Source organism: Nilaparvata lugens, chromosome 4 (assembly GCF_014356525.2).
Source record: "Nilaparvata lugens isolate BPH chromosome 4, ASM1435652v1, whole genome shotgun sequence".
In the NCBI taxonomy this organism is placed as follows: domain Eukaryota; kingdom Metazoa; phylum Arthropoda; class Insecta; order Hemiptera; family Delphacidae; genus Nilaparvata; species Nilaparvata lugens.
The window spans coordinates 6479346-6702616 of NC_052507.1; the positions used below are offsets into that span (position 1 = coordinate 6479346).

The window sequence follows — 223271 nt, forward strand, 5'->3', positions numbered from 1 at the left end:
CAAGTCCACTTTTTTAATAAAAAAATTAGACTGAAAATAATGCATTTCCAGTAAGCTTCACTTTGGAGAATAGTGAGTGTATGAAAGCAGTGTAGATGAAGCTTGCTGCTATTTGTGAAATAATTACAATAGCTTTTTTATATAGTAAGAATATTTTGGTGATACTTATCAGATTGAAATGTTAAAGTGAATAATTTATGAACCGTATTGTTTGTTGGCCTAAAGATGCTTTTGAATGAACAAATCTTATTATAAAAAGTTTCATTAATAAAAACTTGGTCGATTTATTTGAAAGAATTTTATCAATTACCTTATTAACTAATTAAGCTGAACTAGTAGTTCTGTGAACAGTAGACCTCGCGCAGTTATAAACCGCAGCCTCCGCTTATACTGTCCATCAGAGTAAATCCTGTCTGTATGTCGTGTCGGCGAGATATCGGTGTGAAAACGGCTAATGGCTGTTGGGGTTGGTGTATCAAAAATACTAACATCAAAAGCTAATCTCCTTCAAGACATACTGGCATCAGGACAGCCCAAGTTCAAAGCAGAGAAATGTCGAGACACAATACTATGTTATTTTAGTTATTAATTGCATGCAATCAATAATTCATTTATTTATTCACAATGGAGACAACGGGTTTCCCCAAATATGTCTCCTTAAAAAAATTCTACAGATAGAAATGAAAAAAAGAAAATAATACGAACTTATGCAATAATAAATAATATAAACAACAAAAATACCACCTAATTCAAAAATGAAAAATACAAAGACTTCAAATACTTATGAAAAAAGTAAAAATAAAACAAATTGGGAATTCAAAATTTATAAAAATTAAAGAATATAATAACAAATAATGAACAAAAATTTTATCAATGGAATAAATAACATTTATAACTGAACGACATCCCAAACCAAAAGCACATCCACACTGGTACACCAACTATTTATTTGATCAATAGTTTACACAAGATTTAATTATCATATAACGCTTTCCGAAATTTAGCACGAGAAAACCAGAGGACATCTAGGCGCCCAGACAAGCTGTTATAAGTTCTTTGCATCCATTTAATAGTGCATAAAAATTGCATTCAATGAGGCATGCAATTTATAGTCTTCACAGCTGTTGATTTTTTACCAAGTTACATTGAGATATTGAATTATTGCATGCGTCATGGCATGCAATATTTATAATCAACTCGACAGCCGATTTATGATGAATAATATTCTATAGTCTGATTTTTACTCTAATATTGACGTATGAAGGAGGCTCCTTCTTTCTTTAATATTATCCTTCAAATGCAAAATTTCCAAAAAAAACTTGTATATACGTCGACGCGCAATTTAAAAAGGAACATACCTGTCAAATTTCATGAAAATCTTACCGCGTTTCGCCGTAAATGCGCAACTTATAAACATTTAAACATTAAGAGAAATGCCAAACCGTCGACTTGAATCTTAGACCTCACTTCGCTCGGTCAACAAGAGTGTGTAATTAGATCATTTAGATCTAAACTCGCGTTCATTCATATTCCTTATGAAATCAGGTAAAATATTGTAAAACTGGATGCCAGAGCTAATGACGCCTCTCTTATACGTAGAAAGTGGAGCGACGCATCTCATCTCTCAACAAGTGTTTATTTATAGTATTATGAGAATGAATATCATTACCTCAAGTAAAATATCATTGGTTTCTCTTTAGAAAACAAAGGGCCTCCAGAATGTAGACACTACTTACTTACTTATGTGGCACTACAACCCGATAGTCGAGTTTTGGCCTGCTCTATAATCAGTCTCCACCTCTCTCTATCCAGTGCAATCGTAGTATTCCCAGCTCTCTCAAGTCCTTTTCGCTTTTCCAGTACATCCAGCTTAGAGTTTAGGGCGTCCTACTTTTTTTCCTTGTATTGTGCAGTTCAGTACATTCTTTGGTGCCCTTGCCGGATCCATTCTCTGGACATCTCATTTTATTCCCTTTAAAGACACCAATAATGTCAGGTTCCCTGAAAATGGCATAGAGTTCCTAGTTGTATTTCCTTCTATAACCATCTTCTTCTCCAACTGGTCCCAATATTCTACGTAGAATTTTTCTATCAAATGTGGCTAAAATAATGCTTTAATCCTCTTTAGTGAGCGTCCAGGTTTCGCTACAATACGTCAAAACTGGCCTCAATGGTTGTTATTTTTTGAAGTTTTGCCTTCCTGGATAGAAGTCTTGATCGTAGGACCCTGGAGACCCCAAAAAATGTTCTATTTCCCAGGGAGATCCTTTTCTTAATTTCTATATTATCGTCAAAATTTTTCAAAAGCATGGTCATTCACTATAGAATCTTCTGCATATGCTCTCCGAGGTGCCACAACCATAAAGCTAGGCTCACACTCAATACAATACAAGACATGATCAGACACGTTCAGTCACAATACCTCACATTGTTGCTTATGAAGACATGTCTAATTGCAATGACTAATCAGTGTGAGTTGCGTCATAAGCAACAATGTGAAGTACCTATTGTGACTAATCGTGTCTGATCATGAATTGTCTCGTGTTGACTAACTGGTGTGCGCCTAGCCTCAGTTTTGTTTTGTCCTGATCGATGGATATAGACACTAGGTGAAGGAAAAATTTTAAGACTTTGAGAAAAACCGCGCAATACAGTCTCTCTAAAATTTTATATTTGCAGCTTCATAACTCACTCTGTATAGTAGCTGTGGGTACCAAATTTGGCTCCAACATTTCCCAGGTCAAGCTTCATATATGGTGCAAATTTCAGCCAAATCTGAGATGCTTTTTTATCCACGAAGTCCATGATTTTCATCAATTTTTTGTGAAGAATAAAAATTGCTCCAACTTCGTGATCTTATGCTCTTTAATGTCCATAAGTCCATGGTTTTAAGTCCATCCATTTTTTTGTGAAAAATGAAGAAAGCTTAAAATTCGTTATCTTATGGACTTTGATGTGAGAAACAAAAATCTGGAATCATATTAGCAAAATTCCTTACCGTTCAGAAGATATGACCAAATTTCAGCCAAATCTGAGATACTTTCATAAATTTTTTGTGAGAAATAAAAATCGATCAAACTCCGTGATCTCCTGGTCTTTGATGCGAAAAACATGAATCTGGAATCATATTTGCAAAATTCATTATCGTTCAGGAGATATGACCAAATTTCAGCCAAATCTGAGATACTTTTTATTTCAGTGTTTCACGATGGTTTAGACCATGATTACAATCAATATTGTAACTTTATATTTTAAATATATTCAATATTGTAATAGTAATTTTTTCAAGAATTCAAATGACGTAAATTATCTTGGAAACTCCGAAAGGATGGTCGGATTTGTTTGATTTTGGTACCAAATTAAAGTTTTACATTTGATGAAATTGAAAATAAAGACACATTATCAACTGAACTAAACACATGTATTTAATGTGTGTAAGCATTAATCGGTAATGCCTCAGTTACCACTTGCTATGTTTTAACTTCCTGTTACATTTCTAAAATACAATTGAGCTCAGTAGTCACATAAATCATGAGAAATTTGAACTTCCCGCTCAAATAGTATAAATCATGAGAAATTTGAATTTCCCGCTCAAATAGTATAAATCATGAGAAATTTGAATTTCCCGCTAATCATGAGAAATTTTAATTTCCCGCTCAAATAGTATAAATCATGAGAAATTTGAATTTCCCGCACAAATGGTATAAATCATGTGAAATTTGAATTTCCCGCTCAAATAGTAGCTCATTTGCATATTAGAAATGACCAGATTTCTACCAGGGCATCAGAAACATGCAAGAGGTACACAAACTAGATCAGTGTTGCGGGTTGCCTATGCTTGCATTGGAAGGCGTTGAAAAACCCTGCTACCTCTTCAAGTGTTCTGAATCCCTGGTACAGAATTAAAACCAACTAAAATACTATCAGGGCAACAGAAACATGCAAGAGGTACTGACTGATTTCACCGGGAAATTCAAATTTCTCAGGATTTTTGTGACTATTGAGCTCATTTGTATTGGATGAGAATTAGAACAGCAGAAAAAAGCAACAGGTAACGGATTCATTTATCACGAATCCAAAAATTAATTAAAATCGCTAAAACTTTCAGCAATGATATAAATGGCGAAATTAATATTTGACGAAAGAAACAATATAATGTCATCACATTGGCGAAATTCCTTACCGTTCATTAGATATGGCCGTTTGAAAATTTGCAAATTTCATGTTTGAAGCCACATAACCAACTCATTCTGTATAGTAGCTGGGAATGCCAAATTTGGCTCCGAAATTTTTCAGTTAAAGCTTCATTTATGGTGCAAATTTCAGCAGAATCCGAGATACTTCTTTCTCTCGCTGTTTGCACGATGGTTGTTTGTCCATGGATTTTGTCATTGATTTGTAAAAAATAAAAATCGCTCAAACTTCGTGATCATATGGTCTTTGATGCAAGAAACTCGAATGTGGAATTATATTTGCAAAATTTCTTACCGTTCAGGAGATATTACCAAATTTCAGCCAAATCTGAGATACTTTTTGTTTCAATGGGCTACTATAGGCCTACTTATTAAAAAGTTGGTATTATAAGATCAATCACAAAATTAAAAATAATTTTTAAATAATTTTCAATTTCAAGTCATATGTTTACATCTTCGCGATTAACATGATGGCAATGACGACAATTATTACAACCATGGTGTAAAATCTGACAAAGCATTTTTTGTAACGGTTCCACTTGTTACTCGTTCCGCTACTACGTAGACATCATGTCTTCATTTTCCATCTGCGCTGTCCGGTGACGTCACAGTCACGGTTCTACGGCACTGCCATAATCAAGTTGGTTTTCTATATTATTCGTCGTGTTATTTGACGTTTCAATTTTAATATTTGTACTATTTGATTTTTTGGAATTTATTTTGTCTTTAGGCATCTTACTTTCTAGATATTTGCTACTTTTTCACCAAACGTTTGTAAACGTTTTACGTACGTGGCTGACATTTCCGCCTTCCTTTTTTGTTGCTAGCGCATCTAGCTAGCCTCTTGTCTTTCAATGGTTCCTAGTCAGTGAGTGCACTTTCGCTCCCGGTCTAAACTTTTTCATCCAAATTCATCTAGTTTACAGAACGTTTTTAAAAGTGAATTATTCTTTCAAACTAATTCGTTTATTCTATTCTTCAATTGTGATTTAATTATTGATCGATTTCTTCACATATTTATGCTGATAAACTTTGTCAAGATCACAAACTCGTGGTGGCGTCTATTGCCATTCTTCTAACAATTGGCTTCACCTCTTGAAACTCAAGCTTTCAATTTCATCATCTCTACCTTTTGGAAATCAATCTAAAAATTCCATAACTTGAAATTCGGATTATTCGTTTGGAATTCTACATGTTCCTGCTCACATTTGCACTGGGGGATTCGCCTACTGTTGGACGCTTCCTGTCTTCGCATGGCCAGATCACATCGTCACTTGCTGATGTCCTGTTCTTTGGGTACCGTGGATTCATTGCCTGTCTGCCTGGCTGCATCTCTTCTTCAAAATTTCATTCAGGTTACGTAAATCGTTTTAATCAACTTTCATTTACACATGTATTACATAACTAATTGCAAATTCTACGCTTGGCTCGCAAGCACATTCACATATTTGAGTTGTTCAATTGATGTCTATCTTGACATTTAATTCACTGAAGGCCTATGTCGCCTGTATTTAATAGCTACCCTTAGCTCTTAAGTGTTATTTTAAGGCCACCGACGCCTATTAATTGTTCTATTGATGTCTATCTTGACATTCAATTCACTGAAGGCCCATGTCGCCTGTATTCAACTTTGACAATCTTTACATTGTATTTGATAGCTACCCTTGGCTTTACAAGCATACTAATGTCAACCAAGACATTCAATTTTGTTAATAGCTACCCTTAGCTCTTGAGTGTCATTTTAAGGCCACTGACGCCTATTAATTGTTCTATTGATGTCTATCTTGACATTCAATTCACTGAAGGCCCATGTCGCCTATATTAATGTATTCTATTTATTGAGCACTATCTACAGCTTATTGTCATTTATTACTATTCCTTTTGTAAATCATTAAGATTGAATTTTGCAGCAGTAACTTTTTCATTATAGCACTCAATTTATATTCGCAATTCAGGTATCATTAATAATATCTTTTCGATTATTGTCAGGCTTCAATGGTCATTAATGTCATTGACCTAATTTCATTTAAATTTTGTATTTCTCTAACGTTTTTATTACATGTTGTAATTGTCCCAAGATTTTTCGATTCAATCTACTTACACTTGTTTTTGTATGTGGTCATCTGCCTATTATTTTATTATTATTAAATCTCATCTTGTTGACTCATTTTGTCTTTTATTGGCGTACTTACCACACTTCAAGCTATCAGTATTTTTATGCACAGAATTCAAAGATTTATTTGTAGGTATTAATACCAACTATCATTCACAGTCCACTGCCCTGACTTTGGATTCTGTCACATGGGTTGAAAATGTTCTTGCTGGCGTCACAGTCATGCAAATAGCAGTGGTGTGCACAAATAAGGCTTCATTCGTCCAATCTTTCTACTCAGCACGGACCACCGAGTAGAATTAATCCCTTACACAATAGAAGTTATTTTAATTATTTACTCCAACTTATTGTAAATGATTTACTAAAATGAAAAGTTTGTATGAATAGCTTAAACATTCTCACTGTACCGGTCACCAAAATGCTTTGAAATTTGATGTTAATAAATTATTATTAACGCTACGCCTACGCTCAACTCACACTTACCCGTCTCGGGTCGAGAAGAGACTGCGACTCTAGTCTCTTCCCGACGCAGCATGTGTTTTCAAATGGTGACGTCGCAGAGACTAGAATCGACTGGTCTGAGTGTCACCATTTGGAAACAGATGCTGCGTCGAGAAGAGACTAGTGTCGGGTGTGTCGCAGTCTCTTCTCGACCTCAGACGCGTAAGTGTGAGTTGAGCCTTACTGTCTGTCACTGGTGTGGGAATTCAAATTTATTCATAGTTTATTAACATTGAATTTATTGAATTTTCTAGCAACTAAAGTTATTCCAAGATTAACGCACATAAAGGGTGTGATCACATTGAATGCGTAGGCTATATGTGCACGACAAATCATGCATGAGCCAAAAAACAAAAAAATCTGGTGTGGCGCACTCACACAACTTTCCTTGCCGTTATTAGAATTGATCACCTGACGCTAGTGTTCACGCGCATCACAAGTCTACTTATAAACAAAGATCTAAGCCAGCTGGTGACAGGACAATAACGCTGGAGACATACGAGGTCTGATATCTCTTCATAGTGAATTATTTAATAGAATCAACAGTTGCCAACAGTTTGCAATTATTGGATAATCACATTTTCTCGAATTTCGAGCTTAATTTCAATTTTGGGTGGAAATGTTACTCAACATCAATTTATTGTAGAGATTTTTATGCTCAATCTTCTCCACTCGAATTTTTTGTTTAAATTGTATCTGAAGCCTGATAATTGGGAATCTGAAATCCAACTTTGCATAGATGGAGTGGAGCTCCTGAAATTTTTACAGACTTGGGGCAATTGATAGCTTATCAATGACTATTCCAGGTATGAATTTAATCAAAATCGTTGGAGCCGTTTTCGAGAAAATCGCGAAAAACCCTGTTTTTGACAACATTTTCGTCATTTTAGCCGCCATCTTGAATTGCATTTGATCGAAATTGTTCGTGTCGGAACCTTATATTGTAAGGACCTTAAGTTCCAAATTTCAAGTCATTCCGTTAATTGGGAGATGAGATATCGTGTACAGAGACGCACATACACTCATGTACACACACACACATACAGACCAATACCCAAAAACCACTTTTTCGGACTCAGGGGACCTTGAAACGTATAGAAATGTTGGGGTACCTTAATTTTTTTCGGAAAGCAATACTTTCCTTACGGTACCTATGGTAATAGGGCAAGGAAAGTAATATGGGAAGTGCCATTGAAACACGTATGACTTGCATATAGCTGCTCACACTGCAAGTGCACGCAATCAGTTTAGGTGTTCCTATATTGATCTTTCCAGATTTTGTTTCTCATCTGCACATTCAGTCATGCATATATTATAAGCAAGAAGCAAGAAATACATAATATGATTCCAATCAGCACAAGTAGACTCTTAAACTAAAAATAACTAGTTTCCAATCTGACAATATCAAGCGCGCTTTCACTTTCACATATGCGTATCCTATGTGATCACACCCTTATGTACAGATAAATCATAGATTAGATCATGTTACTGTGTTTTAGAAGTTGTATTTTATGTTTCAACAGAGAACAATATATTAAAATTTTGCAATTAGAATTTCAACAGAGAACTTGTTACATTTCGGCGGAATTTCTCAGAAAGACACACACCTTATGGGCTGACTTTGCTGCATCCAGGGAGCACTTATCAACAGGGTACCATCAGCCATATAATTGCACACAACTCGTTCCGGATTTGCCTGTTGCGGCAACTGGTACGTACGCACTATACTCCTGGTGGCATACCCGGCTCCGTTGGGCCCCTTAACACACTGTTCCTGGTTTACGTTCACCTCCACACAACTGTTCAGCACAAAAACTTTCAAATCGGTCGGTTGGAACTCTCTGACATCAATCAGCATCCTAAACTGATCTTGTTCCAGCTTGAAAAAAGTGTTCAGAAGCTGAGGATGCTCCATTAGCATTGCATTCACTAGCGGCTCGACTTTTTTGTGCGTTTGCCAAAGAATTAACTGAGCTGTAATGTGATCATGCGTCGGTGGCAAGTGTACGTCACCCACTAATGAGTTACAAATCTTATCCAAGTTCTCGTTCAACTGTTGAACCGTTTTACGAGCGTTTACTGTGAAAACATCGCCAAATATGTTGCAACTGGATGACTGGATATTATTCTGCATTATCTACATTGTATATTATACCATTGATGGTATTTTTGTGTCTATGTATTGTGTAGAAGTGTAGGTGTAAGTGTGTGTGTGTGAAAGTTATAAAATTTTTCACATTTTGTTGTTGTTATTGTACTGTGTGTTATTGGAATGTGATGGATTCCCTCAAAGCTACCAAAAGTTTTATGTTTAGAAAAAAAACAGCTGTTGTTCGTTATTTTGGGTAGTAACATATTTGGTGTAGGGTGAATGAATCATTGCTTGATATTCTTCAATAACATCACAGTAATTTGAAGCTGTAAAAATTTATTTTTGCAGATAACGTAATGTATTTATGATTTTCAAAACGAAATACTCAACATTTTTCAATAGATTTGTCGTATTTATTTATAAGCAGCAATAAAGTCCAAGTATTGATGATGGGAAAGCAAAGTAAAGGAAATTTATAGGATTATGAGAAAAATAAATGGTGTCTGGTATAGAGTAACGATTAATTTATTCATATGAATAAATTTTCTGTCATTTAATCAATAAATGAATGAATTAATTGGTAAGGTGGGAATGTGGACACTCAGCTATTATTATGATTTTCTGAAAATGTTTATTGGAAAAACAAAGTTAAAAATACAATAAAAAATTAAATATATACATAGTCTTTGAAAATATTTTATAAACATAATAATATTTGTTGAAAAATGAGCTCTGTTCACACAAGATATAAACAATATATTAGAGGTTCGGCTGATGAACAAATTACCGTATATAATAATGATATTATACCTTAGTTGATTTACTGTAACAATATGGTTAATGATTTGAGAGAAATAATGAATGGAAAACCATTCAATTCTATATAACAAGGATAACCGTTTTCTAAGCATGGTTTTTTGTTGTAGTATCCATCCCAATACAAAAAGGTGGATAATTCATTCTAATTTAAACAGACCAAATATGTCTCACTATACAAGAAAATAAACTCAAAAATTCTGGAATGTGTTCACAATAACAATTAGTATTGGACATATGGTAGATTTCATAACTTGAATATGCAGAAGGCAGATTATGGAATTATTCATTTGAATTATAAAAAATAATGAATTCATTATTTGAATATTGATCATCTCTCTCCACATAAAAGCTTGTAATAATTACAAGCTTGTAATAATTACATCATTTAGATGATGTAATTATTGTATAAATCAATAAAGAATTATTTTGAGTTGAATATTATTCAACATGATTACATTGTAGTAATAGCCCATTCACAATAATCAGCCACATAAAATAAGTCAATATTCTACAAAAACCAATGTTTAATTTGTAATAGGCCTAATAGCTTATTCACAATAATCAGCCAAATAAAATAAGTCAATATTCTACAAAAACCAATGTTAAATTTGTAAGGATAGCTTATTCACAATAATCAGCCAAATAAAATAAGTCAATATTCTACAAAACCAATATTAAATTTGTACCGTACTCATAAAACTTTCTAAAACAAGTTCCTAAATTTCTAAAATTTTCGATTTCCTACCTGATGACAAATCAATCTGTATACTATTGTTAGACATTTGAGGAACTGCGAATGAACTATCAGATACAATCCAAGGACTTTCTTTGTCATTTCCATTGTACTCAAACTTTATTTCTGGAACATTCTCTGACTTGGAATCATTATTGACAGACTGATTCTCTAAGACACGGTCATCAAACGATGTATAGATGGTTGCGTCACTCAATAAACTCTCCGAATTCCTCACGGGTTGAGATGGATTGATGTTGTTGATATCGTCTTTCTTCTTCATGAATTTAGTGCTGAAAACACTGCTTGAATCTTGCGTATCTCCCCCGAACCTGAACTTATCATCACCCGTCGGTTTCCTAAACAACGACGCACTTAAACCAGGTTTAGTTTCCGGGTCATCTTGCGTATCTCCCCCAAACCTGAACTTATCATCCCCCGCCGGTTTCCTGAACAACGACGAACTTAAACCAGGTTTAGTTTCCGGTTCATCAAAACCGGCCAACTTCGGTTTAGTTGCATCCACAGTTTTGTTGTTAGCCAAGAACGGACTAGATCCAAACAGCCCGTCTTTCTTAAACAACTGGAACGTAGTGTTCCTCTTGAAGTTGAGGTTGTTGAAACCGTTAGATTTGAAAATTGAGAAGGGGGAAGGTCGCTGAGTTGTGTTGTCATCTCTCACCTCGTAGGATAGGTTTCTCATGAATTGGAACCCATTATCTTTACGGAAGAGATGGGAGAAGGCAGACGCTGATCTGAATAGATCTCTAGCTGATGCGTTTTGGAGGGTCACGTTCTCGAACCGTAGGTTGTATCTAGGGGAACCATCTTCATTGGTAGTGAAAGATGTTGGAGAGAAGAAATCTTTATTGGATGTTGGAGAGTTTTCGAACCGTGTGATGTTCCTAGGTTTTCGGATAGCGTCAACGTGTTTACTCTTTTTAGGACCTGTTACCTTGATGGGAGGATGCTCATCGTCTTCGATAAACTCCTCGTCGTAGTGTTTCTTGAGATGGTGCGGTTTCTTGTGGAAATGTGGCGGATGTTTGTAGCATTCCTCCAGCAGCTCACTGCCGCCAATGATAAACACATCGGAGAAGGCCGGGTAGACCGGTTTGGGCGGACCATAAGGCCGGGTCCACTGTAGTCGCCAACGGGGTCTTTCTGGTAGTGTGGCCAGGCCTCGCAGACGTAGAGGCCGCTACTGGCCGGGTCGAGGGGCGCCTTCATTAGCAGCTCGGACCCCGTGTGCCCACCCTCGCCAACTATGCGCACATCGTAGAGGTCGGGGTTGTTTACCACGGAACCCTCTGCCACCGCTATGCCTTGGCCGTAGAAGTACTCGTTGGGGCAAGGGTATCTGGTCCATACTAGATGCTGCAATCCAAAGAACGATAACTTTTCAGTGATATGATGCGAGTCTGTGAGTGATGTGCTATTTTTCCATAATGAATACATACAGTAGAACTCCAATTATCCAAATTAATGGGGACCGGGACCCATTCGGATAGTCAAATATTTGGATAATCGGAGTTTTTTTTTGAAAAAAATTGCCATTGGAGAGAAAAAAAGCTACGTTTTGATATTGCACTATTTTTTTGGAATTGAATGAAAGAAACATGATATTTTCAAATATTTTACTACACTGACTTCGCGGAGGGAAGGAAAATAGTGAGCGAACGCGCAAACACTGGCTTCGCGGGAAGAAGAATAATAGTGCACTTTTTTGGACACATTTTTTTCTGAAAGTGATACGGATAGTCGGTGTTCGGATAATTGGAGTTCTACTGTATATATTTTTTCCTGTTTTCTCCTGTTCTGACAGTAGTGAGCAAGACAGCTGATTTGAAGACATTGCTATATAATTTGATGAAATGAAGGACAATATTATCATTGTATAATAAAATGATTTGTAGTTGGTAATAAATGAAAAGAATAAATAAAGATGTGGCTGGTCAGGCCACGAAACCTGGTACTGTCATGATATAAAAATATTGTAATTGATAAAAAAGAACACAGAGATAAGAGTCAAAATGTAGTGGTAGAGTGTAGCAGATAGAAGGTAGCTGAGAGGGTAGATGGTATCAGAGAAGGTAACATGGAAGGTGGTTGAGAGTTTTTATAATAATGCATGTCTAAATGCAAAGACCATAAAAAGATATAGACCCACAATGCCTATGCCTTCCCAATGATAGTTCTTACTTGAAATTGAAGGCCGCCATTGGGGTATTTTAGCACGAGATATTATAGATTTATATTTGCAATATTATAGATTACAAAGGAATTGGTATGTAATAATCTTATAGGTTGCCCCTCAATGGCCGATCTCAATTCCAAGTACGATACTAGCGCTGCATGTGAGTCTATGCATCTTTAAGGTCTTTGTCTAAATGTGCCCTTTTCAAAGAGTCTACAATAATTGACCGAACGCAGTGAGTTCTATGTTTTAACTCGGATTTTCTTTCGTCTGTCTGTATGTATGTAACGCATTTACGGCCAAACGCGTTGATAGAATTCTATGAGAATTGGCAGGAATATTCCTTTTTTAACTGCGCGTCAATGCGTAGGACCTACACAAGGTTTCTTGAAATTTTGAATTTTTAGGATAATATGAAAGGAAAAGGAATTTTCTCCATACTCTGAAATCACTATATATATCATCTACTCTGAAGATAGGATTAATCAGAGTAAAGAATTATTCATATTCAATCAGCTGACAAGTGGATTATTCATTGCATGCATTACACAGATGTCTGGAGAAGCCGGTGAACAGGTGACACCAGATACTTGTGGATGAGAACTGCGTGAGGTCTACTGTTCACATAACTACTAGTTTGAATGCCTCTATTTCAAAGTGGTGTACGGTAAGTACCAAAAGTAAATAAAGAGACTATTATGAAAAAACAATTGCTAATAAATTTTGTTTGTTAATGTAACTGATTTGATTTTTTTCATATTTTCAAGCCCTTAGGGCGAGACCATATTTGGCGTTTCCAGACGAGTCGGCAGGACAGGAAGCTCTCCTATTGGCTGATTAACAGCAGATTCCCGAACGCCAACCCAATCAGCCAATTGGAGAGCTTCCTGCCATCCCGCCTCCTCTGAAAACGCCTAAAATAACACATTCCTACTCTTGAAACATTTTCTAAATTTTCTAACATCTTGGTCACACTACCATTCTACAACAATGGCCCATATGAATAAAACCAGAGCAAATGCTCATGAGCAAGAGCATGGAGCATAAGGTTATGCTCATGAGCACTAGGTAGAAGCATAAGCATTTGCTCATTTCCCTTATGCTCAAGCATAAGGCATATGCCTTATGCTCCTGAACTCTGTAGCAAATGCTCACGTATTTTAAAGATGTTTCATCAGCTGATTCGCCTTTGTGACCTTACTTTGTTTTTATAGCTCACGTAAGTTAGAACTTAGAAGACACCGCTTGTGTTTGCGTCGTCTGCTCTGTTTTCTATTAATTTATGAATTGAGTTCTATAGTGAGGTCCACGTTATAATGACAGTGGATAAAGATAGAAGAATAGCGATGCCGATTCTCTGCATTAATTAATCATATTTCTACACTGTCAAAAACATAATTGACACTGTTGTGGACCTAGTAAAGGATAGTACCACCGGCTTTGTCAAATGATAGACAAGGATAGCAAAACCAAAGTTGATCAAATACTGTCATTATAACGTGGACCTCACTAGAGGTTAGTTGAGTTTAGAATTTTGAAATAATAAGCGTGAAAAAATGTCATCTCTATAATAATCTAGCATATCTTATAATATCAATAGCCTTCTTATAATCGTCTACACTCTCATCTTCTTAAATGCCTATTTCCTATTCTGTGATGGCTATCTTTATACTGAACTTTTGTATTTATTCTTTTGTATCATGGTTGAATCTAAAAAGAGTTTTATAGTTATCAAATATTGGTTGTGATCGTATCTGGTATAGTTTCCTCTTCCTCACACGGATTATTTGAGCCATTTTACTATGAGCAAAAGGTGAAAAGCTGCTTCAGACTAGACTCACATTTTTTGAAGCATTTGGTTCAAAAGTTGAGCAAATGTTCCAGTTTTTTCATACAATTTTGAGCAAAAGCTTTCACTTTTGAGCAAATGCTCAAACTATTTTTTTGATGAGCATGAACAAAAGGTTCTGCTCAAGTTTATTTATAGAAGATGAAGCAAATGCTCCATATTTTAGAAGTATAAGCAAATGCTCAGCTTTATTCATATGGCCCATTATCTGTGCTAATAAAATATTTGTCCACATTGTTGACATTTTCACTCACCTCAAGCGGATCCTCTACCGAACACCTCAACACAAGCTTGTCGAATGCCAGCTCAATGTTCACCTGCTGATCACTGCTGGGGAACGGAGGAGGAGGTGGTGGTGGTGGAGGGGGGTATCCAGAGTGATGGTGATGGTGGTGGGGGGAGTAGTGCGCAGAAGGCCCGTAAATCGGTGCGGCCGGCGCATATGCGCTGTAAAAACTGCTATCAGCTGCGCCGAATGAGTCCTGCCTGTTCAGCGCATGCGCGTAGTGAGTTGGCGGGAACTGGTGTAGGTTGGTGAGCTTAGCGTTCCCAATCGGGAACGGGGATGCGCTACTTGGGACACCGCCGATTGGGAACGGCGCCGATGGGTAGACTGTGACCACGTGTTCCCTGCGGTTGGGAACATAGGACGGGTCTCGCCACTTCGCGTCCTGGACGGTTGGAGCTTTCCATTCTCTGCGCACAAATAAATACAAAAATTAATTTTTCAATAATATTTGAAAACAAATACTTCTAATTCAAATTCAAAGTATACATTAGGGCCAGACCATATTAAGCGTGGCAACCCAATCAGCCAATCAGAGAGCTTCCTGCCCTGCCGACTTTCTGCCTTCCTGCCTGAAAAAAACGTTCAATATGGTCTGGCCCTTTTATGTTTAGATCAACAATCTCATACATGAATTTGTTACTATAGTGACCTCAGCAAATGAAAAATATCCATGGAATAATAATAATATTATTCGAGTGACCTGGCTGACTCAGGTCTGGTGTCAGAGTTTTCAGGTCGCAACTGACAATTTCAGGACCTCTGACATGACCTAACGACTGCTTTTTTAGGCAGCCGGGACCGGCGGCTTAACGTGTCCATCAATGGAAGAACACCTTCATTTTTTGCATCTGAAGAGTGTTTGGAAAGTCACTGTACACCAAGTATTTCATTTCCAGAAAGTGCAAAGTGACTTTCTGTACACTAGGTAGAACTTTGTGAGTTCTGCTGATGCTTTCTATTCTCTTTAGAAGAAAAATATGATTTTGAAATGAATTTCAATCATTAAGACAAATTCGTTGTATATTATTGTGTAAAATCTTATAATAGTGAAGGAACTCAAGTTGTAGTTCAAGCATAGAGAAAATATAGCATGGGTAAGATTATTTTCTTAGCTTTAAAAGAAGCTTATAGTAATTTTAGATAATTTAGAATATTTCTGAGTGTTTGATGTGTTTATCATGTTTTTGGTTTCTATGTTAGTATAAAACTTAGCTATTCAAATTTATTTCTCAAAAAACATACACAATTATAATAATCTAATATTATAACATCTAAAAATAATACAAGAAAAATACTATTAAATATATAAAATGATCCCAAAACTGCAGTATATTTTTTTTATGTCCATCTATGTTTAAGGAGTAACCTACAAGGTAAAACCTGTGCGTAGACCCAAGTTGCAGTAATATATTTATTCAATATAAACTAAGAAAGCTATGAAAATTATATGTTTTGAATATTTGTCTGCTCTGATGCCTTACTCAATTTTGTGCATTCTATGTTAGTTGTGTATTTTCGACATTGTTTCGTATAAAAACTGTCAATATGGTATGCATTACTATTCATAACAAATAAATAAAATACCGTACCATTAATATGAATATAGTTTATACCGGTGCAAGCTTATACCATTTTAAAGTGAAATTAATTTTGTTGTTGTGATGTGAGCTTAACAATACGATGGACATTTTATCACATCAAATTCGGAGATAGAAGTAGTTTTGGGCTAGCCAGGGCCGGCCCAGGGGTGGGCGGACCGGGCGGCCGCCCAGGGCGGCAGATTTTAAGGAACGGAAAATTTTAAAATACAAATAAATAATAAATTCATAATATTGGAATGAATAGTAAAATTATATAAGAAGCTTTTGCAAACTCTAGCTAATGAAGACATATCTAAAGGTGCGTACAGACTTTCGCTCTGCTCCGCAACCGAACGTCACTCCAGCAGAGCGATTGATGATCGACCGGCGAGCAACAGTGGTTCGACCGGGGAACGCGAGAAGATCTAACATCTTCCGTAACGTTCATGATGGGTGCGTGGGAGGAGCGACTGTGGTTCGATGGTGGTACGAGGGAGGAGCGTGCTCGGTGCGGAGGAGCGTCCCAGGAACGTCTGAGTGGTCTAGGGAACATAAAATAGCACAGTCCCTAGATCTTGAAGAATTGATGAAGGAATTTTCCCATGCAAAGGTCAGACGAGTTCTACTTAATTAAACAGGTGTGTTCAACAAACTTGTGTTGTAGAAATATTGAAGTTTTAATTACTTAGCAAGAAAAGTAGGCGTAATGCTCTCTTAAGCTGCGCTTACACCAAAGTTCGTAACAAAATGTTTATTTCTCCGTCCTTATAGATTCTATTAGATTAAACGGAACTTGACAAACACATGTTCATCATGTGTATGATAAGTTATGTTCAATCTAAATAGAATCTATAAGGACGGAAAAATAAGCATTTTGTTGATAACTCTGGTGTAAGCGCAGCTTTACAGTCTCTTATTTTAAAACTTGAGTGCGCTACTGATGATATTTTTCGATTTGTATATCATCAAGCTATCAAAATGAAAAAGTTTTCTCAGGAAAACATTTTTTTCCAATCGTTACCATACTTTTTGAGATATGAGCGCCTGAAGTTTGAATTTTTGGGACAGAACATTTTAAATTCGGTAAGAGATAAATCCATGAGATTTAGAGGATGGATTCTTCCTGGTATTGTTGAACTAGTAAAACAAAAATAACTTTTAGTTGAGTTATTTTTGGTAAATTGAATAACTTTTCAAAAATTGATATTTTCAGAAATTTTTTTGTTTTACTAGATCAAAAATACCAGGAAGAATCCATCCTCTAAATCTCATGGATTTATCTCTTACCGAATTTAAAATGTTCTGTCCCAAAAATTCAAACTTCAGGCGCTCATATCTCAAAAAGTATGGTAACGATTGGAAAAAAATGTTTTCCTGAGAAAACTTTTTCATTTTGATAGCTTGATGATATACAAATCGAAAAACTTTGAAAAATATCACCAGTAGAAAGTTTATTTTTAGCCTTTGCATAGCCTCAATGTCATTCAGCGAGTTAACCCAGGGTTTGAGACCTAGTGCAATCGAATTTTTATATCATAAACCTACTTTCTCCCAAATTTCGTGAGAATCGTTAGAGCCGTTTTCGAGATCTGGTCACATACAGATATATTAACATCTAAACATATAGACAGAAATTGCTCGTTTAATAGTATAGGACATATTGGATGTATTGAAGACTCACTTGGTGCTATTTGTTTTGTAAACGGGTTGCCATTGATCAGTTGTTGTCTCAGGCTCAGCTGACAATGAACCATGCACTATGCATAGAAAGCATAGCAACACTGCTTTCAACTGGCTTACAGTCGACTCCATCCTCAAGTATTCCTGTGAAATAGAATGAAATCTGATGAATAATTCAAAAGGAATAGCAGTCAACAATAATCTGATGAAAAATTTGTGAACAAAATCGACAAAAGAATAAATTGATAATGATTTAGTTATAGTTGAGAATGGATTGTTAAAATAATAATATAAAATCAATAATTCAGTAGTAGAATTAAATGATTGCTTAGATCCGGTTGCACAAAAGCCGGTCGAGTTTTAACCGTTATTAATTCCACGCGATCCAATCAGAGAAGCCGACATGAAAAAGGCCTTCTCTGATTGGTTCTCGTGAAATTAATCACGGCTAAAATTTAACCGGATTTTGTGTAACCGGGCCTAAGAAATCATTTAATTCTACTACTAATTAATGATTTATATTCATTCAAAGACTATGCGGGCAAAGAAAACATGTAGGCCAGCAAAAAACTGTAAAAAATACAGGTATAGTCTGTATACCGGTACCTACCTCTTCAGGAATTAGAAGAAAACATATGACATTCGTAAACTTCCTCTCTATCTAGAGCCTCGTAATAGGACCTCCAACAAGCAATAAGATACCGCAATCTATTATAGAGAGGAATATGATTTACAGAATAGAGGGGAATATTAGAAAAAAATATTCGAATGTTGGAAGAAACTATCTTAAATTGATGTAAAAGAATCTGATAATAGTGAGACAAATCCTTTATTGTTATAATATATATTGGACTCAAAATTGGACATAAACCATGAAGTGTAAACATAAACTATTTTTGGACAATTTCTATCTAAATTTGGGGAAGGAATAGTTTTGGGCTTCAATCCTGTTGTTCCTTCCCCAATCATTCATAATTGAGAATGATAGTGTATGTTTCAATGTATAAATAAATAAATAAATAGTACCTAGTAGGTATACGATACAATATCATCAATCAACAGTTAGCATGGTTAGATAAGTAATATAAAGCACATAATTCACAATAATTATTTTAACTGAGAAATTAGCCGAAAAGAAAATAATAAAAATGTACTTCAATACTTTCAATCTACGTTCTATTTCATCAATAATTAAAAATAAGCTTCCACAATTATTTGTGTTTATGTAAACTCTCCAATAGTACACCAAGTGGATGAAAATTAATCTGTAGCTTGATAATGAGGTAATGTCAAGTTATAGACATCAAAAATAAGCTGCTGCTGTCGATTTATTGGGGACATGACTAGAATAAATTTATGTGATTAGGTTACCATTAATTTATTTAATTTGTGGCTCAAATTTATTTTATTTGAGTATAGACTGTAATGAGGGTATAACGTATTATATGAAGGATATAAATACTCTACTAAATTTGAAGTTTAAATATGTCTTCTACTTTTAAGTAGCCTAAATTACCTATATTCAACAAAATTATATATTTTATATCCTTAGTGTCCGGTTTCCCATTAGGAACTTTGAACTATATACGGCGAGGTGGAACTACCCTTGAGTCTCCCCACAATTCAAAGCCATACGCTAATAATAATAATAACTTATTAAGAATTTCAACTGATCATACCAATTCATTACTATGCAAACATACCCATGTAAGAAAAATAAAACGTTTAATAAAAGGATATTCTATTCTATTAAAAGAATATAAAATTTTCATTTCTAAACTTGAATGACTGTAACAGCTCAGTAAGCAAAATCATTGTTCAAAAATGTACTATCTATACGGTATTTTCGTTCCACATGCCACTTTGTTCAATGAGAAAGGTTCACAGTACCTACATACCTATTGAAAGTAGGCCACATTATACTTGATGCAGAAAAATTAAATTAGAAGAACTATATTGACTCAACCAACAAAATTCAAAATTGACAAATAAATTGTACTGTACAAAAAACGTATCAATATTATTATTACAAGAATAAACAGGCAACACTACAGTCTAATTTTTGAATATTAGTTATTAGAAACTAGTACCCACATGTGTTAATAACATTTTAATAGTTTTTTATAGGTAACTAATATTCAAAAATTAGACTGTAGTGTCGTCAGAAATACGACTGAGTCATTGTCAATATTGTAGAACCGTTCCATAATTGAATAAAAACACACATTATGTTGTCAAATTCTACACAGTTTTGGTCGTGTACCGAATAAAACTGTGTAGAATTTGACAACATAATGTGTGTTTTTATTCAATTTCGTCAGAAATAGTTCAGAACGGATAATTACTTGCAGTTAGTCATGGAGAGTGAAATAGATGAGTAGCCTACTAGAATAAAGTTTATTCTATTGTTTTAATGTAGAAGTTTCATCTATATGAATGCACAAGTTTTCTCTACTGGTAAACACATGTTGATGAGTTAATTTTGTCCTCTATTGAATTCAATGAATTTTTATAAAAAGGTAAATTCAATAAATTATTTGAAACTCACCAACTAAATACAGTTTTGCCAATAATCCACAGATGTCAGCTAGTCGACAGCCACTATATGCACTTCCTATTTACTTCCTCAGCTCACGACACATTTGAAACAATAAATGCCACTGAAATCCTTATACAATTTCACAATGAAACACCTTGACCAAAAACTGCAGTAGAGTGATGATTAAAAAAACTAATTACCAATTTATATGAGTCGAAATGCCCAGTTTGTGGGAGGATCAACGCTTGAGACAGAGTGGGAAAGTGAAATTTTACCGCCGATTGATTCCGATATTGATTTTTCTTATCACAAGCATGCACTCTACATGGGTGAAAGTACAACAAAGCTCGGACAGGTGGAAAAATTTCTAATAGCTGACTGCACATTGATTGACTACACAGTGCAGATAAATCATTTGAAAACATTAGTCCAAACAAATGAAATGTAGACCTCTGCTTCCGTTTCACAAAAATATGTGTGACTGATATGGGACAAGTACACAAATTCATTGATGGGACAATTGGAAAGTAGCCAGTTACATTTTTGTACAACTCATTTTCAAATTAAATTCTTAGAGGAAAGTATTTTTACATTGATCCTGGTGGTAGGAGTTTTGAATGAAATCCTTTTCACAGTAATTGATCGCATTCCCAGGTTTTAATGGAAGAGGTACACACTAAGAATTTGCAAGGGACTTCTGTATATTGATAAAGGTAAATTCTATTCTTCAGTGTTGATTTCCATCACGAATTGCTTATTATTAACTTACTTTTTTGTTATCAAATAGAACGACTATAGTGAGGTGCATGTTATAATGGCAGTGTTTGATTAGCAATGGCATCGCTATCCTAGTCTTTCATTCAACAAAGCGGATAGCACTATCTCTTTCTTGCCCTGTTGTATTTTAACAATGTAGAATTAATAATTAATTAACAGAATATTTCATGTTAATTATGTAAATTCAATAGTAAATAATTGAAAAATATAATTTCTTGCTTAATAAAATATAATTGATCATTTTAAACGAGAATGAACAGTTAATATTACATCAATAAACCTGTATCAGCTACCGTCTATAGAAGACATTGACAAAAGACAGAGGATCGGCAACGTTGTTCTCCTATCTTCCTCCAATGCCATTATAACGTGGACCTCACTATAGCAGTTAAATTTCTTCAATAAATTAATTTATTCACTTACTGTGACAACGAGATCTTTCGGCAGGTCTTCATGGCTAAATTCATTTATTGAAGAAATTCGACTGCTAGTCGGCCTATTTAATATAAAAAAGCAGTTGACTTAAAACAATAAATTTTATTTATTACATATAATTGGAAATTCTATTATTGAATTATATTCACCAGTAATGTGCCAAGGGGTAGGTAATTACAACACCTTGATTTCTTCACCAATATTTATTTGGTTTAGTTCACCATGTAGTTACCATGTATCTGATGTAGTTCATTGTAGTTACTTTTCCAATTATTTGAATAATTTAAAGGACATACAAGGTATTATAAAAAATTCAGATCATTATGGACTCTATATAATGATACAGGTTATTCATAAATAATAGTTGTGAAGAGTAGGTTTAAGTTACAGCATATCAATCTATTCACTAACCAATAAACTTGGTTTTTCTTTTCTAAAAAAATTCGAACAATATAAAGTTGATTCATCGAAAATTTCTAAATATAGATTAACTTAATTACCGAAATTTTGTTATAGCTTGTAAATTTAATAGCAGTACATCGAATGATGGACATAAATATTTTAGAAATAATTCAGTTCAATATTTTATTTAATTTTTTAAATGCAAGTACATCTCACTATGTAGGCCAAGCTACATGAAGCTATGAAAGCATTGAAATGGTAAATCATCAAATAAATTATTCAAGATTTTCAATAACCCAACATAGTTGATTCTTCCCAAAACTGAATTATATTGATTCAGTTTTTTAGACATAATATGCACGCGGCTGCAGTGAACCTGAGAAGCCAGCCATCTTCATTCATACAGTAACATCTCTTTACAATAATTAAATACAGCTTCTCTTTTTCTTCGAATTTACATAGAAGCAGTGAGTTATTGTCTGTTTGACGTCTTGTTCAGGTGACTCCACTAAATATATTTATGAGTACCGACTATCATAAACTAACTTATTTACTCTGTTGTAGTTCTGACACTGTGTTACTTGTAAATATTTGAAAAACACTTACTTTTGTTGGAGTATTGAGGAATGCATTTTACTCCTGAAGAGGAGCTTCATCAGCCTGGTGTTTCGCCATGTAGTGTTTCGTCATGGAAAGCTACATCAGTTCTAACTTATTGCATAAGCACAAAGCATTTGTGCTTTATTTTGCTTATTATTGTCTATTGTGATCATATCTCAAGCAGTGAGTTATATGTCTTCAAGCTTCATGAAGCTATGAAAGCATTGAAATGGTAAATCATCAAATAAATTATTCAAGATTTTCAATAATCCAACATACTTGATTCTTCTTAATAACTTTCTTAATTTTAAACACTGAAAACCCCTAATGCAATTTTTTAAACCAAGCCCCTATTTAAAATTTTACATCTATCTTAAAATCATATTCTGAATTGCAAATTATTTTATGAACTTTTTTGTGAGCTCAAAACCACCGTAAAGTGATTCTGGTTCATAACTGACATTTAGTGGCCTCAAGAAATCCCCGTCCAAATTGGTAGAGAGATACTGGGAAGGATATTTTTAATATTCTTTCCAAATAATGGACATTGATATGAATTTATGTAGATTCATTACAATATTATCTTGTATAGTTATTCCAAATTGCCTTTTTTCATATCATTGTACAGTTCAATAATTATTTTCTTAGTTTATGTTATGTAAATTCATCTAAAACTTTGCTGTATTGTAAGCTATTGTATAAGTGTATAAGCCAGTATTTATATTGTAATCTACTTGAATAAAGTACTCAATCAATCAATCCAATAACAAAGTATCGTTAGCTAGATTCAATTGTAGATAATTAATTCAATGAATAAATGAAGTTTGTAAAATCTATAATTTGGGAGTTGACACGTTCAGTATACAGTATAGGTATGGTAGTAGCCAGTTATAGTTATTATCAGTTCTGCTATCTCATTTCTGATTTTCTCTTAAATTGTGTAAAATTAAAGTAAGCCGGTTAGCACGCTGAATGAATTTATACTCTGCTTGACGGAAAAGGATATAATTGGTTCTTATAGTGGTGTTCACACATACTAACTTACAAGTAACATTTGCCGTATGTACATGTGTGAACAGATCGCTCCAATTTATTACAACCAATAGAATTATTTTTCTGCACAGCAGAGCAAAAATTCATTGGTAAGAAATAAGCAGGTATTTTTAGATTGCCGATAAGCTGCTATAGTTCACTTTCATTACTGTCAAAATTTTAGCTAAGGATATATTTATTTATTTTGATGCATGTGACAGAATCCAAGGGCAGGGCAGTGGACTGTGGATGATAGTTGGTATAAATACCTACAAATAAATCTTTGAATTCTGTACATAAAAATACTGATAGCTTGAAGTGTGGTAAGTACGCCAATAAAAGACTAAATGAATCAACAATATAAGATTTAATAATAAGATGATAATAGTAGGCAGATGGCCACATACAAAAACAATTGTGTCAAGTATCTTGGGATCAATAAAATAATGATAGGCAGGTGGCCACATACAAAAAACATTGAATCAAATATCTTGAGATCAATAAAATAATAATAGGCAGATGGCCACATACAAAAGCAATTGTAAGTAGGTTAAGTCTTTGAATCTTTAAATAATAATAGGCAGATGGCCACATACAAAAACAATGAGTCAAATCTTGGGAAAATTACAACATGTGAAATAATGTAGAGAACTACAAAATTTAAATGAAATTAGGTCAATGACATTAATGACCATTGAAGTCTGACAATAAATGCAAAGGTAGTAATAATGATACCTGAAATGAATATAAATTGAGTGCTATAATGGAAGTTATTACTAAGGTACAATAATAATGATTAAAAATGACAATAAGCTGTAAAAAAAATGCTCAGCTGTATAAGTGTATAAGCCAGTATTTATATTGTAATCTACATAAATAAAGTACTCAATCAATCAATCCAATAACATATTATCGTTAGCTAGATTGAACTGTGGAATTCTTGAGAATTCAATGAATAAATAAGTTTGAAAAATCAGAAATAATTTTCATAATTTGGGAGTTGGCACGTTCAGTATTGACTGTATAGGTATGGTAGTAGCCAGTTATAGTTATTATCAGTTCTGCTATCTCATTTCTGCTTTTCTCTTAAATTGTGTAAAATTAAAGTAAGCCGGTTAGCACGCTGGATGAATTTCAAATCTGCTTGACGGAAAAAGGATATAATTGGTTCTTATAGTGGTGTTCACACATACTAACTTACAAGTAACATTTGCCGTATGTACATGTGTGAACAGATCGCTCCAATTTATTACAACCAATAGAATTTTTTTCTGCACAGCAGAGCAAAAATTCATTGGTAAGAAATAAGCAGGTATTTTTAGATTTCCGATAAGCTGCTATAGTTCACTTTCATTAATGTCAAAATTTTGGCTAAGGATTTATTTATTTATTTGAGATGCATGTGAGAGCACAAGGATAATATCCCAAGATTACTCTCTTAACACATACTACAAGTAAAACAATTGAAAATGCTTAATGAAAGTTCACTTTCATTAATGTAAAATTTTAGCTAAGGATTTATTTATTTGAGATACATATGAGAGCACAAGGATAATATCCCTTGATTACTCTCTTAACACATACTACAAGTAAAACAATTGAAAATGCAATATTTTATATAAATATTGAAGAAATAAAAAATCTTTATGAAAAGTCTCTCTGAATATATTATGCACATATACGTTCTACAGGCTTAAGGCTGTGCAAAGGCTAAAAATAAACTTTCTACTGGTGATATTTTTCAAAGTTTTTTGATTTGTATATCATCAAGCTATCAAAATGAAAAGGTTTTCTCAGGAAAACATTTTTTTCTGATTATTACTTTTTGAGATATGAGCACCTAAAGTTTAAATTTTTGGACAGAACATTTCAAATTCGGTAAGAGATAAATCCATGAGATTTAGAGGATAGATTCTTCATGGTATTGTTGATCTAGTAAAACAAAAATTTTCTGAAAATATCAATTTAGTTATTCAATTTACTAAAAATAACCAAAAATAAATTTTAGTTGAGTTATTTTTGGTAAATTGAATAACTTTTCAAAAATTGATATTTTCAGAAAATTTTTGTTTTACTAGATCAACAATACCATGAAGAATCCATCCTCTAAATCTCATGCATTTATATCGTACCGAATTTGAAATGTTCTGTCCCAAAAATTCAAACTTCAGTCGCTCATATCTCAAAAAGATACCTGAAAAAAATGTTTTCCTGAGAAAACTTTGTCATTTTGATAGCTCGATGATATACAAATCGAAAAACTTTGAAAAATATCACGAGTAGAACGTTTATTTTTAGCCTTTGCACAGCCTTAAACAATTGTAATGAATGAAAAGGATGATACTGATTGATTATTGATTGATTGATAAGAGATAAGTGGGCAGTGTACAGCTTCAAGTGGGTTCCAAACCACAGGAAAGCGATTTCCAAATTCATATAATATACTTAGCGGAGTAGGCTTCTCAAATGGTCACCCGTCCAACGAGAGTAACAGACGCACGTTTCTTAACTTATCTGAGCTATAAGATGACAGCGCTACAACAAAGTAAACCACTTCCTCGACAACTCTACAGGTGTAGAATGAGACTGTAAAACCCTGAATTTGAAAATATTTTTGCCTCAACTAAATTGGAGATAGGATAATTTTTTTTCGCCACACTGCACAGAAAGCAGCTGTTTTCCAGTCCCTACGTAGATCTGAAAGACCTTGTTTGCAGACGACGTCAGAAAGGGTTTCTTTTCCGGTCTAGGCCAGAAAGTTGTCTCTTTCCAGCCGCTTATTGCTGGAAACAACGCGCTAATTATTATTAATAAGTCATCCGCTAGATCGGGCGAGTGTCCACTTTCATAATAAGCTGAAGTCGCCATGATTTTAGTTCCAGTTTCGAATCAAACTAATTCGCTTCGCAACCAGTTTTATTCAATTATTTATTGTTGATTAGTGCATTCCGAATTTTCAAAAATGCTTGAAGATGACTGTGGTATTCCAAGTGAAATTTTAAAAGAATCTGAAATCCTGACTGCAAATCTTCTACCACTAAAATCAAGAGATAGGTACGATAGCTTAACGAGTATTCTTTATTTTGTATTCTTTATTTATTTTGTCAGCAATAACTGTAGTGTGGCGAAAAATATCGTTCGCACCACGGGCAAAAATGTTTTTCCAGCTCTCAATCTTTTCTAGTCCTCGGCCTACGGCCTCGGACTTGAAAACCGATTTCGAGCTGGAAAAATCTCATTTTCTGCTCTAGGTGCGAAATATACTATATCTTGATTTTCTACAACACTGCTCTTTCCAATCACGGTGATCAAGATTGAATCTCTATTCCCACACAAAAAAAACAGTGAAAATATAATTCCCATAAATTCTAGTAGGGTTATTCATACTTGCTCGGCTGGGTTGATTATACTATTTATACAGATGGAAATAAATTGCAAGTTGCATTTGTTCAAATGCTAATATTAATAAATAATTATTATTAAACGAAAATCCCAATTAAATGATTGTCAGCCCTATTCCCGGGCTGACAAATAATTTTTGTATAGTAGCGCTCATCGAATTTCCATCTAACTGTTTACCCTGTTGTCAATATTTGCAGTAGCAGAAGTCTTCGGGGTGATTTACAGCATTTAATTCGGATTTTCGTTTAATAATAATTATTTATTTATACTGTTCACTGTCATTGATATGTGGGAATCTACCTTTTAACTACATATTACTTACTATTATCATTATTATCCCACTCATTACCCATGCACAAGCCTAAAGCTCATGTGGGCATCACCCTCAGAAAAAATTGTTTTTCAACTTTATTCCTAATTCCAATTGTTGATATGCCTGTTAAAAGGAATAATACCAGTTACCCAGTATTGAAAACCAGAACAATTTCTCAATTTGTTCTATGACAACTTGAATACAGTACTATTACAATATCGAAATCAGTTTTTGCTATTAGAAAAAATGACTAGCAGTCAGATATTTTACAATAAATGAATTAATCACTCACTTTGACAACGAGATATTTCGGCAGGTTCGCCATCTTCTTGGTTGTTACAACTATAAATGTGGTTGTCACAACCAAGAAGATGGCGAACCTGCCGAAAGATCTCGTTGTCAAAGTGAGTGATTAATTCATTTATTGTAAAATATCTGACTGCTAGTCGTTTTTTCTAATAGCAAAAAGTGTTTTAATAATAAGCAGTTCGTGATGGAAAACAACATTGAAGAGCAAAATCAGTTCTATTCCCAATTCTAATTGATACCAGGATGTATGTTAACAGGAGTAGCCCAATGAAATAATTGGGTACTCATTGAAAACCAGGACAATATCTCAATTCATAATATTATATTCTACAAATGGAAATAAATTGAAAGTTGCATTTGTTCAAATGCTAATTAATGAATAATTATTATTGAACGAAAATCCCAATTAAATGCTGTAAATCACCCCGAAAACTTCTGCTACTGAAAATATTGACAACAGGGTAAACTGCTAGATGGAAATTCGATGAGCGCTACTACACAAAAAATATTTGTCAGCCCGGGAACACATAATTTTTGAATAGTAGCGCTCATCGAATTTCCATCTAGCTGTTTACCCTGTTGTCAATATTTGCAGTAGCAATATCAGTAGCCGGGTACAAATAATTTTTGTATAGTAGCGCTCATCGAATTTCCATCTAGCTGTTTACCCTGTTGTCAATATTTGCAGTAGCAGAAGTCTTCGGGGTGATTTACAGCATTTAATTGGGATTTTCGTTTAATAATAATTATTCATTATATTCCATTGAGACATTTTATGACAACTTGAATACTTCTTCTTCTTCTTCTTCTTCTTCTTCTTTTTCTTCTTCTTCTTCAACTAGTGAAGCAAAATTTTCACCTGTATACTCAGAAATGTTTCAAGGAAGTAAACTTCCTCTATGGAGAAGCTCTAGGTGACTTCTGTATCAGTTCTATTCCAAATTCCAATTGATAAGTCGTCTGTCAAAAAGAATAATTATATAAATACCCAGCATTGAAACCCAGTAGAATTTCTGTGATATATATTCCATTAATATGTTCTGTGACAGCCAACAATAGATCATGAGGGTACAGCTACAGATTTACTGTCCGAAGTGAACAACTAGGCTGTTCTATATAGGAAACGTTTCAGCTGTACGTCAATATTGGTACTAGGAAGGAATAGCATGTAGTTGCGGCATTAAATCGAAAGTGACATCGATTTGCTCATTAAATAACAGTTCTTCCGTTTTCAGACCCACTGGTCGAACAAATAACAGCCTTCATAAGGGCCAGCGATATGTGAAGCCTACTCTACCTTGTAGCAGAGACAAGCAATATAATATAACTTATGCTTATCCTTTATCTATGTTTGTAGTCTGTATATACTCCGTCATAGATTTCAAACCATCTCATGCTGTATTAGGCGAGTATTGTTTATGTTTAATATTAAGGTGCGTACAGATATACGCGCCGCGAACATGAGCAATTCACTTTTAATCAGCTGATACCAAGCTTTTTATATCTGTATCTTACCGTTTCTGTAAAAATACAGATATAATCAGCTAATTAAAAGTGAATTGCTCATGTTCGCGGCGCGTATATCTGTACGCACCTTTATGTGTATTGTTTGATACTCATCCACAATATAACTAGTGACCCCCTGGGTTGGAGGACTCGCTCATGAGCTGTTGTATTGTAATCTTTGAAAACTTATTATTAATCTATTGTAATAATTTTCTCAGCATTTCAAATACATAGAACTCGTGGCTCGAGCGCAAAAGGCTTCTCTTATTCCAGTTACGCCAAAAATATTGTTTAAAATATTATTGTTTTTGTATGTTTTTTTGGCAATAAACATCAACTTATAATTATATTATTATCTTGAACTTCATCTTGAGCATTCATCTTTGAAACATTATTATAATATAGATAAACTTGACGCTTTATATTATCTACTTTTTACTCTTTCTCAAACCATGCTTTGATTTTTGATGGCTTTTGTTTTGATTTCTACATGATTTTCTGTTCCTTTATTCTTATATTTTTGTACTAATTACCCGAGCTTACGCACAGGCCTATGTTGCCTATGTAAGCTCTTACATCCATCTGTAGGCTACAGGGAAATATATATATGTGTAATAATTATTATTAATAAAGTTTGTAGTAAATTAATTAGTGTAATTGAATTCTGTAGAAATTAGCAAATTATTTTTGTGAAAAATCTGTAGTTTTTGATTCACATTGATTATGATGAAATGTATCTATAAGTGATTACAATTTACCGTATGTTATGTAAATTTGTATCAGATGGATGAATAAACTTGATTTGACTTGATTTGATTTGACTTATCACTTACCGTACTCAAACATAGTTCACATAAGAGGACCGCACTAATTGTAACTTTTTTTGAGGACATTGTCTCGAATTTATTATTATATAAAATGTTTCTCTCATAAAAACACTTGACTCACATGGGCTACTTTTTAAAAAATTAATAAAAACAATATACAAATCTTGAAGTACCCTTTATTTTTTGAAAACTTTAATATAGTTCAATAACTAGTTTCGACCCTAACTTGGGTCATTTTCAAGTTAAAATGTAATAAATGAAATAAATCTACATTTTAACTTGAAAATAGCCTTAACTAGTTAAGGTCGAAACTAGTTATTGAACTATTTTAAAGTTTTTAAAAAATAAAGGGTACTTCAAGATTTGTATATTATTTTATTAATATGTATCTCTCAGTATTCCATAAATTGTTCATGTTGATTTTTGTAAAGTTTTGACTTTTTCTAGTTCATAATTTCGTCCTATGCTTTAGGCCCCAATCAGAGAAAATTTGGTATTATGTTTTGTCACTTCCAGGCTACTCCTATATGAACATATGATCCAATCCACATGATCTAAGTACCTACTACCAATTTTGACGAAATTTCTACATTAGTTGTTGATATTGAGACAGAAAAGAAAATACCGGTAGGCCTACATTCAATCAAGTAAATGTTATTGTACTTTTACAATTTACCTAGGTTATAGCCTACCCATTCCTTGAGTTCATCTAGTAAGGTAACTTTCAACGACACTATATTCTAATTTTTAATATTAGTTGTTAAAAACTGTTGAAAATCGATTAAAAAATTCGACAGCGCCAAAATGTGAGTACTAGTTTTCAATAACTAATATTCAAAAATTAGACTGCAGTGACGTCGAAAATAGTTCAAAACGGATTATTAACTTGCAGTTTGTTATGGATAGTGAAACAGATGCTAGTTTATAATTCTTTGTCCAATAATAAGGATAGATTTCATGAAATTCTAGAATAGATACAACCCATTAACAAAGTATAAGTACCTATTATTTATATGGTACTTCAGAAATGAAAAAAAAAACAATTTTAAACTTTTATAATCTATAGTGTATTCAGGTGAGAAATACCTCAAGGTAATAGTTTTTCTCCCGATCATATCAATTGCTAAGCTTTTTGTAAAAATAAAGAATAAATTATAATGGTAGTAATATTTATAGTGGGACTAAGCTCCTACAGTGAGGTCCACGTTATAATGGCAGTGTTTGATTAGCAATGGTATTGCTATCCTTGTCTATCATTCAACAAAGCGTATAGTGCTATCTCTTTCTCGCTCTGCTCTGTCGCCAGATCGTCTTTTAACAATGTAGAATTAATAATTAATTAACAAAATATTTGATCCTATATTATAAAAACTTATTATAAAATTATTGAAAAATGTAATTTCTCGCTTAATAAAACATAATTGATAATTTTAAACGAGACTGAACCGTTAATATTACATCAATAAACCTGTATCAGCTACCATCTATAGAACGCATTGACGAGATAGAGTATCGGCAACGTTTTTCTCAAATACTATTATAACATGGACCTCACGTCATAGTACTAGAATATTTAAGAAAAATTTGAATAAACAGTTATTTTCCATTTGCAGGTCTGGTATTTCAAAGAATATATCAAGCATTTCAAGAGCTTTCAGAATTGTATCTTCGTCTGAACCTGCCAAGGTCTCCTATTAAGTAATTCTTCACTATTGCTGTATCTAGGAATTATTTATTTACTTGTGTGAGAGATATCAATAACCTTCCATCCTGAATTGACAACAATATAAATAATAGTTCACAATAGTATCAATCAAATGAAGACCCTTGAAACACTAATCAATGAAGACATTTCAATCAATTAAAAGAGACATTAGAAACCGACTACTTTAAAAAATACGATTGCAATCTACATTGAAAAACGTTAGCAATCAAGTGAAACTCCATAGAGTTTATAAATAGATATCAGTCTTTTTACCGTCAAAACACAAATCAATAAAAATATTTCAATCAATCGAAAAAGACATTCAAAACCTACTGCATGAAAAAACGTTTGTAATTTACATTAAAAAACGTTTGAAATCAAGTGACGGACACTCCAAATTAATTAAATAGATATCAGTCTTTTTAACTTCAAAACACTAATCAATAAAAACATTTCAATCAATTAAAAAAGACATTCGAAACTGACTACTTCAAAAAACGTTTGCAATCTACATTAAAAAACGTTTGTAATCAAGGGACATTCAAAATTAATGAAATAAATAGATATCAGTCTTTTCACTTTGAAAACACTAATCAATAAAAACATTTCAATCAATTGAAAAAGACATTCGAAACTGACTACTTCAAAAAACGTTTGCAATCTACATTAAAAAACGTTTGTAATCAAGGGACATTCAAAATTGATGAAATAAATAGATATCAGTCTTTTTACCTTCAAAACACTAATCAATAAAAACATTTCAATCAATTGAAAAAGACATTCGAAACTGACTAGGTACTTCAAAAAAACTTTGCAATCTACATTAAAAAACGTTTGTAATCAAGGGACATTCAAAATTAATGGAATAGATGTCCGTTTTTTACTTTGTCGTCCTACAGAAGTGAAACGCAAAGACTTCGAAACGATGTTGAAGATTTCAATGCTTCTCTTACTAGTGATGACAACAGTGAATTCGTACAACTTGAGTATACCTCACGGCGACTACTGTAAGATCAGATGGAACCACGTGATGTGCGTTTACACGAGCGACAAGGTGAGCAAAGACTGCAATGGACCAGTGGTTGAAGCACCTATGACAAACAAGGATCGCCATACAATCCTTCTCGAGCACAATCTGTTCAGAGACAAGGTGGCCAGCAGGTATTACGGTAATCCCACTTCGTTCGGATCATCTGGCGAGATGTACGAAATGACCTGGGACTACGAGCTGGAGATGTTAGCTCAGCGCTGGGCCGATCAATGTAAACCTTACGAGTTCGACCATAATCGAGACACCTGGCGGTGGGCTGTGAACCAGAATGTGTACACAGGCTGCTTCAAGAACCATTACGATCTCCGCACAGATTACATATTAGAGCACTGGGGGCCCAGAGAGATCCCCCTCATGGATGTGAAAAAATGGAGGGGAGAGCGCAACCGACTGGAGCCAGAGGTCCACCAAGTTCTCAATTTAGTCTGGCACAACACCAAGTTCATAGGGTGTGGCAGGAGGTTGATTAACACGACCAAAGCAAATGATAAGGTGAAAAGCTACATGATGTATTTTGTCTGCAACTATGCGCCGTCGGGCCAGTTTCGCTTCAAGCGGCCATATTGGCATCGACCCAGAGGAACCTGCACTAGTTGTCTGTGTTTGCATCCATATCCAAATCTGTGTGCGGCTGCTAGTCCTGTCAATAGCATGATCCATGGAACGAAACGGGCAGCCAGTAGTAGAGAAGAAATTGAGAGTGCTGCCGAGAAGCGTGCTGTTTCTCAACTTCTTCTCCTCAGTTGTTAATCTGGAGTTGGAGTTGAAAGATATCAAGATGTTGTGATATATTATGTCAAATTATGTGCCGGTTGCACAAAAGCCGGTTAAATTTTAAACGTGATTAATTCTACGAGAACCAATCAGAGAAGCCGTCTTATCAAAAATGGCTTATCTGATTGGTTCTCGTGAGTTGTTAATCTGGAGATGGAGTTGGAAGATATCAAGATGTTGTGATATATTATGTCAAATTATGTACCAGTTGCACAAAAGCTGGTTAAATTTTAAACGTGATTAATTGTACGAGAACCAATCAGAGAAGCCGTCTTATCAAAAAGACTTTATCTGATTGGTTCTCGTGGAATTAATCACGGTAAAAATTTAACCAGCTTTTGTGCAACCGAGCTAAGTATTATGTAAGTTGGCTACGGTACCTGGAAATCTATCAAGTCAAACCTTAGCCTAAAAATTGGAAAATCTCTTCCAAGAATTAGGTTTATTATTAAGTCTCTTCACAACCCTCCATCATAGATATTAAATAACATAATATTATTGTTCAATTTCCTTGAATACGTTTTCAATCGTCAAATTATGTATTTCTTCATTTCGCAATTGTTCTATTTCATTCTTTCTAGTGGCTACCAACAAGCTCTGAAAGATTCCTGATTTGTGACCTTCATTTGTAATCATTCAGTATCTTGAACATGATATTAACCTTCCATCATAGATAAATAACATAATATTATTGTTCCATTTCCTTGAATACGTTTTCAATCGTCAAATTATGTATTTTTCTTCATTTCTCAATTGTTCTATTTCACTCTTTTTAGTGGCTACCAACAAGCTCTGAAAGATTCCTGATTTGCGACCTTCATTTGTAATAATTATTATTATCCCAAGTATCTTGGGCATGTGATACTGCCTTGTACCATCTCATCAACAAACATCACTACATTAATATAGAACGTAGTATCATTCATCCCTTAAACTGTTTGTATCACTTAATTTATTTCTTGAAGTTTTCAGTAATTCCCACACTTCTTGATTTATAATTTGATAGTTAACTAACATCTTTAATACTATTATTTGTGATTTCTTCTTTTCTTATTATCTTGTTGTTACTAGTTTTCTAAATGCTTTATTAGATTGTGATTAATTTTTTCATCGATGATTATTTTCTTTAAACCGTGTTATCATTTTATAAATAAAAAATATTTTCTCCACTAATGAATGTTATTTATTATCGTTCTGCTATTCCTTTGTGAACTTTATCCTTCTATTGTGCTTTATGTAGAGGATTAATACACATTTGTTTTAAAACTGCATTTAAATTGATCTGAGTCTGTTTAATAATTATTATAATTAAATTAATGTTATTTTTCAACAACAAATCAATATTATGTTCTCTAGTCTGTGCTTGAGTCAAGTTAACTTGTTAAGCTACCTTGAATGAAATTTCACTGCAAAAACGCTCGTAAAATAATTAAATGGTTGTGCAATAAATTACTATAAGCCTACTCTAGTATATAACCCCTAGATTCACGCTTGTACACAGAGAAAGTTCATTGTAGATCAATATATCAATACTGGTTTATAAAGTTTAAGAAGGGTATGCAGAAATTAAATATAACAGAGGCAGATTTACTAATCAGAGCAGGGCTACGGAATCAGCTTAAGACTGTGCAAAGGCTAAAAATAAACTTTCTACTGGTGATATTTTTCAAAGTTTTTTGATTTGTATATCATCAAGCTATCAAAATGAAAAAGTTTTCTCAGGAAAAATTTTTTTCCGATCATTACTTTTTGAGATATGAGCGCCCAAAGTTCAATTTTTTGGGTCAGAACATTTCAAGTTAGGTAAGAGATAAATCCATGAGATTTAGAGGATATTCATGGTATTGTTGATCTAATAAAACAAAATTTTTCTGAAAATATCAATTTTTGAATAAATTGAGTAATAATTTTGAGTAAATTGAATAAATTTCTCAAAAATTGATATTTTCAGAAAATTTTTGTTTTATTAGATCAACAATACCATGAAGAATCTATCCTCTAAATCTCATAGATTTATATTTTACCTAACTTGAAATGTTCTGTCCCAAAAATTTGAACTTTAGGCGCTCATATCTCAAAAAATTAATGATCGGAAAAAATGTTTTCCTGAGAAAACTTTCTCATTTTGATAGCTTGATAGTAGGCCTATACAAATCGAAAAACTTTAAAAAATAACACCAGTAGAAAGTTCATTTTTAGCCTTTGCACAGCCTCAAAGTTAATGTTTTCCCAGACAAACCCAGAATTGAAACTTGGTCGTTAGAAAGACGAATCGCTCAGAGTGCGAGGATTAAAGAGTATTGGAGGCGAAAGCAGGAGACCAACGTAAATAATAATAGGTCTAATGGCGTTTCGGATAACGGTTAATGGTGAATTACTGTGGTTCTTAGTTGGGCTATACAAAATGAAAAAAATCTGGTGTGGCGCACTCACACAACTTTCCTTGCCGTAATGAAAATTGATCACCTGACGCTAGTGTACCCGCGCATCTCAAGTCTACTATTCAAAGATTTGAGCCAGCTGGTAACAGGGCAATAACGCTGGAGACACACATGAGGTCTGCTATCTCTTCATAGTGAATCATTTAATAGAATCAACAGTTGCCAACAGTTTGCAATTTAATAATCACATTTTCTCGAATTTCGAGCTTGTTTTTAATTTTAGGTGAAAATGTTACTCAACATTAATTGTAGAGATTCTCATGCTCAATCTATTCCACTCGAAATGTGTTGTTTTTATTGTATCTGAAGCCTGATAATTGAGAATCTAAAATCAAACTTTGCATAGATGGGGCGGAGCTCCTGAAATTTTTACAGATATGGGATTTGTGGCAGTTGATAGAGCATATCGATGACTATTTCAGGTATAACTTTAATCAAAATCGTTGGAGCCGTTTTCGAGAAAATCGCGAAAAACCTTGTTTTGACAACATTCTCGCCATTTTAGCAATTGTTGGTGTCGGATCCTTATATTGTAAGGACCTTACGTTCCAAATTTCAAGTCATTCCGTTAATTGGGAGATGAGATATCGTGTACACAGACGCACATACACTCATACACACACACATACAGACCAATACCCAAAAACCACTTTTTCCTCCACCTACTGTCTAAAGTACTTACTTTACTCCCTGAAACCTAATACTAAAGTGTCACTTTTTCGCTCTCGGTAGTAAAAAAACAGAAAAACTCCCTAGGGACTAAAAGTGACTCCATTTAAATAACATGGGGAGCATCTCTATTTTGAAACTTACATTGTAATAGGTTAGAAGGTCTAAGCTCAGAAGAGAAAACATAATAGAGGTGTCTGTCATTGAGTCAACTGAATTCAACCAGAAATTTGATTAACTCATGAAATATATGTTTGTATGATAATTATTATATTCTTAATATTAGTAGACGATAAAAATTAATACAATTTTTTAAATATTTTATTTTATTCAAAATACCAGCCAACAAATATGTTTGATCTGTAATTCAAATCTGAACCGCGTGATCAGGAGTCAGCCATTTTTGGTAGCTGCTCAGCTGATGTAATTGTTACAACTTTTGCCGATAGATAGAGCAATCGGCAGTGCCAATCAGACGACCAGTTTTTAGGTTTTAGATTTAGGTTAAAAAAATGTAGATGGAGGAAAAATGTTGTGTACATCACGAGCAAAAAATACTTTTTCTCCCTCAGGAAAATTGCTGCCCTCGGCTTCGCCTCGGGCTTCAAACTTTTTCCCACAGGGAGAAAAAGTCGTACTTTTCACTCTAGATATACAAATAACTATTTTGGAATCAGGGGACCTTGAAATGTATAGAAATTTGGAAATTGGGGTACCTTAATTTTTTTCGGAAAGCAATACTTTCCTTACCTATGGTAATAGGGCAAGGAAAGTAAAAAAAGATCAATATTGAGTAACTTGGTAAGTACGGAACTAGTTACCTGTAAAGGCAATACCTGTAAGAAACTATACCTGAAAGAAATTCGGGGTGAAGAATAAAATGAGCCATTTGATACTGAAACATTTTCCATCTATTGAATCTGGTACATAAAGGACACTTTAATAAATATAATATGATTGCACAAGAAACAATAGAAGCTAAACAATTCCTTCAACCACTAACATGTCTAATGTTCTAGAAAATTATTCTCCATTTTAATAATAAAGCCTTAGGTGACACCTGAATTATCCATCTACTACCATATATATCAAAATAACTACTAATTCATTTGGTTGCTGCATAAAAGAAAAACTGGTTAGAAATACAACGAAATCTGTTACTACACACCGTTCTAAAAACATTTCATTTTAAAAAACGACAATATTACACCAAGTTTGTACACTATTGCTTTCTAATATATAGCGCCTGCTAGGGAACACAAGGAATCTAATATTGATAGTAAGTACGGTACATAAATTTTTAGAATTATTACAGTAAAAATTGAAGATTTTTAATAAAGGTTGCTAGCTATCTGTATGCAAGTATACTTTAGTAAATTTGTCAATAATAAAAATATATAAGCCTGAATCGTTATCAATGTGAGATGGTCATTACTTCAAATAATATTTATTATTTCTCAAACAATAATTTTGACTCTTCAAACCATAATTTTTCCAACTGATATATTAGAATATTGGTAAATCATTGAAAAAAGCATAAACAGCGAGATATTGCTGTAATATTGGATATTAATATTTTTAATTATGAACGAAACAATGTCTGTATAATAAATTTCAAGTTTTAGAAAGTTTCTAAAAATTCTAATCTGTTAAATACATATCACGAAGTTCGGTGTATAGCCTACAGCTTTCCACTATAAAATCTTCTGCAGTTTTTCAAGTCTAATGAACTAATTGGAAGACTAAAATGAAAAAATGTAGAAGAATAATTGCAATGAACAAAATTATCATAATACATTATTGTAGAAATCTTTTATAATAATAGTGATTGATAGATTTACACTTTTGAATAAATTTGAGATTTTCAGTTTTATCTGAAATGTTTAATTTAGTTTTCAATCAACTGTACCGTAGACAGGATTATAGAAATGACTTGCTGTGGTATTGGCTTAATTAAATGACATTATTATTATGGTATTGACGTTATTGTATTTAAACTGAATGGAAGACAAAAATTATGATGAAGAATATGTAAATTTTTATGTAACTATTTACTAAACCCGTAAAACAATTGCACATTATTAAACAACTACTGAAATGAAATTAATTCAAAGAATCTCACACACATGAGAGATATCAACTAAATACAAATAATATTACTATCTGGGAGTAAGTAAAACTTGTATTACTTTCGCGGTAGTAAAATATTGAAACATATTTATGGATAAAAATGTGCAGGCTCAAGAAAATGAAGGTTTGAAGCAGTATAGGTGAAGTATAGAAATTTTAAAATTGGTAATAGTTCGTGAATCTAATTTTTCATTTTTCAAAAATTAATGATTGATACTCCAATTATTTATTTGATGCATTCCTTCAAAGTAAAAAATACATGTACTATTGAGCGTTAAATCGAAATTTACAGATGATTGTGATTCAAGACTGTTGGCCTATAAGATTAGTGACTAGTCATGAAATAATTGAACTATAATGAAAATAAATTGAATAACTTTTATTGTAAATTGAAATTAATCTATTTGTTTGAAAATAAAATATAATTATCAAATTGATATGAGTTTTATATTTGTTAGAATTATTATTGGATATATTGCATACAGATAGCAGAGCAACATCCAGAAATCAAAAACAGTGTTGAAACGAAATAATATTCAGATGGAAAAATACAGTGTTGACTTTCAAATACAAAAATAGATTCTAGATGAAACATTTCTAGGAGACAATGGTATTCAAAATTCTATTGTTTTCATTATAGTGAATGAATAATTAATTATAAATTGATTATTATAAACTGTAATAATATCAACTATATTACTTTCATATTTGAATTGTCAGTTCAATACATTGGTGTTAAGTTTAGAACATTAAATAAAACCTATAAAGCCTAGTAAAAATAATTTGATAGCTGAGTTAAGTCGGTAAAAATGTTTAGTTATAAAAGTTAGGAGTAAAGAATCTCATGACATATGCACCATACATGACATTTGATGAAAACTAATAAAGAAACCGTGAATTTTCAACAGCCAGGCAAATCATAAAATTCATATTTTTACTAAAATATAGAAAGAATCAAAAAGCTGTAATCTAACATTTTAGCTGTCAAATACTGGAATTTTCAGTGGTAGACTGAAAACTAAAAGAAATATTGTTTAATGCCGCCTAAAATTGAAAATTAATCTCAATAAATAATGTTTTGGCTCTAACATAAAATTTGAAAATATACCTTAAGACCCAGAATTTTATAATACTGTAATTTAATCTTAAAGATTAACAAAACACACTGAATATTTTCAAATCTTACTGTTATAGAAATACCAAGTATCACACCATTATATTTAAGATAGTTTCAACCCTTAAAATCAAAGAATAGGAAACAAGTGGTAGATGTTTGTGCAATAAATACTGTAATTCGATGTTTACAAAATGGCTGAAATTGGTCACTAAAAAATGACTCGAGTCAAGTAAGGTTGATGTAAATCAAGGATTAACAAACCTGAAGAAATATAGGAATAATTTTATCATTTACAAAGTAGACTGTCTGTTATGAGCGGAAAAATTGGCAGATGCGAATGAAACGTTTGAAAAAATTGGACTTGGAAATTTGAAGAATTTTCAATCATTAATTTTTTTCAAAGATACAAGACTGAATCAAATTTGATTTGAAATCTACAAGCTTGAACACATTGAAATAAAAAACACAAAAACTATCATAGCAATTTCCTTCTATTGGGAAAATATTTAAAACAACAAAATTCGACTAAAACTTGTCGAATATTTTTCAAAGTTTGAGAAAAATTTGAAACAAAATTTAAGGAAAATTTGAGACAAGAATTTCTACTTGTGAGTTTCTCACAGAAACAAATTTTGGGAGAAAATTAAATAATAAACGGTGGTAAAGACAAAATATTCTCTATTTATTGAAAACGTTTCTGTATAACTCAAAACGATTTGGATACTGTTTTCATTCTTGTTGGAACCAAATTTTTCAATTAATTTAGATAAATATAATCTAAGTTTTTCATAATTTTGTGATAAAAATAATTTATAATTTGCACAAACATCTACCTCTCAGTTAGCTCGATAAGTATTACAGATAACCGCACAACCGTTGTTTTACAATTAATTTAAATACAAAATAAATAACATTTAACTGTCGACATTAATACATAAGCAGTTCATTGTGTCTCATTACTCGAGAATTTGTACAGAGATTTTCTTTCTGGGAACAGAGTGAAATAAAATTACAGAATTAAATGCTCTTCTCCTATTAACAGTCTTATTGGTCACGCCCTACAATCATCAGAATTCATCGATTGACACCTATTCATAACAGCCAAGTTACACGAAATTCTGCACCACTTTTCAAAGTAAAACAACCATCGCTTCTAGACAAACTATATAGGAAATAATGTGGTAATTTGTACGAAGTACTCTTATTGGTCCCCATAAAGAAATCTGCGATCTATTTCTAAGCAAAAGTCAGCAGTTTATATTGATTAAGAGCCAATAAATGGTTGAAAATTGCAAGATATAAAGTTGAAAAAAAGTACTCAGCAATTTTAAAATAGTATTGAAATACTCTTCATGTTACTTAAAAGTTATTGAATGAAGCGATTTTGGAAGATTCAGTTTAATTATTTGACAAAGAAGAGAAATAGTTGTGGTACAAAGTACGGTAATAAGATTTTAACAAGAAAATGGAATGAGCAAAATCAATATTTTTTGTATGTTCCTATCAATATTTTGAGCTCCTTTAAATGAGTATTGCACAAGGAGGTAAGATATTTGAGTTTGAATAACTAACTAGAAATATTGCTTCTTTATCACAAATCTATTCATAATAAAAAACACAAACTATCTCCTTATTGCCAGCAAATGAGAAAAATAATACATTTTCTCGAGTAAGAGTGTACACACACACACACAGAGAGATAAAAACTACTGATATTGTTAATAATTAATTTGATTTGAGAATAAGCTCTTGCAATAATACACATACAATAAATTCTAGACATGACTAAATTTTCTAAGTTCAACAAATTCTAAATACAAGACGTATAAGTTAATATTAAACAGCTCTTAGTCGATTAAATTCTAACACCGGATATAATAACATCATTTATAAAATTTGTTACTCGGCTTAAACATTGAAGTACACACCAAATAGTAGTTTTAATAATTACTGTCAATCATGGAATCTAGTGATAAGGGCAGGGATTATGTACATGAGATCAACAATTGGTTTCTTTTTCAACATTTTGTTGACTAGTGAACGATTTCATCACAAATGATGTTGAAAGATGAGGGGAACATCAATTTATTGAATACACTGACTACATTTAACATTTAATATTACACACCATTTATTAATTACTATAACATCAATTGTGAAGATTTTTTACATACTTCAATAATTTTTCAAATTTTGAATCAACGCCAAACACTAGCTGATAGTCAAATTCAACTTCAGTAACTTTAAAACTAATCATCGACGATCAATGCCTGCTGAATATTGCTGAACATTCTACAGTAGTAAAAAACATTTAAATTACAGTAAAAATTATTTAGAAAACGTGGTGTTCTCGTTGGATTTCGTTGGAAATGGTTTTAGAAACAATTAACAACATCAAGATACCCTGTAGTTTTATCTATCTAAACAGCAGCAGTTTTGCGATCAAATTTAGCTGTATTTCAAGTTAGTTACGGCGAGATAATACGTTTTAGTATACGGTACTGTATAAAAGAGGGTTCTCATAACAACATACCTGTTATAACTAACAATCAAGTCAGATAATTCTAACAATCAACCATTAAAAGTCAGATAATTCTAACATGTTTCATACTGAGAATAGAGTTGAGCCAGATAAATTACAAATATTTATCATTCTTGTTCCACAATTCCGCAAGACTATATCTAATATTGAGCGAAACGACTTAGAAACTTATGTGATTATAATCATTTGTTATTTATTATTACAAGCGAGCGGTTACAAAAATACATTTAGATTCGCGCGCAAAGTCTGAAAACTCTAAATTTATGAGGTATCTTATGTGCTGAAAATTTAGAGGTCTGTAAGGTTATCACGATCTATCCAAACTATAAAATTTTCTAATAATGATTAAATCCTATGTGTGGAACTTGAAGCATCCCGGTGAGCAACCGGGATGTAAAAAAATTACGCATTTGAAGTAGTGAGAATCAAAGTAAATCAAACAAAATAATGCAATGATATTATACATCAACTAACACATGATGCAAGGTGATAAGTTATAACATACTATTTTATTTCTTGAACTGAAACTACAAGCTGGAAAAACTGCAAAAATTACTATGAAGAATTAATTTTTCAAACTATGAAGTAATTCATAGTTATTCACATCAAGTTTTTGAGGGTAATTTATTATTAAGTTCTATTTTTCCAACACTAAACGTTTAAAAACTTTATTTTGAAGCTAAGATTTCATTTTATACTGAGAAAAAGTGGCACACACTAAAGCTGCGTTTACACCAAAGTTATTAACAAGATATAAATAACTTAATCCTTATAGATTCTATTAGATTGAACATAACTTATCATACACATGATGAACATATGTGTTTGTCAAGTTCCATTCAATAGAATCTATAAGGACTTTGTTGTAAACGCAGCTTAAATTATAATCATAAAATGGTAAAATAAGAGGGAGTCCAAAAAAATTAGGTCAAATTCTTTCAATTAAACTTCAAAATAGACCAATCACAAAATTTTGAATGGTACCTATATATGTTATTGATATTTAAATCTAGTTTGCGCACCAATTATATGTGAATAAATTGAAAATGTCTTTATATAAAACTTGAAAAACTAACATTTGTTCTAATTATATTATAAAATGAAATTTTCTGAATAATAATAACGTTCAATCCTAAAGCTTGACCATGATCCAACACTACACAATCTTTATTGCTGAAATGCTTTACTCATATCAATAAAATAGCCATACTGAAACCCCAACTTTGCATAATATACTACACGTAATTATATCGATCTTCCTTCACACAATCCAATGTCGTCTAATTGCAAAACGAATTGCTAATCAAGTATGAAAATATTCAATTTGCAGTATCACCTACACACAATCGCGTTAGCTTTCAAACAAATATCACAGAAAAGACTATAAATTTGGTCGAATACGTCTTATTGTGTACATTGAAACTAAATACGAAGAAAACTAATAGAGATACAGAGACGAGGAGAGGCACATTTTCAAAAATCATCGAGGACAATTTGATTAATTCAAAAACATTAAGGCACAATTAATATTAATGGAAATGCGCTAGACACTGTACTGAAGTTGAATTAGAACTCTAGATATGTTATTTTCTAAATAATTTATCAATTACCAATTGTTTCACTCCTGTCCATTTGCTAAATTCCCAACAAACTACATCCACTACACATTTATCTAAGGTCTCCAATTGAAATGCAATTTAAAAATTAGGAACACATGAAATTTGACAAGATAGAAAGTTAGACATCGATTCACTAAAGGTAATATTTATTTGATTTTGTCTTGTTTCAATCTTAAATTTCTAATGGATGTTCTATTTAACACTGAATGTTACCCGACAACTAATACCTATTATTAATAGACAATTAAACTTATCCACTGTCGTTTACTAACAATCCAATACCTTAAAAAGACTTGACAATTTTTCCTAAAATTTCCTACCAAAAATCTGTTAGTAAACTTCCAGTGCATAAGTGGGATACCAATAGAATTTATTACATCGATTCGTAAACCCCAGCAAACAATTGGTAGACCTTACAATGAACACAAGTTTTCAGAGAATTATTACTAAAATTCGTGGATAATAAAGCTAAATAAAAAAAGTACAATTACTAATAAAAATATTGTTCTAAATAAATATCTGAAACCCAACTAATAACTCCATAAAAGAAAATAACATTGTTAGTTGATAATGTATAAATATAGATATTATCGCAAGTGCGTGGGCAGGAATTAATATTTAATATTCATAGTGAGCAATACAAGTAGTACATTAATTAGTTTAATTAGAGAATTCCCTTGCTAGACATCTGGTCCATGGCACTATACTAATGTTTCGTCTAACACACTAAATTACGTTACATAGAATAATTTTTATGTTCAAATTATCAATTAAGGGATATACATATTATCACCCACAGTTAAATAGAACTACCACAGCCCATTTAATAATAAATATTTTCGATTAAACGTTTTGTCACGATAAATAAGATTGTGCGAGTGCATATAAATATGGTACAGACGGATTTGGAAAATCGTTGCATAATTAGTCCGCAATTTAATTGAGGACCAGGGAGTTAGAAGCAAGCCCATTTAGCAAACTAGAGGAACGCCCAGTTCTGAACAATTTCTATAGCAACTGGGTTCAATTCACATCAATTATTATTGGTTCACAGTTATTATTGTAGTTTGAAAAACGACAAATACTAAATGCTTGAACATACAGAGAATATTTTAAATAGTAGAAGAAATATTAATATTATTATCATCATTCTCATCATTATTTAATCCAAGAAATATTACCAGTTATCAATTCCCAAAGTTATCAATATGTTTCTTTAGTTAAATGTTATTATTACTTTACCAAAACTAATAAGGATTAGTAGTATGTTGATTTATATTGTGCCGTACATTCTCTTTAACGAATAAAACAATCAGAAATTGGTCAATGCAAATTGTCCAGGATTGTTACTAGAAAATACGATTTATTATATAAATCATTATAAAATTTCGTAGCATAACAACAACTCGAAACCTGGTTCTTGATTGTATAATAATCATTACTTTCACTTATAATAATCAATTACTCATTTTTTTTATCACTGGTTGACAATTTCTGATTTGTTCAATTCACAATAGAGATTATGTGTACTGATACATCAATACAAATTCATCCAACAATCTTTTATTACCTACTTTGTTCATATCAAATACCTATTAAATATTTTAATTTGTTAAGTTACAAAAAATAAGACAAGAAGAAGACTACACGATTTCGTCAATTTATGCTAATAAACTCTTCGGCAATCAATAAATATTCTTACAACCCGACTACATTGTTAAGTTATCTAAACCATCTAGAAACATTAGAAAAATTCCATGGATAATTAATGGAATTATCATTTATACAATTTAGGAGGCACACCACTTTGGCAGCAAATAAACGCAGATTATCATTGCTACAAAATAAACAGTAACATTAGTTTAACAGTAAGCCAATTTCACAACCCCGTTGGCTATAAATACTGGTGTAAATACAATTCAATTGCCTATGGTAACTAAAGAGAAGTTAAATACATCAAAGTTAAACTATAGCGATAAATATAAATATTTAGAAATAAAACTATAAAACAAACTCTGTTAACAGCTGGATAAACATGTAGTATTATTAATAATTTATAAGGATAGAACCCGAGAAGACAATAAATAAGGGAAATATAATATAACTACAACTATTTTTCTCTAATCTCATAACTAGTGGAGAAAGGACAAAATTACGTCAAATAAATTATTAATTTTCAAATAATCCATCACACTCATTCTGCTATTTGGTTCTCTAATCAGTTAAAGGATAAACAACAATTGACACACATTCTGTACCTACACGAATATACTAATAGTAGTCAACTTTTTCTAATAAATTTCTGACGTATAAATATGAAAATTTATCAGAGCCTTATTACACATAATATAATATTGCTCCACTTATTATATATATTTAGAGAACAATCATTCTAAGACAGGACAGTGAAACGTTTGATAAACATATTTATACGTCCGGAGTGTATTGTAAGCCGTTAAATTTAAGACCACTGAATAGACATCAATTCATTTTGCTACTGGAGAACATTTAAAATACAGGAATTGCTACTCACGTATGCTACAATACTTTTCGTTGCCTAATAACTTTCGTTAAAGTTAACCACCGTTAAGACTTAGAATGAGATATTGCATGTAAACTTCCGTTTCCCAACCGTAGGCCAATGCATCTATTATAAAATCTGATTTGGGGCCATCTATAACAATGCTACAACAATAATTAATGACATCAAATAGTCTCATATATCTCTAAATGTGCTACACTACAGTATTATCAAATTTGAGTTTCAAAGAGTCCTAGTTTCTAATTAGCTAAGAAATTGTGTAGGCTACATTCAACAATTAATACAAAATTAACGATTAAATTCTCTTTGGCCAAGTCAAGCGGTACCAGATTGCACATTCCTCATTGAATTAAGAAAAGTAACAAACATTTAAGAAATTTTCAGAAGTTTCCAACATTCAGAAACTTTTTTCTTATACAAATCATGCAAAAACCATTCAAGTTTGCAATCTCTCAAGATGCAATCAATAGTCAAGGTTCAAGGGTCTGTGATTAGAGTCCAACCAATTTGTTTTTGTATGCTCAATACTACAATAAAACTATTCAAGAATGATCAGAAATAATTTGAACTATGGATTGATCATCATCCTGACACAAATCCCTAACATGTCTTCCATTGATGGAAACTATTATGCAGTAATAAGGAAATTTATTAATAACGGAAAACGTTTTTGAAAAATCAAACTCAATTTTCAATTCATGCAACCTAAAAATAGTTGTGGTTTAAAAAAACAATGAAATATCGGGTGGATTGTAAAAAAACGAAGAATTGAGTAACGGTTTTTATGAATTTCGATAATAATTCTAGTATTGATCAACGATCAAGGACAATAATTAAGCATAAATGTTAATCAGACATGAATTAGATTGATTCAGTATAGAATGTATGCATTGTTTCCTTGATTTGAAAAAAATGATATTAATCCAGAAGATCTCAATAGGAATCTAGATCAGCATCAGCATGAAATTTACACAAGAATGATTTTGTGAAATCCTCATTAATTTACTTTGATTGCCAAATTTTGTCACATATCCTTATGATCAATGGGGAGTAAAGTTCATGAAACAGAAATTAATGAAGTAACAAATAATAAAGTGAATGATACATTATATATATGATATGATTATAGGTACATGATTAGTGAGTTATTATCTTGAAAGCCACCTTTTTTAGCACCTTTGTATGAGAATAGCTATAAAAAACAACCATGACGACTGATGTATAAATACAGCAATGAAATTTAGAAAAAATCAAGTGAAACTAATTCGATTTAATTTAGATTAAACAATATTTAAGTACACGAATCTGCATAATCTGGACCCATAACATTATCAGTAAGACCTTTTTGATATGGCCAAAGATGTACAGTAATAAAATTATTTTAGTAAATTAAGAGAGCATTAAATGGTAAAAACCGGAGCTGGTGGGAAAAACTCAGACTCCTTTCAATATTAGAATATCCGTCTTGTAGTAAAATTCAATCAAACAGCCTTTGGTCAACTTTACAAACATTCCAGGTTACAAGCGAAACACCCACTAATAAAACAAATTTCGATAAAAAAGTACTTGAGATTTCGCCTCACGAAAGACTAGACTGGGATTCATTATTTGTGCTTTAAAATATTTAGATGAGTTAGACATCCCCAGTATTTCGTAATAAAAAACTACAGAGCTCCAATCGTATTGCTCTATGTAAGATAAAATTTGTTGAGCAGGTTTCATTTAAATGAAAAATTATTGCACTAAGCTCAAATTTGTTTACCAAAACTGAACGGATATGTGAAATTAATAATATTGTTTCATATATATTTATTGGATTAAGTTTGATAAGACACACCAATTTCAACAATTGTACCCACACAATTATTGTTGTACTATTCTATCTAACCCGATTACACAAAGGCTGTTCAAACATCACGAAGAAAATAAGAACAGTTTTTTAAAATTACATGTTCTTCAATATTCTAGGGCTCATAATAATTTGGTCTCATATTGTTATATATATTATTACTTGTTACATCATATCACATGCATATTAAAACAGGATTGTCTAAGGAAATCTAATAAACTTTACCTAAATAGTAGTAAGTAGGCTTCGGAGCCTGATATTAGTTTAGTAGCAGACTGAAACGATTCTCCAAATTGGAGAAAAGCGTATAATTTATTATTATAGGAAAGCAAACTAACATCTAGAATGCTGAAAACATTTATTAATTAGACAGTCAACGTAGTAGATAAGTCATGGATGGTGTTAATACAAAAGTACAAAAAATCTAATTCAAATATATATTGCTTTGCAACATCTGATTATTTTGATATTAATTCCACTATCTATATGAGGAAAACTATAAACCTAGTTAAAAATAACACTGTTCCAAAATGAACTCAGAAAGCGTTGTTATTGCACTAACAAATCATTATTGAAATAGAACCATTTTCATAAAAGGCCGATTTCCAAAAGCAAAGTAATACTTTTAAATGCTATAAGCCATAATCTAATTAAAAATTATGCACTTGATTAAAATTCAAGTTTTCAGTCATTAGTTGCAAAAAATTTAAAATAAGACTTTAAATGACGGTGTGATATTAGAAAAATCGTAGTCTAAAAATAAAAAATCATATTAATTGAGCATATTAATTCGAAGGACAAATAGACTATTATAATATTGTAATCACTAGCTTTTAACACGCCGAAACATACACATCTATGAGCACTAAGGATATGAAAATTTTTAGAATGACTTTTGATTCGTGAAGTTTCAATCGAATGGCGATAACAATCTTATTCAATTTTTAGAAGCAAACCGTAATTGAAACTTTCTTTATTATCACATCAGGTTAGAAGTTTCAACAAATTTCAGGGCTCCAACTTGTGAAAAAACCTTTTCATCAGAAATTTGCCCAACAATAAATTACAGACTCTCGTTCCGGCCTACATGAATTGCACAGATATGACTAATATTAATTGCTCCTACGCCATCAAGGGGAGTTCAACAACTAACATCGATTCATGCAAATTGACAATAAGAAAATGTTTGACTATCCGGAATCTAGGGATTTAAACTTCCCATAAGCTAGACATTTACAAAAAGACACCCATAAAGGGTATTAAGATACTCGAACATTCATGATATTATGAATTATAAGTGGGGAAAATTCGTTATAAACCTTTGGGAAAATATTATAAGTTAATATCGTTATTAAGTTTCGTTGACTGTCGATAAATCTCAACAATAACAAAGAGAAATTAACACTTGAAATTGATAAACTTCAAAAATCAGTCAATCAACAGAAGAAACGGCGAAAAATAAAGATTAAATAAAACAATGGCACGTCTGTACAATGCAAGCAACATTTCATCACACTTCCTGTATACTTATTAGCCATTACTTATTCATCATGAAATAATATTTTGAAAAATTAAAATTTAATTTTGATTTTGACTTGAGGCTCCGGTTCACCTTTTCAAGATATCATGAAAGCGAACTTGATAAATTTAAGATTTGTAACGATGACAATGCTGATGAAAAATAAGTTAATTTTGTTAAAAATTAGGATCATAGATTTTATTTTAATTGGTTTGATTCATTTGTTTGCAAATAAAATAGTTCAATTAATTTTTATGATTTGCAACGGTAACGATGCTGATGAAAAATAAGTTAATTTTGTAGAAAATTTAGGATCACAGATTTTATTTTAATCGGTTTGATTCAGTTATGTTTTCAAATAAAATAGTTCAATTAATTTTCAAGATTTGCAACGGTAACGATGCTGATGAAAAATAAGTTGATTTTGTAAAAAAATTAGGATCAAAGATTTTATTTCATCGATTTGATTCATTTGTTTGCAAATAAAATAGTTCAATTAATTTTTAAGATTTGCAACGGTAACGATGCTGATGAAAAATAAGTTAATTTTGTTAAAAATTGAAGATCAAAGATTTTATTTTATCGATTTGATTCAGTTATGTTTTCAAATAAAATAGTTCAATTAATTTTCAAGATTTGCAACGGTAACGATGCTGATGAAAAATAAGTTGATTTTGTAAAAAAATTAGGATCAAAGATTTTATTTTATCGATTTGATTCAGTTATGTTTTCAAATAAAATAGTTCAATTAATTTTTAAGATTTGCAACGGTAACGATGCTGATGAAAAATAAGTTAATTTTGTTAAAAATTGAAGATCAAAGATTTTATTTTATCGATTTGATTCAGTTATGTTTTCAAATAAAATAGCTTGAACATTGTACGAATTTACTAAATTCGTAATTATTATGCTGATCTAAAATTCATGTTTTTCAAAAATAATTTTTTTTTTAAATTGAGGATTAGAAATTTGATTCAGAGTTCCTACAAATAAATTTTCATATTTAAAACGTTTCAGTGAGCAGCTTGTGAATTGCGCAGACTTGCCACTCTGACGATGCTAATTTATAATCTATTGACCGATTTAAAATTATCCAATTTTTATTTAAGAATCTAAATTAGAATCTTTTTTAACTTTTCAAGTATGACAAAACAATAAAAACAGTATCGCATGATGAAAAGTTGCAGTTATTTGATACAGTACGGCCTTTAAGTTCAAAACTATTCAACTAGTGAATATCAGCTCAAAACAGTCGATAATCACTTTTAAAATACAACAATAACCAACCCTATTAACGTAATACAGTAGTACGTTGGGTAGACAAAATTCAAATCAATTACATAAAGATAAATCAGTTTAAACTATCCAATCTTACTGGATAGGCCAAATCTAACAATATTACACTCAATTGAATTTTCGTTTGATATTAACTATTAAACTCAAACATAATATTGATAAAGATAGGTAAAAGTGAGGATTAAACATAAGTTAATCATTGATCATATCGAAATATCGAGGTGGATAATTTATGACGATCAACCTGAAAAAAATCGATCATATATCGAATAATATTATCCAGGAAGATGGTGTCGATTGTATCGATTAAACTGAAGTAATAAAGGTGACGTGGAGTAGCTCAATTTGACAATCAACGAGGAAAGAATCGATCAGATATCGAATAATTATCGAGGAAGATGTTGTCGATTGTATCGATTAAACTGAAGTAATAAAGGTGACGTGAAGTAGCTCAATTTGACAATCATCCAGGAATGAATCGATCAGATATCGAATAATTATCGAGGGAGATGGTGTCGATCAAGCCGATGAGTAAATCAAGTTGACGTATAGAAGGAAGTAGCGTTGTGAGATACTCTACTTGCCCAAGTGATGTCTTGAAGTACAGAAGAAGTCATAAGTGTCAGGAGTCAAAAGTGATGGATCAGGAGTCGAAAGTGATGAATCTAAGAGGCATTGTTGCCGTCAGTTGGCTGACTGATGTTGCTGTCCAGGGTGATTGACAGAGCAATCCACATGAATGACCTAGCCTTGCGTGTTGAAGCGCACAGCTCTTTGATGCTGTTACCCAGTTTCACGATGTCTTGAAAAAAGACAAACAAAAATTGGCATCAAATTTCTGTAATCTATATAATAAGAGAGTAGGGTTGTGTTTGTTCGTGTGTTCGTTTGTTCGCATCAAAACATGTCAACTTGTGGATTGCATACCGGAAAAACGGGAATGATTTAGATCTCCAAATTTTGAACATAGATTGTAAAAATATCAATCTCGTGCACCTGGAAGCCCAAATTTCAATTTTCCTTCTAGATTTTTCAGAATTAATGTTCAAATTCATCTATGCTACCGTAGGCTACATGAAGTTTCATAGCCCAAAGTGTGTCTGTTTATGAGCAGGTTATAAGACTACTATTTACGAACGTCTATGTAGCGCAGCGGTAAAAGGCCTGCTTATGGAGCGATGGTTCCTCGGTTCGAATCTCCGTGGCTTCCCATTTTTTTGTTCTTAATTTTTTCCCTCGAAACGTATTATTATCAATTATTTTTTGAAGGAATTTGTTTTCATCACTATTGAACTTGGATTTTATCAAATAATTATTTTTAATGTAAAATTTTGCCACCAGTACAAATGAATTGGACATAGTTTTCATGCTGTAGGCCTATAATTGAATTTCATAATAAAAACATGAATAGATCACAATAAAATGAGAAATAATTTATATTCTTCAGTTATAATGTACTATCAGACACGAATTCCCAGTGAAATGAGTATTTTAGGTATTTTGTTTGGAATTGGGAAAACAAAAGGCTGCCTGATTCAAATTGAGGAGGATCCTAATCGAACTAAAATTTATTGATGTATTGGAAAAATCAATGTGATTCTGTGAGGTTTCCAAGTATTATGTATTCTTCAGTTTTCTATACTATAATGAACTGGCTTATACACGTAAGGAATAGGGAATTATGTTTGACGCATCATCACGTCTGAAATATACTCAACTGATTAATTCGAAATTTTGCATATAGACTCTTCATTAACCGAGGATGGTTATAGGTCTATTTTCAAATTTCGATTTTTTATTACGTCAAGTTTTCATTTTGCAGTTTTAAAATAGACCCTTGCGAAGCACGGGTTACCTACTAGTCTATATAATATAATAAATATTATAGTGGTACTGTGGGACTTATGTAGCGCCTCCGTCTCTGGAAGTAGCATCTCGAAAAAACCCTCTCACTGTGCTTCTTTCCTAAACTCTCGCGATCAAGCGCTCACCTTGGAGAAGTATACAATTGGGAACCACGAGTATTTTGTCTTTTTTCGTTAGGGCTACTCTTGAAAATAAAAATCTTATAATATGTTTCAATCACTTGATAATGGCAACATAGCCGAAACATGTTGTGATTAAACAATTTTTAAAAGGGTACTTAGATTTTTATCTTTATTTATACACGAGTATTTTTCCTGGCCTGTAGACGAGTTAGAGGATAAGTCCGGGCCCCGACCAGGCCCAGCCGGAACAGCGCAGGCTCCTCTATGATACTCGCCTACCGACTTGGCAGTGCCGATGGGTAGTAGCTCGCGTGTCACACCTCACGGGATATGCTATGCTAAAGCAGGTGCCCACTTGGAGGTGTGACGTTAACTTGTGGCGTTGTGGCCAGAACCCTACCTCAGTCACAACGTAAATCGTCAGAAAAACACCACTCATGAAGCTATCCCCAAGTCCTATCTTTTGCGCTGACTTACTTCTCTACTATTCCAAGAGAAACAAATTTGTATTTTTTAATTGCAATTCAAATGTTATTCTTCCCTATAGGTGCGATACTAAACATGACTATGGGACCCTTATTGAAAGGCATTTGTTTCTTTGAATGTTCTCACCTTACCTTCGATTTATAAATACATATTATTAATTTTCACCCATAAACATATCTCGAAACTGGTCACGAAAGCAAAAGTACACAATCATAACACTAGAAATGTCAACTTGTGTTTACATTTTTTAATTAATAATGACGATTGTTTCAACATATTGCATGGTTTACGGAAATAAACGATGATTTGATTTGAAGTAGAAACAATATAGCTTTGAGACAACTTAGGTAAAAACTGTATGAGAAAATACCTTCTTACATTGGTGCTAAGATATACAATAAATTGCCTGCCGAGTTAAAATCCAAGTCAATAAGCATTTTCAAAAGTAGTTTATACAGCTTTCTTGCTGCAAAGGCTTACTATAGAGTTATCGATTTCTGTGATAGCTAGTAGATATCTAGTACACTTACAAGTTGTATATTAGCACTTGATGTATTCAAATCAAATCAAATAGTTTTATTATTTTTTGTTCTTGAGCAAGAACTCATACAAATAGGAGTTTATATATTAGCACTTGAAAATTGTATAAATACAAGTATAAGTGCATTGCATTAATTATATCGGTTTAATTTTCTCCAATTTTCATATTTCATTGTTGCTTTCTTTAGCTTATTTCAAATTAATCTCTATGACGATGTTCAACTGTTTATTGTATTACATGTATATTATAATTTACTTACTTACTTTATTACCAAAAATAAAACAAACAATTTACTCATACACCTACATAAACGAGCAAAAATAAAATGTGCATATACTATGTTGAATAAATTAATATCTCATCTTATCTTAGAGTATAACAGTTTCGCAAAAAAATTTCCTTCAAGATTATTGAAAACTGTAGTGAATTGTTTTGGGACTCACCGTTCTCGTCAGGCCGGTGATGCGGGCCCCCCATGAAGGGGTGTGCCTGTGGTTGAGGCGGCTGACGGAGGCTGATGTTGGATATCTCCTGGCGACGATACAGCTGCACACGTCTGATGGCAAGCGACCACTCGTTCATCGTCTCAGACACACTGCAAGGCATCTTACGCTTCTTGTCATCCCCATTGCCACCTAGCAGGTGCTCCATCTTGCCTATCAGTGTGATCACCTACGCAAATTCAAATAGAACTCAAATTATTTGCTGTGAATTTTGAGAATTTTATTTTATTTTTTACAATTTGTGAGTAGGGCAGTTGTGGACTAGATCTGTTGCTCTCGTCCAGTCTTATCTATATTATGATATGTGATTGTATTGATGAATAAAAGGCTGAATGAAAATTGTATCACAATTTAATACGATGAGAGGAAGACAGAAAAAGAAGTAGTAGAAGTAGAAGATGACAAGAGAAGAAGACATTAGAGGAAGATGAAGAAGAAGATAGAAAAAGAGGAGGGCAGGAAGAGAATGAGAAGGATAAGAGAATGAAGAAAATGGAGAAGAATAAGAAAAAGATGGCGAAGAGGATAGGGGAAGAAGAAGATGGTGAAGAGGACAGGAGAAGAAGAAGAAGAAGATGGTGAAGAGGACAGGAGAAGAAGAAGAAGAAGGACAAGAACAAGAAGAAGAACAAAAACAAGAACAAGAAGATGAATAAGAATACTTGTGAAGGTACCATAAGTATAAGAAGGTACTACTGTAGAAGTAAAAGATAGGAGGGAAAAAGGATAGGGGAAGAAGAAGAGAAGACATGAGAAGACAGTAGTGGAAGAAGAAGAAGAAGAAGAAGAAGAAGTTGGAGATTAGGAACAAGAAAGTGGAAATGAAAAAGTAGAAGAAGATGGAGAAGAGAAAAATAAGTAGACAGGGAGAAGGGACAGAAGAAAAAGACGAGGACGGGAAAAAGGAAGAAAAGAACAAAACAAGGAGAATAATAGAACAGGAAGAAAGAGAAGAAAATTAGGAGACAGTGGAGGAATGATACATGAGAAAACAAAGACAGGGGAGGAATGATTCAGAAGAAGAGAGAGAAGACAGGAAAATAAGAAATCATGAGAAGGAAGATGTGAATAATTTTTCAAGTTCATTTTCAAGTTGAATGAATGAATGTGAGAGGTGGAGGGGAGGAGGTGTACTGACCCTGGTGTGCTCCCTGAGCTGGTCGATGATGAGCCTGTCGACGCGTGTGGGCTGGGGAGGCAGACGGGGCACTGGCATGTTGTTGGCAGATGACACCTTCTTGCCCAGGTTGTGGCGGGCTAGTTCGGCCTCGGTCTTCTTACGCTCCTAAACACAACAAAACAAAGCACAACATTAACCAGTGAATCACAAAACAGTATCATATAAACAAAACAAACAAATATTAGCCAGTGAATCACAAAGAATATCTTCTAAACAAAGCAAAACATAAAATTAGCCACCGAAAGCAATATCAACAGCAGTCCTTTGCTTTTCTTATTTATTATAAATGGCCTCCCCTGTGTTATTTCAAATGACACCATCCTATATATGCGGATGACACATGTTTGATGTCTTGTGGTGGGAACACAGAATACATACAGTATGGAAACTTGGCTAGTACCCTGACGCTAAAATCCGCCATCTTGTTAGGAAGCGACGCATTGAAATAGTATTGATGGGAGGTTCGGATCACTTAAATGATCCGGATCAATTGATCTCGTTCACTGCCACGAGCCAATCAGAAGACCAGGATTGGAACTTCCCAAGGTCACTTGACGTGTTTAGTATTTGCGTCATGTAAAAAGCATTGGTTAGATAGGCGTTTGATTACAAGTTTCCATTCTGTACCTATACTGTGGTGGGGACTTGGATGAGTCGAGGAAGGAGGGCTACAGGAGAGAGACCTGTAAGTGATTGGAGGCCAACGTGATTTCAAGCCAATTTCACGAGAACCAATCAGAGAAGCATTCTTTTCAAAAAGCCTTCTCCGATTTTCGTGAAATTAATCACGATTAAAAATTAACCGGCTTCTGTGCAACTGGGCCTGTTTATCATTGGCACAACACATTATTGGGCGATTTCAAACCATAACTCACCTTCTCTAAAAGAAGGCTTCTCTGATTGGTTCTCGTGAAATTATTCACGAATAAAATTTAAATGGCTTTTGTGCAACCGGGCCTCTATAGTGAGGTCCAGGCTATAATGGCAGTGTTTGATTAGCAATGGTATTGCTATCCTTGTCTTTCATTCAACAAAGTGGATAGCGCTATCTCTTTCTCACTATGCTCTGTTGCCAGATCGTCTTTTAACAATGTAGAATTAAAAATTCATTAACAAAATATTTCATCTTAATTGTGTAAATTCATTACGAAAGTATTAAGATATATAATTTCTTAATAAAAGCCATTTGCTTGATAAAATATGATTGATTATTTTAAACGAGAATGAACAGTTAATATTACATCAATAAACCTGTATCAGCTACCGTCCATAGAAGGCATTGACAAGATCGGAGGATCGGCAACGTTGTTCTCCTATCTTTCTCTACTACCTTTTTAACGTGGACCTCACTATATATTTGTATATAATTGTATTTTGAAAAGTGGAAGTGACATAACAAACATTTTGATTTGGACAGTATAGTATAAACTGGAAATGGGACAGTTTTGGGCATGAGCCTGTTGTGCCTTTCCTCAAGTTAAGTATTTGTATACAATGTGATAAATAAATAGATAAATATCATTGGCACAATACATTATTGAACAATATCAAACCATAACCCACCTTCTCCAGCTGTTTGAACTGATCATAACACAGTTCGAGACTGAGATGCAAATCGCTGCCGGGCCCGTTGCGTCCCCGCACGCCTCCGTTGCGATAGACGGCCGGGAAGAGGTGCGGAGGCGGCTGACATGCTCCCGCTCCCTCGAAGGGCCCGTCCACTTGAGGGTGGCGCGGGTAGTGACCCAACATCTGCGGAGGCGGTGGCATCTGTGGAGGCGGCATCTGTTGGGGCGGAGCCATCTGTTGTGGGTAGCCTGGCATAACTCCGCCACCCCCAGACACCGGGTAACGCATCTTCTCCACATTGTTGTTCATCAGCATTTGGTGTGGGTGAGTGTTGCCGTTGTTAGCGTAGTGGTCACCGTAGGAGCGAGAGTCGCCGTTCATACGCGAGCCGTTGTAGTTCTGTAAATAAACATATTGAAAATATATTCATAAATTATTAAAAACAATATAAAACATGAAGTACCCTTTTATTTAAAACATTTCAAACAAAATGAAAGGGTTTATGGTTTATTTAATAAAACATATTGTAGGTATCTGTTTTTAATAAAAGGGTACTTCATGTTTTTATATTGTTATTAATCATTTTAATAAAGTAGCCCATACAAGAGAAGTGATTTTATATTCATAAATGAATAAATAAGGGTGTGATCACATTGAATACGTATATGTGTAAGTGCAAGTTGTGACTGCATGTAGCTGCTCGCAATGAACGCAACGAGCAAGTGCAAGCGTTAAGGGTGAGTGTTCTTATTGCTCTTTTTAGATTTTGTTTCTCATCTGCATGCATGACCAAGCATAAATGCACTTGCACAAATGTGATCACACAATAAGTTTGAAAAATTTATAATTTTTTTAAATGGCTGTAGTGATATTCTTTTTAAAACTGTGAGTATATTCCTTTCCGTAAATGAAGGTCAATTACTGATACTTTTTTCACCTTCTCAAGGATTAAAGATTTTTCTAGTACATGGATAACCATAGTAGGAGAACCCTTCAATCCTCTCCCCCCTTTTTTTGCACCAGTATTCTTTTATTTTGATTGTTTCATGTTGTTTGTCTTGCATGTATTCATTTTGTTAATTTTTATTCATCTTGTATGTGTGTGTTAATAAATAAATTGAATATTGAAATTGAAATTCTCACTATACTATTTTTGTTTTTTGGTCTCTGAATTTTAAAGTTTGGACTTTATAAAATAAATTGTAGCCTAATTAATTGAAAAAATCTATGTTTTTTGTTTAAATAAATTGTAGCCTAATTAATTGAAAAATACTATGTTTTTTGTTTGTATTGGATTGTGAATTGTAGTGTGTAATCCAAATATGTGAAAGTGAGACATAACCTAGCTAACTAACATTTGGACTGTCGTATTGATTAAAATTATAACCGTTTTGGGCTCAAGCCTGAGGTACTTTTCTGGAAGTTTTAGAATAGAATAAAATAGTTTTTATTGATCAACAAATATATAAATATACATGGATCTCGTCAATTAAGTATAAGATAACATATTAAAACAAACATCAGAGAACATGAAACAGCATAACACGGAAGAACATTGGTATATATCAATACTAGTTTACAAAAATTGACTCATTGGCCCATATGAATAAAACCAGAGCAAATGCTCATGAGCAAGAGCATGGAGCATAAGGTTTTGCTCATGAGCAAAAGGTAGAAGTGAAAGCATTTGCTCATTGTTATATGAATAAGCTTTACCTTATACTCTTACCTTATGCTCCTGAACTCTGGAGCAAATGCTCACGTATTTTAGAGATTTTTCATCAGCTGATTCGCTTTTGTAGCCTTAGTTTGTTTTTATAGCTCACGGAAGCGCTAAATATGCAAGTAGGGGGCACCGCTTGTGTTTGCGTCGTCTGCTGTTTTCTATTTATGAATAGAGTTTTAGGTTAGTTGAGTTTAGAATTTTGAAATAATAGCGTGAAAAAATGTCATCTCTATAATAATCTTCAGCATATTCTTATAATATCAATAGCCTTCTTATAATCGTCCACACTCTCATCTTCTCAAATGCCTATCTCCTATTTTGTGATGGCTATCTTTATAACAGGTAGCTAGCTATCTTTTGTATTTATTCTTTTGTAGGGATAATGGTGATATATATCATGGTTGAATCTAATAAGAGTTTTATAGTTCTGTACTATTGGTTGTGATCGTATCTGATATAGTTTCCTCTTCCTCTTACGGATTAGTTGAGCCATTTTACTATGAGCAAAAGGTGATAAGCTGCTCTAGACTAGACTCACCTTTTTTGAAGCATTTGCTTTAAAAGTTGAGCAAATGCTCTAGTTTATTCATACAATTTTGAGCAAAAGCTTTTACTTTTGAGCAAATGCTCTTTGATGAGCATGAGCAAAAGGTTTTGCTCATGTTCATTCATATAAAATGAAGCAAATGCTCCATATTTTAGAAGTATAAGCAAATGCTAAACTTTATTCATATGGCTCATTATATGGTCTCTGATTCGCTGTCAAGGTATAGACGACCCTAGTTTTAAATATTTTTCTTAAACCTATTTTTAGGAAGGTTTCTAATTACGGAGGGCAATTTTATGACAGTACGAACTGGCTCTTTGGCTCTTGTAGAATTTGTACAGTCTTATGGCAGGGCTTTAGTTGTATAAGGCTAAATGATTTTAGTAATAAATAAATATACTCCGGAATGAGGTTAGTTCTTCACTCAAACATTCAACTGGTTACGTATTATAAACAATTCTTGATTATGCGTTTCATCATTGTTGAATAAATAATAAATAAACTGGGAAACTGAATATTTTGGTCAAGTTGAACGGAAGCTCTTGTGACCAGACTATATTAAGCGTTTTTACAAGCGTTTTCAAACAACGTTTTCAGAGTCGACAGGCTTCCTAACCTACCGACTCTTAAACTATACTAGTAGTTCTGTGAACAGTAGACCTCACGCAGTATTCTTTTATCCACAAGTACCTGATTAAAACTATAGACCTTATGGAAATACAGCAATAGACTGGCTTCTCCACACATCTGTGTAATCACTAGTCAAAAGATTTATGATGAATAATTCTATAGTCTGATTTTTACTCTAATATTGGCGTATGAAGGTGACTCCTTTTTCCTTTTATAGTATCATTGAAATGCAAAATTTCCAAAAACCTTGTATATACTTCGACGCGCAATTAAAAAAGGAACATACCTGTCAAATTTCATGAAAATCTATTACCGCGTTTCGACGTAAATGCGCAACATATAAACATTAAGAGAAATGCCAAACCGTAGACTTGAATCTTAGACCTCACTTCGCTCGGTCAATTACTAGTTGAAAGTTAACTAGTTACTACTCATTAATGTTAAAAGTTAACTAGTTGCTACTCATCAATGTTAAAAGTTAACTAGTTACTACTCATTAATCGGAGATTGATCGTACCTGCTGCAAATGTCCATTGGTCCGCAGATTGCGCGGGAAACCAGAGATGGGCGAGAAGTGGGGAGGAGGGGGAGGGACAGAAGAGCCACTGTCACTTGTCTTTGGTGCGGGTGGTGGTGGATGGGGGGTCAGGTCCAGGCTCAGCTGAGCCAGTTGCGGCAGACTGACCTTCAGGTCATTCAGGTCAAGGCCGCCATTGCTAGGCTTGCTACAGTCGTCGAAGCCGTTGGTCAGGTCGGCAGGGAATCCCATCTGCAAACATTAAGGTTATTAGAACTCATTAAGGTCACTCAAACCTCAAAGTCAAATCTAGAAAGATAGATAGAACATAATGCCTAGTCCACACTATCGTCAAGTCGCTAAACTAAGCCACATCGTTCTTGCCATCCACACTGCAATGTGACTATTTATTGATGCTCGGCTGGCCACTCGACAAAAATCGGAGCGATGGCAAGCGCTGGCAAACCACCCATCCACACTCTCGCGCACGTCGTCATTATTCGTACGCATTGGACAAGAGTGTGGAAGCTGTGTGTTGACAGTAGGTTTCATTGGGGATCCTATTTGAAATGAGAAATTACTCTTCAAAAATGAATCTGTCGATTCAACATTTTTGGTCCCCCCATATGAATCCAAATTCATTTTTTTTTAAATGGAAAGGTGGTCATTTGATACATGATTTCGATACAGAGTTCCAAGAAAAAATGGATGGCGAAAACCGCACATTGATATCTCAACCCGCATCAGTTTTCTGATGTAAATTTGTAAATTATGTTGTATATTAACCAGCTGAAATCATGTGTCAGCGCATGAAGGGTGTGATGCGCATGAAGGAATGTCTGTGTGATAGCTTTCAAATGGCCTCACCTGATATTATGAATGAATGAATGAATGCAAAAACTGTTGTAATTGCACAGAATGAATTCTTCAGCTGATAAATGATAAATCAAAACAAATGTTTTCTTAAGCACTTTCAATGTTATTTGTTATATGCTGGAAAAGAGGTTCGAAGAATACGTGTTCAAAATTTGAAGCTAATTGATCAATTCTTTCTAAAGTTACTGTAGAACATACAAACAGACAGACAACGACTTTGGCCTTTAATAAGTCAAAAGTGAGAACTCGGTAATGCTCGTTCAATCAACTTTCATCATAATAATTTACTGTACGAAATTCCTAGTTTATAATTGTATAAATTACTCTGAAGGCTTCCGCTATTGCGGATGTTTACAACAGATTAATTGCATAGTTGCAATATCCTATCTCCTTCATCTTCAATTATTAATTTGTTCTAGTAAATTCAAATAGTCTACTCTTGAGTCTGAGTTTACATTTCCAGCTTTCCAGTGACTCTATTGAGATTTGTGTTAAAATTGGTGTCGTGTGAACAGAGGTTTGCGCAAATATCGTTGTCGTGTAGACCCGGCATGGCACAATATCAATTAAATATTCACTGAGGAATATCCAATAGAAAAATATAAGGAATCTATAACAAGCGTAGTAAACAAGTGTTACTAAGAACACTAATTTAATTTGTTTTACTAACCTTATATGATTGATCAATACTCGAGGTTTCATCTCCGTTCATTAGCTTTGAGCTTCGATTGATATAGTCAATCAAATTCTGAAGTGTTGGTTCTTGGGGGACTGAAAAATAATTAGTTTTTTAATTAACTTTGAACTATTGGAATGATAAATTGACAAAGAATATTTTCAAGCAAAATGGTCATAAATTTCTACACAATTTAAAAGTAATATTCAGGTAGTGTACTAGATTTAATACAAAATTCAATAGTTAAGATATTTAAGTTGAACAAAATTTAAAGTTTTTAGAAATATCGTAGATTTTGTTCTAGCAACACAATTCTTGGACTTTAAACTAGTTGAAATTGAACTGAAATGAGCATTGAAATCAAAACTTTTAAGGCCGGTTTCCGAGCTCGGGATTTGGTAAGTTCTAGACTTTACACAGCTGGAGTCAGAAAATTGGCTTTCCAAAACGGGACGTAGTCGCAGTAAATAGTTGTAGCAAAATAAATCTTTATTTTCTCATTTCTATAATTGGAAACGTTTTTCCTTGACGAAATGAAGCATTCCTAAATAGATCAAGATACACCATTTTCTCGTCAATTTTCTAGTTTTTCGAAATTTAATTAAAACATTGACTGCTACCACGCCCTGTTTCGGAAAGTCAATTTCCTGACTCCAGCTGTTTAAAGTCTAGAACTAAGCTAAATCCCGAGCTCGAAAACCGGCCCTAAAAGTTTCTAATATTTACAGCAATTATGGTAGAGCTAAATGTGTTATTTCACTACACAAATTCTTAAGATTTCATACTAAACAAAGCATTCAATTATTGTTATCGTAAGTTGAGTATAGTTATTGAAAGCTGGTCATCAATAGAAAAGATTCTACTATAACATCCTTATAATTATTTGAGGAAATCTATGGATTTGTCAAGATAACAAATTAAATAAATCAAAGTATTGATTTTTTCTATCGATATGTTCTTCATTGATTGTATATAGGTTCATTAGGTTTGAAATTAAAAAAAAAATACCTACTGTTAGCTTGAAAATGTAATCTGTGTGGTCACGAAACCATGGTCCTGTACCAAATAAAACTGTAGAATTTGACAACATATGTGTGTGTTTCTATTTCAATACCTACTGTATTCGAGTGGGTTTCTAAACTAACACACAGTTTTCAAGCTTAATAGTGTGAAAGTATTAATGAGTATCAGTTTAGTTATTATTTATTGAATAAAATTGACATTAATCAACATATAAAGGAACTGTGAATAGTATTATTGAAGTTCCCACTACTATGTAATATAGTAATTAGTAAATTTCAATTCATAAATTATTTGGGTTTTTGTTGGTGAGGAGTCCCTTACGGGAAGTTCCCATCTGGCCTGTATATTATATCATTTGAGCCGTAAATAGGCTTTACGACTGTCCAAACTTCAGTCGGGACCGACACTTTAACGTGCCCATCCGATAACACGGGAGTGATTTGATACAAACGTTTGTTAGTAACCGGGTTTGAACCCGGGACTTCACGACTGATACACAAAAATATAGTAATTAATAAATGCAACTTTTGAACCCGGGACTTAAAAACTGATGAAAAATATATTAATTAATAAATGCAACTTACGAGGGGCATCATTGGAGTTATTCTGGTTATAGAAAGAAGGAGCACCCAAATAATTTTCGTCTTGTCCATTGAATCCCTGCAAACAATTGCACAATGAAGCAAAAACATTTTTTATTACACAAAAGATAACTAAGGAGTTCTTGTTATCATTTATATTAATTATTTGTTAACGATAATCTAAATACATTAATCGTTAAGTAGTAATAGTTGAAATTTAAGATAAAAATCTTTATTGGCCATTAAACAAACAGATGCAATAGGATTCGTCAATTAACTTGACATATAGTCAAACATTTTCATAACATGAAAACCAAAACAATCATTCCTCAAAGTTACAATTATTCTAGGTTACTAATATCACAGGTCATGAACTCTTTTCTATCATAAAACGGAGATTTTCTAAGCCAATTATTGATTTCTGACTTGAATTGTTTTACATGTAAGAAATCAAAATACATGAAAGATGTTCTTATCCCAATTATATGCATATTTCATTAATTATACTGATAAATAGTAGCAGGAATGAATAATATTTGGAAGAATAAGATGTTGATGTTGTCAATAGCACTATATTTATTGTCAATACACAAAATATATTGACATATTTGTCAATACCAATATAGTGGTATTGTGGTTTAGTGTATTTAGTGTAGGTATAGTGGTATTGACAGCATCAACGTCTTATTCTTTCAATTATGGAGAAATACCCCAACATCTCATATCATAAAATGCAATTGTTAAAATAATAATATATTTATAATAGTTTCTTTTACATTCCTTAATACAAAAAACATTATGATTAGAGAACGACCAACAGGCCTAGCCCAAAACTGTTCGAATTTTTATTGAGTATGTCCAAAAAGTAAGTTATGTTGCTTCACTGTATCAATTCAAAAATAATATTCAATTCATAATTGTCAAATTGAGAAAGAATACACCTTGTGATAAATTATTAATATAATCCAAATAAACTGGAAGAGGACCAATTTTTGATATGAGCCTGTTATGCCTTATATTAGCCTATTATTTATATTTGTTATGAGTGACATGTTATATTGTTAAGAAATTATTTTTTTAAATGACGCATTCTTGTACATTTTTATGTATATTTGAATAAAGATGATTTATTTGAGAATAAGTACATATTTGAGGGATATGCGGATATCCACTACCTCCGTAAACAACGGAGGTAGCGGGATATCACCCTCATCAAAGCTTAGTAAATTTCAATTTTAAATTCGTATGACTTTTGCTGTTAATGAGTCCTTTGCAGGAAGGTCCCACCTCGCCTGAATTCAATCAGTCAATGGGCCTTACAAATGTCATACTTCAGCCGGGACCGACAATCTTACGTGCACATCCGATAACACGGGAGTGACCTGGTCGAAAACTTTTGGCAATGAGCGGGGTTGAACCGGGATCTCGCGGCTGCTACGCAAGCACTCTATCCACTAGACCACGGAACACTCCAAAAAGCTTACTGAATAATTGGTAAATAACTCACTTGCAAAAAAGGCGAGGCAGATGCAAATGGCTGCGGCACAGAATCCAGAGATGTGTTTACAGACAAAATACTGTTCAACCCATCCACTTCCTACATTAAAAAAATAATATTCTTACTTGAAAAACATATAGAATAGGGTAATGCAGCAAAGTAAACAGTACTATCGAATCAAAAAAATCAGTTGAAACTTGAATTTTGAAACACTAATGAAGTGAAAAACGCAGTTACTATTAGTAGTGACGTATTACAATTTAGATCTCTGTTACATCGATACAGGTGCACTATAATAACCTAATTCAACTTATTTATGTGCTGCTGATCAACTCATTTATCAAAAGCTACTCTGTTTACGTTCTTTTCCATCGGTAGAAAAGTATGATGAGCTGAACGAACCGGATATGACGTATCTTTTTCTTATCAGTTAGACCAAAGACCTTAAAGAGGTATAGACCCACAATGCCTAATATTCCTTCCCAATACCAACTCTTACTTGAAATTGAAGACTGCCATTGAGGTATTTTAGCGCAAGATATATATATATATATATATATATATATATATATATATATATAATATATATATATATATATTATATATATATATATACTTGTAATATTATAGATATAGAAGATCTTTGGTAAGTAATAATCTATCAGGTTTCTGATAGATTCAGATGATAGATTCAGATTCAGATTGAGCCCCCTCAATGGCCGATTTCAATTGCAAGTACGAAACTAGCGCTGCATGCGAGTCTATGCATCTTCAAGGTCTTTGGATTTATCTATACTTTCTCACTATTGATAAAAGCTTATTAAGTGAAAAATGCACTTACTATTATATTTTCAACCTTGTGTAGTGTAGGTCTGTATCAGACTAGAGACTTACTCTAATGTCACGGTTATATATGGTAAATTTCTACAGTCTGATGATGACCTATACCAGGTCGAAACGTTCGTCACTACACATAGTAAATGGATTTTTCACTTCACAAGTGTTTCAAAATTAAAGTTTTATCAATAGTGAAAAAGTATGAATATGCAGCTAAATATCACTTGAATTAGGTTATTATAGTACACCTGAATCGATACAGAGTTCCAAATTGTTATGCATACTGTAATTGGGGAAATATACATGAGAAAATAACACAATTTTATGATTTCTATTGTCTTAGCAATTTTACCCTATAGTGAGGTCCACGTTATAATGGCAACTTTGGTGTTGCTATCCTTGTCTATCATTCGACATAGCAGATAGCGCTATCTTTTTCTAGCTCTGCAAGAGGCATTTTGAAGGAGATGAAGGAATGATCATTATTGATACTGAAATAATAAATCAATGCTCTATTTAAAAAAAAATTGATATCCATTCTAAGATGAGAGCCTCATTAATTTAATTTCACTCACAATCATTATACAGTTTTGTAAGACCTTCGTCAATTAACGAATCTTCAGATAAATGTTTTAATCACAACATGATCAGCGATCTTGGTGGTAAAATTGATGAAATCATCATTGACTCTTCAATTGACGAAGTTAGAGAGTACAGGGATTTAATGGTTGGTTTCAAGTTGATCCTGTGATAAATCTATGATTAAGTAGATTACTCTCGAAAATCATTGATGAAAGAAATAATCACTTTTATATAGAATTGTACTGATTGTGATTATGGATTATCAAACCAGAATGTTGCACCATTATCAAAATGAGAACAGCGACAATTATTGACGGAAATTCAGCTATTTTAATTGATCAGTAATTTCATTTTTTCGAAGCCTTGAACAAATCTAAAAAATCTGGTGTGGCGCACTCACACTACTTTCCTTGCCGTTATGAAAATTGATGACCTGACGCTAGTGTTCTGAATGAGCTGCAGCGCCAAGGAGTAAGTAAGTAATCATTGAAAAAAATATTTTCTAAACAAATAAAATATAATTGATCATTTTAAACAAGAATGAACAGTTAATATTACATCAGATATACCGGTATCAGCTTCCTCTTAGAAGGCAGGGAATCGGCATCGCTGTTCTCCTATCTTTCTCCACTGCCTTTATTTGACAAGTCATAAACTGCGGGAGCGTTGTTCCCTTAATGCAGTTTTGTATGACGAACAAGTAAAGTAACGCCATCGTGAACCTCACTATATAATAAAACATTGGCGACTAAATAATCTGACAAAACTCTTGGATTCTACAATAGATGTTGAGAAAAATTTCTAAAAAACACAACTTTTAAAAAACTTTCACAACTTGTCCGAAGATAATCCTGTTTACCTGACTTTGTTTGAGCGTTTTTCTTACGATTTTTCGATTCATAATTCTACTCCTGTAGGTAGATCTTGAAATTGAAAGATTTTTTTCATTTTTCGACGTTTTCAGATTTCGAAGAATAGTTTTTCTTTCTAAAATCGAACATAAATAGTGTAACATCATTTCTGAAGATTTGCTACAGTCAAAAATAAATTGAATTGTTAATTCAATGGTTGGATAAAACATAATTAAATAATAATAAAGAATGATTCAAGACTCTCAATAGATTAAATAAAAACTTCTTACTAAAGACGTAAACTTATTGCCATCTAAAGGTGCAATTCATTAGCGACGACTCTATGACTCTATTGTGAGGTTCATGTTAATATTATAATGGCAGTGTTTGATTAGCAATTGTATTGCTACCCTTGTCTATCATTCAACAAAGCCGATAGCGGATAGGGCCTACCTCTTTTTCGCTCTGCTCTGTTGCCAGAACGTTTTTACTTTCCTTGCCCTACTACCATAGGTAAGGAAAGTATTGCTTTCCAAAAAAAATTAAGGTACCCCAATTTCAAGTTTTCTACACGTTTCAAGGTCCCCTGAGTCCAAAAACATGATTTTTGGGTATTGGTCTGTGTGTGTGTGTATGTGTGTGTGTGTGTATGTGTGTATGTCTGTGAACACGATAACTCCATTCCTAATTAACCGATTGACTTGAAATTTTAAACTTAAGGTCCTTATACCCTGAGGACCCGACAATAAGAAATTCAATAAAATTCAATACAAGATGGCGGAAAAAATGGCGGATAATTACTAAAAAACCATGTTTTTCACGTTTTTCTCGAAAATGGCTCTAACGATTTTCTTCAAATTCATACCATGGATAGCTATTTATAAGCCCTATCAACTGGCATAAGTCTCATTTCAGGGAAAATTTCAGGAGCTCCGTAATATTCTTGAGAAAAATGGCAGATAATGACTAAAAAACCATGTTTTTCACGTTTTTCTTGAAAACGGCTCCAACGATTTTCTTCAAATTTATACCATGGATAGCTATTCATAAGCCCTATCAACTGGCATGAGTCTCATTTCTGGGAAAATTTCAGGAGCTCCGTAATATTCTTGAGAAAAATAGCGGATAATGACTAAAAAGCCATGTTTTTCACGGTTTTCTCGAAAACAGCTCCAACGATTTCCTTCAAATTTATACCATGGATAGCTATTTATAAGCCCTATCAACTGACATGAGTCTTATTTATGAGAAAATTGCAGGAGCTCCGTAATATTCTTGAGAAAAATGACAGTTACTAAAAAACCATTTTTTTTCACGATTTTCTCAAAAACGGCTCTAACGAATTTTTTGAAATCCATACCCTGTATAGTTATTTATTAGCTCTATCAACTGACATGAGTCTTTTTCCTGGGGTACTGATGAGGGGTCCACCCAATCCTTGAGAAATGGACTTTGTAACCTCCTTCTCATGCATGAGGTAGGTAGGTACACGGTTTTTACTTTTTCTTCTTCCATATACCGTGGGTAGGTAGAGCAGTTTATAAAAAGAACACAGTCATAGTCAAGATATTTCATCTGTAGAACAGCTGTTTTGACGAATTTAAAAAAAAAATAATCGAATTTCACAATTTACATAAAGGAAAAAGTACTCTGAAAACAATTGTATATACACATATACAGTCTGTAGTCTGATCGTAGTTGCAAATATGTTGCCGTCAATCGTCATTATGTTATTCCCCTAAATTATACTCGTTTGATAATGAGGCTTATAGTTCAATGAGCAAGGAAAGTTGTGTGAGTGTACCACACCAGATTTTTTAACAATGTGGAAATATAGATAATTAACAAAATATTTTATCTTGATTATGAAAATTCATTATGAAATTATTGAAAATATAATTTCTTTCTTGATAAAATATAATTGATTATGTTAAACTTGAGTTACAACCCCTAAGTCACCCCCTCATAAGGGGTTGAAATTCAGTTGTACGTCAAAAGGTAGAGTATTTGACCTATAACTTATCCTGAGAGTTACAGTATTATATCTACAGCAGTCTCCAACTTAGTAAGGTGTTCCCATACATATGACATACTCTGTATAATCAAAATATGCAATCACAATATTATGAAAATGTATATTTTAATCATTAAAAAGTATATTTTATTGAGGAATAAAAATATAATTGAGTATTTCAATCAAGAATGAACATTTAATATTACATCAATAAACCGGTATCAGTTACCCTCCATAGAAGGCATTGACAAGACAAAGGATTGGCAACGTTGTTCTCCTATCTTTCTCCACTGCCATTATAACTTGGACCTCACTATAGCGGCTCGACGGCTGTAGTCTATTAGGGTAACCGTCCACTGAAACCGTATTCAACAGATCCGCTCGGCCGTTGGATCGGACGAATCTGCCGGCCGTTAATTCGGTCGAACACAGTCGTCCATTGGAACCGTTTTCATCAGTCTAGTTGAGTAGTTGGCTGGTTGCCAGAAAGTGAATTGGCAAGCTAAGGCCCTTGTTATACGGACAGAAAAAACGCGACAGTTAAAACGCCGACGCTGAACTAACAATTCAGTGCTGTTATACGAGCAGCAATAACGCCGCGTCGTCGACGCCAGGGAGCTGTTATACGAGCAGCAAACACGCCGCGGCAGGCTCCGAGGGAGCCAATAGGGAGAAGTGTACGCCCGGAGGAGTATGGTGGGGGGGAAGTACGGATCTGCCGCGTAAAAGCTGCCCGTATAACAGTACTCGCGTCATTTCTATCGCGTTTTTTCTGCCAATTTTACCGGTCCGGTCGCGTTGTCGACGCTGACGCCGGGTTTACAGGGTCCGACGCGACAGATAAAACGTTCGTATAACTTGCACACAGTGACGTCCATTGCTCGGTAGGCTTGGCGTCTACGTGGCGAAAAATCTGTCGCGTTTTTTCTGTCCGTATAACATGGGCCTAAAGTGCGAGATAAATTACTTTTAACATGAAGAGGAGAAACCCATTTCTCCCTCCACAGTTTGTAGCGTAGACACAGACGGACATCCTGCGCTCAATTGGATGCGCCGTGTCATTTTGCTTCATGTTCTTGTGATGAACACATCTCCGTAACATACACAAACCAATATACCTGCTGACCAGTTCACTTCTTGGAACATTGCCAGCAATAGATGGAGGGAAGTGTTGCCGCGTCGCGTTACAAAGCTCTCTCACTCAGACACAAAAGAAGGAGAATGCTGCTAGGTAGTGGGAGAGATTAGTGGAGGATAGAGCATCGGACCTCTCCGTCTTCGAGAAAGAGCCGTGTTAAAAGTAATTTATCTCGCATTTTAGTTAGTAGGGAAAGTAATTCTTCTGTGTGTGTTTACTCTCAAAGATAATAAAAAATATATTTATAAAACAGAACAAGTTCCAAAAAGAAAAACAGACAAGACTGTGAAACAATTTTGAGGTTAGGATGATGTTGTCTCAGCTCGACTTCGGACGGATAGAACCGGAAAATCCCATTCAATTCGGATCGAAAACTTGATCGGCCGGAGACGGCCATGCACGGACGTATGAACCTGTTGCAATGGACGAGCATCTATAGCTTTCTTTGTTGGGGGATCGTTCGGACGAGTTCGGTAGTTTTCGGACGATGCTAGTTCGGACGAAATCGGTTCCAGTGGACGGCCCACCTAAGACTGTAGTCTGTAGGCTATAGTCTATTACTGTATAGCCTATATTACATCGATATTATAGCAACCAATAGCAGCCGCGCGGCTAGAATCGTAGAGTTGTCGCTAAGGAATTGTGAGTCTGTAAGGAATCTTCAGTTTGCATATTTCATAATTGAATGAAATAATTGATGACAACAGACAGAAAATGATAATGAGAATACTTACAAACGGCCTGGCAGTGTCATTAATAGACTGCAGTCCAACTGGTGTGATACCATTCAGATAAGTTTCACTCTGACCATTTGCCGGGAAATGCAATTGGTCACTGTTTCTATTATTAGTTTCGTGCATGCTGCAACAAAATAGAGAATGTCAATATTATAAATGAAGATTGATTGATTGAGTACTTTATTTATGTAGATTACAATATATACTGTCTTATACACTTATATACAATAGCTTACAATACAGCAAAATTATAGATGAATTTACATGATATAGACTAAGAAAATAATTATTGAACTGTATATGATATGAAAAAGCAATTTGTAATATAATAACTATAGATAATAATTATATTGTTATGCATCTACATAAATTGGCGGAGCTTTGGACATATCAATGTCCATTCTTTGGGAAGAATATTAAAAATATCCTCCCCACTAACTCTCTACCAAAACGTTAATTTCATTATTTAAACTAAGGATTTATTTATAAATGGAAATATTGTGAAAGTTTTAATCAATATGAATATTTAAGAGAGAAAAAAACAGAAAATTGATAAAGTAAAATAATTATATAGGTAGATAAGATCAAATAATTGATTAATAAAATGAAGTAGGCTGAAAGTAGATCAGGGTAATCAACTTTCAGTAATATACAGCAGTATGCAGTGGATAATTGAAATAACATGAGCTTATATAATATATATATATATATATAATATATATATATATATATTATATATATATATATATATATATATATAATTCGTTCTATAACTATATAACTTCGTTCTATAAAGGCTTGTATTTGTGGGATGGGTGGGGGATGGTTGTCATGTGATCGCTCTAGGGCCGGACAGTTTCAGTCATTTGTTCCAAAAGATGTTTTTTTAAAGTCAGGATGAAGCTCGCTCGGCTCTCGATGGACCTGATAGAAACAGGAAGTGCATTCCATGCACGACAGGCACTGACTAAGAAGGATTTTGTGAAAATAGTAGTTCGATGATTGGGTATCCTCAAAGTACTTTCTCCGGTTCTAGTATGTGAAGCATCTATCCTCCTACCTTCAGAGACAAATTTGAAATCATCTTTAAAATAGTTCGGATTACCATATTTCAAGATATCTCTAACAAGCTTGACTATTCGAAAAAGCCTTTGATTTGGAAGCTTTAATGTTGAACTAGCAATGTGGGCTGGGGTGATATGATCATGGCGTTGGAGAGAGTAGACGAAACGTAGGCAATAATTTTGGCAACGCTGTAGTTTATCATTCAGAGTGACTTGCATATCGTTAAGAACAGAATTACAATACATTAAATGTGGGAAGATGAGAGATTGAACCAATAATGATTGAAGAGGAATACTGAATACTGATTCAACGTGATTGAAGTTCAGATTTGATTTAACTTGATTTGGAGTAATTCTCCAATTAAGATTTTATTATTATCAAGACATCATAAAATCGTCGGCTGGGTGCCGGTTGCACAAAAGCCGGTTAAATTTTAACCATGATTAATTTCACGAGAACCAAGAAGGCCTCTTTCATAGGACGGCTTCACTGATTGATACTCGTGGAATTAATCACAATTAAAATTTAACCGAATGCCTTTTTATATGAGACGGCTTCTCTGAATGATTCTCGTGGAACTAATCACGATAAAAATTTAATCGGCTTTTGTGCAACCAGCACTGAGAGTGTTAACCAAGTAGCTCCAATATATTACAAACCAAAATAAGATTTTAATATAATTGAAACGCCGTATAAAGTTATAGAGAGTAGATGAGAGAAATAGAATCAAATTTGTTCACTAATAAGCATAAGAATAAGAATGGTTCAATTCCTTTAAGACACAATACAACATGATATCGGAAATGTCAAATAAAATACTAACAATATAACTTAAAGCACAGATACATAGGTATGACAAAAAAGAAAAAATTAAAATTGCAATTCAAATATACATTCAAAGATATTCTTTTACTGGCAGTTGGAAAATTCCGACACGGAGTAACTTATATAGGATTATTTAGAAGAAGGGCTTCTAGGTTACGTTTTAACCTTGGAAGGGGAAGGTTCCTGGCTGAAGATGGCAGGAAATTGAAAAGTATTAAAGAAAAATTACTAGGAATAGTTACTATTTTTTTTAAATCTTGTGTAGGGTAGATAAATTTTAGTCTTGCGAAATTGGTACATTAAAATTCTTCTTCTTCTTTGCCACTCCACAGTGTGCCGTAAAATTAAATTAATTTCCATAAAAGACTTCCAGAAACATTTGTTGCATTTCCTTTGGTTTTCTCTTAGTTTTATTCTGTAAAATTTATTAATCACATTGTGTACAAATACTTAACATGAGGAAAGGCACAACAGGCTCATGCCCAAAACTGTCCCATTTCTTACCAATTGTGTGAGAATGGAATATTACAGACCACAGGAAGATTCCAAAAATTGAAATGTTAGTTAAAATTTTCCACGTCACTTCAATCGAGATGAGTCTCAACATAAAAAAATGAAATTCCATCTTCAAATTAAACACCTTGAAAAGAAAATGTTAAGGGTTAAACCTTACCTATTGTCAAATTGATTCGGTGATTTGTCTTCCAAGAGTTTGTCAACGTAGTTGTACATCTCAATATCGATGTTGTTCTGAAATTAAAAAAAAAATACACACACATTAAATCAGTAATTACTATATGATACTGTATTGAATACAAACTAAAAGTATGTGACTAGTGTATTCTTTCAAATAATTATGAATAACACGGGCTGATTTTAGTACAGAAATAGAAATAAAAAAGGGTACTATTTTCATTTTATTTCTTCTTTCAAATTATTTTGAGGAGTTGTAACACTCCTAGGTATTGTAGCCTACTTGTGAGGTACGGCATTGATGAAAGTCGGAAAAATACTACTCAGAAACTGTGGCAGCTCAACGAGTTTTAACGGCCTCTCAAGCAGTGTGGCTTTTATCAACAAGTGGCCTTTCTCATAGAAATTCAGAATTTTTCGCAAAATGGATTTTTAGTTCTAAACAATATATTACAATAACTAGAGCTACTAGAGTAGCTACTTGGAAACACTAGAGTAGTAGTTAAAAATTGCTACTGGAGTAGAACATTATCAACAGTTGGTTGGCATCTGAATCGAATGAATAGGGTTAAAGAAACGAGACGATGCCTCCGTCTCTCTTCTTCAACCCGAAAATTATAAACCAGGTGGATTGGCCCCCCCTCAAAAAGCTATGGAAGACAGAGAAAAAAGATTGAGATTATTTTAAAACAGTCTACTTTTACCAAACCAAGATGTGTGCTACTGATACTTTGAAGAATACTGGAGCTTTCCGAGTGACTGTCTCCAGGATTTCAACACACAGTACTGACTAATAATGAGACTAATGAGATGACTAATAATAATAATAATAATAATGATAATTGAGCGAGCAAAGTGAGGTCTTAAGCTGCGTACACATATACGCTCTTCCAACCCGCACCGAGCACGCTCCTCCCTCGTACCGCCCTCGTTCCACCATCGAACTGCAGTCGCGCCGCCCACGCACCCATCATGAATGTTACGGAAGATGTTAGATCTTCTCGCGTTCCCCGGTCGAACCATTGTTGCTCCCCGGTCGATCATCAATCGCTCTGCTGGAGTGACGTTCGGTTGCGGAGCAGAGCGAAAGTCTGTACGCACCTTAAGATTCATCAAGTCGACAGTTTTGCATTTCTCTTTGTGTTTATATATGTGCATATTAATGTTCCGCATTTACGGCGAAACGCGGCAATAGATTTTTATGAAATTTGACAGCTATGTTGAATTTTGCGTCGACGTATATATATAAGGTTTTTTGAAATTTTGCATTTAAAGAATAATACAAAAGGAAAAGGAGTCTCCTTCGAACGCCAATATTACCGAAAAAACCAGACTATAGAATTTATAGAATTATTCATAATCAGCTGCCGTGTGGACTATTCATTGCATGCAATGACGCATGCAATTAATAACTGAAAGTAGACATAGCATTTTCTCTCGACCTTTCTCTGTTTTCAACTCGGGCTGACCTGTCGCCACTATGTCGTGAAGGAGATTAGCATTATTGTCGACACTACATACTCATACAGACAGGATTAATTTATTATAATGGACAGTATAAGAGGGGCTGTGGTTTATAACCACGGGAGGTCTATTGTTCACAAACTACTAGTAATAATAATATTTTCTTGTCAGAAGGCCACGAAGGCAAGAGATGACGTCAACAAATGTACATTAAAATAAATAAACAGTACCTCCTAACTTTCTCTACTGCCATTATAACGTGGGATTCACTATTATAGTACATAAATAATGGTTTGCGAAAGTTAGTTGTCTGTATCATAAGGTCGGCGGATGAAATTGAGGCCGATAGATCAACCCTTGAACAATGTAGCCCCTTTATGAAGTTAGGTTAGGTAAAGTTGAAATGCGAATTTTGCTGTAATTCATGAGAAAAATGGATAAAAATGTTCTACTGGAGTAGAACATTATCAACATTAAGGCTAGGCGCACACGAGTTAGTCAAGACAAGACAAGATATGATCAGACACGTTTAGTCACAATACTTCACATAGCTGCTTGTGACGCAACTCACACTGATTAGTCATTGCAATTAGATGTGTTTTCATAAGCAACTATGTGAAGTATTGTGACTGAACGTGTCTGATCATGTCTTGTCTTGACTAACTGGTGTGTGCCTAGTCTTAGGCTCTCACACACCGATTAGTCAAGACAAGACTAGTCACGTTTAGTCACAATACTTCACATTGCTGCTTATGACGCAACACACACTGATTAGTCATTGCAATTAGAAATGACTCCATAGGCAACTTTGTGAAGTACCATTGTGACTAAACGTGACTAGTCTTGTCTTGACGGTGTGTGACCAGCCTTAGTTGGCATCTGAATCGAACAAGTAAATAGATGTATCGAATGTTTCAAAAAGAACCACCACCCAATTTTAAACAGTTATATTTATTTTTTTAAATAGTACACACAAACCAATTTTACATCAAATAACTCTCAGAAGTATCGTGTTTATGATGATGTAATATAAGTGTTCTATGTGCCCTCCTTTTGAGGTTCGGATGACTTCTAGACGGTAGCCAAATCATACCAGACTGTTCGCAAGATGTCTTCTCGGACTGGAGCTACTGCATCAGTTATCCTGGTTTTTAGCTCCTCAATATCAAGTGTTAAGGGAGGAACATAAACACGATCTTTAACGTATCCCCTCAAAAAAATCACATATGTCAGGGGACCGTGGAGGCCAGGAATGCATAGCCAAGTCTTGCGTTCCTATGCGTCATATCCAATGTTGAGGCAAGTTTGTGTTGAGGAAATGGCGTAAATGCTTGTGCCAGTGTGTTGATGCCGTATTTCTGTGGGGATACGCTAGAGATCGAGTTTATGTTCCTCCCTCAGCACTTAATATTGAGGAGCTAGAAACCAGGATAACTGATGCAGCAGCTACAGTCCGAGAAGACATCTTGCGAACAGTCTGGGATGAATTTGGCTACCGTCTATATGTCGTCCGAGCCTCAAAAAGAGGGCACATAGAACACTTATAATACATTGATACTTCTGTGAGTAATTCGATGTAAAATTGGTTTGTGTGCACCACCATCTTTTATAATAAATATAATTGTTTAAAATTGTGTCATTCTTTTTGAAACGCTCCGTATATCTTGAAAAATATACTAACTTGGAAGTCATAGTTCGATGATCGAACATTTGTGCCGCAAGTCCAATTAGATAGTGCTGCCATTGCATCTGATCCAGTCTCTCCCTAAAAAATATAAAAAGTTGACTTGAATTACAACAAATTAATAAAATTCACAAATAAAAAAATACATAGATTACATTAAATAAATAGAAATAAGTTACATTTTTTCTTGAAAATGGCTTGAATGTCCGAAACATGTTGTGATAAAATAATTCAAAAAGGGTACTGAGATTTGTATTTCTATTTATATTACAAGTAGCCCTAAAAAGAAAAGAGACAATAGATTACAGATTGAATAGTATTTTTAGAACTAAAATAGAAACAATAAAACACAATGTTTCAGTAGTTAGCACATAGTATTTTTCAATTGAAGGTGAGGTTGTTGTATCAAATAATAATTCATATGAATTTCAAGTGAATAAATTTAATTTGAAATAAAACTTCACGGTAGGTTAGTAATTTTGAACTATTCAAATCCAGTTGAAAGCACCATCTAGTTAAGAACGTTAAAGATTTGTTGAGGTTTAAACAGAGCATATTTCATATTGAATAATCTAGTTGTACGGTAACCATTGAATTAGATAGTAATTACATTGGAATCATCAATTGAAAAGAGTGTATTAAACTAGACATTAAACTAGGTACTGAACTTGTCACTTAACCTTTCATTGATTGAGTACTCTATTTAACGTTTGCGCAGATCTAGTAAGAAGTAAGGCATAGAGAATATAATATTTAAAAAAATTAAAATCAAATGAAACCCATCGTCTTTATAACTATAATAAATATTTTCAAATTTCCTGTTGAACCAAAAGTTTCCTTAACCTTATCACTGATCATGACTCTTTAAAAAACAAAGTTATTTACAATCTTGAGGAAAGTGATACTCTGAAAAACTGGCCAATATTCACAGTGGAATAAATGATGGAGTAGAAAAGAGAAACACAAATTCATTGTCACCAATAAATCAGCCGAATAGTAGCCTATATACTCGACGTGTCTACTGTGTGACTGTCAAAACTGCCGACGCATTCTCTATTAATAGAACAGAAAGAACGCAGAACAGTTCATTTCTTTGGATTGAATAAAATGTTAGAAACATCAAGACGTTGAAGATATTGTTTACAATATTGTGAAATGAAAAAGACTATCAAAGTAGGAACGACTGAAAGTTGAATCGTATGTTATGTAGAGTGCAGGAGAAACTTTGGCATTTGTCAATGAGCGGCCTACTTTGTCCTAGTTTCGATTTTCAATCGTATTTCTAAAAAAATCACTGCTTTACAAAAGGAAGATAGTATTTAACGCATACAGGGATCAAGAATTATAAATATAAAATATACTACACTTTTAAATACAAATAGCTTATGCCACCTCATTCGAAAGTCTGGACGTTTGAGTTGGCAAAGGCCTACCAAGGGTTTGGCCTGAATAGAGATTACAAAATTAATAGCCACAAATTGAGTGATTCAATGGTTGATAACGGTTGGAGAACAATTATTTTATGCAAAATACCTGATTATATGACAATCCATTCCCAATCACTGAACTTACTCCACAAACTTCAGATAGTGCCATTACGAAAGCATATTTTGCAGAGTGACTGCAACTACTGGACTGAAACTGGGATACGGATCTGTCAATGTGATGAAAAGACGAAGAGGGGTGACGACCGGTGGGTTGATCAACAGGACAGGACGGTAAACATTCCAATATAAATTGAAAATTATTCATCATACTACTGCCAAATCAACTCTAATTCGAATGAATATACAACTCAATCATTGCTTATCTATTTATTTCAAAAGTTGAAAGATAGAATAGGGATTTGATCGCTCGTCTCTCTATTTTCATTTCTAGGTGAAGGTTGGCTAACTTGTTGAGAAACGCAAGCCTTCAAATTCAAAATTAGGCCGTCAAAGACGAAAGCCTGCGAATTCTTTAATTTTGTTGTTTATTTATTGTTTAAATTGTTATTAGAAAGCCTAACTCTTACAGAGTTAGTCTGTAAGAGTCAAAGCTCTACAGAGAGATTTATAATCAATAATGTTATAACAATATAATCTGCATTGAAGTGTGAAGTGCCACTTGACGCTGATGAAGACATTTAAAATCAACGTAATTTTACCTAGTAGATAAGTTACTTGGCTCATTTTTCTACACAGACGTAGACCTATTTTTATGATGCCTATATTTATATTTTTTGCTGATGTTGATGACCACAAGAACTCTAGGCTTATGCATCGGTAATAAGACGGATTATAATAAGTGATGAGTGGATGACCTATTCAGTTTTAGGTGAGTTCCGAACCACCGGGAAGCGAGTTTTCAAATCATGAATCATTATTGTGTGGACACCCTTCCACCTTCCAACGGAAGAAGCAGACACATGATTCTCAACTTATCGAAGCGATAGGCCTAGCTTATCAGACGACAACAACTGAGTCAAACCGCTTTCAAAATACAGTTAAGTTTATATTGATTAATTTTACGAGAATCAATCAGAGAGAAGAATGCTTTTTTCAATAAAGCCTTCTCCGATTGGTTCTCGTAAAAATTAATCACGATTAAAATTTAACCGGCTTTTGTGCAACCGGGCCCAAGTCAATTTAGGATTCATTAAATGGGGACTACCTTACTAAAAACCACATAAAAATACTGCCTTGAGAAATATCAAAAGCTTATAACCTAGTTTACAGTTACATTTTTGTTCTTGTCAAAAGCTAATAAGCATTATCTCGAATTTAATAAATAACGTAATATTCTATTTCTATCACTCCATCATCGGCCAAAAATTTTTCAAGAAATTGTTTGATTTAGTCTATTACGATGAACAATAATTGTGGAATTATTCCACCCCGGGAATCACCTCTTCTAATGAAAATGAAACGCTACCCGTACGCCTTATTGAAAGATTTGAATGTATTTTTCTTACCTCGCTCGAAGTCGAAGAATCTTCTTTTTCTTCGATTTTCATCTTGGTTCTCTCAGAACTTGGTGAAGAAAAACTGAACAATGTAGGCTCAACTTGAAAAATTTTTACAGAACTAACAAAAATGCAAAAGTCTGAATTTTTTAAGCTTGATCAACCATACAAGAATCAGAATGGAATGGAATGTGGCAGAGTGTGGCAGAATGACAAAAGACAGAGCATCATGGGAAATGCTCTGTACAGTCCAAATAACCGCGGAAATATTGACCAATCACAGCACGCCACCTGAGGTAGTCACATCAAAAATTTCAAATTTATTAACAGCTGATATTTGCAACAGCTGAAACTTGCCACTGCCTTCTATAATCGAGGATAGCTGATTCCGATATAGGGTAGGGTTCATTCTTGTTTAAAATAATAAACTATATTTTATTCGTAATTTTTCATTGATAAAATAATACATTTTTATTATCGAGATTGAATATATTGTTGATTTATTTATTTACTCACCGTATTTATTTATCATTCATAATCAACTTGAGGTTAAAGAAGCAGACTACAGTCCAAAACTTCTTTTTATCTCAATTTCATAAAATAAATTGTCCAATAAAGGTTATGTGAAATTTTTCACTAATTTCCACATTGTAACAAAACACTACAAACATTTTCAATTTTGAATTTAAAAGCTTAATATGAATTCTATGAATTAAAATAAATTATAAATTTTGAATTATCATTATGAATTCAAGTTTTAGTTGCTCCTGATGATGAGGAGGAGGAGAGGAAGAAGAAGAAGAAGAAGAAGAAGAAAAAGAAGAAGAAGAAGAAATATTCATTCATCTGTTTATTATTATTTCGTTATTTTCTAATTATAATTCTAATTTTGTACAAATAATTTATTGTTTGTTTTAAATATCAAAACCTGTACGATCTTTTCTTGTTTTTCATTTTCCCACCCTTACATATTCAGTGAAGGCACATTTTGCTTACAGTACCTTAATTTTTTTTGGAAAGCAATACTTTCCTTACCTATGGTAATAGGGCAAGGAAAGTAAAAAAGGAAGAGGAAATGATGGACAAGGAGGAGGAGGAGGAGGAGGAAGAGGAGGAGGAGGAGGAGGAGGAGGAGGAGGAGGAGGAGGAGAGGAGGAGTAGGAGGAGGAGAAGGAGGAGGAGAAGAAGAAGAAGAAGAAGAAGAAGAAGAAGAAGAAGCGGGAGAGAAAGAAGAAGAAGAAGAAGAAGAAGAAGGAGGAGAAGAAGAAGCGGGAGAGAAAGAAGAAGAAGCGGGAGAGAAAGAAGAAGAAGAAGGAGAAGAAGAAGAAGAAGAAGAGGAAGAAGAAGAAGAAGAAGAAGAAGAAGAAGAGGAAGAAGAACATTGATAATATGAAGAACATAAGGCGTGGATTTCCTTCTACTTTAGAAGGAAAGTAAGAAGAAGAGAAAGAAAAAGAAGAACGTAGGAAGTATGATAAGAGAGTAGGAAGAATAATAATTATTGGGAATCAAAAATCAAACTTTGCATAGATGGGGCGGAGTTCCTGAAATTTTTACAGATATGAGACTGTGGCAGTTGATAGAGCTTATCAATAACTATTTTAGGTAAAAATTTGATCAAAATCGTTGGAGCCGTTTTCGAGAAAATCGCAAAAAACCCTGTTTTGACAACATTTTCGCCACTTTAGCCTCCATCTTGAATTGCATTTGATTGATTGAAATTATTCGTGTCGGAACCTTATATTGTAAGGACCTTAAGTTCCAAATTTCAAGTCATTCCGTTAATTGGGAGATGAGATATCGTGTACACTGACATACATACACTCACACACACACATACAGATTACAGACCAATACCCAATAACCACTTTTTTAGACTCAGGGGACCTTGAAACGTATAGAAATTTACAAATTTGGGTACCTTAATTTTTTTCGGAAAGCAATACTTTCCTTGCCCTATTACCTATGGTAATAGGGCAAGGAAAGATAAGTAATAGGGCAAGGAAAGTAAAAATAAGATTATTCTTCTCTATCCTTCTTCTTCTTCTTCTTCTTCTTTCTCTTCTTCTTCTTCTCCTTCTTCTTCTTCTTCCTCTCCCGCTTCTTCTTCTTCTTTCTCTTCTTCTTCTTCTTCTTCTTCTTCTTCTTCTTCTTCTTCTTCTTCTTCTTCTTCTCCTTCTTCTTCTTCTTTCTCTCCCGCTTCTTCTTCTTTCTCTCCCGCTTCTTCTTCTCCTCCTTCTTCTTCTTCTTCTTCTTCTTCTTTCTCTCCCGCTTCTTCTTCTTCTTCTTCTCTTCTTCTTCTTCTTCTCCTCCTCCTTCTCCTCCTCCTACTCCTCTCTCCTCCTCCTCCTCCTCCTCCTCCTCCTCTTCCTCCTCCTCCTCCTCCTCCTTGTCCATCATTTCCTCTTCCTTTTTTACTTTCCTTGCCCTATTACCATAGGTAAGGAAAGTATTGCTTTCCAAAAAAAATTAAGGTACTGTAAGCAAAATGTGCCTTCACTGAATATGTAAGGGTGGGAAAATGAAAAACAAGAAAAGATCGTACAGGTTTTGATATTTAAAACAAACAATAAATTATTTGTACAAAATTAGAATTATAATTAGAAAATAACGAAATAATAATAAACAGATGAATGAATATTTCAAGGGCTACTCGCTTTGCTGCTAGTGAAGATTCATTTGTTGTGGTTATGAAAAATTTAAAACAATGACTCAGTTAGTCACCTACCTTTATGAAAATGGCTTCCCAATTTGGCATCCACTGGTTGAAACGCGACGTTAATTATTAATTAAAAAAAAAACTGATTTAATGAAGTGGGTTCAGATCCCTTCCTATTCAATAATACAATTCTCTTTAAACTGCCCGAACTGTGACAGGAAAACTGTATTATAAAACAAGAACAAAATCTATCCCCTTCACCAGAACAGCCGGACTTTACTCACAGTCCTAACGAACGAGCTCACACACACTCCACAAAAGTAAAATTTTGGGTATTAAATATATAACTCAGTCAATGCCAAACATGAAGCCATTTCAAATACATATTTTTATCAGTAGCACAAGCGAGCACGTTTGTTATCAAAAACAAAAGAGAAGCTACAATAATTTTGATAACAAATGAAATAAACAATCCTTCTGTCGATGACAAAAAATGTTCAAAGACAAAAACACTGTTCATTAAACTTTTCTAAATTAAAACTCTAAAATCCTGATCAATATGAGATAAATATATGATTCATATATATGTCCCATATGACCAGGTGACAGTACCCTAATTTCAAGTTTTCTATACGTTTCAAGGAACCCTGTGTTCATTAACATGATTTGGTCTGTGTGTGTGGTGTTTGTGTGTGTGTGTATGTGTGTATGTCTGTGATTCCTAATCAACCGATTGACTTGAAATTTTAAACTTAAGGTCCTTATACCATGAGGATCCGACAGTAAGAGATTCAATAAAATTGAATTCAAAATGGCAGATAATTATTAAAAAACCATGTTTTTCACGGTTTTCTCGAAAACGGGCTCTAACGATTTTTTTTTCAAATTTATACCATGGATATATGCATGAGCTATTCATAAGCCCTATCAACTGACATGAGTCTCATTTCTGGGAAAATTGCAGGAGCTCCGTAATATTCTTGAGAAAAATGGCGGATAATCACTAAAAAACCATGTTTTCACGGTTTTCTCGAAAACGGCTGCAACGATTTTCTTCAAATTTATACCATGCAGGGGTGCCTTTCCACCCCCCCCCCCAACGTCTATGATGCCAATCCCCCCCATCGAATGAACTAATAATCCCCCCTTATTTTTAGGTCTTCCTGTTAAACAAGTGAGAGTGGGATCTGGGACTATTGGATAACAAGTAGGCTGTACGCCTCACAAACTACAACTTTAGGAGTCCTAAATACGAAATATTGTTGCTTCAAGTACGTATCGTCATAGATGAAGGATAAGTAAGCTATAATAACCTATATTATTCTTGTCTCTGGTATCGTCGACCGGGGTGACTTTGTCCCACCTCGCGGAAAAATATTCAAATCAGTTTATCTCCGATCTCTATTATCCGAAATCGATGTTCAACATTGATACCTGTAGCCCTGATCATTATCGAGGTTCTACAATCGATATCTTGTCGAATCTCGATATATTAGTTTATGTTTATCAACATAAAACCTAACTGCTTGTTCATCTTGTGATTTTGTTGTCGGAAACCTTTGTATTAGAAAACTTATTTCTAAAAGACTTATGATTTCGGCGAGTACATTTTATGTTTACCTTCATCTATTCTACCTAATAAAACAAAATATTCACCTTGCTTAAAATTAATACGTTCTCAATATTCATTTTTTGCTGATTCTGCAGTTGGAGCCATCATGGCATAAGATTTTCAGGCAGCAGAAACTGAAATGTTTTTTACTTTCCTTGCCCTATTACCATAGGTAAGGAAAGTATTGCTTTCCGAGAAAAATTAAGGTACCCCAATTTCTATATTTCTATACGTTTCAAGGTCCCCTGAGTCCAAGAAACTGGTTTTTGGATATTGGTCTGTGTGTGTGTGTGTGTGTGTGTGTGTGTGTGTGTGTGTGTGTGTGTATGAGTGTATGTGCGTCTGTGTACACGATATCTCATCTCTCAATTAACGGAATGACTTGAAATTTGGAACTTAAGGTCCTTTCACTATAAGGATCCGACACGAACAATTTCGATCAAATGCAATTCAAGATGGCGGCTAAAATGGCAAAAATGTTGTCAAAAACAGGGTTTTTCGTGATTTTCTCGGAAACGGCTCCAACGATTTTGATCAAATTCATACACAAAATAGTCATCGATAAGCTCTATCAACTGCCACAAGTCCCATATCTTTAAAAATTTCAGGAGCTCCGCCCCATCTATGCAGATAGATTCCCAATTATCAGGCTTCAGATACAATTGCACAAAAAAAATCAAGTGGAGTAGATTGAGCATGAAAATCTCTACAATTAATGTTCAGTAACATTTTCACCTAAATTTTAAAATAAGCTTTAAATTCGAGAAAATGTGATTATTCAATTGCAAATTATTGTTGATTCTATTAAATCATTCACTATGAAGAGATAGCAGACCTCATGTGTGTCTCCAGCGTTATTGCCCTGTTACCAGCTGGCTCAAATCTTTGAATAGTAGACTTGATATGCGCGGGTACACTAGCGTCAGGTGATCAATTTTCATAACGGCAAGGAAAGTTGTGTGAGTGCGCCACACCAGATTTTCAATAAATAATTTGTGATTATTTGAAGTGGATTTCATTTGTTTTTAATGTCATTGTTCATTTTAAAGGTTAACCTATACCTATCTTTGTTGAATTTAAGAAAAATACTAACTTTTTATAATGAAAAATACTCTTCGAACATTGCAGAGTGCAATAAAAAATATTGCAAGAGATTTGTTGCAACTCAAGTATTGATTGCAAGCTGTTTAAAATTTCAACTCGGTGCTGGAAGGTGAGGACTGCTTGCTGCTTGCAAGGATACGGTACTGTAGCTCAAATAGTCTTTTTCCTGGCCAGGATAACACTAGATGTTCTTGTAGATGAATGTTCTCGCGTATATGCGTATGTACTGAAACGATTCACTCCCGAATATTCGATCTGATTGATGTCGATCGATCAGTTGATCCATATTGACAATATTGCCGGTTGATTGACAAGTTGAAAGCCTGCCAGCTAATCCAAGTGCGGGAGAGTCCTCAAATTAAAATTCTCGATACGATTTCCAAAAACCAGTAAGCTGGCGCTTACACTGATCATAAGTAGTTTATTTCAGTAGGAACTCATCATTTACATCGTTGGAAAAAACAAAGGAGTAATGAATAAAAGAATGAGCGAATAAAAATAATAAAAGGAATGAATAAAATAAAAATTATTAGAGATAGAATCGGTCCTCTAGGTTAAAATTAATCCCCCCCAAAAAATTTTATGACGCCATTGGCGTCAAGTCCCCCCCCCCCCCTGTAGGCACCCCTGATACCATGGAAAGCTATTTATAAGCCCTATCAACTGAAATGAGTCTCATTTCTGGGAAAATTGCAGGAGCTCCGTAATATTCTTGAGAAAAATGGCGGATAATCACTAAAAAACAATGTTTTTCACGATTTTCTCAAAAATAACTTGACCGATTTTTTTCAATTTCATACCCTGTATTTATCAGCTCTACATACCCTGTATTTATCAGCTCTATCAACTGGCTCTATCAGTCTCCTTTCTGGGAAACTAATGGGGGGTCCACCCCATCCTTGAGAAATGGACTTTGTAACCTCCTTCTCGTGCATGAGGTAGGTAGGTAGCGCAGTTCATAAAAAGAACACATAGTCGAAATATTTCATCTCTAGAACAGCTGTTTTGACGACTTTAAAAAAATGACGACTGAAAAAAATCATCGAATTCCACAATTTACACAAAGGAAAAAGTACTCTGAAAACAATTATATATACACACATTTACAGAAGTCTGATCGTAGTTTCAAATATGACCAAGGAAAGTTGTGTGGGTGTACCACACCAGATTTTTTCTTCTTCTAATTCTTTTTCTTTTCGCCATCATTTCCTCCTCCACCTTCTTCTTCTACTCCTCTTTCTCTTCCTTGTACTTTTTAGAAGGAAAGATACTTCTCCTGTTTTTCCTTCTTCTTCTTCTTCTACTCCTCTTTCTCTTCCTTGTACTTTTTAGAAGGAAAGATTCTTCTCCTGTTTTTCCTTCTTCTTCGTCTTCTTCTTCTCCTCCTTCTTCCTACTTCTTCTCCTTTCTCTTCCTTGTATTTTTTAGAAGGGTACTCTTGTTGAATTTTCACACTCTCGCAGGCTACGAACCAGGGAACACATCCGTAAGAACCTGAAGTACCTATTCATTTTGGTGATTTTGAGGGATCTATTATTGTGACAAGTTATTCTATATTAGTTTTAAAACATCGAATATTTTGTGATATATATGATCTATAACATCATCAAAGATTGTTTGTCAAAGATTTAAACTGGATTCCCATTTCCCACATATCATAATGAGAGTCCCATGACCGATTCAGTGAAAATATTCTCTCCATGAGTCACTATATAGTGAGGTCCACGTTATAATGGCAGTGTTTGATTGGCAATGGTATTGCTATCCTTGTCTATCATTCAACAAAGCGAATAGCGCTATCTCTTTCTCGCTTTGCTCTGTTGCCAGATCGTCTTTTAACAATGTAAAATTAATAATTAACTAACAAAATATTCCATCTTAATTATGTAAATAAATTATGAAATTATTGAAAAATATAATTTCTTGCTTAATAAAATATAATTGATTATTTTAAACGAGAATGAACCGGTAATATTACATCAATAAACCTGTATCAGCTACCGTCTATAGAAGGCATTGACAAGACAGAGGATCGGCAACGTTGTTCTGCTATCTTTCTTTACTGCCATTAACGTGGACCTCACTATAGGCAAAGATACAAGTCTATGGCCCGGTTGCACAAAAACCTGTTAAATTTTAATCCCGATTAAAAGCCATGAGAGCTCATCCAAAATTGTATGATGAGATTTCTCAAATATTGTTAATTGAAGAAGGAGAAATAAAAATCCAAACAAAGCAGTTGAAAGCTACCAAATACCAAAGCTATTCCAGATTTTAGGGTCAGGATATTCATTGAAACATTACAGATGAATGCTAAATTAATTTCTCATACTTATATTCTAAAAATACATCAATAAACAATACTAGTTTAAAAATTTAAAAATATGTTGATAAAATTATATTACATTACAAATTAATTACTTAACCATACTTATATACCAAAAATACAATGAATAAATGATAATTGAATAGATATACAGCTTGATAAAGCTTAACAAATGAACTACACTATATATTGTAAAGAGATTCAGGATGATGTAGACTGTCTGATGTATGGTTTGTAATTTCAGTACCCTAAAAATGAAAGTTAGTAATAATTATTATTTCAATTAAAGGCTTAAGTTTATGCTGTTCATCTCTGAATAGGTGACGTCTCACTGTATCATAAGAGTGTATCAAAAGTGGCCAATCAACAGATGAGTAATGTTCCCTAGCATTTCAAGATCTTTTCTAGTAATCAGACTACTGTGTGCATATCTGGAAGTGAAAACTGTACGGTATTTGTGTAGTTGTGGTGATGAGGTGGTAGTATTTCTAGCGGTTTAAAATATGGTGTTTTTATTTCAAACCGCAGTATTGTAATAACATTATCTGGATTGTGTAACTTGAGTTAAGAAGACAATTTTTGGGTTTTTAGCTGTTTGCAATCACATATTTTTTGTATTATAAATAACTCTTTGCTAGCAGAACAAAAAAATATTATCCAAAAATATTGCCTCTCTTTTCTCTTCAACAAAGGAAGCAGTGCATTGGCTAACTATCTCCTCACGTCTATAACTAAACTATCTCCGTCTCTTTCTATCTCATCACGTCTATAACTATAACTATCTCTCTCTATAAGGTCTATAACCAACTCCCGCACGTTGGGCGTTTTATTCACTCCCCAAAGCGGGAGCGGTCGATTTATAACAAAATAGAAAGACCTGAGTTGTTATCCATCAGAATAATTGAGTCATATTTTGAATCAGACAGTGAGATTGAGAATGATTTCATAATGATTGATTGAGTAATTATTCCTTCCAATATCCTTATTTCTTATTATTAGGCTATCAAGTGATAATTTGGCATCTTTTGGGATCGGACTCCCCACTACGCTTCTTCCAATTGTAAAACACTCATGCATAATTTTTTTTTTATTTGTAAGTTCAAAGATTACTGACTCAATCATCTCTGTACTCCTTCGTTCTCATATATTCGGCTTTTTCTCACCCGTCAGCTCGTATCCCATTGCAAACGACTGATGATCATTGATTCTGAATTTAATTAACATTAATGCAGCATTGACATTTGCGACAAAGTAGTTGATTTCGCGGCTATCATTTCGAGCGTCTCCGAAGAGGAGTTTCGTAGAGGGGTTGGAAGAGACAATGGAACAGTTCTTTAAGGACAGGTTTAAGGTTTTCAATAGGTGGTACAGTTTTGGAGCTTAAAGGATAAGGGAATTGTTTGAGTTGGGACTACTGTATCTGTTGGAGGAAATTTCTTTCAGGGATAACTTTTCAGGAGGGTTTTTCGAGGTACTGGTCACGAATTGAGAGGAAATGTGGGAGGGATATTTTGATTTGGTAGGGATCAAAGTGTAGGAAATTTCTTTCAGGGATAACTTTTCAGGAGGGTTTTTCGAGGTACTGGTCACGAATTGAGAGGAAATGTGGGAGGGATATTTTGATTTGGTAGGGATCAAAGTGTAGGAAATTTCTTTCAGGGATAACTTTTCAGGAGGGTTTTTCGAGGTACTGGTCACGAATTGAGAGGAAATGTGGGAGGGATATTTTGATTTGGTAGGGATCAAAGTGTAGGAAATTTCTTTCAGGGATAACTTTTCAGGAGGGTTTTTCGAGGTACTGGTCACGAATTGAGAGAAATGTGGGAGGGATATTTTGATTTGGTAGGGATCAAAGTGTAGGAAATTTCTTTCAGGGATAACTTTTCAGGAGGGTTTTTCGAGGTACTGGTCACGAATTGAGAGGGAATGTGGGAGGGATATTTTGATTTGGTAGGGATCAAAGTAGGGAACTGTTGAGTGTGGCTGGACTTGGTAAAACCACTGGAATCAGAAAGGATTATGTTGATATCTAGGAAGTTGATGGAGACAGTTCATTGTTTGTTTCGTCAATCAATACTAGGCCTACATCAATAAATTCATCAATCCTTTGCTCCTTGTGAAACAACCTCTTCAAATTTTCCTTGAGGTTTTCTTTAATTGGTCCAATCGAATTTTCTTCTATTCTATTACAATCATTTATACTCAGTTATATCACCTGAAGTCGAATAACTAACTAATTAAGCTAACTAACTAAACTAAACTAGCTAATTTGGGAAAGGAACAGTTTTGGGCTTTGAGCCTGTTGTTCCTTTCCCAATCATTCATAATTGAGAATGATATTGTATGAATCAATATATAAATAAATGAATACATAAATAAACTAAATAACTAACCAAAGTAAGAAAGGAAGCAATGAGTTTTCTACAAATAATTATGAAATTTAGCATGATGATTTGAATAACAATCAAACGAGTGACAGAAATGTTGACCCTTGCAATTGCAAAATTAAAAATAAGAGATGGAATGGTGGATAATCTACAAAATACAACGACATCCTGAATACATAAATATGTGGGGGAAAACACTCAATAAATTCTCAGCGCAAGGTACACAACCCAGATTATTTTATAAAGATTAAAGTGACTCAAAATAAAAATTATATGTAGAAAAACTAAAATATGAATAATCATTAAATTACTGTAGCCTATTTCAAATTCCTTGTGATAAACTAATGCCAAACTTAAACTGTATTATAATTTTTTCTGAGTTAGAATATAAACTTCAGTTGTCGGGACAGTACACAAATAAATAGTTAAATACACAAACAAATACACATATACGGTACTGTAGTCCAAGTGATATTTGATGAACCAATGATTTCAAGTTTCAGTTATTGTCTTATTTGATACTATAAATAAGCTCTAAATTCTAATGTGATGTTAGTTGTAAGATATTTAAAATGTTACAGCAATATTAGTTTTTTTACAATATGTATTTCCAAGTTCATAATAAATTATAATTATACAAAATGTATGTACAACAATTTGAAAATCATTATTTTGAATAATACGTTATTACCCATGTTATGCTACTTAAATTTATTTGAATTTGAGAGTCAATCTTTTATACAAAATGTATGTACAACAATTTGAAAATCATTATTTTCAATATTTCATTACTCATGTCATGCTACTTAAATTTATTTGAATTTGAGAGTCGAACGTATTTTTTACAAAACGTGTTACCAGAAATATTATTAATATTTCATTGTAAAGTTTGATAGAAAGTAAGCCTTGTCAATTCAAGAGCCAGATTAAAATAAATTATTGTATTTTATCATATAATCAGATTTATCATTCATTATATGGATAAAAACAATAGATAAAACCATAATCATATACTTCATTCAGGAGTCTATTTTTGGTTCCATACCAAACTGGTAATTCCAATTATTGTTTGGTATTACCAAACAATTTACTTCAAGCAATATTATTAATTCATTTATTCATTAAATTCCACAATCACAATATCAAATTAATATGATTGGGAGAGAATCAACAGGATAAACCCAAAACAGTTTCTCTTCCTAATTTTGATAAAAATAGTCCAAATGATGTTATGAAACCACTTTTATAAATATCACAAAAATATTTTCATAATATTATTACCTGAAGTGTAATAATTATTACCTAAAAAGCAGTCGTTAGGTCATGTCAGAGGCCCTGAAATTGATCAGTTGCGACCTGAAAACTCTGACACCAGACCTGAGCCAGCCAGGTCACTCGATATTATGATTATATACCTGAAGTGTATAATGTATTACAGAAGTTTCTAAAAGAGTATTTTAAATGCGACATAATTAATTATAATACTCATTAATCTATGAACAAAATTCAATTTCTCAATTTAACTGTTGAAATGATTTCATAAAAAGCTTAACATCTAGAAGTAATATACAAGAATAAATAATGTGAATGATACAATACACCTAATTTATGTTTAAAATACCTACTAATTGTAACAATTATAACAAATTTACAAGTATTTATAAACTCAAGTATCTAAAAAGAGAATGCGGCCAAATCTACAGTTAAAAAATTGATAGAAATAATGTATTTTCTTGTGATCTAAAAGATGGTGATGATGATGATGATGATGATAATGACATGTGATCTAATAAAATAGTTCTTAATAAATTATCTAATAAACCACAGTAAAAATTACGGTACTTCAATAAATTAGAATAGTTATAACCCATATTCTTAATTGAGTCCATAATGTATATGTTAACAATAATATATAATAATATAATACATAACCTATGTATAATATTTGGACAATTTGAAACTAGATTAGGAAATTGAAGAAGTTTTGGGCAATAGCCTGTTTTTTCTTTTCCGATCATTGTATAGTCTGTGCTAACCTAATAAATAAATAAATATTCATGTATAAGAATTGTTACCGTAAATTCTCAATTCATTTTATTTTCAGACTACATTTAATTATTTTGATGGTGTACTTATTGTATAAATCAATCAATAAAAAAGAGGAGAATCAATTCATTTCAACTACATTAAATTGAATTTTAGAACTGAAGTCTAGATTTACAAAATAAGAATCTAGATCAAAGAAATGTCTAAACCCCTTCCTTCCTCAGTAAAAACTCTGAAAATAAAAATGTATTCGAAAAGCGAATAGAATAAACAAAAATTGAGAGCAGGGAAGAACATAATTTATTTCCGATCAAGAAATAATATAGTATATTATGATCTAACAAAATTGATCATAGAAATATGATCTAATCAAACTACAATCAAAAAGTGCTAAGTCAATCAAACCAGCTAAGTCAAATCGTTCAGTACAGAATTATTTCTAACCGTATCTGATATTATAACATTATTATTATAACTGTCGGAACTCTGAACTGAGAAAAATTTATTTTGAGAAAAAAACCCAAAAAGGTTTTTGAAATATGACTATAGAAAAAGCAAAAAGAAGTACTTGTACATGTTCTTTCTCTCTTCCTGGTAGGACATTTGAATTTGATTAAATAAAAATTTGAGTCATAAATTTTGTGAGTCCTAGATGCATAATAAAACATGTTTATTATTCCAATAAGAACAATGCAAAGAACCTAGAATACAGGTTTATTGGAACAATCTATGAAGAGATGAGATGGGAACAGGCTCAAACATGAGAAAATTATGAGTAGAATAAAGGAGAATAACAGGAAACCATAGAAATTAAATTCAAATTAATAACAAAATATGAATAACTTGTGATATTTCACTTGATACACCATAGCTCCGTCAAAACTTGTGATTTTTACATGATTTACCATAAAGCAAGTAAAAAACAGCAAGTACAATATTAAAATAATGAAAACATGATGTCATGGCTGCTTAGGAAGCTAAAATTTTATTTCAGAAACTGATCTAATTCAGCCTGGAATCATTCAAAATGTCGGTGATAGTTGTTCAATTTTATACGATTAATAATTTGATTTTCCACTAAATTTACGGTATCTCTATCATAGATCAAGTGAATGATAACAATATTATAAAATCACATTGATTATACCAACAGCTTTGAAAGCTCAACTTCTATTCCTAAAATTAATCTAAAATCAGTCTGAAAATGAATTATCTAAAATGCCGGCGATGAAGGAATAAATAAACGAACTATATCTAGGTTGAACGATGACGATGATAGAACGATGGTTGAACGATGATGATTGATTGACTGATTTAATAGTCATCATCATCATAACCATAGTACTCATCATCATCGCGATGCTGATTCAGCATTTGTGCCAGAGACATTTGTCCTTCAGTCTCCACTTCAACCTCCTCCTCTTCCTCATCATAGTCCTCCAGATCTGCCGGGATATATTCGGCTCGCACTTCCGCTTCTGAAAATTCATCAAAATTAAATTTTTTAACTCTTACCGAAACATAAATATACAGTGATATTTTTCTACTCTCTTAAGCCAGTTACACACACACACACACACACACACACACACACACACATTGATTTTTGGACTATCGATTCTTTGCCGTCCTTATGAATTCTACCAGATTAAACGGAGCTTGAGAAACATCGGGCCATATGAATAAAACCAAAGCATATGCTCATGAGCATGAGCAGGAGCATAAGGTTTTGCTCATGAGCATTAGGTAGAAGCATAAGCATTTGCTCATTTTTATATGAATAAGTTTTACCTTATACTCACTCTTACCTTATGCTCCTTAACTCTGGAGCAAATGCTCACGTATTTTAAAGATTTTTAATCAGCTGATTCGCCTTTGTGGCCTTACTTTGTTTTTATAGCTCACGTAAGCGCTAAATATGTAAGTAGGATACACCGCTTGTGTTTTCGTCGTCTGCTCTGTTTTCTATTTATGAATTGAGTTTTAGGTTAGTTGAGTTTAGAATTTTGAAATAATAGCGAGAAAAAAATTTCATCTCTATACAGTAATAATCTTCAGCATAATCTTATAATATCATAGCCTTCTTATAATCTTCTACACTCTCATCTTCTTAAATGCCTATTTCCTATTTTGTGATGGCTATATTTATATCAGCTATCTTTTCTATTTATTCTTTTGTAGGAATAATAGTGATATATATCATGGTTGAATCTGAGAAGAGTTTTATAGTTCTCAACTATTGGTTGTTCATACGAATTAGTTAAACCATTTCACTATGAGCAAAAGGTGAAAAGCTGCTCTAGACTAGACTCACTTTTTTTGAAGCATTTGCTTCAAAAGTTAAGCAAATGCTCTAGTTTATTCATACAATTTTGAGTATAAGCTTTTACTTTTGAGCAAATGTTCAAACTATTTTTTTGATGAGCATGAGCAAAAGGTTTTGCTCACGTTTATTCATAGAAAATGAAGCAAATGCTCCATATTTTAGAAGTATAAGCAAATTCTCAACTTTATTCATCTGTTTAATCTAATAGAATTCATAAGGACGGTAAAAAAATAGGTACAAAAATCGATGAGTGTGTAGCTAGCCTTCAAGCCCTGCACAAACACATCTATTTTGTTCGTACGATATTTTGCCGTCCTTATGAATTATATCAGATTAAACGGAACTTGACAAACATTATCTGTTTGAAATCATCTGTTTAATCTATTAGAATTATATGACGGCAAAATACCGTACAAACAAAAATCGATGTGTGTGTACTGGGCTATACACACCCATCGATTTTCGGATATATATATTTTTTTGCCGTCCTTGAATAGATTCTACCAGATTAAATGGAACTTGACAAACACATGGTGTGTTTAGACACGCGTCATAAAATGTTTGCTAAGCTATGTTCAATCTAATAGAATGCATAAGCAAAAGAAAAACGTATGTCCAAAAATCAATGTGTGTGTTAGGCTAGCTACACTCACATCGATTTTTTGTACGATATTTTGCCGTCCTTATGAATTCCATCAGATTAAACGGAGCTTGACAAACATCATCTGTTTAATACAATAAAATTTATAAGGACGGCAAAATATCGTACGAACAAAAATCAATGTGTGCGTTCAGGGCTTAACTGACTTTATTCATACTACCAGAGCCATCTATGTCCAAGTGGACATTTGGTTGCACCAATAAAAAAACCTCCAAGTAGATCTATCACGAGCATCTCATCCGTTCTCCTTCCTTTTGAAGAGGGGGGCTTCAAACCTCTCCATACTCTCGAACTAGACTTGTTTCCACCATCAATACAGTGAACACTGACATTTAAAAAAAATATAAAATATTACATTATTCAGGTTTCTTATCAAGTTTTTAAAATACTATACGGAAGCTACTGATATTTACAAAATTGAACAATGTTTAATATCAGGAATGTGGAATTCTTCCATGATGAAATGAAAGCACACATTTTGTCTTGCTTAGTTTTATTACACAAGTGACAAGACTCAAGTTTCAATGCACAAATTTATTGTGTTTTTTCGGGTCACCGTCTAGGTGTCACCCCGAATACCTGTCACCTGGTCATTTTGGCCATAGGAGACAACCTTTGCCCTCGTAAAAATATAACCATTGCCGTCAAGTTGTCACCCCGACTATTTGTCACCTACTGGACCGAAGGTGCCAACATGTCATGGCCGTAAACGACAACCTGACACCTCGAACCATCGCGACAGAGTGTCCCCCCGACAAGTTGTCACCTTAGAAAGGGGACAAGTAGACGGGGACGGCTCACGTCAACCTGTCCCCTCAAAACCGGGTTTAAAAGGGGGACAGGTTGACGGAGTGTCCCGGTTCCTGTCTTTTCATATCTCTCAATCATAGAGAAAATAATATCATAAGAAGATAGATATCCCATGCTATAGGGCGTTTATGTTCCAAATTTCACTGTTAACTCAAGCCGATAGTCCTAGTAGTTGTTTTTGGTGAAGCTATGCGAAGCTGCTAGTCTCTCATACTATGCCGTTCTTACACTCTCACCTGGCCAATACAGTAATAATAGACGTAGTCGACAGTAATCGGCTTGAGTTCACAAAAACGCCTTGAAATTTAGAACGTAAACGACCTATACCATGACATATCTTCTTATGCTATCTGTTCTCTATGTCAAACTTGTGAATAATGATACTTTTCTTTAATGATATCTTTTGTGAATAAATTCCAATCTCAATTTCAAGTAACTGTTATAAATACTGGGTCTAATATGTTTTAAAAAATTGGGAATTTCAACAATGAAAGTGGGCTCTGACACAATAATAACAATCATGACAACCTTTTTTTGTTGAATTTTTTGTGATGCCCACATGGGCCTTAGGCTTGTGCGTGGGTGATGATGATGTTGTTAGGCGGATGATGATGAGAAATGAGAGAGCCTACAGTTTTAGGTGGGTTTCGAACCACCATGAAGCGATTTTTCAATTATAAAATCAATAAATATGTATAAAATTTTCTGTAGAAATACAATTATGATGTTACCTTTGGCTTTCTTGCTTTCCATCTCCTCTTGTACTTCGATCAAATCAGGTATTTTTTGTTGTTGCAGCATCTCTTTCTTGACGTTCCTAGCCACATTGACTTTAGCCTTGGGTGATTTTCTAAAAAGTCAAAAGATTTTATTTTAGAATACAATATTCAATAAGTTACCATGGGATTGATCTGCAGAAAGTTATCTTGGGAATATAAATAATATAAAAGCAAACCATGTGCAGTAACATGTTAGATATTGCAATCATTCAAATTCTAACGAATTAATTATTATTATTAAACGAAAATCCAAATTGAATGCTGTAATTCACCCCGAAGACTTCTGCTACTGCAAAAGTGCAAATATTGACAACAGGGTATACAGCTATATGGAAATTCGATGAGCGCTACCATTCAAAAAATATTTGCCAGCCCGGGAAATGGGCTGACTTGTTGACATTCCCGGGCTGACAAATAATTTTTGAATAGTAACGCCATAGAGAAACAATAGCATAAGTAGATATCCCATGGTATAGGGCGTTTATGTCGCAACTTTTACTGTTATCTCAAGCCGATTACTGTCGATTATTGTCGAATTTTACTGTTTTGTTGGGGTGAGAGTGTATGAACGGCACAATATGAGAGACTACCAGTGTCACACAACTTCACGGGAAAGAATTACTTGAACTATCGGCTTGAGATAACAGTAAAAGTTGCGACATAAACGCCCTATACCATGGGATATCTACTTACGCTATTGTTTCTCTATGGTAGCGCTCATCGAATTTCCATCTAGCTGTTTACCCTGTTGTCAATATTTGCAGTAGCAGAAGTCTTCGGGCTGAATTACAGCATTTAATTTGGATTTTCGTTAAATAAAAAATAATAAAGAAAATCATTTAGTAGGAAAGTTAAAGATTTATGAGAATAATTTTATTTTCATCATACATTTAGTACTTAATGCTGAGAATTGATGAATGACGACACAGTCATTCGTTTTCAATCAATTAATGAGTGAATGTTCAAACGACTTTTGGGTTTGAATGAATTTTAATGACTAAAATCGTACCTACACAATATGATGAGAAGATTGCTTCAATATTTATAACATTTTGAGATCTTTAAAATAAGTTTTTCTTAAGTAGATATCCTATTAGTAATGTAAATAAATCACTCTTATTTCATCAAAAACATACAACAACACAAACATACAATCATATTAGACAATACTTATTAATTTGAAGTACTTTAAAACAAATTGATAGTCCTTTTCAAGAACAATACGAATTAGGGTATGATCACAATGGGCGGTGTGAATAAAAACGAGTACGACGAGTATTTACTTACAAGTAAAGTGTAACGAGTATTTAAACTTCAAGTAAGTTAGACCGATGTGAATAAAGCGTTGAGTTTACTTGTGAACATGTACTCGCCAACCCGAGGGTTTACTAGGAAGTATTTACTCGCGAGACAACTGAATTCACAAGAAAAGCAAGTTAATACTTGTAGCGCCACACTGACTACTACGCATCATTTCCTGTTGTGACTTGTTTTGTTTTCGCCGCTAAACGCCGATTGCACGTGAGTGCAATCTATAGCACCAATGACAGTCGGAATGCGAAATTTTGAAACCCCAATCTGCCTTGGCGTGATCTATACCTTCAATAGTGTGTGGAAATTCAATCCAATCTTAGAACTTCGACACTATTTTATCCAATACACTTGAAAATGTTCTGCTGACGGTACTTCTTTCAACCCCCATGTCGTCGGCAACACCACTTTGGTATCCTGGATCACTAAGGTATCTCAGAAAAATTTATTTTTCCGTGCAGTAAATCCTCCACCAATTGCATCAGTGTTTTCATCAAGAAAGTGCGAAATGAGAAAATCTGAGTTTTCGCTCTCAAACCGTAATAGTCCCTTGGATAGATCGGGACTTATATCACGCCGGTCTCTATAAAGGTGCGTACAGACTTTCGCTCTGCTCCGCAACCGAACGTCACTCCAGCAGAGCGATTGATGATCGACCGGGGATCAACAGTGGTTCGACCGGGGAACGCGAGAAGATCAAACATCTTCCGTAACGTTCATGATGGGTGCGCGGGCGGAGCGACTGTGATACGATGGAGGAACGAGGGCGGTACGAGGGCGGTACGAAGGCGGAGCGTGCTCGGTGCGCATTGGAAGTGCGTATATGTGTACGCAGCTTAACGTTTTACACCATGCAGGTTCATAAATGCAGCCATCTCTCGTGTACAAGTACGACTGCAAGTCTGGGGTCGGGTTGACTAGCGAATGGAAGAGTATTTACTTGCTACAGAAGTATTTACTTGCTACAGAAGTATTTACTTGCTACAGAAGTATTTACTAGCTACAGAAGTATTTACTTGCTACAGAATTATTTACTTGCTACAGAAGTATTTACTTGCTACAGAAGTATTTACTTGCTACAGAAGTATTTACTTGCTACAGAAGTATTTACTTGCTACAGAAGTATTTACTTGCTACAGAAGTATTTACTTGCTACAGAAGTACTTACTTGCTACAGAAGTACTTACTTGCTACAGAAGTATTCACTTGCTACAGAAGTATTTACTTGCTACAGAAGTATTTACTTGCTACAGAAGTACTTACTTGCTACAGAAGTATTTACTTGCTACAGAAGTATTTACTTGCTACAGAAGTATTTACTTGCTACAGAAGTATTTACTTGCTACAGAAGTATTTACTTGCTACAGAAGTATTTACTTGCTACAGAAGTATTTACTTGCTACAGAAGTATTACTTGCTACAGAAGTATTTACTTGCTACAGAAGTATTTACTTGCTACAGAAGTATTTACTTGCTACAGAAGTATTTACTTGCTACAGAAGTATTTACTTGCTACAGAAGTATTTACTTGCTACAGAAGTATTTACTTGCTACAGAAGTATTTACTTGCTACAGAAGTATTACTTGCTACAGAAGTATTTACTTGCTACAGAAGTATTAACTTGCTACAGAAGTATTTACTTGCTACAGAAGTATTTACTTGCTACAGAAGTATTTACTTGCTACAGAAGTATTTACTTGCTACAGAAGTATTTACTTGCTACAGAAGTATTAACTTGCTACAGAAGTATTTACTTGCTACAGAAGTATTTACTTGCTACAGAAGTATTTACTTGCTACAGAAGTATTTACTTGCTACAGAAGTATTTACTTCCTACAGAAGTATTTACTTCCTACAGAAGTATTTACTTGCTACAGAAGTATTTACTTGCGTTTATTCACACCAAAATTGACATTTTTCGGGGGTTTACTATCCTCTCAAGTATTTACTCGTGAATAAGAGTAAATACTTGTTTTATTCACTTAAATTTTGGCGTTTACTTGTCATCCAGGTATTTACTTGTCCTACTCATTTTTATTCACACCGCCCATTGGATGCGTGTATGTGCAAGTGCATGTCGGATCACATATGTTGTAAAAAACTAAATCTGGATAGAGCCTTTAGGTGTGTACAGACTTTCGCTATGCTCCGCAACCGAACATCACTCCAGCAGAGCGATTGATGATCGACCGGCGAGCAACAGTGGTTCGACCGGGGAACGCGAGAAGATCTAACATCTTCCATAACGTTCATGATGGGTGCGTGGGCGGTGCGACTGTGGTACGATGGAGGAACGAGGGCGGTACGAGGGCGGAGCGTGCTCGGTGCGGGTTGGAAGCACGTATATGTGTACGCAGCTTTTGAAACACGCTGTGACTTGTCTATAGCTGCTCACATTGAAAAGCAACCAGCAAGTGCACGCGTTTAGTGTGATTGTTCCTATTGCTCTTCCCAAATTTTGTTTCTCATCTGCGCGCTTGGTCGTGCACGACCACGAGTGCACTTGCACATATGCGCATCCAATGTGATCATACCCTTAGATAAGAGAAGATTGAATTGAAAAATACTGTTAAACTTTTTATTCAGTTGTTTCAAAAGAAAATTTAATTCGAGAAGACAACTTGAAGAAGCTCTATAGAATGAATGAAAAGTTGATTGTTCGAGACCGATCAAACTCATATTTTCTTGCTGAGATTTTTCAACTCCGATGAAGATTATCCACGTAGTTGACCGAGCGAAGTGAGGTCTAAGATTCAAGACGACGGTTTGGCATTTCTCTTGATGTTTAAATGTTTTTATGTTGCGCATTTACGGTGAAACGCGGTAATAGATTTTCATGAAATTTGACAGGTATGTTCCTTTTTAAATTGCGCGTCGACGTATATACAAGGTTTTTGGAAATTTTGCATTTCAAGGATAATATATTAGGAAAAAGGAGCCTCCTTCATACGCCAATATTAGAGTAAAAATCAGACTATAGAATATTATTCATCATAAATCAGCTGTCTAGTGGACTATAATACTACCCGTTCAAAAACATCGAACATCTTGAAAATGTATCTTTCCATTAACATTGTAGACAGTTGCAGCCAGACCTGATAACAGCACTCACACTCACATTCCGGGACGACACGTCACGGTACGATAGAAAAAAGCTCTATGTTTATTTAGGATTTTTTCTAGACATTTTAAATTGATAAATTATTTATTAATTTTTGAGAAAACATAACAACAGGTCAATGTAACTTACTGAGCGCGAGGTCTACTGTTCACAGAACTACTAGTTTTGACCAGAAAATAACCTAGTAGTTCTGTGAACAGTAGACCTCAAGCAGTATTCTCATCCACAAGTACCTGATTGAAGCTATAGACCTTATGGAAATACAGCAATAGACTGGCTTCTCCACACATATGTGTAACCACTTGTCAGCTGATTTATGATGAATAATTATATAGTCTGATTTTTACTCCAATATTGGCGTATGAAGGAGGCTCCTTTTTCCTTTTATATTATCCTTGGAATGCAAAATTTCCAAAAACCTTGTATATACGTCGACGCGCAATTAAAAAAGTAACATACCTGTCAAATTTAATAAAAATCTATTACCGCGTTTCGCCGTAAATGCGCAACATATAAACATTTAAACATTAAGAGTAATGTCAAACTGTCGTCTTGAATCTTAGACCTCACTTCACTCGGTCAATTATCATTGAAATGCAAAATTCCCAAAAACCTTGTATATACGTCGACGCGCAATTAAAAAAGGAACATACCTTTCAAATTTCATGAAAATATATTAGCGCGTTTCGCCGTAAATATGACTTCGTCAAGACAATGCTCATTATTAGATCTGTCTGAACCCAGATTATTGTAACTCATTTTGTAGATATTGTGACAACATATTTCATAAGCGGGCTGGCATAGCTCGAATTGTCAGATAGCGAGCAGTAATTTTGATAAGATAAGGTGCCAGCCAGCTACTCACGCAGCTTAAAATGCGCAACATATAAACATTTAAGCATTAAAAGAAACGCTAAACCGGCGACTTGAATCTTAGACCTCACTTCGCTCGGTCAATTATTCTATTTTTCATGTGTTCTCGACATAAGGAGATTGCATTTTACAACAAAAAATTTTCCCCAGTGCAAAGCACGGGTTACCTGTTGGTATGCTATTAATATAGGATTATAAATGGGAAAATACGACCATATATTGTATTCTACTCACATCTTGGGTGTACTTGGAATAGCAAAAGTTTCCTGCTTGGGAGTAACAGATTCTGCAGCGGAACTCTTCTCTTCACTATCCAAAGGCACATTCAGCGTTTTCAATACGTCGTAGTTGATTTTCGTAGAAATTTTCTTCTCTTGGAGCATTTTCTTGATTGCTTCACCTGGGAACATAAGTTTGAACAATTAAATATGCTTACTTACAAATGTTTGAGATGTGCATACAACCATTAAGTGAGATGGATAAAAATGGGCAAATATATTGGTTGCTTGGTCGCCAATCCACCCTATCTTTGAAAAACAAGATTATTCTATACAACCAAATCTTGAACCCAATTCGGGTGAATAGGATCCAGCTATGGGGATGTGCCTGTAAAATTAACATCAATATAATACAGAAATTGCAAAATGAGGTATCAAGGAATATGGTCATCGCTCCTTGGTACATCAGTAACATTGTGTACGTTCAGTGTACAGTAAATTGTTCCAGTTCCTATCGTAAATTGTTCCATCACGTGACTAGTGGAAAATATTCTGTGTACAGTAAATTGTTCCAGTTCCAATCGTAAATTGTTCCATCACGTGACTAGTGGAAAATATTCTGTGTACAGTAAATTGTTCCAGTTCCAATCGTAAATTGTTCCATCACGTGACTAGTGGAAAATATTCCCATGGAACGCCATTTCAAAATCGTTGGTTCAAGCTTTTGGCGCGCACTTATAAAGTTGATTTACACCAAAATGTGTCGCTCACTAACTAACTGCGTGACTGAAGAAAGGCTGTTTTACAAACTTACCGTCTAGAAAAGTGTGCATTTATTTCATTCCATTACTCTCAAATTTTCTATAGAGGAAAATTCATTTAACGAATGGTTATCAAACATAACTTTGTTGGTTATGTATTCTATGACTATGCTATGGTAAACAAGCTATCAACGCATGAGCAGCCGCAGAGAAGCAAGCAGACTGCAGAATTCAATCGACCAATGAGAGCTCGGGTAGTTGGAACTGCACCTCGTTGGAACAATTTACCACGCTTCGACTGTGGGGCAGGAACTTGGAACTGGTTTCTGGTACAGAATCTGTCAAAATTCTTCCCATGGGACGCGGAACTTTTTACCTGGTAAATTGTGAATCGGACAATTTAGCACATTCTATGTACACAGAACGGGCCCGTTAAATGACTTGCATAGAGATCCTATATATTCCTCTTGTGTCCAGTGAGATGAGTCGATTTGCCATGCGGCATGAGTCGAGACTCCATCATCATGTCAACCATGAGGCAAACCAACTACTACAGAAGATCTTATCAGGAGGCTGAAGAGAAGGAAGCCCTTTGAACTAGTTTAAAATCTATTTGTGATAGTGTATGCATACTATATCATTTTTACTGCTCTCGTAATATCAGAACTACTCGAGTCATCAATGGATGAACTATAGCGTTGAACTATATTATATACATGCATATGCATTCATAGGCCAAGGTTAAAAACATAATTTACACTTAATATGTTAAATACTAATAGAATCTAGCAAGTTCTGGAGCCACTGGCATGCCTCTTCTCCAGCATCATGAACTTCTGTCAGCCCTCCATGATAGGAGTGTTGTGGACACTCAGATATCAGGTGATTCATTGATTGAATTTGTCCACATTGGCACAGAGGATCAGAGGTGTATCCCCATGCTGTCATCAGCTCAGCACACCTTCCCACCTGCATCATGAACCGGTTAAGGCCACACCACTCTCTACGTCTCAGCTGGGTGCCAGGAACAATGTCATTAGGGTCATCCACAGGACCTTTGTTCCTAACCTATCCCTGCGACCATCTCAGTCTCCATAACTCCTTCGCACTTCTTATTTCTTCCTGCTCATCAAGTCTCAAGCATCTTTTTGACTTGAGGCGTCTTGGTGGAGGGTTAGCCAAATCTCTAGAGACTGGGAGATCCTCATGAATGTAGGACTAAACTATGAACTATGATGAACTAAAGTGTTAAACACACATGATTCAGTATCAACTCAAATTGATACACAACACCATAATTTGATACAAAATACAAAACTTTCAAACTTTGAATGAATTCTACTGACCATGGTATCTTCTTATGCTAGAAATAAGAATATTTTTATTGCCGTTAAACAAACTTAATTGTAATAGGCTACGTCAAAATACAGTCAGTTTTTTTAAATACTATGTATACATATAATTAAATATTCTTAATAACACAATAAATAATATAATAATACATATAATGAAATACAATCTAATTCTTTAGAGATTATTATTTTTGAATTGTATTTGTGTCTAGGTATTTATTTATATTATAAAAAGGGTGGTTCTTTAACCATCTATTTAAAACATGTTTAAAAGCTTTTTCCAGCAGATTCCGCACCCATGAAGGAAGTTTATTGAACATCAGTCGTCTCTGATAAAGATGATTCTTGTGAGTTTTTGATAATATAATGAATAATACACAGGAGGAATAGCAAATACATACAAATACATGAGGAATAGCAAGATCTCATCGATTTCTCGTGTTATATGAGTGTCCAATACTGTCATACTTATAGAGATTATTTTTTACTTGCATTAAATTGTTATAGATGTAAAATGTTGGGACTGTATTTGAGGAATAGCAAGATCTGATCGATTTCTCGTGTTATATGAGTGTCCAATACTGTCATACTTATAGAGATTATTTTTTACTTGCATTAAATTGTTATAGATGTAAAATGTTGGCACTGTATTTGAGGAATAGCAAGATCTGATCGATTTCTCGTGTTATATGAGTGTCCAATACTGTCACACTTATAGAGATTATTTTTTACTTGCATTAAATTGTTATAGATGCATAATGTTGGCACTGTCATGATTTGAAATTTTACAAAACTGTCTCTACATGATTCTTTTGGCTGAAGATTGTCAATAATTCTTATTACTTTCTTTTGAAGAGTACCTTTTTGGCAGTGCTACTATTTCCCCAGAGTAGAACTCTGTATGCCAACAAGGAATGAAATAGACCAAAATAAGCTGTTAAAAGTACATCTGAAATTACACAGTATTTCAATTTTCTCATAAGATATGTCACTCTAGACAGTTTTCCGCACAACATATTCACTTGCTCCCTCCATGTTAATTTACTATCAATATAAAGACCTAGCAGCTTAACAGCATGATTTTCATTTTCATTATTCAGTGAGAAATATATTAGTTCTGTCTTATCATCATTAATTACAAGTTTATTCGCTTCAAACCACGTTTTGGATACTTGTATACATTCTAATAGCTTTGTCTTAACATCCGACATATTCTTATGAGAGCACATTAATGTAGTATCGTCTGCATACAGTATAGGCAAGCCTAATGGAATCACACCACAGTGAATGTCATTAATAAATATTAGGAAGAGAAAGGGTCCAAGGATTGAACCTTGAGGAACTCCTGATTTCACATCCAAAATTTCCGATTTTATATTATCAACAATTACAACTTGTTTTCTATTCAAATATGATTCAATCAGTTCTAGTTCCTTTCCAACAATTCGATAAAAACTGCAATTTTGTTTTCAAGATACTATGAGAGATACAATCAAATGCTTTTCGCAAGTCTAATAAGCCAACACCTCTAATCAACCTGCTATCTTGTCTCCAAGATGAACTATGGACAGTTTTAATGACAGCCAACATGAATAAATTAAGTGAGAGACTTGCCAGAGTTCATAAACCAGACGAAACTTAATTATTTTAAGATTGAGAGTCGGAAAAAACATTTTTGGCCGTGGTGCGAACGCTATTTTTTGCCACACAGAGAAATAAACAATATATATTTTATATAGGAATAATTGTTTATTAAGCACTTCCGAAAGCAAAAGTGAAAGGTCATAGCTCTAGCAAATCTAAGGTAATCTGAATATCAGGAAATTGTCCAAGTATTTTTATTTTTTATTCTGATTTGTTTAAATAACCTAAAAGATTATGTTCAATTATGTGGGAGGTTGAGTTTATACTTTTTTATTATTTCAAATGACAATAAGATGATATTCTTATAAATGTTTTAATTATTGAATAATAAACACAAATGATGAAAAATTTTTTGATGAGCTGTTTTAGCACACTTGAAATTTGGCCAATCTGAATGTCAACGTCTACAATGCTTGTCGTCGACTTCGGAAGTTTAGGTTAGAAGTTCTATCCTATTCTGAAAATCAAATTTGAATAGTTTATAATATAAATCTTATATCTATTTAATTTATCCAAATGAAATGATAGTATATTATTGCAGAATACTTTATTCAATTCTAGAAGCATTAAACTGATCCCATTTTTCATAAACTATTTGTTAAAACGTTCAGCACCATGGATATTGCCCAACTAGTTCCAAAATTATCCACCAGGTTTCGTGATAAACACAGTACTATGAGGTTTGAGGTTAGATTGTATTATACTCTGAAAATTGAATTTGAAATGTTTATAATATCTTATTTGTATTTCATTCATCCAAATAAAATAATAGTATCTTATTGCAAAATACTTTATTCAATTCTAGAAACATAAACTGATTCAGTTTCATAAACTATTTTGTAAGCCCGTTCACTTCAAATCAGAATCAGCTGACTTCAAGGTTATTTTACAGCCCTAGGGCCGTAAAAATTTTACTGGCCTGGTCAGAAAACAGTCACTTTCGGCCTCCATATGACGCACGAAAACCAGCTCATTACATCCAAGTGGGGCGAAATAGTACTTTACGTCACAAGTCCGGTAACGATAATTTACCGCATAAGTATGATTGTTTCTGTCCGAAATGTAGTTGAGGGAAGAATTATCATACGAATGTGGTAAATACGTTACCATACAAGTTACATACAATATTTTTTGTCAAATTTATCTGAGAAAGAATAATATTACTGAGAAACAGAAACCATTACCTGCTTATGCTCGAGTTACTGCATTTTATAAACATGACCTAGCCCGTAGCGCCTAGTTCATAACAGACAGACCTATCAAGCTCAAATAAAATAATAAAGGCCTATATTATAAGAATTCAGATGAGCTCTTATAACTTGAAACTTCTTAGATGAGTTATTGAATTATTTGAGTTATTATATTAACTCAAAATACTTTAATGAGATTTTTTTTATATTTTCTATATTAACTATAGAACTAGGAAACATACTTGACTGTAAAGAAAACATATGATTTTATTACGGTTTAGTATTCTGTAATGAGAATCATATGTTTATTTGTTCTACAATCAGCTGTTTACCGGCTTGATTTCATGGATTTCATGACAGGTGAAATTGAATGAGTATGACAAAATAGTTATTTGTATATCTAGAGTGAAAAGTACGACTTTTTCTCCCTGTGGGATAAAGTTTGAAGCCCGAGGCGAAGCCGAGGGCAGCAATTTTCCTGAGGGAGAAAAAGTATTTTTCGCTCGTGATGTACACAACATTTTTCCTCCATCTACATTTTTTTATAGAAACTGCAAATAAAATCATTCTAATAACTTACGTATTGGTGACAATGATTCCTAACAACATAACCTAAATCTGAAACCTAAAAACCGGTCGTCTTATTGGCACTGCCGATTGCGCTATCTATCGGCAAAAGTTGTAACAATTATATCAGCTGAGCAGCTACCAAAAATGGCTGACTCCAGATCACACGGTTCAGATTTGAATTGCAGATCAAAAATATTTGTTGGCTGGTATTTTGAATAGAATAAAATATTTTTAAAATTGTATAAATTTTTATCGTCTACTAATATTAAGAATATAATAATTATCATACAAACATATATTTCATGAGTTAATCAAATTTCTGGTTGTGGTATTGAATTCAGTTGACTCAATGACAGACACCTCTATTATGCTTTCTCATCTGAGCTTAGACCTTCTAACCTATTACAATGTAAGTTTCAAAATAGAGATGCTCTCCATGTTATTTAAATGGAGTCACTTTTACTCCCTAGGGAGTTTTTCTGTTTTTTACTACCGAGAGCGAAAAAGTGACACTTTAGTATTAGGTTTCAGGGAGTAAAGTAAGTACTTTAGACAGTAGGTGGAGGAAAACTAAATTACCTGCTGAGCTTGAAGGTCCAATACTTTTACTCTTCCTTGACGTAGCTTTCCTCTTCTTCTTTTCCGGTTTACCTTCTTCACGTTCTTTGGCGAGTCTTTCTTCTTTTTCTACAAAAATAATCAAAAATATTATTAAGACTCAATCATTTGAGTCACATCAAACAAATAAAAAGTAGCCTATATATAACCTATACTATAGTAAAGGAAAGAACTGGCTCATACACTTACTGGATAGGAAAATTATGTTTGACGCATCATCACTACTCAACTGATTAACATGAAATTTTGGATATAGATTCTTAATTAACAGAGTATTGTTATAGGCCTATTTTCAATTCTTCAAGATTCCACTCGGTCAAGTTTTCAGTTTGTCAAGTTTTTAAATAGACCCTTGCGGAGCACGGGTTTCCTGCTAGTATTACATAAGTGAAGTACGCTCGGTACTCTCGTTGTGAAGCGGTCAGGGGGTCAGCGGTCAGAGCGGTCTCAGGATAACCATATGTATCTATATCCTCTTGAGACCGCTGGAATTTTACACACGTACTAAACATTTTAATACCTTCATTGTGATATCCACATCAGTCAACTGTACTTTTCACCGATTAGTCAGTAGGTACCTGTACTATTATCATATTTTGTTTCACGTTTATTCCATACATCGCTAGACGTCAGTCTCTTACCACGTTTTTACTTTCCTTGCCCTATTACCATAGGTAAGGAATGTATTGCTTTCCAAAAAAAATTAAGGTACCCTAATTTTATGTTTTCTATACGTTTCAAGGTCCCCTGAGTCCAAAAAATGATTTTTGGGTGTTGGTCTGTGTGTGTATGTGTGTGTGTGTGTGTTGTGTGTGTGTGTGTGTGTGTGTATGTGTGTGTATGTCTGTGAACACGATAACTCCATTCCTAATCAACCGATTGACTTGAAATTTTAAACTTAAGGTCCTTATACCATGAGGATCTGACAATAAGAAATTCAATAAAATTGAATTCAAAATGGCGGATAATTACTAAAAAACCATGTTTTTCACGTTTTTCTCGAAAACGGCTCTAACGATTTTCTTCAAATTTATACCATGGATAGCTATTTATAAGCCCTATCAACTGACATGAGTCTTATTTCTGAGAAAATTTCAGGAGCTCCGTAATATTCTTGAGAAAAATGGCGGATAATGACTAAAAATCCATGTTTTTCACGGTTTTCTCGAAAACGGTTCTAACGATTCTCTTCAAATTTATACCATGGATAGCTATTCATAAGCCCTATCAAATGACATGAGTTTTTTTCTGGGAAAATTGCAGGAGCTCCGTAATATTCTTGAGAATTCATAAGCCCTATCAAATGACATGAGTTTTTTTCTGGGAAAATTGCAGGAGCTCCGTAATATTCTTGAGAAAAATGGCGGATAATTGCTAAAAAACCATGTTTTTCACGATTTTCTCAAAAATAACTCGACAGATTTTTTTTCAAATTCATACTCTGTATAGTTATTTATCAGCTCTATCAACTGGCATAAGTTTCTTTTCTGGGAAACCAATGGAGGGTCCACCCCATCCTTGGGAAATGGACTTAGTAACCTCCTTCTCGTGCATGAGGTAGGTAGGTAGCGCAGTTCATAAAAAGAACACATGTCGAGATATTTCATCTGTAGAACAACTGTTTTGACGACTTTAAAAAAATGACGACTGAAAAAAATAATCGAATTTTACAATTTACACAAAGAAAAAGTACTCTGAAAACAATTATATATACACATATACTGACAGAAGTCTGATCGTAGTTTCAAATATGAGCAAGGGAAGTTGTGTGAGTGTACCACACCAGATTTTTATTCAATTAATATCAAAGAGGAGGAAAGAAGGAGACGTAAACCCCACAACATAGAACAGCTGAGAAAGGGAAGATCAGAAAGAATGAAATTAATGTGGGCACGCAGGCGAATGGAGCAGCAGAACATAACATAACATAACAGTGACCTAAAATATTGATTAGACCTGCTCTTCCAAACGAGTCATTAGAAAAAATATCAAAGATATTTCGTATCAGTAATTCATTATTCCGTAAAATATCAAAGATATTTTTTATTGAGGATGATGCCCACATGAGCTTTTTGCTTGTGCATGGATAACAGAAAGTGCGAGGGTGATTTGACGAGATGTTCAAACATCCATGCCTGATGGCGGGATTCGAACCCACGACTAGGTAGCGCTAGCAGACTGAAGGGTGTAACGCCTTTGCTTAGTCATCTCGGTTATCCTTGCCGGCGTGTTAATAATTAATTGAAACGATTGCATATTTTTCCATAAAAACCCAAGTCGTAACATTGTCACACAACATTATAAATCCTACAAATCATTGAGTACCCATAACATTGTAAAATTACTGAATCAGGTTCTAGAAAATGCGCAATCTTTCACCATATTCAAAATCAAATAATTTATTTCGCCATTTAAAAAAAAACAATCACAAAGAAAGAGCAAATCAAATATGATGAACAATAAATTTAAACTAAATACAAGTGTTAACTTAAAAATAAGAAAATAATAATACAAAATCATAAATATCTCTTTACGTATGTATATATAATTTACGTATTATATATGGCATCACCAGCAAAAGAATAAACTTTGCCCGCTGGTGACCGTTGCAAATCGAAAAAAGTATAATAATATTTAAAATAAATAAAAAATCCTCATCATTGAGTCATTTCTGAGAATGAAGAAGAGAGAAAAGTAAATAAATTATAAGGGATACAATAAATTTTAATTTAAATAAGGTTTTCTATTGAAGTGAAATAGTTTCGAGCTCAAATTTAAGTGATTTTATTCTATATTTTGTGAATATTTGAAGTTTGGTTTTTGTTTTAACGGAAGTTTCATTATCAATTTATCTAAATTTGAAATTCTTTGTTTTATTCTGATTCATAGTTTCAGATTGAAGATTTGGTGTTGAAATTGAAGTAACATAACCTACATAATATTTGGACGATTTGTGACAAAATCAGGAAATTGAAGAAGTTTTGGGCAATAGCCTGTTTTTTCTTTTCCGACTATTGTATTGTTCGCTCTATCTAATAAATAAATAAATAAACATATGACTTATAATGACCGGTTTCTAGGACTCTTCTTGAATCCAATTGGCCATTCATTTTAGAGATTTATTTTATTTATTATTTTATTTCTCATAAATTACCGTACAAAAGCAATCAATAGACTATACAGTACCTATACTATGCATTAAACCTATAGATTTAATGGTCTATTGGATTCAATAATTATTGTCTTAGAAACTCGACAATAAACCTCTAAAATTAATTTAGTGGATTTGATCAGTCTGAAGAGTTTGATAGATTCCTCCTAAAAACTCTGTATTATCAGAGTATAATCACAGATCTCACTGATGTTTACTTAGTCTACTGTATAATAATGAAGATACCTTTTTGTTCCTTGAGATAGGGCGCGTTAGTGTCGAGCCAGAGTCGGTGCTTGTTTCTTGCGTCCTCTTCGCTCATGATGTAGGCATCTATTTCGTCGTCATCGATGCCTTCTAGATCTAGTTCATCCGACGCCGCAGCGTCGGGTGCGGTTGCGTCCCCTAGCGACGCCGTTGCTTGCTTGGCCGCCGCGGCTGAGTCGTCCCGGTCCAGGCCCATGCATTCTATGCTCGGTCCTGCCAATCATAATAAATTATGCTATTAAAACACAATGGAAATTATCAAGTATCCTTCATTTTATTACAACACTCTTATAGTGAGCTCCACGTTATAATGGCAGTGTTTGATTAGCAATGGTATTGCTATCCTTGCATACCATTCAATAAGCGGATTGCACTATCTCTTTCTCGCTTTGCTCTGTTGCTTAAAGAATGGCCGGCAGCTATTCTCACTGTTTCACCTACCATTACTCTAATAGCCCAGTTTTGAACTCTAAATATTTGAATGGATTCTGCAGAGTTCCCCAGAATGCTACTCCATATGATATAAGGGAATGAAACAATAAATAGTAGACGCTTTTTAAATTCTGAATATTCAATAGCCCTCTAATACTTTGAATTATGAAAACAGCAGAGTTTAGTCTCCTTCTCAAATAATCGATATGAGGCCTCCAGGACAATCCACTTACATTGATAAACGGGAATTCGTCTTCATTGACATGGATACATTATTGTGACATAGAATAGAATAGATTTGTATTACTTATAGTATGAATTAAGTTTACCGTACATTAATATACAATTGGATACGCCAATTTTCTGATAAACCATTCTGATTCCATGAAGAAATAAATTGATTGTTAAAAATAATGTAGCCTAATTGATAAAAAAATATTATCAACTAATTAAGTAAGTAACTTTAAAATAAACTAGCAGGTAACCCGTGCTCCGCAAGGGTCTACAAACTGAAAACTTGATGTAATAAAATATTGGAAAATTTAAAATAGGCCTATAACTATCCTCGGTTAATTAAGAATCTTTATGCAAAATTTCAAGTCAATCAGTCAATTAGTTCAGACGTGATGGTGCGTCAAACATAATTTTCCTATCCCGTTACGTGCCCCCTGTGGGTTGGGGGAGCTTTGAGTACTCAATAATGTGTTTAAAACCAGAATTCACCCACAGTTTCCCTGCTTGTCGTAGGAGGCGACTGAATGGGACCCCAAGGCAACTCCAGAAGTTGCCTTGCCTTCAAACCCACGGGATCTGCCCCATCAGGGCAGTTTCGGAGGGGCAAAAAGAAAAACCCAAGAGACCAGAGATGGGTGAAACTTCAGGCACAAATGTAGGTTAAGAGGCTGAGTCGAGGGTGACCAGGTGCCCTAGAGGCAATTTGGCGACCCCTTCTTCAGCGGAAGGACCTACAAAAAAGCCAGGAGTGGAACTCACGTAGGTCACGAGGACTAATCAGTCTGAAGAGACTGCTAAGCATATCACACTGGATTGCGACAAGGATTGCAACCAGGTGATGAATGGGATGTTAGTATAGGGAAAAACTCCTGGTTCTTGTAAAGGACACATATATTGGTTTGCCTAACTAACACACTACTTTGGAACACAATAAGCTTTTGGAGAGGCCAAAACTCACCACTGGTCAAAGAAGGGCGGCCATTTAGGCAAAACGTCTTGGGAGAGGTGAGGCTTTTGACCCTGCGAAGTTTCGGAGGGGCAAAAAGAAAAACCTAAGAGATCAGAGATGGGTGAAACTCTAGGCACAAATCTGGTTCAAGAGGCTGAGTCAAGGGTAGTCGGGCGCCCTAGAGGCAACTTGGCCTCTCCTTCTTCAGCGGAAGGACCTTCAAATTTGAACATTAATTCTGAAAAATCTAGAAGGAAAATTGAAATTTGGGCTTCGAGATGCACGAGTTTGATATTTTTAGAATCTATGTGCAAAATTTGGAGATCTAAATGATTCCCGTTTCTCCGGTATACAATCCAAAAGTTGACATGTTTTGATGCGAACAAACACAACCCTACTTTCTCTTATTATAATATCTGATTAAATAATTCAACTATGATAAGGACCTATTACTGAAGAAAGCTAAGAATAAAAGCAAACAAAAATTGAAGTTTCTGATAAATACCTAAGCCAGTAGGGAGGGGTTCAGAAGCGGGAACTTCTCCATTACTTATGTACTCTTGGACAACTCCCATTGTTGATTGCAGGAGGAACCTGTTAGTGTCCTGTTCCTCAGCATCTGAAACGAGAAAATATAATAATAACTTCATTGGCATAATTCAAAAACATTCAAATGACACCTCAATTAAAAATTTCAAAATAACATTCCTTCTCTCTCGACAAAGTAAAATGTTCTTAGCCGAAGCCGTCAGCCGGCCTGAGACGAATAAATTATTACCGTTAGTACAAAATAGAGAAAAACTATATTCATGCTTACCATTCAGTTTATATAACTTACAATTTATACTAAAATAGTTCAAGGGTCAAGTCGGTTACCTGAGTTATAAGTTTCTTCTAACATGAAAAGAACTTAGAAATGAGTGCGAAAAAAATAATGCTCAGTTGAAACAAAGATTTCAATCTAATTTTAGATCGTTAGTAAACAATTTGCACAATCTATTTATCTCTTTTCTGTATAGGGCTACTTGTAATATAAATATAACGAAAAATAAAAATCTCAGTACCCTTTTTGAAATATTTTATCACTACATGTTTCGGACATTGATGCCAAGTGATATCACTTGAAAATGGCATCAATGTCCGAAACATGTTGTGATAAAATATTTCAAAAAGGGTACCGAGATTTTTATTTTTCTTTATATTTAATTTGCACAATGTTGATCCAGGATTAGACTTGAAATCGATTGGTGCAGCCTATATTAAAACTTGTTAGAGAGAGAAAAATGATTATCATAAAATTGCATATTTCATGAGTTCTTAAATGTTATGAGTTTTATTTTATGACTGATATTTTCTGTTATTGTTTTAATTTATTTGTGAAAATTTTCAACTGTTTTGCTATACTTTTGTTGAAAATGAAGTATTATTATTATGGTGAGGTTCACGTTATAATGGCAGTGGAGAAAGATAGGAGACCGACGTTGTCGATTCTCTTCATTGCCACTGCCTTCTATGGAGGATACCTGATACCGGTATGTCTGATATTAATAAATTAACTGTTCATTCTTGTTTAAACTAATCAATCATATTCTATTCGTCAAAAAAAATGTCAATGGTCGAATAACACATTTTTATAACTGATATTTTGTCAATTAATTCTGTGGACTGGTGCAAAATCTACCAATGTCAATTTTTTTCAAAAATGAATTTAATACATAACTAATATCGATTATTTTCAGTTCCATAAGTGCCAATATCTCATCTCAAAGCAATGAAAAGTTATAAAATTTATACTACCAATGTCATGATTTAGTTCTAGTTCCACTTTCAGAGTGTGAGAGTATTCCACTCTCATAGTGCGAAAACTACCAATGAAGACATATGTTTTTAGATTGTCATTTATACTCAGTGCCAGAACTACCAATGTCGACTTCTGCACTTCTAGCACTCGCATTTCCGTCTCGAAATGCTGTAGTTGGAAAATACAAGGTGAACTTTCAAGCTGATTTGTGAGAAAGTTGATATTTTGACATAGGTAGCTCTTGCACCAAGCCACAGAATTATTTTCCCACATTGTCAAAAAACTGGCAACGTTGATTGATTGATTGATTGAGTACTTTATTTATGTAGATTACAATATATACTGTCTTATACACTTATATACAATAGCTTACAATACAGCAAAATTATAGATGAATTTACATGATATAGACTAAGAAAATAATTATTGAATTGTATATGATATGAAAAAGCAATTTGTAATATAATAACTATAGATAATAATTATATTGTTATGCATCTACATAAATTGGCGGAGCTTTGGACATATCAATGTCCATTCTTTGGAAAGAATATTAAAAATATCCTCCCCACTAACTCTCTACCAAAACTCTCTACCAACGTTGCGGAGCTAAAGAAGGATAGCGCTATCTACTTTGTTGAATGATAGACAAGGATAGCAATACTATTGCTAATCGAGCACTGCCGTTATAATGTAGACTTCACTATAGCTAGCCTTACAGCTTATTATTTGTATTTTGACGATATTCAACTGTGTATTTTCTGTAATACTATGCTGTGTTGGATGAATCCTTACACTGTAGCACATGTTTTCAAAAATTATTTATATAAGTCACCTTCACTTGAAGCCACAGAATCACTCATAATATCAGAAGTAATGCTTTCATCACAGTCGTTTTTCCTCTTTCGTTTGTTTTTCTGTCTGGCATTGAGTTGCTTCTCTATCTGCCACTGCAGATCAGTCAACTGCTGCTCACTTTTCTCGTCTTCCATTAACTGTCGATCAAAAAAAACTCAATTACAATTACAATTCAATTTATTTCCAAAAAAGATTACAAAACTAGTATAGAATAAAATGTAGAAATTAAATCAAATTGAAATGTATTTTGCAAAAGATAATACATAAATATTATAGTTGATTTAATTAAGATTACGAAACTTGTACAGAATAAAATGTAGTAGCCTAATTAAATCAAATTAAAATGTATTTTGCAAAAGATAATACATACAAATTGTACAGATATAAATAAAAATATAAATCTGAGTACCCTTCTTAGAATTATTTAGTCATTACATGTTTCGGCTATATGATGCTATTACCAAGTGAATGGAAAATAAAATTTTAAAATTTTTCAATTTTTATGGCATTATATAGTCAAAACATGTTGTGACACTTTTAAACAATTTTAAAAAGGTTATATTACTTAGATTTCTATCTTTATTTATATTTAAGAGTAGCCCTAAAGAAAAAAGACAACATGTACAGAAAAAATGTAGGAATTAGATCAAATTAAAATGTTTATTTCAAAAGATAATACATTAATTGTATTTAATTTAATTAAGATTACAAAACGTGTACAGAATAAAATGTAGGAATTAAATGAAATTAAAATATTTTTCACAAAATATAATACATACAACTTGTCAACTTGTACAAAGGTAATAAAATAGGGATTAAATCAAATTAGAATGACTTTTCCAAAAGATAATAGGCCACATTAATATTGTAATGAATACATTAAGCTGTAATTTTTCTATTGATGTAAATAAGTAATTGTTAATAAATTGTTTGAAATGCATGACAAATAATTTTCAATTTTAATCTAAATCATTTTTGTGTTTCATTCTCATAACCAACACATCATGGCAGGTTTAAGCTTTGAATTGTTTCCCTAGCTCGACTTTATCCACATTCGAATTTTCCTTAGGGCTTCTCATTTTGATTTATTCTCATAAAGGCAGCAATACATAGGCAGCACATCTCATACCTCCTGAGGGAGTAAATCCAATTACACAGAAAATACACAGTTGAATATCGACAGAATACAAATAAGCTGTAAACTGTATCCACACACATCGATTTTTGGTCGTACGATATTTTGCCGTCCTTATAAATTCTATTAGATTAAACGGAACTTGACAAACATAATCTGTGGTTTTACACACACACACACACATCGATTTTTGGACGTACAATTTTTGCCGTCCTTATAAATTCTATTAGATTAGATAGATGATGTCAAACAGATTATGTTTGTCAAGTTCCGCTTAATCTAATAGAATTTATAAAGACGGCAAAAAATCGTACGACAAAAATCGATGTGTGTGTATAGTGACGTCCACGTTATAATAACAGTGGAGCAAGATAGGAGATCAACGTTGCCGAACCTCTGTCTTGTCAATGCCTTCTATAGACGGTAGCTAATACAGGTTTATTGATGTAATATTAACTGTTCATTCTTGTTTGAAATGATCAATTATATTTTACTAGTAGTTCTGTGAACAGTAGACCTCACGCAGTATTCTCATCCACAAATACCTGATTGAAACTATATACTTTATGGAAATACAGCAATAGACTGGCTTCTCCACACATCTGTGTAATCACTTGTCAGCTGATTTATGATGAATAATACTATAGTCTGATTTTTACGCTAATATTGGCGTATGAAGGAGGCTCCTTTTTCCTTTTATATTATCCTTGAAATGCAAAATTTCCAAAAACCTTGTATATAGGTCGACGCGCAATTAAAAAATCTGGTGTGGCGCACTCACACAACTTTCCTTGCCGTTATGAAAATTGATCACCTGACGCTAGTGTTCCCGCGCATCACAAGTCTACTATTCAAAGATTTGAGCCAGCTGGTGACAGGGCAATAACGCTGGAGACACACATGAGGTCTGCTATCTCTACATAGTGAATGATTTAATAGAATCAACAATAATTTGCAATTGAATAATCACATTTTCTCGAATTTAAAGCTTATTTTCAATTTTAGGTGAAAATGTTACTGAACATTAATTGTAGAGATTTTCATGCTCAATCTACTCCACTTGATTTTTTTGTTTCAATTGTATCTGAAGCCTGATAATTGGGAATCTATCTGCATTGATGGGGCGGAGCTCCTGAAATTTTTACAGATATGGGACTTGTGGCAGTTGATAGAGCTTATCGATGACTATTTTAAGTATGAATTTAATCAAAATCTTTGGAGCCGTTTCCGAGATAATCACGAAAAACCCTGTTTTTGACAACATTTTTGCCATTTTAGCAGCCATCTTGAATTGCATCTGATCGAAATTGTTCGTGTCGGATCCTTATAGTGAAAGGACCTTAAGTTGCAAATTTCAAGTCATTCCGTCAATTGGGAGATGAGATATCGTGTACACACACACACACACACACACACACACCACACACACACACACACACACACACACACACACCACACACACACACACACATATATATATATATATATATATATATATATATATATATATATATATATATATATATATACAGACCAATACCCAAAAACCAGTTTTTTGGACTCAGGGGACCTTGAAACGTATAGAAATTTAGAAATTGGGGTACCTTAATTTTGTTCGGAAAGCAATACTTTCCTTACCTATGGTAATAGGGCAAGGAAAGTAAAAAGGAACATACCTGTCAAATTTCATGAAAATCTATTACCGCGTTTCGACGTAATTGCGCAACATATAAACATTTAAACATCAAGAGAAATGCCAAACCGTCGACTTGAATCTTAGACCTCACTTCGCTCGGTCACCTCACTTCGTTCGGTCAATTAAGCAAGATACCATTGCTAATCACACACTGCCATTATAACGTGGACTTCACTATAGCCTTACAGCTTATTATTTGTATTTTGACGATATTCAACTGTGTATTTTCTGTGATAATATGCTGTGTTGGACGAATAAATATCTTAATTATCTATATATTGATAAAAAATAATGTACATTACCTTATTGAGACGCTCGCTATCCTTCAAGCGAGCAGCTTTATAGGAAGGAGGGTCTTGCTCTTCTTCTAGGTCCACGCTCAGAAACTCTTCCAATGTCAATTTGCTTGTCAGAGTGTCTCCAAACTCCATAAGTCTACAAAATAGAACATCAATAAAATCAGAACTTGATCATCAACCAACATAAATGATAATATTATTCCAATAATAAACTACATCAGTCTACAAAATAGAACATACGTTTCAGAGTTTGATGATTATCAACCAGAATTGATAAGAATTTTTAGTATCAAGTTATCAAATTTTTGAATTTCTTGATCCATCAAGAAGTGCTACCTATGTTTCATCAACTTAAATGAAATCACTAAAATGACTACTTTCATTGACAATTGTCATTATTAAACTAGATCAATGAATCCTATGTTATTCGAAAGCATGCTCCAATCAATGAATAAATATTTAATATATTTTTCACAATTACTTTTAGTCTGCAAGTTGTCATTTTACTGATAAAAGTTGATTGAATTTTTATTTCTAATGAACAATACTTATATCATACTTTTGAAATAGCCTAAATGAGGCTTGTTGATATTGTTAAGATTAAGTACTGTTAAGATTATATTTCAACCTTCCTAGAAAAACCTCCTCTGATTGGTTCTCATGAAATTTAATCATGATTGAAATTTAACAAACGGGGCCTAGAGTTGTATTATTTTCGTTGTCACAAAGTAAAATTGTGACGGAAGATATTGCTAAATAATAAATAATATTATTGAAAGACGCTCGGCTATCAGCAATGCTAGCCGACCGCGGAGATAAGGGAGGTACCGATGGCGCACCATCTTCCGCGCATCAAGACAATTTCCACCGCCTCTGGCGGCGGCTCAACTCCATCCCCTCCACTTTGGGGGAGTATTTAAAGGCCGGACGAGCCCCAGACCACAGCATTCAGCTCACAACCTTCCTGCTCCTGGTACAGCGGCCCGTTGGCTGCCGTACGTCCCCGACCTCCTGCCCTGGTACAGCGGCCCGTTGGCTGCCGTACGTCCCTAACCTTCCATCTCCCTAGGGCACAGCGGACCGTTGTCTGCCGTCCCTGTCCTCCCATCTACCTAGGGCACAGCGGACCGTTGTCTGCCGTCCCTGTCCTCCCATCTCCCTAGGGCACAGCGGACCGTTGTCTGCCGTCCCTATTCTTCCTTCTCCCCAGGGCACAGCGGACCGTTGTCTGCCGTCCCTATTCTTCCTTCTCCCCGGGGCACAGCGGACCGTTGTCTGCCGTCCCTATTCTTCCTTCTCCCCAGGGCACAGCGGACCGTTGTCTGCCGTCCCTATTCTTCCTTCTCCCCAGGGCACAGCGGACCGTTGTCTGCCGTCCCTATTCTTCCTTCTCCCCAGGGCACAGCGGACCGTTGTCTGCCGTCCCTATTCTTCCTTCTCCCCAGGGCACAGCGGACCGTTGTCTGCCGTCCCTATCCTTTCTGTCCTTCCTTTTCCTACTCCACTGGAGCGGAACCGAGGCCGTAAGGCTGATACAAAATTACATCAAAGTGGTGTCATCAGAGAAGAGAGCGACCTTCACGCCGTCAGAAGCACCAGGAGGTGCTGTTCACGCCAGCTGAGGAACAAAGAAGAAGGAAGAGGAACTTCGACTTGCCTCCTTTCCCCGCCCACATTACGACTGAGCAAAGTCATCCAGGAGCAACACCTGGGTATCAATCACCCACCTCTGAAGCTACTCAGGGTGTACGTGATAGATTGGCGCCCAACGTGGGGCCCGAGGCATCGAAGTAAGAATCATGAGTGAACAGGGAGAGTCTGATTCAGATGCTCAACACCTGGAGCTGACAGAGGATCAGTCGGTTGATGACGTAAACCACGAGGTGATAACTGACCCCAGAGTTTCCTGGATTTATAAATTGAAAAAGGAAGAAGCATTCAATCTTCTACAAGATTGGGGCATAGTGTCATCTGGAACACTTGCTGAGTTGAGAAGGTTGTTAGTAGAACAACATAAGAAGATGGCTGTACGTTATCCCAGCCTAAGACCCGGAATAGTGAGTGGAAGCAGTGGGGGATCTGGACACTCAGCAACAGGTACTCATGCTGAAGTTGGAACCAACATTCACACAAACCCCCTCATGGACCCAGGGGCGGTATGTGACAAAGTGAGAAGCTGGAGACTGTCTTTTGATGGCCAATCAGATGCTCCCAGCTTTCTAGAAAGGCTAGACGAGCTACAACAAGCCTATGGGCTTACTGGCAACCAACTACTAGTTGCCCTTCCTGAATTACTAGTTGGTAAAGCTACTCTATGGATGCGTAATCGTCGTGACCAGTGGAAATCATGGGACAATTTTGTGACAGATTTCAGATCACGCTACTACCCACTTACCTATGAGGAGGACCTCGAGAATCTAATTCAGGCAAGGAAGCAAAAGGAAGGTGAATCGTTTGACGAGTTTCTCGAAGATGTACTGACACTCATGAGGCGTCGAGGAGGTTTTACAGACGAAAATAAATTACAGAGAGTGTATAAGAATCTCCTCCCACGGTACAAATTGTATATTCGGCAATCAGATGTTCATAGTATCAACGAATTGGAAAAATTCGCGAGGGAGTATGAACAAATAAAAGCAGAGGAGAAACAGAATAGACAGAATTCGAGAGTTCACATGATTGAGGACACAAAAAAGATTACAAGGCTCAAGGTTGAGACAGTTATAACCCCTACTAGTAACAGACCATCTCTTAGTGAGTCTGAACCCATGTGTGGGCAATATAAAAAACCGGGACACTGGAGATCACAATGTCCCGAAATCCCACCATGTAAAAAATGCGGGAAGAAGGCACGGAACTGTGTCTGTGACATGCAAAAGGGGAATGAAACATCGAACAAGACAGCAGTGGTGCGAACGACACAGACGATTCCTGTGATCAAAGAGTCACCAAGGGACAACCGACTATTCATTGCCGTAATAATCGGCGGTAAAAAGTGCCAGGCCTTGCTAGATACGGGTGCTGAAGCTAATTATATGAGCAACGAGGTCTATGAAGTCATCCGGAAAATAGGGATGATACGGAAAGAACCAGCACGTCACCGCGCGATATTAGCTGATGGACGGTCAACCCCGTTAAATGGGAAAGTGACTACTAATGTGACCATAGAACAAACCACAATTCCACTAGCGGCGTCTATAATGGAAGGACTTGGGCAGGAGTTACTATTAGGCATGGAGTTTATGCGTGAAAACAGAGTGAATATTCACACATTCACGAGAGAGGTAGAGTGGGATCCTCCCCAACTGAATCCTACAAGTCCGCTAATAATGTCGCGATCTCTCTTATTGGGGACTAAGACAACAGCAGTCCCAACAATATCAGCTGTACAATCCGAATCTCAGGACAACAAGGATTGCGACAGAAGGATGTTCAAGCAGGATGGTTTGAACAGAGTCGAACCCAATGCCTTGATTGATAGCAAAGCAGAGTTGTCATATGTTCCAAGGCAAGCATCCTGGGGCAAAATAGTGATGGATCACAGGAATGAGATGACTGACTCTGAACGCCAGGCCACGATTCATGCCCCAGCCACCAACACAAGTGGTGAATCCGAGAGGGATGTGGAAGAGTCAATACCACCCCCTACTGTCATGGATGTGGAGGAGTCAATACCCTCCTCAACTGAAATGGATGAGGAAGAGCAAAACGCAGTCTTCAACTACCAATGAAGTAGTCTCACAGTCCCAGGATCCCAAACCAGGACTCTCAAGGAATAAGGATCCAGTGTTGTGTCACCGAGTCTCAACACCTGGTAAGCGTAAACGGGCTGGCAAGCCACGCATAAAAGTCCAATTTCCAGATGGACGATGTAAATATGTACCTGGTGGACCGGGTGTAGATGATGCTCATAGTGAGTGGCATACACCTCTAAAGGTGATGCCTGGGAGGTGTACACCTCTTAAGGTGATGCCTAGATGGCTCACGCCTTTTAAGGTGGTGCCATAGAGGGCTCCGATCCCCCCCCCCCAAGTAGGAGTGGGGTGTCACAAAGTAAAATTGTGACGGAAGATATTGCTAAATAATAAATAATATTATTGAAAGACGCTCGGCTATCAGCAATGCTAGCCGACCGCGGAGATAAGGGAGGTACCGATGGCGCACCATCTTCCGCGCATCAAGACAATTTCCACCGCCTCTGGCGGCGGCTCAACTCCATCCCCTCCACTTTGGGGGGGTATTTAAAGGCCGGACGAGCCCCAGACCACAGCATTCAGCTCACAACCTTCCTGCTCCTGGTACAGCGGCCCGTTGGCTGCCGTACGTCCCCGACCTCCTGCCCTGGTACAGCGGCCCGTTGGCTGCTGTACGTCCCTAACCTTCCATCTCCCTAGGGCACAGCGGACCGTTGTCTGCCGTCCCTGTCCTCCCATCTACCTAGGGCACAGCGGACCGTTGTCTGCCGTCCCTGTCCTCCCATCTCCCTAGGGCACAGCGGACCGTTGTCTGCCGTCCCTATTCTTCCTTCTCCCCAGGGCACAGCGGACCGTTGTCTGCCGTCCCTATTCTTCCTTCTCCTCAGGGCACAGCGGACGTTGTCTGCCGTCCCTATTCTTCCTTCTCCCCAGGGCACAGCGGACCGTTGTCTGCCGTCCCTATTCTTCCTTCTCCCCAGGGCACAGCGGACCGTTGTCTGCCGTCCCTATTCTTCCTTTTCCCCAGGGCACAGCGGACCGTTGTCTGCCGTCCCTATTCTTCCTTCTCCCCAGGGCACAGCGGACCGTTGTCTGCCATCCCTATCCTTTCTGTCCTTCCTTTTCCTACTCCACTGGAGCGGAACCGAGGCCGTAAGGCTGATACAAAATTACATCAAAGTGGTGTCATCAGAGAAGAGAGCGACCTTCACGCCGTCAGAAGCACCAGGAGGTGCTGTTCACGCCAGCTGAGGAACAAAGAAGAAGGAAGAGGAACTTCGACTTGCCTCCTTTCCCCGCCCACATTACGACTGAGCGAAGTCATCCAGGAGCAACACCTGGGTATCAATCACCCACCTCTGAAGCTACTCAGGGTGTACGTGATATCGTGTACTGTATTTCCAATGAATAAATGAATATCAAGGGATAAATAGCTATGTTGTATTACCTCTTTTGTAATTATACACTTGAGAAAATTTATTCTAGTATTTTATTGACTTCTTGTCAATAATAGCTATGTATATATTTAATAATTAATATTTTATTTTATAGATATTATAATTGAAAATTGATTTCAATTCAGTTCTGACATGATTTAGCTTATAAGAGAAGAATCATGTCTAGCAGTCTGTTTCCATTGTAATTTGAGATATTCACTAAGAAAAATACTAAATTATATAATAGACTGGTAGGATGTCACTCTGTCGTAGTTTGACAAAGAAAATGAAATGAAAATGAAAATACTCTTTATTAGGCGGAGTTAGGACTAGAAAGTCCTTTCTACCACTCAGAAAAAGACATAGCTTGATTATCATTTTGAAATGTTGGAGTTTCATAAACTGACTATTGTAATACAGAGTGTTTCAGAGAAACGGGAAATTTTAAAAGTTAAATAATTTCAAGAAAAACAAATCTCTAAATAAAGTTTTTCATATCATGCAATAGTAAAAATAATGCCATTTCTGAATAAATAATAACCGTAACATTTTTTTTTTGAAGATGACATCTTGCAGGTGTATTCCTTTTCTACGCATACATTCCTGTAGTCTCTTCATCACATTGTCCATGGTTTGACGTAACATTACAACTGGAATTTGAAATCGCTTCTCGAATCTTGGCTTTCAATTCTTCCCTTGTTACAGAATTGAAAGCCAAGATTGTATTATTTATTCCAAAATGGCATTATTTTTACTATTGAATGATATGAAAAACTTTATTTAAAGATTTGTTTTTCTTGAAATTATTAACTTTCAAAATTTTCCGTTTCTCTGAAATACTCTGTAGCTGGAATGAAATTAATGTATGCCATTATCGCGGTACCAAGTACGTAAATCGTATATGATTATGTTGCAAAGTGTATGGATTGAAGAGTGTCATATGTTTAGTGTTCACAACAGACAACACACGATCTTAAAATCATGATAATGAAAATCATCTTTCATTATAGGTTTTGAAAAAAATTCTTTATAACTTAGTATTTAATAATGCATTGATATAGTGTATCTATCTTTTTTAGTCTTACTAATTTTTGAGTCATAACTGGCTGTTTCCGCTGCCAATTATTTGTTTTTTCTATAATATCAAATTTTTTAATCTGTATTTTTCTCAAATTTAGTTCCATAGTTTATCGATTTTAAATTCAGCGAATTACGCCAGGCCCTCACAAATACAGGCTTAAGCCTACATGTGAGTCTCTCATAACGTAAGGGTATCTATATTATGTACTGTAACAACTGTACTGTATGATTTGCAAATTGATTTGATTTGATAATGACATACATTCATTCCATTCCCACAATTGCACAGTGATTTTCGGAACACTCTTTATAAGTGATAACATTCAAAATTAGTGATTCATGATTTCAATACAAACTCATAGTATTGTGAGGAAATATACATGTTATTCTAAATTATCTAAAATCCTCGAACCCTGCTTCCTACAAGAAGTCCCATAGTATTTTCAAACTACATCGAAACTAACATAATATATTATAACAATTTCATAGAGTAGTAGGTTTGGACTAGAAAGTGTAAGTGTGAACCTGAAGACATAACTTTGGAGGGAAATAGAACAAGATATCCTTAGGTTTTCTCTCTTTCCGATCTGTGCTTTGTGTGAAAATCAAATAAATAAATATTTATTACCTCTTTTTCAAAGTAGTCTCATGAACATTCACTATCCTTATAATGTTGTTCACATTACGGTTGAAGTCGTGAAGCCTAGCCGCCATCAGTAGTGCTGAAAAAATTGAAATTATAAGTACAGTCGTTCTTACAATTTGCTATTGCAGTTGTGCGTAACTTAGTTTCAATACGACAAAATTTGCTAATTTATTCTAGAATTTTGTAATTATAGTAGCAAATAAAATGAAGAACGTTCGCATAAAAATGATTGTATAAAATATAATAAATAATACTAACAATTTTCAATCATATAACATTAATCACTCAATATTAAATAATTATAAAATATTTATTGAATGTTACTTTTTTGTTGGTTTTACCTGCACCGCACAACCCAGACGGATGACGACCCGAGTGCAGAGAGTCCTTCTTCATTCTCTGCACAAGTCTCAGCGCAGTCATGGCTACCTCATGCGTCTTGTCACCGAATTCCAGCTTGTTCGCATAACGCAGCACATACAGGCACGGATCTGCAACAGAAAAAAATGTTCCAACATCAATTTTGAATCAACTAAATTGAAAAAATTGGCATCCATTGCATGTGTAAATAAATTTCAAGTGTTAAAGAAATCATCTTGTAATATAATATTTTTTATCGTTTTATATGGACAAATTCTGGTGAAATCTAGCTCTGTCTATGATAAGTATACAAATTACAATCATGTACCAATAGAGCTGAAGTGCCAGAGAAAAAATCTTGAAGAAATCTTGTTTCAAATAAAATGTCAAAAAGTTAATAAACTTGCGACTAAATTAAATTAAATGTATACAGCTATACAGTATACGGTAATGTAAAAAAATGAATAAATTAAATTAAACTTAAATAGTATACGGTACTGTATAGGTTCATGTAGATACGACATTCATTTTATTAATTTTTTGTCCAAGTAGCCTATACAAGTTTCATTTATTCAATACTACATATATTTTTTTCACCTTCCTTCTTTTAAATTCCAGTAATTTTGTTGTATTTTTGAAAAAAAAACAGACAACATAACATATCACACTACGTTTGTACTGCAGCGTATCCTACAACACAATACTTCTATAGTGAGGCCCACGTTATAATGGCAGTATTTGATTCAACATTGGTGTTGCACTTATTAACAATATTCTTGTCTATCATTCGATAAAGTAGATAGCGCTATCCTTTTCTATCTCCGCAAAGTTGCCAAATTGTTTTTTAACAATGAAAAAATAAAATTAATATTCAGAATATTCATTCTGATTATGAAAATTCATTATTCAAACATTGGAAAATATACTTTCTTCACGAGTACAATACAATTATTTTAAACAAGAATAAACAGTTAACATTATTTTTCCTCTTGTGTGGCTACAGCCATAGAGAAACAATAGCGTAAGTAGATATCCATGGTATAGGGAATTTATGTCGCAACTTTTACTGTTATCTCAAGCCGATTACTGTCGATTATTGTAATTTTTTACTGTTTTGTTGGGGTGATAGTGTATGAACGGCACAATTTGAGAGACTACCAGCGTCACATAGCTGCATAGGAAAGAACTACGTGAACTATCGGCTTGGGATAACAGTAAAAGTTGCGACATAAACGCCCTATACCATGGGATATCTACTTATGCTATCGTTTCTCTATGCTACAGCCCATGGTGAGCCTTGGCCTCCGCAACTATCAATCTCCACGCATCTCTATCGATGACTATGCCTCTACATGCCTTCTGTAGAAGGCAGTAGCAAGGCAGAAAATCAGCAACGTTGTTCTACTATCTTTCTCCACACTGCCATTATAACGTGGACCTCACTACACATATAGTGTTTTGACCTGTTTTTCTTCAAATTCCAGTAATTTTGTTGCAATTTTGAACAAACATACAACATGACAGATCACAATAATTTATATTGCAGCATATCCTACAACAGAACAAGAATAGTGTATAGATATATACCAATATTATATACTATACCATAGTATAAATATAAAGAAAATAAAAATCTCAGTACCCTTTTTTTGAAATATTTTATCACTACATGTTTCGGACATTTATGCCATTTTCAAGTGATATGAAGTAAATAAATTTAATACTACTGGAAGATTCTTATTTTGATCATATGTTAGTGTATTCATATGTTTTTATGAACTAGGACTGTAAATTTTGGGTTTAAATTCGCATGATTCTATCAAAAATGGGGTTATTAATAAGAATCTTCCAGTAGTATTAAATTTATTTACTTCATATCACTTGAAAATGGCATAAATGTCCGAAACATGTAGTGATAAAATATTTCAAAAAAAAGGGTACTGAGATTTTTATTTTCTTTATATTTATATTACAAGTAGCCCTATAAAGAAAAGAGATATACCATAGTATATTTCACACCTAGGGCCGAAAATGAAACTTTTCCGGCTCGAAATTGGTTTTCAAGTCCGAGGCCGTAGGCTGAGGACTAGAAAAGATTGAGAGCCGGAAAAACATTTTTGCCCGTGGTGCAAACGCTATTTTTCGCCACACAGAAAAATAAACAATATATATTTATATGAGAATAATTGTTTATTGAGCACTTCCGAAAGCAAAAGTGGAAGGTCATAGCTCTAGCAAATCTGAGGTAATATCAGGAAATTGTCCAAGTATTTTTATTTTTTATTCTGATTCGTCTAAATAACCTAAAAGATTATGTTCAATTATGTGGGAGGTTGAGCTTATACTTTTTTATTATTTCAAATGACAATAAGATGATATTATTATAAATGTTTTAATTATTTAATAATAAACTCAAATGATTAAAAGATTTTGATCAGCTTTTTTAGCACACTTGAAATTTAGCGGCCGGAAAGGGTACTCTTTCCGGCCTTAGCCGGAAAGAAACGTGTTCTGACGTCAGATGAGAGTCGTCTGCAAACAATGTCTTTCAGATCTACGTAGGGACTGGAAAACAGCTGCTTTCTGTGCAGTGTGGCGAAATAGTATTTTTCTCAATATAGGCTATATAGCTATAGCTATAATACAGTACTATATAGATACTATATACCACCCTTGACGACAGAATACCTTCATTATTCACTTTATTTGTAAGGGCTACTCGAATTTTACAATAACGTTGAAGAAAAGTACTTTGATTTTCAATTTTTATATAAACAGAGAACACTTCTATAACATAATTTTCTATAGATTTTATTTATAGATCATGTCGACAAATCAAAAACGTCAAAGAGTAGAATAATAGCAAGACTTCAAACCAGTTCCACAACAAACACCTCATTAATATTCCTCCAATATTTCTATTGTCTATATCTGCGCCAAGTAGGCCTACTCAGTACTCTGTGAATCTGTTTCTTCCTGGTTTATTTCTATGAATCACAACACACGATCGGCCTTCTAAAAGGTTGACAAATTTCAACTGTTTGCCAAATTAATTAACGTCAAAACTCAAAACTGTCAACGTTGATTGGATGGGAAGCAATAGTGTTGAGAATGCCTTCTAAAAGGTTGACAAATTTCAACTGTTTGCCAAATTAATTAACGTCAAAACTCAAAACTGTCAACATTGATTGAATGGGATATGGACTGTCAATGGTTTTGAGAATGCTGATAATTTGAAGATAATAATATCACTAAAAATCCATTGTTTGCTTTGCTTTGTCGGAAGCTTGCAGTACAAATAATAGTTTGGCAGAATTTAAATATTGACTAGGAGACGACAATTTAATTGACTCAGTTATCTTTCAAATATGAAATCCAATTTATTTTCCTTGATGAAATTAAATCCAGAATGTTCAAATGGGTGAATTACCTACAGAGTAATTTAAAGAGCTTCTAGGAGTTTATCAGAGATTGACAATGGTGTAATAACCGAAACCGGTCTTTCTAATTATCAATAAATCAGTGGTTTTTTGACAATTTCTTAGTCTTTTTCATTCAATATGAATAATTACCACAATATCAACTTCTCAACTACACAAAAAGCTTCTAAAGAGCTCCTACTAAGCTTCTAAAGACTTTAGAAATATTAAATTAAGACTAAGAAATTGCCAAAAAACATTGTAGAATTATTGTTTAAAGTTATAATCAGATCTTATCCAATATTTGGATATACTGTACTTGGTATTCCAAAATTTGGATATACTTGTTACTAGACAAGATTCCAAAAATAATAACCTACTTCAATGCAATAAGAATTTGAAGTCTTGAAATAGCATGAACGACTAAATAAGAAGAGTAGGTGCAATATTGTTTTCTCTGATTGTTTTGAACTTGGGTGAGGAGGAACTTGAGGATTGGCGAGAATTTAGCCAATTAGAGGACAATAATTCTGAATGTCGGCCGACAATCGGTAAGTGTGAAAACGAGCAATTTTGTAATTAATAATCAAGTCAAAATTCTGCTTCATTCCTCACCTTGGGCTATTCAATTTCTAAAAATAGGTCTTCTCCGCAAGCAGTAATTAGATTTGGATACTTATTCACTTCTTGACTTGTTTAAATAACAGCACTTGATTAACAGTTTGAAATAGCAATGAACCAAATTTAACTCAATTAAAAATAGATTATCATCAGATTCTAAACACAAGATACCGAAACTTGATAGAGTATCAGTTTTTCAAGTCATTAACCGTTTTAAAGTTCCAAAAACTTTACTAATCTATTTCACTTTCCATGACGAACTGATAGTTAATAATAATAATTCTTTTTTGGACTATTTTTGACGACAGTACAATCTAATTAAACTCTAGTTACCGTACGCCAAAAGTATCTCATAGAAAAATTCTTCATTGAACTATTTTTTACGACGCTACAATCTAAATCGACTGTGGTTATGGTAAGTAAAAATAGGTAGTTCAAACAAGAATTCCAAAGCTAATCCCATAGCAAGTATTGACAAAATTCAATCGGCGACTCAATTAAAACGTCATTATTACACGCATCAACTGAAAAAACAAACTGTTCAACAAAACCTTTTTCACGGCGATTTTTCAAGCAACGGTACTTGACAACCCAACCAAGGAGTTTCAGACATTTTATGTAATATACCAATTAAAGTGACCTTGAATCGATGAAAGCCTACTTTTAATTTAAAAAGGTGATTGCCGGATAGTTGAATTGATTCCAAAAGTGGCGAAATCCCAATTACGTTTTCCTAGAGATAAAATCTAGTTGCTTTCCAAAAATAGTATTACATGAAGATTAGTTTTGAACTACCTGTTTAGAAGAATATCCTTGAAAGTTAAAAAATAGGTACAGTACAGTACTTCAAGAAAAGTGATGTCAACAAGACATGGTTAAATTTAAACCGAAATTAATTCCACGAGAACCAATAAGAGAAGCCGTCTTTTCAAAAACGCCTTCTCTGATAGGTTCTCGTGAAATTAATCACGGTTAAAATTTAACCGGCTATTGTGCAACCGGGCCAGAGTTTTTTTTAATTTATTCTAGCTTCAATTCTTAAACAAAAATCAAGATAAAACCACGCATATACTGTATTATTTTTTGGGAGAGTTAATAACCATAACACTCGTATCTTTCACTTATCATATCCATTTCCATTTCATACGATTGATCATGCACATAAGTTTATAATTACGTATGAAACTAAGTGAATATTGTAGATATATGTTTAAATTAGCCGTCAGGCTCGCTTCGCTCGTCATATCCGTCTAGCAAGGGGGCTCCGCCCCCTGGACCCCCGACTGGATCGTCCAAGAATGAATTCAGCAGGCTCGTTTCGCTCGCCTGCATTTTTCATTTGAGCATTTTTATCATATGTTAGGACGATCCAGTCGGGGGCCCAGACTAAACGGATATGGCGAGCGAAGCGAGCCTGACTGCTAGTAATATGATATTCCCAGGAATAGCCCTGATTGAAGTAGCAGTGCCCAATCAATTTTTCCGCGATAAATGCATTTCAATCTTCAACTTGGTGCCATCCTGACAAAGTTAACTCAACTTAATGCCAACCTGACAAAATTATTAATTTAGTTACCAGTTAACAACTGTTTCGAAGAGGTTCTCTCTCTAGATTATAGTTCTATATTAACATATGGTATGACCTTTTTTCAATTATAATTAAGAGAATAAGAAGAATATACATGCTAAAAGACGAACTTTGAACCCTTAAAAACCACCCTTAGAGTTGAAATATCGCCAAAAGATTTCTTAGTGCGCCTCTAAAGGGCCAACTGAACATACCTACCAAATTTGAACGTTTTTGGTCCGGTAGATTTTTAGTTCTGCAAGTGAGTGAGTCAGTCAGTGAGTGAGTGCCATATATATATATATATATATAGATGGATAGATAGATAGATAGATAGAATAGATAAAATAGTAAAGTGGCAATAGCTCCCACTCATTCATCAGCAAATTTGAAAAACTACGGAACCAAATATATTGAAAAAGATCCCAGATTCTAAGCGCTGGAGATAGTATGTTCTGAAATATTATTTGAAAATTTTAAAAAAGTCAAAACATCACTCCGCTTACATGGGCTACTTGATTCAAATAAAAACAATATAAAAAATTTTAGTACCCTTTTATTAAAAGCTTTAAAATATTTTAACGACTAGTTTCGAACTTGAAAATGACCTATGGACGAAACTAGTCGTTAAAATATTTCAAAGTTTTTAATAAAAGGGTACTAAAAGTTTTTATATTGATTTTATTTAAAAAAAGTTTTACATGAATTTCACATATTTTTTAGAGAATATGTCTCATCAAATCTATCTCAATTCGTTAAGAGGGAAGGGGAAGATTTGACATGTCGCAAAAATGGAAAAAAATCCCGAGAAAGTGGGTAACTAATCGTAGCAAGTTGGGAACCACTGAGATAGAATGATCAACAAAACGGTAATTAATTGATATTTATAAATCAATCATTTGGGAACTATTTTCATTATTTGCTTCACAAATCTTTATTAGGTACATTCTCACACATTTTCATTTATTCACCATTATTTTCTCCACACATCTTTTAGTAGGCCTAACACTTATCGAAAACAATCATCTATTAACATTTAGAAATTTAGAATCATCTTTATTGGTGCCTCATCATAATTTATTTATTTTCACCGGAATGTTGTGCTGCACGCATGCGCACAATTACGCAACGAAAATGACCGGTCTATTGCAGCAATCACCGAAGAGATCACAAAAAGTTGTAGCTGAGAGTCTACCTGCATGTGTTGTTGAATGGGGTTAGCATGTCAAGCAATTCAAAAGTCTACACTGCTCTCAGATTGAATTTAATCCTAACTAGGCCATTGACCTCTGAGCAACAAAAAACATTTTAATAAAAGGGTACTGAAAGTTTTTATATTAATTCTATTTTAAAAAATCAAGTCTAACATGACGATTTCCAGAAGTTTTACATGAATTTCACATATTTTTTTAGAGGATATGTCGCATCAAATCTATCTCAATTCGTTAAGAGGGAAGGGAAAAATGAAAAAAAAATCCGATAAAGGTGAGAAACAAACTAGTTTTCAATCTTTCTAAATTCAAAATTTATTATTTGTAAGTGTTTGCTCAGTAAATAAATTGGTAATAAATTTTATAAGGAGAAACATAATCTTCTTTCTGGACTTGTATATTGACAGTGCCTGTTGGTCCTCCCCCAATTATTCCAATTAATCATTAGACAGCCCTATACACTTCCAGACCAGATCAAAGACTCAGACTGTCTGAGGTCTGGTCTGGAAGTGAGTAGGGGGCTTTCTGTACTCGTATCTTGAATGTTGAATCAATTTTGAATTATGTCTCTAAAAGTGGTGAATGTGTTCACAAATCAATCTTTTTCTACTTTTGGGAACTATCGTAGTTCGTAGTTGTGACATATAGAGTAGTAACATGAATATACTGTTATAAAAGACCTGTTTCCGATGAATACCATTTCTACTCTGCTTGCAGAAAGAAACAGTAGCCTATCTATGCTGCTAGGATATGAATACCATAACCAATATGAATACAATATAACCAATTATGAATACCCTGAATACAATACCAACCAATGAATACCATTGCTTGTTACGTGAGAGTTCACACATTTTTATTCATCATGGAATTATGCTAGTCACAACTATGAAATAAAGTTAGAAGTCAATTTACTTGTGATTATTTTGTAATTTCTCGAATGGAGAGTTATCAATGGAATGAAATTCATCATTCATAAATCATGGAAGTATGCTAGTCACAACTATGAAATGAAGTTAGAAGTCAATTTACTTGTGATTATTTTGTCATTTCTCGAATGGAGAGTTATCAATGGAATGAAATTCATCATTCATAAATCATGGAAGTATGCTAGTCACAACTATGAAATAAAGTTAGAAGTCAATTTACTTGTGATTATTTTGTCATTTCTCAAATGGAGAGTTATAAATGGAATGAAATTCATCATTCATAAATCATGGAAGTATGCTAGTCACAACTATGAAATAAAGTTAGAAGTCAATTTACTTGTGATTATTTTGTCATTTCTCGAATGGAGAGTTATCAATGAAATGAAATGCATCATTCTCATTCATAAATCAGAATTGACAGTTAATAAACCATCAATCAATCAAGTTTATTCGAAGATCCATCAGACTCATCAATCATTTTCCTTCTAACTTCATGATAAAGTCTAACTACCTTGTCACGAAATCCTATAATAAACTATCAGACTAATTATTGACCATCTGATGCCTATTGTATGAGAAAATACAGACCAATATCAGTAGTCAACTGGTTATTAGAAAAGAAAAATACTAAAATTAGCTTATTAATAGGGGGGCGCGACAGTCGAGACCGACGACAGTAGAGGCCTGAGACAGGCCTCTGTCGTATGACATCGACCCATTAATAGAAATAAAAGAGAAGATAAAAGAGACAATAAAATTAGTTTGTATTTCCTCATGAAACAGAGGAAAAGGGCCCTGGAGATCTGAAGCTCTGTACCAATGTACCTAGAATGTATTCTAGGTACATTGCTGTGTACCATAATTCGGTAATAATATTGTGTGAAGCAGGAATACCTGACAAGACCCTAAACAAGCACGAATATCAATCAGATAATATTAGAAGATCTGCAAAACTAATGACTTGAATTAATTAACAAAAATAGTCCAGTCACGATGCAGTGAAAAAGGGCTGTTTGGGGGGTTAATTTCAAACAATCTGAATTTTTCTTGCAATGATAATGGAGTACTGGACAAAAATTGACCTTCTATCCTGGAGAGTCCCAAAAACCTGGAATTTTAGGTTCCTTTTACAGTTTTCTGCGATTTTCGCCAAATCGAGCAATTGGAAAGAAAAACTCAATCTTGCCTTTCTTTAGATGATAGAATTTTGAAGAAAATGAAATATTTCGGAGCTCTATATCTTCATTGAGTCCTGAGTTACAAGTTTTCAAAAATGAGTCAGATTTTTGGAATAATCCAAGTTTAGAGGAAATTCCGTTGAATATTATTCGACTATATTACTATCATAGAGAAAAGATAGCATAAGAAGATATACCATGGTAAAGATCGTTTAGGTTTCAAATTTCAAGTCAATTTATTGTTAACTCAAGCCGATTACTGTCGACTACCGTCTATTATTATTGTTGTTTTGGCGGGGTGAGAGTGTAAAGGTGCATACAGATATACGCGCCGCGAACATGAGCAATTCACTTTCAATCAGCTGATTATATCTGTATTTTTACAGAAACGGTAAGATACAGATATAAAAAGGTTGGCATCAGCTGATTTAAAGTGAATTGCTCATGTTCGCGGCGCGAATATCTGTACGCACCTTTAGAACGTCACACAATACGAAGTGACTACCAGCTTGCTTCATGGAAAATAAACTATTAGGACTATCGGCTTGAGTTAACAATGACATTTGGAACATAACACCCTATACCAAGGGATATCTTTGTATGGTATTTTTTCTCTGTGACCTGTGACTACATCAAACTAATTAACTAATTATTCATTTCAAAGAGTCTATTCTTTATTGATCATATATTAGATGTGCGGGTAAAGCTTGTAGTCTACCTATCAAAACACCCATTACTGATGTAGCCTCTATCTCTCAGATATCAACTTTCTTTCAGTTATCAAATGCTCCATCCAAAATGATGTCAATTCAATTGCAGCTGCTCACACGTCAAAAGACAACAATTAACAAAGAGTAATTGAGTAACTAGCAACACGTTTTATGTCTGAGAAAGTCAATTGTCATTGCTCGAAAAACGCGGCCCGAGATAAATTCAACGATAGCCATCACGGCGAAAGATTAAGAAGTTTTAAAACAATCATGACTGACGTAACTGACAACCGTCATAGCAATCAATTATTGTTGGCATAGGAAAAAGTTTGTGAATACAAACCGATGATAAATTTGAGAAAATTGCTACTTTGTTGAACGTCAGTTGTAGTTGATCAGTGATGAGTAAGCGATTTTTTTCTCACTCAGATTGACGAGAAATATAAATTAAACTCTATCTGATGATACTGGTCTAACTTCTGAATTTGTTCAACATTCAACACTCAAGGAATACAATGAATTCCAACTTTCCAAGTCGGGAGTTACATCAATTGGAGTAAGATGAGAATAATAGGCTGTATATCGTACTAGCAGGTAACCCGTGCTCCGCAAGGGTCTATTTTATATTGGAAAGGTCTATGAAAACTTGACAAACTGAAAACTTGACGTGATTAAATTTTGGAAAATTGGAAATAGGTCAATAACCATCCTCGGTTAATTAAGAATCTATATACAAAATTTCAAGTTAATCAGTTGAGTAGTTCAGACGTGATGATGCGTCAAACATAATTTTCCTATCCCGTACGTGTATAAGCCTTTACTTTATTATAGTATAGATTATCGTATTCTATTAATCAATATTCTAATGAACTTAAAACGTTCATACAAATTACTTTTGTAGTAGAGTCAGAGAGTAGTCAGGAGAATGTAAATTACATTCTTAGAATATTGTACTCTCTGAATACGTTAAGATACACTATATTTAAAAAATATAACATTCATGATTATTTTGGATCGAGGAAATATGAGGCCTACTTAAAACCGATGCAAACTTTTTTAAAAACAAATTTTTGTAGAAATATTAGTTGAAGTTTTTTGTTAAACATTGTCGAGAAATAAATTTGTTCTAATAAAACATGTAAGTATCATTCAAAATACGGGATTTTACGCTATTTTCAAGTAGTCTTTACATGATAAACAACATTCAAGCTGAAATACATGTAGCTGGAATAATTAATTATTCGATAGTTTTGTCAGAGCTTGAGAAACAACATTAACATTTCATCAAAATTTTTGGAGAGAAATAGTACAGGCTTAGACTATAGTTTTTCCTCAAATGTATTATGATTATAGTGTTGTATACAATAAATGGATGAAATAAATGAATGAATGAATGAAAATCCTAGCCATTACTTCAATTTACATTTGTTTGACCTCGATTTTTTGTGGATAGATAAATTGAAGAGTTGCATATTATCGTCTCTCAAACTTAGATTATCTATGGATTATACTAGCGAGAAAGGTTTATTCCAGTTACTTTCGTATACATCGTATGATAGATTCATCGTAATAGATGATGCACTACATTTACTGGAAATAATATATGAATGAATGAATGAATTTATTTGCCAAAAACAAAATACAAAAAAGCTTTACAAAAAATAAATATGCTACTGCACTCAAGCCAAGATACATACATTTATTTAATTAGATATAATAACGAAATTATATCCTTTATATTATAAATAATAGTTTTAAAATGAAGATTCAATTTATGATCACATGCATAAGTACATATAGATTCATCACGCTGATTTATGGACAGAATGTGGAAAATTCCACTATCTATTTACAACTCTAGAGACTGAAACTAAATGTCAATCACAAGAGAAGACCCTTGATAGAACTATGGTAGCTATTCTATACTACAGTATCTATACTATTGTAAGCATTTATACTTATATACTGCATTGTTGACACCTCACTGTCATTTCCAGCCCTTTGTCTACTTCTAAGAATTTACACTTTCATACTATAATAGCCTATTCTTTTGTCATACAAAGCCCTACACCCTGGAGGCCTATATTTACAATAGGCCTTCTTGTTCATGATCACAATGACATTATTAACAAGTCAAGCATGAAAACTTCTTCTTCCACGGAAAATGAAACCCTTTTCAGAGTTTCACTATTTCCCTTTCGTCAATAATCAATATATTGTAGCAATAACGTATTTGTTTCTACAGCAGTTTTTTACCTTCTAAATTATTTATTTAATTTATAATACAGAGTTATCATAAAAGAATGGTGCGGTTTCAAACATGGTTTAAAGAAAAACCAAATTACTTACAGTTGATGTTGTTTGTTCATCTAATTTGTCGTCTCAGGCAGTTTTTTACATAATTGATAAATTTAAATATGTGCGCCTTTAGTCGTTCGACAAAATATCCAAACGATAATCAATTTCTCTCCAAACATTCGCTAACATTTCATTGGTTATGGTTGTCATTGCTTCATTAATCCTGTTTTTAAGTGGTTCAGGTAGATTTTTTTCTTGTGAATTTGCATCAAAAACATTGTTTATTCACAAGAAATCGCGAACTGAACCACTTTAAACAGGATTAAAGAACCAATGACAACCATAATCGAAGAAATGTTATGGAATCTTAAGAGAGAAATTCATTATCGTTTGGACATTTGTTGAGCGACTAAGGGCGCACTTATTGAAAGTTATTAATCATGTAAAAAAACTGTTTCAGACGACAAATTAGATGAATAAAAAACATTAACTGTAAGTAATTTGGTTTTTCTTTAAACAATGTTCGAAACCGCACCATTCTTTTATGATAACCCTGTATTTAAAGTATTACAATGATACTTGTAATACAAATGTTGTACATGTTAATTTACTGTTTTTAAATTATTTCTTCTTGCAACAAATATCAATTTAAAGGTGCGTACAGATTTACGCGCCGCGAACATGAGCAATTCACTTTTGATCAGCTGATGCCAAGCTTTTTATATCTGTATCTTACCGTTTCTGTAAAAATACAAATATGATCATCTGATTAAAAGTAAATTGCTCGTGTTCGCGGCGCGTATATCTGTACGCACCTTTATATGATCAAATACAATTTCGAACCGATACATTTCGAGATAACAGAGCTTCTTGTAATGAGATAAAAACATCAGAGAATAAGCTTCAAATAAGGAATCTTGCGAAATAAAAACTAGAAAGTGTCAAGTTCTGACTTATAGGCTAGCAACAGACAAAAGGCTACCTGTTGTTGCTACTTTTTTCTCGAGCTTATGATTTCCTGTAGACCTGTAAGTGCTTTTTCTGTATTGTTCTTCAACGATTTGAAAAACCTTATTTTTCAACTTCTTTTTTCTTGTTATACAGGCCTACATTCAATTCCCTCCTGTCTTGCTACCAACTTTTAGTGTTTGAGATCTGATTTCCTAGGAAATTTGAGCAGTGGTATGACTCGCGTTATTCTATTGGTCAAATATTCACTTCCTCGTACATAATCTATCTTATAATAAAGGAAAGAACTGGCTTATACACGTACGGGATAGGAAAATTATGTTTGACGCAGCATCACATCTGATATACGGGACTGATTAACTTGAAATTTTGCATATATTATATTCTTAATTACCAGAGGATGGTTTTAGGCCTATTTTCAATTCTTCGAGATTTCATTACTTCAAGTTTGTCAAGTTTTAAAACAGACCCTTGCGGAGCACGGGTTCCTGCTGGTCATAAATAAATAATCAAGGTATCTTTACTTTATGATTCACTATGATCATATATGTACTAAATGTACATCTAAAATCTAAACCATTATGTACTAAAAATCTAAACCATTTCTAATTTTTAGTAGAGATTTACATTATGCTCTACACTCATCTATTTCCATCCCCTATTTCAAAGTTTTTATTACCCTATATGGCAAAGGTTTTGCCCTATTAGCATGGGTAAGGAAAGTATTGCTATCCGAAAAAATTAAGGTACCCCAATTTCCAAATTTCTATAATTTTCAAGTCCAAAAAAGTGGTTTTTGGGTATTCGTTTGTATGAGTGTATGTGTGTCTGTGTACACGATATCTCATCTCCCGAAATGTCTTGAAATTTGGAACTTGAGGTCCTTACACTATAAGGATCCGACACGAACAATTTCGATCAAATGCAATTCAAGATGGCGGCGAAAATGTTGTCAAAAACAGGGTTTCGCGATTTTCTCGAAAACGGCTCCAACGATTTTTATCAAATTTATACCTAGAATAGTTATTGATAAGCTCTATCAACTGCAACAAGCCCCATATCTGTAAAAATGTCAGGAGCTCCACCCCATCTATGCAAAGTTTGATTTTAGATTCCCAATTATCAGGCTTCAGATACAATTTAAACAAAAAAAAAAATGAGTGGAAAAGATTGAGCATGAAAACCCCTATAATTAATGTTCAGTAACATTTTCACCTAAAATTGAAAATAATTCGAGAAACTGTGATTATTCAATTGCAAGCTGTTGGCAACTGTAGATTCTATTAAATGATTCACTGTGAGATAGCAGAACTCGTGTGTCTCCAGCGTTATTGTCCTGTCTGGCTTGGATCTTAGAATAGTAGACTTGAGATGCGTGTGAACACTAGTGTCAGGTGATAAATTTTCATAAAGGCAAGGAAAGTTGTGTGAGTGAGCCACACCAGATTTTTGTTGTAGTTGCTATGAAACTTGAGCTGCGTTTACACCAAAGTTATCAACAACAATAATTTGTCTAGAAATAGTAATAGTAATAGAAATGTGAATAGTATTGTAATTTGTTGAAAACTCAGTTCACAACTCTGTTGTAAACGCGGGTTTAAATGCTAAAATTTGTCTTTGAATAGAATAAATTTTTTCACTGTCACAGCATTCATATAATTAAGCCAGGATAAAACCATAGAGGAAAAATAGGCCTACCGTTAATTTCATTAGCCAATTGCATTATTTTATTAGTTTCTGCTAAAAGTTAATAAAATATAATACGGCTATACGTCTACTGATACGCCAATGTAAATGTAGATGATACATTGATACTAAATCAAATCAAATCTTTATTTGTCCCAAAAACATAATTACAATGACAAAAATGGTTATAAATGAAAAAAGTAAAATACAATATAAAATGAAAAAGAAAAATACCATTAATAGGATTATACATAACTATATTAAAAACGGGAAGTCCTTGCAAGGTTCGAGGAACCTGAGCGCAGAGGCCGAGTGTTCAATGCTTAACAGTACAAGAAAATAATAATGGGATATTATTAAGAAATAGGGAAAAGAAAAAGTGAGTGAGGAAGGGAAGAGAAAGAGCAGAGTGAACGCATAGGGGAAAGTAAAGAATAGTTGAAAATTACATAAAAAACATGAGAAGTCTTTATACTAAGAAGCTATAAGGAAATTACATTGCCAAAATTACATTGTTCGAGATTATCCATGTATGAATTTCAATTAGCAGTTTTCTATTCAATTTACTAGTGATAAAATGGTTAGGAATAACATTGATGAGCTTTGATACCTGATATAAAAATTGTTTTCTACAAATTGATAAAATAGTATCTGTAATTTGAAAAGTAATACTAAAATATTAATGTACCTACAAAGATATACTGATAAATGAGATTCTTTAATGCAATTATGGACAATGGACATTGAAAAACTGATCTCCTATGATAAACGATAAAGGTACAAAAATAAACCGATATTGATAATTCACACGTTGAACATTCCTTGTTGAAATTCAAACACGTTTCAAAGCACGTGATTGAGGTGTTGAATAATTTATATTTAGGAACACATTTAATTCTCATGTATTCCTGTACAATCCGTTTTCTATTTTGGTCAATTTATTTCTCACGTCATAAGGAACAGCCTATTCTCATTCTTCCATAGTATTTCTGTATCATTGTATTTCATCTATTATACTATTACTATCTACCGTTATTCATGTTCCAAATCGGTTCTCGGTTCCGATTCCATTTTATAATCCAAATTCAAGTCAACATTTATCTCAACTTAATCATAGTCTACTCTTCTCACTGGTATTGAATTCCTGAACCAATACAATAATTAAACTAATTTACGATACCACGTTTCAAGAACAGACTTTATTTTCATAGATGAATGCTAATTACAGTGCAGTATTTCAATTTATGGAATTCTAATTTAAATTTCAAGTTTGTAGCCTTTGAGCTTATAATTCAGTGTGCTTTGCTCAAAGGCTACAAACTTGAAATTTAAATTAGGATTCCATAAATTGAAATACTGCACTTTAATTAGTCTATCTAATTCATCTATCAAAAAGTCTGTTCTTGAAATGAGGTAACGTAAATTAGTTTAATTATAGTATTAGTTCAGGAGTTCAATATTAATAATATGATTATTATATAATTTATTATTATTATTTTAATGCTTTTATTGAAATTTGCGCTCATATTATTAGAATCAATTTGATTAATAAATAGTAAACATATTGACAACGAAGTTATAGAAATAGTGATTGAGTTTATAAAATAATATGTATTAATCAATAAATTATTTTATAGGGCTACTTAATACTTAGGACTATATAACTAGTAGTTCTGTGAACAGTAGACCTCACGCAGTATTCTCATCCACAAGAACCTGATTGAAACTATAGACCTTATGGAAATACAGCAATAGACTGGCTTCTCCACACATCTGTGTAATCACTTGTCAGCTGATTTATGATGAATAATTCTATAGTCTGATATTTACTCTAATATTGGCGGAGGCTCCTTTTTGCTTTTATATTATCCTTGAAATGCAAAATTTCCAAAAACCTTGTATATACGTCGACGCGCATTGGAGACAAACCAACAACAACAAAAAGAATCGAGTGAAGGTAGTCTGTGGGCGGGAGGGGGAAGGAAGAGAAGAGTGAGTGAGAGAGGGGAGTGAGCGAGAGAGAGGAAGACAACGTCCTTGCAGAGACTGTGACCGCTGAGGATCAACAATGGACGATGGCCAGTTGCCGTTGGGACGCCGTCGTGAGAGGTTGTCATCGGAGCGGTTAGGGTTGAGGTTATGTCACCCGGCTAATGTAGAATTGTATTTGGAATAAACTTACCCAATAAATTCAATAGTGTTGTATTTTGAGTAAACAAATTCAATACAGTAGGCTATCTATATTCGTCCGTGGTGCAGTGTGCGCGAAATCCAAGTGATAATAATACTAGCAGCTGAAGAGTCGCGCGCCAGTGAAATAATTTGATTTCATTTCTCTGTGAGATTTTGAGTGAAGTCCTTTACACTAAACTAGGGAGTCATTACAAGAAAATATAGTTTATTATGAAATAAATGACAGTGATGGAAATCCAAGTGATACTAGTTTAGAATAGCAGTTGATTCACCGGCGAGTTTCATAAGGAGAAGATCGTGGGAGTCACTGATATTTCAAGAAAATAAATCGTTTGTTATTAAATGAATATACCTATTTTTCTCTGCAAAGTTCAAATCTGCAACCAAATTTGAAATCTGTGGTACTGCTATTGAGAGCAAATTCATGTGCTAATAGTTGGGTGAGAAATTTGTTGCCAGTAAATGTAACTACCGTATATTTTTCTCTGAGGTATTGTGGACCGAGTAATGAATAGGAATTATATTTTATATCGAACCTAGTATGCTATTGTAATATTTAGTGCTTTTTGATTTTTATCCTTATTCTGTTAGAGTAATAAAAAGCACTTCCTCTTGTCCAATGGTAAAATCATAAATAACTGAAATTTAGAGAAGCTAAGGTATTTAGATTCAATGATTATATTGTCAACCCACATATAAATTACCGTAGTATTACAAAATGATTGTGTTGTTACGTAATATCATTGGGTTTTGATACAGTGAAGATGTTAATGGAAAAGTAATTTCTGTACAAATTGGAGCTCAAAAGTGTTAACAACAACTGAAGGAAGAAGAACACCAACTAAAGGAAAAAGGATCCATTTGAAGAAGAACACTATCTCAAAATTGCGGAGCACATGGTCTATAAAAAAATTCAAGTTTTGAAGCATATTGTAATTTTAGACCAAATTTTCCTATCAAGCCCTAGTTTCCAATATTTACTGTCCATATTGGAGTCCAAAGTGTTGACAACAACTGAAGGAAGAAGGATCTGTTTGAAGAAGAACACTATCTCAAAATTGCGGAGCACATAGTTTATAGAAAAGTTCAAGGTTTGACGCAAATTTACGTTGCAAAACCTAGTTTCTGATCAAATATCGGTCAAGATTGAAGTCCAAAAGTGATAACAACAACTGAAGGAAGAACAACACCATTAAGAGAACACTATCTCGAAATTGCTGAGCACATAGCAACATCTAAAAAATTCTAGTCTGAAGTGCCGTTTTTGTTGAAGTTTTGGAGCTCAACAAACCTTCCAGTTTGCATTAAATTTCTGTCAATATTTGACTCCAAAAGTGTAACTAACAACTGAAAGCAGAAGGCTCCTATTGGAGAAGAACATTACCTCGAAATTGTGAAGCACATAGCAAAATATAGTTGAAAATTTCTAGTTTGAAGTACTCTTTTCTTTGTAGTTTTGGAGCAAACCTCATTTTCGGATCAATTTTCTTTCAATATTGAACTCAAAAGTTTTAATAACTGAAAGCAAAAGACACCCTTTAAAGAAGAACACTACCTCGAAATTGTGAAGCACATTTAACATTTCTGTCTACTATTCTCTTTATAGTTTTGGAGCGAACCTCATTTTCGGATCAATTTCCTGTCAATATTGGACTCCAAAAGTGTTAATAACAACTCAAAGTAGAAGAACACTACCTCGAAATTGTGAAGCACATTGGACATTTCTGTCTACTATTTGATTCATAGTTTTGGAGCAAACCTCATTTTCGGATCAATTTCCTGTCAATATTTTGACTCCAAAAGTGTGTACTGAAGGAAGACGGTCCAGATCAGAGTTCAAAAGTATTACCAACTGAAGGACAAAACACCCCTTCAAGGAACAACACAATCCCAAAACTGCCGAGCACCGAGGTGGCAAATTGCAGTTTGAGTGGTGATTGGAGGCCATTTTTGGCCTACTATGCAGCTGGAGTCGCCCCGCCTGGGCCACTACCTGGTGTCGGCTCTGAGCAAGTGCGCGCTGGCTGTCCACGAGCCCGTTGAGAGGTCGGTCGCCGTCCTCGACAGTCTACTGCCCCACATCGATGACGACCCTTGTGAGTACACCCACTTTTGTCTCAGAAATCTTTTAATAAAACACTCTAAATTATTCATTGTTCTCCTCTTAATACATAGAAAATAATCGTCTGATAATGTTTTTCTCTTAATAGTTCCCATATAGATGATGAAAATAGTCCTTGATAGTCTACTGCCTCACATCGATGACGGCCAATCGCAGCCATTCACTTTGATAGGTCAGCCAACTGAGATTTCACCGTAGTTTACGATATATTGCAAATGGTATAAAAATTCAAGTTCAACCAACGAAACTATTTTCTTAAATTTCAATCAATACGGTTGTGAAAACTTCATGTCGAAACATTCATACATTTATCTAATAAATACAAATCGAGAAGATTAAACACGACTTTGTAAGAGACTGCTTCAATCCCTCAAACAGGTCAGACGTTGATTTATGTTCTAATTCATCAATAATTGTGGGTGCAAAATGAGAATGAACTAGTAGCCTATTTCTCACAAGTAATTCTTTGTATTTCCTAGGTCATAGTTTCGATAAAGCCCCCCAAAAAATGAAAGTAATATGACTATTTCTAAAAAAAAAAACTGGGAATTCAACTTGTTGGCCTACTTGTGCTGCAGTTGAAGTTTGTTTTCTCAAACTTATTTCGGGATTGTAGGAGTCATTATTTGATTATTGCTCTTTGCTCATGATCATCCTGCAAGATGAAACTCATAATGAGGAGATACTATAAAATCAATAGTTTCATGTTAAATTTCGATTGATCAGAATTAAAAATATTGAGTAATAAGCCGCTATTTATTAAAAAGTGTTAGAAATATGAAGTAACAAACCACGCCAAGAAAGATGGGATTTGTGAGATAATGTCAGTTGAAGAAGAGTGATCTATGGGATAATCTTTTTTCAATGTTATCTTAATTAGCCAACGTACGAAAATGCAAAAACGTTAGAGTAATTCGCCACATATCACCGCATCAACAACTGATACAGTTATTTCGTTAATGTTCATCTTTTACAGTTTAAAAGCAATTTATGTTGTGGTAGTTAGGTACTTGTATTGCATAACAGTGAAAGTACAGTTGATATAACGCTGAATTCAATCTGCTATGAGTAGATAACTATTACTTGGATGCAGTGTGTGAAAGGTGGATCCCACAAACACACAAATAGTAAATAGGATTATATAGTGAGGTCGTCCACGTTATAATGGCAGTGTTTGATTAGCAATGGTATTGCTATCCTTGTCTATCATTCAACAAAGAAGACAGCGCTATCTCTTTCTCGCTTTGCTCTGTTGCCAGATTATCTTTCAAAAATGTAGAATTAACAAAATATTTCATCTTAATTATGAAAATTCATTATGAAATTAATGAATAAAATGTAATTGATTATTTTAAACGAGAATGAACAGTTAATATTACATCTATAAACCTGTATCAGCTACCGTCTATAGAAGCCATTGACAAGACGAGGATCGGCAACGTTGTTCTATCTTTCTTCACTGCCATTATAACGTGGACCTCACTATAGGATACAACATTCAGCTCGAAGAAAATTTATCAAGATGGCCAGATCATGGTCATGAATTTTTGATAATAAAACATCCTATACTGTGAGAGGAAAAGACCAAGAAATTGAAAAGTGGTAGATATGATTTCGCTCGAGAAAAATATATAGGCAGCATTGACAAAAGCTAGTAGAGCTATAGAACTATAGCTGGTAGGACTATAACATAGTACTGGATAAAACATTTTTTATCAATTTTTAGGAACTACAAAAAATATAAAGAAATTGAACTACGGGTGATAGATATGATTTCGCTTGAGGAACTTTGGACAGCATTGACAGAAGCTAAAGGAGCGTACAGATATACGCGCCGCGAACATGAGCAATTCACTTTTAATCAGCTGACTATATCTGTATTTTTACAGAAACGGTAAGTTACAGATATAAAAAGCTTGGCATCAGCTGATTAAAAGTGAATTGCTCATGTTCGCGGCGCGTAAATCTGTACGCACCTTAATAGAGCTATAGAACTATAGACAACATAGTACTGGATTAGACATTTTTTATCAAGTTCAGGAACAAGTAAACTGATTGATTAGGAAGCTACCGGTAACAGTTTAGACAACAATATTATGTAATAAATAAATTGGCTTCATTAAAAATGTTATCGATCTACCTTAAAATTTCCCAATCTACCAATGGCTTAGCAATGTACCTGAATGAGAACAGGGAAAAATGTTTTATTTCACAAACAAATTAGCAGAGTGATAAAGCAGTTTTCAACGGGATTTACCAATTATTTTTTGTCTTCTAATAGAGTAGAAGACGTGATTCATAATTCATGAACTACAATGAATTTTCACAGCCCAATTTCCTTATTTACACTGTTATAACACAAGACTATTACTATAGAAAAGTTTAAACAGCTTTACAGGGAATAACTATATTTCAAATTCAAATTTATTTATTCCACACTCATAAATACATATACATAAATCAAACAAAGCTCAACCTAACAACACAATCCAACCAAAATGTAATAATAATAAAAGGTAAGTGAAAAAACCACTGGCATAAGATGACTCTTGTTCGCCAGTCGGAGTAGGAGATAAAATTATAATACGCTTAACCTGATTTGAATTGATTTAGCACAGAAGCAAATATTTATACAGAATAGTAAATTATGAAACGAAGAATCGAAACAAAATATATTCACAACAAAAAAAAAATTAAAAAATTCTCTCGAGTATCTTAATATACTATATAACTATTGTTAGAGCCGATTTCGAGATCCGTAAAACATAAATAGCCAGATATTAAAATAGCGAGATATAAAAATAACCAGATATATAAATACAGAAATTTAATAAATTTAGTCCAGTCAAATTAATATAGTCAACATAATATAGTTTGTTTATTCTAAGCCTCTATAGCCTCAAGTGTAGAGGAAAACACTAATATTTTGTTCTTTGATATGAAACTCAGTTGAATTCTTGAGAATCCTATCCTATTTAGAGCACTTCTAATAAACTTTTAAATTCCATGCCATCGGGCGCTTCATAGAGTCGCAAAATGCCTCCATAATTCACAATGAATGACAATATAGGAAATTCACAATGAATGACAATATAGGAAATTCACAATGAATGACAATATAGCTCCTAGTGGGGGCACAGCAAGATACTTTGCATGCTAAACAAACCGTTCTCTGCCATTCATTCCAATTTCAATCGTCTAGTCTAGAAGTTTAAACTCGATTTTTTAAGAACAACGTCTTGTTCTTGAAACCTACACTACAAACCGTGCAAATTATTTGATGACAACGTATGCTGAATACTGAATACACTCAAATTGTTGAACCGCAAACTATAAATAATGTTGTTTTATGTTAGATCCTGCTCTCACGCTCTCATTGAAATGTAGAGAATTTTTTTGTAAACAAATAAACGAATATTCGTGAAAGGTTGTGATGTGCTGAGACTCATAAATAGTCATGCTTTCCAAAATTTATTCCTATTTTTTGTACGATTTCATTGAAATTGATTTATTTTCTTCTTCTTTTAAAAAATACAATTATTTCACATTCATCCTATTATATTACGCGAGCAATTTCTGTATTAATATACCTATCTGGTTATTTTTATATCTCGCTATTTCAATATCTGGTTATTTAAGTTTTACGGATCTCGAAAAAGGCTCTAACGATTTTCACGAAATTTGGAACATAGTAGGTTTACGATATAAAGATTCGATTGCACTAGGTCTCATTCTTTGGAAAACTCGCTGAACGACATTAAAAGGATAATTCATCCTTGGAAAACAGATGATAATTTCATCGTCTCTCGATAACAGAAGATGCGTGTGCCTGTGTGGGGGAGAGACAGAATTATTTCCAGCTGTGTAATCATAATCAATCAGCGAGAAATTTTATCTAGCTAGACAATTTAATCGATTTGATCAACATAATCTGATTTGTTGACATGACATGATAATCCTCCTAAACTAGAGTTTATCATAATTTTCAAAGTTGATCATTGTTTGACAATTTCAAGTGATTAGTGAGTGTTATTTTGTTATTCAATTTGGTTTGTATATAATCTAAATTATAATTTTTTTTTGTTTTCAAATGTTTGAACAGAAAATTGAACCTGAATTCAAGTGTATGAAACATAACCTACTTTCTGGACTATCAATAGTGTATAAATCAAAATTCGGGAAAGAAACAGTTTTGGACTGTGCCTGTCAGTACTTCCCCAATCATTTTAAAGAATTGTGTTCGGTTTACCTGCAGATAGTTCACATCTTGTGAGACAGGGCTCAGTTGATGATATTGATCTAATGTGTAAACTGCTTCTATAGTTTACAGGTACAGCTACTGGTTTACTTTTTTCTGGGTTGTTCATTGTGTAACTTTATCATTGTATTTTGTATTGATAAAATGATAATTGATCGTTAAGTGTTATGAATTCAGTGTATCTGAAACAGCTTACTAGTTGAGTCTATTCAATTCCTGGATTCTCATACTCGTAGTAAATTGTATTTAATTCTATTTTGTACAAAAATCATACAGCTACTATAGTCGAATTAATACTTCCTATTTTGAGGGATATGCGGAGCAGAGAAAAGTCCGCTATCGGAAAGAACTGCATTGACTGAGTCTGATTGTCAACTTGGCAACCGCGCTTCTTTCTATGACTATCTGAATGATCTGGTTCTCCATCTCCCTCCATTTCTCTGCTCCGCAAATCCATACATTTTGGAGGTTGTTTTAATTCTACTACATAATGGGATGATGTATAATGTATAATGGGATACAGCAACAAAACGTAATGATAGGTATAACGATGAGACGGTGGTGGGTAACGGACCTTTGCTTCCAGAAATTCCATATATTAAGGTTTGTAAACCTTTGGACTTTAATTTTTCATACTTTGTAAAATTTGTTAAATAATCAACAATACTGTCATTGAATGAAAATTAGAGTATAACGTATAAGACAGTATATATTGTAACATACATGGATAAAGAACTCTAATCTAATCTCTCGTAGTAATTCAATAATTACATTAATTAACTCCAGTTTCCATTTATTCAGTTCACAAGAACGCGGGACTCAGAACGCCTGATCGCTCTCTGTAGGCGATACACATTTATTGATTCGGTTCTTGAAAATTCTATTTCTTCAAATTATTTATTTTTCTCAAATTCTTGAAAATTATATTTCTTTAAATTCATAAAAATAATATAAAAACTTGTAGTACCCTTTATTATTAATTTTTTTTAATATTTCAACGACTAGTTTCAACCATAACTCATTTTCAAGTTGAAATGTGGAAAATAAATAAACAAGTTGATGCTATATAACAAATATTTCTTCAAATTCCCTTGACATACTATTCACACTCTATTGACTGAACTCTTAAAAATTGCTTTCTTGATTCCATTATTCTTGAATCTCGTGCAAGGAAATTAGAGACTTTCTGTTGTTGTTGAAGAAAAAGAGACAAGTATCATTTATGTATCATTCTTGGTAAATTCTGTATCATTTTTTATATGATCTGAATCATTTTTTGATACATTTTGTATCATTTTTTATATCGATGCAATTCCTGATCAAAACTGATCTTGCAGTTACTTTTATTAATTTTCTTCACAGATAATTATTGTATCATTTTTGATACATTCTGTATAATTTTTTATACACTCTGTATCATTTTCCATATGTACTGTATCATTTTTGATACAGATACAATTTCTGATCAAAACTGATCTTGCAGTTACTTTCATTAATTTTCTCCACAGATAATTATTGTATCATTTTTGATACAATCTGTATAGTTTTTTAATCACTCTGTATCATTTTTGTACATTCTGTATCATTTTTGATACAGATACAATTTCTGATCAAATCTGATCTTGCAGTAGACAATATTCTTATACTATGCATGGAAAGAGAGAGGATTAACTTGAAACGATTTCCAGATCTAATGAGCTGATTTATTAAACAGTTTTGTAACCGTTTGTCGCCTAGAATTCAAGTTGGATGACAACATCTCTTCTAGATTCCGACATCGGACTGAACCAGTTTGGTGTTGAGAAATTTCTCCCGTCTCCAACAATTCACATTCACAGTTTCACGGAAGCATTTGCTAATGGACTTCGACAGCCGCTGTACTCACAAATAAAACTATGTTTGGATTGTCTAGTTTGAAAAGCTCCTATCGCATCCACAAAAACCATCAGTAGTACGAAAAAAAGCAAATTAGTTTTTGTTTGCACGAGACTAATTTTTTGGCAAATATGAAATTCATATTCGCCACTTCCTTATCTTCAACTAACATTGTCAGTTCAAATCGCAATCTAAAGGTGCGTACAGATATACGCGCCGCGAGCATGAGCAATTCACTTTTAATCAGCTGACTGTATCTGTATTTTTACAGAAACGGTAAGATACAGATATAAAAAGCTTGGCATCAGCTGATTAGAAGTGAATTGCTCATGTTCGCGGCGCGGAAATCTGTAGTCACCTTACTCCCTCCTTTATAATGAAAAATAAAAATTGAAAATCATAGCACTCTTTTAATATTTATGAATGAATGAATGAATTTATTTCCTCCTCAAATTACAAATTACAAAAGTATAAATTAAATAGTATCTTGGAAATTATACTGATCACATATCCAGTTGTGTGATCAGATAATCAAAGTATAATTAACAAGGTAAAAACATTATCAACTTAAATAATAAATAATAAAAATAAACTAGTATGAAAAAAATCATTATTTTAACATGACATGTTTCAAACCTTTTTAAAGACATTGTCAAGTGTGAATGTTTATCTATACTATAATAAAGGAAAGAACTGGCTTATACACGAACGGGATAGGAAAATTATGTTTGACGCATCATCACGTCTGAACTAGTGGACTGATTAACTTGAAATTTTGCATATAGATTCTCAATTACCAGGGATGGTTATAGGTCTATTTTCAATTCTACAATATTTTACTACGTCAAGTTTTCATAGAACTTTCCAATCTGAAATAGATCCTTGCGGAGCACGGGTTACCTCCTAGTAAACAATAACAATTAAAAATCATTGCACTCTTTTAATATTTGTTTTAACATGACACGCTTTAAACTTTTTATAGCTATTGTCAAGTGTAAATGTTTATAATTGATAAATTTACCTATCTCAAATAAATGTTGATAAATTTCAACTACCAATATTTCTCAAATTGGATATAATTTCTCTATGAGTGTATCACTCTTCTCTTTCTCACACATGCACTAATTCAATAATTAGTTGGGATAGCTGATATAAAGCTGAATCACATAGGTAACGAGCTTATTACAGATTCGTAAAGGTGCGTACAGATTTACGCGCCGCGAACATGAGCAATTCACTTTCAATCAGCTGATGCCAAGCTTTTTATATCTGTATCTTACCGTTTCTGTAAAAATACAGTTATAGTCAGCTGATTAAAAGTGAATTGCTCATGTTCGCGGCGCGTATATCTGTACGCACCTTTAGAATTACGTGTTCACGATACTATGGTTGGAAGGGTGACTGCTTATTGCAAGCTTTGCTAATATTGTCAGTAAAGTTATGAATTGAAAGAAAACAAGATAGAATACAATACTGAAGAAAAAAGTGAAAATGGGCGAAGTTCCAACGAGCAAAGAGTAACAGGCCAATCACAAGCGAAGTAGGCCTAGGCCCACTACGCTCCGCCTACTCTCTCTCCTGATTGGTCAGCAGCCTACAACGGAGGTGTCAAGGCACTTCCGAATTCTGCCGATAGATGACAGCAGCTACAGGGTTATGAATATCCAACGGTCCACCTTTATTTCTATTTTATGTGTAGGTAGATTGCAGTAGTATGTCTAACTGAGTAACAGGTTGATATAATTATAGTTATTATTATTATTGTTTGTAGAATGAGTAAAAGCCTTCATCAACTTCGAAAATATACTTTTCCTACAGTTACCTTGAAAAGTGACGATTCCTGCACTGATTACAGAACGCAAAGATTCACTTTTCCGCTCTAGTGCGGAAAAAATCTTTTCTGCACTCCAGATTTGCGACATGGCAACACAAAATAGTTGGTGGGTTAAATGGAGGATTAGTGCACGAAAACAAAAATTAAGTTGGTAACAATGACTGTGGTTAGATTTAGATGAGAATCATTTCAATGGCTACCCTACATTTATGATAAAATCCCAATCTAGAAATCCAAAACAAGAATAATGTTCATCTAAAACATAATTAAATAATCATCATTTACGAATTCTCATCATTTAATAATAAATAATAGTTCTTTTCTATTGATAATAATTATCAATAATAATTATTATTATTTCAACTGCAAGAAATGAGAAAAGTAGCAAATATACATTATATAATTCGAATTTTGAGGTTAAATGATTACCGTTCGATATTCATATAAATAGAAATAATAAAAAACATAACAATACTACAATAAATATTCACTGTTGTCTATGTTATTTTTATAAATATTTCTCAGTTTACATTGAGCATTTTTCTCGGTAATTTGAGCAAAAGTCTAAATTTCTGAATCGTGTTTCAGTAATTTTTAGCTGGATGAAACAAACTTAGGTACGATTCTTCCCGCTAGGTCGCGCGCTTGTCGGTTCAGCCATCTTGTTGTGTTCAGCCATTTTGCAGCTCGGTTCAGCCAACAAGCTGCTGGCGTGTATGTTGAATGTGAATTTTTTGTTCTATCTGTATTTTTTCTGATTCTTGAGTGAATAAAAATGAGAATTTTGGCTGAAAATTTTCAACTTCAATTGGATTATTAATTTTTAAATGAATTAAGATTGTTATTAATAACAGCATCACACACACAAACATTTGATGGATTTCAGCCATCATTTACCCATAATTATTCATTTTTCATATTCAATAGTAACTGTAGGAAAAGTTTAATGTGAAATACGTGAGCAAAGTTCCTCTGCTGCACTTAAGAAGCCATTCCGCCCTCGCCTACGGCTCGGGCGTAAACGTTTCTTTCGGTGCAGCAAACTGTCACTTTGCGCACTAGTTGACAGCAGCTACAGGGTTATGAATATCCAACGGTCCACCTTTATTTCTATTTTGTGTGTAGGTAGATTGCAGTAGTATGTCTAACTGGGTAACAGGTTGATAATAATAATTATAATTAGTGTTTAAAAAATGAGTAGACCCTTCATCAACTTCGATAATATACTTTAAAATCGAGAACCAGTATTCTGTTAGAATTCTGGGAGAGAACAGAAAGTTACTATTAAAACATTTGAAAGTTGCATTCAAGATAAGAGCCAATGAGAGTTGGTCAGAGTTTAACCAATCGCCATCTTACAAATGAAAATTCTAGAATGCAGAAATATTTTATCATGAAAACAGGAAACAAACAATGGGAGTTGAGCAAGAGAGAATCTAGAGCTCTAATAGAATCGAGAGAATAGAGAAAGAGTAAGGCGAATAAGATTGAAGTTCTTCATTTTAGTTGTGATTAGACAATAAATTACAGTAAAGAAAACTATTCAACAAATTTTACAAAGTATGAGAAAAGTATTGATGACAAAATTAAGGTTGAATGCAATTCATTTGAATATCGATAGTATAATATTGCAATATAACTACATAGATCGGCGGTGTTTCAACAAATGATTGTCGACTCTCTAAAAAGGATATAAAATAATATCCTTTCCATCAACACACGATCGGAAAAAAGATTGATTGAGTACTTTATTTATGTAGATTACAATATATACTGGCTTATACACTTATATACAATAGCTTACAATACAGCAAAATTATAGATGAATTTACATAATATAGACTAAGAAAATAATTATTGAACTGTATATGATATGAAAAAGCAATTTGTAATATAATAACTATAGATAATAATCATATTGTTATGCATCTACATAAATTGGCGGAGCTTTGGACATATCAATGTCCATTCTTCGGAAAGAATATTAAAAATATCCTCCCCACTAACTCTCTACAAAAGAGAGAGAGAGAGCGAGTGTGTGTGTGAGAGAGAGATTTTTTGTCGCCATGATAACAGCCAAATGAAAATTCATCAACCACATCAAGCTGAAACTAATGAGAAGCAATTTCATTCATATAGTGACAGCTAGTAGAAATTAAATAAGAGAGAAGGTGCTAGGAGCTTTGTGTTTGTGAGAGGGAGAGAATACATCAGCCACATCAAGCTAAAATTAATGAAGGAGGAGCAATTTCATTGTCATGGTGACAGCTAGTAGAAATTAAATAAGAAAGAAGGTGCTAGGAACTTTGTGTTTGTGAGAGGGAGAGAAAGAGATTTTTGTCGCCATGATAACAGCCGAATGGAGGTGGATTGATAAGAGAATACATCAACCACATCTAGCTAAAACTAATGAGGGAGGAGCAATTTCATTGTCATGGTGACATCTAGTAGAAAATAAAATAAGAGAGAAGGTGCTAGGAGCTTGGGGACCAACACTTGAACAGAGTACAAATACAAGGTAACTAATGGAAGGGAAGCACTTCTATCATCAATCCTGAATCGACTAATTGGAATAATTGAGAAGTTAACCAATACAAGATTAATAAAAGGATATCCAACCAATCTTAAACCAACCAATGAGAGAGCAGCAATTTTTTGTCATGATTTGAAAAGGATAAAACATCTTTCAACCTTCCACATTATAATTATTATGATGACGATGATAGTGATTAAATTGTCATCACTTTTTTATCCCGTCATAAGCCAATTCTTTCTCTTATTTTTATTATAGATTGATCTTAATAGTGAGTTGTATTCAACCATAGTTAAATAAACATGACATCACTCTTATTGCTGATACATACACTTCTTCATGAACTGTTTTCAAGACAAGCAGGTAACCCGTGCTCCGCAAGGGTCTAATTGAAAACTTGACAAACTGAAAGCTTGACGTAATGAAATCTTGGAGAATTTAAAATAGGCCTATAACCATCCTGGGTAAATTAAGAATCTATATGCAAAATTTCAAGTTAATCAGTCCAGTAGTTCAGACTTGATGATGCATCATTCGTAAATTTCCTATCCCGTACGTGTATTCTCCAATTCTTTCCCTTATTTTATTATAGATTGATCTTAATCCTGACTTGGATTCAACCATAGTTAAATTATCAAACAAACTATAGTTTATACAAATTATCAAATTAGTACTGAACTACTGAAACCATTCAATTTAACAGGCTTCTGTTTACAATGACACTGAACCGTTTATATTTACACTTACATTCTAGTTGAGAAATAAATCAACACCCTTATTTCAACAAATTCAACATTAATCACTGTAAACACTTGAAGTGAACACATTGTTCATTACAAACTGATAACACAAATATTCTCGATGATTCACAATGATTTATATCTTTATCGACCGACATAGGATGGACCGAGGAAATTTGCAAACAGATATCAATATTCACTTCCTTCTAACAATTCAAACGATGACCGTCAGTGTGGAGATTCCTGAAAATTTCATTACATGTCCGGATACGGAAAGTTACGTTAGTGAAAGTGTTAATAATTCTATAACTTACTTGTGATTTTGTCAAGTTACAAGAATAAAATCAGTTCTCAAGTTGAAGAAATTGTAGGACTTCAAGTAAATAAAACCAGGAGACAAGGTTCATCGTTTTTTAGTTTTTCACTAGTAGAAATCTTATGGAAAAGCTGAAAAAAGCCGTGAATAATCGACGAAGCACTAAACGGGTGAAAAGTGATCGATATACACCGTGGGATCCTCTGTTATCAGGTGATTTATGTATATTGTTTATCTCTTTCCTGTATAGGGCTACTTGTAATATAAATATAAAGAAAATAAAAATCTCAGTACCCTTTTTTTGTGATAAAATATTTTAAAAAAAGGGTACAGAGATTTTTATTTTCTTTATATTTATGTATATTGTTATATTTTTAATAAATTCTTCAATTTATTGAATTGGGGAAATGATATTGTAATGAGCGTTTATCATCATTATTATTAGTCGTAGAACTTTCAAGTCGACACCAAATTAATCTCTTTTTTTGACACCAATCTAATTTTTGTAACTCCTTTTTTGGCCACCGGCTTTTCATATTCAGTGAGATCTTCGTTCTATTTTGTTCCCACTTTTGGCTCTTATCTTTTATCTCTCTTTTTATCTGGTTAAACTAGAGAGACAGTTTATATATTATTTCGAACATGAATATAAGCTATTTTTGGAATCTTCAAGCCGAGAAAAAGCGTGTACAGTATTATAGCTTTGCAATCAAATATTACAATTTCGTAGATCTATAATTAAGAATTTGGCATATTTAGAAATATTCTGCATTACATGAAAACAATACAATAATAAAGAAGAATTCAATGGATTCAACCTTCATCTATAATATAATAGAGGAAAAAATTGATACATCTACGCGTACGGAATAGGAAATCCACGAATGACGCATCATCATGGACATAATGAACTGGGTCAAGTGACTGAATTCCTTGACTTTACTATTATATAGAATGTTTCTGAAATAGCCCGACAAACTTCGTGAGGTGTTTCCTTATCTATACTATAATAAAGGAAAGAACAGGCTTTTACACGATCGGAATAGGAAATTCAAGAATGACGCATCATCACTTCTGAACTACTGGACTGATTAACTTGAAACTTTGCGAATAGATTCTCAATTTACCGAGGATGATTATAGATAGGCCTATATTATAAATTCTTCAAGATTTCATTACGTCAAGTTTTGAGTTTGTCACGTTTTCAATTAGACCCTTGCGGAGCACGGGTTACCTGCTAGGAAATAAAGAAATCTTAAGGTGCGTACAGATATAGTCGCCGCGAACATGAGCGCCCACTTTTAGTCAGCTGACTATATCTGTATTTTTACAGAGACGGTAAAATACAAATATAAAAATCTGGTGTGGCGCACTCACACAACTTTCCTTGCCGTTATGAAAATTTATCACCTGACGCTAGTGTTCCCGCGCATCTCAAGTCTACTATTCAAAGATTTGAGCCAGCTGGTGACAGGGCAATAACGCTGGAGAACACGAGGTCTGCTATCTCTTCATAGTGATTTAATAGAATCACTGTTAGACAGACTGCTATCTCGTCATTTAATAGAATGAACAGTTGCCAACAGTTTGCAATAATTGGATAATCACATTTTCTCCAATTTCGAGCTTATTTTCAATTTTAGGTGAAAATTTTACTGAACATTAATTATTGTAGAGATTCTCATGCTCAATCTTTTCCACTCAATTTTTTTTTGTTTAAATTGTATCTGAAGACTGATAATTAGGAATCTAAAATCAAACTTTGCATAGATGGGGCGGTGCTCCTGAAATTTTTACAGATATGGGACTTGTGGCAGTCGATAGAGCTTATCAATGACTTTTCTAGGTATGAATTTGATCAAAATCGTTGGAGCCGTTTTCGAGAAAATCGCGGAAAACCCTGTTTTTGACAACATTTTCTCCATTTTAGCCGCCATCTTGAATTGCATTTGATCGAAATTGTTCGTGTCGGATCCTTATAGTGAAAGGACCTTAAGTTCCAAATTTCAAGTCATTCCGTTGATTGGGATATGAGATATCGTGTACACAAACGCACATACACTCGTACACACACACACACACACACACACACACACACACACACACACACACACACACACACATACAGACCAATACCCAAAAACCAGTTTTTTGGACTCAGGAGACCTTGAAACGTATAGAAATTTAGAAATTGGGGAACCTTAATTTTTTTCGGAAAGCAATACTTTCCTTACCTATGGTAATAGGGCAAGGAAAGTAATAAAGGAAAGAACTGGCTTAAGGTGCGTACAGACTTCCGCTCTGCTCCAAAACCGAACGTCACTCCAGCAGAGCGATTGATGATCGACCGGGGAGCAACAATGGTTCGACCGGGGAACGCGAGAAGATCTACCATCTTCCGTAACGTTCATGATGGGTGCGTGGGCGGTGCGACTGTGGTTCGATGGTGGTACGAGGGCGGTACGAGGGCGGAACGAGGGAGGAGCGTGCTCGGTGCGGGTTGGAAGCACGAATATGTGTACGCAGCTTAATACACGAACGGGATATGAGATTCAAGAATGACGCATCATCACGTCTGAACTACTGGACTGATTAACTTGAAACTTTGCGAATAGATTCTCAATTTACCGAGGATGGTTATAGACCTAGGCCTATATTATAAATTCTTCAAGATTTCATTACGTCAAGTTTTCAGTTTGTCACGTTTTCAATTAGACCCTTGCGGAGCACGGGTTACCTGCTAGTAGGAAATAAAGAAATCTTAGATATCGACAGGAGCGTAAGGGTCCCAATTGACAGAATCCCAAACGACCGAAACGCTTTATTTTCTGTCAATTGGCATGCCACCGACAGGAGTAATGTTTAGTGAGATATTGTAAGCATTATTTATACAGTATATCAATAATTCCCCCTTGAAGCAATGCTGTCAGCAGTTAAAAATGAATCACTAATTATAGAAGAATGTAAAATGAAACAAGAACATTCTTTCATTGAGCATAATAATCAAGCATAATTTGTACACAATGTGATAAATGAATGAATAATACTTGGGCAGGAACTTATACAGTAGGCCTACATTAGTACTTTTCCTTCAACCATAGAGAAACGAAATAGTTATTTGTGCAACTAGTGCGCAAAGTGACAGTTTGCTGCACCGAAAGAAACGTTTACGCCCGAGCCGTAGGCGAGGGCGGAATGGTTTCTTGAGTGCAGCAGAGGAACTTTGCGCACGTATTTCACAGTAAGTTTTTCCTACAGTTACCATTGAATATGAAAAGTGGGTAATTATGGGTGAAATTGCCTGAAATGCATAAAATGTTTTTCTGTGTAATTTTATTATTGAAAAAAAACCTTAATTTATTGTCAAATTGAATAAAAATGTTGTCCTTGGTTATAATATATACTTAATAAGGTTGTGCTTCGTTGCACCTCTGCTCACTATAGCAGCCCAGTCACTGTTACCAACTTCATTTTGATTTTGCTGCACTGTTGCTCCATATAACCTACTAAGTATTTTGCGTTGCCATGTTGCAAATCTGGAGTGCAGAAAAATTTTTCCCGCACTAGAGCGGAAAAGTGATTCTTTGCGTTCTGTAATCAGTGCAGCAATGGCCACTTTTCAACGTAACTGTAGGAAAACTATGTTTCGTTCATCTCTGCTTCAACTTATGCTGACAGTTATAAATGAAGTATAATTATAATATTGTAGTGAGGTCCACGTTATAATGGCAGTGGAGGAAGATAGAAGAACAACGATGCAACGATGACAATCCTCTCTGTCTTGTCAATGCCTTCTATAGACGGTAGCTGACACAGGTTTATTAATGTAATATTAACTGTTCATTCTCGTTTAAAATAATCAATATTATATTTTATTAAGCATGAAATTGTATTTTTCAATAATTTCATAATAAATTTTCATAATTAGGATGAAATATTTTGCTAATTATTTATCAATTCTACATTGTTAAAAGACGATCTGGCAACACAGCAAAGCGAGAACGAGATAGCTCTATCCGCTTTGTTGAATGACAAACAAGGATAGCAATACCATTGCTAAACAAACACTCCCATTTTTACGAGGACCCCACTATAATATTATCATTATACTTCATTTTTAACGGTCAGCATAAGTTGAAGCAGAGGTGAACGAAATACAGTTTTCGTTTCTGTATGGTTGAAGGGAAAGTACTTATGTTCTGTATAAATTCCTGCCTAACTATTATAATGCTTGATTATTATTTTCAATAAAAGAATGTTCTAATTTCATTTCACATTTCCCACTAAACACTATAGGAACTAATCTTCCCGCCACAAATCAATCCGAAATATTATCTTCCGTTGAACATCAAAGTTTCACCACAAGTGTCTGGTTTCCTTCATACTATTACCGTATTAATGATCACTTTCATTTTCGTGAGTAGAGCTCGCGGCCGAAGAAGCAACATTCGTCAAAATTATCAATACCACTCTTCAATAATCATTGCCAAAACAAAATTATAACTCTGGTTCTTCCTCGACAGTCTACTATCAAAACTTACACAGCTTACACTATATACATAGCTTACGGGAGCAACATCCTTTCCTGGTAATTAGTAAACCTACTTATTAAAAATTTCAAGTTGGGCGTTATTTCCGGTTTTAAACAGAACCACCAACCTAGCAAACACGTTGATAACTGTAATATCTTGAAACAATATCATCAATTTGCCTTCTATAAAAGTGAAACTTCAGTTATTATTAATAGATGATCGTAATAAACAGTGGTACAGTTATAGAGAGAAGAAGCTTTCCAAACGCTTTTCTGATCTAACAATGGTCAAGGTGAAGACTTTCTAGTTTTATGATTGTTTGTTCTCACAGCAAATTTGATAAATTTACTAGAGTTGATGTACAACAATCATAACGTCAATCAAAGACAATATTGATGTTTGTAAAATAGATGTGAATGATAATGCATCTTATGAATGATCATATTCATGAATATTTATTTACACTTTCACGATCAAGAGTAATATTGAATCTACACAATTATTTGATTGATTTTATGTTAACAAGTGATTGTATGTGTATCTACATCTACAGTACAAACTTACAAGAGTAAAACTTCTCAATATTCACTCTTCTGTTATTGTTTTACAAGATTGAAACCAGCTTGAAAATATAATTTTATGAATTTATATTTATGTCCCGGATATTTGACAAGCAAAACCTGATATTTTGTATAAATTTAATGATACTAAGATCAATAAAGCTTAGTAACACTCATGCTAAGAAGTACCACTATATTATATCACTGTAGGAATTCCTGCGAAGCCTTGATAATACGAACTTCTCAGACCAGAGACCAGACAAGTGGTATGTGACAAGGCCTATGAGATCTATAGAAAATACCAATGTACCTAAAGTGCGAGATATATTACTTTTAACATGAAGAGGAGAAACCCATTTCTCCCTTCCACAGTTTGTAGCGTAGACACAGACGGACATTTGGATGCGCCGTGTCATTTTGCTTCATGTTCTTGTGATGAAAACATCTCTGTAACATACACAAACCAATATACCTGCTGACCAGTATTACTATTTGGAATATTGCCAGCAATAGATGGAGGGGAGTGTTGCCGCGTCGCGTTACAAAGCTCTCTCACTCAGACACAAAAGAAGGAGAATGCTGCTAGGTAGTGGGAGTGATTAGTGGAGGATAGAGCATCGGACCTCTCCGTCTTCGAGAAAGAGCCGTGTTAAAAGTAATTTATCTCGCACTTTAGAATGTATTCTAGGTGCATTGGGAAGTACTGTACAGTATAATCTTTGCTCAAATATACAAGACAAACGACCGGTCTCTAGAGCACGGATTTTCAAAAGAAACTCTGATTTGGGTATGGGTGATTTTTCATTTACTCTAATTTGTTTCGATAAAATTGAATAGGTATTTACACCACTGTAATTTCAAACAGATTGTGTTTTCTTATTCATCAGTTGCTAAATCGCGAAATAAAGTGGAACGTCAGTAAGTTTAAGGTTGACTATGGAATCTTTTGTTTGTAGAGGATATCCTAGAGCTATATAAACCTTTGCAATACAGATTTCGGTGGTATACAATCTCGGGAAGACGGGCCTCTTTACAACGAACACCTCAATAAGACGAATTTTCCACAATTTCTCGATATTAGTCCCATATATATATAGGCTCAACTATGTAGAAAAAATTGTGAAATACTCATCTCATATAGTCTACTCAAGAAAACTATAGTTCTATTCAAGAAGACTGCAGTTCTACTCAAGAAAGTATCAAGATCATTGTTTAAAAACAGTCACTGCCTAAGATTTTCTTAAAAAGTTTCTTGAGTTTCGACTTCAATTTTAATGAATTGTTAAATAAAAATACTAAGAAATTGTCAATAACCACAGATAAATTGATACTTAGAAAGACCGGTTTCGGTTTTTACACAATTGTCAATCTCTGATAAACTCAGGAGTTTATCAGACATCTTTCTAAGTACTGTATCAATAAATCTGTGGTTTTTGACTATATTTCTTAGTATTTTTATTTAATATGAATAATAAACTATTAATGAAACTATAATGAACTATATACAGTAGAAACATAACCTATTTTTATTGACATGTAACATTATCAAAATTTGGGAATGGAATAGTTTTGGGCCAAGCCTGTTGTTCCTACCCAATCATATAATTTTATATGATTTGTAATATTGTATCCTCGAATAAATGAATAAATAAATACCACAATATCAACTTCTCAACTACACAAAAAGGTAAATGAATCGGAGAAAATCTCATCACTTATGCTTGAAATAGAACCATGATTTTCAATCAAACTGACAGAGCTGTATGAACATAAAATCGCTGAATAAATAAACTATTGAGGTGCTTTCAAAGTTTCTCGAAAAACTATGAAATAAATGTTCTCACGAGCCACTGTAATCAAATTTGACCAACTACAAAGCACAATTAAACTCAGAAATTCTCAAGGTTTCCACTAGAAGCCATAAAAGTCATCAGGTTTTCAAATCGTAGGTGATATTTATATTCACAGCAGGCAACTGCGCAGAGAGCTAAATGTACTTAAAACGTATGAAACGTACTCAAGAGCATACTGTACAGTAAAACAAGGAGCAACTCGCAGAAAAAAGAAAACTAAAACACAAACAATGGAAACCAGTTCTAATAGTGCAACAAGGAAGCAGGACATGATTGTATCTACGTAATCAGAGAAAAAGTTTGTTTTTATCAAAATATAAAATACAAGAAAATATATGTTTCTTTCAAGACCATGTTCCACAATACAATAGAATCCGTTTATTCGCTTCTACAGAACATGTAATCAAATTGAAAAAGTAAATCTATAAAGAGAATATCCAAGATTTCAATTATGATAGATTTTCACAGTCCCTCAAAGCAATCCCCAGGGAAATCACTGACACATCTAAGCCCTATTTATCCAAAAACAAATAAACTAGCCACTATAACATATCAAATAATGAAACTGTGAGATATTACTATATTTGTAAATAGAGCCCGTTTGTCTGTTACTTTTTTCGGAACAAAATATCAACTTAACGTAATTGTAATAGTTTCTTCATTCATTACTATATTATGCGATGTAAACACTTTCTATTTTCCACCATAGTGAAGCTGCGTTTACACCAAAGTTATTAACAAAATGTTTATTTTTCCGTCCTTATAGATTCTATTAGATTGCACATAACTTACCATACACACGATGAACATAATTATGTGTTTGTCAAGTTCCGTTCAATCTAATCGAATCTATAAGGACGGGAAAATAAACATACAAATAACATACATAACTTATCATACAAATGATGAACATATGTTTAAACGTTGTTTGTAACATTTTCATGTTCCTTGACAATAAAAGATTGATTTATTGATTGATATGTGTTTGTCAAGTTCCGTTCAATCTAATAGAATCTAAAAGGACGGAAAAATAAACATTTTGTTAATAACTTTGGTGGAAACGCAGCTTTACTGTGGTGAAAAATCGAAAGTGTTTACATCGCATAATAATAGTAATGAATATTAATGATATAGAAATCGAAAGAAAGAACAAGATTCCGAATAAGAATACATGAATAAACAAAAGATCGATCTTACAACCTACTTCGAGAGATCCAATCCTTGTTGAGATACTCATCAGAAACTCTACAAGGTCGAGATCAACAACATTAAAATTATGCAACCCAATTCCTAATTCATAAATTCAGTCGGTATTTCGAAGCTTTATTAAAACGGAAGTCGAGATTGCATGTTTAGCTCTTTAGTGATATTCACTTCAAACTGTCAGCTTTACTCATATAATAACATTAAGGCTTCCCATCCAATCAATACTGACAGTTATAGTGAGGTCCACGTTATAATGGCAGTGGAGAAGGATAGGAGAACAACGTTGCCGATCCTCCGTCTTGTCAATGCCTTCTATAGACGATAGCTGATACAGGTTTATTGATGTAATATTAACTGTTCATTCTCGTTAGAATAAATTATATTTTATTAAGCAGGAAATTATAGTTTTGAATAATTTCATAAGAAATTTTCATAATTTTGTTATTCAATTATTAATTCTACATTGTTAAAAGGCGATCTGGCAACAGAGCAAAGCGAGTAAGAGATAGCGCTATCCGCTTTGTTGAATGATAGACAAGGATAGCAATACCATTGCGAATCAAACACTGCCATTATAACGTGGACTTCACTATAGCTCCAACATTTCACACCACAGAACAAAATTTAAATACCGCATCACGCGAGCTGGCTACTTAATTTCCTCAACAAATTTAATTAATTTGAAAAGTGAACATTTCTTCATCATAATAAAAGTCGCCACTGTAGTGAGGTCTACGATATAATGGCAGTATTTGATTAGCATCGGTGTTGCTATCCTTGTCTAACATCTTTGTATCATCATTGTGTCATCTTTGTATCATCTTCCTATAGTGAGGCCCACGTTATAATGGCAGTATTTAGTAACATTGGTGTTTTCTATCATTCGACAAGGCAGATAGCGTTATCTATACTTTTCCTCCACCTACTGTCTAAAGTACTTACTTTACTCCCTGAAACCTAATACTAAAGTGTCACTTTTTCGCTCTCGGTAGTAAAAAACAGAAAAACTCCCTAGGGAGTAAAAGTGACTCGGATCCATTTAAATAACATGGGGAGCATCTCTATTTTGAAACTTACATTGTAATAGGTTAGAAGGTCTAAGCTCAGATGAGAAAGCATAATAGAGGTGTCTGTCATTGAGTCAACAGAATTCAATACCACAACCAGAAATTTGATCAACTCATGAAATATATGTTTGTATGATAATTATTATATTCTTAATATTAGTAGACGATAAAAATTTATACAATTTTTAAAATATTTTATTCTATTCAAAATACCAGCCAACAAATATGTTTGATCTGCAATTCAAATCTGAACTGCGTGATCTGGAGTCAGCCATTTTTGGTAGCTGCCCAGCTGATACAATTGTTACAACTTTTGCCGATGGATAGCGCAATCGGCAGTGCCAATCAGACGACCGGTTTTTAGGTTTTAGATTTAGGTTATGTTGTTAGGAATCATTGTCACCAATACGTAAGTTATTAGAATGATTTTATTTGCAGTTTCTATAAAAAAATGTATATGGAGGAAAAATGTTGTGTACATCACGAGCGGAAAATACTTTTTCTCCCTCCGGAAAATTGCTGCCCTCGGGCTTCAAACTTTTTCCCACAGGGAGAAAAAGTTGTACTTTTCACTCTAGATATACAAATAACTATTTCTACCTCCACAACGTAACCAGAACCTTTTTTCATCAATGTGGAGATATGATTAATTAACAAAATATGCAATCTCAATAAATTATTAAAATTTATTATCAAATCATTGAAGAATATATTTTCTTGACTAATAAAATATACAGTAATTGATTATTTCATACAAGAATGAACAGTTAATATTACATCAGATATACCGGTATCAGCTATCCTCTATAGATGCCAGTGACAAGACAGAGAATCGGTAACGCTACTCTTCTATCTTTCTACACTGCCATTATAACGTGGACCTCACTATAGATTCAACTCAGAACCATTCTCAAGTGTAAAATGAGTACCCCTATTAAGAAAAATAAGTTTCAAGTTAAATAAATTCAAATTCTCTAGTGTGGAACTAAATTAGCAACACCCCAAAAATTGAATTTTCCATTTGGCAGTGACAAGGCAGAGAATCGGTAACGCTGTTCTCCTATCTTTCTCACTGCCATTATAACGTGGAACTCACTATAGATTCAACTCATTTGAGCCATTTTCAAGTGTGAACTAAATAGCCCTATCGAGAAACGTAAAGTATTCATGTGAAATAAATTCAAATTCAAATTTGTGGAACTAAATATTTTTCCTAAAAATATTCTGTTATTTATTCAGAAAGAAATGACATTTATTAACCTTATTTTCTCTCTCCCTATCATTATTGATGATGTAATTATTGTATGAATCAATAAAGAATAAATAGCTACACCACAAAACATTGAATTTCCCATTCAACCGGAGACAAACGATTATCCTAAGTTTTCTATTTTCTCTGATTTAACTCAACGATATCATACGTAGAGGATAAAGGCAATATAAAAGTATGTTACAGTATTGTGACGTCATATCTGACCTCCCCCAAAGCTACATGGCTATTGTCTGACTTACCAGACACATGAGACAACAGACCGCTTTATCTTTCTGACTACAAAATGATTAATGATTTGTTTAATTAGTTGTGTAATTGATGATCCATTAATCGCCATCCACGATTGACTGATTACTGAGAAATTATTACTGATTACCGCTTTTGATTGCGTCATTTGAAGCTTTTTGTTTGGCGTTAATCACCGACATTCGACAGTTGTTTGAATGACTAATTTATTGTCGATGAAATACAATAATAAAGAAACAAATTGAATGTGGGTTTCTGGGAGGTGAACTTGAAACAATTGACACCTATGTGCACTTCAAATAGATAATTATAATTATGCAGGGTGAAATCAATAATATCTTGTAGTAATTGAAATCTTCTGTAACTATATATACTTTTCAATTTTCCTCTTCTTTCTCTTTCTCCTTACATCTTTCTTCATACTACTTTCGCCTTCCATCCTTCTTTCTCTTCCCTTCTTCTTCTTCTCTTGCTCTCTAACATTCATCTTTTCGTAAACATAGAAGTGTTCCCTACAAACTTTATCAGTTTAGTTACTATGTACCTATGCCAGCGCACAAACCTAGGTTTTGCTGGCTTTGTCAGATGGAAAACAAGTTATTTTTAATTTAAAAGTTATTTAATTTAAATTTAAAAGTGTTATTGGAATCTTATAATGCATTTCTTGCTTGTATTTTCATTATTCATAGTCTACATTGTATTGTTTTCAATTTGTCAAAATAAATTTGAAATTTGATTTGAAACTCAAACTTTCTCAAATTTTGACACAAACGCGATAATGTCGGCTCTACAATACCAGATAAGACATACACATATCTACAAGACATATAGACATAAGACATGGACATATGTAGATAAGACAGACATATCTACACTGAGACATAAATAACAGTTTACAATAATTGAATAACAGTTCTAAATTGGGACATAATAAATCGGCGAAAGGCTGCTCTATAGTCAGAAGTCTATAGAGCTCTATAGAGAGAGGACCACTTTCAGCATTCCTTATAGCATAGCATCAATGTTTCCCATTAAACCAACGCTGACAGTTAAAGTGAATTACATCACTATAGTAGGTTGGGTAAGGTTAGGTAGCTTCAAAAAATATTGGAGACAGCTTTATTTCAAGGTCGTTGACAGGCGATGAACCAGAGTAGGCTCTAGAGTTGGCTCAATACTCTCTAATGACCATAGAGAAAGGAAACACTGAAACACCATCCTGTCTCTCTTTCCTGACTAGAGTGAGATGATGTTCACGTCATACTGTCAGCATTTGTTTGAATGGAAAGCAATCATGTTATTTATAATGATTCCTGACAGTTTAAAGCGAAGAATCAATGAAGGTTAATAAGATATCAGGATTAGGCTGATCTTAGGATCTTAACAGATGTATCAATGTTTTCATTAATTTCAAAGAAGAAAATACTTGTTTATGATTGCATTCCAAAAATACAGATTAATTTTTCACAAACTCTCTATTCATAAAAAGCCTTATAATGACGACAAAATATTTTTTCAACGTAGATATTTTCAATGTAGTACATCATTGTTGAAAACAATTAATTTTAACTGTTGATGAACTTAGATGATGGAAGTTCAAGGTCACGTATTGTCTGTTTAAAAATAATACAATATTGAAATCAATCATCCGGCATGTTAACAAGCGTGAGAAAAAAAATAATAACAACGTATTATTTGGGTCAGCTGGACGATTCAACCTAGTTTAAAATTTGAATACGCATGTATTTTCCCTGATAATAAATCAGGGGATTTCTTCTAACTATACAAGAAAAATCTGGTGTGGCGCACTCACACAACTTTCCTTGCCGTTATGAGAATTTATCACCTGACGCTAGTGTTCCCGCGCATCTCAAGTCTACTTATAAACAAAGATCTGAGCCAGCTGGTGACAGGACAATAACGCTGGAGACATACGAGTTCGGCTATCTCTTCATAGTGAATGATTTAATAGAATCAACAGTTGCCAACAGTTTGCAATAATTAGATAATAACATTTTCTCGAGCTTATTTTCAATTTCAGGTGAAAATGTTATTGAACATTATTTGTAAAGATTCTCATGCTCAATCTTCTCCACTCAATTTTTTTTTTTTTAAATTGTATCTGAAGCCAGATAATTGGAAATCTGAAAACAAACTTTGCATAGATGGGGCGGAGCTCCTGGAATTTTTACAGATATGGGACTTGTGGCAGTTGATAGAGCTTATCAATGACTATTCTAGGTATAAATTCGATCAAAATCGTTGGAGCCGTTTTCAAGAAAACCGCGAAAACCCCTGTTTTTGACAACATTTTCGCCATTTTAGCCGCCATCTTGAATCGCATTTGATCGAAATTGTTCGTGTCGGATCCTTATATTGTAAGGACCTTACGTTTCAAATTTCAAGTCATTCCGTTAATTGGGGAGATGAGGTATCTTGTATACAGACGCACATACACTCATACACACACACACACACACACACACACACACACACACACATACAGACCAATACCCAAAAATCAGTTTTTTGGACTCAGCGGACCTTGAAACGTATAGAAATTTAGAAATTGGGGTACCTTAATTTTTTTCGGAAAGCAATACTTTCCTTACCTATGGTAATAGGACAAGGAAAGTAAAAAACGTGTTGAGCTTTCAAATAAAAGTTGAACCCCTCTTTTACATAATTACTTTATGCTATTATTAATAATATCATTGTATTGATGATTTAGTGCATAAATTGAAATGGACATAGCCTACATAATATTTGGACAATTTAAGACAAAATTAGGAAATTGAAGAAGTTTTGGGCAATAGCCTGTTTTTACTTTCCTTGCCCTATTACCATAGGTAAGGAAAGTATTGCTTTTCGAAAAAAATTGAGGTACCCCAATTTGTAAATTTCTATACGTTTCGAGGTCCCCTGACTCCAAAAAAAGTGGTTTTTGGGTATTGGTCTGTATGTGTGTGTGTGTGTATGAGTGTATGTGCGTCTGTGTACACGATATCTCATCTCCCAATAAACGGAATGACTTGAAATTTGGAACTTAAAAGGTCCTTCCCCTATAAGTATCCGACACGAACAATTTCGATCAAATGCAATTCAAGATGGCGGCTAAAATGGCGAAAATGTTGTCAAAAACAGGGTTTTTCGTGATTTTCTCGGAAACGGCTCCAACGATTTTGATCAAATTCTTACCTAAAATAGTCATTGTTAGCTCTATCAACTGCCACAAGTCCCATATCTGTAAGAATCACAGGAGCTCCGCCCCATCTATGCAAAGTTTGATTTTAGATTCCCAATTATCAGGCTTCAGATACAATTCAAACAAATAATTTTGAGTGGAAAAGATTGAGCATGAGAATCTCTACAATTTATGTTCAGTAACATTTTCACCTAAAATTAAAAATAAGCTCGAAATTCGAGAAAATGTTATTATTTCAATTGCAAACTGTTGGCAGCTGTTGATTCTATTAAATCATTCACTATGAAGAGATAACAGACCTCGTGTGTCTCCAGCGTTATAGTCCTGTCACCAGATGGCTTAGATCTTTGAATAGTAGACTTGAGATGCGCGGGAACACTAGCGTCAGGTGATAAATTTTCATAACGGCAAGGAAAGTTGTGCGAGTGTGCCACACCAGATTTTTTCTTTTCCAACTACTGTATTGTTTACTCCATCCAATAAATAAATCATAGATTTTTTCTAGTGAATATAGGGGGGAAACACGGGATTTCATTCTTGTATTTCTAGTTTATCTGCCGGGGTTCACTAGAGATTGATGCCGTATTGTAATGCTGTAACAACAAAAACTTGGTTCTCCATTTTTCAATAAATTAGTGGTTTTGACAACTTCAAGCCGATTCAACCAGTATCAACAATCTAATTGTTTATTCTATCAATGTCAAATCTAAACTAATCAAAATTCAAAACTAGGAATTTGGAGTATTTTATTTAATTTGTAATCTATTTCCAGATGAAATTGATGAGGGTCGTTGGTTGGAAACAGAAGGCAGGTGATAGTTTGTTATGGAGGCAGATAGTGGAAGAGGCTAAAGCTCACGCTGAGCTGTAAAGCCGGAAAAGAAGAAGAATAATCTATTTCTAGACTTATGTTCACCTCCTATTCTTTTATTCTATTTCGGGAACATATTAAAACTTTTTATAGTATTGTACACGTTTTATAAATGGCAATAAATTGAATTAAAATTACATGCTAACAATTGAATAATAAATTGACCTACAATGCCCGAGAAATACATCAGTTTTCCTTCAAGAGAATTTTTAAATTTTAGATGATTTTCATAGAAAGAGATTATAATTATGATGTTTCATATAATTACAAAAATCATCATCAGTAATTGCTAAGGAACCCACAAATAAAAAATAATTATAAAATACAACAGTAGTCAGTCCAATCTGTATCGTCAAAAACTCAAAATAATAATTAGTAAATAATTAATTCATTTGAGACTATATTATAAGACCAATAATATCGAGGACCGAGCTTCGCTCTGGAGTACAAAAGCATAAAAAATTTATTACGAAAGAAGAAATTATAATAACATTCATAACATTTATACAGAAATGTTCTATCTAATCACAGTAAATTGAGATTAATTCCCAGAAGAATGCAAAAATTTCCCTCACAAAGGACCAGTTGCATAAAAGCCGGTTAAATTTTAATCCTGTTTAACTTCACGTGAACCAAATCAGAGAAGACCATTTCCAGATCTACTGGAATTAATCAGGATTGAAAATAACCCGGCTTCTTTGCAACCGGCACCAAGTACCTGATTCAATGATTACAAAAGTTCAACAGCTGAGTCATAATTTTTACACAGTCCCACACACATGAACTCGCTCACTCATTTCCATCAGACGACGAAATAATTATCAGCAATTTTCCCAAGGATGCATATTAATTATATTTTAATGTCCTTCAGCGAGTTTTCCCAGGGATGAGACCTTGTGCAATCGAATCTTTATATTATAAACCTACTATATTCTGAATTTCGTGAGTATCGTTAGAGCAGTTTTCGAGATCCGGTCAAATACAAACATATTAATATCTAAACATATAAACAGAAGTTGCTCGTTTAATAGTATAGGATTAAGACTAATGTATCCATATAATACAGGAGATTGAATACTGAGCTAGAATTCTATTAGGATTTACAAGATACAAGAGAGAAATTTCGAATAATAAATTCTTCACAAAGTATGTTTCCGTAAATATGAAAAGTGGCAACGAAATATCAGAGACAAAACTCCACAATCACCTTATTATGGTAGATGCAAGCCTATGATTTTGCCTTCAAGAGAAAGCTTCATCGCTTTATTGCGTAACGTCCAGATAGCTTTCTCTTGAAGAAAGAAGACTTCCAAAATTATTACATCTAGGCGATATAGCGTCAATCTATTACCAAAATGATATAATACGTGTTCTATCACCGTGAACGATATGCATTCGTAAAAATACTCACGTTGAACAAAGAACATAGTATCAATGTTATAACTCAATGTATTACTCACAATGTGAGTTGCATTACCTCATTAATAATTCACATTATAATGTTTGTAACTAGTAGTTCAGAGAACAGTAGAATTCGCTACACTCACTAAAATCACTATTTACACACGCCCGCTTATTCACACACAAACACACATACTAATTGTATTTAGAGTATGATGATATAAATGCAATAGGATCGGTGGAGGACGCTGAGAAATAAAAGTTCTTTACATTTTTGAGCTAGGATGCACGGTTAAAGAGATAAGAAATCTGAAACTTGAAATTTGGGACTTTTGGATGGAGGGGGGAATTATCGAATTATAATTTTCTTTAATTTTGTACATGTGATATATGAAATATAAGACCACCTTGGAGCGCTGAAGAATAAAGGTCCTCTACACTTTTCAGCTCGGAAGCACGGTTGAAAAGATGAAAAATCTGAAACTTGGATTGGGACTAGTAAAAAAAAAAAATCAAATACCAAAAATTAGAAAATTTTCAACATGTGATACATGAAATAATACCGTTTTGAAGAGCTGAGAAGAATGAGCCCAATTTGAACCTGATCTGAAAAAGTATTGAAAAGTTAGGTTGATTTTTAGGGTAAAATTTCCGAATAAAGTGCCGCCATCTTGAAACAGGGATGAATTGAAAATTTTTGAATACATACGTTTCTGCGCCTTGTTTTAAAGTATTTGTATACCAAATTTTATCCAAATTGGACCATAACTGCGACTGTAACTGCGGTACAAACAAACAAACAGACAAACGCCGATTGACTTGAAACATAGAATTCGCTTCGCTCATTCAATAATTTATAAATTCAAATTCAATTAAGTACCGGTCCTGATCTACTATAGATACGATAAATTCTGCACTTATGCTATTATATTAAGCGAGCAATTTCTGTATAAATATCTGTTTATATTTTTATATCTGGTTATTTATGTTCAACGGATCTCGAAAACGGTTCTAACGATTTTCACGAAATTTGGAACGTGGTAGGTTTATGATATAAAAATTCGATTGCACTAGGTCTCATCCCTGGGAAAACTCGCTGAAGGACTTGAAAAGGATAACAATTATTCATCCTTGGAAAAACAGATGATAATTTCGTCGTCTGTCGAAACAGTAGATGCGTGTGTGTGAGAGAGACAGAATTGTTTCCAGCTGTAGCCTATAATCAATCAGCGAGAAATTTTAATCGACTTTATCAAAATAATCCGAATGGTTGACATGACATGATAATAGATTATCATTAGAATGATAATCATTCTAAACTGGAGTATATCATAATTTTCAAAGTTATTAATTATTTGACAATTTTAAGTGATTAGTGAGTGTTATTTTGTTATTCAATATTGGTTTGTAAATAATCTAAATTAGAATGTTTTTGTTTTGAAATGTTTGGACTGAAAATTGAACCTGAATTCAAGTGTATGGAACATAACTCACTTTCTGGACTATGTATAGTGTATAAATCAAAATTCGGAGAAGAAACAGTTTTGGGCTGTGCCTGTTAGTCCTTCCCCAATCATTTTATAGAATTGTGTTGTGTTTATAAATAAATAACGAGCGAAGCTCGGTGCCCCGATATTCTGTTATGAAACTTAAGTCAAAATAATCGATTCATTTATATACATAAAAGCGAAATAGCACTCATTCATTCGCACTCACTCATTCATTCATAATCAACTGTACTAAAAATCTACTGAACCAAATACGTTCAAATTTGGCAGGTTTGTTCAGTTTGCCATCTAGAGGCGCACTACGAACGGATTTGAAAAAAAATCCAAATATTTTCCTAATTCAGAGAAAATGTTCAGATTTGGTACACAGGCTCAGCTGAGGTATAAAAATGTTGTATTGGGAGAGTCTTCGAATAACACCCAGGTTCCGCGGTTTTTGAGCGTTTTCCTGCGTTTTCTACGCCTTCTCAAGAACTGATTGACAGGTCATGAATGTTTGGTACAGAAGTTCAGCAAGGGTCTAGAAATGTTGTCTTGAGAGGACCTCAAAATTACGTCAAAGATACGCCCAATATAGGCGCTTTTACAAGCGTACCTCAGCGTTTTTTAGAGGGTTTATTTTCTCATGCTCGAGTTTTCAATGCATTTGTCTACATTTCTCAAGCAAATTCATACTTGAGAGGGTTAGACGTGGATGATTGTTAATTTCTCCATATAATTCCTGTATCAAATTTCAAAGAACTATTAGACTGAAATACAGTAATTCTCATAAAATCCCAACCAAACCTAACCCTATTATCCTAATCCTATCCTAACCCTAATTATCCTAACCTAAAGTGCTGAAGGGGATTCCTAGGTCCAAACTTCACCGTTTCATGTGTAAACATTACAGTAGTACCTTAACTTTCAACTCATAACTCTCTCATATATCTTGCATATCTCTCTCATTTATCTCCTATTCTTTTACCGCTAACTCTCTGATCAGCTTATGAAATTCCATTGGAATCAAACAAATCTTCTATCCGGATTTCTTTATCACTTCGGAAAAACTTTTTGGATACAATAAAAGTACCGTACAAGGAATGCTATTTTTCTTTGTTGTTGTAAAGTTGTTGTGGTAGATATTTATACGTCAGATAATTTTTAATCAATAGAAATTATTTCCTTGGGGAAGTGGGAAAAGTTATGTCCCATTTCTGGACCACGACTGTATGAAGGGAGAGAAAGTGTGAGAATTCAATTGAATTTTATCTAAAAACAAAATCAATACAGAATACACTAATATATGAAATACAACATATTTTGGAATCCCCTACTAGACTATTGTGTAGGGTGGTGAGGGGAAGGGGGTGGTTGTGAGATTGATATTAATCGAAAGAGAGAAGAATACTGTAAGAGAGTGAGAGCAAGAGAGAGCAGTGAGCGAGTGTGACAAAGAGCGACGAGAGAGGAAAAGGAAGACAGAGAATGAGAGTGACGGAGTACGGTGGGAGGGAGTTTTGAAGGAGAGTAGAGCGGGAAAGAGACAGTATATTCAAACGCATATTATTATGCTTATCATATGACATAATATAAAAAATAACCTAATAATATAAGTAACCAAAACAAAAATATTTTTTTTAAATCAACAATAATTTAGAAGGTGGAAGATAAAATCAATAATGTGCATCATTTTCAAGTTTGTATCCATTCGAGTTGATAATTTTACTACTGCAGGTTGGCAACACTTGCCGTAAACAAGCAAAAATAGGCAGACTGCAGACGCTCAATGAATTGCATCTTGTCGTCTGTCGTGTAAAATGTTTTCACGCAAAATGGCTGCTAAATTTTTAATTAGTGAATTATTTTTATAAAATAAACTACCGTATTTCTTCATTTTAAGTATGGCTATGTCAAATCTCTATTCTAAAATATCACAAAAACCTATTAAGAGAATGGCTGATTCAACTATCACTCAAACCAATCAGTGGGTCAATGGTAAGTAGGTTCTATTATCAAATGTCAACTTAAATCTCGTCAAAATGTGAAACTTTAACATTTTCTACACCAGTCAAGTAAATAATTAGTTTATGGTTCAGTCATGCAAACAGAAATTCTTGATATAGACCTACTCTAGTTAATACAGAAGTCTTGGCTAATTGTGAAGGTTACATTTTGAGGTCTCAATTTCATTGTATCCGCCCAGTTTTCTTAAATTGAAAGGCAGTTATTAGAATTAGTCAGATTATTCCTCCCAGATTACATGCAAGTAATGGTTATATCAAGTGTCGAGCTATATTTAATCTTTGAACTGAGTTATCATAAAGATGTTGAATAATTAATGTTTCCCTCCCAATCTCTAATCAAAAACTAATCAAGAAATAATATCTTATTTGAAAAATTGATAGTAAATCCGTGAATAAAAATGTAAGATATTTATTGAATCATTCTACAATAATATTGAAGAAATTCAAGTAAAAATTTTAAAACATCACTAACTACATAAAAGTGAAAGTTGTGACTGCATTCTGCTAGGTTAGGTTGATCTGAGTGTTTATCAGCCATCCTTTCTCTTTTAGTTCAAATTGCCAGTTTTAATTTAAAGATGCAGTCCTCTATAGATATTAATATGTCAAAATATTGAAAAGGGACAAAAATCAAAGAAGCCACACCACCTAATCGAATAAATACTGTGCCAGCTTAACCTATATATTTTGAAATGAAATGTGTTTGATTCAGTGACTGGAAAAGAACGCCAGTTTTGTAACAAATGAAAAGCCTCATTTAAAGACTTGTAATAAATACGACCTCAGACGACAACAGAACAGTCATTCTACGGCAGTTATATTAAATTTAATAGACATACCATGAAACCAGACCTAAGGATCGTATAACCGTTCAAATCTATGCTTATTTCCATGACAATATTTACTTGCAAACACGAGGCATACTTGACGTGGAATTATGTAGCCTGTAATTATAATCCCTGTGTCAACGTCACATCAAATTTGTTTTGTTTTCAATACATTTTAGATTTTTTTTTTATTTTATCACCACAAAGCATTTCATAGCAACATGGTATAATAATATTGTAACCCTTCCTTCCTCTTCTTCTAGTTCTCCTCCTCCTCATTTTTCTTCCTCATCTTCTTCATATCTTCCACCTTCTTCTCCTTCTCCGCAGATTGTAACGCTTCTTATGCAGATTGTAACGCTTCTTATGCAGATTGTAACGCTTGATTGTAATCTGCATAAAGCACTCAACTCAATCAATCAATCTCCTCCCTATTCTACTCCTTCTTCATTTCCTCCTCCTATTTAGAGAAGATAGAAGAATTTAGTAAGAAGATGAAGTTCTTACTTCTATCACTCATTCTCCTCCTCATCCTCATCTCCTCCTTATCCCACGCGGCCATTCAGGCAAAACTTCTTGGGATTGGTGAGGCTTTTGACCCTGCAGAGTTTCGGAGGGGCAAAAAGAAAAAGCCAAGAGACCAGAGATGGGTGAAACTCCAGGCACAAATGTGGGTCAAGAGGCTGAGTCGATGGTGGCCGGGCGCCGGGTGCCCTACAGGCAGTTTGGCGTCCCCTCTCTCAGCGGAAGGACCTACAAAAAGGCCAGGAGTGGAATTCACGTAGGTCACGAGGACTAATCAGTCTGAAGAGAGTGCCAAGCATATCACACTGGATTGCAACCAGGTGATGAATGGAATGTTAGTGTAGGGAAAAACTCCTGGTTCTTGTAAAGGGCATAGGTTTGCCTAACATACTACTTGGGAACACAATAAGCTTCGGTTGAATCCTTGAATCCGTCCCTTCAATAACAATAAACATCTGTGCCAAAATTACATTGATATTTGTATTGCCACTAAATTCCTTTTGTTTTTTGCAGTTGAAACTAAATTCCTTCAATTCTCTTGCAGTTGAAACGCTCAACAATTTTCATCTATTCTCGTAACACCTGAGTCAAAATTACATTGTTATTTGAATTACCACTAAATTCCCTGAGTTCTAAGACAATTTTCCTCTAAATTTCCCCGTTTTTGTTTCAGTCGAAACCCTCAACAATGGCGGCGGCCTCTCCATCTCCCCGCCTCACAACGGAGGCGGCGGCGGCGGTGGCATCTCACAGCGTGAAAGCATGCAGATCACACAGCCGGCCAGCGCACCTAGCTCCCCCCTCGCCTCACCCTCGCCCCTACTCACAACCTCCTCCTCCTCCACCGCCTCCTCATCACCGATGACCTTCAACCTGCAAGGCCACCAGGTGACGCTAGACCCCAACTGGCAGGCCACAAAGTCCACGGTGCGCGAACGCAACGCCGCCATGTTCAACAACGAACTCATGGCCGACATACGATTCATTGTCGGCAGTCCAGGTAACCACCGAATCTAGTTGCTTCAATATTTTTACAACCGATGAAAAATGGACAAGTTCAAAAACGATGTATATACCGAGTTGATTGAATTTTAAATGATTGATGGCTAATATACGGTTTATCGTCGGCAGCCCAGGTAGGCATAGTAGGCAAGAGACTTCTACTTCAACTTTCTAATTACATCGACTGGAATGGTGTAACAACCTTATCTAGTTCATTCATCCAACTGTTGAGTGGAAATGTTCAACAATGCAACCAATCCCAAGTTGATATCTTCAATGGTTTTTGGGATATTTAAAGAATGTGCACAATTCATTATATTTCATTGGATATCCCAGAAATAAATTATTGATAAATCTCAATTACCATTGACTGAATAATTATTACTGATGGCTCTATCATGTTCTAAGAAATAGTCAGATCATATGTGAAATTGAATTTGGAGTCCAATGAAACAGGTCCCAAGCTCATATCTTTGATGATTATGAAAATATTTCAAAAAACGTGCACAATTCAGTACATTTCATAGAAGAAGTATCCCAGAAATTATTGAAATATCTCAATAGCCATTGACTGAATAATTATTTGGTAGCTCTAACATGTTCTAAAAAAATAGAATCTTATGTGAATCTAAATTTAAAGTCCAATGAAACAGGTGCCAAGCTTATATATTAAATATTTTTTGGATATTTCAGAAATGTGCAAAAATAACTGATCTAAAATTCTTCAATGCAAAATTCATCTTGATAAAGTTCATAAACTATTTTGAATTTTATAATAATTGTATAATTTTTTCGCAGGTCACACACAAAGTATACCAGCCCACAAGTATGTGCTAGCTACAGGAAGTTCAGTATTCTACGCCATGTTCTACGGTGGTCTGGCCGAAAATAAAGAGGAGATTGAAGTCCCTGATGTAGAACCTTCAGCTTTTCTTACGTTATTGAAGTAAGTACTGTATTCTCTATTCTCCAAATATTCTAATAATATTGCATTCAAAATTTGTCACTATCATCTAGTCTACAAATGCCAGTAATCACATTATTATTATTTTCTGTGTATAAAATGAAGTTAGTCCTTAGCCAATGTAGAAGAATAAACTGATGGGACATACCTCCAAGAATTCAAAATAGATTAGCTTATCAACTTTATTAATAGATGCTATAATAATGATGCAAAAAATCATTGTCAATCAATTCACTGGTATAATCAATAACTACAAACCATTTTCCTCATAATTCACAAATAAATTTTAGTTTTGAAATGAATTGTATATATTTCATCATCGTTCATTCATTCTCTCTTTCATTCATTCATTGAATATCAAAAATGGGAAGCTATGGTGCGGCATAGTCATTCATCCCCTCATTATATTTTATTATATTAGTTTTGAAGAGAAAAGTGGAGTCATAACCTCTTTCTTTCTTGAAACTTTTATATGTAAAAATTTGGGAGAAGACAGTTTTGGGCTATGCCTGTTGTCTTCTCCCAATCATATTTTATATTGTAATCATGATTTGTGATTGTCAATTATCACCTGGGCTTAAAATACTCGTAGAGAGTTGCCTTTGAAAATAAATAAATAAATTGTATAAATGAATTCATTGCGTTGCCATGATAGGACGGCATGATTGCCACTTTTTCTTTTCCACCGCCTATAGTAGGCCTATGTAGATGTCGTTAAAGTTATCCTGGTAAATCTGATCTGATAATTGTCGATACTTGTTAATAATGATCAGTAAGCCTGCTATTTGAATATATATTTCCTTGGCGAATATAATATGATTGATCATTTAAAACAAAAATGAACAGTCAAAATTTCATCAGATATACAGGTATGAGTTGTATCCTATAGAAGGTTGTGGCAAAGCAGAGAATCGGCGCCGCTGTTCTCCTATCTTCGTCCACTGCCATTATAACTTGGAACTCAATGTAGAAGTCATTTTACGTTTCCTAAATGCTCCTAATATCATCATTTCAAAGTATAATTCGAGTCCCAAAATACATAAACACTAATAATTAATTTTAATTAATCCCCTTTCCCGTTTCCCAGATACTTTTATATTACAATATTATTGTTAGAGAGTAGAACTTCAGTCCCTGTATACTTGTCCCCCAATTCCGATTGCAGATACTTTGTTGACCGAGCGAAGTGAGGTCTAAGATTCAAGTCGACGGTTTGTCATTTCTCTTAATGTTTATATGTTTTTATGTTGCGCATTTACGGCGAAACGCGGTAATAGATTTTCATGAAATTTGACAAGTTTGTTCCTTTTTAAATTGCACGTCGACGTATATACAAGGTTTTTGGAAATTTTGCATTTCAAGGATAATATAAAAGGAAAAAGGAGCCTCCTTCATACGCCAATATTACCGTAAAAATCAGACTATAGAATTATTCATCATAAATCAGCTGTCTAGTGGACTATAATACTACCCGTTCAAAAACATCGAACATCTTGAAAATTTATCTTTCCATCAACGTTAGTAGACAGTTGACTATAATACTACCCGTTCAAAAACATCGAACATCTTGAAAATTGTATCTTTCCATCAACGTTGTAGACAGTTGCAGCCAGACCTGATAACAGCGCTCACACTCACATTCCGGGACAACACGTCACGGTACGATAGGACAGAAAGCTCTATAATTATTTAGGATTTTTTATAGACATTTTAAATTAATAAATTATTTATTAATTTTTGAGAAAACATAACAACAGGTCAATTTAACTCACTGAGCGCGAGGTCTACTGTTCACAGAACTACGAGTATTAGAATATATTGTTCAAGAGTATAAATTGAGTCCTGATATACACAACTTCTAACCCCGAACTCCGTTTTCCAGATACCTGTACTGCGACGAAGTGCAGCTAGAAGCCGATACCGTGCTCGCCACCCTGTACGTGGCCAAAAAGTACATAGTGCCCCACCTGGCGCGCGCATGCGTCAACTACCTCGAAACTAGTCTGACGGCAAAAAACGCGTGCCTCCTCCTGAGCCAATCACGCCTCTTCGAGGAGCCCAACCTCATGCAGCGCTGCTGGGAGGTCATCGACGCCCAGGTACGTGGTCAGAGCTTGGATATCGATATCATCTTGCCCCCCCACCACCGTCGGGTCACGCTCGGCAGTTGTGACCTCGGCCCCTTCCGTGTTCACTGTCGAAAGTCGGCCGTCACCCACAATTCACTACACCGACTGATACCCTAGGCTGTAACCTAACCTCAAATTTATTACGCACAAAATTCACCGGTTCTTTTTCATTACATCACAAATATTTTTGGACAGATTTTTTATCAAAATTTGTGCGACCTTGTTCCCTACCGCGTGCCCTGTCTAAAGTCTGCCGTTACCCACAATTCACTACACTGACTGATACCCTAAACCTCTCTTTAACTTCATTGCGCACAAACATAACAGGTTATTTTTCATATCATCACAGATATTTCGTGAATTATCACTCCAGAAAGATTTAATTTCTATTAATTCCACATTTTTTTGTTAAAACTATTGAAAATATCACTCCAGAAGAAGTGAATATTCAGCCTAGATATTTTATTTTCCAGATGAAAATAAATTGGAAGTTGCATTTGTTCAAATACTAATTAATTAATAATTATTATCAAACGAAAATCCCAATTAAATGCTGTAAATCACCCCGAAGACTTCTGCTACTGCAAATAATGACAACAGGGTAAACAGCTAGATGGAAATTCGATGAGGGAATGATTCCCCGGCTGACAAATAATTTTTTTATAATAGAGCTCATCGAATTTCCATCTAGCTGTTTACTCTATTGTCAATATTTGCAGTAGCAGAAGTCTTCAGGGTGATTCACAGCATTTAATTGGGATTTTCGTTTAATAATAATTATTTTATTTTTGTCAATACTAGTGTAACATGAATGAAAAACTAAACGTTGTCAATCATTGTTTGATTTTTCCAATGTTAACTAACCAGCAACAGGTTTCATAGCATAGAAACATGCTTTAGGGTGGCAACTAACGACAGATCAAGTATGTTGCAGTGAAGAAAAAAACAGATACAAAAACCTAAACTAAAAAAAAATATGTTTTAAGCCTTCCACTGATGACACAACAATGTATGACGTGTATCACATGTTCACACATGTTCTATATGAGGTTAGATCATTTTTGTATCATTTTCCAGTGGTTTACTCGTTATTATTGATTGATTATTTTATGTTATAAGCTACTGTAAAACACCTGTTTTTGTTCGAAGCCTTTCGCTCCAATGACAAAACATGCATGACGAGCATCTACACACAGATACAACACACTTACCTTGTCGTTAATGGCCACCCTTACACATAAGTGAACAACAAAGTTAAATATGTGACAGGGTGTCGTGAAATTGTCACTGTTTTGTGAATTCATATTTGTAAAATCAAACAGTGGTTGACTTCTTTTGGTTTGTTTTCATTAATTATGGGGAAATATCACATCAGTTTATATATCATAAAATTATTTTATCAAAATAGGTTTTATTCTATCAAGTCCTTTACCGTAAGGGACAAAAACATGTCATGCGAATATTCTTTGATTTAATCATCCGGGTCTGGTACATCATAACGATAATTCAAATCAGTTGATGATGCACAAAAATAACCAATTCGTTTTCATTCAATCATAAATATTATGCACCACCTCATTTTATTAAAATCTCCAATCCTCCTTCATGATTCTCGGAATTCATTCAATTCGCTTATATTTTGTTACAAAGTGTAAATTTATAATTTTCGAAATAAGCTGCATACACACTAGAATATAAATTTATTCAAATTAAAATTTATATACGTTGTGAAATGCCGTTTAGTGTGTATGTAGCTTAATTTGTTACAAATATCTCAACAAATTCTGAGCAGCTATCATAGACATGTTCATGAAGAAAACGGCGACTTATTTTTAAAATGCTTTTTGCATTCATTTATTTAAATAGTAATTAGTTTTCGGTGACATTGATTTTTTAAACCAATCATTAAGGACGTGATTTGCTCAACTATTTTCTTAGTTATTTATACTTGGATCTACTCTATCCTGTTAAAATGTGTTCATTTCAATTTTACTTCAAATACATAATATTCAATGATTGTGGAAAATAGTCAAGTCTTTTTCTTCCATTATGAATCTTCCAAAGTTTTCTAGATGTATTCTGAATAACGTTTCAATCCACTAGTTAAGTGAAACCCAGATAATTAACATTTGTTTTCAATCTTTACAGGTTTATTTAAATAATGTTGCATGAGACAACATAAATTGCATAAAAAATGTTTTGTAACTGATACTCATTTTACATCGTTGTCAATTGATTGATGATTCCTTAGCTAAATATTGTTATATTAATCACACAGAGCAATAAGGCCCGGTTGCACAAAAGGTGGTTAAATTATAACCGTGATTAATTTCAGGAGAACCAATCATAGACGGACATTTGAAGACTTTTCAAAATATGAAAAGACGGACTTTCTGATTGGTTCTCGTGAAATTAATCACGGTTAAAATTTAACCGGCTGTTGTGCAACTGGGCCTCAGAGCAATAAGTGTTCTATTACCTCAGATGAAAGTACAAACTTTATTGTAAGCATTAATTTACTACTAATAGCAGATTTTGATGCATTTTTCTGTGTCGTTCATTTCTGATGCTTCTAGATAGATATGTATTAGTCAGTATGTTAATTTATTAGTAAGATTCGCTTAATGGTATACCGTTATTAAATGTTGTACAAAGTTAATATCAATGATAAAGCTGTGAAACCAAGTGTGGATGTCACCATAGCTAAAATCCTCTTATCATCAATTTTGAAAAATTTATTTTCTTCCGTGAATCTAGTCAATTATACTAATCATTAATTTAAATCAAAGTGTCAAATTGAGAATTTTCTTGCTTGATTGAGATTTAGTATGATAAAACGTTTGACAAAGCCCTTATTTTAGATCAAAATAATTATTCTTTGAACTTACTAGAATGTATTCATAGAACTAGCTTCATCATCTATTGGCTTTGTTCAATAAATGACTTATTTATGAAAGACGGTTTTTACAAACGACATCAATTTTTGGTTGCTTTCAAAGCTTTCAATTAGTAGATATTGTAACAACAGAAAGCAATCTTATCAAGGTCCAATATCGTGCAGAAATCGAAAGAATATCTGACAATAATAATAATGATAAATTCGACCCTAACTTATATTTACCTCAGTTCAATGTGATATACATTATATGATAAATTACATTTTAAGCTTCAATTGCATATCGCTATGTTTACGCTTAACTATTACATGTTTTGAATAACAATTTTTTGAAAATCGTCATATCTTTACAGCATATCAGTGCTAGATTACCCCTTCCCATTGGTGTAAACTAGTTATAATTATAAGCTAATGTTGATGTTAGAAACCAAGAATTCACCCGCTTCAAGTCGTAATCTTAAGGCCTAATATTTGAAACTTAACAAAATCATGTCCAATGATCTTCTTGAGAAAATTGAACAAAACTTGTAAATATTATCCAAATTTCTGAGTGTTTACAGTTTCTCGATGTTTGTAATCTCAATGTAATTTGATACTATCAATGTTTTTGTATTTTAAATTCCATACTATACAATGTAACCCTATAAATGTTCTTATCCCCGAAAAAGCTTTCATACCAAAAAATACTTCTCTTGTAACCTTTGATAATCTAGTCATTATGTGCTTTATGTAACATCATTTCTACATAGAAATGCTCACGAGCATAATAATTATTGTTGTCTCTTGAAAATAGAATCTTCTATATTGTAAACATTGTGACAAATAAACATATCCATGGTTTTTCTACACCTGTCTTTCATTTTCATAATCTAGGTCACACCGGAAGCTAGAATATAATATGACAATAATGATTTTTAATACAGAATAATTCAGTTTATTATCAAGCTACAATGACAATTTTTAAATTTTCATAAACATTTGAACGTTGAACTATAAATCGGTAGATCGATGATTTAGTAGTGGTAGATGTTACATTTTTAAGTGTACGTTATAAGAGAATTTACTATAGAAATCCAATGAAATCTTATATAATTAATCCTATTCCAGTATATTGATAATTCTATAAAAATTTCAATTTTCTAATCCTAGCCAGAACTAGCAGCAGAATAGAATTTAGCATTAATAAAACATCCACTCTACTATTGAAATGATGAGCTACTTGAAAAGTAATATATATATCTGCCAAAAAACTGACCAATTTTACTAACTCTGAAGAGAAACATTTTTTGTATCAAACCAGTAACTTTCAGAACTTATAACTAACTCTTAGCCCGCAGGAATAACTTTCTTAACTAACTCTTTCTCCTAACTAACTTTCAGGACTCTGTAAAATGAATAAAAAATGTACTATATCACAGTTTAGAGATAGATTGTTAGATAGACATAGATTTAGATCAATGGTGTGCATTGCAGAACAGAATAGACAAAATTTGTTATTGTTGTAGTTATCATAGAACAGAATCACTATCAAATTAATATTGATATCTGAATATCCTATGTCTTTTAGGATAGATCGTGTAAGTAATTTGAAACATAATACATATAAATTCATATGAAACATGAGTTATGAAATCACTCATCTCTCAAAAAATGTTATTAAATTAAATACAAATTTTACATCATTTAAAGATGCTGCGCATAAAGTCAATATGTAGCTAAATTAGAAATATGTAAAGATTATACGTTTAGGTGGCAGGAAAGGATTTCATATACAACCTAACCTAAAATACAATAATTCAACCAACATTCGAAGATCTACTTTTAATATTATTGTGTTGACTGGCCTATATGTCAAATTGTGATATTCTATTGAGGCTAAAAAAGATATTCTATTCTAAATTTAAAGATTAAATGGAAAATTAATCCCCACACACAGACCAATAGTCTATGTGGGGAAATATTTATTTCCTGAAAAATAATAATTTTATCTCTAATTTTCCGTGAAGGATCTAGGATTTGTGGAATATTTTACTAAGTGAAAAACTAGGAATTGCAGCTAGGAAAATAAGGGAAAGTGAAAATCACCACCGCGGTAAACCGAAAAACAAGTTGGAGAAACGAAGTTTCAAGTTGAAAGAAGTTGGAGAAACGAAGTTTCAAGTTGAAAGAAGTTGGAGGAAGAAGTTTCAAGTTGGACTTGGCCTTACCACATACTTATCCCAAGGTGGGTTGAATTCACTTTCCCTTACATTCCTGGATATGTCGATGTTTCAATTTAAGTATTCTAGTTATCATTTGAATATGTAGTTTTGGATGTGTTAATGGAATATTTTTGTCGGACATTTTTGAACTGTGCATTGCTTACTATATATGTGTAATCTCTGGCTTCATCGATGTTGTAATGAATGCACGTTGTTTTCAAATATCTATATATGTTCATAGCATGATAACTATGTATGAAGTTTGTAATCGATGTGATATATTCTAGATTCGACCATGTATTATTCCACTGAAACCTATTATAAAAAAACTATTCATTACAAATCATATAATTTGTCATACAATATTGTAAAACTATTAGCAAATCATTGTCAAGTTATCATATTTGTCAATAATATTGAAGTTAGACTTTCATTAAACGATTTCTCAGTCTATCAGCTACATTTGTTGGTATTCTCATTTTCAGTCAAATCTCAGGCTATCAGCTTCATTTTTTGGTTTTCTCATTTTCAGACAAAACTTATTGCAGTTGAGTGATCTATATGTTATTAAGGAAAGGTTTAACCCATTTTTCATGAAATCAGAAGCTTTGTAAGAGGTTTATATTTAGCTTTTGTGTTAATTGCATGCATCAAGTCAATGTATGTTTATATGGAGTTATAAAATTTATATCTGTGACCAAATTGATGTTGTGAATTTTCTGTGATTTTATACTAGAATATGATATAAATGTTTAAATTATATTATTGCCTATCTTTTGGTGTTGCATGAAGTTGCTAGAAAACTCATCATTATAATTATACTCCTTCAAACAAAATTCTTTCAAGTTCAACGATTATTTATTTTTTAATAATTGAATAAATTTATTTCCTCCAGTAAAAAACATTTACAAAAAAAAAAAATACAAAACTTAGAAATTAACTGATCACTATTTCCAGTAAGGATAACTATAATTGACAGATTTTTACAAAAATAATAAAGATGAAGAATAAGTTTACAAATTTCAACAATTCTAGTTTCTCAATACTTGGTTTTAGTCAATCCACCAGTTGAGGACTCTTGTGAAAATCTATCTGGGACACCATTGAGACACCAGTATTGATGGCCGGACTGGTGACTCGAGTAAGATAAGATACCAGCTGGCCTACAGAATCTTTTTTCAACTTAGAGCGCTCATAAAAAGTTGAAAACCGTCAAACAGATAAACAAATTATAAGAAAGTTATTGGAAATTTCTTCCTATTACATACCATATCCTTAGAATTAGATTTTTACTGATAGTTTTCTAATTATTGACGTTTTCCAAAAATACCTCGAAAACTAAGGTCGAAAATTTTACTAGACATTTATGTTGCAATTTCATGTAGAATTTATGGTCTTCAGCTCTTACACCTTTTGTGGGACACTCTGTATATTATAATATGGTCATATAATTATTGAAACAAACTAATACATCTTTAGATTATGTCATGCCATAGATTAACAATAGCGTAAGTAGATATCCCATGGTATAGGGCGTTTATGTCACAACTTTTACTGTTATCTCAAGCCAATAGTCCACGTAGTTCTTTCCTGTGAAGCTGTTTGACGCTGGTAGTCTCTCATATTGTGCCGTTCATACACTCTCATCCGGCCAAAACATTAAAAATCGACAGTAATCAACAGTAATCGGCTTGATATAACAGTAAAAGTTGCGACATAAACGCCCTATACCATGGGATATCTACTCACGCTATTGTTTCTCTATGGTCATGCCCTGTAGCGGTACTATACTAAACCCTGTGTATATTTTATTGTATAATCTGTTTTATAATACTGTCTAAATTCAGTCAATCTACACTCATTCTCAAAATTTAATTTCAGCTATTCATCATCTCTATTGATCCATTCAGGAAATCATCACAAATAGAAACGTTTTTACTGTATCATAATTTGTTTATTTATTCCATAAAAACATAGAAAGGCTCACAGACAAACTCCAGTACGAGCCTTAATGACACATTTGATAGTGTAACGTTACAATTAAAAAAGAAAATGAGAAAAAAGAAAATAATATCGCAATTCATTAAATATTCACAATTCAGTAGGCTATAACTAATAAGATTAGAAGAGAATGATATATTGGTAAGATTCCAGAAAGTTAGTAAAAGGGTATAGGATGAAAAATATTTAAATAAAAAGAAAGAAGAAACAGTTGAAAAAAAGGAGAGTTAGTAGAGCTCAAAAATAATAATTTATTCATCAATTGAGCAGCATAATTTTTCACAAGATTTTTTGAATGTATTGAAGTGGTCATAGAAGGGGTCAAGGAATGGGTTTAGTCTATTGTACAATCTCATTGTTCTATTCAGGTAGGAATTGAAATGGTTAACGGTTAATAATTTATTTCCTCATCAGCATAATTTTCAATTTCTTCTTTATTTGCTATTTCTAATCAACTCCCCCAGAGGCACTATGGCATGGGATGAAAACGTCTTCAATGATTTGCTTTGTGTACTGATTTTTTTGTGGAATATTTGAATAAAGGCCATTTTTTATTATTTATTATTATTATTCCTTCATTATCACCTGGGCTTAAAATACTCGTGGAGAGTTGCCTTTGAAAATGAATAAATTGAATAGTCTAATACTGTCGAAATAAATAAATTCATCTCTCATCCTATGTCCCCTATGTCCACAGGCCGAGCTAGCACTCCACTCGGAAGGCTTTGTCGACATCGACCTCAACACCCTTGAGAGCGTTCTGGGACGCGAGACGCTCAACTGCAAAGAGATGCACCTGTTCGAAGCGGCACTGAACTGGGCATGCGCAGAATGCCACCGGCGTGACCTTGAACCGAGTCCCCAGAACAAACGCCAGGTTCTGGGATCGGCACTCTACCTGGTGCGAATTCCCACCATGAGTTTGGACGAGTTCGCGAACGGCGCCGCGCAGTTGGGCATTCTCACACAGGAGGAAACAATCAACATCTTTCTGCATTTCACGGCGCACAAGAAGCCGTTGCTTAGCTATCCTATCAAGGCGCGCACTGGACTCAAACCACAGGTAAAACTATCTACATTCACTATTCTTTCAATTATGTTTTAAAATCGATCTATACATTACAACAAACACTTTATCAATATTATTTGATAATATTATCTGATTGTATAAAGAACTTGCAATAAGTCAGAAAGCCATAATTAAGGCCGGGTTGGGCCTGGCTAGAACATACTCTTCTAATCGTCTTTTTCTCCTTTTCAATGTTCTCACTATAAAAAACTTTTTATTAAATCCGCACTTTCCTTTGCTTTCAAAAATAAAATTCATTTCAATAATTGCACTTCTCATCCTTACCCTACAAGAGGCTCTCTACTACATCAGTCAGGGCTTGAACGTAATTCTCGGGTTGCATGTGACAGGAATGTAACATATTTAATACATTTATTAATTCGTAATGCGCCTCCTAGCATCAGTCGACCTGGCAACTGCTGCATTCAAGTTTATAAGAGAGCGATCCAATCGTGGTTAGCCACTTTAAACGATGGCGATTGCTCCAGTCTCCTCAGATCGTTGTACTTATCATAGTGCTCATCCTTGCATTCATAGTACTGTACTATGTGCTATGTGCGTGTTGGTGTGTGTGTTGTGTGAGTGTGCTGTGTTTGGGTGTGTATGTGTGAGTGCTTGTGCCCCTCCTGTGTGTATGTGATGGTATGAGTGCCCTGTTTATTATTGTTTCATTTTTTCTCTATAAACAATCACATAATTTCAATATGTCTTTTAAACTGTAATTCTTCTTTTAATAATTACTTTCTATTATAAGATGTTTTATTTTGTTTATAGTCGGCTAAAAATTCAGAACTCCTTTCTTTCATTTCAATATTTAATTTATAATTCAACTCACGACTCACGAACAAATCTTTTAGGTTCATGTGAGCGTGGTTTCTATTATTTTATTTTTTAAGTTTGTTATTTTAAGTTTGTTTACATGTGTTTTTTACATTTATATGCTACATTGTATTTTTTCGGAAACAATAAAATTCAATTCAATATTATTATTGCTTTTATTGGCAAAGAAATCATTTCACTGTAACTTCTTATAGTGTATACTCGAGTTGAGTTTACAGGTTGTATATTATTGAGTTGAAGTTTTATCACTAGAAATTTTCACTTCCACTAGTACATCAATGTATCCAAAGATACTAGAAGTATAAATATCCTAGGATCTGTCAGGACATTGAACGTTTGTTCACAAGAAAACCTACTCACCTCTTCTTCCAAGACGCGTTCTGGGCTACAACCACATATGAATCAATCCCAAAAACGTTTAGAAAGATTAAAAAAAAAACTATTTTAACCAATCTATATAATTATACTTCTAAAAATATTTCTCACAAGTCTGTAGTACAAATGGCCCTACAAAGTGCTTATAAAGATCCTATTCAGCTATCCTTCCAAGTCGCTACCAGGCTACAACCATTGGTGAATCAATCTCAAAATAAATAACGATGAATTAAGATCGACTCAATGAAATTACTGAATATTTCGACACAATAGTGGCTTCTTGGACGGCGTGGAGATCTTCTACCTCGGCCAGGAAGGCATGAGCGAGGTGACAGTTGGCTGTGTCACCTTCCAGTTTCAGTGCTCTACGGAAAGTACCAACGGAACGGGCATGCAGGGTGGTCAGATTCCCGAGCTAATCTTTCATAACTAGACACTGAATATATTATCGATTGGTTTCTTCAATTTGGATTGTGATTTGGTTGGGATTGCATGTGTTCCACCGTTTATCCATCTCTTTTTCTAATTTATATTTGACGTTTATTTTAGGTATGCCACCGCTTCCAGTCATGCGCCTACCGCAGCAACCAGTGGCGTTACAGAGGTCGTTGCGACAGTATCCAATTCAGTGTCGACAAACGCATCTTCATGGTCGGGTTCGGACTGTACGGGTCGTCCAACGGCGCGGCCGACTATGCCGTCAAAATCGAACTCAAACGACAGGTGGGTCGAGATTCTATTGTCAGATTTCTATTTCCAAAACACTAAATGCTGAGTGAACGCTGAAAATGGGTGCTTTCGTATGATTCTGAATACTCGGACAGAAAAATAATACCATTAGTTCTCATGAGTGTTTTCAAAACACTGGAATGATAAAGGGTGTTTATCTTCCGTATGATTGGGCTTGGTTGGACAGAAAAATGATACCATTAGTTCTTATGAGAGTTTTCAGACATTGAATGTTTGGGAGAATGAACGAACCATTTGAAAGACAGAAGAACTGAATTTTTATAATATTATTGATAGATTAATAAGCATCTTATGCCTACCTAAAAAGGGGGATCTGGAACTTGTAAAAAATAAATGGTCCACAAATAGGGACATAGAGACATAAGCTACATAAAATATAAAGACATGCAGGAGTGAAATAAATGCTTCTTCTAGAAGTAAAGGAAAGATACTGTAAAGAGATATTATTAAGGAACTTTCAAAAATAGCATATGTAATTCATTGTATATTATGACATTTAATAATAGAAAATAACTAGTAACTATTATCAAAAATATTAGAAGAGTACTAGTTATTTTTATGTTTAAACATTCAAGTAGCCTTATTTAAATACCTTTTAGAAATTATGGCATTAATTAGAAATTATAGTATGTATTACTGATGTTAGGTACTTTGACTTTTTACATAAATACGAGTATCCCGTACCAATAAAGTGAATATTGAAGAGTTAGATAGATATATTAAATAGCATCCACTGCCCACCTAAACAGGGATCTGGAACTTGTCAAAAAATCTAAATTGTCGAACAAAATAGACACAGCCTACTGTAACAAAAACAAGACACAGGAAAAGAAAACATGATACAATTCATATAGAGTAATGATCAATGTACTCTTCCTTTGTGTAGATTTGCACTCTTGGAGAAATCTATTTTTAATTGAGATCTAAACCCGCGTTCAAATAAAGTACTTACTCGCGAAAGTAGAGTAATACAGTAGAATGATAATACTTTATTAACATACAATCAGCAATATTCGAAGTCTTATTTCAATTCGTAGTGGTTTTTCAGGAAAAAATTGCTTCAATGTGAATCTCATATGGAACACTATTCCATGTTGAAAGGGTGTCTACTCTTGAGGCTAGCTGAGCCAAGAGCTTCATAATTGGACTCAGGGATGCTTAAAACTTAAATATAAGATGATTTTTATGGAAAGTAATCGACTTTTTGGTATGTTACAGGGCCTAGTTCTGGCCGAAAACAACACGAAATTCAGGGGTGCTTAAAACTAATACAAGTTTTGTGTGAGAGTTATAGAATTTTTGTGGGAAGTAATGTAGATTGTTGACTGTTCTGGTATGTTTCAGGGCCGCGTTCTAGCTGAAAACAACACAAAATTCTTCTCTGACGGATCAAGCAACACGTTCCACGTCTATTTCGAGCAGCCGATCCAGATCGAGCCAGAGTCCTTCTACACGGCGTCGGCCATCTTGGACGGCGTGGAGCTCTCCTACTTCGGCCAGGAGGGAATGAGCGAGGTGACAGTCGGCTGTGTCACCTTCCAGTTTCAGTGCTCTACGGAAAGTACCAACGGAACGGGGGTGCAGGGTGGTCAGATCCCCGAGCTCATCTTCTACGGACCGACGACTGTGCCCGCCACTGACGAACACTGAACGTGCGACGAACACTCAACGTACGAATGGTAAACGAACGAATGCCGAACGTATGAACACTGAAAATAGGAACGCCGAACATACGAACATGTTTGAATGTAGGAACACTGAACCTAGGAACACTGAACATAGGAACGCCGAACTTACGAATATGTTTGAACGAGTGCTGGTCATGAATGAACGAATTACTCAAGTGCTGTTATAACCTTGATAAATGTTAACGAATGTTGTACACGTGACATATGAATTGCAAAGTACTGGTCATGAATGAACGAACTACTCAAGTGCTGTTACAACCTTTATAATAATGTTAACGAATGTCATAGGTGACCTATGATTGAACGAATCTCGAAGTGCTTATCTGATACCAAACGATATTTGAAACGAAAGTGCTGTTAAAACATTGATAATTACCGCCAAAAAATATATTGTTTCATGACTTAAAATTCAAGATCTAGTAGTTTAAGCTGTTGGATTAAATAATTTTGGTGATATTACATGAGGTACCACATTGATGTTATAATCTCAAAGTGCGTATCTGATACCAAACGATATTTGAAACGAAAGTGCTGTTGTAACCTTGATAATTACCGCCAAAAAATATATTGTTTCATTACTTAAAATTCAAGATCTAGTTCAAGCTGTTTGATTAAATAATTTTGGTGATATTACATGAGGTACCAAGTGCTTAACTGATACCAAACAATATTTGAAACGAAAGCATTGATAATTACCGCCAAAAACATATTGTTTCATTACTTAAAATTCAAGATCTAGTTTAAGCTGTTGCATTAAATAATTTTGGTGATATTACATGAGGAACTACTTTGATGTTGAAGTCTCAAAAAATGATCACGATTGTAATAGGGGACATACGATTGAAAAAATCTTTTTAGTGCTGTTATAACCTTGATTACTGATCACGAATGTCATAAGTAACATGTAAGATTAAACGAATTTCATAAGTGCTGTTATAACCTTGACAATTACAAAAATATTAAAAAATGTATTCCTTCACTATTTTGCAAACTGAAGCCATGCTTTCCAACAAATTTCTACTCTACTGAGAAAAATGAATAACATTAATTCTTATGGAAGTTTTCATAGTCACATGTGTGAAGTCTCCTATTATATCCAATGGAAATTAATTGGAAAGCAGAGCTTAAGGGGCGAATGCAAGTTGAAACCAAATATGAACAGTTTATTGATTACATCAAACTGTGGTTTCGTTTAAACTGTGGAAAAACTAGTCCAGTATTCGTTTGGTGTCTCTATAAGTGCTGTTTGCACATAGAACGTTTAAACAAAATCTGAACAGATGATGAATTTTCGTTTATTGATATTAACTACATGAAAAACTAGTCCAGTATTCTTTTGGTGTTTCTATAAGGGCTGCTTGCACAGAAAAAGTTTAAACCAAATCTGAAAACATGTTGAATTGAATCTAGCTCTGATTTCATTTGCTACAGGGCCGTTTGTATATTGCAAGTTTAACAATAATCCGAACAGCTGTTGGTTACAATCACGATATGATCTCATTGTTATGATGCACTACATTCTGAGTTTAAACTAACAGCTTTCCGGTTTGGTTTGAACTTACACTGAGCCCATAGGCCCTTAGATATGAACTAAATTGATAAGATGATTTAAACTCGAAATTCAACAAATAGCTTGATTTAATTTATAAGCTGTAACGATTAGCATTGAACTTAAGACTGTGCTAACGGCATTAAACAGAGAAAGAAGCAAAATATATGCTTGTTTCTCGTATAGACTTGTGTGGCTGATTATTATCTCTAACCACGATTTACAGAAAAAGATGGTAGAGCTCACTAAATAACATTTTTTGTATGATTTCTTCTATTTTTTTCAATAACTATTTCTATCTCTAAATAATATGAGTTAAATGGAAGCAAGGTTATACAGTGCATAATTATATAGTAGTATGTTTAATTTAAACCATTGCCCCATAAAAAACCAGTAGTCAACTTTTGATATGATCTTATTATAAAAAATAAATAGACTATGATTTCATCATACAGAGATTGAGATCCACGTTATAATGGTATTGCTATCCTTGTCTATCATCCGACAAAGCAGATAGCGGTATCTCCTTTTCGCTTTTCTCTCTTGCCAAATCGTCTTTTAACAATGTTGAATTAATAATTAATTCAATGATACAGGCACTATACCTACAAATATATTCTGAATTACATAAATTGTTCTATAGGGGTGTTCACAATGTTGGAGTTAGCTGGCTAAGTCGAGCTATTCGCTAACTCCAGCTATTTGCTAAGTCTGTGTTAACTCAATGCTATAGTGGTACATTAGAAAAAAATTAACAGACGAGATAGCAGATAGCGCAGGTTTGAGTCCGGTAACTCTAGCTATCTGTTAAAACGGCAGCCATATGTTTATAATCTTACTTTTGAGTTATAATAAACTTTGAGTTACACAAATTATCCGCTTGAATCGCTACTGCAGTTAGCTAATAGCAGATGGTTTTAGATGGGGCGTTCACAATCCAGAGTTATCAAATAGCACTTTAGCTGGCTAAAACAACATTGTGAATACCCCTTATATATAACTAGTCACTGAAAAACGAACCAGTTGTATCTTCATATACCCATAGAAGTTCAGCGTATTATTTGGTTCAAATTTAGGTGTTTTAGTAGAAGGTAAAAAGCAAATTCGTATGAATTCCCTTGCGGGAAGGTCCCGCCGCGCCTGAATTTATAATACAAGCCGCCAATGGGCCTTACGACTGTCTTACTTCAGCCGGGACCGGCCTGTCTTACTTCATCCAATAACACAGATTAGTATAAATGTAAAATATCTTCTCATATATGGGCTACTTTATTCAAAATTAATAAAAAACTTGCAGTACCCTTTCTTTAAAACATTTCAACTGTTTTAAAGTTTTTAAAATGTTTTAATAAAAGGGTACTACAAGTTTTATATTGTTTTTATTTGTATAAATGTGTATCTATTTACGGTATGTGCTGTTTATGTTTCTCGAAATAAATTTGCATTTATCTTCCTATAGCAGTTTCAACCTACGTTTGTGGGACGACAACATTTAGATATAATATAACGACTATCTCACGCATAATATATTTCACAGAGTGAGATTTACTTCAAACTATCAGCATCTGAGATCAATGCTTCCCATTCTATCAATGTACACAGTTTCAAGTAAATCCCGTTGCGCATATATTTCACGACACCTACCATCTATTTCTAAAAAAGACCGTGAGACAAACGTACTAATAAGCTTGACATCACTGTACAGTTTCATTGAAATATAATTGTTCATTTCATTGAAAATCTTACGATAAGCTAGGAAGAATATTCACGATTTACTAACTTTCTATTTTTAAACTAGAAGAGTATTAAAATAGAGCGAAAACTATATAAGATAATTTATTGCTAGTAGTTTTGCATTAGAAAGTATTATAGTTGACTATGACAAAATGTTTTAGAAACTTTAAATACTATTAAAAACGTTTATAATATTGAAAGAGCTGACCACTTTGACTCAGTATCTATTCAGCTTCTTAGTCAGTATTTGAAAGGGAATAGTTTTCAAGTAGGGTTGAAGCCTAGAAGAAGCTGTTATTTTTCTACTGCCCTACATCTTGGAAAACTTGTACTTAAAAACATGACAAAAAATCAGATTCTGTAAATATTTGAGTAGAAATTATTTGTATTGATTCAATAAATACCCAGAAATTCATCATTCATTATTTTAGCTATGAATTACTAATAACCCGGCACTTTTAGATAAACGCCTTACTTAATCATCAATATTTCACATTAATAAATAATAGACTAGTAATTTTTAAAAAAATCTATAAATTGGGCTATGGATTTTTAAACTAGTGTGATAAAGTTTAGTCAAGTATTTGAGATTTTTTAATTGTTCATTCGCACTACATTGCCTAAGGAAATCACGTCAAGCTAAGTTTGAATTAATAGTTATTGCAGGAATAATTGACTCCTAACAAGGAAAATTCAGGTGTCTCAATTTCATGATTAATTTTAAGCAAAGTGTAAGATATTTTCAGTGTACAAAAGTAGCATCTATCATTTTTAATTGATCTATCTAATATTCATATCTATGACATACACTCAACGCACACTTCCGCAACTCTAAGTGCCGGTTAAATTTTAACCGTGATTAATTCCACGAGAACCAATCAGAGAAGCCGTCTTTTCAAAAACGCCTTATCTGATTGGTTCTCGTGAAATTAATCACGGTTAAAATTTAACCGGCTGTTGTGCAACCGGGCGTTAAGGCCTTATTGATGATTTCAAGAGCTGTTCTAGCCAAGCACGTTTTGTTGAACCAATCACAATGATTCTAGTAGTCGATTTCTATTGGTTGATAGGCAATCAAAGCGAGTTTCACTGAACCAGATATCAAAATCGTTTAAAAATACGGCCCTATCAACCGTCAAACCCATACACTAAACTATATTACAAAAACGGCAGCAATACTATACATATGACATGAAACCAATATTAAGTGTCAATTATGTAGCAAATAAGAAACGAATTTCGAAACTGTGTCTAAAATAAGAGCTTATAAAACAAGAAATTTCACACCTAGAAACAAAGTACCTATCCAGAAAAGCCCCCATTATTTAGCCTACTAATAGTATAGATAATGTGATAGTGAATTATGTGATAAATATATAACATTTATGTAACTATTCAGAGTATCTAGCTAGTAGTTCGACATGTTCCAGTTCTGACAATCTGCTTTACATGAAGAGCAGCTAATTTTGTTTAATATTTATTGCACAAAAATGAGAACAACAAGCATCTAAGAACCGAAATGTAATAAGAGTTTGAAAAACGTAAATTTCATAAAAACTTATTAACCTTTTTTTAGGTTTCACTAACAAATAAAAATTTTGTCATTGGCAGAATCGATTCATTCGAGTATCGATTATTCACAGTATCAAGTCATTGTCATGATATTATAGGAGGTAATTTTGATTCAAGATTTTTTCTCTCTCGTTTTTAGAAATACTTCCTTCATTTTTACTCTTCTTTAGTATCTATTAAAACTTTTATTATCATCTTCACAATTTTATTTCAACTTTCAATAACTTTTCAACTCAAATTATGATCCTAGAAATTGTTTAAGAAGACTTGTAAGGTTTAACACAATGAATTCCATCTTTAATGATTATTGTCATTTTAATTTCAATCTGTTTCTTTACTATTCCAAAATCACTAACTAGGCTATATCCAAAATAATCCAATTTTCATTCCCACCAAACTTATCATTCCAATTCATAACTGGCTTGAATAAATTTACAATATTGTCAAACTGTAGATCTAATTATAAATACGTAATGAATTAAAAAAATGTCTAATGAAATATATTCAAGTGAAAGTGCATTTTAAGATCCTCAACGCAAAATTAGTGAGGCGATAAATTCGAGATCTAACTAAAGCATAGAGCATATTTAGAATTTTTAGACCAATAAGTCTATATTTGAGATATCAGTCTCACGAGATTCAGTTCAATTATTACCATTGACTAATCTAAACTTATTACAATAAATTTCAATATTGATTGATAAATTTTATTACGCTTGAAAATTTATCTCTTAACGATAGAAATCTATTCGAATTCTGGATTCCTAATATCGCATAAATAATATGAATATAGTATTTTTAAGATTGGAATAGCGGATTGATTGTAGTTTAAATTCAAATAATAGAATTTTCGTCTTCACAATAAAAAGTATTTTATAATAAATTTAATAATTACTCCTCTTATATAGGACTGAACTGAAAAACATTGTAAATGCACTTCTATTTGCTGAACCGATTTTATCTACAAAGTTGATTAATAAAAACAATATAAAAACTTGGTACTACTATTACTAAACAATATAAAAAAGGTACTACTTCATTAACAACTTTAAAATAATTTCAAGTTAAAATGTCCTGTCATTTGATCATGGATCAAATCATATCATGGATCGGTCTTTTGATTCCATGAAACAAAATAATAAATCAAAAATTGCATTTTTTTTAAACTTTACTACTATACAAAAAGGTGAGAATGATTCATAGAAATCCATTTTAATAATAGTTTACCCACAAAATCTTCACTGATTTTGATCGCCTTAACGTATAAAATTTAATATCCTTGTCTGAATCTATAATTTTATTGATATTAGAATTTCAATTTTAATGATCATTACCTGAGAAAAAACTATTTTTAAACATTCAACTATCTTCAAAAACAACACTATTCTTAAAAGAAGTTTGACGATAGGTTACTGGTGTAGTAACAAGTATTATCTTACTAATATTCTGACATAAGTAGATATAACTACACGTTTATAGATTGCCTTCAATATAGAACTTATGAAAGTTATATTGTACATATTATGAAAGTGCCGTAAATAAGCTAGAATTAGCAGTTTTTCATAATGTAGGATTGCTAATATTTTCAAATTAGAAAAATGTTAAATCTATTCGTATCTAGTTTTGATTTTGAAAATGACTGAGAAATAAGGGATGATTTGTTTGTTTGTTTGTTTGTCTTTTTTGTTGATCCTGTGACAATTATTTTGCCTTGCATAGTTTTGTTTGCTGTTAATATAAAGTTGTGTTTGTAGAACCTTATCGTTAAATTGACATTTTATTAAGTTATTCTACAGAAGTCATGTTGCCTCATTAGAAGATAAAGCATGTTTGATAAGAGAGACTTGTAAATAATCTGTTTCTTTAGAAAGAAAATAATAAAAAATGCCGAAAATGTTTATGTATCTATTATTTGAAACAATAACATTCCTCTAGTCTTCCATCTGATTTCTAATTTCATTCAGTTAATCATCAGTAAAACTATCCCAAAGGAGTAAACAACAAAATCTTCCACAACCCATTTGTTGAACATTTTTAGCAATAATTCTGTTCTTGTCAAGCTTTTGGGGCGATGGTCGATAGGAATCTACCCTGGGCTCCACACATCCACGAAGTTTTGAAAAGTTTCTAAGAGAAAACCTTTCACCATTGCATTCAATGTCATGTCCCACTACATTATGGGTTATCCACTCCACTTATCTTTCTCTACTCTAGTCATGGGTGATTCTAAAGGTGCGTACAGACTTTCGCTCTGCTCCGTAACCGAACGTCACTCAAGCAGAGCGATTGATGATCGACCGGGGAGCAAGAGTGGAACGCGAGAAGAGCTAACATCTCCCTTAACGTTCATGATCGGTGCTAGTACAGAGCGGGGGCGGAGTGATTGCAGAGCGATGGCGGAACGTGGGCGGAGCGGGTTGGAGGCGCGTATATCTGTACGCAGCTCAACACTTTACAATTTTCCCACAACTTTCAGCAGCTGACATTAATTTGTAGATGAACTCCGACAAAATACAACCAGAGCACATTTATTACTACCTGTTCTGGAAGTATTCAAACTACAACTCCTACAGTAAGACACTAGCCACTAGACCCGATGTTTTTGGAATGACATCGATATCAACTCACGAGCCGTTATTCCCATTCAATTATACTTTTTGATCTTTCCACAACTTTCAGCAGCTGACATTAATTTGGAGATGAACTCCGACAAAATACAACCAGAGCACATTACTACCTGTTCTGAAAGTATTCAACTACAGCTCCTACAGTAAGACATTCGCCACTAGACCCGATGTTTTCGGAATGACATCGAAATCAACTCACGAACCATTATTCCCAACATGTTTTCTCAAGGTCACAAGTGAACATCTCATTTTTAAAAAATGAATAAAAAGTATTCACTCATCCATTGTTAGCATATTCAAACATCAATAAATACATAGAATGATCCAAATCAATAGATAGTATACACTCAACAATTCAAGCTATATTTAAATAGTGAGGTCCACACGTTGTAATGGCAGTATTTGATTAACATTGGTGTTGCTATCCTTGTCTATCAATCGACAACCCAGATATCGGTATCCTTCTCTAGCTCCGCAACGTTACCAGATTATATTTTGACAATGTTGAAATATGATCGATTGACAAAACATTTTATTTGAATTATAAAATTTTTTTGCTGAGGGTGATGCCCACATGAGCTCCAGTCTTGTGCGTGGGGGATGATAATGAGAGATGAATGAACCTACAGTTTTAAGTGGGTTCCGAACCACCGGGAAGCGATTTTACAACTCATTTATCATATTCAGAGGAGTTGGCACAAGCGGTCACCATTATTCATTATTTATTTATTTATTTGGTTAGCAAAAAAATACAAGAATCGGAAAAGAAAAAACAGGCTATTGCCTAAAACTTCTTCAATTTCCTAATTTAGTTTTAAATTGTCCAAATATTATAGGTTATGTCCATTCAAATTTCTACACCAAATCACAATCTAAAATATAAATTAGAATAAAACAAACAATTTTAAATTTGACTTCTTAATCATTGAAAACTACATTTTCTTGTCGGATAAAATATAATTTCTTATTTTAAACAAGAATGAACCGTTAATATTACATCAGATATACCGTTACCAGCTAGCTATCTGCTATAGAAGGCACAAGGCAGAGAATCAGCAACGCTGTTTTCCTATCTTTCTCCACTGCCATTATAACGTGGACCTCACTATAGTATCAGAGACAACAATAATATTTAACGGTATCTTTATGATAGTATCCAGTCACCATTTGAAGCGATATTTGAACATTATATTAGATGAATAAAATAATGATTCCAACAAATAATAATCAATGAATTGACTCACCCATTGAAGGTATCTTGATGCAGAGAGCCTGTGATAGCCGCAGGTATGTCTTGCCCAGCTCGTACGCGCATATCTGCAGAACTTCACTGAAGTCGATTAACAGATCTAACAATACAAGTTAAGGAAAATTCTTGCGAAAAGCATGTATAATGCCGCATCCACACTATCGCCCAATGCGTACAAATGACGAGGAGCGCGAGAGTGTGGAAGGCTAGTTTGCCAGCGCTCACCTTCACTGGTCTTCGCCCCGTTTTTTGTCGAGCGAAGGCGAGTGGCCAGCCGAGCATCCACGAATGGTCACATTGCAGTTTGGATGGCAAGACCAACGTGGCCAAGCTTACCAGCGACTTGACGATAGTGTGGACTAGGCATGATAAATCATATTCTTTGGCTAGATTTGGCTTTTGGCTACTGGGAAATGAAACTGTTTGTATATATGAATTGACATTTAATTCTATATTCGCTCAAGGTATCTCATATTGAATAATAAGGTGTACAAACAGTAGGTTATTATGAAATCTTTTTGTGTAGTTGAGAAGTTGATATTGTGGTAATTATTCATATTGAATGAAAAAGACTGAGAAATTGTCAAAAAACCACTGATTTAAAAATAATAAATCAGTGGTTTTTTTGGCAATTTCTCAGTCTTTTTCATTCAATTATTATGAAATGTTATTCTATCAGCAAATGTAATATGTTCTATCAGTAAATCTTGATAAATTATTAAGTCAGTTTGTTCTGATTATTGCAACTTTCTGAAGGGGGGAGTATATCTTATTGATAGAGAGAGGAATTGGTTTATACATGTTTGGGATAAGAGATGTGCGATTGACGCACATCACTTATGAACTTATGAACTGATTAACTTGCAATTTCATTCATAAAAAAAAGAAATAGGCTTATATATGTACGGGATAGGAAATACTCGATTGAAGCATTATAACTTATGAACTAATGAACTGATTATCTTGCAATGTTATTAATAAAGAAAATATAATTGGCTTATATAAATGTAAGGGATAGGAGATACATGAATGACACATTATCACTCATGGACTAATAAAATAAACAACGCGCAATTTTACATAAAGATTCTGAATTTACCTTGAATATTGGATTATTTTCATTGCTATTAATCAGTAATTATAACAAATTCATCCAATTTGTGATTCAAAGTTTACACATCAATAAAAGCCCAACCAAACAGAGCTTTCTCCAAGTGAGGAGCCACGGCGTAATTTGTAGCAAGCTCATGATCATGAATGAAAGAGATTGCAGGTTCGAGACCCAACTCATTTTTCTTTTGATGAGAATTTTCAACTATGATGAAGATTATCCACGTAATTTTAGAATAATGAGTATAGGAAGCAGACAGTCATTTTCAAAGAATTGTTTAGTTTCAACAGAAAGGTCAGACTAAAAGTAATGGCAATTCAGGTAGGAAGAAGATAGGGTGGTGGACAGTCAATAGAGGTTGAAACACATGTCGGAAATTGAATGCAAGTTACTGGAAATGTAGAATTCCAAGAACTTGTCATTCGTAGACCAGGCAGGTAAACGACTGGACCTCCCCATCCTTGCTTTTGTCACACATTTCAATTGTTAGAACTCGCCATTTATGAATGAAGGAAAGGGAATGCTGGATTTCCCCATCCTCCCACCATTTTCAAAATGTCACTACCTATGTTCCCGATGTTATTTTCTATGTACCACATTCATTTAATTACCGCCCTTGATATACCGGGTGATTCATAAAGGACTTTACAACTTTGAAAATTTATATAAATCTTATTAAACAAGATACACAGCTGGTTTTGCTGTTGTGTTAAAGGAAAACACATCAAGTTTTTTTTACAATAAACTAAAGATGTTCTATGTGACTCCCATTCGTTATCCTGCAGACATCCCATCGATAGTCGATTTCTTCCCAGACTCGCACTTCCAACATTCACTTTAGGGCTATCACGCACATGTTGCAATGTTTCATGCGAATTTTCACTTCCCCAAATCCTACAGTTATGTGTGATAACTTTGCAACTTGAATGAAAAGTTGACTGATCAGAAAATATTTTGTTGTCCAAGTAGTGTTCATCATCATCCAATCGATTCAACATATCCACACAGAATTCCTACGGGCAATGTTATCAGTGTCTTTACCTGCATGTAAAAGCGAATATCGGTATGGTTTCAAATGCAAACTTTTCCTCAACACTCGCCAAACTGTCGATTGTGGGACTTGAAACTCTCGAGATGCTCGCCGGGTCGATTTCGTTGAGCTCTTGACAAAACTTTGTCTCACTTGCTCAACGACTTCCTCACATGTGCTTGGATGACCTGAGAATTTTGTATGTTTTACTGAACACCCTGTTCCTACAAAGCATTTATACCACTCATAGAGTGTAAAGTCTAGGTGGATCTTTAGTGTACTTGGTACGAAAATTTCGCTGAACTGTTGTCGCAGACTTCGATTCTTCAAACCAAAACACACAGCTAGCACACTCGGATCCAGTGAAGGCAGCCATCTTTGACGTAACTGCCGCTAGCGCTTGTGCGGCGCGACCAGGCACTAGCGGACTACGCAAGTCAAAACTTGAAGTGTTTTCCTTTAAAACAACACTAAAACCAGCTCTGTACCTTGTTTAATAAGATTTATATGAATTTTCAAAGTTGTAAAGTCCTTTATGAATCACCCGGTATGATAAGATCCATAAGATCGTGTCAGTTTTCTTGACAAAACAACCTCTCAATAACGAATACTTCTCTGCAGCGAATATTTTCTCGGGATAATCGACTTCGTTATACAGAGGTTTAACTGTAGATGTACGAACATAACTTTTAGAAACACTCATCAATGCTGGCAGTTGAGAGTTAATCTCACTATATAGATGAGCGAACATAGATTCTACAATTATAATTAGATTAGAAAGAAAGGATACGAGGTGTGCCTTCTATTCGACATGTGATGTAGACGCAGGCTGCCAGAACGAGAGGGTTCTTCCGTCCTCTGGTCAAGCCCCGCGTCAGGGCCAGCTTGTAGAAATTGTAGGCGGTATCTGTACAGTGCTGGTTCAACCTAAAACAAATTATTCCTCATTGATATGAGTTTTCAGTATTATCATAGAGGAGAGATAGCTTAAGAGTTGTTTCAGTTGTCTCTGGTATTATTTGACAGTAAGGGCTGTTTGCACAGTATAGATTGCTAAACTCGATTTAGTTAATCCAGTTTAAGTTAATCTGAAAGTTTAAACTTGAATCTGTTTTCTCAGTGCATTTACTAATCCAGTTTAAGTTAAACCAGTTTAGCGTTAAGTTGGTAATAGAATGTCATCGTTTATAATATCAGGAAGGCCGTTTTTACAGGAAATTTGTTATTTGTTTACAAAACATTAGTAAATTGAGGTTATGTAGCTACTATTTCCTCATTCAAAATTCACAGAGCTGTAATCTGTACGGTAATAAAAGTGAAAAGCGATCAAGAAATTCTTCAAAAAATGATGAAATGCTATATTACTTTTAGAAACAAACTTATATTTAGTTGGCACCAAAAAATATATTCTAGAAAGTAAGATAAAAACCTTATTTTGTTATGAAAATATACTTAAATCTACTACGGTCTTCCTCGTTTATTAGAAATCTCTCAAAAGCAAAATATGTTTTCTAATCAAAGACCACTGATAAAAATTGTCTTATTTTTCATCAAGTGGTTTATTTAATTAAATACTAAATTGGCACTTGCTTTACTCAAGCAAAACCATTAAAAAAATTCGGTATCATCCCAGAAATTCAAGTGATTCGTTTTTTGCCCAATTTTTCTCAGTTCCAAAATTTCTTCGCAGTCATCTTTATCAATTGCATTAAAAACTTCTATCAATTCCTCCATTTTAATTATTTTTACATTCAAATAATGATTTACTATAACCCAAATAATTATTATCGTCTACAGAAGCATTAAAAACAACCGTCGAAAAATGATTTACTATTGGCTGTTTCCCCATCAAATCTTACAGATGTCTAGTTAATCCAAATTATTTGGTTTAAACTTCCTGTTTTGGAGGTTTAAACTTTCCCAGAGTTTAAACTCAATACAGAGTTTAAACTCAATACAGAGTTTAAACAGATACTGCGCAAACGGAATTTTAGTTTAAACAAAAAATCCAGATTTTGTTTAAGCTTTAGCTTAAACTTACACTGTGCAAACGGCCCTAAGAAGATATTCCATGGTATGGGACGTTTATGTTCAAAATTTCAAGCCGATTTTTTGTTAACTCAAACCGATTACTGTCGACTACCTACTGTCTATTATTACTGTCTGGCCGGTTGAGAGAATAAGAACGGCACAGTATGGGAGACTACCAGCGTCACATGGCTTCACAAAAAACAACTACCAAGACTATCAACTTGAGTTAACATTGAAAATTGAAACATAAACATCCTATACCATGGTCTATCGTATTTTGCTATATTTTCTCTATGTTACAATGCAAGAGCAAACGGGGAAAAAAATTTTCTCTCGATAAAAATTGAAATTAATGAGTTTTTAAATAGAGGTAAATTCGCATGGCTTTTGATGGTAGGGAGTCCCTTGCGTTGAGGTCCCACCTTGCCTGAATATATCATTTAAGCCGCCAATGGTCCTTACGACTGTCGTACTTCAGCAGGAACCGACAGTTTAACGTGTGCTTCTGATAACACGGGATTGACCAGGGCAATAACTATTGGTGATGAGCGGGATTGAACCCTGGATCTCTAGACTGCTACGCAAGCACTCTATCCACTAGACCACGGATCACTTTCAATGGAGGTGACCACTGATGACAATGAATGCTAGTGCGGATAGAATGCTATCCAGTCAGTAAGTAAAAAGTAATCCTTAAAATAGGAATAGTGTCAGTGAAAATCATGAGATGAAATAGAATAGAATATTCTCTTATAAAGATTATAATTATTCATTATTCAATGGTTTATCCCATGTTTTCATGATTAATCAAATTCTATTTTATGTTTATTTCTTAGTTCAAGATATTGGTTTTTTCACTTTTTGTGTAGTTGAGAAGTTGATATTAATAACAATAATAATAAATAATAATAGTAATAATTTTTATTTTCATCAAGATGTGTACAAAAGAACAGAAAACAATATTATATAAAATAATATTAATTACACTGTAATATTAATTATTGTGGTTATTATTCATAATTTACCGAAACCGGTCTTTCTAAGTATCAATAAATCTGTGGTTTTTTGACAATTTCTTAGTCTTTTTCATTCAATCAAGATATTGTGTTTTTGTTAAACGTAGACTAGTCTATTTCAAATTTTTATAATGTATGAATTTTTGGCAAATAAATCTCAATTTCAATGATAAGGAGGAGCGTTACAAACTTCAGTCTGCTAGCACCACCTGGTTCGTGGGCTCGAATCCCGCCGATGGCATGGACGTTAGATCATTTCATCAATTCACCAATGTACTGTCCTTTATTACCCACACACAAGCAAAATGCTCATGTGGGCATCATCCGCAATAAAAAATTCAAGCGCTATCAAGAATTTTATTTTTATTCATTAAATTATAGTACAAAACACTAAAATCATAATATAATATTATGACCAAGGAGGAAAAACTAGGCTGAGCCTGTACTATTTCCCTCCCAAATTTTGATAAAACGTTGAAGATGTTGAAAGTATTATCAGGTTATGAAATCATACACCACTGCTTCGCCACTCAATTTAGGAATGTATTTATGATAAAGGTATCTTACGTAACAAGGATGGGAAGGGGCCATTTGCAGGCGAGAATGATTTTTCTAGTCGAGGCGTTAGTCGAGACTAGAATTTTATTTGAGCACTGCAAAAGACATTCACATCCAAGTAACGTATACTATTTTTTGTCATAATAATCTAAAGAAGAATAATAATTATTGAGCATACTCTACTGTAATAAAAAAAACACCTTCAGTATTCCAGGTGGAAGTTTTGTCAACTTCCACAAAATTCCTGATTCGGAATTTGTAGACTAGGATATGTTTATAGAATGCATGTAGTAGCGTCAGCACAAGCAGGTTATGTTTTTTATTTTTCAATTATTCTTCTTTATATTATTATGACAAAAAATAGTGTACGTTACTTGGAAATGAAAAACGTTACTTGCTCGAAAGAAATTCTAGTCTCGGCTAACGCTTCGACTAGAAACATCATTCTCGCCTGCAAAAGGCCCCTTCCCGTCCAATTGGAAAAATGGATTACTCTCAATTGGAGAAATGGATCTTACCTTAATTGTTGGCACAGATTTGTTATTCCTCTTTTGGCATTTTGAAGAGTTATTTCTCTTGACTCCTTTGTCATTCCAGTGTGGAAGTCTGAAAAAATCATTTTTACATTTGATAAAATTATCATAAATGAAGAGGATGTTAGAAGGTTTTTATTGTCTGCAAGTCAACTGTAAGATTATTTTAATATTTTGTATTGCCTATTGTGAGTGAATTTGTTCATATTATTAATTTATAGATTTATATAAATTCTATTCATCAAATTATCTTTTTTTCTATAGGGCTACTTTTTAATATAAATCTGAGTACCCTTTTTAAATTATTTCGTCACGACGTGTTTCGGCTACTAATGACTTAAAAATGGCATTAGTAGCCGAATCATGTCGTGAAGAAATAATTTAAAAAAGGTACTCGGATTTATATTTAAATATCGGGGACCGAGCTTCGCTCTGGAGTACAAAAGCATAAAAAATGTATTACGAAAGAATAAATTATAATAACATTCATACAGAAATGTTTTATCTAATCACAGTCAATTGAGATTAATTCCCCTCGCATAGGCCTAGTTGCACAAAAGCCGGTTAAATTTTAATCCTGATTAAGTTCACGTGAATCAAGTCAGAGAAGACCAATTCAAAAAGATAGGTCTACTGGAATTAATCAGGATTGAAAATAACCCGGCTTTTTTGCAACCGGCACTAAGTACCTGATTGAATTATTACAAACGTTCAACAGCTGAGTCATAATTTTGATACAGTCCCACACACATTAACTCGCTCACTCACTTCCATCACCAACAGACGACGAAATAATTATTATCAGCTGTTTTTCCAAGGATGAATAATAATTATCCTTTTAATGTCCTTCAGCGAGTTTTCCCAGGGATGAGACCTAGTGCAATAGAATCTTTATAATTATTATAAGCCTACTATCATAGACAAACGATAGCATAAGTAGATATCCCATGGTATAGGGCGTATATGTCGCAACCTTTACTGTTATCCCAAGCCGATAGTTCACGTAGTTCTTTCCCATGCAGCTGTGTGACGCTGGAAGTCTCTCAAATTGTGCCGTTCATACACTATCACCCCAACAAAACAGTAAAAATCGACAATAATCGACAGTAATCGGCTTGAGATAACAGTAAAAGTTGCGACATAAATTCCCTATACCATGGGATATCTACTTACGCTATTGTTTCTCTATGCTACTATGTTCTGAATTTCGTGAGAATCGTTAGAGCCGTTTTCGAGATCCGGTGAAATACAAACATATAAACATCCAAACATCTAAACATATAAACAGAAGTTGCTCGTTTAATAGTATAGGATTTTAAATCCTATTCACTATAATATCACTAAAACCAACAGGAGGTGGTTCAATTTGACTAAAATAATTAGTACAAAAATCAGAATCATCGTCAGATACCTTGATGAGGGTGAGATAGATAGTTACTTCAATATATAACAACCAAACTGGGCTGTCATTTATAACAGGCTATAATATTTATAGATTGTATAGAATAAGTTGAGACTTGACCCTCCATTCGAGCTTCCTGCCCAGCAGACACGTCTGACAACGCTTTTTGTGGCTTGGCCCTCAATATCAAATAATTGGCTTAGAACTTATTTCATCATTGCACTCATACAATATAAATAGTGTCATAATAAAATCAAAGAGTAATTTACAATACTCAATCGGGAAATTCTTGAAATGTGTACGGGCCAATTGAAATTGAATGTCTTTCAAACTCATTCTATAAGTCCGCGCCCTCTTTCTATCTGATATTAATTGGTGACTCTAGGTTTTGATGAACAAAAAACTGTACAGTATGCATCCTGTAGCTTTGCCTCCGTCACTTTGAAACGGCATATAGGATAGGTATGGATGCGGGGTAATATTCACGGCTTTACAAAAACATCAGGCTTCAGAGACCCTAGATCCCTAGATGGAGGAAGCTCCCTACAAACAGAGATTCTCCATGAATGAGAGAGTTGCAACGTATCACCAACAATGGAAAGAGTATGTTGAACGAATGTAATCTGATATAGTGAGGTCCACGTTATAATGGCAGTGGAGAAAGATAGGAGAACAACGTTGCCGATCCTCAACGCCTTCTATAGACGGTAGCTAATACAGGTTTATTGATGTGATATCAACTGTTCATTCTCGTTTAAAATAATCAATTATATTTTATAAGCAAGAAATTATATTTTTCAATAATTTCATAATGAATTTTCATAATTAAGATGAAATATTTCGTTAATTAATTCTTCATTTTTAAAAGACGATCTGGCAACAGAGCAAAGCGAGAAAGAGATAGCGCTATCCGCTTTGCTGAATGAGAGACAAGGATAGCAATACCATTAGTAATCAAACACTGCCATTATAACGTGGACCTCACTATAGGCTGTGTTGTGCTAAAAGGACGTAACTCCAAAAATCTCCTTGTGTATCTTTTCGGATGCAACACGTTGCTTTTGAGAAGATACAAAAGAGATATGTTGCTTATGGAAAGCATACATTTCGATGTTTTTGAACGGGTAGTATTGCAGTCTAGTGGCCCACCGCCGATAGGCAAAGCTACAGGGCCCGGACTGTACGTTGTAAGACAAAGTGTATATTATGAAAAATGTGAAACCTACTGCTTCCAAACCTCTTGTACCTTCCTTTGGAGTCCCGCACCCTCTTTCTCTCTGATATTAATTTTGGTAACTTCAAGATTTTGATGAAGAAAGTACTGTACGTTGTTAGACAAATTGTAAGTTATGAATAATAGTATATTTATGAATATGTATATTTTCAAATTAATAAATATGAAACCTACTGCTTCCAAACCTCCTGCATCCTCCTTTGGAGTCCCGCATCCCCTTTATCTCTGATATTAATTTTGGTAATTTCAAGATTATGATAAACAAAGTACTGTACTGTGCAAGACAAAGTGTTCATGTGAGTATATGAAAATATATGTGAGTGTGAAGTGTATATTATGAAAAATATGAAACCTACTGCTTCCAAACCCCCTGCATCCTCATTTGGAGTCCTGCGCCCTCCTTCTCCCTGATATTAATTTTGGTAATTTCAAGATTTTGATGAACAAAGTACTGTACTTATTGCAAGACAAAGTGTTATGCAAATATATGAAAGTATATGTGAGTGTGAAGTGTATATTATGAAGAATATGAAACCTACTGCTTCTAAACCCCCTGCATCCTCCTTTGGAGTCCCGCACCCCCTTTCTCTCTGATATTGGTAATTTCAAGATTTTGATGAACAAAGTACTGTACTTTGTAAGACAAAGTGTAAATTGTGAATAATAGTATATTTATGAATATGTATATTTTCAAATAAATAAATATGAAACCTACTGCTTCCAAACCCCCTGCATCCTCCTTTGGAGTCGGAGGCCACAAACTGCCCCAGAGCCGAGCTGCCGCCGTGTGCATTCTCCTCGAACTGTAGCTCTGACACAATCACACTGTCCTCAAGCACTGTACCACAGTTGGTACACACTGTGTCACCACGAGCTGGATCCACCTCCAACTCTGACGAGCCACAACTTTTGCACTTGTTGCCCGTCATCTGGAACAAAACAATAACCAAATATTCAAATTTTATTCTCTTCAAGAAACAGTTTACAAAATAATGTAAAATATATCACATAACCCACAAAATGGGCCACAAACAAAACAATTAATAAAGCCATTACTTATAAAGTACTCAATGAACTAGATCAGTGGTCGCCAAACTTATGAGCCTGTGAGCTAGAATAGCATTTATAAATCTTCTAGTGAGCTACCAACGAATATTAGAATAAACAAAGTATCTTTTATCGCCTATAAAAATACATTTCTAGTGTTGAAATCTACTTATATCATACCAAAAAGTACAAAAAAGGTGAAATGTACATTTCAATAAGAGCAGTGGGACTCTTTTTGGCGATCAAGTATTTTCTTGACGTTGTACCGCCATTCTGATGCAGTTGTCCAAAACATGTCCCTATATCGATTTTTTATGAATTTCATACTTGAAAAAGATGATTTACACAAGTAGGTAGAGCTGAGCATAGCTTTCAACCTCAATGCAACTTGAATAATAATTGGATATTTTTCTTTGGGGACTTGAGTCCAAATATTTCCAGTTGTAGAAAGTGATCTGAGAGACAAGATCATTTTAAAAATCCACAAATTCCATTTCAACTGAAGCCTGACCTCCACCAAAATGTTTTACAACACAAGCTGCAACATCTTCTGCATCGATCTCTACAAAAGGAGAGTTGACGAATTGTACCATATTCGATATGCTTTTAAAATCTTGAAATCGTTGATCAAACTGTTGTCTCAAGTCTGAATTGTAACGTATTCTTGGTTAAGCTAAGGTGCTGTGAAGGATTTTTCTCGTCATTGATTTTCTTCAGACTGGAAAAGTGTTTATATACAAACTGGACGACATTCTTTTCCCACATATCAAGCTCCTTGGAAAACGATTTTACAGTTCAAATCATTCCACCTATGTTCTTATCTTTCCTTGAAACTGCAAATTTAAATCATTAACTTCTCTGTTATATCTGTGAGAAATGCAAAATTTTGTAGCCATGTTTCTCAATGCATGGTTGCCAACCCAAGCATTTCTGTGAGCTACCAAAAACCACCCCACGAGCTACCGGTAGCTCGCGATCGACTGTTTGGCGACCACTGAACTAGATTAACTAAGAACCAGGTTGAGTAATGGATTCAGTAACAATTACAAGACTAAACAATAGGTACTATCATATAGGAAAGATAACATAAGAAGATATACAATGGTATAGGTCGTTTATGTTCCAGATTTCAAGCCGATTTTTTCTTGTTAACTCAAGCCTTCATTGTCGACTACTACTGTCTATTATTAAGGGCCGGTTTCCGAGTATCTTTTCGGATGCAACACGTTGCTTTTGAGACGATACAACAAAGCATCTGTTGCTTATGGGAAGATACATAAAGGGCCGGTTTCCGAGCTCGGGATTTAGCCAAGTCCTAGACTTTAAACTGCTGGAGTCAGAAAATTGGCTTTCCGAAACGGTGCTTAGCACTACCTCTGTAAACAAAGCCATAGTGCATGATAAATGTTGATGTAACGTCAGCACAGGTAGGGCTCCTACACCAATAAAAACACTAGCTGATATAGATCAGCTGAAATCAACAATTTTTTATTGGTGTAGGAGCCCTACCTGTGCTGACGTCACCAGAATGCACTATGGCTTTGTTTATGGAGGTAGTGAGTGGGCGCAGTCGTAGTCCACATTTAAATTAAATTTCGAAAAACTAGAAAATTAAACACAAAATAAAATAAAGAGAAAATAGAGTAAATTCATCAAGTTTAATCATTCATAAACAATCAACAGTAAAGTTTCAGCTATTTTGAATTATTTAGGAATGTTCCATTTCATTAATAAAAAACGTTTCCAATTATAGAAATGAGAAAATAAAGATTATCATAAAAACTACGACTATGCCCCGATTCGGAAAGCAAATTTTCTTGCTCCAGATGTTTAAAGTCTAGAGTTTAGCTAAATCCCGAGCTCGGAAACCGGCCCTAATGTTTCGGCAGGGTAGGAGTCTATAAACGGCTCAATATGAGAGAATGAGAGACAATATGAGATGAATACCAGCGTTACATAGCTTCACAAAAAACAACTGCTAGGACTATCGGCTTGAGTTAACAGTGAAATTTGGAACATAAACGCCTTATAACATGGAATATTTTCTTGAGCTATCTTGGAATAAGTCAAGGGCTAACTAAGTATCTTTAATACATTCTGGTTCATTCATTACCCACACTTGTGGGATCGATGGCATCAATCTAAAACACGTAATTCCACACATAAGGTGGGCCGTCCACTGGAACCGATTTCGTCCGAACTAGCATCGGCCGAAAATTACCGAACTCGTCCGAACGATCCCCCAACAAAGAAAGGAATAGATGCTCGTCCATTGCAACCGGTCCATACGGTCGTGCTCGGCCGTCTCCGGCCGATAAATTTTTCGATCCGAATTGAATGGGATTTTCCGGCTCTATCTGGCCGAACTAACTAGTCGAGCTGAGACAAAACAAAGTGTTCCTAACCTAAAATTGTTTCACAGTATTGTTGTTTTTGTTTTTTGAAGTTTTTCTGTTTAATAAAGTTGTAACTATGGACAATGAGAAGTTGATAAGTTTGGTTCGAAAGCATGTTTCATTGTGGGATATGCGAGACAAAAGATATCATCGTCGTGATGTTCAAAGGAATCTGTGAACAAAGATTGCTTACTAATGAATAACTAATTTAGTGGATATTTCTTTATTCAATTTTCAAAATCTCAATATAATCCTTCAATGTTGTTTTCCATCACGAACTGCTTATTATTAAATCACTTTTTGCTATTAGAATAAACGACTAGCAGTCAGATATTTTACAATAAATGAATTAATCACTCACTGTGACACCGAGATCAACGGGTGTGACCAGTGATTCACTCACTGTGACAACGGGTTGTGACCAACCGACTGCTAGCCGTTTTTTCTAATAGCAAAAAGTGATTCAATATAATCATTGTTCATGAAAAATTTTGGTGGCTATGATAGTAGTTAATTCAATAATTGGCAACTAGACTGACGTAGGCCTAAACGGTTCCAATGGACGACCATATTCGGCCGTATTAACGGATCGGTTGAATGGGGTTCCAGTGGACGGTTACCCTAACCGTTCAGATGGCAGCGATCAAGTGGCCGCTTTCAGTAGAGATTCAAATAATCAATCATAAATTCATTCACATTGTAATATGCCTTGTCACACAGTAGCTTCCGGACGGTTCTCTTGAAGGCGGCCAACTGCTTCACACCAGGAGGCAGCTTGTTCAAGAATTTCAGGGCAGAAATGACCAGACTGGTCTGTGATCGGTGGAGGCGTCTCCTGCGGACATCCAACAGCTCACGGTGCCTGGTGTTGTGGTAGTGGATGTCACTACGGGCAGCCAGAGTATGCTGTATTCTCTTGACTTATACACCTAGCACAGGAGGATGTAATGGCTGATGACCAAGGCGAGCAAAGATGGGCTTGCAGTGGGCAAGATGGTCGCTGCCTGTTATGATTCTTACAGCCTTCTTTTGCAACCTCATGACATCAGCCGAGTGACCCCAAAGGAGCAGGAACTTGGCTGATGACCAAGGCGAACAAAGATGGGCTTGCAGTGGGCAAGATGTTCGCTGCCTGTTATGATTCTTACAGCCCTCTTTTTCAGCCTTCGGACATCAGCCGAGTGACCCCACAGGAGCAATCCATAGATGATGTGGCAATGGAAGAGAGCATAATACATCATCACAACATACCTCTCAGTCTCCAGGCCCCTCATTTTTAGAAGGAAGCAAATACGGGAAAGTTGACTGGTTTCTAATCTTTGAAGCCCCTAGTAAATAAACAGGTAACCTGTGGACTCTGCCGCATTTGTATCCTGCTGCTCAAAATGAGGGGCATGGTGACTGAGAGATATCTTGTATGATGTATCACGCTCTCTTCCATTGCCACATCATCTATGGATGCTCATGTGGTGTCAATCGATCAATGTCCTGAGGCTGCAAAAGAGACCTGTGAGAATCATAACAGGCAGCGACCATGTTGCCCATTGCAAGCCATCTTTGCTCGCCTTGGTCATCAGCCATTACATCCTCCTGTGCTAGGTGTATGCAAAGAGGATACAGCATACTCTGGCTGCCCATAACTTGTTCAAATTCACTACAACATGACCAGACACCGTGACCTTTAATGTCTCCAGGAGACGCCTCCACCGATCGCAGGCCAGTTAAAGAATATCTGACCTAAAATTCTTTAACAAGCTGCCTTCTGGTGTAAAGCAGTTGGATGAGGCCGCCTTCAAAAGAAGACCCTCAGAAGCTGCTGTGTGACAAGGCATATTATAATGTGACTGAATTTATGAGTGATTTGATTTTTGTGAAGTGGTCACGGTTTTATCTGCCATCTGTATAGTTGTGTGTTTAATTACGTGTATTGGGAATAAATTTTATGACGCCACCGATCCCACAAGTGTGGGTAATAGATGAAGTAGGAGGTACGCTATTACACTAGGTATTGGACCCTCAACCAGCTTTGAAAGACCAGTCATTCATTCAGGGTTGAATCTACAACAGTTGCATTTCATTCCAATCAATTCGATTTCAAAAACTTGCTTTCTCTAAACATGCTTTAGGTCCAATAAAAAAATTATGAAGTTGAATACAGCCAAAACATTATGTAGCCTAGTTATAAATATGAGCAATTATGCACTTTACATAATTTGAGTCTTCGTCATTAGTTTTATACTTGTAAAAATTGGTATAAGTATACAAGAGAGCAATATTTTGTTAGTATATTAATTTATTATTATGATCAAATAGTAGGTCAATACGGTAGGTAACTTGCGAAAATTTGAGTACGGTACCAAATTTCAAATTAAGAACATGTGACAGAGTATAATAAGATATCAAAATAGTATTGTAAGAGCAACATAAGAACATAAGTAAATTAATAATGTTGAATTAATTACCTTTTAAAGAATAATATTCTACAGAAGTATCTGGTACAGCAGCAGACGATTCTTCACCCTTGACTATCAATCAAAACATGCGAAATTATAGGTTATGAAGTCAATAAAATTATTGCAATTGTGACAGAAAACTTCAGCATTTAGGAATTTCCAAATAATATATATTGTTTTAATAATTAGGATTATTACACATTATTAACTTTATTTATAACAGTTCAGTAACTAAACGTTAATGTTCGTGCAATAATACCAATTCAACACATTGTTGACGAGATGGAATGATATAGACATCGATATATTTATTTCGAAATTCGAATCAATTTATCTATCGATACTAATGTTACGATATTACTCGATAGTAATATCATGAATGTTTGTATCGTATCGATATTTTTGAATCAACATCGATGGTAAGAGGTCGATTTGTCTTCTTAATCGACAATGTGTATGTTTAGAACTAATTTGCCTACGAAGTTCAAATAATTTTTGTAACCTAAAGCTGGCCACTGACGAGCATTCCAAACGGCGTGGCGCGGCGCGATGTCACTCCAGCTGGAACGATCCAAATCCGTAAATATTTTGTGGGTCAATTCACGAGCATTCCATTCCATCACTCCAGTAGTTGATGGTTTGTGATCAAGTATGGACGAGGAACTTCTCCTGATTTCAACAGCTGTGTGTTTGTACGTAAAAAGGAAAAAACCCAAACGGAAATGGGTGAAACGTTTATTTTCGAATAGGCGGAATCACACGCATCTGAATTTATTTCAAGATCTTAATGTCGAACCTTCGGACTGGAAGAATTATTTGCGTATGGATGAAGATACCTACAACCATTTACTTCGTTTGGTAACACTGATGATTACAAAGAAAGATACAGTCATGAGACAGTGCATTACTCCCCATGAGAGGTTGGCTGCAACTCTACGTTTCTTGGCCACCGGGATGAACTATGAAGAGCTGAAGTTCATCACAGCGATATCACCGATGAGCCTCTCATCGAGTTGAGCTTCTTAGTAACTACATCTTTTGTAGCTGTGGGATCAACAGTTTTAAAATAATCAAGGATCATCTCCAGAGCAGCGTTCCTTTTTACCTTGTCATGGTAACCAGGGTCTGTTATTTTCCACAAACAGGTAGCCTATGATCCCTGTACATCTCGATCACAGAGATTACAAAATCCCGGTTCGAACTCATGACAACACAACAACACAAGAACAGAACAACAATCAAAACAAGAGCAAAACAGCAATCTATCCTTCCAAGTCAACGGTCTGACACGCACTGAGACGGGACAACCCACAGGTTTCCACATTCACGGTCGTTCCGTCGTTCCAGCATGCCATCGAGATTCCCCATTCACGAGGAGTTGGAGTGACGTAGGTTTGGCATGGCGCGATGGATTTTCAACCGGTTGGAATTCCATCGAACCTCGTCGCTCCACCAAAATACGAGCGCGATTCACCATTCACGTCGTTCCAATGGCACGCTACCGTGCCATTTGGCTTGTTGGAACGCTCGTCAGTGGCCAGCTTTACTTCATGTGCCCGGCTATTCAGAGTGCGATCTGAGATTGCTAGAGGTTAGGCATGAGTTATAATATGCTTTAATATCTCCTGCTTCATCCATTACCCACATTTGTACAATCGATGACGTCATGAATTCAATTTCAATAGGACACATCATAATAACACAACTATTCATAGGGCAGATAAAAGTGACCACTTGAAAAAATTCAAATCAATCATAAATTCATTCAAATTATAAAATGCCTTATCACAAAGCATCTTCCTGACGGCTCTCTTGAAGGCAGCCTCTTCCAACTGCTTCACACCAGGAGGCAGCTTGTTGAAGAATTTCAGTGCAGGAACTCTATAGCTGGCTTGTGAACGGTGGAGACATCTCCAAGAATTTCAGGGCAGAAATGGCCAGACCGGCCTGTGATCGGTGGAGACGTCTCCTGGGGACATCCAGCAGTTCACGGCGCGTGGTGTTGTGGTAGTGGATGTCACTACGGGCAGCCAGGAGTATGATATATCCTCTTGACATACACCAAACACAGGAGGATGTAGGCTGAAGACCGTCAGCACACCACACCAGCAAGGCGAGCAAAGATGATGGGCTTGCAGTGGGCAAGATGGTCACTGCCTGTTATAATATTCTTACATCACACTTTAGCAGCCTCAGCATCCCCCGCTGATTGACCCCATAAGAGCAATCCATAGGTGATGTGGGAATGGAAGAGCGAGTGATATATCATTATAAGGTACTTCTCAGTCACCAGGCCCCTCATCTTGAGCAACAGAAAGCAAATGCGGGAGAGCTGGCTGGTTATGGGGCCGAATGACCCCATAGGAGCAATACATAGGTGATGTGGGAATGGAAGAGCGAGTGATACATCATTATAAGGTACTTCTCAGTCACCAAGCAGGCCCCTCATCTTGACGAGCAGCAGAAAGCAAATGCGAGAGAGTCGGCTGGTTACCTGCTGTATATGACTTTTCCAGCTGAGTTTGCTGTCCAATACAAACCCCACCAACTGGATTCTGAGGGTCACGTGACAAGCTGCAGATGCTCCTTTGGGTCTTGTCCAAAAACAAGATAATATGCAATATATAGCCTGGAAATAGAATCCAATTTAGGTCGTAGATCGCTCTTTATCTACCAAACTATTAGTAGTAAAACAATGATAATATCATTTTTTTAAGTTTTACTTCATTTCAAGTATATACCATCAATATGATAACTTAGTTCGAGTGATCTGAGTTCGCAACTCCACCTGCTATCGCTGTGTCTGGTCGTGGGTTCGAATCCAGCTCGTAGTATGGATTTTTATATCATCGAATTACTTAAGCATCAGCAAAAGCTTTTCGACTTCATCCAAAACAAATTTCTAGTTTATTTATTTCTGGACTGAAAAGTGGACTTAAATCAATTCAAGTGGATAGCATAACCTATAATTTTTATTCATTCATAACTCTACCTTCATTGTATTATCATTCATCCCATCATCATCACCTAGGCTTAAAATACTTCTAGAAAGTCGCCTTTGTAAAATAATAAAATGCAAACCCTGCTAAATCCTAAGGGGTTCATCTAGTGAAATATTTCGTTCAATAACTTATACCGGTATTGCTTTATTCTCAAATCTTACACTCATCTACATAACAATAACACTTACATACTAGTAACAGAATATATATTATGAATATTGCAATACATGGAATCACAGAAGGAATGATTCAATATAATAATGTTGATCAAAAGCTTAAGGTGCAGTTTTTTATCGGGGCTACTGTATATTATAGTGAAATTCATTTTTAACTCAGCATCCTTTACAAAATAACATCAAATTCATGGTTCACTGTCAATCAATGCTTACATTTCTAAGTGAATCTTATCATATATCTTGAAATTATCGACGTTTTAGCTGGATCCCACAAATCAGAAAAGTGATCATCACAGTAAACGTATTATTCTAATGAGTTATAATGGGTCTATTCCCACTCAGTGACAGTGAAAGTGACCAGCACAGTGACAATATTATTATTATGAGTTTTAATTGGACTCAGTACAGCTGAGCGAGTGTGAATAGTCCTATAAGAACATATGAGAATAATATTCTTACTGTAGGCCTGCCGGTCACTGTCACTGATATGAGGAAATCCAGCTTCAATATAAATTGAGTAACTTGAGGCAGAAAAAGACAACAGTCTTTCTGAATAGTTGTAAATGTGATATTGTGGTAGTTATACATACTGAATTAAAAGACAACGTGCCGGTTAAATTTTAACCGTGATTAATACCACAAAAACCAATCAGAGAAGCCGTCTTTTCGAAAATGCCTTCTCTGATTGGTTCTTGTAATCACGGTTAAAATTTTACCAGCTGTTATGCAACCGGGCCTAGATGTTGCCCAACCACAAATTTATTAAAAATCGAAGTTTTTAACCAGTTTCGGTTATTACACAATTTTTATCTCTGGTAAATTCTTTTGGGTTTAAATCTGTGGTTGGACAACACATAGTCTTTTAGATTCATTAAACATCGAGAAACCAGTATTTGTTGTTACAACATTTTCAATCTCTGGAGTTTAAATCTGTGGTTGGATACCATTTAGAGCCAATTTCCGAGCTCGGGATTCAGGTAAGTTCTAGACTTTAAACAGCTGGAGTCAGAGAATTAGCTTTTCAAAACGGGCGTGGTTACAGCAAAATAAATCTTTATTTTCTCATTTTTACTTTCCTTGCCCTATTACCATAGGTAAGGAAAGTATTGCTTTCCAAAAAAAATTAAGGTACCCTAATTTCAAGTTTTCTATACGTTTCAAGGTCCCCTGAGTCCATAAACATGATTTTTGGGTGTTGGTCTGTGTGTGTGTATGTGTGTGTGTGTGTGTGTGTATGTGTGTAAGTATTGCTTTCCAAAAAAATTAAGGTACCCCAATTTCAAGTTTTCTATATGTTTCAAGGTCCCCTGAGTCCAAAAACATGATTTTTGGGTATTGGTCTGTGTGTGTGTATGTGTGTATGTGTGTGTGTGTGTATGTCTGTGAACACGATAACTCCATTCCTAATTAACCGATCGACTTGAAATTTTAAACTTAAGGTCCCTATACCATGAGGACCCGACAATAAGAAATTCAATAAAATTCAATTCAAGATGGCGGAAAAAATGGCGGATAATTACTAAAAAACCATGTTTTTCACGTTTTTCTCGAAAATGGCTCTAACGATTTTCTTCAAATTTATATCATGGATAGCTATTTATAAGCCCTATCAACTGACATAAGTCTCATTTCTGGGAAAATTCCAGGAGCTCCGTAAAATTCTTGAGAAAAATGGCGGATAATGACTAAAAAACCATGTTTTTCACGGTTTTCTCGAAAACGACTTCAACGATTTCCTTCAAATTTATACCATGGATAGCTATTTATAAGCCCTATCAACTGACATAAGTCTCATTTCTGGGAAAATTCCAGGAGCTCCGTAAAATTCTTGAGAAAAATGGCGGATAATGACTAAAAAACCATGTTTTTCACGGTTTTCTCGAAAACGACTTCAACGATTTCCTTCAAATTTATACCATGGATAGCTATTTATAAGCCCTATCAACTGACATAAGTCTCATTTCTGGGAAAATTCCAGGAGCTCCGTAATATTCTTGAGAATAATGGCGGATGATGACCAAAAAACCATGTTTTTCACGATTTTCTCAAAAATTACTTGACCGATTTTTTCA

The 223271-nt window shown here is 34.2% G+C and overlaps 6 protein-coding genes and 1 long non-coding RNA gene across 9 annotated transcripts; 2 read left to right on the plus strand and 5 right to left on the minus strand.

Annotated features, from left to right (window-relative positions):
- Positions 1 to 8292: 8292 nt before the first annotated feature.
- Positions 8293 to 9109, minus strand: LOC111046208 (alpha-crystallin B chain). The gene has a single exon (XM_022331704.2). It carries the CDS (start codon positions 8939 to 8941, stop codon positions 8399 to 8401), a length of 543 nt encoding a protein of 180 aa, XP_022187396.1. The 5' UTR covers positions 8942 to 9109; the 3' UTR covers positions 8293 to 8398.
- Positions 9110 to 9694: 585 nt separating this feature from the next.
- Positions 9695 to 21103, minus strand: LOC120350789. The gene is made up of 4 exons (XM_039425615.1): positions 20595 to 21103; positions 18048 to 18190; positions 14752 to 15193; positions 9695 to 11828 (listed from the first exon to the last, which is right to left on the minus strand). The coding sequence occupies exons 2-4, from the start codon at positions 18176 to 18178 to the stop codon at positions 11403 to 11405; spliced, it is 999 nt and encodes a 332-aa protein (XP_039281549.1). The 5' UTR covers positions 18179 to 18190; positions 20595 to 21103; the 3' UTR covers positions 9695 to 11402.
- A 10623-nt stretch (positions 21104 to 31726) lies between these two features.
- Positions 31727 to 34844, plus strand: LOC111063110 (venom allergen 5). The gene has a single exon (XM_022350799.2). It carries the CDS (start codon positions 32819 to 32821, stop codon positions 33692 to 33694), a length of 876 nt encoding a protein of 291 aa, XP_022206491.2. The 5' UTR covers positions 31727 to 32818; the 3' UTR covers positions 33695 to 34844.
- Positions 34845 to 48447: 13603 nt separating this feature from the next.
- On the minus strand, positions 48448 to 79340 carry LOC111063510. The gene is made up of 12 exons (XM_039425614.1): positions 79207 to 79340; positions 77671 to 77754; positions 74506 to 74582; positions 71940 to 72066; positions 65793 to 65882; positions 64289 to 64364; positions 62676 to 62776; positions 61130 to 61381; positions 57704 to 58108; positions 56099 to 56245; positions 54901 to 55129; positions 48448 to 52244 (listed from the first exon to the last, which is right to left on the minus strand). The coding sequence occupies exons 1-12, from the start codon at positions 79267 to 79269 to the stop codon at positions 52108 to 52110; spliced, it is 1788 nt and encodes a 595-aa protein (XP_039281548.1). The 5' UTR covers positions 79270 to 79340; the 3' UTR covers positions 48448 to 52107.
- An 8959-nt stretch (positions 79341 to 88299) lies between these two features.
- Positions 88300 to 218331, minus strand: LOC111063637 (transcription factor IIIB 90 kDa subunit). Its single transcript, XM_039425619.1, has 15 exons — positions 218031 to 218331; positions 212841 to 213054; positions 209475 to 209562; positions 206142 to 206278; positions 203206 to 203310; positions 127007 to 127156; positions 126648 to 126741; positions 119812 to 119944; positions 116656 to 116815; positions 114525 to 114638; positions 112384 to 112617; positions 108948 to 109055; positions 102868 to 103033; positions 97280 to 97398; positions 88300 to 94229 (listed from the first exon to the last, which is right to left on the minus strand). The coding sequence occupies exons 2-15, from the start codon at positions 213052 to 213054 to the stop codon at positions 94066 to 94068; spliced, it is 1986 nt and encodes a 661-aa protein (XP_039281553.1). The 5' UTR covers positions 218031 to 218331; the 3' UTR covers positions 88300 to 94065.
- LOC120350790 lies at positions 144041 to 145630 on the minus strand. The gene is made up of 2 exons (XR_005571033.1): positions 145502 to 145630; positions 144041 to 145361 (listed from the first exon to the last, which is right to left on the minus strand). It is a non-coding gene; the product is annotated as an uncharacterized LOC120350790 (long non-coding RNA).
- LOC111061964 (BTB/POZ domain-containing protein 6-B) lies at positions 145478 to 201232 on the plus strand. 3 transcript variants are annotated; one of them, XM_039425620.1, is made up of 7 exons: positions 145478 to 145902; positions 179238 to 179564; positions 180365 to 180512; positions 182413 to 182629; positions 190455 to 190820; positions 192591 to 192764; positions 194136 to 201232. In XM_039425620.1, the coding sequence occupies exons 1-7, from the start codon at positions 145767 to 145769 to the stop codon at positions 194439 to 194441; spliced, it is 1674 nt and encodes a 557-aa protein (XP_039281554.1). In that variant the 5' UTR covers positions 145478 to 145766; the 3' UTR covers positions 194442 to 201232. The 3 variants fall into 3 exon arrangements, with proteins under 3 accessions (XP_039281554.1, XP_039281556.1, XP_039281555.1); XM_039425622.1 differs by lacking the exon at positions 145478 to 145902 and adding an exon at positions 157414 to 157697; XM_039425621.1 differs by lacking the exon at positions 145478 to 145902 and adding an exon at positions 176945 to 177183 and having other exon boundaries at positions 194136 to 195418.
- Positions 218332 to 223271: the final 4940 nt, after the last annotated feature.

Coding starts and splice junctions, on each gene's coding strand:
- LOC111063110 (XM_022350799.2), top strand. CDS start 32,819: ATGTTGAAGATTTCAATGCTTCTCTTACTAGTGATGACAACAGTGAAT.
- LOC111046208 (XM_022331704.2), bottom strand. CDS start 8,941: ATGCAGAATAATATCCAGTCATCCAGTTGCAACATATTTGGCGATGTT.
- LOC111063637 (XM_039425619.1), bottom strand. CDS start 213,054: ATGACGGGCAACAAGTGCAAAAGTTGTGGCTCGTCAGAGTTGGAGGTG. Junction 209,563..212,840: donor ATGCAGGGGGTTTGGAAGCA/GTAGGTTTCATA, acceptor TGATTTTTTCAG/ACTTCCACACTGGAATGACA. Junction 203,311..206,141: donor TCGAATAGAAGGCACACCTC/GTATCCTTTCTT, acceptor TTGTATTGTTAG/ATCTGTTAATCGACTTCAGT.
- LOC111063510 (XM_039425614.1), bottom strand. CDS start 79,269: ATGGCACTATCTGAAGTTTGTGGAGTAAGTTCAGTGATTGGGAATGGA. Junction 72,067..74,505: donor CCGAATCAATTTGACAATAG/GTAAGGTTTAAC, acceptor ATTTTGTTGCAG/CATGCACGAAACTAATAATA. Junction 52,245..54,900: donor TCACCGGCCTGACGAGAACG/GTGAGTCCCAAA, acceptor TCTTTTTTCAAG/ACATCGTGAAACTGGGTAAC.
- LOC120350789 (XM_039425615.1), bottom strand. CDS start 18,178: ATGGAGTCGACTGTAAGCCAGTTGAAAGCAGTGTTGCTATGCTTTCTA. Junction 15,194..18,047: donor TACAAAACAAATAGCACCAA/GTGAGTCTTCAA, acceptor ATTTGTGCGCAG/AGAATGGAAAGCTCCAACCG. Junction 11,829..14,751: donor CGGTAGAGGATCCGCTTGAG/GTGAGTGAAAAT, acceptor TTTGGATTGCAG/CATCTAGTATGGACCAGATA.
- LOC111061964 (XM_039425620.1), top strand. CDS start 145,767: ATGCAGCTGGAGTCGCCCCGCCTGGGCCACTACCTGGTGTCGGCTCTG. Junction 190,821..192,590: donor GCACTGGACTCAAACCACAG/GTAAAACTATCT, acceptor CGTTTATTTTAG/GTATGCCACCGCTTCCAGTC. Junction 192,765..194,135: donor AAATCGAACTCAAACGACAG/GTGGGTCGAGAT, acceptor GGTATGTTTCAG/GGCCGCGTTCTAGCTGAAAA.